Genomic DNA, 265,116 nt, shown 5'->3' with positions numbered 1-265,116 from the left:
TCGAGATACGAGTGAAAAATCATCTATTGTTCCCATCCACTTTCACGTCAAGAAGTGCAATCTGAGGTTCTAGCTTGAGTTCACTAAAGCATTACTCTATCCATTATTATTAGAGAAAATTTCTTAAAGGACCCTGGCAGAGGGATTTCTTTCAAAATAGTCCCTTAGTTTTGAACGATTTCTAAATAGTCCATTTAGAAAAGCTTTTGTCTTAATGCATGATCTCTTATTATTAGGGGTGCACATTGGATTGGGTCAAACCGAGAATCGAACCAAACCTAAGCATTTCAGATTGGTTTGGTTCGGTTCTATAATACATCAATGTGGTTGTGGGTTGTTAATTGAAAAAACTGATTGATTCGGTTCGGTTCTCTATTCAGGGGTATATATATATATATACATAACAAATAAATTTAAAAACAAAATCTATTTCATTCTTTTCTTTCATCTTCTTTAAGTGGAATCGTAGCCTAAGTCGTCGTCATCATCAACCCTCATCAGAAGAGATTGGATCCTCGTCGTCGCCACCTTGTTTAAAATTGAAGAGGTACTCTCTCTCTCTCTCTCTCTCTCTCTCTCTCTGTAATTTCATTTTTAAGTTTGGGAGTATGTGGATGTTTGTTAGAGGTCTGTGGTGTTGGATTTTTCACCCCTCATCAATCAGAATCCAGTCATAAAAACCTTCACTTAAATCTAGGTAGACCATGCTTTTTTTCATGAACGAAAGTCATTACAAAATGTCATAAAATTGATTTTTCTAAAAATCATTTTGGATGCCTATTCACACTCATTTCAAAAAAATAAAACAAAATTTGGTGACAACTTCAAACCAATAACATTGAGATTCACATGATGAACCTTATCATGTCTACAAAGTGCTAAAGGCATTTTTGTAATTTGAATAATTATTTTGAAAATGGATATTTTTGTAATTCCAATATGCAAGTTAGTATACCTTTAATAGGGGCATTTTGTAAATTCATATTATGTAAACATAGAAAGTATTAAGGGTATTTTTTTAATTTGACTAATTTTTTTGGTGAGGTTACATACATTAAAATTATTTCCTTGAAAAAATCATTACAATTTTTTTTTTTTTTTTTTTTGTATGCATTGCAATATCAACCAAACAAAACAAAACAAATATATATATTTTGCAAGAGATTTTCAGTAACTACCAGGCAATAGTAAATTTTTCATCGCAAAAATATGTAGTGCAAATCATTTGCAAATGCAGATGATTTGTAGAGTACCAAGCATGGCCTTAGGGTCAATTAGTAGCGTTCGTGGAAAATTTTAAATTTTTAAGTACTTTCATAATTTAATTTCTTGGGGCACTTCTGCGATCTGTTTTTATGGCTTTCTTTCAATGATATAATCTTTTCACCCGTGTGAGATTAGATGTTTAGTTTAGCTTACTATTTTGAACTCTACTTATGAAGGTGTAATCAATACGTCAAAAGTACCATAAAAATAGTACAAGTTCTTATTTTTGTTCTTCCATGTCTCTTAGGGTATGTTTGGTAACATTTCTGAAGTTTGGAGTTTGGAAGCTAGAAATTAGACTTTAAAATTTTCATCCAACGTCCTCCCTTCCCCCCGTCGTTGGTTCAAAACTTTTGAATTTTCGATTCTAAAATCTGAAATCTGAAATGAAACAAACAGAAATAAAAACTTCTAAAGTCTGAATTTTAAAGGTGTACAACCTCTATTCAAACTTTAGAAGTGTTATCAAACACACACTTAGTGCTTTCTATATCATTGGTGATTCTGAAAACCTTGGAGAGGACACATTATTGATGAAACGGGTTTGCAAAGAAAACGATTTGGCAATTGATTTCTTCATTTATATTTTTCTCATCTCTGGCATGGAATTTGGTTTTGATCCCATGATGCTTATAATTAATCATAAATGGATGGTTGTGTGAAAGTCCAAAATCCAAAAACAGAGACAATTTTTTTTTGTAGTTGAAAAATTATACACAAGGCTTACCCGGTTGATGAACTCTATGGTTGTACATTTGGGTCGAAGCAAACCGATCCAGGTTTGATCCGATTTTGAAAATCAAAACCAAACTGAATCGAATCAACTCAGTTTTTTAAATCGTGTGGAAATTGGGTTTGAATAGATTTTGATTCCGTTTTTGGGTTTCGGACCATTTGTACAACCCTTCATTGCTAGCTTGCGAGCTTTGGCAAAGCAAATTAGAAACTATAAAAAGTTAAAGGACTTAAAAGACTATGTTTGGTAAATCTTTTAGGACTTTAAAGTTGAAAAAATAAAAATAATTGTAAAATTACGTTTGATTAAAACATTAAAAAAGTAATTTATCAAAAATAAAATCTTAAAGTACAAGTGATAATAGAGTAAGTTCTGCTTTTTAATTTATGTGGGAAGTAACTTTTCCCACGGTCATGGAAATCCATGCAATGTAAAAAAGGCAATTTATAAGAGACGTGATAACAGGCTAATGAGATGAGTCTGACTAGTCTTACTAACTTAGTAAGATTCCACCTCTTACTAAGGATTGTTGAGCTCGTCTTATAGCATCCAAATATGATCAGATGCGACAGGATTGTAGAGTAGACAATTATTTGAATTTTGGAAAAAAACAAAAATAAAAAAATTTTATTTTTCATTATTGATTTTTAATTTTAAATTTGAGAGTTATGTGGAAGTTTGGCAGCCATCCACTTTTCAAAACCTTGGATCGAACCCAAAAAAGGAAAAATAGATATAAATTTTTTACCTGAGTTTTTTCATTAAATCTAAAGGGCTGTGGCATTGGATTGCTAACGTACTAATCCATTTGAGGTCGAGAACTCTTAGTAAAACTTAAAATCTTACTAAGTTAATAAGAAAAGTGTCTTTCTAGTGAGATTCATCTCTCCATACTCTCTCTCCTAAGTCCGAAGCTATATGAGTAGAATAATGATTTTCTAACTCTCCCCGCGTGGTTGTGCATAGAACCATAAGTTTCCCCGGGATATGCAATAGTACATCTCAAAAAAGTGAAATTGTGTATCCCAAGGAAAAATCTATAATTCTATGCACAATTATGCGGAGAGTATGGGGGTGTATGTCAAAGGGGGTCAGGGAGTTAGAAAATCACAACTCATATTGTTATTGTGTAAAATAATTTTGGAAAGACTCCAAATCTTTAATTCATACCCATCTTTATTGTTTTTTATAAAAAATAAAAAATAAAAATCTTTATTAATTAGGTACTTTTATCATTAGTACTATCAAACAGATTTATATTATTGAAAAGTACAATTACAAAAGTTATTCTCAATTAAACATTTTTATAAAAATAATTGAAAACTAATTTATTAAATATTTTTATTTGATTTATTAAAGAACATCTTTGAGTTATTCTAAAAATTAAATAAGAATCGTGATAATTTGACTATCCACATGTCACACTCTATCGACTCTCTGGATGTGACAAGTTTGGAAATCGTAGATATGTACGCCTCGAGATGCCAAATAGCACTTCCCCATAAAATGTGCATCCTGAAGGAATCATGTATCCCAAAGCGTGTGGATCTACGGTTCCCGAGCTTATCATGTCAGGAGAGTCAATTGAGTGTGCCATGTGAGATAGTCAGATTATCATGACTCATTCAATAAACCGTTGGTTGCAAGAATTGGACACGTTTTGCAAAATCCCAAAAGAATGATGAAAAAAATAACAAGCTGGTGTAGAAAATCAAACTGGTAGATATATTGGTTATTTGAAACCAAGTCGGGGATGATTACATTAAATTGAACATAGATGGCTCGTGTTTGGGTAATTCGGTATGATTGGAGGTGGTTGCTTAATCAATGACCCCAATGCTTATTTGAAATGAATCAGGTGGTGGCTTTTGGAACGTATTTGATAAATAAAGACTTTGGTGAAACAATTTTATTATATTGCATTTCTTTAATTTTCGGAGTCGGAGTAATTAAGAGAGAATAACATTAGGAGATGAGAAAAACATTTTTCTTCTAAGAAGTGAAAAATCGCTTGGTCAAAAGATGAATTTCAAGGTAAATATGGAATCGTAAACCTAAAAATTGCATTTTTCTTAATGTGTCAAGTTAGCTAAGTTGGTAAGGTATGAGGACTTGATCCCATGACTTAAATTCAAAATCCATTGAACCCACTTTCATGCTGACTACTAATCCCTCACTTCACTTTCATACTAGATTTATCTAAATTTAAAATTTTCTAATTGTAATTAAATGTAAAGGGCTTGCCTTTGAAACCTTGAAAATTACCTCGATTCTCGGATTACTTAGCAAAAAACAGAAATATATGAACTTTAGTTTGAGTAAGTAACTAGAAATGAATATCATTGTAATGCAAACTAACTAATGAATGAAATAATAGTTTCATCAGCTTGATTGTATTGCTCCTATAGATTTTTTTCATATCTGTTTGAGCAACTCCAACACACGATCTATCGCATTTTTTATCTCCTCTCAATTGTTATTTTGAGTCGTAAAATTAAAAATAGGGGTCTCCAACACACTACCCATACCACTATTCATTTTGGGTCATGGGATTTTCACAACCCAAAATGATTTGCAAGACTCAAATTCTCTATTTTTTAGAAAGAAAAAAATTTCAGACCTTTAATTAAAAATTATTAAAATTTTAGATCGTTTAAAATTTTGATAGAATTAACAAAAGAATATATCATTTATAAATAATATAATCGGAGTGCATACCCTATGAATATTCAAAATGATTATCTACAAATACATGATTATTCATTAATAAAGATAAAGATAGATAATCCCGTGAATTACTCTTAGGTGTCACATGTCAGTTGTACTGCCTTACAGGGTAAGGACACGTGTTAATTGAGTCATGTTTATTCTTTATCATCAATTGACACTTTTCTTTTTATTCACATTAAAAATTAAAAATAAAAGGTGAAATGGAAACACAAGAAAAGAGAAGATACACCATGCATGAGGTGACTAATTAAATTAATGCAGATTTAACTTCCATTTATAGGAACCTTTGGACCAGTCATTTAAGAACCAACATTGAACATATTTGCTTTATGCCCTCAGCTCAGACCCCCTTCAATTCTTAGAGAATCGATCCCTAAAAATAATATCCTTGTTTTGGAAGGTTCTGTAACAGAAAGTCCAATAATTACTCCTTTTTCTTTTTCTTTTACTTCAAATGGTTAAAAGAAAAGATAAATGTCATCTCAGCTTGTGAATGTTTACTTTATGACAAAGAGAAGAATAAAATGATCAAGCTTGATGGGACTTATGAGACGGCCCTTATGCAGAATTTTCACTGTTTGTTGAATCTTACTGGGGGACCCCTCCTTCTGTAAGAGTTTTGGTATTGGAGCCAAACATTTAACATCCAATGTGGGTCCACCTTTAGCATATTACCACATGTGATTTAGACCCACCCCCTCGACATTTTAGAATATTTGAGGTACTCCTGTCTCGATGCCTCTTGACATAGACAAATGAAAAAACCAATCTCTAGCTTAGAATTTCTATTTTTTATTTATTTATTATATTTTCAAAATATATAGTCTCAAACAGGGGTGGAGCCAAGATTTTCTTATAGTGAGGGCAAATTATGATTAATTGTATAGTTGAAGAACTTGAATGAAGGGAGGTGAGGTGTGGGGGAAAAAATTAGAGGGAGATAAGGGTGTGGGGGCAAATGGGGAGAGAGGTGAGGGACTGAGGACAAATAGGACATGTAATTAGTTAAAAATATAGGGGTGTTTCAAAGTTCTGTGAGGGCAATTGCCCCCACCAGCTCCTTACTAGCTCCGCCCCTGGTCTCAAAGCCTTTCAACTACTATTGTAAATTACTTTTAATTTATTTATTCAATAATCTCATCTTCAAATCATCATTTTCACATTTCGACTTAACCTTTTTTTTTGAAGATTGAGTTTAAATGGGGAGGGGGTTGTTATTAGTTTGAAAACATAAGGGTGTTTCAAACATTCACCAAAACGTGGAGTGTGTCTAGGTCTTCTCACGTTTTCCAAAAAAACACATAATAGTGATCAAATAATCACTTGAATAAAAAAAATCTACTTTCACCGTCCATTCAGATTCTTTTGAAATGTGTCATAAACCATGAAAAAATATCTTCATAGGTAGAATAATAAAGTGTTACTCAACATGTGAATAGTATATATATATATATATTTATAAATTGTCTTATATAGATTAAAAGTTTTGGATAGGATTCTATGATGAGGATATTGTCATTACAAAAAAGCAGCACATTTTAAAACTTCAAACACCATAAAAAACGATTTACAAATTAATAGTAAAAATCAATGTTCCACAATTATTTAACTTTTTAAATCACTTTTGATATTTTACACCACACAAGCTCAATCAATAACTAACAAGGTGGACCAAGCCAATGTCGGATTTATACACTAAAGGGTAAAAGATTTGAGGGATGAGAACAAGTATGAATGCATGAAAATACCATGGAGAAAAAGCCAAAGATGTACCAATAAGTTTTGACAAATAACTCGTCACATTTTTCATGTAACTAAACCCCAGCACATGTTAGTGCTAACGAGACCTCGTAATAATAATCTATATTAGAATTAAATTATCTTATGGACAGTGTTTTATTGCCAAAGTCTTAGTCAAAGTGTTTTGTCTTATATGGACTAAAAGTTTCGGAATGAGTTGATTTTTTTTTTTTTTTTTTTTTTTTTGTGAGGATGATCTCTATGGTGAGGAGATCATCCTCACAAAAAATTCATTTCATTCCGAAACTTCTAACACCATTAAAAGTGGTTACAAACTAATAGTAAAAAATTTAACAATCCACAATTCTTCAACTTATAAACTATGGTTAAAATTTTCATAATGAATTAAATTTTTGTGAGGATTATTTCCTCACCATAGAGATCATCCTCACAAAAATCAGGTCATTCTGAAAGGTCTAGCCCATATAGGACAAAACACTTTGACTAGAAGTTTATCTACAAAACTTGACCATATATACCGTTCAGCACCAAACATTTTGGCCAACATTTTTTCCAACCATTTTTGTCCTACATGGGTCAGAAGTTTTGGGATGGGCTGATTTTTAGTGAGGATGATATCTACGATGAGGAGATCATCCTCACCAAATATCAGCCCATTCCAAAACTTCTAGCCCCATGTTTACAAGTTGAAAAATCGTGGACCGTCCATTTTTTGTAAACCATTTTTGATGGGTTAAAAGTTTTGGAATGGGCTGATTTTTGGTGATGATGATCTCCTCACCGTAGAGATCATCCTCACTAAAAATCAACCAATTCCAAAACTTTTAACCCATGTTTTGCCAAAATGTTTGGTGATGAACATTTCCCTATATATATTGGGTCCTTTCAGCACCAAACATTTTGGCCAACATTTTAGCCAACCATTTTTGTCCTACATGGGTTTGAAGTTTTGGAATGGGCTGATTTTTGGTGAGGATGATCTCTACGGTGAAGAGATCATCCTCACCAAAAATCAGCCCATTCCAAAACTTTTAGCCCCATGTTTACAAGTTGAAAAATCGTGGACCGTCCATTTTTGTAAACCATTTTTTATGGGGTTAGAAGTTTTGGAATAGGCTAATTTTTGGTGATGATGATCTCCTCACCGTAGAGATTATGCTCATAAAAAATCAGCTCATTCCAAAACTTCTAACCCATGTTTTGAAAAATGTTTTTCCAAAATGTTTGGTGCTGAACATTTCCCATATATATATATATATATATATAGGGTCAGGTTCAAGGGCCATGTGAGAAAACATGTAAGAAAACTTTCATTTTTCAAAATAAGGGTTAGAGGTTTTGGATTGAGCTGATTTTTTGCAAGGATGGTCACTATGATGAGAAGATCATCCTCACAAAAAATCAGCTCAATCAGAAACCTCTAAATCCATCAAAAGTGATTTACAAATTAGTGATAAAAATTGATAAAAAATCGACGGTCCACATTCTAAATCACTTTTAATGGGGTTAGAAGTTTCAGATTGGGCTGATTTTTTTTTTGGATGATCTTCCCATCATAGAGATCATCCTCACAAAAATCAGCTCAATCTAAAATTTCTAACCCATATTTTAAAATTTTATTTACCGCCGAAAGTTTTCTTACATGTTTTCTCACATGGCCCTTGAACCTGACCCATATATATATATATATATATATATATATATATATATATATATATATATATATATATATATATATATATATATATATATATAGGGTCTCGTTCAGCACCAAACATTTACATGGGTTAGAAGTTTTGGAATGGGTTGATTTTTAGTGATGATGATCTCTACGGTGAGGAGATCATCATCACCAAAAATCAGCCTATTCCAAAACTTCTAACCCCATGTTTACAAGTTGAAAAATCATGGACTGTCCATTTTTTGTAAATCATTTTTGATGGAGTTAGAAGTTTAAGAATGGGTTGATATATGGGAAATGTTCAGCACCAAACATTTTGGCAAAACATTTTTCAAAACATGGGTTAGAAGTTTTGGAATGGGCTGATTTTTGGTGATGATGATCTCCTCACCGTAGAGATCATCCTCACCAAAAATCAGCCCATTCCAAAACTTCTAACCCATGTTTTGAAAAATGTTTTGCCAAAATGTTTGGTGCTGAACATTTCCCATATATATATAGGTAGGGGTGTCAATGGATAGCCGAAATCCGAATTCGAATCCGAATTCAAATTCGAAAAATCGGATATTATCCGAAATGTTTAGATATCGGATTCGGATTCAGATAGTTTTAAATATCCGATAACGTTTCGGATACGAATTCAGATATAGATAAATTCGATTCGATAATATCCGATCCGAAATCAATAATATAAATACCATTTTATTTTTATTTTAAAATTAAAGAATTTTCAGTTTTTCACTCGTTCTGTCGAAGAACAGTCGAACAGATCCGTTGTCGTCGTCTTCAACCATCCGTCGTCGTCTTCAACCATCTCAGGCAGCGGCTGAACTCTTCCTCGTCATCGCGGCATCGCCTCACGACCTCAACCCCTCGCAGTCACGAACTCAGGCAGCGGCGAAGCTCAGATCTACAAATCCGTCGTCGTCTTCAACGAACTGTCGTCGTCTTCAACGATTTAGGCAGTGGCTCGTCTTCCTCTTCATCGCGGCATGGCCTCACGACCTCAAATCCTCGTAGTCACGATCTCAGGCGGCGGCGAAGCACAGATCTATAGATCTGTCGTCGTCTTCAACGATCTCAGGCAACGGCTCATCTTCCTCTTCATCGCGGCAGCGGCGAAGTCACGACCTCAACCCCTAGCAGTCACAATCTCAGGCAGCGGCGAAGTCCCTCATCGCCTCACCTTTTCCTCACGACTTCAACAGTTCAACCCTTCGGATACTTTTCGAATAATTTTCGAATGGTAAAAAAGTTTCGGATAGTTTTCGAATCGGATAATATCGGATATCCGATAATTTATTCGGATACGAATTCGAATATTAGTTAGTGATATCCAATCGGATTCGGATTCGAATTCGGATATATCACTATCCGATCGGATACCTATCCGTTGACACCCCTATATATAGGTTGAGTTCAACAACCAAAGTTTTGTTTTATATGGTGAAAAGTTTTGGAATGGGTTGATCTTTTATGAGGATGATTTCTATGGTGAGAAGAGCATCGTCACAAAAAATCAGCTCATTCTAAAACTTCTAACCTATATTTATAAGTTGAAGAATCGTAAATCGTAAATCGTCAATTTTTATCGTGAATTTGTAAATCACTTTTAATTTGATGGGACTAAAAACTTCTCACAAAACATCAATCCATTCAAAAATATTTTACCCATATAAGACAAAATTTTGACTAGGTCTTTTAGTCCAAATCTGATGAGGATTCTAAAATGAAAATTTATTCGTATTCAAATTCAATATCAAGAAATTTCGAATAATGTTTAATTATCCAAATTTGGATTGGATAGCTAAACGATTATCTATTGATAGCTAGGCGGCCTAAACCGTGGAATAGAATCAAAAGTCTGTTGTTGTGGGTTTATTCTGATTCCCCTTGTTTTTTGCAGGCTTGGCAGAACAAATATTTGTTGTTTTGAAACTTAAAGAGTTTAGCGATGAGCTGATAGCATGATGCCATGTGTATTAAGTGAGCATTTTCGATACACATGACATAATACCATTGGTTCATAAATTTTTCCTTTTTGAAAAAGCAAATCCCTGTTCAGCTTGGCTCATGACATGTACAAATTTTCGGCCTAGTCACCCATCATGTCATCCACTCCTTCCCTCGCACCTACTTGTCTACTACCCCCCTCCCTCTCTCTCACTCTTTCTCTCATTCCCTCGCACCTAATTGGTCTACTAACCCCCCCCCCCCACCCCCTCTCTCTCTCTCTCTCTCTCTCTCTCAAGATAACCAATTATTTGGCTTGATTTAGTAAAATATCATAACCACCTCACCCAATGCCACGTGCCGTTAACTTACCCATGGTGGGGGCTGGAGGGGGGGCTTGCACTACTAAGAGGAAACACATCTTTGGTCTTTTTCCTGATGTAATACTTCTCAAATTCTCTATAAATATCAGGCAACATCAACCTCAATGACCAATAAGAAATCATTTATACACTCACACACACTCACTCTCTCTCTCACTCCCTCTCTGTAAGTGTGATGGAAAAAAGGTTAGAACCTCTTTTTGTTGGTAGAGTGATTGGTGATGTTCTTGAACCCTTCTCTCCAAGTGTAAAAATGTCTGTTTCTTATTGTAACAAGCCATTCTGCAATGGCCAAGAGCTCTACCCTTCCTCAATAATCACTAAACCAAGGATTGTGATTGAAGGTGGTGATTTGAGGACTTTCTTTACATTGGTATATATTCTTCTATTCTACATCCCTAATTACTCTCTCATTCCTCCCAATCTATAATTCTCTCTCATACTATTACATATATATTCTTTGATCTCTTTCATATGTTCTTGGTTAAAATGGATCTACTTTAATTTTCTATTGCAGGTCATGACTGACCCAGATGTTCCTGGCCCTAGTGATCCATATTTGAGAGAGCACCTACATTGGTATACCCTTTAAAACACCTAAGAAAAACAAAAAGATATATTATATAGTGAGATACATATATATATATATATACGACTCCAGTACCAAATAAAATTGAAGATCATGATACCCAAAGCTATTTTATTATGCTTGGCCATGTACATAATTGAACACTCTTCACACATCAATCAACACCCAATTCCCATTTGCACACGTGTGCATATATGCATCACTCACATTAAATAGCATATTTTCACATGTGAAGGATGGATACTTGTGTTTTTATATAATAAAAGTGAAGTTCGTAGTGTATATATCTATATATAGATCGCTATAATTTACAATTTAGAGAGAGAATTTAACAAGTTGAATTAATTTTTTTCTGAATTGGCCATCTTCAGGATTGTGACAGACATTCCAGGCACAACAGATGTTACATTTGGTAGGTTTAGTCTGTCATCTTTATATAGAACGAGAGATAGAGAGAGAGAGACATTTATATGAAGAGCTGACACATGGGTTTTCTCTAATATTAAACAGGAAAAGAATTGGTAAGCTATGAGAGCCCAAAACCCAACATAGGGATTCACAGGTTTGTATTTGTTCTCTTTATGCAGAAACGAAGACAATCAGTCACCCCACCTTCCTCTAGAGATCACTTCAGTACCACAAAATTTGCAGAAGAGAATGAACTTGGCCTTCCTGTTGCTGCTATCTTCTTCAATGCTCAAAGAGAAACAGCTCCAAGAAGGCGTTAAGTGGTGTGATCAAGTCAAACTAGTCATGATTGATCACTATTTAGTTTCTGAGTTTGGGAGATTTTTTGACTGTTTGAAGATCTTCAGAGTGATCTCATTCTATCTATCTTAGTTTTTACTAGTTATGGGTAATTTCTTATTATGTTTATTTCCCTAAAAAGAGAACTTCTTTCTCTCTGAATATGTTCTCTCTGGTTACTGTTAGTGATTGAAGTAGTGGCGTGGATTTGGTTTTAATTCTGGAATCTAGCTTGTATCTTCGTGTCAGAATGGTTTTTCCAAGAAAAAAAAAAGGAATCTTTATTGAAAGATTATATCTGCACACCAACTTTTACTTACAAGACACCAATCCTGTTGAAAGTCAATGATTTTTAACATTATATTGGTGTGTTATAAGTAAAAGTTGGTGTGTTAATAAAATCTCCCATCTCTTACCATGCAGACCTCAAAAACTCAAAACTCAAAGCTCAAAGCTCAAAGCTCAAACCCAAATGTTCGTTATCTACATACGTATGCTATTATACTCCCCTAATTTTGATATAATTCTATCCCAACCCTACTTTTATAACTTACTTACAAATTTGTTCCCCTCTTCACAAAAGCAATTTTTTCTTTAACTGGAAAGGTTACCTAACTTCTCAATTTTTAATGAAGAATCATGATAATCTGACTACCCCACTTGGCACACTCAATTAACTCTACTGACATGACAAATTCGAAAATCGTAGATTTGTACGTCTCATGATATAAAATTGCATTTTTCCTTAAAAATGTGTATTACGATAGAATCATGTATCTCGAGACGTACATATTTAGATTCCCGAATTTGCATGTCACTCCAATAGAATCGATTGAGTGTGCCATGCGGTATAGTTAGATTATCACGACTCTATAATGAATCATTCTAAATGACAATAAAACATAATTATCAGAAGAATGTACAATCTATGAGAAAAAATGAATCTAAAATCCTAGAAAGTTCCCATTCACTTTTTTTCCCTCTCCATAATTTAGTTCACACAACAAACAAACATATAATTAAGAGAGATTTTAACATTTGAGAGTAATACATTTTATGAAAGAGTCTTGACAGTCTGACTTACTTTTTCTGTGCTCACTTTTGACTCTCCCCTTCACATCACTATGCAAAATCATAAAATCTGTCCTTGTGTATCCTATAGCAAAGAATCTACAGTTATATAAAGGAAAAGTTCAAAGTAAATACAGAAAAATGAGTCAGCTTATCACGCCTCTTTACGGAAAGAAGATAAATCTACATGGCTAAAATAATAAAATTGCAGTCAATAATTATAAATTAACAGTATGATTAATGCTATCGAGATACATTTCAATCTTGACCGTTGGATTTCATGTTTGACCGCTCCTACATTGCATCTTGATTTAGGATCGATATACGACATGTGGAAGTACAAGCACATGTCCTTGTTGGTTCCCAAGGTTGGGGCATTGTTGGATGGGAACCTTCTCTTACTCGGTAGAGGGATCCAATTCGTGGCCTGACCCTACATATTATATCAAAAAAATAAGGAGAGACTATGATATAATGTATTTAAATATATATATATATATATATATAGTATATGAGGGTTGAGCTCCGATGACTAATGATAAGAATGAATCATGAGAAACACATTACCCATAAATACGAAATCCAATGGTTAGGATTTGTACATGGCCCAATAACACATACCATAGAGATATTTATCACGATGATTAGATTTCATATAATTCAAAAAGGATATCCCGAAGGAATTGTGTATCCCGAGGCATACATACATATACATATATATATATATATATGATTCCCAAACTTGTTTATTTCAAAGAGTCATTTGATTGTGCCACCTGGTGAGTTATATTATTAGGACTCTTTAAAGTATTATACTGCTCAAGGGTTACTATCCGTTGACTCGTGAAGAATTATTCAAGGAAAAAACACATGATCCCAACAGTTTAAATACAAAATCCAATGGTTGTCATTTATGTGTATCTTAACAACACATATCTCAAAGATACTTATCTCGATAATATATATATATATATATGGGAAATGTTCAGCACCCTAAGTTTTACCACACACTTTAACAAACGTTTTTTGTCCTACATGGGTTAGAAGTTTTGGAATGGGCTGATTTTTGGTGAGGATGATCTCTATGATTAGAAGATCATCCTCCCCAAAAATCAGCCCATTCCGAAATGTTTAGCCCCATGTTTACAAGTTGAAAAATCGTGAACAGTCCATTTTTTGTAAATCATTTTTGATAGGGTTAGAAGTTTTGGAATGGGCTGATTTTTGGTGAAGATGATCTCCTCACCATAGAGATCATCCTCACCAAAAATCAGCCCATTCCGAAACTTCTAACCCATGTAGGACAAAACGCGTTTGTTAAAGTGTGTGGTAAAACTTAGGGTGCCGAACGGGACCCTATATATATATATATATATATATATATATATAAATCTGAACCATTGGATTTTATGTTTAATTGGTTGGGATAGTGTGTTTTTTCCATAAATCATTCCTCATGACACAAGGGATCCTGACGCACAACTCAAAATACACTAATGTCTTAAGGTGAATTAATCTCACTTGCATTCAGGGGAAAACTTTGTAGCGGCCTTCCCCTTCAAAATTTTGAAGCAACTCTCAATTTTGGATTCAACGTGGCATTTCGATGGAAGTAATCTAAATATTGACCAAAATGTAGGGGTAAAATAAATACAAAATTCTGCGTGTCTTGTAATGAGAGGGCCAACCATCAATAATAAGATCAATTGTTCCCACAATCAGATTGTGACAGATGGCAGTTGCTTAGAGGCCCAATATCTCATGAATTTTTTCTTCATCTTGATGGGCCCACTCACTAAAAACTTAAGCGTTCTTTTTATGGGCTTAGGTCTATACTCATGGTTCAGTGGACCCCATGACTGCCATGTGAAGTATTAATGGTCTCACTCTCGATCAGATACATCCCTTAATTAAGGGAATTTTATAAAGTAGCTCGCGAAGTATTAAATCAGTTCTCTCTGTTGTAAACCACGTTGCAAGTAAAAAGCGAGGTGTCTGCCTCTACTCCAGAATACCTGCCCCCCGTGTTGATTACAGTAGGTATTGCCACCTGTCATACTTATTTTTTTAAACTTTTGGCCCACTCTATGGTTCATCAATCAGCTGCCACGTGGTTATATTGTGTGGGACGGCAAATATAGAACAGAACACGTTCTTATTGACAACACCTTAACTTTACCTCCTAAAAGAGAACACACTTGTGACTAATTAGGCTAAAAATAATATTCATTTGTACACGTGTCGGTCAGAGAGTTATACCAACTGCACTTGTCGTGTGGTGGCAAAGACAGAGTTGCTAGTGCCAGGAAGATAACAACGTATGTGTCTGCTTAGACCGTTTTCTCATATTTTTCTTCTCTTTGTTTTGGTTTGTTTTGTTGTAAAAAGAAAATCTTAATTAGTAAAAGAAACAACAAGTGAAGATGAAGGTATGTTCGTATTCATCATGTTTTCTACTTAAAAGGGTGTTATTTGTTTTATGTTGTTTTTCTTTCATTTCTTCGTTCTTAATTTGATGTTGAAGCATATATAAATGGGTATATTTGACAAGAAGAAACATTAATAAAGGGGTGATGAGTTTTGGATATTTAGAAGGAAAAAAAAAAAATTTACTAAAATGGGAACTGTTTTTTATATCAAAGTCAATGGTCAAGGGAGGAGACTTCAAATATTCGAAATTCAGTACCAAATTCTTAAAAAGTATTTGAGAAGGAAACTAAATATTATTTGGAATTTTTTTTTTTTTTTTTTTTTTTTTAATGGGTGAAAATTAAGGTTGCTGAAACTAAGTACGAGGACAATGACAACGACAACAGTCTAGGTTAATGGCAAATTAGCGACTGATGTTACTGCAGATTTTGAGGAGTTGTGGTTGACTATTAAAGATAGCCTCACAGTCGGAACAAATGAAGGCTGTACTGGAAATCAATGGACAGGATTATTCTGGATCCACTGATGCTATTATCTCACTCTGGTTAGTAATCACTGTCTGTTCTTAGATAACTTGCATCATGATGCATGCAATAATATCCCTATTGAGTTTTTTTTATTATTATAAATAATTAGAGATTCTATTGGTACAACAACTGTTACAACGTAACACACTAATCCTTATGTGCGTTAGCAGTAGAAGTTGGTGAGAATAGAAGCCCTAAAAATTTAGGGTGTGTTTGGAAGTGGTAGTTGATGGGAGTTGAACTTACAAATTCAAATGGGTTGATTGGTTCACCAATTTCATGGAGTTCTAACTCCAAGCACGTCCTCAACTCCCACTTTTAAAGGAGTTACGACTCCCATCCCATCCATGTGGGTGGGATTTACAACTTAAAACAAATCTTTAATCCCAAAAATTGAGTTGACTCATTTGATTTATCTAATATATAAATCATTCAACTCACTGTGCATCATTTATAATCTAGATTCCTATTTAATAATTATTTTTTTCAATAAAATAAGTTGATTAAAATATGACATAAAATGGGTCGGATTTTATCCAAGAGTTGAGTGACTGGAGTTCGAATTTATTGGCTTTGAACCCTCGGAGTAGATCCGAATAAAAATATGGGTTGATGTCCCTTAATCTGAGTCGGATTTGATACTAAAATATGGGACGGATATGGGTTGATATCCCTTTACTAGAGTCGCATTTGGTTTAGGTATAGATCCATTTCTCTGTTCACCTAGATCCGAATGATATATTGCTTTGAAAATTCTTTTTTACTTCCAAAATATCTTTTATCTACTACTTTAATATAGTAGGAATTCTTAGAAAATAAGTAAATTATAATAGTAAAATAGAATATTACAATAAATAAGAAAAAAAATATAATAAAAAAATTGTTGAACAATCCAGAATTATTTGAATTGAATCAAGTAATCTAGTCTGGTCAGATTCGAATCCGAATTTAGTGTAATCAATATGGTTTGGATATGATTTTAGTTAATAATAAGATCCAAGTCGAATTCGATTACTGATCTGAATAAAAAATTTGGATTTGAATATGGATACACTTAGATCCGACCTGAACTCGACCTATTTTATGTCCAAGATTAGGATTCGTTTCATCATAAAGTCATATTTATTTAAGATAATAAATATTTAAATTACCAAAAAAATAATTATTTTATCAAAATATATAAAATCTAGCTGACTTGGTTGAATTTTATTGACTATAACAATATTTTTCAAATAATAGAGGAGTTGTATCGGATCTCAGTCAAATATGAACAATTCATTAATTGAATTCCTATCGGAAACCAAACACCGGAATTCATTTAAGGAGTTGGAATGAACTCCAACCAACTCCGAACTCCAAAATCCAACCAAAACATTCCCTTATTATATTGTGAAAAGTTTATGTTTTTTTATGACATTTTGAGGAGAGGGGTTTTCTATAATCAGGGATTTTAGTGATACCCCTTACGAAATTGATGATATTAGTTTTACCCCTATGCTAAATGCATCATACGGTTCAAACCCTTGATAGAAAGTGAACTTCTTCTGTTGTCGATGAATTAATTTTAAATATTGATTTTTAAATAAATTTTAATTTAGTAATTTAAAATATTTTTTAAGAAACCAAGTTCAATGGGGTTAGATTGAACCCGATAACTTTTACAAGTAGTCAATTGGAAAAAACTCATTTTTAAAATAACCTATCAGTCTCTACATTTCAATCAGTTTTGGCTAGTGATTGCAAAATAAAACAAAAAAAAATTTAATTTTCTTTTTTGGCTGGTTTGATATGTGACTTTAAAATTTGAGGACCACTCTTAAATTTAAAATTCAAATCCAAAGGTGAAAAATTATCCTTTTAATTTTTTAAAAAATAAACATTAAAATTTTGTAATAGACATTCCCATATCATATTGGATCATGTTTTTGAGATGGAGATACTTGATTCTAGGAAGAAACCAAAATACTTAAATAATATTTCATTTTTGGTTTCCATTGGTGTGAACCATTGAGGATTCAAACAATCATTATTTTGGGAAATCAAAATACCTAGAATAACATATATTGCTTTTGATTGGTTTGATCTCTCCACAACCCAATCAGTCGTGCAGGTCCAATGTGAATCCAATTTTTAAAACATTAGTATTTTAGATTTTTATTTTTAAGAGTATATTGAATAAAATCATAATTTCACTTTAATTCATCAACTAAAAGAAGCTCAACTACCCACCCATGGATTGTCTAAGTGGTAAGGGTGAGCACGTGAAGTGTGGGTTAGGCACACGTCACAAGTTTGATTCCCCTCTTGAATTTTCTCATAATTTACTTGAAATACCGCGGAGGTGGGTTGTTGTGGTAGTCTTCCCTGAGATTAGTCATGGTGTGCATGCGCAAGCTGACCCAAAAGAGCTCGACTTTAGATAGAGGGGGTAAACCCCTTACATTATTGAAGGGGTTAAATTTAATATTCTTAATTTACAAAGGGTATAACTGAAATACCATAAATAATTATTGCCAAGGATCCATCTTTTTTTTTTTTTATTCCATATCATTATCTTCTCCATGGTCGTAGGGATTGCCTATTTAAAGACAGACCCTCTCACTGTGTCTTATTCTCACCTAAGTACTTTTAGGATGATAGACAAGTACAATTATTATTTTCATGAAGTAAGTTGCACCCATGCACGCCTACTTGCAATGCATCTTCACATAATTAATAGTATTAAAATATTTACAAGGAAAAGGCAAACTAAGACACAAAGATGAAAAAAAAAAAAAATTTGATGGCGGTGGCGCACATGTAACTTTAGATACTTCGTACTCGTATCTCGTGAAAAAACATTTATAGTAATGTCCACAACACCACATCATTTTGTCACCTTTGTGTCTCCATTTGTGTCACCCCAACACGACTCAATTTATAAATATGATAAAATAAAAGAGTTGTTATTGGTACCACAACTTTTTCTCATTACACCCCAGTTAAAATACAGAAAAAAAAGTGGATGGTTAAGATTTAAGTAAAAGTTGGAGGTGCCAATAGAATCTTTTTTTCTTTTTTTTTCAATATTCTATTTTTTGTGTTTAAGCTTTTATATGAGCATATTTATAATTGTAAACAACTACTCAAATCAAACCTTTTAATGTTTGAAGTGTGTTTTAATATTTAATTGGGGTGATAAATAAATAATTTAAAAAAATTAGGATGTAATAAGTAAAAGTGGGGATGCCAATAACAGCTCTCTAAAATAATTTTGAACTATGTGAAAATGTATTTTAATTACTCATAAAATTAATATTGCATAAAAATTAGGCTCACTGTACAAGCTATTATTCCCTCGGTAACTATGCCCAGTGGGCGGGCGCAGGCATGCCCCTCGAACTTTTTGAATGACTCAAACAGCCCCTCTACAAATGAATATTATTTGAGATACCCCCACATTTCAAAACTATTGCACCCTAGACCTTGGTGCCCCTAAGCTTCCGTTCAATGTTTTACCCAATGCATTGACCCCTTCAAACTTTTCCCTCTCCCCCATGTTTTTGTGGGATTTAGAAATCCCTCTAATTTTGATGAATATTAGAGAGAACCCTGTGTTTCAAAACATGATTTTTATGTGATTTAGACACCACATTTAAAGTAAGATTTGAGATCTCCTATCTTTTCTCTAGACAATAACATGCCCCTTCGATTTTTTTTCTTCTTTATAGACTAATAGAAAATAACTTAAATACCCTTATTTCCAACATTTAATTAAAATTTTTTAATTTTAATCTCATCTTCATCATTTATTTTGAACCTCGCATTAATCCCTCCCTCGTAGGAAATTCTAAAAATTTTCATAAAAAAATCTCATGATCTTTCGCTTAAAAAATCCTATGTTATTATTTAGATTCGAGAGTTCAGGTAGAGTATCTTAAGGTTGAAGATTAGTGTAAGAGATTTTTCCCAAGAGGTTGTAGATAATTAGTTGATTTTAGCTTGAAGTTGAAGTCAAGGATAGTAATGTCATTTTGCTTTCATGTATGAGAGAATATTCATTTCGGTGAATATTTTTTTTTTTTGTCGATTAACGGGGGGTTAGGCAGACCCCCAACCAGATTGTGAATATTTCGGTGAATATTAGTGATACCCTATGTTTCAAAATTGATGACATGTCTCCTTGACTTAGGTTTTCCAAATAGAATAATGAGAAATGACTTAAATACCTTTTTTTCTTCTAACTTTTTACTCAAAAAAATCCCTCAAAATTTTTACCCCCCCCCCCCCCAATCTTGGCTCTGCCCCCGACCATGCTTGGATACGTGACAGAGTCGCAAGACTGTTTAAATTGACAAATTAAGCAGTGATTTATTAATTAATCATAGAATATGATAACACTCTTACCCTTCACCCTCAAATGTTTATTTTTCACATTTTTATATTAATTTTTAATTTTCCTTTGAAACTTTTTTAAAATTGTTTAAATTAATTGAATTGAACCCCATCGAATTTGAACTTCATTACTACATGATACTTCCAATTTTCTTGAGATTCTCCATTCTAAAGCTTAGGTGTGATATCGATCTCTCAAATATTTTGATTCTTAAGTTGGATTCACAGTGACAACAACTCACATGGTAAAATCTTCATTTGAAATCCAATTATAAAATTAAATATAAAAAAATTGTTTTTACTAAAGTCCGGATTGATAGTTTGGGTTTCGAGTCATCTTAGCAAGTTTTAAAATCTTTAATCAGACAAACTGGTTTCGAAGAATGCTGTTGCCCAGCCTCCATGGAGGGCTGAGCTCACTTGTGTGCCACTTGTACACTTACTGGGCTCACATAAGGATGCAAAAAGCTAATAACACGTCGTGTAAGACCCCCAAGTTTTTTTTTTTTTTTTTTTTTTTTTTTTGGGGTGGTGGGGGGGGGGGGGGGGGGGGGGGGCGTCGTGTAAGACCCCCAAGTTTTTTTTTTTTTTTTTTTTTTTTTTTTGGGGGGGGGGGGGGGGGGGGGGGGGGGGGGTTTACGATATTAGCAGAGCACGCCCTTGGTGATTTGTTTAAGGTGGTCCTCGAGTCAAATATTAGTGTTAAATCCAAGACAAATTTTTTGTTATAAAAAAAAAAAAAAGTCAATCCAAAATTTCACAAAATCTGACTAATTACACCAATCTACATGTTATTGAGGACATCTCTAATTTTCAAAACCATCCTCAAGTTTTATGCGATTGGTCATCCGAGATTCTATGAAATTCAAGGTCAACTTTCCTATGAATGAAGAATCTCTCCAAACCCCAAATATTTGTCAAAAATCCTATCAGGTGTCCAATGGATACAGATTATCAAATACTGATATCTTCAGTACGTAGATTCACCAAGGAATGAACCATGTCATACGGTTAGTGGATCCCAAAAATGCCTTGTGGCATAAAATGGGGTGCCACCTGACCTTGATTACAAACGGGACATCTGACTAGATTCCTACTCTTTGGATAGATCGATTTACGTTTGTTGAAAAAAAATTCTTAATTACCATATTTTTATTTTCAAGTAGAAAATTTTACCTTCTCATATTGTCATTATCCAAAATTAAATCTTATTTCAAGAGAACATTTCTAGGATAATTCATTTTTTTTAAATAATATATTTGCTCGGATTTAAATTTACCTTTATACCCTTGTACAAAAATAAACTATTTTTTGAAAGAATGCACCTTTCAAAATACCCTTATGATAATAGGTTCTGTTATCCATTTTCATCATAAACTTATAAATATATATTCAAAAACATATTTTTTAAAACATGTATGGATACATAATCAAATGTATGGTTTGGCTGATTCTGACTGTTACACTTGTAATTAGTACAGTTTATCAAGGAGTACCGAGATCCGAGTTGTCGTCCTATCAGACCACTAGATCCTGAAGAAGAGGACACAATAAATCAAGTACCGGACAAGCCACTCGTTGGAATGATAATCTGTCTATCGGGTAGTCTTTCTCGAACACACGTGAATCTTTAATCCTAACTCATGGCATTTAAACTGAGTCTTGATATCAACCTTAAATTCGTTCCCATCTAGACCACTAATAGAACCGATTCATGGGTCACAATTGGCACACGGACGTCACTAACAGAACCAATTTAATTGGGGTCCATTGTTCCATCAAGCCATTTGGTCAAGATGGCTCACTTAAACGGTCCAAACAATCCAAATGATGTTGATGGTCTTGGTCCAATTTATTGGTCTAGAACCGAACCATGTGTAAGTTGTTGAATATTAATTACTTGTTAATGATTCATGCAGCACGACTGGAAAGTAGAGATAGAAAAGCATGGAGGGAAGGTTTCGAACTCAGTATCTGGTAATATCCTATATATACTTAAAGGGTCCCGTTCAGCACCAAACATTTTGGCCAACATTTTAGCCAATCATTTTTGTCCTACATGGGTTAGAAGTTTTGGAATGGGCTGATTTTTGGTGAGGTGATCATCCTCACCAAAAATCAGCCCATTTCAAAATTTCTAGCCCCATGTTTACAAGTTGAAAAATCGTGGACCGTCCATTTTTGTAAACCATTTTTGATGGGATTAGAACTTTTAGAATGGGCTGATTTTTTGTGATAATGATCTCCTCACCATAGAGATCATCCTCACCAAAAGTCAGCCCATTCCAAAACTTCTAACCCATGTTTTGAAAAATGTTTTGCCAAAATGTTTGGTGCTGAACATTTCTCATACTTAAAATTGAAATTGAGTTGTAATTGTTGTTGCTTTCATCGTGGACGTGCAGCCATTTTATGATTTATCTTTGTAGGTGCTACTTGTTTGGTGGTGTCACCTGGTGAAAGAGAGCGAGGTGGTTCATTGAAAATCGTTGAAGCAATGTCAGTGTCCTACCTACCATAGCTTCCTTCGGGTTTAAATTTATTTTTAACCATACCCAAAATGGGAGCAATTTGATTCAAATTTTGGATTCTGAAATCAATTTCCAAAATACTAGTTTGGATACTAGACAAGAATTGAAGAGTCTTGATCAGATTAGAACCTAACAATCAAATATTATATTGATAGAACGGATTATACACCACGAGCCCTCCCCGAAAAATTTGGGGATGTAGGCAATCATGCCGAGCCACGTAAATTCTGTCATGCTGTCTTTATTTTTTTATCTACATTTTATACTGTTACCATTTCTTCTTTCACCTAATTTTTTTTACAAATCCAAATCAAATTATGCTAAGTCGGACTTGATTGGAGCATACAGGCAGCATCTGCATTGGAGATTGTCCGTGATATAACCGTGGCCTCACATCTCATTGGTGACATGGCGGGTCCAACCATCGATGACCCAATGATTACAAACTGATCTTGAATTATCTTGAGAAGACTTCTGACCCGTCCAAGTTGAAGATATTGTAAGACTCCCCACAGCATGTTTGTCAAGTTACTATTCAATGTCCTACATATTATATATTTGGGTTATTTCAGTTGATTTACGTTGCTCTCTCTATATATGCAGAGTTATGCCTTATCAGTTGATCATATCTATGCTGTCGAACCAAGTGCATGTCCTTCCTATAATGAAATTAAGAAGCTACCCAACAAAGTCCTCTTATGGTGTGGTAAGTTTCTTGCCTACAATATGTTCTTTACCAGTTCCGGGTTATATGGTATTCAACTCTGACTAATTATTTCGAAGTTTTAAGAAATTTTTTCCTGTATATCCGTAATGGTTTTATTTTTGACATGTAGTTTGGCAAGGCAATTGTATGTTCTGATGCTGCAGCCGAGGTTGCTAGGTATGGGTTCACGGCAATCGGTAGATCAGAAGGGTTCTTGGTTCTAGCGGTCGTTTCTCTGGGAGATCAAATCACTGAGATTACAAACACACCCGAGGAAAGTTCATAATTCTCAAAAGTTCATGTGTAATCTCGGGCTCATTTGGGATATAGCATGGACGTGTGCACTTCTATAAGATTTACAAGTGCAATGTTGAGATTTAGTGAGGCTATTTTTCAAGTTGTTCTTTTTGGGGTCTAGAAGTGCTACCATAATATGTGTACACTTTCAGTTGTTTTATTAATCCAACATCGCTCGACTACATAGTTGGTGTTAATGGAGGCATTTTTTTTTGTTAATTAAACTTAGTTTCTTGTTTGTTATAGGACACGAAGTTGTTGGAAGAGAAGAAGATTGAAGTGAAAGCCCTCATAAAGAAGAAACCAGATGAGTCGGAGCATTTCATCTAGAAGGATGGCATTAAAGTGCCGTATGGCCCCTTGGTCCCTCGGGGCACAATGACAGTCCTCTACAATACAACCAATACACCATGTACAACCCAAAACAGGTATATCAATTATTACAAGAATAGCGTATTTTTAATTTTGGGTACAACGGGGGACTAATTTTGTAATTTTAATGGGGACTAAAATGCACAGGTGAGCAAAAGGTTTGTGGTAAAAGTTAAGTATGAAGAGAAGGGTTTTAAGAGAAAGGTAATTAGGTAATGTGGAGACAAGAATTGTGGTGGATTTGATTATGGAGCAGTGGTTTAAGTGTCTTTTGGAGCGTGTAAATAACTCATTTCTTCTTTTTTTTTTTTTGTGGTTCCATCTTGTAATGTAGGGAAGGAGTGATGAGTAGGTTTCTTGTTTTGGGGAGGTGGTGGTGACCCACGGTGGTGATTCTATTTTGTGGGATTTAGGTGTTTTGGGGAATCATCATAAATGACTTAAAAAGTTTTTTCTCCATTTTATTTATTTTTAATCTGATATAGACCATCAATCTTAGGAAGAAGGCCTAAGGTCGAGGGGGCATTTTTTTTTTTTTTTTGAATTCTTAGCATTTTCTACAAAAGAGGGTTTTTTGTTTAAAAATATGAACATAAAAAAAAGGGGGTATGCAATATGATCCAATCTGATCCATGTGGCACTAATCAAGTCCTTACCTATATCTTCAATAATTCGGGATCTTATCCAATTTCTCGAGTCACTACAATGCCCAAACAAATCGAATTTTCAAAATTATTATCTAAGCGATTATTCACACATTTTTTTTTTTATAAATTGAATGGTGGTGACTCCAATCCACGTAGTGCCAATGTTTCTAACTTGAAAATCACATAGTTACATATCTATTTAATTGTAACTATTCATCTCTCATGTTTTCATCTACATCAGAAAGCCTGAAAGCTGGGCTATGTCAATGCAACATCGATGTAGGTTTCTATGTTTCCTTGCCATTGAATCACAGAAGAATTTCCGTCAATAATCTTCCTTACCTTAGAAACGGAAGCGAAGGGAGCGGAAGCACCTCCGACGTTCAGTTCAGGTAGTACTCTACTCGCCCCCTATCACGGAAGTACTCTGACTGATCGGTATCTCTTCTTAAAAGTTATATTTAGAGAGTTGTTGTTGGCACCACAATTTTTATTTACCATCCCAATTTAAAAAAAATGAAAATAAGTAAAAATTGAGGTGCCAATAAAATTATATCTTAGAAAAATAGGATCATTTTTATCATTGTTTTTATTAAATTTTTATTTTTGGATTTAAGATTGTATATATGCCTAATCATAATTGTAAACAACTACTAAAATAGTTTGAACGAGTATTAAAATATTTTGTAATGTTGGGATGATGGGCAACTACTACTATTGACACCACAACTTTTACTTATTACACCAATCTTTAATTGTCTTAATATTTAATCTTCATTTATTATTAAATATTGTTATTTATTAATGTATTTTATTTCTTTAAACGTCCAATCACATTATTTAATACTAAAATTGGCATCCCAACTAACTGGTCTAACCATTAATTGGACTCTTATTTAAACATTAAAAGTATTAATAATTTTCACCTAAAATTCTAATCCATGAAATTACCACAATCAATTATTCATCTAAAGCATGAAAATTACTTATATCAAATGGTAAAAAATCACCAATCAAGCTTAAGTTTATCGAAACGGGACAAATTTAACTTTTTTAATAGTATTTTGGCATGCAAATGGGACAGCCCAGCTGTCAAAACGTTAGGCTTAAACCAATACTACTTGAACACGTGTCCAACATGCAACACCACCTAAGCACTTGTGTGGGAAGGTCAGAATTACAAATGCCAGCAAAAAAAACAATGTAAGGAAACTTAGAAATTTTTATCTATATAAGAAGGATTGGTCTGCACTCTTTGGTGTTAATGGTTTTAATTTTCTCATTTGACCCTCTTTGTTTTTGTGCTTTTGTTATTAAAAGAAGAGGTATTCTTATATATTAAAGAGAGGTGAAGATGAAGATTGGTTCATTTTCTTCATGGGATGTTCTGCGGGTTTATTTATTTATTTATTTTTTGAAAGAAATAGATTTTCTTGTAACATAAATGGAGACGCAAAATGATGTGGTGGCGCGCGCACATAATTGTAGATGCTTTTTACGCGTATCTCACAGAAAAACATTTATGGTAATGTGCACGACACCACAAATTTTTGTCACCCTTGTGTCTCCCTTTGTGTCACCCCAACACAACTCATCTAAAAAATTAAGAATAGTCTTTGAATCTCTATATGTAGCGAGTCTTCTAAGTTAGTAAGGGTGGATCCACATGGATTACCACATTGTCAATCCAATACAATATCCTTTTAGATTTTATGAAAAAAAAATTCAAATTCATAAAAAAGAAAATTCAAATTTTTGTAACTCTATTCAAAGTATTGAAAATGGATTGTCCGAACTCCCAAAACTTAAAATAAAAATTAAACAGTGAAAATATAATATTTTGTTTTTCAAAGTTCTTAGAATTTTGAACTCTACAAACTTGTAGCATCGGATCATATTTTTAAATGCCAAAATGTGAGCCCACTGCCTTAGTAAGATTTGAGTAGATTTTAGCATATATTTGTTTGTAAAGTAATAATATAAAGGAGAGCATTCAAGGGACTTCTATAAAAATAATCATTTTTCAAAATAGGGGTTAGAAGTTTTGAATTGAACTGATTTTTTGTGAGGATGATCTCTATGATGAGAATATCATCTTCACAAAAAATCAGCCCATTCTGAATCTTTAACTCCATCAAAAGTAATTTAGAATGTGGATTCGTCGATTTTTTACCAATAATTTTAAATCACTTTTGATAGATTTAGAAGTTTTAGATTGGGCTGATTTTTTGTGAGGATGATCTTCTCATCATAGAAATCATCCTTACAAGACATCAGTTCAATCCAAAACTTCTAACCCATATTTTAAAAAATGATTGTTTTTACTTATGTCACTTGAACGCCCCCCTTAATATTAAATCTTAATAATAGAGAAAAAAGTGTTGAGTCTATTCGAGTTGGGATCAAAATTAATTACATTAGCTAAAATAAATTTTGTTACTTACTTTATTATAAAGGATGCTCTTTACTTTAATTACTATTGTTGGAGTCTTGGAGATGCTCTTTCAGTAAGATTTCAAATCTTACAAGGGTCGTTAGGCCCTCATGGATTACCACATTGGCAATCCAACTCCATAACTGTCTAGACTTCATGGAAAAACTTATATTGTAAAGAAAAAATTAAAAAAAAAATATGGCGGTTTTTTGAATTCTTTTTTTTTTTTTTCAAAGTTCTTAAAATTTGCCCTCTACATCTTTGTGGCGTTAGATCATGTTTTTTTAATCCTACAATGTGAGCTCACGATTAAGATAGTTAGGCTAGTCTGACTCTAATAATAATCATAATAATAATAATAATGGGTCAAGATCGGTGGACGGTCAACATACAACATGTTTTACATGATTGGATGTCGTCCATTTTACAAGATCCAACAGCATCTGGTGGTGTTGTGAAAAACATTGAAAAAATGGACGCCATCTAAGCCGTAGGTGTCTTCCACCCAAAAAAATAGTTGCATAAAAATTGTGTCCTCTATCTTGACCCTATAATATATATTGTTGTCAATGATCAAGGGAGGAAACCTACAATTATCTAAATAAATCCAATATTTAATATTAGACTTTTTTTATTTTTTTATTTTTTGATAAATTATTAAACTTTTATTTTTGAGTATTTGAAGGAACTAATTTTCTATAGGTATTAAAGTTGCCAAAGACAAGGTCATCATCATCACATGCCCATGCAAATAGTACAGAAAATGAAAAAGTGGGAAGAAGGATGCAGAAGGCAGAGAACATCCTCAAGGAGGAAGAAGAGGCGAAGCAAAGTCCTAAGAAAGCCAAGTCCAGAGAAGAAGACACGCAGGATAGTACTGGTCACTTTAATGGCAAATCTGCAACCAATGTTACTGCGGAATTTGATGAGTTCTGCAAGACTCTTAAAGAACGTCTCACACTCGATCAAATGAAGTCGATACTGGAAAGCAATGGCCAGGATGGTTGTGGGTCCAATAGCTCAGTTGTCTCCCTTTGGTTAGATAATAATCACATTGATCTCATTCTCATCTTAGATAACTTAAGATAAAGATGCATGCATGCATGCAATAATAATATTTCCATAATTCCATATGATTTTCTTAAGAACTTATATGACCATGCCAATCTTTTCTTATAACACACCCAATATGTTTATGGATTAGATAAAGGTTTTGTTAACTTGTGTCCTACGAGCACACCTTAAGTGCATTAAATACACCTTGAAAATTTAATTTTCTACCAAAGATGCCCTCAATTTTTTTATACTAAAAATACCGTCAAAATGCTTATTCTCAAGGTGTATTTAATGCAACTTAAGCGTGTTAACAAAACCCATAAATATATATATAAACAAGGATTATGCTGATGTAACATTAAAACATACATCGTGGGAGACATTTCTTGGATTTATGTTAGAACCATAGATGCATCCACGTCAAAAATGTCCCCCCCACGGTGTACATTTTAATGTTACTCCAGCACAACTACGGATTCTATCAGATATAAAGTTATTTTGATTCATTGTTTTGTTGATTTTAAGGGTCCTGATTTGAGAGTTGGTTATTGGTTGGTGTGTGGGCAGCCAAGACATGTTATTCTATGGACCATTGGATATATGCCCTCTTTGCAGCGGCAATCTGGAGTGCACTGGCAGCAACTATTCCTGCAAGGGTTCTCACAGTGATTGTTCTCGTTGCACCTTTACCACAAAGAGCTCACCCAGGACAGGTGATCCTATTAAAATACCTGATGAGTGGTCAACCAACACCCCTACCCCAAACAAGAATACTACGGCTGCAGAGGTAAATATTCCCAAACCATTACACCCCAATTTCTTAAATTATTTATAGTGCCCCAAATAAAGAATAAAACACACTCTTCAAACATTAAAAAGGTTTGGCTCAAATTATAATCTCAACATTACAAAATATTATAACTGTAGTTCAAACAATTTCAGTAGTTGTTTGCAATTATGATTAGATTCATATATTGTCTTGAACTCAAAAAATAGAAATCTAGCACACACACAAAAAGAAGAAAAAAACGCTTTTATTGGCACCTCAACTTTTACTTATTTTCAACCATTGGTCTAGATAGCCTAAAATAAGTTAGGCATGGATATGCACTTAAAAGAGGTGCAATACACAGGCCCATGAAAGGGGGCCTCATTTACCAACTGATAGTATACATTGGTGCGGGCAAGTTCAACAAAGGCTGATTACAATTCTAATTAGAAGAAATATTCAAATTCGAAAGTTATATAAAAATAAATAAATAAATAAACTAAAGAACATGGATGGAGATGGTGAAAGTAGATATGAACATTCTTTTAATGACGAAAGACGTGGCTTTGGATATAGTGGAATGAAGGAACAAGATCCATTTGGTCAAATCCAGAGCTTTGGGATAAAGCTTTGAGAGGATGGTGATGATAAACCAACTCCATTAATGTACTAGGAATTCTAGGCAATAACGTAGTCTAAAAATTGGTTATGAAGGCATTATTACAACAGTAAAATCCATGTAAGCTTAAAAAACTGCTCATGAAGGCGTTAGAATGTCTGATGAAATAATGTAATAATTACGGACCATTTAGCCTTGTAACAGTCCCTATCAAATCTTGGGCTAGAAAACTAGACCCATAAGAGTGGAGGAATATATATAATTGTTATAAATGATGGTTTGGGTTGGTCAATCTAGAAATCTATCAAAATATGATTGGTTAATTTATTGTTGTTTGTAATTTGTACAGCTAGTCAAGGGCTACCAAGATCCTAGTGGACGTTCTCACAGAACATTGAATCAAGCAGACAAACCTTTCAATGGAATGAAAATTTACCTATCTGGTCGTCTTTCTCAAACAAATGTGAGTATCTGTAATCACCATTGTTCAAGATCATGATATGATGTCTTCTGTCTGTGTTTTGTTTTTTAATTTTTATTAAGTAGTTGTTAACAATTCATTCATGCACGTAGCATCACTGGAAACTAGAGGTAGAAAAGCATGGAGGGGAGGTTTCGAACACAGTACCCATTAATATCTTAACTAGAGAAATACTGACTTGTTATTGTTGTTGCTTTCGTCGTGTGGGAAATTTACATTTTCTTCTCTTTTTCTTTTTTTGATTCATTTTAGCAGGTGTGACTTGTGTGGTTTCATCTCTTGGTGAAAGGGAGGGTAGTGGTTCAGAGAAAGTTGCGGAAGCAATGTTAGTGTACAACTGTCACTCTCTCTTTTTCTTTCTTTCTTTTTGTTGAAATTTAGACTGAATGTTGGTTTTTCGTTACATAAAATTCTGCTTAGTTAAACTTTTCTTTAAATGTTTTTGGTGATATTTTTTATTTTCCATGGAAACAAATGCTATAGGGAGAAAAACATACCTGTGGTGGGAGAAGCTTCGTTAAAGGACAGTATTAAAAGACAAGCATCTCAACCTATGGAGGCTTACAATGTTGTAATAGATCTTTCTGTGGAGGGCAAAGGAATTCCATGGGACGAACACGATCCTAGTAAAGAGGCATTTTCAGCGGAAGTACATCCCCTTTTTGCAATATTTCGAGAAAATTGAAAACCGAGTTAGCCCACTTCTTTCTTTTAATTTATAGCCTTCTTGTATTTTGAAGCTTAAGCTCTATGGAAAGCAAGGAGTCCACAAAGACAGCGGATTAGATGAACAAGGCGGAAAGATCTTGGAGAAGGATGGGATCTTATTCAACAGTGCATTTTCCATTTACGATGAAAGAATAGGACGGAATGAGTATTATAAATATCATTTTCCCTATATTCTCCTTGTTTTAGTTTAAGTCTGCTTGATACATTGTTACTATATAAGCTTTATTTCTTGACTTATTTCTTATTTTAATTACTACAGCTACTCTATAATGCAACTTATCATGGCACCCATAAACCGCTTATATCTGTATCACAAGAGGGGCACCTTTGGAGATGAACCCAGAGCAAAACAAAGACTAACTGAATGCGAAAATGTCGATAATGCTGTGAAGGAGTTCGCTCGGCTCTTCCAGCAGTTCACGGGCAATCAGTTCGAGCCATGGGAGAGGGAGAAAAGTTTGATAAGAAGCCCATGAAGTTCTATCCAATTGACATGGTGCAATCCCTTACTCCTGTCAATTAGAATTAAGTAGCTTTCTTACATGTGAGCAGGGGCGGAGCTAGTACGGCGACATTGAGGGCAATTGTCCTCACTCAACTTTTTTGGGCATTTTAGATACCCTTGAATTTATGCTTAAATTCAAGATACCATGTTTGACCCTGTTGGCCCCACTCCCTCCCTCATCTCCCTCCAATTTTTGCCCCCTCCCCCTCCAATTAACTATAAGTTTGCCCCCACTAAAAGAAAATCCTGGCTCCACCCCTGCATGTGAGTGTATCTTTCCCCCACTCTCGGGTGTGTCAGACACCAGTTAAGTCCCATGACCCTCTTATATTGGTACTTCTCTCCCTCTCCAACAGATCAGTCTTTTGGGGTAGTTGGTTGGTTAACAATTCTTTTTCTGTCTAGACTCTCTGTTGAAATTTAGGTTCTCTGATCGATACTCTAGATAATCCGGATCTCTAGGGGTAGATGAGATTATACACTAAGAATATTAAATAATGTAAAAATATAATTAAGTTTTGATTTGTATTCAATGTTAAATATCCAACACCGTGAATTTCTCAAGCAAGTACATTGATTTCATAGCTCGGTTTGCCTGAATATTATATTCAGCAAACTACAATGATTGGGTTCACAATGTGTTGGTACATGGTTCACTGGATTTCTCAAACGGAACCAAATTGGTTCGTGTATAGGTATAGTAGGAAGCGAATTGGAGAACCTGTGTTAGAACTTGCTTCCATTGTCTGATTAATGGGTTGTAATAGTATTTTCGGCTTTTGTGCAGGATGATGGAGTTGATGTGCGGTACGGAGGTCTTGATCTTCACCAGCTTGGAAATGCTGTCAAACATTGCAAACTTGAACCACAAGTTGCGGACTTTATTAAGGTTTTATGCAGTCGGGAAATTTACAAGTGGGTCGCGAATTTTGCTTGTCTTGTGTGTGTGTGTGTGTGCGCACGCGTGTTTGTGTGTTTAATTCCATTCCTTTGTTATAAGGAGTTGCTAAAAATACTAATTTGAACACAGATATGCATTGATGGAGATGGGATTGGATTCCCCTGATTTACGAATGGGGATGCTCTCTAATGTCCATTTGAAAAAATGTAAGCAAAGGTGACATAATCAGATTTCTTCCTTATTGCCTGTTTATATTCTCAACTTCTCTATTGTTCAATCAACTAGAGCTAAGAAATTAGAGGAACACTCTTCAGGTGATGAGGTTCTTCTACAATTCATTGAAACTGTGAAATCAACAAAGGAGATTGGACAGAAGCTCAACGCTATTTGGTCGGATTTCAAACAGAAGTGGTTCACACTCCTGCATTCAACAGGGTCTTTCAACTTCAGAGGCTACCAAGAAGTTGCTGATCATGTGAGTAAAAACAACAAAATTGGTACTAATGTTGTGTGTTTTAGTTTTAAAGAATTATAAAATATTTTAGATCATCTATGATTGAACGTCGTGTTGCCATCTTAAGTTTTAAGAAGGTGAAAATAATAAAAAGGTACAAACTTTATAGCAAATTTATGTAAAAAAATACAATTTTAAAATATTTACAAAAGCCTAGAATTTATCAGGTTATGTAAAATAATTTTTTACACAAATGTAAAATTTTTACGGTCGGTACTATAATTTTATTTGAATACCCTTTTTCAGATACTGAAAGAATGACTTTTTGTGTAAAAGGTAATTCTACTTTTGAAGTCGTATAGGGATTCTGGAGATTCACAAAAATTATTGGACGAGGGTTACGCAAATATTTCAAAATCGTATCTGGTTACTTTATTTTTTATTTATTATCGTCTTTTTAAAAAAATGTGTGAATAGCCCATGTTGGCTTGCACTCTCTGAGAGACTTCAACCATCTTCGAGAAGCATGTAATGTGCCTCTTAAGTTATTGGTTCCATGTTTGTATTAACTGAATTTTAGCCATTTTACAAAGTGCAGATGTTTTTCTAAAATTAATTCATATCCTACAAATTGGAGCATGCAGACAGCAACAACATTGTAACCACGGCCTCACATTTGATTAGGAACATGAATGGCTCAATCATTGAAGACCCGTTGTTCACTCTATACGAGAAATTGGGCTGCTCAATCCATCCTGTAGAGGAAAACTCCAATGATTACAAGATGATCATTGATTACCTTGAGAAGACTTACGAACCCATCCAAGTTGAACATATTGTAAGGCTCTCCCTCTCCACTATCAAGTTAATATTCAGTGGCCTCCATGGATACTTGAATTATTTCAATTAATTTACATTTGTGTTTGTATATATGCAGAGATATGGCATATCAGTCGATAATATCTACACTGTGGAATGGAATGCATGTCCTTCATACAATGAAATCAAGTACCTACGCAACAAGGTCCTCTTATGGTGTGGTAAGTTACTTGATCTCTTAAATCTATTTTCTTCCTTGTAATTAAGAAGTTGAAGGTAACTTATGTCATGTGTTCCACTTTTTCTCAGGCACTAGGAGCTCTAATCTTCTAAGGCACCTGAATAAAGGATTCTTGCCTGCAATATGTTCTTTACCAGTAGCCGGTTATATGGTATTCAACTCAACTAATTATTTCGAAGTTCCATGCATTGTTGGATTCAAGAAAAAAATTTCATATATATATAGAAAGATAGTAATGGTTTTATTTTTAACATGTAGTTTGGAAAGGCAATTGTATTTTCTGATGCTGCGGCCACCGTGTCTATGGGAGATCAAATCACTGAGATTAAGAATCCACCTGAGGTATGTACATAATTTCTTGAGATACGAACCTAACCAATATACCAAAAGCACCTAGGCGATAGTGTGGGCTGTTAAGCCCATCTACTTTTGTACCCGTCTTTCAAGGCCCCAAGGTAGCCATTTCCTTGGGATTTGCTTGAACCCGGGCTCTGATAATATTTTATAAGAACATTGCCAATACACCCAAAGCACTTAGGTGTTAATAGCGTGGAAAGTTAAGCCTTTTATCTCTTGGGTTGGCATTTATTCTCTAATATTACAAGTTTGGTGTTAAAGGACACGAAGTCGTTTGAAGAGAAGAAGATTGGGGTCAAAGGCCTAGGAAGGAAGAAACCTGACGAATCAGAGCATTTTGTTTGGAAGGATGACGTCAAAGTGCCATCTAGTCACTTGATCCCCTCTGGGCACAATGATGGTCCTCTTAAATACAATGAGTATGCCGTCTATGATCCAAAACAGGTATGATCGTTTGATACAGTTATAGTAAAATAGAGTATTTCAGGTTCATGCAGAAAAGATGATTTCAGACTAATTTGGTCGTTTATGGGTATAAAAATGTGCAGGTCAGCATAAGGTTCCTTGTAAGAGTGAAATATGAAGAGAAGGGTAGGGAGATGGACAAAGAATAGTTGATTTGAGAGCAGTGAAGGAATTATATTAAGGCATGTAAATAAACTATCTTCTAATGTAAAGGGTAATGGTGATGATTCGATTTTGTGGTGGGTTTTGTTTTGAATCATCAGAGTCCGGGTTCTGTATCCATGTAGAGTAGTGTTTGTTTTAAAAAAATAGAGTGCTTGAGTCTTGGTTTTGTGATTAAGACTATTGTTTGTTTCCATGAGGTGGTCCTGAATTATAGTAGTCATGGTACTAGAATGAGGGGTCAACATCATTTCTCATTACTTTAGGTTGTACTCTGTGGTGGGGTCTAGTTGGTCTCAAATGGTTGGCAACATTGTTACTTGGTTCGACTCGTTACGTTCCAATTCAGGTTTAGGGTCACTATTTTAGGACGAACCTGATTTGTAAGGGTTGGAAGAGATTATTCGTTTATTTTTTCTAAAAGTACTATTTGAATGTTAAGGACTCTGAGAAGTTAAGCAGGACTTCTTCGGGTTCTCTTTCGAGGACTTTGTATTTAGATAGAATAGCTTATGTAACTAGTAGGATCTTGTTTTTTTATCTTCTCTGTTTTCACTCTTTCGTCTTGAGTCTCTTTCGGCCTCCTTTGTATTCTCCTCCTCTTTTTGATATATATATATATATAGGCAGATTTACCAAAACATGTACAACATTTCGAATATTTACCAAAACGGTACACTGTAGCAATTAATTCTGAAAACGGTAAATTTACCATTTTCGAAATTAATTTTTTTTACCAAAACGGTAAAAACAGTAAAATGTATTTTTTTTTTATCGAAAATGCCCTATTTTATTTTTTGACTAAAATTACGAAAATAAAATTGATTTCGGTAAAAAAAAATTATAAATACATATGATTGTTGGATTACCGAAAGAGAGTGAATCTTTTTAGTTGGATTTTATTTTTTTAAGGTTAAAATTGTAAATATATATGTAAACAAAAAAAGGGTATTTTCGATATATAAAAAAAAAAATTTACTGTTTTTACCGTTTTGGTAAAAAATATTACTTCCGAAAATGGTAAATTTACTGTTTTTGGAATTAATTTCGAAAACTCTACCGTTTTGGTAAATTATTCTATATATATATATATATAAAAGCTGTCTCAAACAAAGAATGAAGTTGTTTGATTTGTTAAGTTTAACAATTCAATTTGCGAGAAACAGTTATTCGATTTGTGAGGCACGTGATAATGAAGGGGATCCAAAAAAAAAAAACAAAATGTAAATTAGCAAAAGGAGAAAGGTTAAACTTGCATTTTACAATTTCTTGGTTCCATAATTGGGTTAGTTGACCTATACCAATGGTACTTCAACTTCTTGGTTTCAAGTCCAATTTACTTGTATTGACTTTTGGTCAAAGGAGGAGACCTAAATGGCTTTTTATAAAGAGACTAGGTGTTAATAAAAAAATAATACCATTGGATTAGCCGATTAGTTCAACGAATTGACAAATTAATCGACGATCCCTCAATTAATCATGGAATATGGTAACATTTTTATTCTTCACCTCCAAAATTTTAGTTTTTCAATGTTAAAACATCAGAAAGAAGATAAGAATTAGAAAGAGGTTGAAGATGAGAAGTTTTGGTAAGAAATCCAATGAAATAATTTGTATAATCTTCGAAACTTTCCTATTTTTTTACAAAACTTTCTTGAATTTATCCAAATTAATTGAATGGAAAACCCATGGAATAATTATTGAATCTAAACTTTGTTACTATGTTGGTGAGAGATTATTACTTTTAATTGATTTATTTAATTTTTTGGGGTAGGGGGCCTTAATGCTACTAATGCCCACTATATACGTTCTCTGCACCCACATAAGTTTTTTTTTTTTTTTTTTAAATTATACTAATACCCTCATCGAATTATTCTACACACCCACCATCTTCTCCATCTATCTATCTACCAAATGAAAATTCCTACCATCTTCTCTATCCATTCTCTCCTTCTTAATCTCAACCATTTACTTCTCCATCTCAATCTTTTTCTTCATATTCCTCTTCTTTTGAGTTTTGTGAGAATTTGAATCAATGGAGATTAGGTTTTAAGTTTTTTTTTTTTTCTTTTAAAGATCTTAATTCTTTGATTTTTTTTTTTAACTTTTTTTTTTGTTTACATTAAATCATCAAAGAAGATGGAAAAATCATTATTAAAACTTTCAAACCGATTATTTTAAATCGAAGAACTTGGAGGTTTTTGGTAGATTTTGTTTAATAGTTTAGACCGAAATTGTTTTAGTCAATTTGATAGATATCCTACCGAACATTACAAAATCGATTTGATGGGAGCCTACTTATAGATTTTTTTGATAGATATTATTTGGTAGGTTTAGACTGAACTTTTTTTAAAAGATATGAGAAGTATCCTATTGTACGAAACTTCCTATCAAACATTACAAATCCGATTTGGTAGGTACCTATCGAACATTACAAAATAAATTAATAGATGCAATTGAAGGTGTTAGGGTTACAAAAAAAAAAGTTTTGTTCTATAACCATCCATCGAATCAATTTTGTTCTGTTAAGTACGATACTTAACCAAATTGACTAAAATCATTTAGGCAATTATTATTTTTCACATTATTCATCATATTTAGGGTGATTTAGACATATCCCACCATGGTTGGTCAATATTAGAGATATCTCTTATGTTTACAAAGTGACGGCATGACTCCTTTGACCTATGTTTTGTTTGAATGATTAATGTATAATGACCAAAATATCCTTATCTTCAACCTCCACAGAATTTTCTCCTAAAACGTGTTGCAGACCTTTAGGTTAAAATATTTTTAACCTTTTTGGCATCATCTTCCATGTATTCTAAAAAATCCTTGATTTTTCTACCAAAAGTTCTATCATTCTCTATCTCCAAAAATCTTATCTTGTTCTTGAGATTTCAAGGTTGCCCGAGATAGGATCTTAAGGAGGAAGACAATGTAGAAAATGATAAAAAAACTTTCGTGTACAAGTTGTTAATTTCTAAGGTAATTTTTTTTTAATCCTTTCAATTTTTTTTTTTTTGATAAATATAAATTTTATAAATTTAAAGAGAAAAGGAGGCTGAGATAGCCCCCAAACACCAAGAAAAGCAAACCTACAAGAGAAGGAGAAAGAAATAATACAAACAAGCCCGCTAGAGACTACCCTTGTCTACCATTGTCTACCAAGCCATGTAGAAATGCATGTTTTCTACCCAAAAATCCATGTCTATACTTCTTCTACAGGTAGGAAGGTTGAAGAAGTTAGAATCTATGGAGACTAGTTTTGGGGAGAAAAACAGGATGAAGATGGGGGGCTTTTAGGTCATTTGAATTAATATCTCACATAAAACGAGGGTCGGGTATGTCATTAGTTTGAAAATACAGGGAGGTATATCTAATATTTTACAAAAGTAGAGGGTGCATTTCTAAATAACCCTTCTACTTATCATTCATCATGCTTTTCAAAATCGAGGAAAACTAATGGTTAGATCATCAGTAGGACGTTGCTAAGGTATCCGCCAAGGGAGGACGCTAAACATTCCTCATCGTGAAAATAGAGGAAGGAATAGATAGAAGTTTGAAGATCGTTCTAAACCTAAAACAGAAACCAAAACAAAAACCCTAAAAATCGCTCATTTTTTATTTTTAATATTCCAGAGCTATGGATCTCTCGACCCTAACAGAAGCCCAACAACAACAGCTTCAACAACTCCATCAACAATTTCAACAGCACCAGCTTCAACAACAGCAGCAGCAACAACAAGAACAACAGCAGCAACAACAACAACAGCAACAACAACAACAGCAACAACAACAACAACAACAACAACAGCAACAGCAACAACAGCAACAGCAACAACAGCAAGAATTGGCTTCTCAAGCCTACGATCCATCTCAAGTTCAAGCCTACGATCAATCGAACCAAGCTTACTATCCCTACGCCCAATACCAACAACACTACCCCTACTATGATTACGCCAACGCCTACCAACATCAACAACCCCAATCTCAACCTACTCAGACCGATTCAAACCCGGTTCAACCACCAGGCGTGTCGGTCCAACCCGATGCGTCGCAAGGACAGCAACAACAGCAGAATGTGTATTATCCGCAAGGGTCTGCAGAACAGCAGCAGAACTCGTCTTCGTATCAGGTTTCGTCCGGGTTGAACCCGGCTGCAGCTGCGGCTGTGGCCGCGTTGTCCCAGTTGACTCAGTTTGCAGGGACGATGGATGCCGCGGAAAGAGCTATGGCGGGTTTACAGGAACGGCAATGGCAAGCGAAGAATGTGGGGCCATGGCAGATGCCGATGCAAATGCAGCCTCCAATGCATCCGCAAGGAGGGTTTCATCATGGACCATTTCCTGGTCGTGGGGTATGTTTGTTTATTTTTCTGTTCTATTTGTAGTCATATGGGTTTTTGAATTAGATTGAATTTAATGTTACCTGTTTGTGTAATCTGATTTTTTGGTTATTCTATCTGTTGATCTGATTGTTAATATGGGTATCCTTAGAACGATTTATTTATTGACCTAATTGTTTAATTAGCTTTTTCCCCTTGTCGTGGGGTATGTAATTTTTTTTAAAAATTTTTTATTCCTACTATTGGATTTTGAATCAGATAAAACTTTTCTTACCTGTTTGTGAAATTAGATTTTGATTTCTTGATCTGATTGTTAATGTGGGTATCCATGGAATTATTTATTTATTGACCAAATTGTCTAATTAGGGTTCTGATTAAATTGATTTCTTCATTGCCCCAATTATTTATTAAGAGATTCAATTTAAAAGGGGATCCCATAAACAAGATGAGATACTGTGGACCTTAATACTGCATGTATATAAATCATTTTTTCGTATTTGCTTAATCTCCTGCAGTTCAGCTTTACTTATTCTAGATGGTTCACTGGTGTTAAGGTGCAGGTTTCCATTATTACGACCTTGTTTTTATAAGTACCATTGAACCCATAAATCAAAATGTGTTCCTTGTTGCTTGGTTATCTTTTTTGTTTGACATGGATATGAGTTGACTTGTAACAAGTTGATAATCCTTTTATCAAATCTCATTCTTCTGAAGGATTTGTTAAGATTTTGGCTTTATTTCATTTGTTTAAGTTGGGGTTCAAATTGGGTGCTTATTAAGGTCATCATCATCGAAGCCTTATCCAAAATTTGGGGAAAATCCTATTACTCCGTCCAGTTCAGTTCCGTGTTAAGTCTTATCTTTTGTTAATTCAAGTTTGTCCATCTTCAATCTCTTACCTCAATCCACATTGTTTTTGGTATTCTTCTTGCTTTTTAAGGATCTTTAACTTCCGTGTTCCTTTTAATTGGAGATGCTATCGTAAGGTCGTCAATGGATCCGATCAGACCCGGAACTTGATTGTTCTGACCAGATTACCTTAAGGTCCTGATAAAGGATTTGCGTTCGAATAAGGACCCGATTTGATTACTATTTGGAATGGATTTGGATCAACCATGTCAGTCTTATAGAGACCCAGCCTGTTAACATGCTTGGAAATATATGATGTACATTTACGTTATATTTTTTGGATTGTTTTGTATCAGATCTGGAACCACACATTATATTTGATCGGTTTCGCAACATTAAATGACATCGAATTGGATCTGGATCGGGTCCAGATCTAATAAATTTCTTATCGGATTGGTACCAATTTAGTACCAATCTGATCTGAACCTGATCCATTGACAGCCCCAGTTATCGGTCTTTGTTGCACATGACCCAACCATCTTAATTGACTTCTCCTTAGTTTTTATACTTATGGATAATAGAACAGGTGTGATGAAAATGATCACTTCGGGTTATTTCTTTGCAATTGAGTTTTGTTCGCTCTTCCCTTCTCTATGTATGTCATTACTAAATTTGCACTCCACATACGTTATATTGGCCCTATTTATTCTAAAGCCGTTGGTCTCCAAAGCAAGATCTAGATTTGTGTTGTGCTTGTCTCTAGTCTTATGATTATCAACTAACACCACATCATCTGTAAATAGCACATACAAAAGTGCCTGCTGTTGAATATCTTGAATATCGGTGGTTTGCTTATTAAGATGTTGAACATATATCTTCTACTTATACCATGTATGATTTCTTTTCATAGTTGAGTTATTTTGTTTCATTTGTTTGTGGACCTTGCTTAATTTTAGTTGATTTTATTGATTTTTTATTTATTTATAAATTTTGTTGTTTTGTTCATATATATATATATATATATATATATATTTGACATTTTGACTTGCAAGTATTAAAAATTGTGATTAGTGTCATTGATTGCTCATTGTTATCTAGAACTTATAAAAAAATTAATCGAATAATATTGGTTGCATAAACCTTCTGCCCTAAGATATATATATATATGTATATGCGTATGTTGCAATGCTCGCATTTCATCCCTACCACATTAACTAGGTAGTTTCAAAACTCCATAAAAGCCTAGATCTGGCCAGACAGAAGTTGTGCACACTTGACAAGACCGTGCCAATCGATGGAGATCTCTTAATGTTGAGGGGTGTTATTGGCAATCGAGGCTGTCTATTTGATAGAGAACCATTTGGATTGCTGACATGGATATTATCCATTGTCCATATTATACCCATTTTGTTTCTTTGTGAATAACAGCCCTGCATTGTTTGGATGGTTATTGGAATAAAACTTTCCACTCAGGAAGCTGGTGAGATTTCTAGACATTTAGGGTCCTTTTTTGCTTGCATGTAGATATGCTGTCACTTTGTCTGGGTGCATGCCAGACGTAGAAACTGCCTAGTCGTTTGCCTTAAGTTTTAGTTGTGCTAACTGAAGTAGGAACAAATGCTTCTTTTCTTTTCTACCTTTTTTCCCTTTTCTTTCATTCTATTTCCGTTTCCTTTTTTTAGCACGTGTGTATGTGTGTGGCACATTTGTTTCATTTTTAGGTATTCTAGACATTATCATGCAAATGTAATTTGTTTATGCTCTGAGCCATGTAAGATTCGAATCCAAAGCATCCCGCAGGTGTTTTTTTTTTATTTTCCTTTTTGGTAGGTGAGGAAGTTGAAAACTTGATGGCTATGGTTATGAGGAGTAAAACCCAAAGATTGTTGGTGGCAAGAGAAGCTTTCTGCTGCACGTGTTCTGTTGAGTGGTTATGCATTTCTTACATGAGGTGGTATGTCTCTTTTGACTGGACTGTTAGTATTCCTGGTCAAACCTTCTCTAATATTTAGTCATAGCAAACTACCATATTTTACAACACCTATTCTGGGTGTTGGTTGCTCTTGACTCACATGCTTTGGCGCAAGGAAATGAACTTCTTTCAGTCCAGTATATGGCCCATCTCATCCACTTTGGTGAAGCCCATTTGGTTGGCTTCTTCCTTGGAGTACCGAATTCCTACTTGTGGATGCAATGTGTTGCCATAGTCTTAAGATGTTCGTTTCCTTTGGAGATTGGAGATGCTGCAACCGTTCAATCATGAAATCTATGTCACCAGTGGAGATACTGCAAGCATTCGACTGATGTCAGAAGTTTATACTTTGGATTGAACTTGTCATGCTTCTTTAGTTTCATTTGGAGATAGTAATTGGATCAGCAGAGCTGATTTTTTCTTGACTTTGAGCACTACTGTCCAATTACTCTCTAAGGATGAAGATGTTTGCACCCTTGGATGTGTCCCGAGTCTAAAGTTTGTTCAAAAAATACACATTGGATCTTCCAATTCTTGCAATTGAGGTGTTGTGGCAGTAATAACTTAGCTATATGTGACATGTTTCGAAGCATACCAATTGGAAATTGTAGATATAATATGTTTACTTTTAAATCACTTGATATATTTCTTTCCCTAAACTGTGTGTTGACATTAATGTTAACTCACTTAATTGGGCTTGACTGTATCATTTGATTCAGTTTGCATCTCATCCATTTCTTCAAGAGGGGCCGCTTCTGTCTTTTCTTTGCTCTTTGACAGTGTGGCCTCATTGATTTTGACTTTCAAGGGTGCATTCTATTTTTCTGCATGCCAAGAGATTAATTATAGCTAAGTTTGCTGCCCCTCACACTGATTCAAACTCTTGGACCTTGTTTCTGAGTACACCTCAACTCTCTTTCTTCTCCCATATGGGAGTTTTTTCGTAGACCTTGCTTTAAAAGGGTGTTTCATTTGAACAAGGTGTATTATTCACTCTCTTAAACTTAGGTGTGGGTGGTAAGGACTTTGACTGTTGAGAGTTCTTGAAGAGTTGCTGCCCAGATTTTATTGATGGAGATGGACACATTGAGGATGTTTAATGGAGAGAATCTGGTTTGTTCATTTTTCTTCTCATATCCCTGATTTCTTGTGATAGATTGGTCTTTGAACCATGGGTTTTAACATGAATCAGGAGAAGTTATAATTTTTTGTTCGATTGGATAACTGTCCATATATCTACCTTCCAGAAGGCCTGGCCTCCACATATCCTTTATAATTGTATCACACCCATTACTGTTCATGAAAGGTAAGATATAGTGTCAAAACATCAAATAGGTTCTTGATGTGTGCGAGAATCTAACATCATCTAGATAACCAGTATTTGGAAATACTAAATGTGGGGCTTATTTCAACTTCATAAATGAACTCCACTTGAAAACAGTTTGGTATAACCATTTTCAAACAATGAGTGTTTTGGTGATTCTTGGGACCGACAACAACTTAGGTGATGTTTCACGTGAAATACTTCTCCCGATAAAATGTCTAAGCTGTGTTCACGTGTAATTTCCAGTTCATGTTAATCTTTTGGCTTTTTACTACTAGTTGGACTGGCTGACCCCAAAGAAGTACTTTGCTTAAAGGTTTGCTCATGGTTTGCAAACTTGAAACTCAATTTTGATACATCAACCTAAAGGTTTGGATGTGGATAAGTTGTTTGGTCAAGTGGCAGATAAATTTTGACCCTGCCTGGTTAGAATAAAAGAAAGTAAAATTGGTCTATCTATTTTCCGCAAAAAATATCTAAAGCTTGTAAATAGAAGCTCTTAAAATACAAAAATTATTTGAAAAATCTATGTACGTAATTTTATTTATTTATTTGTTTTTGGTGTCGGACAAGTTCTAGATGAAATACTATACTTATATATTTTTATGTGTGGCATCTTGGAGCATGTGCATAGTCAAGTCAGAATAGGGGTTTAAAACAGCAAGGTAAAACTTCGGAAAAAAAAAAAGGGAAATAAATGAGAATAAAATGAAAAAAAAAAACGATAAATATAAAAATAAAAAATATATATTAAAGTTATAAAAAAATATAATATGTAATACATTAGACATTTATCCTAAGTTTCCAATATATATTTGCGTAAAAATAATACTATTGAATATCTATGCATGATAACTTTTTCCCCCACATAATTATACATTTTATGATGTTAAAAAAAGTTTAACTATCAACGTGTCTTTCGAGTAGAATAAGATATTTGGAAAAATTTTAAAACTATAACATCAAGACATTATCATCAAATCGCATGTTAAACAACATTTATAGACCAAATTACAAAAAGCCATAAGGCTATAGAAATCAATCATATACTTATAAACTTAAAAACAAATAAGTTTTTTTTTTTGAAAATAAAAAAACATGTTTAGAAGAACTTAAAAACGCGTTTTTTTTTGTTTTGTTAAAAAGGACGAGTTTCTTATATTGTTTTAATCGTCAAAGTTACAGAAGTGTTTTAAATAGACTTTAAAAAAAAAACGGAGTTTTATGAGCATGTGTAAGGGCAAGAGGAAGTTGTATTCTTTAAATAATCTACTTATTATTATAAATTATAATATATCTATGCAAGATTGAATATTTAATTGAATACAATGCTCTCATGAGCTAATGTTCATTAAATGCCTAATGACCTCACATCCCAAAAGCACCGCATGTCGCAGTCTTCTGGATCACAGATGGACTTGCGAACTAAAAATCTGCCTGATTAGTGATTTCTAGCTGCTGGAATTGAGCATTTTTTCATCATGGCCACAGTCCATGTATAAGACAGGATTGATTTTAAAGTCCTTGACGAAAATGCTCGAATATGATAGTTGTCTTCTAAGCCACAGATGAGTAGGGATAATATTCATAGTGTCGGTGGACCTAAAAGAGTATGTCACATAACTTTTTGGGGATGTATGTTCTTAACTTCTTTTGTAAATGAAACTCTATATATGTATTTAGTATAAATATTTTTTTCATTTTAATAACTGTATATATTTTATTGAAGCTCATAGTTAAGCTATGATTTGAAATACAATCTGAAATTATCCAGCATTGTGTAACAATGGAAGGATATATGTGTATTGAAATACAATAGGAATCCTTGCAGGAACACTGGTGGTGACATTACAGAAAAAGATATATCGGTGACAGCATTATACATTGATGCACTGCTATAAAGTTTTTCATAGAGCAAAATACCACAATAAATGCATGTAAACTGATTTCTTTCTTCTTCTTTTTTTCTCTTTGTTTTTTTTAATTTTTAAAATCCAAAATCAATGGGACAATCTTTTTTACATTGATTTTGACAAAACTTGTCTGCGTCATCACTGAATGCAGGAGCATTTTATCATATTTTGGGTTGATAATGATTTGAGTTTTACTTAGGTGAATCTGTAGTCAACTTGTCAAGTTTGCAAACCAAGATTATACTCAGTGTTCAGAAGCTTGGACTTGACTCAGAAACCAACCTTCTGATTCCTAACTTTGATTTGACTGAAATAATATATGCTCACCTTTTTCTAGAAATTGGTTTAGTCAACCATAGATTTGGTTCATCGAATCTGTTCAATCAAGTTTTGTGTTGATCAATCCAATTATCCCGATGTTGATATTACATCGAGATAGTTCGAATATTTGGTTACACATGTTGACGTTCGAGAAGGAGGAGAGCATGTATTGCGTGTAGCATGTCAACATCGCGGTATGCTAAAAGGAGCACAGATTTTGATACCATAATGCTTAGATTCGACATCCGTAGGATCTTGCACATGCCCTCAAAATGTGCAATGCTGTGACATGGGCATTGAAATCCAAAAGTTGACATTTATAGATCAAGAAACACCTATAGGGCATTAGAAATACTAAACTTATGTCATTTTCCACTAGGAAAAGTTGACTCGAGACCCAGTCTTGTACGTCCTTGGATTCCTTATCACCATATTGGATTCTTGCTGGAGTTGCATTTTTGCAAGAAGGTATGCAGTCTTACTTCTATCTTAATTGTTTGTTCTAAGGGCTTCATGGTTGATTAAGTTTGGAAATAACTAGGGACTTTTCAGAATTTACTTTCTGATAATTTCCATGGTTGTGGAGTTCTAAGTACTTGTGGACTCAAGTTGACTCGCTTAGCTATCAAATATACTTATGCGAGTTAGCTTGGTGACTTAGACAAGTCTTGAATCTTATTTAATATATTTAATAATGTTCACAATTATTTTGTTGGGTTTAAAATGCATTTAAGCTAATGTATGTATATATATGATGGGTAATATGAGTCTGTATAATCCCCTTTATAAGTGAAAATTTCTAATGTATTGATCAAGTCACTTTCGGCTAGCATGAGTCACCAAGTTGAGCCGCAACCTGGGGACTCGGCTAAGTAGGGAATTTTTTAAATCTAACAAAGCCATCAAACTCCTCTCTACGGACAAGTCATTCTTTTTTAAGGGATTTGTTAGGACTTGAAAAATGGTTTGACTTGCTTGAGTCATGGGTTTATTTGTCTTTTCCCTCTAAGGGTCTGGTCTTGGTCTAGACTCTTCACTATTCTCAATGTAATAAATGCACATGGTATGATAATGATTAACTCATGGATATTTCTGCATTACAAATCCCCCTACTAAATTACTTCTAATATTAACTTGTTCAACAAAATTGTGTCCATACTTGATAGTATCACCGCACTTGCTACACAAAACTTTGCAATATTAGAAGTTTCACCTCATTTCCCATGATGCAAATACAAAAAGCGATACTAATCCTTAAAAAAATAAAGCATGGTATCAAGATATTAAATAGGATACTTGTCTTGTATTACATTTTACAAAACCAGGAGTAGTATCCCCTTTTCCCATACCAGTGTCCGTATCAATATCCGTGTTTGGGCATCTTTGGATCATTGAGAATGGAGGAACTCTTTTTGATTATTCCATTTGAATGAAAAGAGGTTTTTTTTTTCTTTTTTTAATGATTCTTAGGATGTTTGTGACTCATTTCTTCCTTTTCTTACAATGTGGCAATTTTTTCCCAAGAAACCGTTGAAATTATGGATTGAAATAAAACACCTTAACTTTGTAAAATGCTATAGAAGGACATAGGTACGAGGATCCTATTTAATACCTTGATACCATGTTTTTAAAATTTTAAAGTTTAGTATAATTTATTTTTTTTAAATGCAATATATTTTTTTGTGGAATGATAAGGGCTATAATTGTAATCTCCTCTAGGTAGAAAATTGTTTGTTCACCTAGGAAGGCGGACTTGGAATTTGGTGGCTAAGTATATGAATGTCGTGGTTTTGGGAAAATGGCTTTGGAGTTTTGGTAATAAACATAAAAAAAACTTTTGGGGAATGGTGATTTCAACAAAGTACGGGCTAAGTCATTTTGGGTGGGAAGGTAGAGAGGTTAAGTCTTCTTATGGCTGTAATGTGTGGAAAGGTATTTTGAAAGTGCTGCCATCATTCCAAAATGGTATAGCATTTCAGGTGGTTAAAGTGAATAGGGTCCATTTCTCTCGAAAGACTGCTGGTGTGGTTGATCACCCCTTCAGAAATATTTTTCTTTTTGTATGCCATGTAAGTTAAAAAGAGATTGCTAGTTCATAATTTCCTTCTTTTAGTTGGTAATGAGATGTCTTAGAACTTTGGATTCAGGAGAAATTTAATGATTAGGACGTCCAAGTTGTTTTTGATCTCATCCATCAAATTTCATCCGTTACTAACTTTGAGGATTGAAGGGTGTGGACTTCAGTTGAGAGGGTTGGTTTTATGTTACATCCTTTTATTCCTCCGTATGTCTCGCATCCCCATCAATCATGCCTGTTTCTGCTATTTGGGGCCAAAGGATTCTATCCAAGGTTAAGTTATTTGTCTGGACAACGGTTTTGAAAGGATTCTAATTTTCAGTAACATTATTCTTAGGGGCATTATACCAGTGGATTTTTGTTTCGTGTGCGAATTGAGTGGGGAATTAGTGGATCATTTGTTTGTGTATTGTAACTTAGTAAGTTCACTCATGAAATCTAAGTACATTTCTTATCCTTATTCCGCATTTATTTTTGCTTCATTGCTTCCTTAGTTCAGTTCAATTTTTTTTTTTCATAGTTGTCAGATTGCAAATTTCTTCTCTATTATCCTCTGGAATCTGATTTCATTCACTATATGTCAGGGCTTATGGGAGAGTGATAACATGCTCTTAAGGTGAAGAGATAGTCACCAAAGTCTCCGACTTATTGAAAAAGTCGTGATTAAATCGTGTCTTTTTTCTTCATCGATTTAATTGCAACTCTGTAATAAGACATGGCTTTTACGAGCTTCGCAATTAAATCACTAATTTCATGATTAAATCACGAACTTTGCAGTTAAATAGGGAAAAAATGAAATGACTCTGATGCATTAATAAGAGAATATGATCTTGATGAAGATGACGGTGACCATTTTACCAATTAAACATAAGATAATAATGATGTAAATGAGGATGACATTGATTTTGATGTTTTTGACCAGTTGATAAATCCTAACTCTTTAACTTTTTATGATTTTTTATCTTTTTTATATTTTGAACAATATAAATCTTGACTATATTGTGGACCTTTGTTTACTTGTTGCGCATGCATGGATGAAATCAATATGGTTTTTTCTTTATAAGTAAAAGCAATATGGGGGTTGGTAATTGATTATGATAATTCAATGTGATATTTAAGGATGTAACATGAGAATACCACTTAGTTGGAACAATTACCCAGTACCAACCCTAACTGGATTTTTTTCCGATGTTATCGATTTTGCTCATGCCGACTTATTCCCAAATGCCGACTTGGTAACTATGGCTAAGAGCACTCCATTTAGGAAGTATTATTATTATAGTTGGGTTGCTGTTCTTTTGATATAATGTCTTTGAAGACTTCAAAGGGGCCTTTTTCAAAGACCTTATATTTAGATGGGAGTTGGTCTATAGAATGTGACTCTTGTTTTGTAATTGTTCTCTTTGAGGCAGGTCCCCATGACCTCCTTTTTGTCTAATTTATAAAATTCACTTATCCAAAAAAAGAAAGTTTGCGTAGAAGCAGACATGTTTTGTATTGTTTAACACATTTGCTTCTATTTGATATTGACAATTCGACATTTCCCCAATCTAGATTGCGTAAATAAATTTTGGATTGGCATGCTTTAAGTGGTTCTTAACCATTCTCTGTTCTGGTTTATCTGTGCCATTTTTATCTTTTCTAATCTTACCTTATTGTAGTTTTTCTTCTTATTTAAAGTGATCTGTAATTGTTTAACGCCTTTGTCTAATTCAATGCCCAATATTCGTTTTTGAACTAGTTGTTCCTATGCATATCTGTACATGGCTTCTCATTGATTAAGTTGGAATTATATAGAGATGCCATTGTTATAAGATTTTCCATAAACCTTTGGGAACTGGGTATCTATGTTATTTTAATGCAATTTATGCAAACCTCATAATATGTTGATCAAGATTAAAAGCCCCTTATAGTAACATATGAATTAGGCTATTTAGTTTCAACAACTAATCCACCAATTGAGTGATGGTAATGGGAAGGCAAAAGAATTGCAAGCTGCAAAAATTGGCAGTGGATTGGAACCTAGTGAAGTACAAATATGGAAAGTCTATCCCCATTTTTTCTTCTATAGGCCCTGGCGGCAATTTGAGCTAGTGATCAAAAATTCAAAAATCAGGCATTATTGTGATCAGTACTCACCAAGAAGAAGACGTGGGACGTGGATTGAGAGTGGGATGGTAAGTTCTCGGTTAAATCTTTCACTTGAGGGAGAGGGGGATCCTTCTTTTATTCCTTCTAAGGTCTCCTTTTTCTGTGGGTTGCCGTGTTGTATTAAACTTCCTACATTGGATAATCTCGGAGGCAGGGGTGTCATCTCGGTCAACTTCTGTTTCTTGTGTAAGTACGGTGGGGAGTCTGTGGATCATTTGCTTCTTCACTGTGTCTTTAGCCACTCTCTTTGGTCTTCTTTTTCACTCTTTGTTTGGTGTTTTCCTCAGTCGTTTCTTTTGGTCTTTCAAAGCTGTAGGGCCTTTGTTTTGTCTGGCAGAGAGAGGTTTGTTTGGAAGCTTGCCCTTTTGCCATTTGTTGGGGCATCTGTAAGGAAAGGAACGTTAGAATCTTCGATGGGTAGGAGCAATCCCTTCAGGAAGTTATCTTTGGCATTTTGGGTTATATATTTCATCGGTGTAAGCAAAATAGGGATTTTAGGGGTTTCTGTTTTGAAAACTTTCTTTTTTAGATAGTGATGAGAGAATTTAGTGCTTATTGTTTCGCTTGTCGAGGCCATCTCTTCCTCCTGTAATAAAATTTCTTATAAAAAAAAGTGTTTTTAGCTTGCTGATTCTTTTTGTAAGCCGACATGAGTTTTTTATCTTTATCATCTGTAATTGTTCTTGTGCAATTGTTTCTACAGTGAAGTCTAGAATTTACATCACAATGATTGTTGAGGATTGATTCTGATCCAGTGTTTGTTGGCCAACACAATTCGAGGAAATTGAGTAATTTTTTTCCTTATTTATATGTTAGTTGGTGCCATCTTATTGGCATTGCGTGGTTATATTCTAACATTGCATTTATTATCATTGAAATTATTTTAGTTTATGATTGTTATCTAGTTTTGAACGACCGCGTTTCTCTTCTTTAGTGACTCGGCATTCGGCTAGCATGCCAATATCTATTTATCTTTGTATACTTCAAGACCTTTTGAGAGCTTTTCTGCAGGATGGGAGATCTTCATACAACAGGGGTGGTGGTGGTGGTAGAAGGCGTGGGGGTGGGGGGGCCTTCAGAGGAGGTGGCCGAGGCAATTTTGGCCATCACCAGCCTAGACCAGATGGTCCAGCCCCCCATTTTCGTGGGAGGGGCCGTGGTAGGGGTGGCGGTGGTGGTCGGCGCTTCCCACAACACGCCACATCATCATCTCCACATCTGGCAAATGTGCCAGCTGAGGAACCAACTTCAGCATCAGAACATCAAGATGTTGCACATTTAACTGTGGAACAAGGAGAGGCACCGCACTCAGCTATGGCACCGGGACAAGCCCCACTATCAGCACCCACAGCGGGCCGTGTAACTTCAACCCGAAGAACTCCACAGATTGCTTGGTGTGAGCTTTGTAGGGTTGACTGCACCAGTTTGGAAATCCTTGAACAGCACAAGAATGGAAAGAGACATAAAAAGAACTTACAGAGATTTGAAGAGTTGCAGAAGGCCCAAAATTCCTTCCCCATGCCTGCACCAGCATCGGCGTCCACTTCTGTGCCTGCCCCCACAGCAGTCCCCGTTTCTGTGCCTGAAATGCAGGATCAGAAATCCTTGCTAGATACCAATTCAGAAGTCATAGCCCAGCCCGAAAATCTCACGGCTAGTGAAGTTAACAAGCTTCCAGATCCCGAAAATTTGCCCACTGAAGTTTCTATTGACGAAAATAAAACGGAAACTGAGCAGCAAAATGTCTCACAGGAGCAGCACGAAGTTGCAGAAACTGAAATGACTGAAGCAATGGGAAGGAAACGGAGGTTTGAACGTTTTGATGCTCGGAGGCGTGGTTTCAATAAGAAGATGAGAGGTGGTCGGGGTGGCAAGTTAATGAGGATGATTCCAGAACGACCAAATAGGCCAATTGAGCCTCCAAAAGAGGTGGTGCCCATAATTTGTGATTTGTGCAACGTTAAGTGCGATACACAAGCTGTTTTTGACTCTCATCTGGCTGGGAAAAAACATCTCTCTAAGCTCAAGCGGTTCCAAGGCCACCAGGCTATGTATGGTTCAATTGGGCTTCAAGCTCTTTATCCCCCTAACCCAAACACTCAACCGATTTTCATCCCTCAAGTGCATCAACCGGCCATTTACGTCCCTCAGGGCTCCCTCCTTCAGCCGGTATCTTATGTGCCTCCTCCTCAAGCAGCACCTGTAGCTAAACAAATTTCTGAAACTGAAGGAGCCGAAGTTACTCTGGGTGGGAACCAAAATGATGTTTCAGTAGAGCTGGAAGGCCAGCAAGCGGTGGGGACCAATTCTGAGAATGGTGTTTCAGAGTTGGAAGGGATGGTTTATGTTCCTCCCTCGGATAATTCGGCCTTGCCGACATCCGAGGACGCCGTGATAGAATCTGTGCACGTCGTTCCTGCGACAAAGGATGCTGTTCCTGTGCCAGAATGTGGAGTGACCTCTTCTGAGCACGTCCTCTTGCCAGAACTTGACACTAAAATGGAGGAAATCACATCGAAGAACGAAGAATCAACCTAGCTAGAGATTGCCTTGTAGTAAGCACCGATGCATTTCATTCTTTGTTTTTCCTAGATGGAACTGCTGCCTTAGGACAATTTTATGGATTTTGTTTCGGTAATTTAGGTTCAAGAACAATTCAGAACTTAAAAACTCCTGCTAGTGAACCATTATTTGATATGTAGACATGGATTCATTTCGGGTTATGAGCAACTTTCCTCCAGCTTTCCTTCTCTTTAGCCTGGCTTTGAAATTCATTTTTTGATTGATACGGGTGACTGCAAGTTTTAAAATACCATTATAATCACAGGTGACTATTTTAATGGTAAAAGCAGTAAAGCAACGCAAATGGTGTTGGGGTGTTCTGCCATTGTGTATGCTGGAAATTTTTTTGAGTTCGCAGACCGTGGACTCTAATTTCGGTAGGTCTCATTTATGGATATAATGAGGGAGATTATTTTTTCCCAAGCTCAGTTTCTTTCGACTATTATGCTTCTATGTTTAGTGATACAGCAGTTGTGAAAGCTTCCATATCTGGCTGAGTTGGTGTAACGGAGCTTTTATGTTTAGATTCGATGATCAATCATTACGAATTGTCCCAATGTGCCGGTCATATTTGTATTGCCCCATGGCACTCTTTGGGTGGGTCCATTGAACCCATGAATATTTTCTAGACCTTTGGTAAATGTAAATCTGGAGGAAAACTGAAAACCAGGCTGATATGCCAAGGTTTGAGCATTTGTGTTTCCATAATGGGCTTCATGGGTTTTTAAGTCTGATAAAGTAAAAGGTTTTAAAAAAAGTGTGGTCGTGGTCCATGGAATATGGATCTCTTCCTTATCCATTTTTAAGGGTTTGTTTGGGATGTCTTACTTCCAAAAGTGCTTCTGTGGAGTTACATTCCCTTGAATTAATTCGTTGGTCGACAATGAGAAAATACCTTTTGAGGTCCTTTTTAAGAATTGATTGATTGTTAAAAAGCACAATGTAATACGCTACTAATTATATATACTGGTTGTGAGGGATTAGTAGACTCATGAAGATAAGCTCTTAAACAAACACAAAATCCCAACTGTTAAAACGTGAAATCTGATAATTGAAATATGTCTTGATGGATGTGTGATATATCCTTGTTTTATTCCAACCACTGGATTTCGATAATCTGGATTGTGTTTGTTTGAGTTTTCTTTCCAAGAGTCTACAGATCATGACCATTTATGTGATCAAGATCAAGTGAGATATCTTTGTTCCATTTTTTTATTTTTTATTTTTATGTTTTTACGATTTTCTTGGATTCCTACAAAAGTTAGAAGCTATTTTTTATTTTATTTTTTGACTTCTGCCTTTTTGTGAAATCCAAAAGCTTATGGAATGCCATTTTAACACCCACAAAGCAAATTTTATATCCCAAATGGAAATTTGGAGATGTACCTAGGGATTCCTAGTGAAATTGATCAGAAAGCTACACAGAACTCTAAGAAACTTGCATTAAAAAAAAAACAGTTCATAGGTCCCAAAGCAATATATGATTTCTTTTCTTGCCAATTCTACCTACTAATCTCATTTCAAACAAATTCTTATGGTTTTAATTAACTTAAAACAAAATAAAACTTCAAACCCAAGCCAAATTTATGTTGGAAAAAAAATATGCAGTTTTTCCAGATTTTTGTGATCGAGTGGGTCTATTTGAACTACGATTTAAGTGGGTCCTACACTTTATTTGAGGCAGGATCACTTGAAAACTTATTCTTCTCATTGAAGAGAATAATTTCATTTATTTAATTGTCAAAAATTCATTTAGGGTAAATGAGAAATTGACTCCAAACAACCCCTACTAGTCATGGTTTATTGTATGTGGTTTGTAGAACTATTGAATTTATTAGTGAATCTCTTTAGTCCCACATCGGATAAGAATACGAAATTTGTCTAGTTCTTATATAGAACTTTTCATATCACTTAAGTGAATATGAGAGAGAGACTTGGATAAGCTCACACTTGCGCACAAGGGGCCCATGGCCTCGATTAATCTTTTTGTTCCCTTCTCGAGGATCTACCAAATAACAATTTATACAAGCCCATTCCGTAAAACTTAGCAACGAAGTATTTAAATTGAAGTAAAATTATTGTCAAATAAGGATTACAAGAATTACACAAAACAACTAAAATAATAATAAAACTCTTGTAACCCTACCTTCCAAGGTTACAAGGAACTAAATTAGATTGAAAAGCATGATGAGTGATGAATTGATATGGACCCTTCTTCATAGTGTAAGTCTTACTCTTGCAATTGTACCAAATCACCTTACCATAGGACTTCATCACCGCAACATTCATCGTGTAGAGATCAAACAAATTACTGAATCCTATTTCCTTATGTAGGGACTCTAAATTAATCCCATATTTCTTCTTCCATGTCTCTTTTGTGTAGTCTTCCATGATCCAAAGCTCCATCAAGAAATCACTCCAATAAAATATTGCAATTTTCCCCTCGCACTCCACCAATGTCTTTCGATCATTGTTCAAGGTCATTACTTCTTGCGGTAGTGTAATTGTCTTCCAACTCTCGTTATCGACATTGAAGGTGAAGATCTGATCATTGTTCATTAACCAATGAAATGCTCCATTAACAAAAATCCCGGGTTCTATCGATAACTAACAAGAAAAGGTAGCTTCACATCCTTTGACAACTTCCATGCCCACTTATTCGAATCGAAGATCTCACAATGGTAACCTACACAAGACTTTGGCCGAGAGAACCGAATTATCTTATAATGCAATGGGTCGGAGCGCTTGATAACCATGGAAATCTTCTCGGTGAGAAATCGTGTCTTGGGATTAGGGATCATTCTCCATTGTTGTGTCATGGGCTTGCAAATGTAGTAACTTGGAATCCGGTGACTCTTTTCGCTAACACAACAAAGTAAACCTTGAGGCGTTGAGGCTTCGATCTTGGCATCTTTAGGTAGGAAATTTAGACAAGGGGAGGGAATCGGTGGCGAGTGCTCGATGAGGGAGACAAAACTAGTGTTGTAGCTACACCGTTCTTCGTATTGAAGAAAATACCCATAGATGGTTCTAGTCCTTTGAGAGTGAATATGTTTGAAGTTGGAATCGTAAGTAAGAGTTTGCCAATCCTTACAAACCCATCGACATCCATCATAAATAGTATTTAGATCGACTCGCGTTAAGACTTCATAGATTGCATCAGAAGGTAGTGGTAGCACCACCATTGTTGTTGATGAAGATGTAAATTTTCTTCTCTTAGTGGGTGAAAGATTTTCTTCTTTTTCTTCATGAACACGTTTGGATTCCATTGGAATTGTTGAAAAACAACTAAAAATCACAAACAAAATATCACAAAAACACTTCTTTAATTGGATGTTGAAGTTAAAAAACAACCGAGACTTGTAGTATTTATAAATAGAAGATTTAAAATTTAAATAAAAGTGTTCTTCGTATAGGATTGAAATTAGAGTTTAGAAGTTACTAATTATATTTCAATTTGATTCCTAGTAGAGTTAGGAATTATAACATGACTCGGAAAAAGATACGCGGTCTGTGCCGGTTGACGTGGCACGCACATATTGGTTAACCGAGTACAGACGGAGTTAACGAACGGTTAGTACATGACACGGTGTTTCGTGCGACGTGGATTGAGGCTATTATTTTCGCACTTTTATTTTGTGCACGTGTTGGTTTCTCGAAAATTGGGAGTTGCGTTAAATCAACTACGTGCAATGTTGGATATTTACTGTCAATCAATCGGATCAGACCCAAAATCTGAACCGTTTCAATCCTTTAACTTCGGATCTGGAACTATTGGATTGGTTCCGTCGAGATATGTACTTTAGAACAGAGATTATATTGCCGCACCAACTTTTGTTAATGCCACCCCAATTCATCATTTGTAAATCATCAAAGAATTAAAACACATCTTGGGGTGGCATTATAAAAAAATGGTGTGGCAATAGAAGCTCTCATTTTTTGTTTTTTGTTTTTTTGTTTTTGTTTAGTATTTATTGAGCCTAATCATAATTGCAAATAAGTACTAAAATTGTTTGAAAGAGGTGTTCAATGTTTTGTCATGTTGAGATTATAATTTGATCCAAACCTTTGTAATGTTTGAAGAGTGTTTTGATCTTTATTTACGGTATGATAAATAATTTAAGAAATTAGAATCTAATTAGTAAAAGTTGGAGTGTCAATAGTAGCTCTCATATTATACTTGTAGTTAGTAAGTGATTTTGAAGAAAAAGAGAATAAAAGATGTTTTTTGTAATTTTATAAAATTAACCTTTTTTAACCAACCTATGTATCCGGGCCTTCTGGAGCATTCGGTAGGAGATGTGATTGTAAGAGCCGTGGGATTAGATTTAGAAGATATTTTTTTAAAGATTAACTACGGTTATTTTTATGATGGGTAGAGTTCGGGGCCTCCGTGGAATCCTGAAAAGTGAAATCATATGTTCACCAAAAATCCCAGTTGTGTATATAAAGATCCAACTGTTGGGATAAAAGATGTATCTCGAGAATATGTTACGAACCTCTAAGATAGATCTCATTCATTGAATCTCATATATAATCGGTCGAGATAGAGTGTAAGCATGTGAGCTCACTTTAATGAGTCTATGGATCTCTACCCTTTTATGATAATACAAATAAATATTATTTTCTAAACTTATTAAAAGAGGAAAGACAATAAAATTGAGAGATTTTTGAAAAAGATAATAAAATTTTCCTCAAGATATATTCTTTATGGGGTATAAATATTGAAACAAGGGGGGGGGGGGGGGGTGACACTGGGTACCCATTTAACTGAACTAAAATTAGAATCGAAACCGAAAATCCAAATTTTGATCCCCTTTTTATTGGAACCTATTAGAACTTAGTCTAAAATGGAATTGAACCTATATATGAATTAGAACCATTAGGTTCTACATGTTATGTACCCCGTAGGTACTCAAAATAGATTTATTTTGTCATTTCTTTTATATTATTGATTTAAGATATTATATTACTTCAAAATTAATGCATGTTATATAAAGCTCTTCAATTTTTCATACTGACTATGATTGGAGTTTAAAATGAGCTCTCTCTTCTAAAAATTTATTACTTTTAGAGAAGATAAATTTTTAGTTTTGAAAAACAATTCATTATAACTTATATCTTTAGTATAACAAATTGTAACTCTAAGTTAATAATTTTCTCCAAACAAAAAGTTGATAATTTTGTAGATAATATGTTACTCTTTTGAAATTAATATTTTTTTATATGATTTGAAATACTTTTTTTCTCATTCGATTATTGAGAAATCGGAATCAATGGGTATCGATGTTTTTTGATGATTTCAATTTCATTTATTTGAAAATCAGAACTGGAATCAACAATAACCTGAACCCAAAAAAATATAATGATTATGGTTCTAAGTGCCTTAGGAACCAAATAAGAATTAACCTATTCACACCACTAGGTGGGACAACCATTTTATTTTATTCTATAGATTTTGTTTAAATATATGATATATGAAGTTCTTTTATATATATATATATATTTGTTTTTTTTTTTTATACTAATAATACGCACATGCCATGCACATAAGACAATGTGTTATTTTTTTTAGAAAACTATTTAAAAATAATTTGGACATAGATTAATATATAATTATTAGAAGAATAAATGTAAATTAATCTTTATAATGATTACAAGATTATAAAATTAATGTTTCCTCCATTTGAAATTGGTTTAAAAAGTTTTTCCAAATTCCTATGAGATAAATTTGGATTATTGAACTTTAGAAATCTCTTAGGATATGTTTGATTGCATGGAAAGTCACTTTCCATGGAATTTGAAATCCATAGAAAAAATAGTAGTGGAAAATAGGTAGTGTTGGAAAATCAAATTTCATTGTTTGATTTTACTTTGATAAAATCATGGGAAAAATATATGAGAAAAAAAGAAGAAGAAGAAGAAGGAAATGAGGAAGAAGAAGAGAAAAAAGATAAGAGGAGGAGGAGGAGGGGGGAGGGGGAGAGGAGAAGAATATGAGGAGGAAGAGGAAGGGGAGAGGATGTGATGGTGGTGGTGGTGGCAATGATGGCGGCAGAGGTAAGTGAGGAAGAACTAGGAAGAAGAGGGGAGAACGTGGCGGTGGTGGTGGCGGTGGAGGTGGAAGTGAGGAATGGAGAATGAGAAGAAGAAGAAGATATATATATATATATATATATATATATATATATATCGAGATAGAGAGAGAGAGAGAGAGAGAGCGAGAGAGAGAGAGAGAGAGAGCGAGAGAAGGGGACCAGAAATAGTGATGATGGCGACGATGGAGATGACGGCAATGTTAGTATAATGGTGGTGGTAGTGATGGTAGGGAAGAAGAAGATATGAGTGAGAAAAAATTGGGGATGGAAAATATGAGTGAATTTCACTTTCCTACATTTTCCATGGATACGTGCAATCAAACACTTGAAAAATGTCATTTTCCATGAAAATTGATTTTCCACCATATTTTCCACGTGCAATCAAATATACCCTTAACGAAATATAAGATATACCCAACTAAATCCAAACTAATATGGCTTGTATCTGTCATAAATATATTAAGATCCAAGCATAGAGGAAAATTTTAGTCGTCAATAACAATGATGTACAATGTCTAATGTGAAAAAACTTGAACGGATTTCTTAGACTCACATTTATAAAAAGGTCAAGATCCCTTGATTCATGAAGAATGATTCATATAAAAAACACATGATCCTAACCTTTTAAACACAAAATCCATTGGTTGAGATTTATCATCGGGATAAATATCTCTTAGATTTGTGTTATGAAGAAGGTACATATAAATCTAAATTGTTGGATTTTATATCTAAATGGTTGGAATCATGTGTTTTCTCATGAGTCTTTGGATCCCAACCCTTAAAATATATAATAACCTATCGTCAAATTCCTTTAATCCAACGGCTAGGATATAAAGGAAAAAAAAAAACTATTTTCACTAATCTTTCATCTCTCATCGTTCCCTATCTTTCATTAAAAATAAAATGAATTTTTCTCCTCAAAATCCGTTGTCCTCAACTTCTCCCTGTCTAAAAAACCCTAGTTTTTTTTCCTCCCCAAAACCATTGTTTTCAACCTCTCCCCCTCCCTCCGTCCCTCCTCTTTCTCTCTCTTAGATTTAGTTCAAGCACACATTGTTCTTGTCCTAACATCTTAGAAAAACTCCCCAAAACCCATTTTCCCCAATTTCTACTTGTAAACAAAAACCCTAGTTTTTTTTTTAACTTCCCTCCCCCCAACCATTCTTCTCAACCTATCCCACAACTCCTCTTCAAATACTCTCTTGTATCTTAAACCCTAGGAATTTCTTCCCCAAAACCCATCATCTTTAATTATCTCCATAGATCATATTTATTTTAGATTGAGCAAAATCTTAATCGTATAAGATTTGATTCAAATATTCATTAATTTGATCGGATTTGGATTTGGATCATAGTGTATAAATTTCAGTTTGTTAGTGTGATTTATTGATTCAATATCGAATTGATCCATTGCCAACTCTATTGATACTACAAAAACTTTATACAACAAAGAGTTGATAAATTACACTTTAATTCCTATGGTTTGATGTAATTTTATGTTGATCCTTAACATACTGACAATTTGACTTACCTCCCTTATCAAAGATGATATTAAAATTTGAGTGTTATTTTACATTTTATCCCCTTATACAAAAAAAAAAAAAAAAAAAAAGAAGTTCCCCCACCTAAGCATTCTTGTAACACCCCCTCCCCCTCCCCCTCCCCCCTTTTTTTAATATACAATATTATTTTTATTAATGAAAAAAATATCATTTTACAAAAAATACAATAATTTTTATAGAAAAGAAGTTTTGAGTTCAAACTCTCTCATGGGTTATCCATAGGGTTTACTTAGTATGTGTGGTTTGTAGGGATATTGTATGTATAATTGGGACAGAGATATGATCATCTAGGAGGTCAATTGTCTCACCCTTGTCAGTTGGGTGGTATGATTTTAAAACTCACCCGAGACCAAGACATATCGTCGGAGTTAAGTTAGTATCGGAGTTGAACGAGACCAAACACAAATCAGTTTTTTGACTGAGATTTAATATCTCAAGTTCAATTTTTTGATTTTTTGAATGAGACGTCTCAAACATATCAGAAAAATTGTCTGAGATGACTCGATATTGGGTTTGAACGGATAAGACGTGAAACTGAGTTTTAAAACCATGGTTGGGCCTAGGGATGGGTTGGGGGTTAAGTGGATCCTTTGAAAAGTTTATAGTGGGGTAAATGTAATTTTCAAAGCATTAGGGGTCCACATGGAATTAATGAATTATACCAAACCATAAAGAAAAAGCAGATGGCGCCGGCCGCCGAGCTCCGAATGTATGAGCCTTTGACCCGTCTTCTTTCCCAATCCCATAGAGTCTCACTCTCACTCATCTCGCGAGCTCTCTCGTTCATCAAAAAATCAGTAATAGAAGAATCTCTAGGGTTTCGATCTCTGGAGATGGAGGAGGGGTCTGTTTCCAAACCAGTTGCAGTGATCGCTTGCGCCGCCATGGCTTTAAACTGAGTTTTAAAACCATGGTTGGGCCTAGGGATGGGTTGGGGTAAGTGGATCCTTTGAAAAGTTTATAGTGGGGGTAAATGTAATTTTCAAAGCATTAGGGGTCCACATGGAATTAATGAATTATACCAAACCATAAAGAAAAAGCAGATGGCGCCGGCCGCCGAGCTCCGAATGTATGAGCCTTTGACCCGTCTTCTTTCCCAATCCCATAGAGTCTCACTCTCACTCATCTCGCGAGCTCTCTCGTTCATCGAAAAAATCAGTAATAGAAGAATCTCTAGGGTTTCGATCTCTGGAGATGGAGGAGGGGTCTGTTTCCAAACCAGTTGCAGTGATCGCTTGCGCCGCCATGGCTTTCTTCTATGTTGCGGTCCTCTACGCCCCAACTGTGATCCTTCGTCTCCCTCAACCGTCCTCCTTGAAAGCTTTCATGATTCGTAGGTTCATCTGCGCCATTTTCAGCTCGATTGTGTCGTTCTTCATTGCCGCACTCCTACTCCCTGTAAGTTCTAATTGTAAAGTTTTACTTTTTTTGTTTTAAGTGTTACTTGTTTTGGAATTTAGAATTTAAAGAAAAATTCTGGAAAGTATGGTTAGTGTGTGTGAGTTTGATAATTAAGAAATAGTGATGCAAACATGTCTTCGAATGAACTATTAGAGTTTGTTTGGAATCGCCTTAGTAAAGAAGGCAAATTGGCGTTGAGAATTTTGGAAAGATATATTTTTTGTGGTTTAAACGTGGTAATTTGAGTAAGTCTCTAGACTTAATTAATAGTTTGTATTAATCTGAGTCGGAAAATTCCCGTAAAAATGAACCCAAATTGAAATTCAGAATAAAGGCAACATTTTCCGTGCTTTGTTATGCTAAATCTACAGTCTTCTATTTATACATTTTTGTTTGGGAAAATTACTTACTAGACCTGTGGGGGGACGTCTTTATAAATGGACCATGAGTTTTGGGGCGATATCATAACAACCCAGTTAGTTAAAATCTTTCTTTCTCAATGGTCCCTCTCCACAATAATCGGTGGAGTCAAATCGTCAAGATCAACAACTTAAATTGTTGATCTCCATGATTCGCATTTAAATGTTGAGATCGAAGATTTACCGTTTTTAATTTCGACTACTGTCAAATGTTGATCTCAACGATTTTAACAAATGTCGATCTCAATATTTTGAATTGTGCATCTCGACAATTTGAATAATCGATCTCACCAATTGAAATGGGGTCCATGACTATTAAGGAAGAAAAAGTTTACTAAATGGGCCATCAGTTTACCATGGAAGAATTAAGAGCGATTTAGCAAGAAGTCCCTCCCGCAGCGTCTATAAAGTAATTTTCCCTTTTAAAAAAAATTCATTCTACGAATGTATTTTCTCAAGTACAGTGGGCCTGAAAGTTCCTTCAAAAGTTGTCTTCTTTGTTTGTGTGGCATCCTTAGGTAAAATCTTGACTTTGGATAATGTTATGAAGAGAGGTGTCACTTTGGTTAACTTTTATGGGTTCTGCAAGGAGAATGGGGAGTCCGTAAATCACTTGTTCATTCACTACAAGGTGGCCTCCGAGATTTGGTACTACTTTCTAAGGCATTTCAGGGTGAAGTTATGCGCTCCGGGTTCTTTCCGGAATTTAGTGGAAGGATGGTTTGCCATAGGGTCAGGCTTCTCAGCATTTAAGAGAAAACTATGAAGCATCACTCCTTTTGCAATTTTCTGGGAAATTTGGAAGGAAAGGAACCTTAGGACTTTAGAGGGAGAGTATCCTCAGTTCGAAACATTATTTTTTCTATCTTGAGTCTATCTTTCTGTGGAGCAAAATCTTCGATGAGTTTAAGGATGTCACTTCATAGCCAAGTGGGATTGGGTGTGTAGCATTGATTTGTAGTTTGTGCTCGGTTTTGCTTTTTGTTTGCTTTCTTTGTCCCTTTGTTTGTACTTTGCTTCATGGTCTCCTCGACCATTCTATTAATAAAGATCTTTGAATTATCAAAAAAAAAAAAAAAAAAACATTTTATGCATGAACACTGATTCAGTCTTTAGTTGTTACCAACCATGTTATTTGAATTTCAAACAGCTGACCTTGTTTTGCTATTATGTTCTAATGATGGTAGATGAGAAATTGGGAGTCATCATCTTTATTTGGCGCTTATGGCATCCGAGCCAACCATATGGTAATGCTTATACTTCTAATTTCCTCTTTGTTGTACATCTTCTGTCTAAGGAAGTGATATAAATCCTAGGAAATGTACCTGTGTTTTTTAGCAAATGATAAATACCAAATCACATCCTTTTATGGTCTGCAGATTGCTAAATCTGCATGCTGAAATGAAATTTTCTGTATGAAACAGTGGCAAGCTGTGATCTATCCGCTTTCCTTGACCTCTCTTTTGTATGCTGGATCTTTGGTCTCGAAATTTATGTTTCTAATGAGTTCATGGGAGGAAGATAACGTACATGGGGATTCGTTGGAGCCTACACAAAATGTCCATCAACGGTTTCTGGAGTGGATCGTGCCAATTGCTTCTAATGTTTTGTCTTGGCGTAATTATGTGGTGGTTAGTATCAATTCCTTATGGTATCTTCTTTGCACCTACATATATCCTTTTTACACAACATGTGTTTGGTTAAGGTTGTAAAAATGTCAGTTGTTCTTTTGCTTGGTTTGCATTAAATGAATTAATATGGTACTTTTTCTTGGATCTAATGTCTTCATTTCCATTTCGGTATCCTATTCCCTGAGTATTGGTTTTTTTCTTGCACTAATATATCCTTTGTTAAGGTAGTGAGAATGATGGTTTTCAGTGCTTATCTTGCTATTGATAGATTGTGGTGTGGCATTTTTTTGTTTTGTTTAAAATGCCTCTTAAGGTGTATGCCATACATTCAACTTATCTATCTATTGGATCACCTGATATGTACACACCAGTCACCAGGTATTGCCCATGTAGCTGTGGGCAGAATAACATCTGGTAATTTGTATTAGCTGTGAAAGTTCAATTGTGTTTGTGGTAAGTCAGGTTTTGTTCAATTTCATGATGTAAAGACCAGTGTCCCCATCATTCTTGCCTAATAATACATAATTGATTGTTATTGGAGATCACACAATTCAAACAGTTAGGAACTTGACTCACATTTATATTAGGCAGGGGAGTTCGTGGAAGGCGGGTACCCTATACAAACAGACACACAAATCTCTGGGATCTGGGCCTTACAGCATGCATAAGTATGGATGTTGTGTGGAAGGGAGAGTAAATGCTTTTGACTATTTAAAAACATATATTAATATAAATTTTAAGCGTGGGGAATCTAAAGAGTGTAAGCCATCTCTACATTTCTGTTATATGCAAGAGGAGAAAGGTGCTGGCATGCATGTAGATGGATGGGACTGCACAATGCACTGGTTTTCTTTGTTTTGTCATTTTTAATCAATCAGTGGAAAAGAAAATCTTCTTTATATATAAATAGGTTTGTTGTGAGTGGGACTGAACCTGGGCAGATTGAACTGAACTCAACAACCCAATTGATGGGTGAGCCTGGGCAGAGATATGTAGAAGATGAGTTGAGCCTGGGTTAGAATATCTCAACCCAGCCGCATTTGGGTTGAGCTTGGGTTGAGGGGTTGGGTAATCCAACTCAACCCGATGCTGTATACTAATGTATAAATATTTGTATATTTATTTTTTAATTATTTCTTCCTACATATATTTGAAGGGAAGCATCAGTGAGAATTTTTTTTTATTTAGCCTTTTAATTCCATCTTATTATTATGGCTTGTGGACAATATTATTAATGTGGGCTTTGGTTTAGTCTGGTTTGTCTAAATATTCTTTCAATGATGGATTTGGAGGTTGTATGCGATTTTATTTACCAGTGGTTTTGTTTTTTTATGTTGTATTTCTTTTTAAAATATAAAATTTATATGCTGATCAAAATGAAATCAGAGTTGTTTCGACAAACCCAACCCACCCAAAATTACCTTACTTAGATTAACCCGAGCTCAACCCAATTTTAGAAGGTCAAGCTTGGGTCAGTGATCTTAGGCCCAATGATTGGGTTGAGTTGAGTTCGGCTTGAGGGTTCTACTACCTGGGTTTACTGTCTAACCTTCCCAGTTGCAGCCCTAGTTTTGAGTCCATGAGGCCAATATGTTTATGTTTGCCTGTCATAAGAGAACAGCACGAGTTTGCCACCTTATGTGGGTTTTGTTTAGTTTACAAAGGAAAATTGCCCCTCTAACAGCGAAGGGAATCAGGCCACTTGTCTGTTTCCTAATTTTGTTTGAGCATATTAGCTGTCATAAATTAGTTAGAGTATGGTCTTCAATAAAATGCTCTTTGTTCATTGAAACGTGGAAAATTCTATTTTTCCTGACATTGTAATCATATTAATTGTTGACGACCCTTCATTGAACAGGCGCCATTTACCGAAGAGTTGGTATTCAGAGCATGTATGATACCTTTGCTTCTTTGTGGGGGATTCAAAATTTACAGCATAATATTTTTGGTCCCCATTTTCTTCAGCTTGGGTAATTTGATTGTTATCTTTTTTCCCTTTTAGTTATTTTCTAAAGAAGCTACATGGTATGTCAATAAATGTTCTTGGCACTCGTTGGTTTTCATGAAATATTTCACCTAAGTATGATGAGTGGCGCTGATTGAGCAGAAATTCTCACATGAGAGCATTGGTTATCTTAGAAATGGAGAGGATTCCAAATCATGAACAACATGATACTGAACTAATTAAAATGGGGAGTGCAGATTTTTCTTGACAAATGGCAGGTGTATTATATGAAGTGAAACTGCATCAGAGGTTTAAACATAAACCCAAGATCAATTCTGAATTCAAATGAAAAATACTCAGTAAATTTTTTTTTTTATGACCATATGCAAGGCATATCGACAACAATGAGAAGTCCTTAGATGTTTTAAGAATATCATTAAGTCAGTGTCTCCATTATCCTGGATTTTAGCTGATGTATTTATCTTTTATGAATTCTTTAATCTGATTGATAATACATGTAACATTTTCTTAGTTTCTTGGAATTGAAATTGGAGCTTTAACACCTGAACTTGGACTTTAACTCCATTATTATATAGAGATGTAGTACAATTATCCATCATAATTCATTATCATCTTTTAATATTTCTATTCATTTGATTGGGTTTTCATCATTTGTTCACTCAATCATGTTCCTTTTGTCGTTATTTCCCCAAAACTCCAAAACTCTAACAACCTGCATCAAACAGAAAAAAATGATGAAAAGCATTCTCTGCCTCTAGAAGAGAAAGCCAAAGAAGTCCATCTTTAGACAATATTGATAACAGTGTAATCTGCATAGTCAAATCAATACCAAATTATCGCAAAGGGAACCCCATACTAATCTAACAAAATCAAAACAGTTAAGCAAGTGCTTAAGATTTGCCGCTACATTTCTACATTGAGCAAAAATCTACAATATTCCTTCTATGGTTTGATATGATGATCTATTATTAAGATTTTGTCCAAAGAAGTTGTCCATGTAAAGAAGTCTACTAATGAGGGTGTTTTTTATCCCCATATGAATGAGGCATGGAAATCAATGGTAGAAGAGATTTAAAGAGCTGTAGAAGGATTTGACAAAAAACAAACCATCATAGTTTCTTGCCAAAATATGCTTGTCCTCATCCGCATAGTCACAAAAGTTTCCTAACTTTCGATGAAATTCAGAATTATTCACAGACTTTAGGGTCTAGCGAACTAATCGACAATTAATTGCCTCAAATATTGAGGCACTGGATATTTTGTGGATTCGGCGATTTATATAAAAAGTCGGTTAAATCGGCTCTAAATGTACACCTTTGCCAGTATAAAAAGTAAAAGAAATTTTATTTAATAAACCCTGCTACGTAGCAATTTCTTTCTAAATACACTTTCTTCATCTGCCACAGTGCCACGTATAAAAAGTGGAGGAAATTTTATTTGATGAACTTGTTGTAGGGATTTCTTTCTAAATCCAACTGAATTTTGGGAACAGTTAAACCTCTCTTTCTTGCCTTCACTGCATAAAAATTATTTCTTAATGCCCCCTCACTTCACAATTTTTTTTTTGTTTCTTAATCTCTTCCCTTCTTTTTTAATGTTCTTTGCCCCATAAAAATTTTAGATGAACCATATGGTTACACTTAAAATTTATAACTCGTAGGCTCAATACTATACTAACTTATAACTCTTAGGCTCAATATTGTACTATATCCATAAAAACATCTTTATTATTATTATACATTTTTAATCTTGATTTAATATGTGATGTATGTTAAAAATACACCTACTTTAAAATATATTGAAAAAATATCATCTTAATAGTTTCCAAACTTTTTCTGAACTGACCCCTCATTGAATAATAGTCAAATCCAAATTTTGTTACTATGCTCATCCGTTGTTGTTGTTTTTTTTTTTCGGGGGGGGGGGGGGGGGGTGCCATAGTGATGTTACCAATGTGATCTGTAGGAGTCCACATCCCAATACTTGGGTCATATGTCCCAGGTAGAGGTGTAGGAGAAGGAGTGGAATCGAGGTACTTACTTGCCTCTTCAGTGGATGGAGGAAGGAGAGATGGTTAGTTCAGGTCACCAGTCGGAGATGCAGCTACGGGGTTCAGAGTCGAAAGGAGTGGTTTACCGGGGCAGATGGATGGCAGGTCTATTAGACTCCAATGAAGCGGGAGGAAATCGAATCCTATTCTCTCCCTCAGACCGGCTAGTCTAAGCTTAGGATACGAAATGACATTTTTTTTGTCTAGAGGAAGTAGACATGACATGATTGTGGTTCACCCAGTAGTCATTATCATCAAAGCATTCTTATTTCTTTGGTCAAAGTTGTTCTAAGAGTGGAGTAAGTTCTTTTGAGGATTTTGTTTTTATGTGGGAGAGTATTTTTATGAATGACATTTAATTAGTTGTGTTGTTTTTTGTTTGTTTGTTTTTTTTTCTTTGTGATGCGGTTTGCTTGTAGTGCCTAGGGTCATGGCCTCTTAGATTTGCTCTCTTGCATTTCTTTGTTGCTTTGCCTCTTGATAAAATGTATATTTGTAAAAAATGAGAAGCTCACTATGTTTTTAAATGAATGTAAGTTTTATATCACAATACCTGGGATGGCAAATGTGGATGTCGTCAATATCTAGGGAAATGTGGCAATGACCATGTGGAAGACAGTGCAATGATGCACCACACCAAGGCCTCCATCTGGCACAACAGGGTCGCATGACCACGACAACATGGACTGTGCAGGTAGATGACGCCTAAGTTGATGCACATTGCCAGGATGACAGTGTGGCTCCAGGTGGGAGTGGTCCCCCTCTTCTACCCCAATGAGATACCCAAAGGCTAGGGCAAATGTGGCATTCGCCTGGAAATAGACCTCTTGGAACACGTGGACGTACCAGGGGGCTGTTTGTACAATGAAAGGGACGTTTGGAAGCGTATGAATACCACTGGGGAATGTTGTTAAGTGCACGAATTTCAAAGAGAAAAGACCTTATCCACAATTGTAATAGTTTATCTATTTAGACCCATTACAGTTACTATAGTCTCATTGTTGTTTCAAGTGGCATATGAATTGGTACATATCATACGGACATCATGTGCATATTTATGGGAGTATGTGTGCACAGTGCACCCTTTAACCCATATTATAGTGTTAGAAGTTCTATATTTGAGGTTCCAATGGTACTCTTTGATCTTGTAATTCTGAGAAATTTGAAAGTCCATTCATTAGGATTAACTTATACATTCCAAAATCTCACGGACCTTGCTGTATTCAAGATGGGTCTTTCGTGCAAGGAGATAAAACACTTTTTTTTTTTGTTTCTCTTGAAGTCTTGTACAATAGGATGAGGTCTTCAGAAGTACATGCTTGTGTTGAACCTTTCTCATACCGAGTTCAAAGTTACTTTGCTACAGAACATGACTGATTTTTTATGCTTTCCTTCTTTCCTTGGAAGCATGCAAACTCTATTGTTTATCTCATATGCTGCTGGTTACATGGGCTTTGTAGTCTTGTACTATTACATTAGATTTGATTGACAATTCTTGTACATTCTATGATGATTTCCCATGATTGCGAAAGCCAGTTCAAGTTATTGTGTTTTTGGCTCATAATTTGAACTTTTGAAGAACAATAGCTGTAATTGTGGATATGGGTAACGTAGTGACATTTTTTCCATGTTTATGCTGGTAAGTTCCATTACTGTGTATTTTCCTTCTGTGCAATAATGCAATTCCTGTAAAGTTGGATCCTAGACCTAATAGTAAACAACTTTTATTGAGAAGCTAAGAAATTTGCAGTTCTTAACACTTTCTCATACTTGTAGTGTTTCCAATTTGAGCTTTTATTTGTGCATTGCATGTCTGTAGATATTTTGGTGGAGGTGGGAACCAAAAACTAATCTCATGCGATACCATTTTATTTTGCAGCACATTTAAACCATTTCTTGGAACTCTACTGTCAGAAAAATTATAGCTTTCTCAGAGCTTTCCTTATTGTAGGTATGTGTTCCATTTTTCTATAGGAAGCTTCCTTGATGATAGTTATGTGTTCCTCATTTTAATTATTGCAGTGGATTGATTTGATTTCTTCAAATTTATATAAGTAGTTTAAGAAGTGACACTTAGCTAAGTGGTAAGATTTGTGGAGGTTGTTCCCAGGTCCAAGGTTCAAACCCCTTGAACCCATAATTCTTATGATAACTATTAACAATTAACAATATTCCTGTACTAACCAAGCATTTACCTATCAATTTTTATTTTTTTATTTTTAATATAAGTAGTCAGTATGGAATTGAACACATCATTTTTCTATTTCCTCCTCACTATTCTTTTCTAGTTGCTCCAAATCATCATTTGGTCCAAGCCTATTCCCTCTAAAATCTCATTTTTTGTTTGGTTGGCCTCCCTTGGTAGGATTCTCACGATGAATAATTTGATTGTTCGGGGTTGGATCACTCCCAATTGTTGTCACCTTTGCTTGAAGGATGAGGAATCTGTGGATCATATTTTAATTTATTGGTCATTTTCCTATAATATCTGGTCAAATTTTCTTGGTATGTTCCGCATTAATTGGGTACTTCCTCATAAGTTCTCCTCGCTATTAGTTGAGTGGGCCAGTATTGATTTCCATTCCAGAAAAAGAATCCTATAGGTTATGTTCCCTCGGCAATTGTTTGGGGGGTTTGGAATGAGAGAAATAACAGGGTGTTCAATAGTAAGAATAAAAGCTCTCATGCAGGTTTCTTGGAGATTTTGGGCTCTTTGTACCTTTGGTCAAAACAGTACAAAGAGTTTGCGGGATACTCGTACAATGACTTTGTTTTTAGATGGAACTCTCTTTGTAATCTTTGATGTTTTAGTTGTTTTCTTTTTTGCTTTTGTGAGGCTTCCTTGGCCTCCTTGTTTTTTGTGGTTCCCCTTTATCAATATATTACACCTTTCAAAAAAATACATAAATTAGTAAGGCTTTTATGATGGTTTAGACAAACAAAAGAACTGTTTTTGTTCATGTTTTGCATGGTGTAAGCTTCAGTATTCTTGTTTATCATCAATCCTTCGCGCTAAGTATTATCCTGCCACACCTTGTTTGCTAACCTGAAATCTACTGATGTTGAGGTCCATGTTTGCACTGAATAATATCACACATCCTCTGCATATCACCTAATTCCACCACAAATTGACCCCCTAGTATTTTTCCAACCAACTGGTCCACAGTCAATGTTCTTCATTTATCCCAAACCACAATAATTCACCTTGAATGCAGATGGAGGGTAAATCAACCATTCAAAGTTCCTCTTACCCTATGAAATGTTCATCTTCTCCAACTAGTTTCGTGCATGATGATGATGTCCATCTCCGCTTTCTAGTCATGTTTTTGATAATCCATTCTCCCATAGATATGTGTCTATGCTCCTCACATTCCATGGTAGCATTTTTAGAGGCACTTTCAAAACGAACTTCCACCCTTCCTTCTACTTCTCTATATGTGCCTCTTTTGATTGGTTGCATTATCCATGCTTGGAAAAAGATCCAATGTCTTTTTGATTGGTCCTCAATCTCGGTTTGTCATATGCATTCTCATTTCACTTCCCTCATTATTACCAAAATTTCTTCTATTTGTTTGTTTATCTAGATACAATTCAGGCATACCTCTATAATTCTCCACCATTATTTGGGCATATACGTTCTTGTTCTCATTTGTCACCTCTTCAATTTTTCTGTGGTTCTTCCCTGCTGATGCCTTCAACACCAAAATGATGGTGGCCTTCATTCATTTGGAAACTGTTTTTATTTTTATGGGTAAGCTGGACTTGAACTCATGACCTCAAAGTTACTTTGCAATGTGTCAAACCAGCCAACTATGGGTCAAGCCCTTTATTTGGAAACTGTTGTTAGCCTTTGAATCAATCTTGGTGCTCAACCCATGCTTTCACCAACCAACTACCTCTTGAAGTAATACCATTATCACTTGATACACCAACACCCAATCTAATCTCGTGGAGAGTGACAGCACATTTTGGCATATTCATTCCTTTGTTTGGAAATTGGGTCAAAACGAGAATTTCAGTTGACAAGTTGAAGTTGCGCCCCTTTGAATCGCTCATACAGTCAGGTGGGTCCTCAATTTGCTCTCCCCTTGGTTTATACTTCTCATTCTTATCAAGAACTCTTGCTTGCGAACTTTTGTGAGTAGTAATACTACGTGCCTGGGTGCAATTCCTTCATCTGCTTGCCTGTCAAACAAATATTTGGTGGGATGTCATATTATTGTGAATCACCGAATTGTAAATCATTTAAACATTCAATTTGCATGACTTGCATGGTTATCTTTTTGTTGCAGGTCTCCAGCTTGGCTACACTGTAGTGTTTGGGTCATATGCATCTTTTCTCTTCATTCGAACAGGTTTGTGATTTCGTATAATGTATATATTATCGTTAATGTCTTCTGCAATATCTTATATTATCATTAACATGTTCCAAAATATCTTGTTATTTACCAATACTATCTTACTATTATCAAACCCATGTGCAATTCTTTGTGCAAATAATTTTTTTCCTTATGTATATGTTGTTTAGTAGATGCATCTGAATAGAGGCTTCTGCGAAATTAAAGATATTTACTCAGGGAGCATATTTGGTATTTTATGGCCCGTTGTCCATAACAAATTTCAGGATAATATTCAGTTATTTATCTTTGCATGGCTTTCAGAAACCCTCTAAAGTTGTTGTGAAGAAAGGCCTTGCATGTTGTTTTCTTACTGGCAAAATTGGAGAAATGGTGAATTGAACCTTGGGTTCTTTAAATGGAAAAAATCAGAATACAACCTTGATACTTGTTCCAAGGCCACATCTTCAACTTGTGTCTTTAAATTCTGATAAAAGAATTATGTGCTGTAACACTCTTTTAGACATGTTAATTCATGTGGAAAAACATGTGTGAAGATAATATATATATATATAGGGTCCCGTTCGCCACCCTTAGTTTTACCACACACTTTAACAAACGCGTTTTGTCTTACATGGGTTAGAAGTTTCGGAATGAGCTGATTTTTGGTGAGGATGATCTCTATGGTGAGGAGATCATCATCACCAAAAATCAGCTCATTCCAAAACTTCTAACCCCATCAAAATTGATTTACAAAAAATGGACGGTCCACGATTTTTCAACGTGTAAACATGGGCTAAACATTTCGAAATGGGCTGATTTTTGGGGAGGATGATCTTCTAATCATAGAGATCATCCTCACCAAAAATCAGCTCATTCCAAAACTTCTAACCCATGTAGGACAAAAAACGTTTGTTAAAGTGTGTGGTAAAACTTAGGGTGCTGAACATTTCCCATATATATATATATATATTTAGCAATCAAGAAGTAGGGTTACAACGAGAACAAAAAGGTCGAGAAGATCTTTTTGTGAGATATTTTTCTGAACCACAATAATTGGAAAAACAACTGCCTCTTCGTCCTTTCGTTGTAAAAAAAAAAAAAAAAAGACCTGCCACTTCGTCCTCACTTCTCCTTTCCTTGAAGAGATTACCCTCTAAATGGAGTCAACCTTGAAAAAAAAGCATTGGTGGACCATTTCTATATTCTTATCCTCCTAATATGAACTCCAAACTTTGGACTAGGAGTCCCAGAGAGAGCTGATAGCTCAATCATTAAGGTTCTTCCATGGTCATATAAAAAGTTCTATAGTGGCAATGCCTAGAAGTTGTTTTTTTTAAAAGACTAACAACATTCCATTATTGGTCATTTACTGCTCTTAGCATCCTTGTTATGACATTATGTAACTCTTCATTTAATCGTTTCACTATTTCAACAAGAGGATTTTCAAATAATGATCGTTATTTACCATTATTTTGAAAATAACGCATGCTATTTACCGTTATTTAACTCCAAAATTCAAGCTTCATTTTGAAACATCTTTTTTTAATATCATCTTTGGTGGGATCCACCATGAAGTAATGCTGTTGTGTTACCATTATTTTGGAAATAATACTATCCCCTGGCTGTTGCACATCCCAATAACACTATTTGAAACCTTTGGTTCCTCAAGTTCAGATTCGAAGATATCACACTACTATTTTAATCATGCAATCACGTCTAAATGCACGTTTGTTGAGATCATGGTGTGGATATGTGGGAAGGAATCACAGAGATGTCTATTTGTACACCAGAGATCGTCCTAGAATCTCACCTTATATCCAAGTCCAATTTGAAGAAATACCTCCCTTGAAAAGATCAACACCTTAAAATTTCTTTTCCAAACGTTATTATCGTAAGAGGTTGGTTGAACGCATACCACCCCAAATTTGTAACCCCATACTGTTAGCTCTGACTCTCCGTGTCACTTGCTTAATGAAGCTATATTCGCCTTTGAAATGTCTGAAGCCAAGATCACCTAACATCTTAGGAAAGCACAAGGATCTTGTGTTTATCTTATTTGTCCCTGTAGCTTGCCCATAATGGAAGGCCAAGATAAGTCGTCGGGAGTTACCCAATCCTACAGCCAAAGAGTATGCTAATGGTTCTTTATCTCCCACAACCTGTACATCAAAGTGACGGCTCTTACTGAGGTTAATACGGAATCCACATAATACCTCAAAATTAACTCATTAATTTTATGCATGGAGACCCCAGAAAAGAAAGTAGTACTGCCATGCCAATAACTTGGAGATGAGTAACACTTGCATAACCTTTGAATGGCCAAGAAATGCATCTATAAACATCATACATCTCAAGGTTCCCTATGATGGACAAAAAGGGAGATGATAGTGGGTAGATCCATTGAAAAGAATCGAAACATCTGTAACTGCATCTAACATACGCATTGCTTACATAGTCACATGCAGTGTGGGTGAAACTCCTAGGAAACAAATCAATCCTGTTGTTGTATACTTGACTTTTTTCCCATATAAACCAAAGAAGCTGAGCCTACTTTCCGCACTTCCGCACTAAGCAGGCAAGGCCAACTGCACAAGCAGAACAGAAGCCAATTTTAAAGAATTCAATGCAATGTGGCTAGTAACCTTTAACCCTAGGCCCCACCTCCATTTCTTTCTTTCTTCTTTTGGGGATAAGTAAATGCAATATATTAGAAGTGGTTGAGATGACCAACAAAAACAACTACAAGGGCAAAGACCAGGAAACCCGGCTTACATTGGAGCTATTTTACACAACTATTCCCATCTGCCTATAAAATCCTCAAAATAGACTCCCTCAAATTCTTAAAATACTTTACACCAAAGAAACCAAAAATCCATGATAGATACATAATAACCTGTAATGAAAGCTCTTTATCCTTGAAAATACAACAATTCCTCTCTTTCCATAGTTCCCAACACATGTGAAAAAGAATGAGAGACCAAAGAATCCGCTTTGCCCAAGTGAATGCAGCATTGCAGCTCTCAAGGGCATCCAAGATTCAGAAAGAGCACTCCCTGAGTTTGGATAGCGTGTGCAGCAACTGCTGCTGTACTCTGTATCCATTCCCGCTTCTTGCAACTAAGGGATCAGGCTGTTGCCATCTCTGAGATGTGTAATACCTCGTCCACGGATACCAGCAAGGTCTCATCGACCCGCTTTTCTTCCTTTTGACTGTTTTCTTCCACATCAATGGTGTTGACATCTTTGACTTCGTCGAGAGGATCCAGAGAAACCGAGAGTTGATGGGGGTCTACCACATGGGATGGGATCATTGAATTATTGGTCTTGAAGGCACCTCCAGTGATACCTAAATATGCTACTTACCACGTTGCCATGCTAAATTGCAATTTATATGCAGTCATCAGCTATCATTTCTTTTATAAATTAGGCTGTTTTGTGCCCTTGAAGGTAATATATTTCTGCTTATAAGTGTGGAAGAGTGTCCAGTTTCCATCAGAAGCTTTTGTACTTTGCCGGGTTTCTTTCTTTAGATGTAATTTAGTCAATGATATGGAACATGTTTAATTCTTTGCAGGGCATCTTGTTGCTCCAATAGTTGCTCATATATTTTGCAATGTCATGGGATTGCCTATGCTGACATCACATAGAAAAGGTATGACTGCTCCAAATTAAGCAGTTTAATTTCTTGTTTTAAGTTTCGGTTTATAATTTTAAACTATGAGCTAATTCTTAATAGTTTAATCTTTTCATATAAATATCAATCGTTACTTACCAATATCAATATTGACTAAGTGCCCATTGATTTTCTTTCGAAAACATTTCCTTTTTCGCCCTAAAAAATTATAGAGCCTTTCGTTTCTTCCGCTCTTGACTGCCCCTCTTTATGTTGATGCATACCTAAAAAACAATAGCCATTGATCTTTGGTTTTAGTTAATGTTTCTATGTTTTTTTATATGTTCTTCAATCGAGATTTTAACTGCACTTGATTTTACTTTCCTTGTATTAGAGGTTATCTTAATTTTTGTTCCAGGGTTGACAACCATTGCATTTGTAGCTGGGTTGGTGGGGTTCCTGTGGTTTCTATTTCCGGCCACTAGTCCAAATTTGTATAATGAGACAACAGATAATTGCAAATGTTGGCAAGGGTACTGTAGTTGGAGTTAAACCTGTAAATTTAACAAACAAGTGTACAATGTTTAAATAAAATTTATCCACATCTCTCTCTCTCTCTCCTAGGGCTACTTTGTCATATTTCCAAGTTCGAAAAGGTTTACAGCAAATGCTCTTCTGTTAACTGGTGTTGTCTTTGGTTTTTTGTTCTTTAGATTGGACCTTATAGAGCACTTCAGTAATACCCAGATACTCTCTGTAGGTTTTCCTTCCCTTTGACTTCTATGAAAAAGTACATAAGTAGGCATTGAGAGAGAATATTTTAGGTGAAAGGACGTGGAGCCTTTGATAGGACTTGAATAGATAGATAGTAGCAAGTACAATGGGCTGAAGTCAAATTCCATGTGAATATCAAATCTGTAGGATGACTTGATATTTTGTCTCCTCTTCTTTCAAACTCAATAAAAACTTCCTTTAAATCTCAGAAGCACTAATCATTCTAGACCATTGGATCATTTGACTTGATCCTCAGAGGCATCATCTACCTATATATTAAAATTTAAGGTCAAGTTGTGTGTTTAAGCTCCAGAACCTTTCCCCCCACTAACCTTTAACCATGTTGTTTAGGTCCAGCACCATAACCATATTATACTAGTATTTTTGTTTACATTAATAGAAAAATGTTTATGACAAAGCTCAGCTAATTATGGGTCAAAGTTTCATGCTGGTTCACAATATTTTGGTGGAACATTAGGGTTTAGGTTAACCTTGAAACATTTAATATTTCAAGAATATTTTGAATTTTCTCGAAATATTTCAATTGAGACCATCTTAATTTTTCTCTGGAACCTAATGCTAATTGGGCTCCATCCATGGTTTATGAATTTGGTTCTTGGTCTCCTCTCGGCAACGACCAGGATGGACATGACTTAAACTGGACAAATTCTTTTAAACTGACTTAAATGGATTTTCAAGCGACAATAATTATTTTATAAATTGTATTAATGGACTCTTTAAGTGATAATATCTCATTATGCTTTGCACTAGCACCATGTTATATCAACATTTTCCTATATTAATTGAACACTAATTTAAACAAAGTTAACAATGATTTGTTCATTTTTCCAATTAGTGGTGTGATGTTGGATATGGGGGAAGGAAGATGTTGATACTGCCTACTAGTAATTTTAAAGCATTCCATTAGATCTTCTGAAAGTATTGATTAGAATCTATGCTTCATGCATTTCTTGGACTACCTTATGATACCTACTATTTACCTAAGAAAATATAATATATATATATGTGTGTGTGAAAATTCCATTGCATAATTACCATAGAACCCCTGGCATTTTATACTAAAAGACAAAATTAAAAATATATTTTAGGGATTAGTATGAAAAATACATGTTTTTGGAGGTTGTTAATGTTTAATTGAATTCTTAAATGTTGGCATTTCCAGTATATATACTTCTATATAAATTATTATGAAAAAACAAGTTTAAAAAAAGAAGAATGCATAATTGTGGCAAGTATGGATCAAAATCCTATAATTTAAAAAAGTTCTCGATTGTTGAATTTGGCATGGATCATGGCTTGAAATCTCGTCCGAGAACAATATGACTCGTCCAATACATCTCGGTATCATCCACCAACGAGACAGATAGACAAATCAAACGTATCAGATGAGATTTAAAAATCATGGTTCATTTGTCTCATTGTTGAACGAGATGACTCAAACGTATTGGAAAACTTGTCCAAGATGACTCAGTCTCGTTCATGTACGAGACTAAGTCAAGACAAGTTTTAAAACCATGGCATGGATACTTCACTCACCTTTTTCATGAAATAAGATAAGTAACGGAGCATGGATTAATTACTGGTCTTTTTTTTTTTTTTTTTATGCTAATCCATTCAAGATTGTTGATATCTAAGTAGGAAATGGAATAGAAGAGCAGTATTAAAGACTATAAAATGATTATGTTGCATTCTTCTCTCTGTTACTACACATCCATATAATCCAGTACTTCATGAGCCCCCCCCCCCCCCCACACACACACACACACACACACACATAAGAGAGAGAGAGAGAGAGAGAGAAGAAAAGAAGGAATGAAAGTGATAGTTGGGAAGGGGACAACTGACAAGAGAAGATACTATTGCTGTCCTACTATAATTGAAACAGTATCACTACCTTCACTCCTATGGTTCTACAGGAAAAAAAAAAGCTGGTTTAATGCAATTCAGAGACAGTTTGATCAGGATTTGCTGGAATTAGTAGGATTTGAAGTGGAGGTAGAGCTAAGATTGGAGTTTGGGTTGGGTTTGTAGTTTTCTTGGGAGAGTTTCTGCTTCAGTTCAGATAAAAGGGCCTGATTCTCCTGGTTGAGAAGCTGAGCTTTCTTCCTTAGCCTCTCATTTTCTTGTATTATATAACAGTTCTCCAAGTACAGTTTTGAGTTGAGTCTTTCCATTACTGTGTAAGCTTAAGTTCCTGTTAAAACCCTGAAACCAAAACAACAACACAAGAACAGCATCTCAGCTAATATTATTATTACAAAGGAGAAGAAGAAATGGAGCAAGTACTAACTCTTGGAGAAATAACCATATTACAACTACAAGCTCACATATAAAAATTCTCAAAATTAAATTAAAAAAAAAAAAAAAATCATAAAAAAAGAAGCAAGAAACTCAATTGCTCAAGAACCCATAGAGAAGTGAAACTCACAGAAACAATCCAAGATGGAAGCAATAACATGAAAGAGCAAAGCAACCCAAGAACCAAAATACATTTAAAGGGTAACCAAGAGGCTTCCCTGTAAGAATGCTAGTGTTTCATTTCTGCTTTTTTCTTGTAGGGGTAAAAGAGTAACTGTAACAAGTAACAATAAAAAAAAAAAGCAGTAGCCAGAAACAAAGAGAAAGCAAAGCACATGAGGTTAGTAACAACTAAACATAAGCCTGATGTGGTTAGTAAATGAAACATAGATGTTGCTTTTAAAAGGAGAAAGAAACTTAAAGAGATAGAGCAGTTCTCCAAACTTGCACTCAATTGAAGGATCTTCTGCCTTTCTATTTAAGGGAAGAATAAAGGTTAAAACAAGATTGAGATGTTCTTAAGATCAATACAAGATAAAATAATTCTTGAGTTCACATATATAAAAGAAGGCAACAAAAGAAGGCTTTGAAATGAAGAATCTTAAAGCAACAAAAGAAGAAGAAAATTAAGTAAGGAAGATCCTCACTTCTGATCTGCTTGAAAGAAAAACAAATGTAAGAGAACCCCAAAAAGAGAAAAAAACATTCCAAATGTATTTAAAAAAGAAAAAAAAAAAAAACACCCATGATAGATATCTAGAAGGATAGATATATTTAGAAGAACAATCAGAACCCAAAGCACCAAATTCATTAAACAGGTAGTACTCTACATAGACTCTTGTGTCTACCTTTCTTAGTGAAAGAGACTTCACAAGTACATGATGAAGTAACAAGCCTAATAAACCTTCAATAAATAAAATAAGAAAAAAGAAAAGACAAGAAGCAAAGTGGAGACAGCGAGTGAGGAAGAAAGACAAGAGAGATTGGCGTGGGGGCCTCTTCTGCTTTTCAAAACAGATCACCTTTTAAATGTGGTAGGAGAGAGACTTTGGTCGTGGAAGTTGCTTGTGTGCTAGTGAAAGAGACCCAAAAAAGGAGAGTAGATGCGAGGAACACAAGAGGGGGAAGGGAAGGTTGTTAATATATGGAGAGGGACACATGCCTTTTATTTTATTTTTCTTGTCACAAGAATCATGCATGTGTTTTACAATCCAAAGAGATATGGGCTTAACTTTACTCACCACTAACAACTTTGAGATTTTGATGTATTAGTTAGCTTCATATCATTTGGTATCAAAACTAACATGTCTCTAGTTTAAACCTTCCATAGAATGGGTACTAAGACGATCCGCGAAAGGGGTGGTGACCTAGGAAAAGGACTACATGGGACCCGAGAAGGGTAGCATAGTGAAAGTTGACACAAAATGGGGTGCCAAGGATGTCGGCTGCCCCCCAAAGAGATATGAACTTGACCATCCATACCACTAACACCTTTCATGTCATGGTTGGTCTGAAACAATGTATAAGTTGGGAAGGCAGTTAGTAGGAGGGGAGTGGGGATCTTACTTATGGTGTCGTGACGATTGTTTATAGGAACGGGTGTTTTGGGAAATTTGTCTATTATGATGATTTTACCAATGTTTAGAAAACCGACCAAACCCATCGTTGAACTCCATCCAACTGGGTTTTGTGAACCATCTTTTGATCAAAATTTGAATTAAGATATCTTTGGGGAAGTATGCATACTTCTAAAATTTTTAATAGTGTAAATTTGTCCAACCACATTGAATTAGGATTCGATCCTGGTCCGACCAATTTGACAAATTTTCAGTCAAATCATCGGTCTGATTTTTAAAATATTGCATTAGTAAAAAACCAAGAAACCATTAAAATACGAGAGCTTGTATTGCCCCCAGCAACTTTTGCTAATACCACCCCAAGTATGAATTGGGGTGGTGTTAGCAAAAGTTGGTGTGGCAATAGAATCTCTCTAAAATATATTAGCCTCATCTTCATCCACACAATGCTCTCCTTTTTAACATTCAAACCACATAAACAACATGGTAGTTTTGGGAAAGTTGAATACCATGGATTGAAAAAACAAGAGTCAGACTTCAACTGAGTTAAAAATATTTAAGGCTAAAATTGGTCATTTGGATTCCTCCAATCCCTCGTCGCATATGTTTAGAGCTTGCAAAATTAGACCAAATATGTATGGGCCAGGCCCAACTTGAAAACTAAATTTTGATTAAAATTTCGAGACCCAATTAGGATCAACCCATATATAAGGCCCAGCACTCAAACTCAGCCTATTAACAGCCCTAATGTCTATTTATCATTATTCACGTACATTGACATGAAGTCGAGTTGCTTGGGCCTGTTGGAGTTAAAGATGAATATGATCTATAACTCCATCTGAACTCTATTTGGGTCTTAAAACCTGGTATGGCTTTTCATCTCGTGTTGGACAGTCAAACCAAATAATTTAAAAGTCGTGTTAGAGGGACCTCAAGCTGGAATCTCATATGGTACTTCTTGATGTGAAAATGGATAGGAATTATAGATGCTTTTTCACTCGTATCTCGATGAAAGCATCTATGTTTCCCATACTCTTTTACGTCAAGAAGTGTGCTATGAGGTTACAGCCTGAGGTCACTTCAGCATTATTCATAATTTAAAGAGGGAAAATGCGATTTGATGAAAAGCATCTATGGTGCTGACACACATCCACATCAGAAATGTCCCCCACCATGTCAATTTTAAAGAGTCGTGATAATATGACTTGCCAGATGGCATACTCAATCGACTCCTTGACATGACAAGTTTGGAACCTTAGATTTGAACGCTTTGGGATACACAATTGCATTTCCCCATAACAAAGTGTATCCCGAGGTGTACAAAGGTATGGTTCCCAAACTTGTCCACGTTAGGGAGTCAATTGAGTATGCCACCTGGCGAGTCATATTATCAAGACTCTAATTTAAATTGGTTTGAAATATATATTAACATACATTTGTATTTAAATAATTATTAGCTTTCTCATAACAAGGTGGATTAGTAGATACTAAAACCTCATTTTTATCCTAGTGATTGCACGTGAATTATATTATAAGTCTAAATTTTTATTTTATTATATTTTAAAATTTTGAAACGAACATAATTGCGAATAGAAAAATTAAATTTTATTCTATTGAATTTAATAAATTTTCTATTTTTTTTTTTTTTCAACAATAGGCATAGAAATTAATTTGAAAGAAATCTCATGTAACCAATGTTGGCACCTCAAATAGAAGAATAGTGAACAAATTGAAGATGAAATGAAAATAGAGAAGGAAAGACAGTAGTGACAATGGGATGTCATCAAAGGTAAGGTGAAGTCAAAAAAATAAACAAAGAAAACCAAAAAGAAAGAAAAAAATAGTTTATACATGGCCCCAAATAACACCTATAGGATTAATGTAGAAAAAAAAAAGTAGACAACTAAGAGACTCCCTTTCCATTGGCATTCACATAGAGAAAGGGAAAAAAAAAAAGTTTATAGTGTAAATATCGATCCCAGTAGTTTGAGATGGACAAAAATCAATAGTGACGTTGATGAATGGTTGTACCATTAGTTGAACTTTGAGTTTTCAATTACAACATTGAAGTTGCATCCAAGAAGACTACTTAATGATACAAAGATCAATAGCTCATTGGTAAAAAAAAGTTATGTTTCATTATTATTGTAGTTTTACATTTAACAGTTTTCGATCTAGATATGAACAAACAACTTTACATGATGCATTTCTTCATCCACCTGAAGTTATTTGCTACATGTAATTGAATGCACAAGAATAAAACAATATCAGGATGAATGCATGACTCAACAAAAGTTGAATTGTAAAGACTTCTTATTATATTTTACCAAAATTATAAAGATTAGTGCTAAAGAAATCAGTTTTCTATTTTAAGATGCTTACATAAATAGCTTTCATCAATAGAAATTGATTGGAGTGAGTAGGATTTAGATAAGTTGTTGGCAGTCGAAATCTATATATGAAGTGCCATTGTTTGATTTAAAACCACACAATTTTGAGCGTTTGTGCAAAATTTCTCGTGTATATTTTGTTTTGCATGCTTCATAAGATCTTATCCACCAATCTATTTTGAAAAATAAATTTTAAAGGCCTCAGAAGTAGATTTTACCAATTAAACTGATTGTACATCTTAAGGCCACCAAGGCTCCACATATATCGATTTGCATGATGACTCTCATGAAATTTTAAGTTATTCAATTAAACGATGAATAAATATACATACATACCCTGATTGATATTGAAGATACCCATGTTTTCAAATTGATGACATGCCCCTTGACTTCGGTCTTTTCTAATCAACTAATGAAAAATGACCTAAATGTCATTATCATCAATCTGTAATCAAAAAACGATTTTTCTTCTCAGAACCAGTCATATGATTCCATTTACTTTAACTTACAATCTTTTTTTACCCTCCTCTTCGACTATAAGATTCTATCTACTTCAAGAATTAAACATGAATAAGAGGATATATCATTTTCATTAGTATATAATAAAAGACAAGGTGGAGGTCGGGGTAGAGGAGGGGGGGAATCTCATCAGTTTGAAAACACAAGGAAAGTATCCCAAATATTCACAAAAAGGTGGAGGGGCCTACTTAAATCTCCCATTTTCATGCACTCCTAGTTTTAGATCCATCATATTAGATTCAGTTGAAACCAATTGATAGGAAGCCCACGTGAAATTTATTTTGTTACGTAGGTGGATTTCTAAGTAAGGCCCCTAATATCATGTGATTTCTAAGAAATGGACATCTAGTACGTGGTCTGACAGTGGGGACGGGGTGGGGGATGGGTTACCATAAATAAAAAGGAAAGCACAATGGGGCCATTTAATTTTAACTTGCAAGCATCTTGCGAAAATTTCAACTTTATTCTCTTTTCTCTCCTCCTTTTCCAAGAATCTCTTTTACCCCTTAACCTCGAAGAGGATGATCATGTCATAGGCACATGCAAACTCTTGTGTGTGTACATACATATTCACCTATAAACTCAGATATCACTTAAGTCTACAGGCCTCAATTTACCGAAATCTGATTTTTCAAATTATCAACAAATTTTCCATTGAAATGGGTGAATTGATCGCAAAAATGCCAAAGAATGATAATATATTTACTTCAAGTTATTGGGTAAGGAGAGAGACCTGCTGGCTTCTAGCAAAGGCAGATGATCATTGAAGGGGTTCTTTTTTTTTTTTTTTTTTATCACATTCTTCACCTGCAAATTCAGAAAGAGAAAAAAAGATAAAATATCATATTATAGCATTCAAGAATAGCACTTTCACAGTGATTATTAACCACCACAACCCATTTTAGTTTTCATCTTCATATCCATTTTCCCTAACTTCTTGGCTTTGTTTGTGTCGAATGAGTAGTGTGTTAAAGCACATGGACAAAACAAGCAATGATCAAGACCTAAATTGAATTTATGATCAGAAAAAAAGAAGATACATTTATGTAAAAACAGAAGATATTCCTATAAATGAGGACCAAATACTACACCATGTAAAGCTAATGGAGAGTTTTTTTTCAATGGAATCTTTCTAGCATATATATATATATATATATATATATATATATAAGGCCGAAAACCATCAATAGTTTCAAGAAATTGGTGACACATAAATACTCGATGAAACATGTAATGTCCCATGTGCCTGAACATACTACCTGCAGAATCAACCAGAATGAAATGATCATACTCAGGACAACAACAACAACCAAAATCAAAACCCATAAAAATTTAGAATTACATGCATGAATGTACTAAGAGAAACTCAAATAATTCATGGCGATGGGGAGCAAAAGCTCTTTAAAGATGATTGATCTCAGGTCTATTATGTGTGTTTACCTATTTTAGACTTAAAAACAACACATCCGTATTAACATTTTACAAGTAAGAAATAATTCATTTTCTAATTTTTAGTTTTCCATTAATGTTGTAGGATGAAAGTTGCTACATTATGCAAGTATCAATGGTTTGCACAAAGAGCATTTTGACATAAATTTAGATCCATCTGTAAAAGCATTTCCAAGAACAACACTAATGTCACTTGCATTGTTCTGGTGTATCATGGAAATTCTTTGGGATGCAAGAATCAAATAATTCTCTGTGGTGGACCAAACTATCTCTTATGTCTCCCTCAAATAGATTCTTCTTTTGGATTTCCAAAGGAATGTTGCTGTGTTGACTTAAACAGTGCAAGTTCGGTGATTCATGCCATATCAGATGAGCAAGATATGCGGAAGATTAGAGGGGGGCTTGCCTCCTCGTTCCCTTTTACCTATGCCATGATGCTCATGGGCAGCTTATCTTTAATTGGATTTCCTTTTCCAACTGGATTTTATTCTAAGGATGTGATCGTAGAGCTCGCTCACACTAAGTATACAATCAGTGGGAACTTTGCTTTCTGGTTGGCAAGTGTCTCTGTCCTTTTCACTGGAACTTGGTTGCTACGAGCATGAACAACTGCGTGATACTGCTCTTAGTGCTTCAGTTTATACTAAATACTTAAAACAATGGCTCGCAGTGCCATCGCCTAGAGCTCATAGGATACTGCCCGGAACTTGATGACAGCTCCCATATAGAAATTTCAGCCCTTAACCATAACATTGGATTAAGACTGCTCATACTAGATAAGAAGAAAAGCTTTATTAGAGTTGAATACACGTGCTAAAAATATAAGATCAATACCAATTGTTGCATTTTGATTAGGGATCATTGAATCAGAATTACAAATGCAATAACATAGTATTTCTTACATGACACATAAGCCAAATAAATAAACAAATTTGATCATGCTTTACATGTTTACTTCATCCCTAATTTTTATTTTATTTTATTTTTTTATTTTTAAATTACACCTCTTTCAAGGTAGTAAACTTAAGATAGTAAACTTGGATGAGTAAATTTCAATTAAAAGTTAAGTAATGAAACTTGGTTTTCACATTCCCTAATTTTTTATTGTAGGGTTACGAACAAAGAAACTACGCTAAATAAATGAATATAATAAATGATGTTTTTGTTATAGGGGGAGGGGTTTATTTCATGTCCATTTGCTTTCATGGGTTCCATAGAATTTAATCACATTAGCTAAAAATGATCAATGAATCATGCTTGCTCGTGATATTATTGAATGCATGGGAAGTACATAAAAAAAAGGCCCTTTAATAATAAAAATACATCTTCGCCAAACTCATTTTTAGTACATTGGTTCACCAATGTTTGAAACATACAACCATGAGTTAATGGACTTGAAACATGGCATATTTATATGTAACCCATTATTCCAACAACCAGAAAGACCCTAATAATTAAACATAGTAAGTCAGGCCTACATAATAAAAGACAGGCTAGTAAGTTAATGTACCATTTTCATGTAATGTGCATTGGCAAAACCTATCACAATCACATATCTCCTCCCCCCCCAACACACACACACACACACACACACACTCCCCTAAAAAAATAATAATAGATAAAATAAATCACAAAAAACACTCAAACTCTAACTATGCTCCCATAAATATTCCTCAGCTCCTAAATTCTATAAGAAAAGCATATTCAAAGGGATGGCCTAATATAAGGAAATTTTACATCTTACCTCTTTGAATCGTACAATGTCCGAATACGTCAAAGACTCATGGTTAATTATTCCTATTTGAACTTTCACATGAATCTGAACAAAAAAAAAAAAAAAAATTAAAAAAATGAATCAACATAGATAACAAACCCAAAAACTCAACCATGCCATTACCATGAAAAGATAACTTAGAGAAAAGAAAGCCAAGACTAAATTTACACTAGAGCAAAGATACTTATAAAATCAATTTCAAATTAAAGTCTGGACTCCAAGCCTAAATATGTGGAACAAAGACCCCAACAATCATACATTGATGAGAAAGATACAAATGTCCCAAGTCGATAGAACATACCATAGAATGTTAACAAAAACCAAAATGAAATTTTAAATAAAATCTAAAAACAATAAAAAAGAAGCCCACTACGTCATATTTCACAAAAAACGACGGGCCAAAGCCGTCGTTTTTTAAGAACTATGACGGCCCCCGCCGTCGAAAGAGCAGTTGTAAATATCGATGTCGTTTTTAGTGAACGACGGTCGGAACGTGTCAAAAAACTGTTGTATAAAACGACGGTTATAGTCTGTCAAAATAAAACGACGGTCCAAACCCGTCATTTTTTTGTCGAATTTAAATTTAATTACTTGATATAAACGACGGCTTAAAGCCGTCGTTTTTGTGTCAAACTTTTTTAATAAGCATATGATATTCATTTTGGAATGATTGTTGCTCAGTACAGTACATAGCTGTTAATGGGGGCGAACCATAACAGAAATATCATAGGTAAACTCTTTGGGGTTGTACGTTACCTCCATGACAAAAAGCAAATGTGATGCTTGTTACCAATTTCCTTTTTATATTCTTCAATTTCTTTTCATCGCTGTTGTAGGCTTATGAAAGTTAATAAATCATAATTAATACTATGAATGACTTCAATATATTGCCTTCAAACAACGTTTAATAAACACTCAAGAGTAACTTCAATCCAAATCCATTTTCTTATAAACAGATGAGCATCACTACTGCAAATTATGTTCATAGCATAAAAACCTTACATCAAACTTCAATACCTAGTAAAATAACATGACAAGATATTAGTCTTCAACAAACTTAACTATTACACATGATATATATATATACAAAGCTAAAGCAACTATATCATGATTGGTTACTCAACCTGGATCCCACTAATTTCTAGGTTGTCCAAGCTCATGGGTCTTCTGTAATTCTTCAACAAGAGAGAACAGCAAACAACACTAACTGATGAGGCTGCCATTGCAGCCCCAGCAATCCATGGAGGTAGACGGAATCCAGTAGATGGGAAAAGGACACCAGCAGCAATCGGAATGCCGAGAAGATTGTAACCCAAAGCCCAAATGTAGTTCAAACGAATACGGGAAAAAGTTTTCTTGGAGAGGTCAATGGCAGTTATCACATCTTCCAAGTTGCTCTTCATGAGGACAATGTCAGCTGCCTCGATAGCGATGTCTGTGCCAGCACCAATTGCCATTCCAACATCAGCGGCCACAAGGGCTGGTGAGTCGTTGATTCCATCTCCAACCATTGCCACAGTTAAGCCCGAACTCTGTAGATAATTAAATCATATTAAAATAAAGTTGGCCCAAATTCAAATTCACTAAGTTAAACGTTATGAAGAAAAAAGATGGAAATATAGATTAATTCCAAATGTAGGTGTTAACCGACCAACTACTCCAAAAGACCATCTTTAGGAGATGGGGAGAACTATGAATATAAGAGGGTCAGGGACTTAACTGGGGTGTGACACACCCGAGAGTGGAGGAAAATGTACACTCAACACTCCCCCTCATCCATAAGGGTGGAAAGAATCAAACCCCTGACCTATATGAACCTAGTGCTCTGACCAATTCATCAAAACATTTCCAAAAAAAAAAAAAAAAACCATGCATGCCCCAACGATTGTATGATATTATTCTAAGAAAAAATGTATACAGCCAATGGATTTATCCACCGCTGTAGGGTAGTAAATTTGTCGTTATAGGTTATGACGATGGGGATTAGCGACGGATCTAATTTTCGACTCAACAGCCTTGGTAAGTTATAAGTTCAGCGACTGAAAAATCCGCCACTACAGAATCAAACTTATAGCCGTGGATTTTTCTGTCACTACATAACGAAACTTACGGATTGGTGAATTTATCCGCCGCTATACATTATTATTATTATTATTATTATTGGAATAATTACAGTTTTAAATACAACATTATTGATAGATTATAGGGTAACCGAGAATAAAAAGATATAGGGTCACTCTTCTTTTGTACAGTAAAAGTTGGTGTGCTTATAAAATCTCTCTTCTTATATACACAATTACTAAATTGCCCCCTACTTCGTTCGTTATCTGCTTCTTGGTTCCTTCCCTCGCTTTTCTCTTATTTAAAAAGCGGTTAAAGAAACATCAGTCTTTCTGAAACTTAGGAAAGAAAGCAAAACCCTCGAAACCCCTCTCTTGTTCTTCTTCGTTTCTTCTCTGAAACTCTCCTTTTTACGATTTAATGCAACAATGGAGAGGTTTGATTTGGATAGGAAAGTGATCACACCATTAACGATCTGTTTGATTGGTGGTGGAGGATTCATTGGATCAAATCTCTGTGATACACTACTTTCAGTAACTCCTCACAAGGTCATCGTGATCGACACCTCCGATGAAAATATCATTCATCTCTTTGAGGAATCACTCCCTTGGCACAATCGGATTGAGTTTCACAAGTTCAACAAAAAGTACGATTTCCACTTGGAATTTCTCATCAAGAATGCGGATGTGGTAAAAATTACAAATTCTACTTCTGATCGATCTCCTTATAGTTTTAAAATTGGACTTTTAGGGTTTCTTGTTGATCAATTGAGGTTTTGTTTGTAGATTGTCAATCTTGGTGTGTTCTGCGATTCAGGTGCTAACGCCCGGCCGACTCATACTATTTGCAGAAATTTCGTGGATGAAATTCCTTTGGTGGGTATTTTAAATTCTAGGGTTTCTTGAATTGGGTTTGTCTGATTTTCTTTCTTTCGTTTTTCTTTTCAATTTCATTTCAATGCTTATTTGATTAAATGTTTGTTGATATCTGGTTCAGGTCATGTTATGTTCAGAGAATAAGAAACGATTGATTCATTTGTCTTCATCTGAAGTTTATGGCGAAACTATTGGAAGCTTCCTTCCTAAGGATGATCCTTTGCGTCAGGTATAGGTTTGATCTCTCCTTTTCACTGCGAATTTCATTTCAATCGTAATTTGGATTGTTTTAGAGTGGAAGTTTCTTGATTAATAAAAAATATGGGTTCTTTCTAAATGTTCCTTATGAAATTCTTTATCTTAGTTCTGTCAATCTGTTTGAACAAATGCTGAAGTTACAAAATATTAGTCTTGATTTTTTTTAAGCCAAGTCAATGAGATGATCTAATTGAGAGCGTAAAACTCACTTGGTGACCTCTGAATCCATTCCAACTCACTTGAATTTGGGTTTTAAAACCATGTTCCTAACCCAAGCATTTGATCATTGTCATTAAAGATTCTTATGGTTGATAGTTTTTTTAAGCCAATTTTTTTTTTTTAAGAATTCTAGGTTTTGTAAGGCATATATTTTCTCTTAAGAATTCTAGAATTTTTAAGATCGATTTTTGAGTGATTGATTTTCCTAGAAGACATTTTCTCTGCAATCACACGTACTCTGGGTTTAGAATTTCTTGCCCCCCCCCCCACAAACACACACACACACACACAATGGTATGGTTTGAATGTAATAAACCATTTTTTTCATTAAATGTACATTTATCAATTAATGTGGAAATGGTTTGGAGGGTTTGATTTGGCTGAGTTGTACTAGATCAACCGATTCAAATAGTTCTCAAAGAGTTGCAATAAGCTCCCAAAATCTGGATTAATAACCATGATAAGTACAATGTAATAGCTTAAGGTATTTTTTACTCTACGTGGAAAATGGAGCCTTGAACCTCTTAAATACAGCTCCTGCTGAAAACTGAGAGTTAGTGTCAATCTGACATCAGCAATCAGGAGATTTTTGACCAAGAACTCATCTCTTAACACACTTTAATAGCAGAACAAAAATACTCAAGGTGGAATCAACAATGACAACTTCATCTGCCTATTGAAAACAAAAGGTAATTTGAACAAGCAACCGGTCTTTATGATTGGTAACTTCTACTAATTAGAATTAGATTAAGTTTTTTTTTTAAATGATTGATTTCTTGTCCTTTTTAATCATTTTTTGCATTCAAGTTACTAATCAAGTTGTTTATGTATATATAAATATTTTTGTGCATTATGAATTTTCCAATATTATCTTGTGATGCTTGTATCTGTGGCAATGGATGGTTCCCTTGGCACATGGAAGCAAGAATGCCTCAAATGTGCCTGACTAGCATCTTATGTCATTGATGTTGATGATCCTCGTCATCAATACAGTGAGGGACTTACTTCAGCTGAAACGTTGGCCTTTTCACACCAAATTATGTACTGAAAATGAAGGAGTTGAGATATAGACAGATTCTGTGTTTTCTACTTAATTTTGATTCGAAAAACGGCAGAGCAAATTTTCTGTATGGAACTCATGTAGATCTTAACATTTCATATTCAGTTTTTTGAAAATAGATTGTGTTGTTTCACCTTTTGTGCAGGAGGCCAATTTCTCTGTCCTCAAGGAAGACGCTTCTCCTTGTGTTTATGGTCCAATTGCGAAACAGAGGTGGTCCTATGCCTGTGCAAAGCAACTAATTGAAAGGCTAATATATGGTACGGTAAAAATTCTCGTACAATATATATACTTCTTAAAGGTTATTCCAATGAGATATTTTATCTTACTTCTCTAAAACCTGTTTAGGAGAGGCTTCTCAAAATGGCCTCGAGTTCACTATTGTAAGACCATTCAACTGTATAGGCCGAAGAATGGATCGTAATCCATGTGAAGTCGTTCCAAGAGTTCTATCTCACTTCACCCAAGTCAGTATAGCTCCTCACTTTAATAGAACTGCAAATTTTCGCTTCTTGTCTTCAATGGAACAATTTCCCTCTTATTCTTTCTTTATCCTCCATTCAGGATCTCCTTCGAGGCAAGTCGCTTAGGCTCTTCGACGGTCAACAGTCTCAACATACCTTTGTCTATATCAGGGATGTCATTGAGGCCATTCTACTTATTATTGTAATTGGTTTTCTATATCTTCCCCTTTATATCTTTGAATTTGAACATGGATTAATGGGTGCTTGATCTTCCTTCCACAACTAAAATTTCTCAGGAAAACCCATCACGTGCCAATGGGCAGATTTTCAATGTGGGCAATCCCAAGAATGGAGTTACACGGAAACAACTTGCCGAAACAATGAAACAGGTATTCGTGTCTAATTTTCATTTATTAGGTGGTTGACCATATCTACCATCCATGTTGTTAATTTGCATGGAATTTCTCCCTTAAAGTTATATGCAAAGGTATCTGGTGAATCTTCTTCGGATATCTCAACCGTTGACGCTAGCTCAAATGATGATAAAATCGGTAAATGCATTCCTGATATGGCCATCATCAATAGGCAGCTCGGTAAGTGAGCTTTTTAATCCTTTCATCTGCCATTAGTCTCACTGGAAATAACACCACTGCGATTTTCTTCTTACTATTATTTTTTTTACTTTGGTGAAAAGATTGGAATCCAAAGACGACATTGCCAAACCTTCTAGAATCTACTCTTAGGTTTCAGCACCTACTGTTCCCACTCCAGAGGGACCTTGAGGAAGAAACTCTTTCATCATTGGACGCCCACCTAATTTAAGGCGATTAAAATTCTCCTCGTTTAATTTTTTTTTTCTTTTTACCTAAGATACACCGGTGTAAAATGTAAAACAGCCCAAGGCCAATCCGAGTACAGAGTTGCTATTTGTTGTTGTTGTTGTTTTCTTTGCTTATAAGAAGTATTGCTTGTAGTCTTCATTTTGAGTGACACCAATGGTGAGGTAATGAATTTTTCTTTGTTTTACTTTTTAAAGAATGTTAAGGAGATGAATATTATTAGTAGACACACAAGTAGAATTAGAATCTTGTTTCGATGTGCAACGCAAGAACACAAATGATGATTGGCTTTCGAATTTGACAAAATCTATGCCTTTAACAAAATATTATTGAATCTAACTGCTATGAATCACCATTCTAGATACTCTTTTTCATATGTTGATCCAACAAACAGTGACCCACAACGCATAGTGTGTGCACATCCCATAATGAGAAGACTTGAGTTACATAGCAAAGCTTGACTCCTCACGGTGCGGATTCTTTTGCCACTTTCTTCACAAACACCATTATATTATCAAGACATGAAACATATTGTTATTAAGGAAAATTTTATAATTTTTTGAGAACAACATATGAGTTTAAGTACAAGTTAATATCCTATCCCTTCTTATAAATTATTTTTCTTTTAGTGTGTTGCAAGTTGCAACAAGTTGATTTGCAATAAAAATAATATCACTGATAAAGTCTCGTTGACATCTTCCCAATGATATACATATAAAATATAAAATTATTTATTATTATTATTTTCAATTAATAGAGACATATATAAAAGTAAATTTTTTTTCACTCATTTACCTTGTTAACAACTTTTTATTATTCATAAAACTTCGTTTTTAATCTCATACTCAGGTCAATGTTGAGTTTGATGATTTTAGTGGTCATCAAATGGTGGTCTTTCCAACTCAATAATAAATGTTTAATTTTTCTAAACAATTATTATTATTATTATTATTTTAAAATGTGAGCTTTAAGATTTTTATTTTCATTTAAAACAATTTTAAAATGGGGTTAGGCCAAGGAAATTGGCAGTTGCAAACTTTTCTTCCCCAAATGACTCGTACATGCGATGAAAATAAGAAAAAAAAAATATTATCAAAACAAATTTTTTTATAACACACCAAACAAGAACATTGGTTATGATGTTCGAGGTGTGGGTAAATATTATGATGATCTAAAACTGCGTCGATGACACTTCTGTCATCTTGAGTGTATTATACAAAGGATGAGCATATTGAAAAAGATATTACATATAAAATCAGAGCAACTTTAAATGATAAAACTTGAAGAGAAAATCATTTGAGATGATTTGGACAATGTACAAAAAAGGTCAATTACAATCTCATCCGGAAAAAAAAGTACTGAAGTTGAAGATTATGAAAAAGTGAGATATATTTAAAAAAAGTGATCGCGATTATGAAAGTGATATAATTATACCACCCCTGTACATTTCCTCCTAGAAACTATTCGCAATCTAAATAGGTTGCCAACGAGAGTGATCAAGAAACAAAACTAAGGCGGCTTTTGTTAGATTTTCCACCCAACTCCGTTATTATTATTTTCTTTTATAAGTGTAAAATAATATTAAAAAAGGGGAAAACAACATAAATACAAAAGTGGAAGCCGAGGTAACCCCTAAGAAAGGAAAAACAAGAAAAGGATGTTAGAATAAATCGTGTGGCCCATTGACCTCACGTTTGAAATTTTAATTCCACAAGGAGTCTATAAAGATAATAGATATCAATATTGAAAGAATCCCAATATCATTCGAATTAGATATTATTCTTCTAAGGTTAGTAGGAAACATTGATGGATAGGAATCTTACTAAAAGAAGAATTCTATAAAAAAATATTGGCAATCTTATATTGATAAGTGTGGAAAACGCACATAAGGTAGAGAGTTCTAAAACAATGATATTTATCAATCACTAGAACCCTTGCCGTTCCATATAGAGAGGAGGGAGAAGGTGAGTTTAGAATGAAAATGATTAATACGATTGGATTTTAAACGCTTCGACAAACACGTAGATTGCAAATGCACACCGCCAACGATTATTGAATCACTTTTTTTAATTAAAAAAAAAAAAAATCCGACAGTTCTATGGAGTTCTCCCAGCTGAGGTTGGGCACTGGTAGAGACCCTGGATGCTCCTCCACCACTTGTGTCTATCAAATCCGATATGGCGACCAGTCATATTCTGTTGGATATTCGCACACGAAACATTAACGCAAACATCTTCCAATGTATTCCACAATTTCCAGTTTGGTTGTGGTAAAAACAACCATGGATTATTTGGGAAAACAGCAGGGTTGCTTGGCCTTGGATGCGAAAAGATATCACTTGTATCTCAGACTAGTCAAGAGTTTGGAAAAATATTTTCTTATTGTATCCCACCAACAGCAAGCTCCACCGGTTACCTAGCGTTTGGAGCCACCACCAAGACAGGTCTCAAGTACACATCTTTATTAACAGACGCGAGAGAACCGTCCTTCTATTTCCTCAACCTATTAGGTGTAAGTGTGGCAGATCAAAAATTAGCAATCCCACCATCAGCATTTACCTCTTCAGGGACCATCATGGACTCTGGCACTGTAATCACTCGTTTGCCACCAACAGCTTATTTGGCACTTAAGTCAGCATTCCAAAATTTGATGTCGAAGTATCCATCTGCTCAACCAGATTCATTTTTGGACACATGTTATGACCTTTCTGGGTTCAACACGTTCACAACACCGAAGATAACGTTGCATTTTGATGGTGGTGTTGATGTAGACCTAGACAAGTCTGGGGCATTGCATGCATTAAGTGCATCACAGATTTGCTTGGCTTTCGCTGGAAACACCAACGCCGATGACCTGACTATCCTTGGAAATATCACAGATTTGCTTGGCTTTCGCTGGAAACACCAATGCTGATGACCTGACCATCCTTGGAAATACACAGCAGCGGGCATTGGAGTTGGTCTACGATGTGGCTGGGGGAAAGATAGGATTTGGGACAGGTGCTTGTTGCTAATTATGAGAATTGTTCCCTTCCTCTTTCACAAAGCAAGAAGAAGACTTAGAATAGGTAGATAAATAAAATGAATGAATAAGAATTTGGGCTAGAAACTAGTAATGGAAAACCTTCAACAACTATATTACAAAGCTTGTTTCATTGTCAGTTTGTGGTGTAGAATTTATATTTGATCAGTTGTTGTTGTGCCAATTTTTCCTAGAATTTATATTTGATCAATATTATATGAAGGGCCCTGTCATTAGTCATGATTATTGTTAAAGTCTTCTAATGCAACTCAACTCTACTTAAATTTTAGCAGATTTGTAAAACTAATTAAAATTCCTATCATATGAAGGTTTCCAAATTTCCAATTGGAAACCTAATAGAGCTGGATATTCCCCTTCATTCCTAACAATTAGGAATTAAAAATCTACAACATTGGGCCCCAAACTTGCTTGGACAATCTCAATTAGAGGATTTGGGAGAATTTTTTCTCCTAAGTCTTGTAAATTAATATTAAGGTAACCATCCCTGTAAGCTCTCATACATGAAGAAAGGTAATCATTTTCTAAAGGGCAAATAGTAAATCTTATTCTTGCACTTATATTATAATGTATCCACACACATATATAATTATTAATGGATTATCATGTACTAGAATAATTTCATTTCCTATCCACCAATTTTGATCAAAATATTATATGTCGAAACGAAGTAATTTTACCGTACATAGAATGGCTTACTTTCATCCCCAAAAATGCCTTATATCATATTTAGGAGTTTAATAGTTGATGAATAGGGATTAGATAGAGACATGTTCCTCTAATCAAATTTGGACTCTGTACATCAAATCAAGTATTGAGATCAACCCATTTATTTATGATCAACCACACCAATGATCTATATAAAAAAAATATCTTGCTTTTTGATCAAGTAAGTTGAAAATTGAGATCCAACCACTTGTGTTTGTTCAGGAATATTAGCAGCAAGTGTTAGCTCACTACCTCACTTCTTCATCGAGATTTCATTTTTGATTAAATCGAAGATGGGCCATATCCATTATCCAATGTTGCAGGAACAATCAGTTATAATCCATTTATATAATATAAATAAATAAAAAATCCTTTAGTTCAAGTTTAATGGTTAGAAATTACTAATCAAGCTGATATTTGTGAGCTTTGAACATTCAAAATTCCAAACAATGGGTGATGCAAATGATGGCTGAAATGGGAGGATGGTTTTAAGTACCCAAGGAATCCTCAAGAGGCCATTTTAAGTACAGCCAGTTATGTCAATTATTTCAAAATTTTAATTTAAAATGACCTTCAATATACCCTTTAAACACTTTAAAATTACAAATGGTAACAAGGTCCCCTGCTTTCCTTCCGAAATAATCATAAATAAATAAAAAATGATTATTTATTTGGAATTTGGATTTCCTTTCTGTGTCATATGGTTTTAAAACTCGTTTTGACGTCTCATCTCGTCCATGAATAATCGTAAAAAAAAAAAAATTGATTATTTATTTGGAATTTAGATTTCCATTTCGTGCCATATGGTTTTAAAACTCATTTTGACGTCTTGTCTCGGCCATGAACGAGATAGAATTACATTTAGTAAGAAGTTAATAAATAAAAACACTAGAATATGTCCCTGAATGAAGTGTCCCAATGCTCAAGCTTTATTGATTTTTTTTTTATTTTGTTCAAAATCTTATTTTCACAGCTCTTTAAGAATGAAACTCTAGCCAAAAAGCCTCCAAAATTTGAACAAAAGACTTGAAAAACAAGAAGAAGAAGAAGATCAAAAGAGAAGAAAACAAGTAAGAATAGCTAAGATTTAATTTTATTATTGGATTTTTCCCTAACTCCTCTGTCCCACTCACACTCTTTATTTAATTTTGTTACAAAACATTTTGTACGCCAACCTTATTGTTCTTGTAATAGTGTGGCAGGCACTTATAGGAATTATAACCTGAGCTTTCCAAGTCATACTTCATTTTAATGGCAAGAAACACTATGGGTGTCTTTATCTCAATGAGATGACCTCGACAATCATATAATCCGCCGCTATAGGCAAAATTTTTGTTAAAACCACAGTTTTTAGCGTGAGAAATATCAAAGTATTATGGCGGGGGAAAAAAACCGTCGCTAGCATATACCTACGGCCGAAACAGAAGTGGAGGTTGGTCTTGTCGCTAATCCTCCGCTACAGACGAAATTTCTTGTAGTTAAAATTTTCATGATCATCTTCTAAGTTTAGGAATTACTTTTAAACCATTTAGCACATTCATGTTAGAAGGCAACAAAATTATAGGGGAATCGAAAGGGGGTCTCCTTAATGGGATGACTTCAACATTTTCTTTCATCATTTCCCAAGGTTTTAGAAGCATTTGATGCTTGCATCACTTGGTATTTTCTCACCCTTTTGCACACGCCAATGTATTTCAATTCATAAATTGAAATATATCCAAAGCCTTTACTGCAAACACGACATTTAAATCTAAAGATGCATACACACACACAGACATACATACAAAGAAATCGGTAAGCATTTATTGTGTAAAAGACCAACATACCCTTGTCTTTTTTACTGAAAGACAAAATGGGTAAAGGTATTATTAAAAAGTGAATATGATGGAAAATGCTAACGTCCTCATGAGGTATTGGACGTTAACATTCCAGTAGATTTTGAAACATATTGAATTACGAAAATAAAAAGAGAGTTACTTTGCAACCACAATAAATATGACTAATTGGATAAACAAGTTTTTATTTCCTCGAAGACCCCATTCTGAAGTCACAAGAGTAAATGCAGTTACTATCCCAGCATTTTCTCTCTTCCACTACCCAAAAATCCAAATATTTCATCTTAAAGATTCATTTGGAAATAGAACTTTGATTTGCAGCGCCCACCACAAAGGAAAAAAGCTGTCTTAGCCCCACAATAAAAAATCAATACTGATCTATTATTTGTTGTTCAAGTTGGACATGAATATACATTATACTTGATTTGTTCCTAAGTTGCCATCCGAAGTAATTTTTCCTTCAAAGGTTGGATTCAAAGTAGAATGACTTCTTTTGTGTTGGAACCTTTGAAGGATCAAACAAGGAAGTGCGAGATGGAAAAGGAGGCAAATTTCCATGCTATAGTATTAGATATTAAAGTGTATCCAAATGGGACCTTAATAAATAATTTAAGAAATTCGGATGTAATAAGTAAAAGTTGGGTGCCAATAGCAATTCTCTCATTTTATAGCATGGAAGAAACAAGCAAAGCAGCTCAAAAAACGCACAGAAGAGTACAAAGTCTGTTCTAAGGTGAAAGAAAGCAAGAACATGCATACCGACGATAAAGCCTTCGATACACACATTGTACTATTAGGTGCAATTAACGTCAATATAATAGCCTTGCACCGCTTGATCTTAATCTTCAACATACTGATCAAAGGCTAGACATGCACTTGATCTAGAAATAAATCATTTGATCATATTGATGCTTGATCGAATGGACAAGTCCAAGTATAATAGGTGAGGTGAGAGGGATTCAGCATCATCAAATTAAACTCAATGGGAAGCAAAATGTCTCTGTCACAGCTCAAATAAAATGCTAAAAAGAGAGAAAATAATACAATGGAGACTTAATTTACAGAAGAATTGGAAGACTTATTATTCTTCTACCTTCCTCCAAGTGCAAGTACCATCTTGGTCCACCTCATAAGGGAGTAACGTCAACTTTGGACACTTCAAAACTCTTAGGAGTTTTAAGTAGGGTATTGCTCTTTGCATTCTCGGCCACTCCTCTTCCAGTTCATACAACTCCTGTAAAATTAAGACCTCCAATTTCCATACCTCTTCTTCATTCATTCCAAAGAACTCTGGATTCATGTGGGTGATATCACCTCTACCAATGCCAAGATGACGTAAATTAGGGAGAGAAGTCGGATTGAGCCAAACAGGTGCCCTTTCTCCTGGATAGTTAAACAGATAAAGATCTGAAAGCTGTAGAAGTGGTGGAAGTTCATAATCCACTATCTTCGAGAGTAGCTGATCGTCACTGCAAGAGAATGAAAAACTTATTGCTAAACACACCAATTGTGTGAGCTCTGACAACACCTTTAGCTCCCCTTCTTCTATTTTATCTGTTGTATCGATGTCCAGAATAAGTTGTTGGAGTTGAGTAAATTTCTTTAAACTAGAAAAATGAAACCCATCCGTGACTATCGAATTCAAAGAGAAATTGAACACAGACAGTTGTTGAAGGTTTTCGATCTCCCTTGGGAGGCATTCTATAGACCAACAACCAGATAACACCAAGATGCTCAGTTTATCCAGAGATCCTAGATTTTTTGGCAATTTCTTTAAATTAGGACAATCAGATAGACATAAAACTTGGAGGCTTTGAAGGTTTCCAATAGAATCTGGAAGTCTCTCCAGTCCGGAGTATTGTATCACAAGACTAACAAGATGCTGCAATGATCCTATCCCACGCAACCAATCTACCGCAGGGGGGTCAGATGACTCTTGGAAATCAATATTCAAAACCCTCAACCGTTTTAATTGGCATAGTTTTGATCCCATATTTTGAACAAACTCCTCACTCTCTTTTACACCAATCCCTGTCACTGTCCGCAATGATTTGAAATTCATTTCTTCACTAAAGAAATTCATATCCATATTCAACACCATGCCTACTCGACGTGCTTGGATACTATAAGACTGACCTCCGCCCTCATAACTGATGCAAATAAAATTTTCTTCCATTGTGATCCTTCTGATCATTTCACGTACCAAGTCATGTACTTTAAACACAAGAAAATTTGAGCCAAGATTTTCCATATGTTCATGCAGTAATAAACAACGGCTAATTAATTCCTCAAGATATTCTTTTCCAACTTCATATGCAGACCTTGAGTTTTCCCTTCCTCGAACAAAGCCCTCACCAATCCACCATGCAATAATATCGAATGAAAGCATTTCATGATCTTCTGGAAATACGGCCAAACACAACATACATGGCTTCAAATGCAATGGAAGCTCATCGTAACTTAATTCTAGCACAGAAATGATGGGTTCACCTTTCTTATCCAACTCTTCTTTCAAAGTCTTAGATATTTTCCCCCACTCACTGGTCGAACTTCCTTTACTGATCATCATTCCTCCCACAACTTTGATCGCCAATGGGAGCCCTCCACATCTATCCACAATCTCTCGACCGATGTGCTCAAGCTTTGGATCCGGACACCGACCTCCTTCCCTTGCAAATGCTATTTTTGAGAATAATAACCAACTGTCCACATCAGAGAGAAGCTGAGAATGATGTATGCATGTCTGAGTGGTTCCCATTGAAAGAGCTACATCCTCATTCCTAGTTGTAACAATGACACAACTAGTCCTTTGAGGCAAAATAGACTTCAAACTATTCCACCATGAGCCTTCATCTGGCCTCCATACATCATCCAGGATAACCAAACATTTCTTTCCCTCCAGCAACTTTTGTAGTTCCTTCAATAGATCATATAGATCCATATTTGCCAAGTCTCTAGGCCCACTAATTTTTTTCAACATATTCTTGACCGACTCTTCAAATTTGAATATTTGTGAAACAGTCACTAGCAAGATATGATCGAAGTAATTCTTTACATCACCATCATTGTGTATCTTTTGAGCAAGGGTGGTTTTGCCGATACCACCCATTCCAACAATTCCAATGATGTTCAAGGACACGTGTGTTTTTAAGACCCAATGCTTAATTTTCTTCGCATCATAGTCCAAACCCACTATTTTAGCATCATTCTCCAAGTCTGGGAATCTCAATGGTTGATTATTCGCTAAATGTTCCTCGTTCATAAGGACTGAATTTGTAGGAAGGTAAAAACCCATCCTCTCTCTATGATTTCGAATCTCTTGATTTATATCACCCAGCTTCTTTCCCATTCGATAACGGAATTTCCAGAACGAAGGAGAGCAATAGTGCTTGAATTTTGAAGCTCGTTTTCTTCTTTCTGAATTGAAAAATAACTCACAATCTGATATAATGTCCTCTGCATCATATAGTAACTCTCTAAATTGTCCCACAACTGTCTTAAGAGGTTCCTTGTGGTCCTTCCTTCTCATTTTCTCCACACGTTTGATGTAGCTCTGCATCAACTGAAGCTCTTGATTCACAGCCTTAAACTGTTTATGGAACTCAAGCACATGAGAACCTTCATTTTTGAGACTTTCGACCAAGTTTTCTATGAGAACATTGATGACTGCATCCAACATTTTTCCTGCAAATATAATATATTTTTAAAATGTTAAAATAGGGGCATTTAGTCAAATTTATTAATATTGAATTTTAAATTTGAGTTCAAATCTCTACCCAAAAAAAAAAAAAAAAAAAAGATTAATCCATCATTGTATGTTTGTTTTCTAGGAAAATCAATTCTAAAGAGAAAGTGAATTTTCACACGGGTGGAACCATGATTTTGTTTATGTGGGGGCAAATAAGACACTTAAAATTTCTATGGGGGCAATATTATTTCAATATTTTGTCAAGAAATTGATCTTTGGTTGGACTTGGACCCTATTTTTCCCAAGTCATGGGTATATATATTTTCTTATATTTTTCATGGTGGGTTAAAAAATTCTCATGTGCCAAGAAAAATTGAGGTCAATTCTCTTACGTTGTAAAAAACTGTTGTAGCAAATAGTTGTCCCTTGATCACGATCTTATCTACACACACATGAGAAAATGTTGCATGGACCGCAGGATCATGTATAGCCTGGACTGAGCTCTTCACTTGATCCATATGTATTGCCACATTTTGGATTTGAAAAGTAAAATTGAACCAGATCTTGACTTTGAAGATGTACAGCCACTAAACTCCAAAATGTAAAATTTAAATCCAAAGATGAAAAATTGTATTTTCTCAATTATTTTTTTAGGAGTTCATAAAATTGTATGCTCTATACCATTTGGTATTGCCGATCATGTTTTTGGGTGCTACATGGACATTCAATCGATATGGATAGGTGGTCATTTGGTTCTTCGAAAATTAAAAAAACATATAAATATAAATAAAGAGTGCTGATAATATGACACGGTTTTGGTGCACGCCCTTGACGAGTTTGCTCACAGCCCAACAAACGTATGACATGTGGCGCAAATGACATCAACAATAGAAGGATTCTCTCTAATTTCAAATCTTAAAAAGGATTGTTGGGCCCATATTAATTGTCACATTTATAATCCAACAACACAACCTTTTAGATTTCATGAAAATATTCATATTAAAAAAAAAAAAAAAATGTAATATATATATATGTATATTGTTTTTCGAGATTGATCCAAGGTGTTGAAAATGGACTGCAAGAGAGCACCCAAATTTAAAAATAAAATTCAACGATGAAAAATAACTATTTAAATTATTTTTTTTAGGGTTCATATAATTTTGTCCTCTACAACTCCATTGTATCGGATCATGTTTTTGTATGCCACAAGGTGATCAAATCAGAAAGTTTTCTTTTTTCACTATGGACAGGAAAGAGAAAATGGTGTCCAGGCGTTAGTCAAAACCCGAGTCATATTATCAAAATTCATAAATAAATGAAAGTATAACATCTACCATACATGTTTCATAAAATAATACTAAAGATGTGAATGCCAATTTTCTTCCTATTGGATATGATTAGGGTTGGCAACGAATCAATTTGGTACTGGATGAATACCAATCCAATACCGACCCAAAATTTTATAAATGTGTACCCGATCCAATCCGATTGGATTAATGAATATGCGAATCAAATCCATCCATTTCATTTCATACTTAATCTGAAATCGATCCAAACACATGCCTTATTTTCAAATTATCGATGTTCAAAAAAATTTAAAAATATAAATCATATAAAATATTAAAAAATCCACTTCTCAACTACAAATATAGAGGAAAACTAAAAAGACTAAAACATTTTGAAATTAAAAATATTAAAATATGTTCGGATTGGATTTTTTTTCGTAGCAGATTGAGGTACATCCGAAAGTGATCCGAAATAGTATCGGATCTAAGATTTCAATCCGAATCTGATACGAAAATCTGATTTCGTATTTAGTTTTGGAGAGTTGAAGAGACTCAGAACCAACATCCATAATGGGTTTGGGATCCTTCAAATAACTGTTGGGTTGGGTCTAGATCTGAATAGAATTCCAATTTTTAAATGGGTCTTGTTCTGAGAGTGCCTAAATCAACTCAAAGTGAGCTTATTCCAAGAATACACCATTAAAGTAATAAGTAATAACATGGAAATAAATACATGACAGATTAAAGCTTGGGAAACTAAAAGGAAATAAAAAATTAAAAAAATGACTTACAAGGGCTTATAGTTGTTATGCCTTAGATTACTTTCCCTCTTTTTTTATATTCTCCTGCAAAGATCCAATTTATAAATAATAATAATAATAATAATAAACTAAACAACTATTGTATAACAAGCGATATAATCAAGCAAAGAAACTGAAAAAAACTTACTATGTGTTTAGAGTCATCAGTTCTATTGTGGAAATGATAAGAGCTTTCTTAAGCGAAGATACCAACACAGAAATGCAATCGCCTATTCCCCAGCTAACGTTGAAGTTGAGATGAAGTTCTTTAAGGTCAACTATTCCCCAGCTGACGTTATAATATTTTATAAGACATATTATAAAGGCAGATTTACCAAAACATGCACAACATTTCAAATATTTACCAAAACGGTATACTGTAGCAATTAATTCTGAAAACGGTAAATTTACCGTTTTCGAAATTAATTTTTTTTACCAAAACAGTAAAAACAGTAAAATGTATTTTTTTAATACCGAAAAAGCCCTTTTTTATTTTTTGACTGAAATTACGAAAATAAAATTGATTTCGGTAAAAAAAAAATTGTAAATACATATGATTGTTGGATTACCGAAAGAGAGTGAATCGTTTTAGATGGATTTTCATTTTTTTAAGGTTAAAATTGTAAATATAAATGTAAAACAAAAAAAAAAAAGGTATTTTCGGTAAAAAAAAATAATATATTTTACTGTTTTTACCGTTTTGGTAAAAAATATTAATTCCGAAAATGGTAAATTTACCATTTTCGGAATTAATTACTACAGTATACCGTTTTGGTAAATATTTGAAATGTTGTGCATGTTTTGGTAAATCTGCCTTTATAATGTCTTATAAAATATTATAACGTCAGCTGGGGAATGGTTGATAATTAATTTAAAAAACTCTATCGTTTTGATAAATTATTCTATTATAAAATAAGTTTTTAATACCACTTGTAATTTTTTTTTCATTTAAATTATTTTCAAAGCATGTAGTGTACCCCCTCTTGTCCTTTTCTTATATGATTTGTTAAAGAGTGGAAGGGTAGATGAGTCATTTCAAATTAATTCAAATGATTAAGTAGTACTCATTTGTATTTGCATTTGAAAAGTGTTTTTAGCATTGAGAATTGCTTTCTGAATTCAAATTATCTTTTAGCACATTCTCAATGTCAAGCCTCTCCAATTTTACAAGCCAAAAACTTGGGTTGTTGTTTTCTTAAAAAAAAAATTTAAGAATCCAAATCGCATTATCACCTCGTAAGAAAAAATAAAGAATTGCGGAAGAAAAGATGAAATATTTTTATTGAAACTCTATTTTCCTGGAATTCATTCTACAAGGCAATCAAGTATAATAAGGTCACGACATAACTACGATATTTTTATTAATAGTAAAAATACGGGTCTTGACATATCAAATATGGTCTACAATCAAAGTTAAAAAGTTTCTCACCAATAAAAATGGAAATTTAAATTGGTTGCATAAGAAACAGTTAATTTTTAATGGGGGATGTGATAAATAATTTAATAAATTTGGGGTGCAATAAGTTAAAGTTGGGGTGTCAATAGCAATTCTCTTTTTTCTCTTAATTGAAATATATTAAGTAAAAATTAGAGTGCCCATGGCAACACTACTTATTATTTTTTTTTAAATTCGGATTAGACAAGTGACTTGGAACCTTTATTTTAAAATAAATATCAATTTGAAGATATTTTTAAAAGCTCTTTGTTGGAGTTGCTCTTGGATTGTCTTGATTGCATTTCAATCTCTTCAATTCATATGACAGTAATAACGGTATTACAATAAATCGTCAGACTAGTCAAGAAATTTTTGTTTATTTATAATAATCTTTACTATTATAATTATAATGGGAGAAGGAGGAGAAGAAGTGGTTCGACATCAAAATTTGAGTGGCCAAAAATGCCCTCACTTTTATATTTAAATTTAATATAATTAGAGTCTTATTGGTAAGAAAAAAAACAAAAAAAATTCAATTACACTATTGCAGCCTACCACCATATAATCACGTCATTTAATTTTTCAAATTACAAAAATATAATTTTTATTAAGTAATAATCTTTAAAAACCGTTTAATCAATATTTTTAATTACAAATAAACCCTTTTGAATTGATACATGTAAGTTATGCCACCTTCAACAAGGTAATAATAATAATGGTGATTCATGCAATCTCAAAAGAGTGATTTCCTCAGATTAGTAGTCAACAAATTGAGAATAAATGTGGGAACCATGCCAAAAGCGCGTCGTCCATCTTAGCATTTCTTTTTCTTTCTTAAAAAGATCCATTAGGAGCCCTTTGAAACATGATTTTAAAAATTGTCCAAGATCGACATGACTCGTCCATGTCATCAAAGTTAGGGTTGATAACATATCGGTTTAGTACTGGATCAGTACCACTCTAATACCGATTCAAATTTTTTAATTATGCACCGATGTGAATAGATTAATGAATATGTGAACCGAATCCGATCCATTTCATTTCATCTTTAATTCGAAACTGATCCGATCCGAACACATGTCTTATTTTCAAATGATCAATGTTCAAAAAATATCAAATTATATAATTTTTTTTAATCTACTTTCCAACTACAAATATAGAGGGATAGCAAAAAAGACTAAAACGTTTTATCTATATATATGAAATTAAGAATAATAAAAAAGAGTATTAAAATATGTTACAATTGAATATTTTTTTGAAACGGATCGGGTTAGATCCAAATTCGATTCGAAAATCCAATTTTTCATGTTTTTTTCGAATCATATCGGTTTGGACCAGTTTGGACATTGGATATATTTTGGATCATTGTCAGCTCTAAGTACAATATCGTTCTTGAATGAGTAGAATTTTCCTCAAGAGTCGTCATTCACATTGACTCTTTCAAGATCTAATATGATTTGGAGTTGTATTGAAAAATCAGTTAAATCAATTAAACGCGGGCAAGTTAACTGGGTTTTTATTATTTTTGATAAAAAAAAATTTAATTTTAAAATTTTAAGTATTGATTATCTAGATAGGAATATTATCTTCTCATCAATCATATTTTATGTAAAAAATTCAAATAATTTGAATATAAATATAAATATATATTTATAAATAATTATAAATCAAATCAAACAATTTATCTCATTTGATCTGAGATCACATGGATGAAACTCCTTGATATCAGCATCGGATGAGACGAAAGAGAATATATATTGAGTTTTAAAATTATGCTTTGAGGCCAATGAATTGAGTGAAAAAAAAAAACGAAATTTCATAAGAAGAGGGCATTCAGCCATGCCAGTTTAATTCACTGAATTGAAATGACCAAAGTAGTACCATCCAACTCTTTAATTAAACAAACTCAAAGGGACCGACTAGTTGCACACCACCCATTACCAATTAAACTCCATCACTTAAATTCCCCTTTGCACCCCCTTTGGATGATTACAATCCAAAAATAATTAAAAAATGCTGCACTCATTTTTTTTTTTTTTTCCTTCTTATGTTCAATCAAATATGCCCAAAGAAATTATTGTTAATTTGGTAATTTTTTCAAAATAATTTTTTTTTTTTTTTTTGTTTCGAAACCATATCTACAAAGTTATGTTTTCTTGAAATACATGGGGTTCAGTTTAAATTCTAAACAAATATTAAAAAATCAGTGCCTTAATTAAGTTAGAGCCAAAGAATATAGAAATAAAATAAATCACAAAACTTGATGAAAATAGAGCACAACCAAAGAATACAAAACTACAAATTAAAATAAAGCTTAAACCCTAAAAGATTAGGTATTGGAGTACAGGTGATAGGCTAAAATAGAGATTATAAAAAAATAAAAAATAAAATAAAATAAAAGGATTTTTGAAGGTTGGTGTGCAATTAGTCAGTCCCAAAACGAAAGGCTGAGGTAGGCCGCACGCTTTGAAAATAACAAAAAAAAAAAAAAAAGTAATTAACAAGGGCACATGTTAAAGTGCAATAAATACACTTTGAAAATTAGAATGAGGGTATTTTGGTAAAAAAAATAATTTTTTTTAAGGCCAATTTCACTACAAAATCCTATTTTCAAAGTATGGTTATTGCACTTTAATGTGTGCCCTAGTTTACAAAATTCATAAACAAGATAAAAGTGCTAATGGAATCCAAAGCACATTATAAATTATTTTTATGGCCTTTATCTCATATGTAATCTAAACTGCCATCAAACTCTTTGGTTATTTTTCTCTTCATTTTTTTAATTTTTAATTTTATTTTTTTATATGGGTTTTGTTAAAGGGGTCCCTTGACTCCTAAGTGGAATGACAATTTTACCCCACTTCGTTCCTATAAGATCGGGCTTTTACAATTTTGACTGGATTCAAGGCAAGTTTGATATTAACAATGAAAACCTGTCTCGAATTCGAGACGGGTACGGGTTTCCATAAACCTGCGTGAAGCAATTTTTTTTGTAATTAAAAAAATCAATAAATAAAAAATAATTTCTTTCTTGAATGAGCTTGATTAATGTGAAAGGAGAGGATGTGTGAGAAGTTGGTCTGAATCTAACTTCTTTGTATGGTGAAATCGCATAAATAAACACCTTGAAAAAGGATTTTTAGAGAGAGAGAGGGAGTCTTGGGGGAAATTCCCCAAATCTAATAAATTGTTTTATCTTATAATAATATATTTGAGGGGAAATGGCTGCGATTTTTAATGACGGTCAGATTTTGACCATCGCTATAGAGTAATTTAACACTGACTCACTCTCTCTATCTCTCTTCTCAAACTCGAAAAACCACTCTGATTTCATTCTCTCACTGAATCACTCACTGTCTCTCATCTCATAGATAAATAGTTGCGACTTTTATGTGAGATCTCTCGTCTCAAACTCTCAAACTCGATAACCACTTTGATCTCACTCTCTCATGGAATCACTCTCTCTGTCTCTCACTGAATCGTCTCTCTCATCTCAAAATCGATTTACACTGATCTCTGTCTCTCAAACGCGTGAGGGTTCAATTTCAACAGATCCGATCTCGGCCTCTTGAAATTTGAGAAATAGACTTCCTTCGACAGAAAAGGTATGTTTTCCTGCATATTTCGTCGATTTTTCTCTTCAATCAATTACCTAAACCCTAGATTTTTCTGTTATGCTGTAATTTGTTTGTCATGTTTTGAGATATATTACTTCCAATACCTCAACCATGTGGAAAATTGTTTATATTTATTTTCTATTCCCTTTTTTTCTTTTATCATTTATAGTGTTCTTACAAGATAACAGCATCACTGGAGTAGCTTATAAAGATGATCCCACAATCATGGCTTGGGAGCTTATGAATGAACCTAGGTGCACATCATTAAAATCAAATACGTTCCCTTTGGAATGTTTTTCCACTTCAGTCTTGTTAAGTTCTCTTCAATGCTGTTTGTCTAACAGGGTTGGATTACAGAGAGGGCTTCTCATGTAAATTCCATTGACAGAAATCACTTATTAGAAGTTGGTTTAGAAGGATTTTATGGAAAAACATCACCTCAAAAGAAACAATTCAATGCGAATTTTTCGGTTGGATCAGACTTCATTACTAATAATAAGATCAATGGAATTGATTTTGCAACGGTCCATTCATATCCTAATCAATGATAAGAAACATCCAACAATTTAGAAAAACCTCAAATTTCATGAAAATATAAACAATGCAAGCTCCATTTCCTCATTTCAAGAAGAAAATACTCAACCATTAACGGGTTTTCTTGCAATTTTGTTCTGTGAACAGGTTATCCAGCTCGAACAATTAAGCACAACTTTCTTTCTTGAACAATTGACTTAACACACACATCCAAGATGCACAAACCATTCTCCAAAAGCCTTCACTCCTCGCCGAGTTTGGAAAATCATCTAAAGATCCTGGTTTTAACTCCTACCAGAGAGATTCCATGTTCAATACAACTTACTATAAGATCTACTCATTGGCTAGAAGTGGGGGGTGCAACTGCTAGTGGGTTGTTCTGACAACTACTAACAGAAGGAATGGATTCTTTCAGAGATGGGTATGAAATAGTTTTGAGTGAAAGTCCTTCAACAGCTAATATTATTGCTCAACAATCTTAGAAGCTTTATCGAATAAGGAAGATGTATGCGAGACTGAGAAATATTGAGAAGTGGAAAAGAGTTAGAATTGTAGACTATAATTTGGATTGGTAGTTAGATTTGCATAATTGTTTGATTTTACCTTCTAATAATAGATAATTTACAGCAGGTGGTTCAGAAAATACTTAGATTTATGAAAGTTGAAGACGAGGGGCATTTGAATCTTTTCATGTTGCTAGTTGGGGTCTAGGTCATCAATTTCAAAATATAGGGGTATCTCCAATATTCAGCAACATGTGAGGGGGGCATGTGTAAAATTAATTTTTTTTTCAAAAGTTCATATAATGATGGCTGTGACCGTAGCTAAAAGATCTAATTTTTTTTCAAAAAAAAATCCTATAGCGAGTAGCTTAATTTGAACCAAAGGTACAAATAGCCCAATTCCGTTATTTTGTAAGACCCTCTTTTCTATATATTTTTATTGTGTATGTTATATAGACTTTGACCTATGAACATAATATAACATAAAATTATAAAAAAAAAATTATAAAAAAAATATATAATTTAGATTCACGTTGCAACAATTCCTTATAATAAACCAATTAATGAAATTAGTCCAATGAGCATGATTTGGATGACCATGCTCATATAAATTACCCCTTCTCAAACTCTCTTTTAGTATTTTCCTTGTATGTGAGAGAGGGGTGCGACTTGAGAAATTTTGGGCTTCAAAGGGTGCCTCCCAACAAAAGGTTGGTGTGGCAATACTTCTGTAAATTAACCCTATTTTTATCCATAATTACTAATTCGCCACTGCTTTGGTCACTGATTTGAAAAGCGGTTACGCAAAACAAACGGTATTTCTTCTGAAACTCTGAAAGAAGGAAACTAAGAAAGAAAACCCCTTTCGTTCTTCTTCATTTTTTTTTTCTCTGAAACTCTCTTTTTCTACAATTAATGCAGCAATGGCACCGAGGCTTGATCTGGATGGGAAAGAAATCACGCCATTAACAATCTGTTTGATTGGTGGTGGAGGATTCATCGGATACCATCTCTGTGATAAGCTAATGACAGGAACTCCTCACAAGGTCATCGTGATCGACTTCTCCGATGAAAAGATCAAAGATCTCTTTCGGGATTGTAACTCTTGGATTAATTGGATCAAGTTTCACAATTATGATTATTCTCACTTGGCGTCTCTCATCAACAAAGCCGATGTGGTAATAAAAACAAGAATTCTATTCCTAATCTCCTTATAGTTTTATAATTGGCATTTTAGGGGTTTCTTGTTCATCAATCAATTTTTTTTTTTTGTAGACGATCAATCTTGGCGTATTTTGTGATCGGGAGAATAACATCAAACAGACACTTCATACGATTCACAGAATTATCGTGGATGTACTTCCTGTGGTGGGTTTTTCAAATTCTAGGGTTTCTTGAATTGGGTTTTTCTGAATTTTTTTTTTTTTTTTTTTAATTTCCTTTCCATGATTTTATGTAGTTGATTAAATGCTTGTTAATATCTGATTCAGGTCAACTTCTGTTCAGAGAGTAAGAAACGATTTATTCATTTCTCTTTGTCTGAAGTCTATGGAAGAACTATTGGAAGCTTCCTTCCAAAGGATGATAGGGGACTTTACTTCTCGGTTTGACAATCTGTGTGATTAGAAATAGGGGACTTTACTTCAAATTGAAATGTTGGCCTTACACATTAAATTAGAAACTACAATTGAAGGAGTTCAGATCATGGTTTTAAAATTCGTTTTGACATCTTGTCCATGAATGAGTTTTCCGATACGTTTGAGTCGCTTCGTTTGACAATGAGAAAAATGACCTATGATCTTAAATCTCGCCCGTACATTTGACTTCTCTATCTGTCTCGTTGGTGGACGATACCAAGATGTATCGGACGACTCATCTCGGTCTCAGCCTCAGACGAGAGTTAAAATCATGGTTAATGTGTTTTCTATTCAAATTTCAGTAAATTTTCTGTATGGAATTCATGTAAATCATGACATTTTGTTGCTCAGTTTTTCAAGATAGTTTGTGTTGTTTTGCCTTCTGAGCAGGAACCCCATTTCTATATCCTCAAAGAAGATGATTCACCCTGTGTTTTCGATCCGATAGAGAAACAAAGGTGGTCTGATGCCTGTGGAAACCAACTGATTGAAAGGCAAATATTTGGTAAGTTAATTCTCATAAAACCATTCAACTGTGAAGTTTGATCTTATATGCCTAAAAAACCTGTTTAGGAATGGCTGCTGAAAATGGCCTCGAGTTCACTATTGTAAGACCATTCAACTGGATGGGTTCAAAGATGGAACTTGCTCCTAACGAAATCGTTCCAAGAGTTTTTGCTTCAATTGCCGATGTAATTAGTTCTTCATTTTAATAGAACTTCAAATTTGCTTCTTGTCTTCAATAGAACAATTTCTTTCTCATTCTTTATCTTTCATTCAGGATCTCATTAAAGGCAAGAAAATCAGGCTCTTTGATGATGCCAGACATTTCAAACATACTTTTGTACATATCAATGATGCCATTGACGCAATTCTACTCATGATTGTAATTGGTTTCATTCTCTTTCATCTCTTTGAATTTGAATGTGAATTTGAATTAATGAGTGCTTGATCTTTTCTTCCACAGCTAAAATTTCTCAGGAAAACCCATCACGCGCCAATGGGCAGATTTTCAACGTGGCCAATCCCACCAACGGAATTACTAGAAAGCAACTCGACAAAATGCTGATACGGGTATTATTTCTGTCTGATTTACATTTATTAGGTTAGGTAGTTAACCATATCTTCCATCAATCTACTTAATGTTGCATTGAATTTCATCCTTAAAGGTATATCAAACTTATTCAAATCCCTCAACCATTGACCCAAACTCGAACGATGATAAAAGCTGTAGCAAACGCACTCCTGACGTGACCATAATCAACAGGCAGCTCGGTAAGGGAACTAACTTTTAATCCTTTCATTGTTATTGGAAATAACACGGTGACTTTCTTCTTACAATGGACGTTTTACTTTCGTAAACAGGTTGGTACCCAAAGATGTATATGCCAGAGACACTTGTGTTTCAGTACTTGGAGGAACTGCTGTTTAAGAGGATCCTCTAGAAGCCACTCTTTTTTTCTTTTTCTTTTTTGGTTCCAATTATAGTATCATTTGTAGTCTTCTTTTTGATTGATGCCAAGGACAAGGTAATGGAAAAAAAATTTCAAGTTTTCAAAGGAAGTGGAGATAAAGATTATTTGCAGAAAGTAGAAAAACACAAGTATACTTGTAATCCCGTTTTAGACGTACAAAGCATGAAGACCGAATAATTACTCTTTTGGGGATGTATAAACTGTCAAACCATTAACCCATTGTAATCGATATTTTGTCGTACTTTTTTTTAACAAACTTATTCAACTTTATCAATCCAGAATCTTCAAACCTCTAGCTAGCCAAAAACCCTTGACTTTTTGCCCCCGAAACCCACCCCATCTTGTTCTTGAGATTTGAAGGAGAGAGGGTAAAGTCTAGTACATTTTTTATTCTACAAGAGAGTGAAATTAGGGCATTTATGGTCATTTCCATTAATGTCGAATGAAAGACAGCTTCAAGTTCAAGTTCAAGGGTATATGTCTTCCACATAAAGACATTATTATTTTTAATTTTCACCAAAACCAACATGGGAAAAAAAAGAAACATTTTTCAATGCCAATGGACTATTGTAAGCCTTTGAAGAAGCTACAAAGATGGATAAAACTGTGAGCAAAGTTGACCTCGAGGTCCAGTAACAACAGTAAACATACATATAGCACCTCTCATCACGGTCAGGGAGTCTTGTGTTCCAAATTCATTGTGAATCTCTCATGGACCTCGAGGTCAGCTTTGGTCACAGTTGGTCTCTGTGTTGCAGTTACTTTATCAAAATCGGTTCTTGTGATTGGTTGTGGATGGATCTGCACATGCGAATAATTGTAATTGAGAAAAACAAACAAAACAGATCAAATATCCACTAAGGACTATGTTCCACTAGAATCTATACGATTCCATCTGTTCATACCTTTGAAGCAAGGCCTTTGGCTACAAGCTCTTGCATGGTAATTTGAACAGCTCCTGGTTGCTTTAGTCCACATGGCACCCATGTATCGTTAGATGTCCTAATGAGAAAACATAGCATTCTGAGTTTTGCAAACGAATTCAAAGAGAACATTGTAGATATGTGAGGTTCAAAGGGTTTTGACTTCATCTATTTGGATTTAGGAGTCATCACCATTCAAAGAGTTAAGGTGTGAAAATACACCGTGAAAGAGATTTTGAAATTCAAATTTTCAAGTAAATAGTAACTCAAATTTGGTATTCACTTAAAGAAAAATGGTAATGAGGTTTGATTGTGAGACAAAGAAGGTGCTAGGCACCTTGTCTCACCCACCAAAGTAGTGGTTACCAAAGATTAGCCAAAATGAAGTAAAAAATTATTATTATTATTATTATTATCTTTTTGGTGTAAATTTAACTAGATTTCACCTTTTGATCATCAAGCATGAAGTACACCCATGTACACTCTCTTGAGAGTATATTTTTTGTTGGTTTGGCTATAAGGGCACATCCATGGGTTAGATGAATCCATTTGGGAGCCTTCACCTCATGCATGAAAATGTGTTTTTTAGGGATTTTTTTTTTTCTCTATGTAGGCTTAGAGTTTGAAGAGTGGGTCTAGAGAGACTGATTAGAAATGTGGGAAATAGGATTCAGGGACTGATTTGAAATACAAATATTACTAAATGGAATATTAAGAGAGGTCCTAAAACTTATAAACTAATTAGAAAGAACTCCCTCCACTAGGGTCTTTAAGTAATTTTCCTTAAATAAAATTAGTTGGAAGGTGCGAATTAAGGATATAGGGTTACATTCTTCTTTTGCTAAGTTGATCATGGTGGTATTAAGAAAAATTGGTGCGCTACTAGGGTTATATTGGTCAACTTGAAAAAACTGCATAAGAAGGTTAGTCGATTCGGTATGGGATTTTTCCCAAATCAAGTGCAACTTACGTCCAAATTCTAGTTTCGATACACTATTCATTTTAATTCCCAAAACATGCTTTTCTAGTGAATTCGTCACTTTTATAATCAACGAATTCGTTGATAAATTACTAGCAAGATCATTGATAAAGCAAAATCGTTAGTATTTTATCAACGAATTCGTAGATTATAAAAACGACAAATTCACGAATTCATAGGTTATAAAAATAATGAATTCATTGTAAAAGCAAGTTTTGGAAATTAAAATGAACAGTTTATCGAAATCGAAATTTCGTCATATTCAACAAATAAAATGGAGATTCACCCTTGAAAAAACTTATGAAGGTTAGTCGATTAGGAAATCTTATAGAGAGCTTCTATTAACATACCAATTGTTACTTATAACACACCAAACTATATGTAGACAATCATTTAAATTTCAAAAGATTTGGTGTGTTATAAGTAAAAGTCGGTGTGCCAACAGAATCTCTCTTCTTAAGTACACAATTACTAAAGTGCCCCTACTTCGTTCGTTATCAGCTCCTTCGGTCCTTCCCTCTCTTTCTCCTGTTAATGTAACTATTGGAAACTTGCTTCCAAGGATGATCCTTTGCGTCAGGTATAGGTTTGATCTCTCCGTATCACTGTGAATTTCATTTCAATCTTAATTTGGATTGGGTTTAGGGTGAAAGTTTCTTGATTAACAAAAAAAATATGAGTTCTTTCCAAAATGTTTCTTACGAAATACTTTTATCTTAGTTCTGTCAACCTGCTTGAAAACAATGATTAAGTTCAAAATATTAGATGAATTCATATTTATACTAGTCAATGAGATGATCTAATTCAGAGTGTAAAACTCACTTGAATTTGAGTTTTTAAACCATGTTCCCGATTGAAGCATTTGATAATTTTCGTTAAGGATTCGTACGATTTCTAGTTATTAAAGGCATATATTTTTTAAAGAAATCCAGATTTTTTAAGATCATTTTTTGCCAAATTGATTTTCCTAAGAAACATTTTCTCTGCTATCACACATACTCTGTGGGTTTAGAATCTCTTGCCCCTCTCCCTCTATCTTTTTTTTTTCTTTCTTCATGGATGATTTGGGTCCACCACAATCTGGGTTCAAAACCTGCTATAATGATGTGTTTTTAGCATATTTTAATTCAGTTTATAGCAGGAAAAAACCAATTTTTTATTATTAAATGTACAAATTTATCAATTAATGTGGAAATGGTCTGGAGGGCTTGGTTTGGCTGAGCTGTATTAGATCAGCCGGTTCAAGTTGGGCTCAGGGAGTTCCAATAGGATCCCAAAATCTGGATTCATAGCCATGATAAGTACATTTTAGTTGCTACATTGTTACAAGTCGAAGCTAGTTAAAGATCATAAAGAAAAGACTTGAGCTCTACATGGAAACGTGGAGCCTTGAACCACTTAAATCAGCCCATGCTGAAAATTGAGAGATTCTCGAAATAACCAGTCCTCTTGATTGGTGACTTCACTAATTAGATTAAGGTACTTTTTAAATAATTGATTTCTACTCATTGTTAATCATTTTGTGCATCCAAGTCATTAATCAAGTTGTTTTTTTATAGAGTCGTGATCCAAAATGGTGTCCCGTTCCTATCAAAACATTAGGTGTCTATGTGGCACCTTTTTGTTGGAATTCAAACACCTTGGGCTGTGTGAATGGCTTGATTAGGAGCCCAAGGTGTTTTAAACACCAACTAAAATTTTCCATGTAGACACCTATCAAATTTTATAGGAATGAGACTCCGTATTGGATCCTGAGTCTTTTTTATATGTATAAATGTTGGAATTTAGAGGGTTGAATTTGAAAACCCTTTATATTCAATGGGTTTAAACCATAGGGTAAACTAATCCCAGCTTTTTGTTTTATACCTTTTAGTTTTGCTTTATGCTTTAAGCTTTAGTTGTTAGTATTGATTTTGTCTTGTGTAATTTTAGCCTCACATCGACTAGGCGAAGAGTTAATTTGCAATTCTTAAATAGTTGTACTTCTAATAACTTTAAAGTTGATAGAAATAGTGGACGGGCTCACATGAGTACATGAAGACCCAATGTTCCAATTGGGATTTGGATCCACTAGTTCGAAAATCTTAATGCGTGTGCGTGCAGGGGGGTGCAAAATCTCGAATCTATACCTTACGTGGGTGCGCACGAAGGCTCGTTTTTTGTTTTAATTATCAAGGCCCATTTTATTTAAAATTCTAGCCATTTTTAATTCGTTTGTACTAGTGTCTGTTCTGAATCAGTACAATACGAAGAGGTTTATGACTATTCTAAATAGTCACTTTCTCTTTTATTTATATGCTTCTGTTTAGTCGATTTAACACGCAATCGTATATTGGTATTCTTCGTTGTGAGTGCGCATAACATCGTCGAGTTCGAAGTTATGTTCCAATTAGAGTACCCTCTTGGAAACATGGGTTGTTGTATCCTGGAGAACGAACGCCTAAAGACTATGGTACCTTAGCAAGGGTGAATTTCGTTTTGGGACAGTGCTTTGTGCATATTAAATTACATAACGTTTTTTCTGTTACATTCAATTCTAAAAATCAGGAATTATTTCAAACTTCTTCCCTCTTTCCATAAGAAATCAGTACATAATTAAACTAACAATAAATTTTCTGTATGAAATTCATGTAGATCTTAACATTTCACTGCTCAGTTTTTTTGAAAATAGATTGTGTTTTTTTTGCTTTTTGTGCAGGAGCTCGATTTCTCTGTCCTCAAAGAAGATGCTTCTCCTTGTGTTTATGGTCCAATTGCAGCAACAGAAGTGGTCCTATCCATGTGCAAAGCAGCTAATTGAAAGGCTAATATATGGTACGATAATTCTCGTAAAATATGTACTTCTTAAAGTTTATTCCAATGAGATATTTTATCTTACATGTCTAAAATCTGTTTAGGAGAGGCTTCTCAAAATGGCCTCGAGTTCACTATTGTAAGACCATTCAACTGTATTGGCCGAAGAATGGATCTCAATCCAAGCGAAGTCGTTCCAAGAGCTCTATCTCACTTCACTCAAGTTAGTATAACTCCTCACTTTAATAGAACTGCAAATTCACTTCTTGTCTTCAATCGAACAATTTCCCTCTCATTCTTTATCCTCCATTCAGGATCTCCTTTGTGGCAGGTCGCTTACACTCTTTGACGGCCAACCTTGCCAACATACCTTTGTCGATATCAAGGATGCCATTGAGGCCATTCTACTCATTATTGTAATTGGTTTTCTTCGTATCTATATTCCCCTTCATCTCTTTGAGTTTGAATGTAAATTAATGGGTGCCTAATCTTTCTTCCACAACTAAAATTTCTCAGCAAAACCCATCACGCGCGAATGGGCAGATTTTCAATGTGGGCAATCCCAACAATGGAGTTACTCGGAAACAACTTGCCAAAATGATGAAAAAGGTATTACTGTCTAATTATCATTTGTTACGTGGTTAACCATATCTTCCGCCCTTCTTGTTAATTTGAATAAAATTTCTCCCTTAAGTTATATGCAAAGGTATCTGGTGAATCTTCTTCGGATCCCTCAACTGTTGACAATAGCCCAAATGATGATAAATGTGGTAGGTTCATTCCCGATACAGCCATCATCAATGGGCAGCTTGGTAAGTGTGCTGTTTAAATCTTTCATGTGCCATGAGTCTCACTTGAAATAACACCACTGCTATTTTCTTCTTACTATTCTTTTTTTCTTTGACGAAAAGCTTGGAATCCAAAGACGACGTTACCAGACCTTCTAGAATCTACTCTTAGGTTTCAGATGCCTACTGCACCCACTCCACATGGATCTTGAGTGAGGAATCCAATCTTTCATCATTGGACGCTCACCTACTTTAAGGCGATTGAAATTCTCCTCCTTCTACCCCAAATTGATTCAATTTTTTTCCTTTTTTCTTTTTTACACAATTTTTACCGTTGTAAAATACAAGACAGCCCAAGGCCAATCATAGACATGGTAATGAGGTGAGGAATGATGATAGATGTTGTAAAATACTAGATTTGCTTATAATCTGTGTTGTATGTAGTCTTCTTTTTGAGTGATGCCAGTGACATGGTAATGAGGTAAGGAAAGATGATAGACATCCAAATTTGACAAAATCTCTGCCTATAACATAAAAATGATGGAATCTAACTGGTAGGAATCCCCATTCATGATGCCTTTTTCATATTTTGATCCAACAAATTGTGACCCACGAACCCATACTATGTGCATATCCCCATAATTAGAAGAACTGAATTCCATGGGAAGGCTTGACTACTCATGATGAGAATTCTTTTCCTACTTTTTCAGAAGAAACAAAATAAAACTATGTTATCAAGAAATCACAAATATTGTTATTAAGGAAAATTTTGAAGGGTAATATATGAGTTAACCTTCCTTACAAAGTATTTTTTTTTTAGTGTCTTAACTTTCTATTTGTTAGTTGATTTGCAATGAAAATGGTACCATTAAAAAGTTCTCGTCGAGATATTTGCTTGATATATTGCATGATATACTTATTGAATTTTTTTTTTCAAATATAAAATATTTATTTTTATTTTAATTAAATTTTATTTATTATTCATTTTGCAATTATAAAATTTAATATTGTTATTTTACCTACCCATTTACCTTTTAATTATTTATCCATATTCTTTGTACTGGGTTTTTAATCTCATAGTCAGGTCCATGTTGAGTTAGACGATTTTGCTTGGAGCATCAATGTTGGTCTGGCCAAGTAAATAAGAAATGTTTAATTTTACGAAAAGATTATTACAAATGTTAAAGTAAAGCATTTTTATTTTTTTTAAAGAAGACTACTGATAAACTGAGTCAAAATTCACTCGCTAACATTATGTGTGTACGGAACCATAGATCTTTTCCCTTGTGTATTCTGAAGAAAAAGATTTATGGACTTCTGTGCACGTGCCACATCAGCGAGTGAATTTCAAGTGGTTTTTTTCAAGTCCATCTATTGCGACTCTTTAAAGAATTTTAACTTGAAATGGGTTTTAGGTGAAGGAAACATGGTTGAACTCAAATGATTATGGTGCTTGTGGTGCGGATATCCATTACAATGGTCTAAAAATTCCCTAAAACCGCTTTCATTATTTCGGGTCTATTACACATAAGTATAGAGATATTGGGACAAGAATTAAAGTTGAATGATCAACTAAAATGCAGACTCGGCTCTCGAAAAAATGGAAAGATTGAACAAGATTTGTATAACTTACCCCAAATCTTTAAGATAAAACTTTTGTCATTATCAAAACTATTCAACTTTAAATAGGTTGCTTATATGAGCGGGTGGTCAAGGAATGATTCCGTCAAGGAAATCCATTCCTTTTTTTGTTTTTAGATCCCCTTTTCTATAAATTTTATTTTATCTACTATATAGAATTTCATCAATTCACATGATTAAAAAAATAAAAATTAGATAACTTATTTTGCCAAACGAATCTTTTATTATAACACACCAATTGAAATTTGGTGAATTACTATTTCGTGTGCTGAATACGATGAAATTCCAAGTCCGGTTCATATTAATTCCAAAAACACGCATGAATCGTTTTTCAGCGAATTCATTGGTAGTTATTTTTAATTTAAAATGACGAACTCGTAGATAAATTACCAACGAATTCACCATTAAAAAATAATTATATTTTGTCTTTAAATTTACTATGAATTCATCACTTTAATATTAGATAATTCGTCACACTTTAAAATTAAGGATATTTTGACTTTAAATTTACTAACAAATTCGCAGCTTTAATACAAACAAATTCATCACTATAAACTAAAAAATACTTACGAGCGAACTTCCTGGAAAATGATTCATGCATGTTTTGGAAAATACTCCTATTAAAATTAGTTTTATGATGATTATGATGGTATGAAGAAAAATTGGTGCGGCTATAGGAGTTCTATAAATTGCCCCTACTTAATATTCATAATTACTAATTTACCCCTAATTTGCTCACCGAATGGTTCTGCCTCTTCCCTCTCGAATCCTATTTAAAAAGCGGTTTGACCCAAAAAAAAAAAAAAAAAAAGTATATTTTTTTTTTTGGGTCTGAAACTCTCTCACGTTCTTCTTTGCTCACCGAATAGTTCTGCCTCTTCCCTCTCGAATCCTATTTAAAAAGCGGTTTGACCCAAAAAGGTCTGAAACTCTCTCTCGTTCTTCTTTGTTTCTTCTCTGAAACTCTCCTTTTTTTTACGATTTAATGAAACAATGGAGACGAGGTTCGATTTGGATGGGAAAGAGATCACGCCATTAACAATCTGCTTGATTGGTGGTGGAGGATTCATCGGATTACATCTATGTGAGAGGCTAATGGCAGGAACTCTTCACAAGGTCGTCGTGATCGACTTCTCCGATGAAAAAATCAAAAATCTCTTTCGGGAATGTTACTCTTGGATTAATCGGATCGAGTTTCATAAGTTCGGAAACAAGTATGATTCTTCTCACTTGGAATCTCTCGTCAAGGAAGCCGATGTGGTAAAAAAAACAAGAATTCTACTTCTTATCTCCTTATAGTTTCGAAATTAGCATTTTAGGGTTTCTTGTTGATCAATCGAGATCTTGTTTGTAGACGATCAATTTTGGTGCGTTTTGCGGTCCGGGGAATAACACCAAACAGCCACTTCATACAATTTGCAGAAGTTTCGTGGATGCAGTTCCCGTGGTGGGTTTTTCAAATTCTAGGGTTTCTTGTATTAGGATTTTCTGATTTTATCTCCACGACTAGTTGATTAAATGTTTGTTGATATCTTGTTCAGGTTAAGTTCTGTTCAGAGAGTAAGAAACGATTGATTCATTTTTCCTCCGCTGAAGTCTATGGAAGAAGTATTGGAAGCTTCCTTCCAAAGGATGATCCTCTGCGTCTGGTATCGGTTTAATATCTAATTTCGAAAAAAAATATGAGTTCTTTTGAAACATTAACTGTGGAAGAAAGTAATATTGAGAGAGAGTAACTTTTAGAACGCCGAAAGTAATTTTCTTATGCTTAAGTTGATTTTTTTTTTTTTTTACTTATAAAATATGAACAAATTTTTTAACTTTTTCAATTTTCAAAAGTCAAAAAATATTGCTTTTTTAATCCATAATATGTTTTTTTCTCTGTCGCTGTGCCTATTACATGGGGATTTTTACTTAAGCTGAAATATTGGCCTTACACATAGATTAAAAACTACAATTGAAGTATAAAAGAAAATAATAAAAAGGTCTATCCCCCCCTACCCACCCAAAAAAAAAAAAAAATTATATATATATACATCTATATATATATATAAATAAAAAAATAGGAAAACCATGTAAGAAAAATATTGCCTGATTCCCTTTTTAGTAATCATAAAAAAATTGATCCGGGTCGGGGGCACGGCCCCTTCACCTCTACAACTCAACTACCGCCAACAAATACAAGACATTTACACAACATCAATGAGTTCAGATATAGATTGTGTTGTTTTTCCTTCTGAACAGGAAATCGATTTCTATATGCTCAAAGAAGACACTTCGCCCTGTGTTTTCGGTCCAGTAGCGAAACAGAGGTGGTCCTATGCGTGTGCAAACCAACTGATTGAAAGGCTCATATTTGGTAAGCCAATTCTCATAAAGTATGTACTTCTCTATGAGGTTATTCCAACGATATTTTTTATCTTATATGCCTAAGCCCTGTTTAGGAGAGGCTGCTGAAAATGGCCTCGAGTTCACTATTGTAAGACCGTTCAACTGGATTGGCCCAAACATGGATCTCATTCCTAATGAAGTCGTTCCAAGGAGTTCTAGCTTTCTATGCCAATGTAAACTACTTCCTCATTTTAATAGAACTGTACATTTGCTCTTGTCTTCAAACGACAATTTCTTCATACTTAATCTTTCACTCAGGATCTTTAAGGCAAGAAACTCAGGGTCTTTGATGGTGAAACAGTCCCAACATACCTTTATACATATTGATGATGCCATCTACGCAATTCTACTCATGATTGTAATGGGTTTCCTTCCACTTTTATATTACCCTTCATCTATTGAATTTGAATTACTGGGTGATGAATCTTCCTTCCAAAACTAAAATTTCTCAGGAAAACCCATCACGCGCCAATGGGCAGATTTTCAATGTGGGAAATCCCAAACAATGCAGTTACGAGGAAGCAACTTGTCGAAATGATGTGAAAAAGGTATTACTGTCTAATTTCCATTTGTTACGTGGCTAACCATATCTTCATCCATCTTGTTAATTTGCATGGAATTTCTCCCTTAAAGATATATGCAAAGGTATCTGGTGAATCTTCTTCGGATCCCTCAACTCTTGACGATAACTCAAATGATGATAAAATTGGTAAATACATACCTGACATGGCCATCATCAATAGGCAGCTTGGTAAGTGATTTTCATCTGCCATGAGTGAGTCTAAATGGAAATAACACCACAGAGATTTTCTTCTTACTATATATTCTTTTTTACTCTGATGAAAAGGTTGGAATCCACAGACGACGTTGCCAGACCTTCTAGAGGTTACTCTTATGTTTCAGCTCTTTCTGCACCCACTCCGGATGGATCTTGAGGATGCCACTCTTTCATCATTGGACGCCCACCTACTTTAAGTCAATTAAAATTCTCCACCTTCTGATTTTTCTTTTACTAATGCTTCTAATCAGAGTATTATGGTCTACTTTTTGACTGACGCCAAAGACCAGGCAATGAATTTTCTTGTTTACATGTACAAAGCATGGACACTGAATAATTGCTCTTTTTGGGAAGTACATACTGTTCAAGTCATTAAACCCATTGTAATTGATCTCTTTCTTTTTTTTCTTTAAAAAAAAAAAAAAAAAACCTATTCAACTTTATTTTCCCCAAAACACATTGTTTTCAATCCCCCCATCTTCTTCTTGAGATTTGTACAGAGAGGGTGAAGTTTTCAATATTAAAGAGGTTGCAGAAGATAGCATTTTCATGAAGAAAAAAAAAACATGTTTAGAAGTATTATTTTTCTCTACAAGAGATGCTATTGCCCTTGCATTTTGATCATTTCCATTAACGTCAAATGTAAGACAACTTCAAGTTCAAGGCGATATGTCTTTCATATAACAACAGGATTATTTTTAATTTTCACCAAAACCAACATGGGAAAAAAGAAGAAAAAAAGTGACATCTTTCAATGGACTACTGTAAGCCTTGTCCAAACGGCACATCCATCAAAGGGTAGCAATGAATGCATGCAGGTGGTATTGGGTACAGCACATTTGTTTACAGCATTATCTATAATCATCAACAAAAAACAATTACATGTGCAGTGGTAGTTTCAGGACTCAACTTCTCCCCTGATTGAAACAAGCAACTTTATCGAAGTATCGAAACACCAAATGTTCATCCGTCATACAGAGGCAAATTTTATGTATCCTTAGACTTCAAGAAGCTACAAAGATGGATAAATTTCTCCAGTCCACATTAACAGAAAAAAATACATGTAACAGACAAAAAATACATATTGCACCCCTCCTCACAGTCAGGGAGTCTCGTGTTCCAATTCCATTCCATCAACCCTCCTCCCCAAACTCCTTCGTGAATCTCTCGTGCACCTCAAGGTCAGCTTTGCTCACAGTTGGTCTCTGTCTTGCAAGTACTTTATCAAAATCAATTCTTGCGATTGGTGGTGGATGGATCTGCGCATACGGGTAATTGCAATTGAAAAGCCTTCAATCACGTCTTAATTTGAAAAATGAATAAAAGAGAACAAATACCCAACAGAGGCTATGTTCCCCAAGAATCTATCTGATCCCATCTGCTCATACCTTTGAGGCAAGGCCTTTGGCTGCAAGATCTTGCATAGTAATTTGAACAGCTCCAGGTTGCTTTGGTCCACACGGCACCCACGTGTCATTAGATGTCTTAATGAAAAACATTGCATCTTGAGTTTTGCGAACAGGTTCGAAGAGCACGTCTTTTACCTGTCAAAGATCCAAGGAGTGTAATACCAATCTAATCTCAAACAGCATCACTCGGGAAAAGATGTACAACAGCACCAAAACATTGAAGTGAATGAATGAAAATAATCTATTAAAGTATGTTCACGTACACAAACAGCAATATCCGAACCAGAGAAACCTTCTGTCTTGCGTGCCAAGGTCTCAAAGTCACTTTCAGTCAAGTTGTGAGGGGTATCTCCAAGATGAACCTGCTCAAAACCATCAAGTTCAATGACGGAGGCAACTAAAAAGATCAATGTTACAATTACCCATATTTTAATGGACTGAATGGTGAAACAGAATTCATGTTGACAACTCCAAATCTGGGATAAGGCATAGATGATTATGATTTTAATGGAGAAAGTAATGCAAACAAGGCAAGGTACCTTGAACATGTGCTGCCTAGCCTTCAAATCAGGGAGAGGAATGTAGATCCGCTTGTCAAATCGTCGGCGGATGGCCTGTCATCCTTTGTCTGTTAGCCATAGCAATATGATACAGATAAACTAATAACTTAGATGTACAGGCTTTTATTCAAAATTTTCTTACCTGATCCAGAGCATAGGGAGTATTTGTCGCGGCAAGAACAAGAACTTTCTCATCGTTGTGTCCTACACCCTGAAATGTTGGAAAGAAGGGTCCAAGTTCAAGTTTGGGACTGACAAAATAGTAAGGAATCAAAAACTGATCTTTGTTCTTGTGAAATTTCCTCAAATTTAAGTTTAATGAATAAATAAACAGGGTGGACTCGTGTGTGACAATGAAATTTGATCAGCTTCACAAAGGCCTTGAATTTGAAGTTCATGTTCAACAATTTACTATCTAGACGAAGCACTATCCATTGTAATCCTAGTTCAATTGCAATGGTTCTTTAGCCATCACAAGGGAATGGATGATCAATCAAATATTATCACAAGCCAACCACGAAGTCGGCTGATCAATTGCAAATTAGATAGCTAAATCATTCGGTAATATATGCTTAAGCTGGTGGCGAATCTCATATTTAAAGACAGAAAATGCGATTCGATGAAAAGCATCTATGGTTCTGACACACATCCATGTCAGAAATGTCTCTCACGATGTCAATTTCAATGTTACTTCAGTATGACTATTTAAAGAGTCGGGATAGTATGACTTGCCAGGTAGCATACTCAATTGACTCCTTGACGTGACAAGTTCGGAGTCGTAGATTTGAATGCTTCAGGATACACAATTGCATTTCCCCATTAAAAAGTGTATCCTGAGGTGTATAGAGTTACAGTTCCTGAACTTGTCCACGTCAGAGAGTCAATTGAGTATGCCACCTGGCAAGTCATATTACCACGACTCTAATTTAAATTGGTTTGAAATATATATTAATATACATTTGTATTTAAATAATTATTAGCTTTCTCATAACAAGGTGGATTAGTAGATGCTAAGACCTCATTTTTATCCTAGTGACGTGCACATGCGTTGCATGTGAATTATAGTAAAAGTGTAAAACTTTATTTTTTTATATTTTAAAATTTTGTAGCAACGTAATTGCGAATAGAAAAATTAAATTTTATTCTATTGAATTTAATAAATTTTCAATTATTTTTTTTCAACAATAAGCATAGAAATTAATTTGAAAGAAATCTCATGTAACCAATGTTCGCGCCTCAAATAGAAGAATAGTGAACAAATTGAAGATGAAATGAAGATAGAGAAGGAAGGACAGTAGTGACAACAGGATGCCATCCAAGGTAAGGTGAAGTCAAAAAAATAAACAAAGAAAACCAATTTATACCTTGCATTAGGACAAAAAAAAAAAAAAAGAAAGAAACATAAAAATAGTTATACATACCCCAGTTACAACAATGAAGTTGTGTCCAAGAAAACTACTTAATGATAATACAAAGGTCAATAGCTCATTGGTAAAAAAGTTATGTTTCATCATTATTGTAGTTTTACATTTAACAGTTCTCGTTCTAGATATGAACAAACGACTTTACAAGATGTATTTCTTCATCGACCTGAAGTTATTTGCTACATGTAATTGAATGCACAAGAATACAACAATATCAGGATGAATGCATGACTCAACAAAAGTTGAACTGTAAAGACTTCTTATTATATTTTACCAAAATTATAAAGATTAGTGCTAAAGAAATCAGTTTCCTATTTTAAGATGCTTAAATAAATAGCTTTCTTCAATAGAAATTGATTGGAGTGAGTAGGATCCAGATGAGTTGTTGGCAGTCGAAATCTATGAAGTGCCATTGTTTGATTTAAAACCACACAATTTTGGGCGTTTGTGCAAAATTTCTCGTGTATATTTCATAAGATCTTATCCACCAATCTATTTTGAAAAATAAATTTTAAAGGCCTCACAAGTAGATTTTACCAATTAAACTGATTTTACATTTTATGGCCACCAAGGCCCTACAGATATTGGTTTGCATGATGCTTCTCATGAATATTGAAGATGCCCATGTTTTAAATTGACGACATGCCCCTTGACTTCGGTCTTCTCTAATCAACTAATGAAAAATGACCTAAATGTCATTATTATCAATCTGTAATCAAAAAATGATTTTTCTTCTCAAAACCAGTCATATGATTCCATTTACTTTAACTTACAGGCTTTTTTTACCCTCCTCTTCAACTATAAGATTCTATCTACTTCAAGAATTAAAGATGAATAAGAGGATATATCATTTTCATGGGGGCAGTTCATGTGCCATATGCAAAAACAATGGTTATTCAAAATATGAGTTAGAGATTTTGGATTGAGCTTATTTTTTGCGAGGATGGTCACTGCGATGAGAAGATCATCCTCACAAAAAATCAACTCAATCTGAAACTTCTAAATCCATCAAAAGTGATTAACAAATTATTGGCAAAAAATTGACAGTCCACATTCTAAATCACTTTCAATGGGGTTAGAAGTTTCAGATTGGAATGATTTTTTTTCCGGATGATCTTCCCATCATAGATATCATCCTCACAAAAAATCAGCTCAATCCCAAACTTCTAACCCATATTTTGAAAATTTATTAATGTTAAATTGTTTTTACATATGTCCCTTGATCCGTTCCCCATTTTCATTAGTATATAATAAAAGACAAGGTGGAGGTCGGGGTAGAGGAGGGGGCCGGGGAATCTCTTCAGTTTGAAAACACAAGGAAAGTATCCCAAATATTCACCAAAAGGTGGAGAGGCCTGCTTAAATCCCCCATTTTCATTGCACTCCTAGTTTTTATACCCATGATAATAAATTCGTGATTTCTTTGAAACCAACTGACAGGAATCCCTCGTGAAATTTATTTTGTTATGTAGGTGGATTTCTAAGTAAGGCCACTAATATCATGTGATTTCTAAAAAATGGACATCTAGTAAGTGGTTTGACAGTGGGAAAACACAATAGGGCCATTTAATTTTAACTTGCAAGCATCTTGAGAAAATTTCAACTTTATTTCTTTTTCCAAGAATCTCTTTTACCCTTTAGCCTCAAAGAGGATGATCATGTCGTAGGCACATGTAAACTCTTGTGTGTGTACATACATATTCACCTATAAACTCAGACATCACCTAAGTCTACAGGCCTCAATTTACCAAAATCTGATTTTTCAAATTATCAACAAATTTTCCATTGAAATGGGTGAATTGATCCCAAAAATGCCAAAGAATGATAATATATTTACTTTAAGTTATTGGGTAAGGAGGGAGACCTACTGGCTTCTAGCAAAGGTAGATGATCATTGAAGGGTTTTTATATCACATTCTTCACCTGCAAATTCAGAAAGAGAAAAAAAGATAAAATATCATATTATAGCATTCAAGAATAGCACTTTCACAGTGATTATTAACCACCTCAACCCATTTTAGTTTTCATCTTCATATCCATTCTCACTCACTTCTTGGCTTTGTTTGTGTTGAATGAGTAGTGTACTAAAATGCACAACATGGACAAAACAAGCAATGATCAAGACCTAAATTGAATTATGATCAGAAGAAAAAAAGATAGGTGCACATTCATGTAAAAACAAAAAATATTCCTATAAATGAGGACCAAATACTACACCATGTAAAGCAAATGGAAAGTTTTTTTATTCAATGGAATCTTACTCGTATATATATATATATCCAAGGCCGAAAACCGTCAATAGTTTCAAGAAATTGGTCACATAAATACTCAATGAAACATGTAATGTCCCATGTGCCTGAACATACTACCTGCAGAATCAACCAGAATGAAATGATCATACTCAGGACAACAACAACAACCAAAATCAAAACCCATAAAAAATTAGAATTACATGCATGAATGTACCAAGGGAAACTCAAATAATACACGGCGATGGGGAGCAGAAACTCATTAAAGATGATTGATCTCAGGTCTATTATGTGTTTTTAACTATTTTAGACTTAAAAAACAACACATCTGTATTAACATTTTACAAGTAAGAAATAATTCATTTTCTAATTTTTAGTTTTCCATTAATGTTATAGGATGAAAGTTGCTACATTATGCAAGTATCAATGGTTTCTCATAGAGCATTTTAACATAAATTTAGATCCACCTGTAAAAGCATTTCCAAGAACAACACTAATGTCACTTGCATTGTTCTGATGTATCATGGAAATTCTTTGGGATGCAAGAATCAAATAATTCTCTGTGGTGGACCATAATATCTCTTATGTCCCCCTCGAATAGATTCTTCTTTTGGATTTCCAAAGGAATGTTGCTGTGTTGACTTAAATAGTGCAAGTTCAGTGATTCATGTCATATCGGATGACCAAGATATGCAGAAAATGGGGGGGGGCACGGGCTTGCCTCCTCGTTCCCTTTTACCTATGCCATGATGCTCATGGGCAGCTTATCTTTAATTGAATTTCCTTTTCCAACTGGATTTTGAGCTCTCTCTGGGAACTTTGCTTTTTGGTTGGGAAGTGTCTCTGTCCTTTTCACTGGAACTTGGTCGCTACAAGCATGAACAACTGCGTGATATTGCTCTTAGTGCTTCAGTTTATACTAAATACTTCAAACAATGGCTCGCAGTGCTGTCACCTAGAGCTCATAGGATACTGCTCGGAGCTTGATGACAGCTCCCATATAGAAATTTCAGCCCTTGACCATAACATTGGATTAAGACTGCTCATATTAGATAAGAAGAAAAGCTTTATTAGAGTTGAATTCACGTGTCTAAAAATATAAGATCAATACCAATTGTTGCATTTTGATTAGGGATCATTGAATCAGAATTACAAATGCAATAATATAGTATTTCTTACATGACACAGAAGCCAAATAAATAAACAAATTTGATCATGCTTTACATGTTTACTTCATCCCTAATTGTTTTTTTTTTTTTTAATTATTCCTCTTTCAAGGTAGTAAACTTAAGATAGTAAACTTGGATGAATAAATTTCAATTAAAAGTTAAGTAATGAAACTTGGTTTTCACATTCCATAATTTGTTTTATTGTAGGGTAACAAACAAAGAAACTACGCTAAGTAAATGAATATAATAAATGATGTTTTTGTTAAAGGGGGAGGAGCTTATTTCATGCCCATTTGTTTTCATGGGTTCTATAGAATTTAATCACATTAGCTAAACATGATCAATGAATCATGCTTGCTAGTGATATTATTTAACATGTGGGATGGCCTAATGTAAGGAAATTTTACCTCTTACCTCTTTGAATCGAACAATTTCCGAAAACCTCAAAGACTCGTGGTTAATTATTCCTCTCTGAATTTTCACATGAATCTGAACAAAAAAAAATAAAAAATGAATCAACATAGATAACAAACCCAAAAACTCAACCATGCCATTACCATGAAAAGATAAGAAAAGAAAGCCAAGACTAAATTTACACTGGAACAAAGAAACCTACAAGATCAATTTCAAATTAAAGTCTGAAATCCAAGCCTAAATATGTGGAACAAAGACCCCAACAATCATACATTGATGAGAAAGATACAAATGTCTCAAGTTGATAGAACATACCATAGAATGTCAACAAAAACCAAAATGAAATTTTAAATAAAATCTAAAAACAATAAAAAAGAAGCCCATAATAAAACAAACCCAATTCATCAAAACATTTCAAAAAATAAAAAAAACCATGCATGCCCCAACGATTGTATGATACTACTATAAGAAAAAATGTATACAGTCACGGATTTATCCACCGCTATAGGGTAGTAAATTTGTAGTTATAGGTTATGACGACGGGGATTAGCGACGGATCTAATTTTCAACTCAACAGCCTCGGTAGCTATAAGTTCAGCGACTGAAAAATCCGCCGTTATAGAATCAAACTTATAGCAGTGGATTTATCCGCCGCTATACGTTATATTTATTATTATTGGAATAATTACAGTTTTAAATACATCATTATTCATAGATTATAGGGTAAACGAGGATAAAGAGATATAGGGTCACTCTTCTTTTGTACAGTAAAAGTTGGTGTGCCTATAAAATCTCTCTTCTAATATACACAATTACTAAATTGCCCCTACTTGGTTCGTTATCTGCTTCTTGGTTCCTTCCCTCGCTTTTCTCTTATTTAAAAAGCGGTTAAAGAAACATCAGTCTTTCTGAAGCTTAGGAAAGAAAGCAAAACCCTCGAAACCCCTCTCTTGTTCTTCTTCGTTTCTTCTCTGAAACTCTCCTTTTTACCATTTAATGCAACAATGGAGAGGTTTGATTTGGATAGGAAAGTGATCACACCATTAACGATCTGTTTGATTGGTGGTGGAGGATTCATTGGATCAAATCTCTGTGATACACTACTTTCAGTAACTCCTCACAAGGTCATCGTGATCGACACCTCCGATGAAAATATCGTTCATCTCTTTGAGGAATCGCTTCCTTGGCACAATCGGATCGAGTTTCACAAGTTTGACAAAAAGTACGATGTCCACTTGGAATTTCTCATCGAGAATGCGGATGTGGTAAAAATTACAAATTCTACTTCTGATCGATCTCCTTATAGTTTTAAAATTGGACTTTTAGGGTTTCTTGTTGATCAATTGAGGTTTTGTTTGTAGATTGTCAATCTTGGTGTGTTCTGCGATTTGGGTGCTAACGCCCGGCCGACTCATACTATTTGCAGAAATTTTGTGGATGAAATTTCTTTGGTGGGTATTTTAAATTCTAGGGTTTCTTGAATTGGGTTTGTTTGATTTTCTTTCTTTCGTTTTTCTTTTCAATTTCATTTCCATGCTTATTTGATTAAATGTTTGTTGATATCTGGTTCAGGTCATGTTATGTTCAGAGAATAAGAAACGATTGATTCATTTCTCTTCGTCCGAAGTTTATGGCGAAACTATTGGAAGCTTCCTTCCTAAGGATGAGCCTTTGCATCAGGTATAGGTTTGATCTCTCCGTTTCACTGCGAATTTCATTTCAATCTTAATTTGGATTGTTTTAGAATGGAAATTTCTTGATTAATAAAAAAATATGGGTTCTTTACAAATGTTCCTTATGAAATTCTTTATCTTAGTTCTGTCAATCTGTTTGAACAAATGCTGAAGTTACAAAAATATTAGTCTTGATTTTTTTTAAGAGAAGTCAATGAGATGATCTAATTGAGAGCGTAAAACTCAAACTTGGTGACCTCTGAATCCATTCCAACTCACTTGAATTTGGGTTTTAAAACCATGTTCCTAACCCAAGCATTTGATCATTGTCATTAAAGATTCTTATGGTTGATAGTTTTTTTAAGGCAATTTTTTTTTTAAAGAATTCTAGATTTTGTAAGGCATATATTTTCTTTAAAGAATTCTAGAATTTTTGAGATCGATTTTTGATTGATTGATTTTCCTAGAAGACATTTTCTCTGCTATCACACATACTCTGGGTTTAGAATTTCTTGCCCCCCCCCCCCCCCCCCCCCCCGCCAAACACACACACGCACACAATGGTATGGTTTGAATGTAATAAACCATTTTTTTTTCATTAAATGTACATTTATCAATTAATGTGGAAATGGTTTGGAGGGTTTGATTTGGATGAGTTGTAGTAGATCAACCGATTCAAATAGTTCTCAAAGAGTTGCAATAAGCTCCCAAAATCTGGATTTACAACCATGATAAGTACAATGTAATAGCTTAAGGTATTTTTTTACTCTACGTGGAAAATGGAGCCTTTAACCTCTTAAATACAGCTCCTGCTGAAAACTGAGAGTTAGTCTCACTCTGACATCAGCAATCAGGAGATTTTTGACCAAGAACTCATCTCTAAACACACTTTAATAGCAGAACAAAAATACTCAAGGTGGAATCAACAATGACAACTTCATCTGCCTATTGAAAACAAAAGGTAATTTGAACAAGCAACCAGTCTTTATGATTGGTAACTTCTACTAATTAGAATTAGATTAAGTTTTTTTTTTAAATGATTGATTTTTTGTCCTTTTTAATCATTTTTTGCATTCAAGTTACTAATCAAGTTGTTTATGCATATATAAATATTTTTGTGCATTATGAATTTTCCAATATTATCTTGTGATGCTTGTATCTGTGGCAATGGATGGTTCCCTTGGCACATGGAAGCAAGAATGCCTCAAATGTGCCTGACTAGCATCTTATGTCATTGATGATGATGATCCTCGTCATCAATACAGTGAGGGACTTACTTCAGCTGAAACGTTGGCCTTTTCACACCAAATTATGTACTGAAAATGAAGGAGTTGAGATATAGACAGATTCTGTGTTTTCTACTTAATTTTGATTCGAAAAACGGCAGAGCAAATTTTCTGTATGGAACTCATGTAGATCTTAACATTTCATGTTCAGTTTTTTGAAAATAGATTGTGTTGTTTCACCTTTTGTGCAGGAGGCCAATTTCTCTGTCCTCAAGGAAGACGCTTCTCCTTGTGTTTATGGTCCAATTGCGAAACAGAGGTGGTCCTATGCCTGTGCAAAGCAACTAATTGAAAGGCTAATATATGGTACGGTAAAAATTCTCGTACAATATATATACTTCTTAAAGGTTATTCCAATGAGATATTTTATCTTACTTCTCTAAAACCTGTTTAGGAGAGGCTTCTCAAAATGGCCTCGAGTTCACTATTGTAAGACCATTCAACTGTATAGGCCGAAGAATGGATCGTAATCCATGCGAAGTCGTTCCAAGAGTTCTATCTCACTTCACCCAAGTCAGTATAGCTCCTCACTTTAATAGAACTGCAAATTTTCGCTTCTTGTCTTCAATGGAACAATTTCCCTCTTATTCTTTCTTTATCCTCCATTCAGGATCTCCTTCGAGGCAAGTCGCTTAGGCTCTTCGACGGTCAACAGTCTCAACATACCTTTGTCTATATCAGGGATGTCATTGAGGCCATTCTACTTATTATTGTAATTGGTTTTCTTCCTATCTATATCTTCCCCTTTATATCTTTGAATTTGAACATGGATTAATGGGTGCTTAATCTTCCTTCCACAACTAAAATTTCTCAGGAAAACCCATCACGTGCCAATGGGCAGATTTTCAATGTGGGCAATCCCAAGAATGGAGTTACACGGAAACAACTTGCCGAAACAATGAAACAGGTATTCGTGTCTAATTTTCATTTATTAGGTGGTTGACCATATCTACCATCCATGTTGTTAATTTGCATGGAATTTCTCCCTTAAAGTTATATGCAAAGGTATCTGGTGAATCTTCTTCGGATACCTCAACCATTGACGCTAGCTCAAATGATGATAAAATCGGTAAATGCATTCCTGATATGGCCATCATCAATAGGCAGCTCGGTAAGTGAGCTTTTTAATCCTTTCATCTGCTATGAGTCTCACTGGAAATAACACCACTGCGATTTTCTTACTATTATTTTTTTACTTTGGTGAAAAGATTGGAATCCAAAGACGACATTGCCAAACCTTCTAGAATCTACTCTTAGGTTTCAGCACCTACTGTTCCCACTCCAGAGGGACCTTGAGGAAGAAACTCTTTCATCATTGGACGCCCACCTAATTTAAGGCGATTAAAATTCTCCTCGTTCAATTTTTTTTTCTTTTTACGTAAGATACACCAGTGTAAAATGTAAAACAGCCCAAGGCCAATACGAGTACAGAGTTGCTATTTTTTGTTGTTGTTGTTGTTGTTTTCTTTGCTTATAAGAAGTATTGCTTGTAGTCTTCATTTTGAGTGACACCAATGGTGAGGTAATGAATTTTTCTTTGTTTTACTTTTTAAAGAATGTTAAGGAGATGAATATTATTAGTAGACACACAAGTAGTATTAGAATCTTGTTTCGATGTGCAACGCAAGAACACAAATGATGATTGGCTTTCAAATTTGACAAAATCTATGCCTTTAACAAAATATTATTGAATTTAACTGCCATGAATCACCATTCAAGATACTCATTTTCATATGTTGATTCAACAAACAGTGACCCACAACGCATAGTGTGTGCACATCCCATAATGAGAAGACTTGAGTTACATGGCAAAGCTTGACTCCTCATGGTGAGGATTCTTTTGCCACTTTCTTCACAAACACCATTATATTATCAAGACATGAAATATATTGTTATTAAGGAAAATTTTATAATTTTTTAAGGACAACATATGAGTTTAAGTACAAGTTAATAACCTATCTGTTCTTATAAATTATTTTTCTTTTAGTGTGTTGCAAGTTGCAACAAGTTGATTTGCAATAAAAAAATTATCACTGATAAAGTCTCGTTGACGTCTTCCCAATGATATACATATAAAATAGTTTTTCAAATATAAAATTAATTATTATTATTTTCAATTAACAGAGTCACATATAAAAGTTTTTTTTTTTTCACGCATTTACCTTTTTAATAACTTTCTATTATTCATAAAACTTGGTTTTTAATCTCATACTCAGGTCAATGTTGAGTTTGATGATTTTGAGAGGTCATCAAATAGTGGTCTTTCCAACTCAATAATAAATGTTTAATTTTTCTAAACAATTATTCTTAATTTTTTTTTTAAATGTGAGCTTTAAGAATTTTTTTTTTTCATTTAAATGAAACATGGTCCAAGGCTCTGAGCTCAAATGAAATTGGCAGTTGCAAACTTTTCTTCCCCAAATGATTCGTTCATGCGATGAAAATAAGAAAAAATATATTATCAAAACAAATTTTTTTTATAACACATCAAACAAGAACATTGGTTATGATACAAAGGATGGACATATTGAAAAAGATATTACATATAAAATCAGAGCAGCTTTAAATGATAAAACTTGAAGAGAAAATCATTTGAGATGATTTGGACAATGTTAAAAAAAAGGTCAATTACAATCTCATCAGAAAAAAAAAAAGTACTGAAGTTGAAGATTATGAAAAAGTGAGATATATTTAAAAAAAAGTGATCGAAATTATGAAAGTGATATAATTATACCACCCCTTTACATTTCCTCCTAGAAACTATTCGCAATCTAAATAGGTTGCCAACGAGAGTGATCAAGAAACAAAACTAAGGCGTTTTTTGTTAGATTTTCTACCCAACTCCTTCATTAATGTTTTTTTACAAGTGTAAAATAATATTAAAAAAGGGGAAAACAACATAAATACAAAAGGTGGAAGCCGAGGTAACCCCTAAGAAAGGAAAAACAAGAAAAGGATGTTAGAATAAATCGTGTGGCCCATTGACCTCACGTTTGGTATTTTAGTTCCACAAGGATTCTATAAAGATAATAGATGTCAATATTGAAAGAATCCCAATATCATTCGAACTAGATATTATTATTTTAATGTTAGTAGGAAACATTGATGAATAGGAATCTTACTAAAAGAAGAACTCTATAAAAAAATGATCAGCAATCTTACTAGTAAGTATGGAAAACACACATAAGGTAGAGAATTCTAAAACAGTGATATCTATCAATCACTAGAACTCTAACCGTTCCATATAGAGAGGAGGGAGAAGGTGAGTTTAGAATGAAAATGATTAATACGATTGGAGTTTAAATGCTTCGACAAACACGTGGATTACAAATGCATACCGCCAACAATTATTGAATCAATGTTTTATTATGGCACAAGGTAAGTACCCTAACTTTATTTAAATTTACATGAATAGTATTCTTGAGATATGTGATAGATTTTGATCTTATTGGGAATCATAGTTTATGAAAGTTATGTTAAAGATTTGAATATGTGAAATCATACTTTTGTGAAAGCTGAGGTAACCCCTAAGAAAGGAAAAAAAACAAGAAAAGGAAACTACTCTACGTATTACAAATAGAATTCCATCTGGACACAAAATCATGGAAAGAAACCCCGAAAAATCCTTGCTTAATTTGAATCAAAGGTATAGATAGCCCAATTCCGTTATTTTGTAAGACCCTCTTTTCTATATATTTTTATTGTATATGCTATATAGACTTTGACCAATGAACATAATATAACATAAAATTATAAATAAAAAAAAATTATAAAAAAAATAAATATATAATTTAGATTCTCATAGCAACAATTCCTTATAATAAACCAATTAATGAAATTAGTAATCACAAGTACAATGAACATGATTTGGATGATCTTCTCGTATTTTCCTTGTGTGTGAGAGGTGGTGAGAGAGGGGTGCGACTTGAGAAATTTTGGGCTGCAAAGAGTGCCTCCCAACAAAAGGTTGGCGTGGCAATACTTCTGTAAATTACCCCTATTTTTATCCATAATTACTAATTTGCCACTGCTTTGGTCACTATCCCAGATTTAAAAAGCGGTTACGCAAAACAAACGGTATTTCTTCTGAAACTCTGAAAGAGGGAAACAAAGAAAGAAAAACCCTCTCGTTCTTCTTCATTTTTTTTTCTCTGAAACTCTCTTTTTCTACAATTTAATGCAACAATGGCGCCGAGGCTCGATCTGGATGGGAAAGAAATCACACCATTAACAATCTGTTTGATTGGTGGTGGAGGATTCATCGGATACCATCTCTGTGATAAACTAATGACAGGAACTCCTCACAAGGTCATCGTGATCGACTTCTCCGATGAAAAGGTCAAAGATCTCTTTCGGGAATGTAACTCTTGGATTAATCGGATTAAGTTTCACAAGTATGATTATTCTCACTTGGCATCTCTCATCAACAAAGCCGATCTGGTAATAAAAACAAGAATTCTATTTCTAATCTCCTTATAGTTTTATAATTGGCATTTTAGGGGTTTCTTTTTTATCAATCAATATATTTTTTTTTTTTGGAGACGATCAATCTTGGCGTATTTTGTGATCCGGATACGATTCACAGAATTATCGTGGATGTACTTCCTGTGGTGGGTTTTTCAAATTCTAGGGTTTCTTGAATTGGGTTTTTCTGAATTTTTTTTTAAAATTTCTTTTCCATGATTTTATGTAGTTGATTAAATGTTTGTTAATATCTGATTCAGATCAACTTCTGTTCAGAGAGTAAGAAACGATTGATTCATTTCTCTTCGTCTGAAGTCTATGGAAGAACTATTGGAAGCTTCCTTCCAAAGGATGATAGGGGACTTTACTTCTCGGTTTGACATCTAATTTCGAAAAAATACATGAGTTCTTTCAACTTTGTTATGTCAATCTGTGTGATTAGAAATAGGGGACGTTACTTCAAATTGAAATGTTGGCCTTACACATTAAATTAGAAACTACAATTGAAGGAGTTCAGATCATGGTTTTAAAATTCGTTTTGACTTCTTGTCCATGAATGAGTTTTCCGATACGTTTGAGTTGTCTCGTCGACAATGAGAAAAATAACCCATGATCTTAAATCTCGTCTGTACGTTTGACTTGTCTATCCGTCTCTTTGGTGGACAATACCAAGACGTATCGGACGACTCATCTCGGTCTCAGCCTCAGACGAGATTTAAAATCATGGTTCAGATATAGCCACATAATGTGTTTTCTAATCAAATTTCAGTAAATTTTCTGTATGGAATTCATGTAAATCATGACATTTTGTTGCTCAGTTTTTCAAGATAGTTTGTGTTGTTTCGCCTTCTGAGCAGGAACCCCATTTCTATATTCTCAAAGAAGATGATTCACCCTGTGTTTTCGATCCGATAGAGAAACAGAGGTGGTCTGATGCCTGTGGAAACCAACTGATTGAAAGGCAAATATTTGGTAAGTTAATTCTCATAAAACCATTCAACTGTGAAGTTTGATCTTATATACCTAAAAAACCTGTTTAGGAATGGCTGCTGAAAATGGCCTCGAGTTCACTATTGTAAGACCATTCAACTGGATTGGTTCAAAGATGGAACTTGCTCCTAACAAAATCGTTCCAAGAGTTTTTGCTTCAATCGCCGATGTAATTAGTTCTTCATTTTAATAGAACTTCAAATTTGCTTCTTGTCTTCAATAGAACAATTTCTTTCTCATTCTTTATCTTTCATTCAGGATCTCATTAAAGGCAAGAAAATCAGGCTCTTTGATGATGCCAGACATTTCAAACATACTTTTGTACATATCAATGATGCCATTGACGCAATTCTTCTCATGATTGTAATTGGTTTCATTCTCTTTCATCTCTTTGAATTTGAATGTGAATTTGAATTAATGAGTGCTTGATCTTTCTTCCACAACTAAAATTTCTCAGGAAAACCCATCACGCGCCAATGGGCAGATTTTCAACGTGGCCAATCCCACCAACGGAATTACTAGAAAGCAACTCGACGAAATGCTGATACGGGTATATTATTTCTGTCTGATTTTCATTTATTAGGTTAGGTAGTTAACCATATCTTCCATCAATCTACTTAATGTGGCATTGAATTTCATCCTTAAAGGTATATCAAACTTATTCAAATCCCTCAACCATTGACCCAAACTCAAAGGATGAATTTCATCCTTAAGGGAACTAAGTTTTAATCCTTTCATTGTTATTGGAAATAACACGGTGACTTTCTTGTTACAATGGACGTTTTACTTTTGTAAACAGGTTGGTACCCAAAGATGTATATGCCAGAGACACTTGTGTTTCAGTACTTGGAGGAACTGCTCTTTAAGAGGATCCTCTAGAAGCCACTTTCTTTTTTTTTTTTTTGCTTCCAATTATAGTATCATTTGTAGTCATCTTTTTGAGTGATGCCAATGACAAGGTAATGGAAAGAAACTTCAACTTTTCAAAGGAAGTGAAGGAGACAAATATTATTTGCAGAAAGTAGAAAAACACAAGTATACTTGTAATCCCGTTTAGACGTACAGAGCATGAAGACCGAATAATTACTCTTTTGGGGACGTATAAACTGTCAAGCCATTAACCCATTGTAATCGATATTATCTTACTTTTTTTTAACAAACTTATTCAACTTTATCAATCCAGAATCTTCAAACCTCTAGCTAGCCAATAACCCTTGACTTTTTGCCCCCAAAACCCACCCCATCTTGTTCTTGATATTTGAAGGAGAGAGGGTAAAGTTTAGTATATTTTTTTCTACAAGAGATTGAAATTAGGGCATTTATGGTCATTTCCATTAATGTCAAATGAAAGACAGCTTCAAGTTCAAGTTCAAGGGTATTTGTCTTCCACATAAAGACATGATTATTTTTAATTTTCACCAAAACCAACATGGGAAAAAAAGAGACATCTTTCAATGCCAATGGACTACTGTAAGCTTTTGAAGAAGCTACAAAGATGGATAAAACTGTGAGCAAAGCTGACTCAAGGTCCAGTAACAACAGTAAAAATACCTATAGCGCCTCTCATCGCGATCAGGGAGTCTTGTGTTCCAATTCTATTCCATCAACCCTCCTCCCCAAATTCCTTCGTGAAACTCTCATGGACCTCGAGGTCAGCTTTGGTCACAGTTGGTCTCTGTGTTGCAATTACTTTATCAAAATCGGTTCTTGTGATTGGTTGTGGATGGATCTGCACATGGGAATAATTGTAATTGAGAAAAACAAACAAAAGAGAGCAAATACCCAGTAGGGACTATGTTCCACTAGAATCTATCTGATTCCATCTGTTCATACCTTTGAAGCAAGGTCTTTGGCTGCAACCTCTTGCATGGAAATTTGAACAGCTCCTGGTTGCTTTGGTCACACGGCACCCACGTTACATGTCCTAATGAGAAAACATAGCATTCTTAGTTTGCAAACGGGTTCAAAGAGAACATTGTAGATATGTGAGGTTCAAGGGATAGTCATCACCATTCAAAGAGTTAAGGAGTGAAAGAACACTGTAAAAGAGATTTTAAAATTCAAAATTTGAAGCAAATAATAACTCAAATCTGGTTTTCACTTAGAGGAAAAAGGAAAGGAGGTTCGGTCACGAGATAAGGAAGGTGTTAAGCACCTTGTCTCACCCACCAAGTTGGTGGTTACCAAATATTGGCCAAAATGAAATAGAAAATTATTATTATTATTATTATTATTATTTTTTTCTTTTTGAATTTAGAAAATCTGGTAGGTATTTACGAATCAAACAAAGTATAGTTCGGCCTCTTAACTTGCAAATGAGATCAATGAGAAAGTCATGTAAAAAAGTTTACATTTTCTGAAATTTTTTTTTGAGGTTTTGATGTAAATTTAGCTAGATTTCACCTTTTTGATCCTCAAGCATGAAGTACACCCATGTCCACTCTCTTGGGAGTATATTTTTAATTGGTTTGGCTCTAAGGACACATCTGTGGGTTGGATGAATCCATTTGAGAGCCTTCACCTCATGCATGTAAATGTGTTCTTTAGAGACTTTTTTTTTTTTTTTTTCTCTCTCTCTCTCCCCGTTGGCTTAGAGTTTGAAGGGTGGGTCTAGAAAGACTGATTAGAAATGTGGAAATAGGATTCAGGGACTGGTTAGAAATAAAAGTATTACTAAATGGAATATTAAGAGAGGTCCTAAAACTTATAAACTAATTAGGAAGAACTCCCTCCACTAGGGTCCTTTAAGTAATTTTTCTTAAATAAAATTAGTTGGGAGGTGCCAATTAAGGATATAAGGTTACATTTCTTCTTTTTCTAAGTTTATCAAGGTGGTATTAAGAAAAATTGATGCGCTGCTAGGGTTATATTGGTCAACTTGAAAAAACTACTTAGGAAGGTTAGTCGATTAGGTATGGGATTTTTCCTAGATCATGTGCAACTTATGTCCAAATTCTGCTTTCGATACACTGTTCATTTTAATTCCCAAAACATGCTTTTCCAATGAATTCATCACTTTTATAATCAACGAATTCATTGATAAATTACTAGTAAGATCATTGATAAGGCAAAATCGTTGGTATTTTATCAACGAATTCATAGATTATAAAAGCGACAAATTCATGAATTCGAAGGTTATAAAAGTAACGAATCCATTGTAAAAACATGTTTTGAAAATTAAAATGATCAGTTTATTGAAATCGGAATTTTGTCATATTCAATGCATAAAATGGAGATTCACCCTTGAAAAAACTACTTAGGAAGGTTAGTCGATCAGGTATTCTTATAGAGAGCTTCTATTAACACACCAATTGTTACTTATTACACACCAAACTATATGTAGACAATCATTTAAATTTCAAAAGATTTGGTGTGTTATAAGTAAAAGTCGGTGTGCCAACAGAATCTCTCTTCTCAAGTACACAATTACTAAAGTGCCCCTACTTCGTTCGTTATCAGCTCCTTCGGTCCTTCCCTCTCTTTCTCCTGTTTAAAAAGCGGTTAAACAAACAGCAATTTTTCTTGAACTCATTTGAAAGAAAAACCCTCTCTCATTCTTCTTCGTTTCTTCTCTGAAACTCTTGTTTTTTTTAAACGATTTAAAGCAACAATGGAGAGGTTTGATTTGGATGGGAAAGTGATCACGCCATTAACGATCTGTTTGATTGGTGGTGGAGGATTCATCGGGTCTCATCTCTGTGATAAACTAATCGCATTAACTCCCCACAAGGTCATCGTGATCGACACCTCCGATAAAAATATCATCCATCTCTTTGGGGAATGTCTCCCTTGGCTTAATCGGATCGAGTTTCACAAGTTCGACAAAAAGTATGATTTCCACTTGGAATCTCTCATCAAGAAGGCAGATGTGGTAAAAATTACAAATTCTACTTCTGATTGATCTCCTTATAGTTTTAAAATTGTAATTCTAGGGTTTCTAGTTGATCAATGGAGGTTTTGTTTGTAGATTGTCAATCTTGGTGTGTGTTGCAATCCAGATTATAACACCGAACGACCGCTTTATAAAATTTGCAGAAATTTCGTGGATGAAATTCCTTTGGTGGGTATTTTGAATTCTAGGGTTTCTTGAATTGGGTTTGTCTGATTTTCTTTTTTTCTTTCCAATTTCATTTTCCATGCTTATTTGATTAAGAGTTGTTGAAATTTGGTTCAGGTTATGTTATGTTCACAGAATAAGAAACGATTGATTCATTTCTCTTCGTCTGAAGTTTATGGGGTAACTATTGGAAACTTGCTTCCAAAGGATGATCCTTTGCGTCAGGTATAGGTTTGATCTCTCCGTATCACTGTGAATTTCATTTCAATCTTAATTTGGATTGGTTTAGGGTGAAAGTTTCTTGATTAATAAAAAGAATATGAGTTCTTTCCAAAATGTTTCTTACGACATACTTTTATCTTAGTTCTGTCAACCTGCTTGAACAAATGATTAAGTTCAAAATATTAGATGAATTCAATATTTATACTAGTCAATGAGATGATCTAATTCAGAGTGTAAAACTCACTTGAATTTGAGTTTTTAAACCATGTTCCCAATTGAAGCATTTGATAATTTTCGTTAAGGATTTGTACGATTGATAGTTATTAAAGGCATATATTTTTTAAAGAAATCCAGATTTTTTAAGATCATTTTTTGCCAAATTGATTTTCCTAAGAAACATTTTCTCTGCTATCACACATACTCTGTGGGTTTAGAATCTCTTGCCCCTCTCCCCCTATCTTTTTTTTTTCTTTCTTCATGGATGATTTGGGTCCACCACAATCTGGGTTCAAAACCTGCAATAATGATGTGTTTTTAGCATATTTTAATTCAGTTTATAGCAGGAAAAAACCAATTTTTTAATTATTAAATGTACAAATTTATCAATTAACGTGGAAATGGTCTGGAGGGCTTGGTTTGGCTGAGCTGTATTAGATCAGCCGGTTCAAGTTGGGCTCAGGGAGTTCCAATAGGATCCCAAAATCTGGATTCATAGCCATGATAAGTACATTTTAGTTGCTACATTGTTACAAGTCGAAGCTAGTTAAAGATCATAAAGAAAAGACTTGAGCTCTACATGGAAAAGTGGAGCCTTGAACCACTTAAATCAGCCCATGCTGAAAATTGAGAGATTCTCGAAATAACCAGTCCTCTTGATTGGTGACTTCACTAATTAGATTAAGGTACTTTTTAAATAATTGATTTCTACTCATTGTTAATCATTTTGTGCATCCAAGTCATTAATCAAGTTGTTTTTCCATTCCTATCAAAACATTAGGTGTCTATGTGGCACCTTTTTGTTGGAATTCAAACACCTTGGGCTGTGTGAATGGCTTGATTAGGAGCCCAAGGTGTTTTAAACACCAACTAAAATGTGTCATGTAGACACCTATCAAATTTTATAGGAATGAGACTCCGTATTGGATCCTGAGTCTTTTTTATATGTATAAATGTTGGAATTTAGAGGGTTGAATTTGAAAACCTTTTATATTCAATGGGTTTAAACCATAGGGTAAACCAATCCCAACTTTTTGTTTTATACATTTTACTTTTGCTTTATGCTTTAAGATTTAGCTGTTAGTATTGATTTTGTCTTGTGTAATTTTAGTCTCACATCGACTAGGAGAAGAGTTAATTTGCAATTATTAAATAGTTGTACTTCTAATAATTTTAAAGTCGATAGAAATAGTGGGCGGGCTCACATGAGTACATGAGGACCCAAGGTTCCAATTGGGATTTGGATCCACTAGTCCGAAAATCTTAATGCGTGTACGCGCAGGGGGGTGCAAAATCTCTAATCTATACCTTATGTGGGTGCGCACGAAGGCCCGTTTTTTGTTTTAATTATCAAGGCCCATTTTATTTAAAATTCTAGCCATTTTTAATTCGTTTGTACTAGTGTATGTTCTGAATCAGTATAATACGAAGAGGTTTATGACTGTTCTAAACAATTACTTTCTCTTTTATTTATATGCTTCTGTTTAGTCGATTTAACACGCAATTGTATACTGGTATTCTTCGTTGTGAGTGCGCATAACATCGTCGAGTTCGAAGTTATGTTCCAATTAGAGTACCCTCTTGGAAACATGGGTTGTTGTATCCTGGAGAACGAACGCCTAAAGACTATGGTACCTTAGCAAGGGTGAATTTCGTTTTGGGACAGTGCTTTGTGCATATTAAATTTACATAATGTTTTTTCTGTTACATTCAATTCAAAAATCAGGAATTATTTCAAACTTCTTCCCTCTTTCCATAAGAAATCAGTACATAATTAAACTAACAATAAATTTTCTGTATGAAATTCATGTAGATCTTAACATTTCACTGCTCAGTTTTTGAAAATAGATTGTGTTTTTTTGCTTTTTGTGCAGGAGCTCGATTTCTCTGTCCTCAAAGAAGATGCTTCTCCTTGTGTTTATGGTCCAATTGAGCAACAGAAGTGGTCCTATCCATGTGCAAAGCAGCTAATTGAAAGGCTAATATATGGTACGATAATTCTCGTAAAATATGTACTTCTTAAAGTTTATTCCAATGAGATATTTTATCTTACATGTCTAAAATCTGTTTAGGAGAGGCTTCTCAAAATGGCCTCGAGTTCACTATTGTAAGACCATTCAACTGTATTGGCCGAAGAATGGATCTCAATCCAAGCGAAGTCATTCCAAGAGCTCTATCTCACTTCACTCAAGTTAGTATAACTCCTCACTTTAATAGAACTGCAAATTCACTTCTTGTCTTCAATCGAACAATTTCCCTCTCATTCTTTATCCTCCATTCAGGATCTCCTTTGTGGCAGGTCGCTTACACTCTTAGACGGCCAACCTTGCCAACATACCTTTGTCGATATCAAGGATGCCATTGAGGCCATTCTACTCATTATTGTAATTGGTTTTCTTCGTATCTATATTCCCCTTCATCTCTTTGAATTTGAATGTAAATTAATGGGTGCCTAATCTTTCTTCCACAACTAAAATTTCTCAGCAAAACCCATCACGAGCGAATGGGCAGATTTTCAATGTGGGCAATCCCAACAATGGAGTTACTAGGAAACAACTTGCCGAAATGATGAAAAAGGTATTACTGTCTAATTATCATTTGTTACGTGGTTAACCATTTCTTCCGCCCTTCTTGTTAATTTGAATAAAATTTCTCCCTTAAGTTATATACAAAGGTATCTGGTGAATCTTCTTCGGATCCCTCAACTGTTGACAATAGCCCAAATGATGATAAATGTGGTAGGTTCGTTCCCGATACAGCCATCATCAATGGGCAGCTTGGTAAGTGTGCTGTTTAAATCTTTCATGTGCCATGAGTCTCACTTGAAATAACACCACTGCTATTTTCTTCTTACTATTCTTTTTTTCTTTGACGAAAAGCTTGGAATCCAAAGACGACGTTACCAGACCTTCTAGAATCTACTCTTAGGTTTCAGATGCCTACTGCACCCACTCCACATGGATCTTGAGTGAGGAATCCAATCTTTCATCATTGGACGCTCACCTACTTTAAGGCGATTGAAATTCTCCTCCTACCCCAAATTGATTCAATTTTTTTTTCCTTTTTTCTTTTTTACACAATTTTTACCGTTGTAAAATACAAAACAGCCCAAGGCCAATCATAGACATGGTAATGAGGTGAGGAATGATGATAGATGTTGTAAAATACTAGATTAGCTTATAATCTGTGTTGTATGTAGTCTTCTTTTTGAGTGATGCCAATGACATGGTAATGAGGTAAGGAAAGATGATAGACATCCAAATTTGACAAAATCTCTGCCTATCACATAAAAATGATGGTATCTAACTGGTAGGAATCCCCATTCATGATACCTTCTTTCATATTTTGATCCAACAAATTGTGACCCCCACAAACCCATACTATGTGCATATCCCCATGATTAGAAGACCTGAATTCCATGGGAAGGCTTGACTCCTCATGATGAGAATTCTTTTCCTACTTTTTCAGAAGAAACAAAATAAAACTATGTTATCAAGAAATCACAAATATTGTTATTAAGGAAAATTTTGAAGGGCAATATATGAGTTAACCTTCCTTACAAAGTATTTTTTTAGTGTCTTACCTTTCTATTTGTTAGTTGATTTGCAATGAAAATGGTACCATTAAAAAGTTCTCGTCGAGATATTTGCATTGATATACATATTGCAATTTTTTTTTTTCAAATCTAAAATATTTATTTTTATTTTCATTAAATTTTATTTATTATTCATTTTGCAATTATAAAATTTAATATTGTTATTTTACCTACCCATTCCCCTTTTAATTATTTATCCATATTCTTAGTACTGGGTTTTTAATCTCATAGTCAGGTCCATGTCGAGTTAGACGATTTTACTTGAAGCATCAAATGTTGGTCTGGCCAAGTAAATAAGAAATGTTTAATTTTACGAAAAGATTACTACAAATGTTAAAGTAAAGCATTTTTATTTCATTTTAAAGAAGACTAATGATAAATTGAATCGAAATTCACTCACTGACATTATTTGTGTATGGAACCATGGATCTTTTTCCTTGTGTATTCTGAAGAAAAAGATTTATGGACTTCTGTGCACGTGCCACATCAGTGAGTGAATTTTAAGTGGCTTTTTTCAAGTCCGTTTATTGTGACTCTTTAAAGAATTTTAACTTGAAATGGGTTTTAGGTGAAGGAAACACGGTTGAACTCAAATGATTATGGTGCTTGAGGTGTGGATATCCATTACAACGGTCTAAAAATTCCCTAAAACTGTCACTTTCATTATTTTGGGTCTGTTACACATAAGTATAGAGATGTTGGGATAAGAATTAAAGGTGAATGATCAACTAAAATGCAGACTCGGCTCTCGAAAAAATGGAAAGGATGATCAAGATTTGTTTAACTTACCCCAAATCTTTAAGATATAACTTTTGTCATTATCGTTATTGTGTGGAGTGTAGATAACCATTTCCATTTCCTCCTAGACACTATTCAAACTCTAAATAGGTTGCTTATAAGAGTGATCAAGGAAATCCATTCTTTTTTTTTTTCTTTTGTTTTTCGATCCCCTTTTCTGTATATTTTATTTTATCTACCATATAGAATTTCATCAATTCACATGGTTAAAAATAAAAATTAGATAACTTATTTTGCCAAACAAATCTTTTATTATAACACACCAATTGAAATTGGGTGAATTAAATGAAATTCCAAGTCTGGTTCATATCAATTCCAAAATCACGCATGAATCATTTTTTAGCGAATTTGTTGGTAGTTATTTTTAATTTAAAATGACAAACTCATAGATAAATTACCAACGAATTCGCCATTAAAAAATAATTATATTTTGTCTTTAAATTTACTATGAATTCATCACTTTAATACTTAGATAATTCATCACACTTTAAAATTAACGATATTTTGACTTTAAATTTACCAACAAATTCATCGCTTTAATACAAACAAATTCATCACTTTAAATTAAAAAAATACTTACGAGCGGACTTCCTGGAAAATGATTCGTGCATGTTTTGGAAAATACTCCCATTAAAATTAGTTTTATGATGGTTATGATGGTACGAAGAAAAATTGGTGTGGCAATAGGAGTTCTATAAATTGCCCCTACTTAATATTCATAATTACTAGTTTACCCCTAGTTTGCTCACCGAATAGTTCTGTCTCTTCCCTCTCGAATCCTATTTAAAAAGCGGTTTGACCCCAAAAAAAAAAAAAAAGTATATTTTTTTTCGTCTGAAACTCTCTCTCGTTCTTCTTTGTTTCTTCTCTGAAACTCTTTTTTTTTTACGATTTAATGAAACAATGGAGACGAGGTTCGATTTGGATGGGAAAGAGATCACGCCATTAACAATCTGCTTGATCGGTGGTGGAGGATTCATCGGATTACATCTCTGTGAGAGGCTAATGGCAGGAACTCTTCACAAGGTCGTCGTGATCGACTTCTCCGATGAAAAAATCAAAAATCTCTTTCGGGAATGTTACTCTTGGATTAATCGGATCGAGTTTCATAAGTTCGGAAACAAGTATGATTCTTCTCACTTGGAATCTCTCGTCAAGGAAGCCGATGTGGTAAAAAAAAACAAGAATTCTGCTTCTTATCTCCTTATAGTTTCGAAATTGGCATTTTAGGGTTTCTTGTTGATCAATCGAGATCTTGTTTGTAGACGATCAATTTTGGTGCGTTTTGCGGTCCGGAGAATAACACCAAACAGCCACTTAATACAATTTGCAGAAGTTTCGTGGACGCAGTTCCCGTGGTGGGGTTTCTTGTATTAGAGTTTTCTGATTTTATCTCCACGACTAGTTAATTAAATGTTTGTTGATATCTTTTGTTCAGGTTAAGTTCTGTTCAGAGAGTAAGAAACGATTGATTCATTTTTCCTCCGCTGAAGTCTATGGAAGAAGTATTGGAAGCTTCCTTCCAAAGGATGATCCTCTGCGTCTGGTATCAGTTTAATATCTAATTTCGAAAAAAAATGAGTTCTTTTGAAACATTAACTGTGGAAGAAAGTAATTTTGAGAGAAAGTAACTTTTAGAACGCTGAAAGTAATTTTCTTATGCTAAGTTGATTTTTTTTACTTTTTAAAATCTAAACAAAATTTTGAACTTTTTCAATTTTCAAAAGTAAAAAAATTGCTTTTTTTTCAGTATCCATGATATGTTTTTCTTTATGTCGCTGTGCCTGATTACAAGTGAGGGATTTTACTTAAGCTGAAATATTGGCCTAACACATTAGATTAAAAACTACAATTGAAGTATAAAAAGAGTCAGTAAAAAATAAATAATAAATAAATAGAAAACCCTGTAAGAAAATATTGTCTGATTCCCTTTTTAGTAATCATAAAAAATTTGATCCGGGTCGGGGGCACGGCCCCCTTCACCTCTACAACTCAATGTACCACCAACAGAATACGAGACATTTACAAAACATCAATGAGTTCAGATATAGATTGTGTTGTTTTTCCTTCTGAACAGGAAATCGATTTCTATATGCTCAAAGAAGACACTTCGCCCTGTGTTTTCGGCCCAGTAGCGAAACAGAGGTGGTCCTATGCATGTGCAAACCAACTAATTGAAAGGCTCATATTTGGTAAGCCAATTCTCATAAAGAATGTACTTCTTTATGAGGTTATTCCAATGATATTTTTGATCTTATATGCCTAAGCCATGTTTAGGAGAGGCTGCTGAAAATGGCCTCGAGTTCACTATTGTAAGACCGTTCAACTGGATTGGCCCAAACATGGATCTCATTCCTAATGAAGTCGTTCCAAGAGTTCTAGCTTTCTATGCCAATGTAACTACTTCCTCATTTTAATAGAACCGTAAATTTGCTTCTTGTCTTCAAATGAACAATTTCCTCTCATACTTAATCTTTCATTCAGGATCTCTTTAACGGCAAGAAACTCAGGGTCTTTGATGGTGAACAGTCCCAACATACCTTTATACATATTGATGATGCCATCGACGCAATTCTACTCATGATTGTAATGGGTTTCCTTCCAATTTTATATTACCCTTCATCTCTTGAATTTGAATTACTGGGTGATGAATCTTCCTTCCAAAACTAAAATTTCTCAGGAAAACCCATCACACGCCAATGGGCAGATTTTCAATGTGGGAAATCCCAACAATGCAGTTACGAGGAAGCAACTTGTTGAAATGATGAAAAAGGTATTACTGTCTAATTTCCATTTGTTATGTGGCTAACCATATCTTCCATCCATCTTGTTAATTTGCATGGAATTTCTCCCTTAAAGATATATGCAAAGGTATCTGGTGAATCTTCTTCGGATCCCTCAACTCTTGACGATAACTCAAATGATGATAAAATTGGTAAATACATTCCTGACATGGCCATCATCAATAGGCAGCTTGGTAAGTGATTTTCATCTGCCATGAGTGAGTCTAAATGGAAATAACACCACAGAGATTTTCTTCTTACTATATATTCTTTTTTACTCTGATGAAAAGGTTGGAATCCACAGACGACGTTGCCAGACCTTCTAGAGGTTACTCTTATGTTTCAGCTCTTTCTGCACCCACTCCGGATGGATCTTGAGGATGCCACTCTTTCATCATTGGACGCCCACCTACTTTAAGTCAATTAAAATTCTCCACCTTCCGATTTTTCTTTTACTAATGCTTCTAATCAGAGTATTATGGTCTTCTTTTTGAGTGATGCCAAAGACCAGGCAATGAATTTTCTTGTTTACATGTACAAAGCATGGACACTGAATAATTGCTCTTTTTGGGAAGTACATAATGTTCAAGTCATTAAACCCATTGTAATTGATCTCTTTCTTTTTTTTTTTCGAAAAAAAAAAAAAAACCTATTCAACTTTATTTTCCCCAAAACCCATTGTTTTCAATCCCCCCATCATTGTTCTTGAGATTTGTAGAGAGAGGGTGAAGTTTTCAATATTAAAGAGGTTGCAGAAGATAGCATTTTCATGAAAAAAAAAAAAAAAACATGTTTAGAAGTATTCTTTTTTTCTACAAGAGATGCTATTGCCCTTGCATTTTGATCATTTCCATTAACGTCAAATGTAAGACAACTTCAAGTTCAAGGCGATATGTCTTTCATATAAAAACAGGATTATTTTTAATTTTCACCAAAACCAACATGGGAAAAAAGAAGAAAAAAAGTGACATCTTTCAATGGACTACTGTAAGCCTTGTCCAAACGGCACATCCATCAAAGGGTAGCAATGAATGCATGCAGGTGGTATTGGGTACAGCACATTTGTTTACAGCATTATCTATAATCATCAACAAAAAACAATTACTTGTGCAGTGGTTGTTTCAGGACTCAGCTTCTCCCCTGATTGAAACAAGCAACGTTATCGAAGTATCGAAACACCAAATGTTCATCCATCATACAGAGGCAAATTTTATGTACCCTTAGACTTCAAGAAGCTACAAAGATGGATAAATTTCTCCAGTCCACATTAACAGAAAAAAATACATGTAACAGAAAAAAAATACATATTGCACCCCTCCACACAGTCAGGGAGTCTCGTGTTCCAATTCCATTCCATCAACCCTCCTCCCCAAACTCTTTCGTGAATCTCTCGTGCACCTCAAGGTCAGCTTTGCTCACAGTTGGTCTCTGTCTTGCAAGTACTTTATCAAAATCAATTCTTGCGATTGGTGGTGGATGGATCTGCGCATACAAGTAATTGCAATTGAAAAGCCTTCAATCACGTCTTAATTTGAAAAATGAATAAAAGAGAACAAATACCCAACAGAGGCTATGTTCCCCAAGAATCTATCTGATCCCATCTGTCATACCTTTGAGGCAAGGCCTTTGGCTGCAAGATCTTGCATAGTAATTTGAACAGCTCCAGGTTGCTTTGGTCCACACGGCACCCACGTGTCATTAGATGTCTTAATGAAAAACATTGCATCTTGAGTTTTGCGAACGGGTTCGAAGAGCACGTCTTTTACCTGTCAAAGATCCAAGGAGTGTAATACCAATCTAATCTCAAACAGCATCACTCGGGAAAAGATGTACAACAGCACCAAAACATTGAAGTGAATGAATGAAAATAATCTATTAAAGTATGTTCACGTACACAAACAGCAATATCCGAACCAGAGAAACCTTCTGTCTTGCGTGCCAAGGTCTCAAAGTCACTTTCAGTCAAGTTGTGAGGGGTATCTCCAAGATGAACCTGCTCAAAACCATCAAGTTCAATGACGGAGGCAACTAAAAAGATCAATGTTACAATTACCCATATTTTAATGGACTGAATGGTGAAACAGAATTCATGTTGACAACTCCAAATCTGGGATAAGGCATAGATGATTATGATTTTAATGGAGAAAGTAATGCAAACAAAGCAAGGTACCTTGAACATGTGCTGCCTAGCCTTCAAATCAGGGAGAGGAATGTAGATCCGCTTGTCAAATCGTCGGCGGATGGCCTGTCATCCTTTGTCTGTTAGCCATAGCAATATGATACAGATAAACTAATAACTTAGATGTACATGCTTTTATTCAAAATTTTCTTACCTGATCCAGAGCATAGGGAGTATTTGTCGCGGCAAGAACAAGAACTTTCTCATCGTTGTGTCCTACACCCTGAAATGTTGGAAAGAAGGGTCCAAGTTCAAGTTTGGGACTGACAAAATAGTAAGGAATCAAAAACTGATCTTTGTTCTTGTGAAATTTCCTCAAATTTAAGTTTAATGAATAAATAAACAGGGTGGACTCGTGTGTGACAATGAAATTTGATCAGCTTCACAAAGGCCTTCATGTTCAACAATTTACTATCTAGACGAAGCACTATCCATTGTAATCCTAGTTCAATTGCAATGGTTCTTTTGCCATCACAAGGGAATGGATGATCAATCAAATATGAAATATCACAAGCCAACCACGAAGTCGGCTGATCAATTGCAAATTAGATAGCTAAATCATTCGGTAATATATGCTTAAGCTGGTGGCGAATCTCATATATAAATAATCAAAATTTTCTGTTCAATTCTAAGATAAATCCAGAAAGTTCTCCAGAAATATTTTCTTCTCATTTACACACAAAAAAAGCACTTAAGAGATGAAACTGAAGCCATACAATACAGAATGTAGATCTTATAAATAGTAAGGAAATCAGTTTGTAATCAGCAGGTCAGTTAGAAAGGCAAAGAAAGCTGAATAAGGTGCCGCCTTCGATGCCACAAATACCTGCATCTGTACAAGAAGTTCAGTTTTGATCCGTCGAGAAGCTTCACTCTCATTTCCCTCCCCACGCTGGCCACATAAGGAATCTATTTCATCAACGAAGATAATGGAAGGAGCACTTTCACGTGCCATTTCAAAAAGGTTTGAAACTAGCTTTTCACTTTCACCCATCCATTTTGAGACCAGATCGGATGAAGAAACACTGCAAAAAAAAAAAATTGACGTTTGTTAATGCATGTCCACATACACGTACAAGTCAACCATGATAGAATCCAATCAAAATACTAAAAAAATGGACCATAGCTAAAGTTACGGATATTATGTTTATTAGAAGATGACCATCTCTACAGATGTAACAGCACTATACATATTCAGATAATATTTACATACCTAGGAATATGAATCAGTGGTGGGATATTGGCATGGGTTATTGCATCAGCAAATGGAAGAACAGAGTTGATGTCTATGAGCCTTTTTTTTTTTTTTTAAAGAGTTGATGTCCATGTGTTCTACACAAAATTCCAGAGCCTAATACAAACATTAAAAAGTGGAGACTCCTGGTTATGCATACTCGAAGATGATCATCAAACAAAACGCATACAATGACAAGAAGATAAATAAATTATGTTCTCAAATAACTAAAAACAAATGCTTTTCTGCAAGTAGATCATAGATTTTTTTTAATAAGTAAAAATTTATTGATGAAAAAAACGATTACAACAGTAGTCAAGGTAACCACGAAAAAAAGAAAAAAGAAACAAAGTAGAACATAACAACTCCCATATAAAAACAAACTCTTCAAAAAAGAAAATCTCCTTTTGTATTCTAGGAATTGCTTTCTCCAAAAAAGACTAAAAGCCCGAGTAAATCATAGATTGCCTAACTATAGGAAAATATAGAGTTTAACCCATAGCTTCAGCTTAAATGTTATCAATTTTTTGTGACAAGTACAAAATTTACAGTTCTGCAAAATTAATAACAAAAAGAAACCCATTGGTTCCCATAGGGAAATAAATGAAACAGCGAAACTCCAAAGCGAGAACCAAAGGTACCTCCAGTAACTGCGACTACAAAAGGTCACATAAAACGTAGCTGAACCTATAATGTTTTTTCATGAATGAAGAATCATGATACAACTTTCAAATGAAACTACCCTCACAATCCCAATTCCCACTTTATAATATCGCATTTGTAACATACAACACTAATAGTACTTGCAAGTATGCTCCACAAACTGAGGCAAAAGTGAATAGAAAATTAGATCTTAAACCTTAAGGTATTTTGGACATAAGTTGATCGATGCCAAAGTGAAAGCCATTATGAAATGTCAAATGGTAGTTTAAACTATATTTAAGAATTAAGTTAGTTAGCAATGATGAATAATTGCCTGAAAAAGGTTGAATCTGCTTCTGTTGCCACAGCCTTGGCTAAGTATGATTTCCCAGTTCCAGGTGGACCATATAAAAGGAAAGCTCTCCATGGCTGTCTCTTTCCTAAAAGAGGAAAGAAATCAAGTGAAAATTTTAATTATGACAATTAAAATAAAAAATTTAGTGAGAATTTTAACTACATGATGACATCAAAGTATTACTTGACATCTCCAATCCAAACAAATGTTCAGAATAAAGGCGTTAAACAAGGACAACAAGGAGATTGGAAAAAATAAAATAAAAGAAAAAATCCTGAGTTTCCTTTTCTTTATCCATTAATAGTATCAAGCACAATACAATAATATACTTCAAACACTAACTTTTCTAGGCTGGCAGTAAGCATTTTTTCCCTACACCCCTTATTCAATTTTCTTTTATGTTTAGGTGCCTAATGTGTAGAGAAAAGATAACAATTATGAAGAGCCTTAGTAGATCCTCAAATCCTGGAGTATAAATAATATTATTCTTCAGAATTCCATAACAAGATAATATAACGAAGGTATCATACAAGAATTTTGGGCCAAAAGAGATTTTTGGTGGACTAAATGTCTTGAAATTAGTAAATTGGTGTTGTGGTGATCATTTGTCTTAAAAAAATATTATTGAGGTGATTGATACAATTGGAGTATTGAATGTGTACAAAAATAAGAAGGAGCAACTTTGGTGGGCGCTTCTTTTTTTTTTTTTTTTTGGGTGGGGGGGTTATGCTCCCCCATAAAAATTGCATAGTGACCAGTTGTAGGAAGTATTGGATAATATCAAAGATCTACTTGAGATTTTAAAGCTATAAATTTTTCACAAGAATAACAGTGGCAGTGGAGTTGATCAAAACAAATCTTCTAATTGATCATGTTTGGGAGGAGCCACTTACTCTTGATCTATTAATCTGGAAAGTCCTATTATTTTCAGATGGGAAAAAAGTCTTGATTGATAGGAATGGGAAGATCATTTGGGAATGTTAATCAAATGCTTATCCCTAAGCTGGCCAACCTGGCCTCAGACCATACTCCCTCAATCCTGATTGTGGTGATAGATGCAAGAAACTCTCCCCATTTAGATTTGAAATATTTGGCTTCATATCTCTAACTTTAAGAGGCAATTTTAGAAGAAAAAATGATTTTTTTTTAGGGCATAGATGGATTGGTTTTTCATAGTAAATTCAAAATGCTCAAGGAGTAAATTGCAGTGTAAAAATGTGAGGAATTTATGAGAAGAGATTTGAAGAATATATCCATTATGTAAGACATCACTTTGATTAATAACAAAGAGGAAGGAGATCCCTGACTTTAGAGGAGAGGAATAGGAAGGGCAACTAAAGGTGAAATATCAAATGTGATCTTCTAATTTTATCTTTCCTAGTCTTTTCACTCAACAATCGCATACATGCTATGCTTAATTTATTAACATGATGCTTCTTGGCCACCTAATGTGAAAGGTTCAGCATGTAGTGTTCGAGACTACTTTTGGGCTCAATATTAATCCCCAAAAAAGGAAAACTTATATGTCGTAAGTTAGCAATCTTGATAGGTTAATTAAAATTTTGGCTAGTGGCATTAACTTTGTTCCTCCCACTTCTGGGTCTACCCTTAGGTGATAAACACAAATCGAAATCTCTTTGATGGAGAGGATTGGATGGAGAATACCTATCCAAAGGTGGAAACTAGCTTTAATTAAGATCACTTTATCCAGCTTCACGTTTTATTATTTGTATACCTTTGCAATCCCTATTACAAAGAATTATCAAAGATTTTCTTTGTTGTGACAATGACAATGGCTCAAACGCCATTTGGTGAATTGGGAGACTATCTGCATTCCTAAGAAATCATTGATTCTTAGCATGTACTTGTTAAAAAAAGAAATCCTTGATTCTTTGGCGGAGGATCATTGCGTCAAAGTATGTGTACCAATTTCGATTGGGACAATGGCTTTATGAAAAATTCATATGCTTGTCGCATGTGGAAAGGCATCAAGTTGTAGGCAAAAAAATATTTAGGTGTTTGAAGATAAAGGAAGCGATGCATCAATGGTAAACTTGACGACCCTTGCTTGTATTTTCTTTTGGTGCAAGGCGTTTAATGAATTTAGGGGAGTTTTTTTCGATGATTTAGTGACGAGATGGGATTAGGTTTGTTCTTCCTTTCTCTTGAATCTATAGTTGTAAATTGTAAATTTTAGTTGGTCTTCTCAACCACTATATCAATATTCAAATTGGAAGAGCTTTTCATAAAGCTCTCTTTACCCTCTTTTATTATGCGAATTCCGGAAGCTGTAGTGTGGTCTCCTCTTGTCCCTTCCCAGATCGCCTTATTCATTTGGACAACTTTCCTTGAGAAAATCCTCAATCTTGACAATTTGATAAAATGGGATTTTTCAACACCAAATTTTTGTGTTCTTTGCAAAAAAGTCAGGGAATCACATTCTTATTCATTGTCCTTTCTCAACTCGTATCTAGTCTCATTTCCTTTCTCTCTTCCAATTGGATTGGGTTTTCTTGGGGGAGGTTTTGTTTATATTCTTGGGGTGGACTTAGAATGTTTTCTGCAACAGTAAGAGGCACTTATGGGCTATTCTCCCATTTTCCGTGTGTTGAGGACATTGGAAAGAGAGGAATAGAAGGATGTTTCAGAAAAAGGAGATGACCCCTCATGAGATGATTATGGAGATTTTGGGCTTGATTTTTTTGGAGCAAACTGAGCAAGAATTTTGCAGGGATCTTCTTTGAGGAGTTTGTATTTAAGTGGGATTCTCTCGATAATCTGTAACTCGTTTGTGGGCTCCTCACTTGTTTGTGTTGCTTTTTTTTCTGTTATCTTTTCTTTGTTTTTCTTGTAAAATGGGCCATCTCGGTCTTTGTTTAGTTGTTATTAATAAAATTTATACTTCTAAAAAAAAATTTGTCCATGATGCGCCTTTGTTGTCTGGAAAGGGAGGATTGTCTTGAAATCTTTGATTTAGGGAAAATATGAGATTAGGAGATATATTTCAGGTTTCATCTCATTGATAACATCTTCAAATCCCTAGGTACTTCTTCATCGAATGAAAAAAGTGATAGGATTGGAGTAGAGAAGACACTTTCTCAATAAGATGTATTGATAAGGCTTTGAAAAAATATTAAGAGTCCTCCCTTCTTGAATCCCATCCCATGTAAGATTACCATCATTGGTCAAACAACTTTTCTAGGTAAAATCCTTATGATTGATCGGTCGAGAAGTAAAAGGAAAGTCATCATTGGCTGCTTCGTGTGTAAAGCCGGTGGCAAATCTCCGATCCATCTATTTTGTAATTTAGCTCATTATGTTTGGAGTTTTTTGTGTTTAATTTGGTGTTAGTTAGACTTTGTTCAGAATTTTTTTTTAAAGGCAACTTTGTTCAGATTTTTTATATGGTTTTATCAGGGTTCGTACATAACTACCATTTTTCCAAAAGGGAAACTTCTCTGAAGGATGCTTCTCTTTGTAGTGTATTAGGGGGGTATGGAAGAAAAGAGATCAAATAGTATTCATGGGGGAGGATATGCAAAATATTGTTATTTTCATTACAGCTCTTATATTCTTGAGGTGGCCCTTATTTAGAGAGATGAAGTCACTTTCAATAATAGAAGACTTGTCTTATTATGGCCTAGATAAGTCACCACCTCAACCTCTTAGGCCCACTTATATATGTAATCTTACCTTTGTTCAATCAAACAAAATCTTATATTGGAAAAAAGAAAAAGAAAACATTTTACACAACTTTGGATTGATTAATTGACAAAGACTCCTCTAGTTATTAGAAATGTAGCTATCGATTCCCTGCATTCCCATATTCATATACCAGGGAACTCTTCAACCTACTTTGGTTTTATTGGGGCAAAGAATAAAATCAGATCAGATCATATGCCCATTTCTAAATTCCCTTACCTAGCATTGCTAACAACACTTTTATTTATTTTTCACAAAAGTTTGCTAATTAGACTATACCTGCAATTAAAAATTCTGCAACCATTTCTTAAAGAACATCACCACTCTCTGTTCCCATTTACATCAATACTATTCCCTAACAACTTCCAGTGCAATACAAATACTGAGTTTTTGTTTCCTTTGTCAAGTTTACTAATTCTAAAAGCGAAGACCAAACATCCTTACAAATTAGAAGAAAATAATACTTAATTAAAAAAAAATCCTAAGCATGGCTAAGCATCAAATAAAAATGAAACCACAAACTAAATTGGGGATCGATTTGAAGATAGAACTAACCAGTAAAAAACTGTGGGAATTTGACTGGTAAGATAACTGCCTCCTGCAGGGCCTGTTTGGCACTCTCGAGTCCAGCCACATCATTCCACTTGACATTCGGTTTCTCCCTAATTATAGCCGAGTGAAGGCCCGCCCTCAGCTTAGTTTGCTCCGGATCCTCCCCATCTCCCGCTTCCCCATTCTTAGGCTTCGTCTTAGGCCGTGTGGCTACAGCAGCATCACCATTGGAAGCAGGGCCAGATCCTCCATCATCAAGAACAGCCCGGATCTCCTCCGCACGTCTCAAGTACTCTGTAAATTTCTGAGTTATTGCTTCTTTAATCTTCGGATTTTTCTCATACTTCAAATGGGTCTTGAAGTACTCTAAAGCGTTCATATAAAGGGGGAAAGCCTTGCTATAATTCCCCGCATTATCTTCCTTAACTGCCTGCTTTACGAACTCTATTGCTTGCTCCTTGAAATTACTATACATCTTCAGATTCTACCGAGATTTACATAAAAAATAGCAAACGCCAAGAAAATCAATCAAACTAAAAACCCTAAATTTTAGAAATCCCAATCTCTTTCAGTCTTATTCAATTTATGAATTCTCCAATCAAACTAAAAATCCTAAATTTTAATACAATTTCGAATTCCACCTAATTATATTAAAAAGCAAACGCCACAAATACCAATCAAACTAAAAACCCTAAACTTCAGAAAGCCAATCTCTAATCAGGAATTCTTAATTAACAACGTGAGATTGGTGAGATTATAAGTTACAGAGAAACCCTAGAAACTTAATTGAAGCCTTAAATCTCTAAATTCTTCAAAAATCTTCGAATCAGACACAGAGAACGAGAAAATTTCAACAAAAGATGAAATTGAAGAACAACAGAACCTTCAACTCGAGCTCTCAAAACTCGCAATCGATCAGGAGATGTAATTGCAGATCATCCCAAAATTCTCCTGAAACCCAAACTTTTCTTCTCCGCGCTTCGATCAGACAAACCATTATAAAGATGAAAATTCTAAGAAAGAACAGCAAAAACGTGACAGCGTTATGTAGGGGAATAAATGATGGAGCTTCATCTTGTTAACTAAATCTCAATCGTTAAATCTATCTATTAGGGTGGGCCATAAACGATATCGAAGAGATTAAGAACTAATTAAACGGTTGTGATTGTTAGGCTGCATCAAGAATGATGAAGCAGTTTTTCACCCTTACTTGGTTATAAAAGTTCCAAGTCACTGCTTGTGTACTAGACATGGTTTTTCAACTCGTCCGACACCGAGACGTATCGTCCGAGTTAACTCGGTATCCGAGCCCAATAAGACCAACTTATAAAGTGTTATGAGACAACTGTGTATCCTAAGATAAACGAGTTGTCTTAGACGATATTTTTGATTATCTTGGGCGATACGAATGAGAAAGCGCAGTAATGATTTGACTCATGAGTTAAACGAGATTTTGAAAATCTTGTCCGAATTAATCAATACAAACGAGTTAAAGTCTCAACTCTTAATTCTTTTCACTTCCAAATCGATTTTATTTTTATTTTTATTTATTTATTTTTGATTCATTTTGTTATAGGAATTATTTCTAAATTGTTTTAGATTTTTTAAATAATTAAAAATCATTATCTCAATGTTGAACGAGACGAGACGTATCGTCTAAGTCAACTCGATATCAGAGCTAACGAGACGAGAACGTAATACCGAGTTTAAAAACCATGGTACGCAATGAGATAGGAATACTCGGGTCAAGGGACGGGTCAGGTTGACCCTTAAATGGATCGGTATTATTCCAAACTGAAAACCTAATTCAAGCGGGTTTGTAATAATCAGACTGGGCCAGATTAAATAACACCAGATCCAAATCCGATTTATCACTAGCCAAGTTAGTCTAATTTGGGTCAATTTGTGGGCCGGGCCAAGCCTCATCTTAGATATTTGGTTGTTCCTACGTATCCTTGGGTAATTTGGATATTTAACACTCTACATTTTTTTTATGAATAATTGAGATACTTCCCTGCATTTGCAAATTGATGAAATCATCCCCCCCAGCCCTATGGATACTACTACAGCTGAACGGACAATTTCCGGAGGTATGTTACCTTGTTCAACAATTCGCTCGGTTTGAATTCGGATTCGTGGTTCACCACTCTTGAATGAACCTGGCTCATAGGGATAGGTAGAGATAATTGTTTCTTGGTTCACTTTGGTTCTCTAAATCAGTTTGCTAGCTCGATTTGTTTTGGTTCCCTAACTCGGTTCGTAAGCTTAATGTTAAAATTTTATAAGTTAAATAGAAATAAATTAATATAATAATTCAAATTCTAAATATAAATAATGAAAAAACACAATAAATTGGTTTTGTTCATCAAACTAATTAAAAAATTGTTTTGTTTGTTGAGCTAAACAATTTGATTCACCGAACCCAATCAAAATCCGAAGGGTTTGTGATTCGTTTAATTTTATGAACCGTACGGGGAACTAGTTTGTTTCCTACTGGTTTGTGGTTTAGACTAGTACAAACAAATTGGATAACATAGGTCTGGAATATGATGACATCAATATTTAAGTTCTCAAATAATATGTTTTTCATGTCATGGGAATCGACTTCCGTGCTCCCTCCCATTTCACCTCTCCTACTAAGGATCTCGAGGTTACACATGATGAGTGAGGGTGCGATTCCATTTTTTACATGTATGTAATATGTATGTCTCTTCAATCCTTGATTTATTTGGCAAAATCATCTAGGTTAAAAGCTTCGTTTATTTTCTCATTGATTAGAACGGAAAACAATAGTGGAAACTCTGAAAAAAAATCAACTCACCCAAACCCAATATTGAAAATGAGATTTTTGAGAAAATCAAGTATTTTCGACAACAATCAATTAGAAGGGTATTTTTTTTATCATTTTATTTTAGTTTCTATTAAAAGTCCACCGTCAAGGGACTATATCATCAATTTGAAAATACAGGGATACATGATAAAAATAAAATAAAATAAAATAAAAATAAAAAACTAATGAAAACTAGGATGTGTGTGTTCCAAATGAGATAGAATTTTATGCAACCCTGAGGGTATGCCTAAGCAAGAGGCAAGCTATGACTTAAGGCTCCATAGAGAATGAGGGACCAAATTAGATCTCTTGGCCTGGAGGACAATGAAACAGACAAGGTGATATGGAAACCAGAATCCACAAGTAACTTCTCCTTAAAATCAGCCTACAAAGCCTTTCAACAACCCATCCCTCAAGTCAATTGGTACAGACTTGTCTGGTTCCCCAACAAAGTCAAAAGACATAACGCGACATCCTGGCTTGGCCTAAGTAAAGGGCCCCAAACGCAGGACAGTTAATGGCCAGGGGCATATAATAGCAATCCAACTGCCACTTTTGCAAAAAGGAACCAGAAAACGAAGAGCACATTTTCCTGGGATGTGATTTCTACTATGGGTTGTGGTAGAAGCTGCTTAGAAGATGCAACACCAGCCATTCAATTAGAGAATGGAATGTAGAGGTTAAGTGACTATGCAACAACACTAGGGGTAACTTTTTGAGCTCCATAGTTAAAAAGGCTAACCTTCAATGCTTTCATCCATCATATGTGGCTCAAAAGATGCATAATAGTGTTCAAGAACAACTTCCTACCTCCAGAATTACTAGAGAGTTTCATAGTTGGCGATGGTCAACTCAGGGTTCGAAGTATGGAAGCTACTACAGAAGACAATGCCTCTAATAGAACCTTCATGAACTCCTGGAACCTTAATCCCTTGTTCGAGATAAGGTTGCATGTTAGATGCTCTTGGATCAAGCCTCTGTAAGGAATTCAACCCGAAATTCCCAACCTGTAAGAAATGAAAATAGAGAAAAAAACACACGTCGAAAAGAAAGCAATCACACGTACAAGACAGTATTTACGTGATTCGACAATACATCCACGGAATTGCAAAGATTTCACTATTTTCGAGAAAAATTACAAAGTGCAGCTTAAGTCCCAAAAACGACAACCAAAAATCTTTAAAAAAAAAACCCTAATCACCAAAAACGGTTTCTATATACTACACACACATGATTCACAATGGGTTACAATCAACCGGATCAAATATAACTAGGCTCCACAAAGTCCAACAAATCTCCACAAAGATCTTATGTTCTCAATTCAAATGGATGCTGTAGAGGCAATTTTGGAGGGGAAGGAGGCATTATTCAGGACAGCCAAGGAAGTACAATAAGAGCTTTAGCTGAATGCACCCAAGGGATTTCAGTTCTTTTCCACAAGCTACAAGCAATGCTAAAGGGGTTGTCTTTGTCAGCCACTCTAAACATCAAATCTCTACCAGTTAGAACAGACACTAAAGTGAGCATTGAGTGCATCAATGGGGTGAGTAGAGTGCCTTGGAGAGAAGAACAACTAATTAGAGCCATTAAACAGAAAGCAACCCAATTCCTTAGGATCTCTTCTCCTTCTCCTTCTACTTTAGAGAGACTAACCAAGCTGTTGACTTCCTAGCATGCTTTTAAGCGCTCCAGGTAGTGTTGTTCTGGACCCTCAAGATCTCCCTAGTGATCTCAGGATCATTGTTTATAAGGAGGCCTGCGGACACTATTATGAATTATGAAAGGGTGTAATTTCTTTGTTCTTCCTGGTTGGGGGTCTACCTAACCCCACTTTAACCTTATATATCAGTCCATATATAAATATATAGGGAAATTTATAAACAACCACCCCACCCAAAAAAAAAAAAAAAAAATTTCAAAACTAGGGCACCCCTTTCAAATGCAAATTTTGGTCTTCATCCCTGATCAATAGTGCTGGCATTGGGTCGGGTGTGGGTTGGATGAAGCTTATATCTGTATCCTTATCCAAGTCAATATCTGGATATCTGTATCCAATTTTTTACCCACCTTTGCAAAGGATATCCATATCCGACTATTTATCCAATTTTTAAAGGATATCTGTAACGTACACAAATTTCAAATAGATATCTGAGTCAGGTATATATACCTCATTGTGAAGATGATGGAAGAAACTTAATTTTGGATTATGGATGTATCTTACATATCCCAACGTTTTCAAACCAATGACATATCCATGACCTTGGTCTTCTCAACGAGACAAACAAAAAATGACCTAGATGCCATCATTTGCTAACTCTTTAAAACCCATTGTCTTCAAACTTTTCAACCATGGGATTTTATATATATATATAACTAATTCGACCTCATTTTCAACTTCTGCAAAAATTACATATTAATTTTTTAGTTTAAAGATTATAGAAACGTAAGGTTGAAAATAAGGTAACATTTTACCAAATATATTGGAGATGAGAGATTTGGGGTGAACTAAAAACGAAGGGTTTTATGAAGATGAGGTTATTTAGATCATTTTCATTATTCTCCTAGAAAAGACATCGATCAAGTGACATATCACATTTATACATTTATTTATTTATTTTTGTAAAAGGTAATGGGGTTTAAACAGACCCCCAACGGACTATATAAAAAGAATGAAGATTACAACCTAACATAAGCATGACCGCTCGCATCCTCACTTATAGTACAAGTAAGGTCAAGAGGAACACCCATCAATTGAAACTCGCTCAACTCTTGCTCAATAAAGAACAATGACTCAAGATAATCATGGAACAAACAGAGATAGAATCAGATCGATTCCCGAAATGCCTTTCCAGATATTCCTCAATGTCCCAACTATTCACAGAACGTGAGAAGCAAATGAATAATCATCTGCTTCCAGAAGAAATCGAAGAATTTCTTGGGAATCCTACAAGATCAATTCGTTCTTTTTTCTCTAACAGATGGTTAGAACTTTATCTAGGTTCAAATCCTACTGAGAGGTCTACTAGAGATCAAAAATTGGTGAAGAAACAACAAGATGTTTATTTTGTCCCTTCGAGGCAATCACTCTAATGGTTTGTATAAGCAAAAGGAAGTATTACTCAAAGTACAACTTCGACAATCTTTAACAAATCTCTTTGCAAACTAAGGGAGAGGTACATTTTCCCTAAATAATGGATTGCAATCTTAGTCATCAGTCCAAAAACATAGGGATATCTCGTTTATTTATCAAATAAAAAAGAGTTATCACAATATGAAAAAAATCTATATTTGATGGCCCAAGGACGTCGAATTTCAAAAAGTTCAACAAACCAAGACGTCAAAATTTTCATTATCATTTTTTTTTCGACAGATCAAAACCATCAAATTAAAAGAGGATGAAAGAAATTTGATGGCTCTAAGCCATCAAATTGGGGGACAAATAAAAATCTTAATGGTCATGGGCCGTAAAAATTTGGTTTCTAAAATTTGTGAGCTTTTGGCCGTCCAAAATTTTGAGTTTTCACGAAGTTTATGTCTAAGTAAATCTTAATTAGTGATTATTTCAAAAGGATTGGTGGTGTTGTCAGTTAAAGTTGGTGTGTTAACAGAAGCTAGTTCTCTCTTATTTAATTGTGACAAACAAATGGCAGGACCCACCCAGCCCGCCCCACTTTATCTCTCTCAACGTGACTCCACGTGCAACCTGCTTCTATGTTCTAACCCTTTTATGTTTTTTCAAGTTGGATACAACCCTTAGTACAGAATGGAGCCCACCTGCTTTTCTCTACCATATTTTCTGACTATGAAGTTCCAACAAAAGTTAGGAGATTTCCAATTTTTTGCTACCTAGACAGTTGCAATTATATATCTGTAAAGAGATCCCAACTCTTTAAACCCAAAATCCAAGTGGTTGAGATTTATGAGTGTCTAGATAACACAAATCTCAGACATACTTATCTTGAGGATGAATCTCAACCATTGGATTTCCCATTTAAAGGGTTGGGATCATGTGTTTTTTCATGAGTCATTCTAAGGAGTTAGGAGGTTTCGACTCATTTATAAATATTATTCAATTAATCAATGGGTCATGTTCGACACCCTATGTATTGCCATACGTGTTTTGTCCTACATGGGTGGGTTGATTATTCAACTTATAAACATAGGGTTAGAAATTTCGGAATGGGGCTGATTTTTGGTGAGAATGATCTCCTCACCATAGAGAACATCCCCACCAAAAATCAGTCCATTCTAAAACTTCTAATCTCATGTAAAACAAAATATGTAGGGCAAAACGTAAGGTGCCAAACATTTTTCATTAATCAATTGGACCCATAATTTTAAAACTTCAATGAATCAACTTTAAACTCGACCTAATAGACTCAAATCAATTAAAATTGTGACACCAGTGATTCTCGAAACTTGTTCGAACCAATTCACCGAGTCAACTAAGAAACAACAAGTAAGATTAATAGCTCGAGTATGTTGGTTATGTGATACCTTTATTTTATTTTTTTGAAAAATAAAAAACAACTTATAAAATGGATTGGATTTGACTCAAAATTGAAGTGATCGAAAAAATTGAATTTAGTAAGGTTGGATCCTTTGAGTAGATCCAAATCAAGAAAAGGGTCTAATGTGACTTAATGTCCCTTGATCTGACTCGGATAAGGATCCATCCCTATATCCACCTAAATTTGAGTGATACATTGTTTTGAAAACTATATTTCTAGGTTTCTCAAATATCTCTTTCTATTATTTTTCTATAACATGGATTCTTATAAGGAAGGATTATGACGGTCAAATACAATAATATACTAATTAGCAAAGAAAGAAAAATATGAAAGGGGGTGGGGGAAAGTTAGAGTTACTTGAATCTAGGAATTCAAATTGTGTTGGATATGATTTTAGTGAATCCAAAATTGTTTGATTATGGTTTTAATGCATATGATCCATGTTGGAGCCAGATCTGGTTCAATATAAAAAAAAATATGGATATATCCAAATTTGACTGTTCGACCTCCTTTTATGCCCTAAAAATAGATAATTGTTATTAAGACTCCAACTTTTACTTATTGTGGGAGAATTTTCGGATCTCCCACTCCTTGAGATCCATATTACAATTGATTCCTTGATCCTTGAACTTCAAGTTTCAATAAATGAATATTTTAATCATCTTTTTTGGTGAACCTTCTTTTCTAGTCATTGTCTCCATCAATTTTTACTTGAAAAGACACTGGTGCAGTGTCAGTCCAAGAGTCTCTGACGATCAAGTTAGTTCTTAATGAAAATTACAAAGTAATGAGAATAAATTAATAATAAGAAAATTTTGTGTGGTTTATGTCTTGAGTTTGAGTAGGAGAGTTATCCCTATTTATAGAGTGTACCCTTTAATTAGGATAATAAACTCAATTGTAATCACTTTCTTATGTTGTCTAGCATTTAAAAGTCAATGATGATTTGGATGATAATCAAAACCCACTCATGATTCTTGTAACCTATGAGGAGTGGCCTTAAATGTGTAATTGTTTTAACTCAATGACTGCTCAGTTCTCTAGTTGGCTCAGTCGAATTATATAGCCGTAACTCTTTTAGGCACCATGTATATTTTACCCTGGAAGACTTGTGCTACTTGGGATAGTTTTTCATATGATTGCTTCTTTTGTTATTGAGTGGATTGGTCTACTATAATTGACTATTGGCTTGCATGATTATTTGAGGGGTTGTCCATGAAATTGAATCACTTAAATTAAAGGATTTGATATTGAGGTTAGCTAAAGTGATTAATTCATATAATATATGTAATAAGGGATGGTGTAGACACCCTAATTTGAATGTGCCCCACTTGAAAAAGGCTAAAAAAAAATGAATTTTTATAAAAAAATTGTCAACGTACTTAAGGGCTCAAATCTTCAAAAAATGTTTATTTTATTTCAAATAATAACCTAAGGCCCTTTTGCTTGACCTATGGGCTAAAAATGGGCCACATTCTACCATAAATCTAAACCCTCACCCATGGTTTTTAAACTCGATATCTCGTCTCGTCTTGTTCAGCTCCGATATAGAGTCGTCTCGGACGAGTTTTCCGATACGATTGAGACATCTCATGAGACAAATTAATGAAAAAGTTGAACATGAATCCTAAATCTCGATCAAAAAATGTCTGTGAGTTGGTCTCGTTTAACTCCGATACCAAGTTAACTCAGGCGATACGTCTTGGTCTCGGACGAGTTTAAAAATCATGTTCTTACCACCTCATTTCTCAACCCAACTCAATCCTACTCATACCCTAACCTAATTAAATCCAATCCAACCCTAAACTTATTGGACCTAAATTAATCATAAATCCAGCCCAACTTAAACCATTATACAATACCCAAATCCATAAAATTCAAACCTAAAAATATTCTCTCAACACATTCCTTGAATCATTTCACCACCATATCCCATCTTATTCTATCTTATCAGTTTTCCAACACATTTCTTAAATCATTCCTCAAATCACTCTACCACCTTATCCTACCATACTCCCAACACATATCTTAAATCACTCCCTAAATCCTTTCACTATTCTATTTTACTCCACATCTCGCCTATCATTCGCATGTCATTCTCACAACCAATCTCTTAAAATCATAAGACAAATTTCATTCATACTATTATATAATTAGAAAATTCAAAAATAAAATAAAATAAAACAAATGTTATTTTCATTTGTTTATAAGATTAAACTCTTTTATCCTTAAAAATCATCCTCCAACTCTATATAAACCACATCTTCTCGTTAAAAAATAAATACTCTCAACCTAAAATATCTACTTACCTCAATTCTCTCTCATATCTCTTTATCTTTCTAAATCTTTTATCCTTACACCATCAATTACTCAACTCACATCTCTACAAACAAATCCAAAGAAATCAAAACTCCTTCATTGAAGATTAAGAAAAATAAATCAAGCTTCACGATAGGGTGTAGTAAGGATAATGTAACCCCCCTTCTTCTCAATCCCTCTTTTTTAAGGTTTTTTTTTTTTTTTTTTTTTTTTTCTTTTATGTCAAAAATGTAAATTTTCAGACAAGATTTTGGAGTCTCCATCTCTCAATGAGGAGACCCCCATGATATGTGCTAAAATTAAGGTCCATTCATTCAAGGACACGAATAAAAGTGTTTTTTTTTATTTATTTATTTTAAATTTACTTTTTTTATTTTATTTTCAACAAAATACCCACGTTTATAAGGTTATTATTTAAGGTGGAGAGGGAGGGGTGCCTAACACTTTCCCCAACCTCTAATCAAACCCCTTACCTAGATCTCTCGGTAGATTAGTTCATTATCCAAACCTCAGAGTCACTAATTGCTTAAAAAATAATTTTTTTCGAAATAATTAACCGATTGACCATTTACACCATTTTTCTAAAAAAAGAATGGTGACGACTCCAAACCAACTTAGTTTTTGAAATTTTCTTAGTGAATTTCTCATGTCTACAATTGGCCTAGGTGGCCGAATCACATAAGAAGAGTAATAGTTAGGGAAGTTCGGCCAAAGGGGTCAAACCATCTAAGGTGTATGATAGAGGGTTGGTCAAGGTGGCTGAGTCACTTAAAAGGAGCAACAGGGGGTTCGACTATGCCACTCAAGAAGGGCAATAAGGCTGCCAAAGGGTTGAACCACTTAAGAGGAGCAATAGGGATTCACCCAAAGTGGCCAACCCACGCAATGTGGAGCGGGGTCAACCAGGGGTCAAATTAAAATTGGTCTGAACGTTTTAATTCGATAACTTTAATAATCCCTAGGAGAGGAATATTTTTTGTTCCTACACTTATTACACCCCCACATTCTTAAATTATTTATCACACCCCAATTAAAGATTATAACACACCTTTCAAACATTACAAAGCTTTGACTCAAATAATAATTATCGACATCACAAAACATTATAATACTCGTTCAAACAATTTCAATGTTATTTGCAATTGTGATTATGTTCATATAAAATCTGAAAATCATAAAATAGAAATCTAGCAAAAAAATAATGAGAGAGCTTGTTTTGGCACCCCTATTTTAACTTATTCTCAATCATTCAATTATTTTCTTTATTTTTTAATTGAGATGTAATAAGTAAAAGTTGGGGTGTCAATAGCATCTCTCTAAAATATAGCAGATATAAAATTTTAATGTAAATATAATTTAATATAGCATAGACTTGTAGTCATCAAATCGACTTGACTTGATAGACGTTCAAGTTTTTACGACTTTGAATTTTAAGAACGTGCTTGTTACGAAATAAGAAGTGCCCTCGTAAAAAAGTTGTAGACAAGTTGTAGTGATCAATGGCTGATTGTTTATATAAATATTTGCTAAGTTTTTTCACAAATTCTTTGATATTTTAAAAAATTAAAATACTTTGTTGAATAAGGGATCAATCAATTAAATTGGTTAATAGATGAATTAATTGATGATAACGTCATTTTCATGCTCTCCTGACTTGTCATGTGTAGAATCATAGATTTTTTCTCAAGATACACAATTAGGTATATTTATGGGAATGTGCAATTGTGTATCTTGAGAAAATCTATGGTTAGCATATGCCACGTCAAGAGAGTACGGGGGAGTATGTAAGAGGGAGGGGGGGGAGTCAGAAAATCACGACTCATATTGGAATGTTACGGTAGATATATATATATCGATATCAGCCAAGATTAATACGAAGCATTGAATGTTTTGAGAATGTGTTGGGTTTGTATCGAATGTATTAGTTGATATTATCGATTTTTTATTAATCGAAATTTTCAATTGATACGATATTTTAAACCATGATTACTAATGAAAGGGTGTCATGTGAGCCCCATCATGATTTAAAATATATAAATGCATCAGTCGATACATATCAATATAAGACAAGACTGATACGAAACATTGAATGTTTCAGGAATATATCGGAATATATCGAAATATATCAATTTGTATCGAATGTATCAATCGATACCGTATCAATTTTTTCACAAACCAAAATATTCAATCGATACGACATTTTAAATCATGAGTCCTACCACTTTATCAAATATACGATAGACGTTGAAACCTATAAGGCACTCTCTTTTTCTTCTACAAAAATTTTCCTTTGAAATAAAAGTCATAGTTTGCCACTTTATAATGAGTATATACGCAAAGTAATATTCTTTTCTTTTATAGTCTTAATCGAAGTTGCCGAAAAGGAATTCTAACAAAGAAAAATGCTAAACATGGAAGCATTTGAACACGCTTGTAAAAGGAGTACCACAAGATAACATTGTTTGAGGAGTCAAATTAGTTGTCAAAATTACTTAAAAATCTGCTAGATAGAAATATCCAAAGATTGTAAATTAATTACTAAATTGCCAATCAAGGTAATATTACATCAAATCTTACAACATAAAATATTTGAAATTACAAAAAATATCTTTATATTATATTAAATGATAGAATAATGATTTTCTGACGCTCCCTTTGACATACGCCCCCATTACAAAACTGTAGATCATTTGCCTCGAGATACATAAAATTATAAATATTTTTCTCGTACATCCCGAGGCAAATGATCTACGATTATGTGATGGGGGTGTATGATAGAGGGGGGGTGTCAAATTATCAGGACTCTAAATGATAAGATATGACTGATGATTAGGTTCTTTACCTAATTTCTTTTGAAATAATTAGACGAAATAGAAATCATGCAGAAATTCTTATCTTTATAATACACTTTGCACACGTCACCTACTAATATAAAACTATAAATAATATATTTAATAGTCAACTCATTTTTGGGTTTTTATGAAAAATTACAATACCGATTTTCACGAAAATAACAAAAGTATCTCATATATATCTCTATAGATCTATGTACTCTTTGACTCATTTAATTTTCTCTTCCCTCCAAATTCACCATTTTCAAGTTTCAATCCATAGTTTTCAACATTATCTTAAATTTTTTTTTACAGAAAACTCTTAATTTTTATAATAAAAATAATTACAAAACCCTCGATTTTTCTATAAAAAATCTCACATTATCTTCTTTATTAGGAGCCCTACCTCACTCTTGAGGTTTGTAAATTGAAATAGTCAAATATTCAGGTTCGAGATATAGGTAAAATTCTTTATTCAAAGAGTTTGAAGATAACTGATTTTGGAAAAATCCATGATAGTAATTCTACAAAAATCTTATCTTGTTATTGAGGTTTGAAGGTAACTTTATCGGAGAAAACCTAAGTCAAAGAGGTATATCATGAGTTTAAAAACTTAGGGGTATTTTTAATATTTACCAAAACTTAGAGGGGCGTATCAAAAAATCAAATCCCATGGGAATTTGAGACGTCATTTATTTGTATATTTTATATTTTTAAAAAATAATTAAAACATGCGGTCCAGTCAGCAAAATTACGTGTCACAATTTTATAGGTTGAAAATGAGTCATCTCCCGCCTTGCTTGCGATTACATTATACCAACCAAGGAAACCCATACATAAGAGGAGTTGTTGTCCTTCCTGTCCCCAACTCAACTTGGCTCTTGAGTCCTCTCTCTCTCTCTCTCTCTCTCTCTCTCCAAAACCATTCTCCAATCTCCATTTTCATTAATTATTCTTCTACGATGCCGAGTTCTCATGGTGAATTTGTAGCAGAGGAGGGTCAGGGATTCTCCTCTTTGTTTTCTAAACCAGAAAAGATCATCATTGATACAGATCCTGGAATCGGTGATTCTCTCTCTTTTTTTTTTTTTTCTCTTTGAATTTCTTAATTTTTATGAGAATCAGTTTCAAAATCAACTGTTTCTACTGTTGTTTTAAGCTGTTACTCTGTTTGATTGTCTGTTGTTTATTGTTTCTCTGTTTTAGTTTACAAGATTTCAAATTTTTAATATTAAAATCAAAGCGGAGATATGGTGATGCCTGAAAATTTTGGGTTTTCAAATGACTTCGTTTCGTCTATTTCACTTATCTGGTGCAAATGTGTGTTTTTTTTCGTTGTATTTTTTGAAATTGTAGAGAAGTTCAGATTTTGTGCTTATTTTGATGCAGTTTAACTTATTTGCTTCTGAAAGGGATTAGTTTCTTTTAATAGATTGGTGGAACTATGAAACGTCGAAATTCTCATCATGTTCAATGTGCCTTGTTGTGATGTTGGATTTAGCCCGAATTGTTTGATTCGGTTCTCTGAGATGGTATTGCTACTAGCTTGATCTCGTATGTTCAGCATCAGAGTTTCATATGAAATTTTTTTTTTCTTTTGTTAAATAGAACTAATTATAGGGTCTGTCGGAACAATTGGGAAGAGTTTGTAGAGAAACAGATGTAGATATCAACTATTAGGGATTGGAAACTTTAAATGTTTACCTTATTTGAGTTGAGATCTCTCTTTTGATAATGAGGGTTTTTATATCTAAGGATTGTCCCACAAGGTTTTCTTTGTCAATATTCTTCTATTATTAAAATAGTTGCTCTTAATTTTAAACAAATACTTACATTATGTCTATTGTGTTTGTTTTGTTTTTTAAAGTAATTAAGGCATGTTAGCTTTTTTAATTGGGTGCATGAGCAACATTCTTGTAGATCTAGATGTTTTATTGATAGCTAAATTGAATAGGACTGTATTCTATTGTAGATGATAGCATGGCTCTCTTGATGGCATTTCAATCACCAGAGTTGGAAGTCTTGGGTTTGACAACCATATTTGGTAACGTTACTACCAAAGTTGCCACTCGCAATGCATTGCTTCTGGTATGCATATGTTTTTGCTCACTATTCAGGTTATTCTGGAATCTTTCGTGATTCCCATTTTATAGTTGTTCATCATTAATTACTATTCTCAATGTGTAAAAGGATAGTGTGAGATTGCAGGACGACCTCATGTTCCTGTGGCAGAGGGCAGCCATGAGCCTTTAAAGGTAAGCCCTGTTTGCTTGTCAATATGTGATCCTTGTGCTTAAATGACAACACAATTCTTCATCAAATTGGACTGTAATTTCATAATAATTTCTTTGAGGACTGTAGTAGAGAGTTTTGAGGTTCCCATGCTTGGTCACCCCCCCATGATGAAGTACTTGCTCTTATTTCCTCTCAGGAATGATCTGAAGTTATATCTCTCTCTTTTTGTTCAATATAGAAGCTTTGTTTAAAATGTTTTTTATTGTTTGAAAAATATTCATTAGTCAATTTCGCTTTTCCTACTGCAATCTTTGCTGTGTGAACTCATGTTACATGGTTGAATTTTAATAACGATGACAATTTTTTTATAAGTGAATGTGGGACGCCCATGTGTCAATGCAATAGTCAAGCAGGAAAATTAAGAGAGCTACCTTATGATTTTCTTCAATTTCATATATTTTTCCTCATTGCATGGGTTTTTCACATATTACATCTTTGAATACTTTAGTCTTGTTCACCCCAATAATAAATTATATAATCATAATGATTGATCTGCATGGACATCCATATTTTTTTTTAACTTTTTGTTGCCCTGTGAAGATTGTCTAACACATGGTTACCTTGTCCAACTTATATTTTTTTTCTGGTAGTTTTATTTACAAGATTTTGTCAAACCTATGTGAATTGACTATGCTGCACTTATGGTACAGGGAGGAGAGCCGTGTGTTGCTGACTTTATTCATGGTTCTGATGGGTTAGGGAACTTATCTCTACCTCTTCCCAAAGAAAAAAAATGTGAGAAGAGTGCTGTAGAATTTTTAGTCAGTAAGGTTTCTGAATTTCCTGGTGAAGTATCTATACTTGCCCTGGGACCACTAACAAATGTAGCTCTGGTAAGTAGTAATATTAGTTCCAATTTCATGTTTCCTTGATTTGGAGATGGAAGATACCACCCAGATCATGAGCATGTGTTTTCTCTGGATTAGGCGGTCAAGAGTGATTCATCCTTTGCAAGCAAGGTGAAGAGAATAGTCGTGCTTGGTGGTGCTTTCTTTGCATTGGGAAATATCAATCCTGCTGCCGAAGCAAATGTAAATACTGATTTTCATATTTTCTTGTTTCATTATCTTGATGCACTTTCCAAGTTCTCATCGAGCTTTAAGATACCACATCTTTAGTGTTTAAATCTTCTTGTTAGTTTCCAAGAATGGTAATAGTTCAACCACAATTATTTCACGTGAATTTTAGTTCATGCAATCCATTTGATTTCCTAAACAAAAACGATGGTCAGAAACTGATTAGGTTTTATAGGTGATTAAGAACCAAGTTATTGCTGATGAAGACAACCTTACCTTCTGACTTGCAGATCTATGGAGATCCAGAGGCAGCTGATGTTGTGTTTACCAGTGGGGCAGACATTGTTGTTGTTGGCATAAACATTACCACCCAAGTAAAACTCACAGGTTTAAGTCTGCCTTCTTCCCATTATCTCCAATACTAGTATCACATACTAATACTGTGTAGCATGACATATAAGCCTACTTATATGAACACTTCTGCCCTTTGTTTCAGATGAAGACCTCAGTGAGCTAAGGGAATCAAGAGGAAGGTATGCCAAACTCCTAGGCGATATGTGCAAATTCTACAGGGACTGGCATGTGAAATCTGATGGTGTTTATGGTAACTATTTACATATTTTACCATCCCAATATATCCAATATATATTCTTTTGTTTATTCTATTTTCTTCTTGTTTTGTACTATCTCGGACGGACCTGGAAAGAAACATTGAATGTGACATTGTTTTGGATTGTCTTAATCAAGACAGTATCCATTTTGCATCTAGTCCTAACTGAAACAATGCCTTGAGATGGTTTTTTGAACCCTGACTGTAAGGGTGCTTTCGATGGAATAACTTGTTCAAGTTGCCTAATTCAGGAATTTTCCCCCATGATCCTGTAAGCTTTGCGGCACTAACCCGGCCTGATCTATTTACCTACAAGAAAGGGGTTGTGAGGGTTGAGACCCAAGGCATCTGTTTGGGACATACACTAATGGACCAAGGACTGAAAATGTAAGTTACATTAAACCCAATGTGCTCCTTGGATCGTATCTTAGTTCTATTGTTTGTGTAACTTAATTTCAATGAAACATTTTGGTGCAGATGGAATTCGAACAACCCTTGGTCAGGCTATTCCCCTGTTTCTGTTGCATGGACGGTCGATGTGGACAAAGTTCTTACATATATCAAGAACCTGCTAAGTAAACCGTGAAAGCTCAAGAGATCGTATCCACCACGAAAACACAGAAATACAATGGAAAGTGGAGTTTGGATTGCCCAAATCACTAGTTCAGACAGCTTTTGTTTATTTTCCTTTCTCAGTAGGAACAACCCAAAATGTTGGATTTGAAAAGGCTCCATGGCCTGGGCTTACCGCTTGATTTGTTGTTCAAGGATGTGCCACGATACTTAATGCTATTAAACGGGGTTTCGTTTTTGTATTTCTAGATAGCAATTTTCTTTTGATGAAAGAATAAATAATCCAGGGACCAGCAAAATACCAATAATACATAAAGGTTCATCGCTTCCTGTAGAACATCGTCAGCAAGAATTTTCTTTACTCATGTCTCTTCCAAATCTCTTTGACGCGACATGCAAGGCCCAATGCCGCTTCTCTCTGGGAAGTGAGAACCCTGCATCTGCTGGCCTAAAATGCCTCCATATTCTGGTGAAGACATGCCCTTCTATCTATTCTCTCAACTTCGTTCAACCGCTTACTATAAATCCACCTGGCTTGCTCATTAGGCCTTGAATTAAGCCATGGACGCTTCACATTCAAGAATCAAATGCTTGTGTGTCTCATCTCTATGACATGTTTGGTCTGAGAGAAAATGTTCTTCACAGCGAAGATTAGCTGCATGGCATCTTTGTTCTCTAATTGTAGATGATATTTTGACCCAAAAAGTTCGGAACATTTTCAAAATGGTAAAATCCATTTTCCACTGCTTACAGGATCACCAGTAATCCCCACAAGAGCAAGAACCTTCCTTGAAGTGGTGGAAGCGGTTTGAATCCCTCACAACAATGTCTCTCCCCTCCATCTTTGAAATTAACTTAAAAACAGTATGGCAGTCTCCACACACCCTAAGGTTTTTCACAATCTGAAGAGGAGTTCTAGGAGGTGTCGCTATTAATCCAAAAGCAATAGCCAACCTTTCACTATGTTGAGAAAGAATGGCTTCCTTGTATTCTTCTTCTATGTCATGAAGCACAAAACTCGTGTCTGGGCGGTACCCGACATCCTTCAGTCGGATACCCAATTCCTCGAGTTTTGCATATATACTCTTCGATGAGGTATGTGACCGATCACATGCCTTGAATGAATGAGTCTTGTTCTTTACCTCGATCCAACTGTACCCAGCTTCTTTTTTCACTTTCCTCTCATCCATCAACTTCCTCACCTTGGCTCTCTCTTCCCATTTCCCAGCTGCCGAGTAGATATTCGATAGCAGCACATAAGCGGCTGAGTCTTGTGGTTCGAGCGAAATGAGTTTTTCTCCTGCGATCTTCCCGAGCTCTAAATTGAGGTGAACCCGACAAGCACCCAACAGAGTTCGCCACACCGTTGCACCTGCCGGAAATGGCATCCCTCTTATGAGTTCCATGGCTTTTTCAAGTTTGCCAGCTCGGCTATAAAGATCTACCATGCAAGCATAATGCTCCATCGTTGGATTAACATGATGATCTTTGACCATTGAATCAAAGTATCTTTGACCTTCATCAACTAGTCCTGCATGTGTACAGGCAGAAATCACACCAATGAAGGTAATACCGTCCATTTCTAGGCCCCGTTTCTTCATTTCATCAAAGATATCAAGAGCCTTCCTCCCATAACCATGCTGTGCATAGCAAGAAATCATCGAATTCCATGAGATCAAGTCTCTCTCATGTTGCTTCTCAAAAACATTGTGAGCGCTTTCTACACTCCCTCTCTTCGCATACATGGTAACAAGAGCACTACTTACGCACAAAGCATTATGTAACCCAGATTTGATAGAAATCCCATGACATTGTTTCCCATGTTCCACTGCCGCCATAGGGCCGGCACATGCATTGATGACACTAGAGAAAGTAAACTCATTTGGCTTAGCTCCCTCTTTGAGCATCTCTCGGAAAAGCTTCACAGCACCCCCCGAGTCTCCTATTTGGGCATATCCAGCTAGCATTGCTGACCATGCAACAATGTCTTTCTCATCAATTAGTCCGAAAACAGTTGCAGCCTCTTGCATATTCCCAAGTTTAATATAGGTGTCTAGTAGTGCAGTTCCTACTGAAGGTGAGCTCTCGTAATTAGTTTTGATGACTTGTGCATGGATTTGCAAGGCTGAAATTACAGGAGAAGCTGTAAGGATGGTTGAATACGTGAAATGGTTTGGCTTAACGCCTTCCCTTCTCATTTGGCAAAAGAGATTTGCCGCTTCTTCAGTCCCACCATTCTGCAAGTACCCACAAATCATGGCCGTCCATGTCACCACACTTTGAACTCCGTACATTGTTGAGAACAAACTGAATGCACCATCCATTTCTCTGCACTTATTATAAGCTACCATAGAGCTGTTCTAATATTGAGATCATATTCAAACCCATTTTTTAGAACCCGGGAATGTATCTGCCTTGCAAAACTCAATTCTTTGAGGTTAGTACACAACTTAATAACTGTCGCAAAAATCAATTGGGTCAGCTTCATACCCGCAAGTCTCATCCGATAAAACAGTTCCAATGCTTCAAAATCACACCCATTCAGAACAAATCCCGCGATCATACCGTTCCAAGAAATTGCATCCTTGTTCTCCATACTCTCAAACACTACTCTAGCTTCTCCAATTCGACCCGACTTAGAATACATATTTATCAAAGAATTGCCCACAAATGTGGTTGACTCAAACCCAAGTTTTATAACCTTGCTATGAACTTGAATTCCCTTCTCAACTGTACCATTTGCCGCTGAAGCCGCAATAATGCTGGCAAAAGTAAATGGGTTCGGCCTAACTCCCTCGAATTGCATTTGAACAAAGAGATCCAATGCAAGGTTAGCTAGCCCATTCTGAGTATAACCCGCAAGCAACGAAGTCCAGGAAACCACATTTCTCTCAGGCATCTCATCAAAAACCCTTTTTCCATGCTCAACACAAGAGGTCTTCATGTACATATCGACAAGAGAAGTGCCGACACTAACATCTACTTCATATCTTAATTTGATGCACTGAGAATGTACTTGTTTTCCGAGAATTTGATCCGATAATGAGCCACAGACTTTAAGAACACAGGAGAGAGTGGACCCATCAATGGGTACATTCGATCGATGAATATCCGAAAAGAGATTCAGAGCTTCTTGATTGAGTTTGCTTCGAGAGTAGTCAAAGAGCAAGTTGTTACAGTGAGAAAGGTCTCTTTGGGGAATTTTCTCGAATAGGTGGGGTGCTCGTGAAAGATTACTTAATTCAAGCTTTTCATTAAGGGTGTCTGGAGATTCTGGAATCAAGGCAACAGCTTGGGATTTATAGAAGGGTTGGGTGTGAAATGAAAAATGGAAGTCTTGAAGGGCTTTAAGAGTTTTGTCTATTTGAGATTCTTTTAGCTTCATTATGGGTCTGAAAATCATTCTCTCTTCCAAGTTTTTTATCGCTTGGTCATTCTTGTGTACGTATTGCATCCGAGAAGTTGCTAAGATGCGCATGGTGTAATGTTTTAGAAGAGGTTTACGTAATTTTCGTGAGTCCGACTAACCTTACTAAGTTAGTATGGATTTCACCTTCACTAAGGGTCTTGGGCTCAACTTGTGGCCTAAAAAAAAATATGATTCAATCCTTAAGGGTTTTAGAGGATGAAATTCTATGAATTTTGAAAAAATATTATATGTGTATCTTGATAACACATATCTTGGAAATATTTATGCAAGGATAAATCTCAATCATTGGATTTTATATTTAAACGATTGGAATCATGTATTTTTTTTCCATGAATCATTCTTCATGAGTAAAGGGAACATAATCCAAAGAAATTATAGGCAAAGATTGTGTTTTATTGGATGTATATTGTTCAATCAACCTTTTTTTTTTTTTTTAGCAATTTAGAATACAACAAAAATTCGATTCATGAAAAATTCAAGTTCTATTCGATTTTTTATTGTAAAAATCCTGTCAAAAATTGGATAAATGGAAAATATGTGGCATATGTTTCATACATGTATTATCCATTTCATTTCAAAAATTTGAAAACAAAAAATCCAACCATATGATAGTGATGGTGATGATGAAATTGATGATGGTAATAATGATGGTGGTGATAAAGAGGACATTGAGGTTATTGCTTTATTGATTTTTACAAGAAGACCAAAGTCAAGGGACAAATCATCAATTTGGAAAATTCAGGTATAATCTCAAATAAATGTACCTAGTCATGTCATTATTTTTTTAAAGATAAAAATGACCTTTGTCACGTAAAAATGTGAATTCTTCCAAAATTTTGAAACTTGGCCTCTTCAAAGTCGACTTGTGTTACACATCACAACTTATAAGTTTACACTTTGCCACATACAACAAGTTATGGTAGCATTTTTTTTTTACTGAGTTTTATAAAAATTCGTAAAAAACGTGTTTTATTCTTTTCAAACTTAAAATTCATGAATTATTCAAAATAGTTCAATAATCCAAAGAATAATACTTTCATTGGAAAAAATAAAAAATTCATGAAATTTTCAAGAATTAAACGAGTGATTGCCAACAAGGGTCCGAGCCTCTTAGAGCACTCGACTAATCTTTGAGTCGGCTACTTTGAATCAGAATTGGCAACGGTTCCCTTTTTTCCATCTTTAGTTTGATAACTCTCTTTTAAAGTTAATGTATGTTCCATGCGGTGTGTCATATATAATTTCATTAGGTGATGTGTTAAAAAAATAGTTGGTGAATAAATATAAGCTCACTTTTTATGTGACTTAGAAAATTAAATGCATTGCAGTCATTTCAACCAAATTGCACTAGTCTGCTTTCCCATACCAAAATGATATTGGTCACATTTCTTCTCAAGTCATGCCAAAAATATTTTCAATAAGACAATATAAGACCTGAGTCGTGATAATTTGACTCTTTTTTTTTGTACGCTCCCTTCACAAAATCATAGATCCTTTGCTTTGGGATACACAAGGACATATATTTATGATTTTATATGATTATGTGAAGAAAGCGTAAAAAAAAACATATAGAAAAAGAGAGACAGATTATGAGGACTATGTAAGACCCTATTATTTATGAGAAAAGTAGGCTGCATGAGTGGGATGGGGGTATTGAGCATACATGGTGGGTGCAAATAGAATGACCTTGCAAAATATTATAAGACCCAACCACGGGAAGGGAAGGATTAAAACCTAACAAAAAAATTGCAACACTTTTAGTTGTGAAAGATTATTGTACGATTATCTCTCTCTCTCTCTCTCTCTTTTCAACCTTGATCTCGCATCAAAATACGATATTCTCTACAAATTAAATTGAGCTTGAAAGATTAGTGCTCGAGGTGAGCTTATGTGAGAGGAGTTCGTAAATTGTGTAAACTTCAAATTTATAATCAACCAAGTACCTAGAATGTCATTAAAATTGAAAAAGTTTTCTACGACTGAAAATGTTGCAATATGTCATTAGATTTCATCATTTTGAGACACTTAAAAAAGATTGAAAGAAACACCCTCAAAACAGTCAAATTCACTTGCGGAACTTTACAATGTACCCAACATGGCTTAAAGTTGAAAAGTAAACTTGGATTTAACTCTTAGTCTGGTCAGTTGTGGACGTACATGATCTCTTATGCACAGGGCCGTTAATGGGGTCAGGCTCTAGCATGACTTGGCCCCATTCTGTGGACCAACCCACATAGTACACACAACTTTTTTATTAGAACGACATGAAGAGACTTGAAGTCATGACCATGGCAAACTCTTGGTGGATTATTTTAAATGTTAATTAATTGATATAATTATATAAAAATCCTATGATACTATGGTTTTTACCCATAATTGATCTTATCGAGAAGGATTACCCAAGATGTTGGCTTCAACGAATTAAGGGATACGGTAAGAGGCATCCGACAACTTGAAGAAGATAATCATAGAAGAGCCCTTACACCAGATCCAATGTAATCAAACTACTAAACATCACATAATTATAAAATTGCTTGATTGAGATTGATGTTCTATGCACCATAAAAACATAAACCTTTTAGTTTTAGGGGTGCCAAAGTGGGCGCAAATGACCTGAATTTGTATTGTACGACTAACCCCACTAATCGGGTTCACCATCATCATTCTCTTTGTTCGCATCTATTAATTCGAGATTTAATTTAAGAATCATATTTCGATCCCAACATTTTCGGGATGTGAAAAAGTATAAGGGGTCGGGGCCTGTCCCATTGACTGTCCAAATTATTATTGAAAACAAACCCACCACCCCTAGTGTGGAGTTGTTGGACCATAAACACAAACTATGATTAATATCAATTACTCAAACCAATTTGAATCAGAGTCCCACCCAATTTGTCAACTCTTTGATCTAATCGAAGACCCGAATCCATTTTTTCTCCATCCTTACCTAAAAAAGATTCATTCTCTTCATAAAAAATATGAGATAAAACCAAAACACATTGATTTTTCCATCCACCTGTCTGTACAAATTTGGTGGGTCCTAAAATTTAAAAATGAAAAACCAATTAAAACCTACTTATTACTCTCTTTCACACACAAACATTGACAATCACCAATAACCAACCTAATACACTTATGAGAGAGCCATTTCAACTCCCTTCAAAACTTGCACCCACTCCAAGTTTCCAACCACCACCAAGACTTACTATCTCTAAACCCATCTTAGAAAACCTCCATCTTACCTAAAAAATTAAAATCCCATCTTTAAGAAACCCACAAGACTTGGAATTTTCCAACAAGAATGGCAACAAAAGTTTTTTCATCTTCAGCCAACAAATCATTATCAATGGCAGAGAGACTCTCATGGTATTGTTCATTGTTCCTAGCACTATTACTCTTGTTGGGTTGTTGTGATTCAAGAGAAAGCGAATCATCGCTTATTCGAATGGATCGGATGGTGAATAACAAGCCTTGTGATGAGATTTACGTCGTTGGAGAAGGAGAGACTCTAAACACGATTAGCGAAAAATGCGGAGACCCGTTCATCGTGGAAGAGAATCCTCATATCCATGATCCAGATGATGTTTTCCCTGGTCTAGTTATCAAGATAACTCCTTTCAATTTTAGATAGTTTTTCAAGTTCTTCTAAGTTTGCTTTGTTTCTCTCTCTCTCTCTCTCTCTATGTAAAGGAGTTCAGATTGAAAATGTGAAAGCATGTATCCGACTTGTTATGATGATCATGTGATCATCATTAATGTACAATATGTTTTCTGTGGTGGGAATGCTTAACAACTAGCCAAAGCTTGGCATGTATTTGTTTGCATGGTAGTTTTAAAATTCATTGAGTCGGTTCAAAATTCAGCTAACTCAGATCAACTCGATTTGATTTCAAGGTGACTTAACTGGCCCGAAAATTCGATGGAACCAACTAATTGAGATAACTCTCCAACTTGGTTGAGCTGGATCGAAAATGCACCAAGTCAGGTCCAAGTTAACTTGTTATCTATAATATTTCTTGGAGAACAAATTAAATATCCATTTTGAATTTGTTTTATTTATCTATTTATCATATTTTTATATGATTCAACCAAGTCTACTTGCAAATTTTCGACTTGACTCCGGTTTGATGGACATATGAGTCAAGCTTTTGAGTTTTAAAATTAGGAAAATGCTGAAGTAACATTGAAATTGACATCATTTTAGGCATTACTGGCGTGGATGTATCTATAAAACCATAGATGCTTTTCATCGAGATACTAGTGAGAAGCATCTATGGTTTTGTGCACACCAATGTCTTAAATGATGCAATTTCGATGTTACTCAAGCTAGGGCGGAGCTAGTAAGGAGCTTGTGGGGGCAATTGCCTCCATAGAGCTTTGAGACAATCCTGTATTTTCAACTAAATATATGCCTCATTTGCCCCCACTCACTCATCTCCCTCCTTATTTGTCCCCACCCCATCACCTCCCTCTAATTTTTTCCCCAGCCCCCCTTACAATTTTTGAAGATTACATTGTCTCTTGAATAGGTTTTCTCTCATGAATTAATTTGAAAAGACCTAAATAGTCTTTTCTTTAACTTCCAACAAAAAATCTTTGAATTTCTCATCAAAGCTATTAATATTCAAGTTTTTCAATTGTACCATTAATTATAGTTTTGCCCCATTACAATAAAATCCAAGCTCTGCCCCTAATTCCAGCACCACTCTTTAAATTATGGTTTTCATTGTCTATATAGTATATATCTTCCACATACATACACACACACACACACACACACACACACACACAAAATGCAAATTCCTCAACAACCTACCCTATCTTTAATAAGTTTTTATTTTGTTAATTGGATGATTTTCATTTGATTAATAGAAATTTGTAAAGAGTCATATTGGAGTGCTTTCAAGTTGTACCTCATATAGTACATCTTAACATGAAAGTGGGTAAGAACCATAAATACTTTTCATTGAGATATGGTTCACTTTCACGTCAAGACGTACGAGATATAAGGTATAATCTTGAGGTCACTTCAACATTATTCATTTGTAGATAAGACCTTATTTACAAATATTTACTATTTCAATATTTATGTTATTCTTGGACTCGTTTCATGAACTCTCTAAATAAATGAATTGGTGTGGCTTGATGATTTCATTGGGTCAACGATGAAAGATACTCAAATATAATATATAGAAATCACCAATAGATGATTTTTGATATATACCCAAACATTTATAGGGTATAAGTAAGTCCCAATGCAAAGGTGCCAGCTACCTTAGTCGGTAAATCTTAGATGTGATGATATCATAGACGACTCGGGCTCAAATCCCACGATTTACCAAATTACTGATCTCATTAAAAAAAGATTAACCAATAAATAAATAAATAAATAAATAAAATCTAAATTTTAAATATGAGAGTTCAATGACCCTCTTAAGTTCAATTCTTTCTATCGAGTTAAAAAAAAATTAAAATCTAATCTAAACCATAAACACTAGAGAGCTGAAGCTGTTATTTAATGTAAACAAACCACAACTTTATTTTTTTTTCACATAAAGAGCAGACATAACCGAGTAACCAAACACACACCAAACAAGTCATCTTTTACTTCTTACCCACAAACCGGGCTACAGAGCAATCGGTAGAGAAAATACTAGACGACAAAAACTCTCTTTCTCCACCCATAACCGGCATAGCCGTTGACACATTCACCCTACTCATATAATCCTTCCTGTACGTTTGACCCAGTACCCCGGTCACCTTCTCACTTAGAGAGTAAAACTTAAACCCTAGTTCCAAATGAGCAAAGCAATCTTCTTCAGTGGCAATACCGTAATTATGCACCCTTGATTCTTCATCAGTGATGGGAACCACAGTAGCTGTGATCTTAAAATTTCCTTCAACTTCAATGGTCACACCATTGGTTCGAGTGATGCTGACACTTGGTGCAATATCGGATTGCCACTTGGCACCTTCTGATTGTGGGAGGTAGATGGGTTGATGGTTGAAGGAGAGGAGGAGATGGTCGATGGTGTCATCCCATTTCGATGTCTTACGTGCTGCAGCGTAGAATATATGGGTATCAAAGAGGACGGCGATCGAGTGGACCCAAGTGAAGTCTCTCATCATGTTGTTGTTCCGCCGTCCGATGAAGTGTGCGTTGATGTGGAGATTGGAGTCTGAGAGGAGGCAAAAGTTGTGGTCCTTCTTGCCATGGAAGTAGAAGGTGATGCCATCACCACCTATGAAGCGTGGATCTTGGCATACCGCCCCAGGCACATCGCACTCTGTGGACGTTAGCACCATAGGATCATGAAGGGTTAGTGTCAGTTAATTGTTATAAAAGTCAGGATCGTGTACTCCACTGAGTTGGTGGGCTACCTGACTCCCATTTCTCTTCTTACATTTACGTGGCATTTTCTTTTGGGCCCACTGACTTATCCATGTCATGATCCACCCATTTGGACCATTTAAGGGTTAAAAACTAGTCCCAGAGCATGACTATGGTGAGTCGTCTTGATCCCGAAAAAAGATTATCAAGTTGAATTATCTGTCAAATTTACTCATCTGAGATCGAAGACGACTAAGTCCAATATTTTGAAAAAATTGGCTGAATTTATATTAAATAATTAATTTTTAATGATTTAAAGATAGGTCTAGATTAGGAGACTCTTAGAAAAATAAGTGATCGTGACCCTTAAAAACACAAAATCCAACCATCAGGATTTATCATAATTCATAAGGATATGTATTATTGAGATACTTATAAATCTCATCAGTTGGATTTTGTGTTTTGAAGGTGGAGATCACATGTTCTTTTATATGAATCATTTTTCATGAGTAAACCTATCTTTGCCCTTTAAACATTTGATATTTATATAGGAATAAGATTTTGTGACTGAACATCTCTAATGGATTTCATGGTAATTATTTATATAAAATTAAATAATTTTAAATGGATTTAACAGTTTGAATCATCCGAAACAAGATGACTTGAATGAGCCAATTCAGTATCAGTGGGAGGACGAGACAAAATTTTGCAACCATGATTTGATCACCAAAAATAAATCTGATTGGTGATCTCAATGCATTGGATTCAAGCATGTTTTCTAAATCATGGGCGCACTTGGGACCCAAATCCATGATAAGAAGTGCTCCAATGGAACATAGTAGAAATGAAGAATCAGGCTAATATTTGTTGTTTGTAGGCTTACCAAGCTGTGTGAGCCAAACGTTCATGGGTCACATAAGGTCGGCATGGATTCGTTGGGATCCTTTCAAAAGTGTTTCTACTTTGTCTTTTAGAATTTTTGAGGGACACCATATGAAAGAACAGTCACATTGGAGTGACCTCAAGATTTTGAACTCATTTCACACTTTTCTGACATGGAGGTGCACAGAACCATAGATGCTTTTCACTTGTATCTTGATGAAAAGTATTTATGATTATACACACCTTTATGCCAACAAAATGTGAAATGAGGTCAATTTAGAGATCACTTTAGCATCATTAATAAAAGAAATATATGAAGCATGCTAACATCCCCACAAAGACTTAGATGTTAGCATTCCATGAAGGGCATTCGAGGGCAAAATATCTACACACACCCCGAAGGATCACGTGGAGCTTGGATTGTGGTTCTCATTGAACCAAATGACTCCTCGGCCTTCTAGAGGGTTCACAGTTTAGATTAAGAGTCATGCTGGAGTGACCTAAACCTGAAACCTCATATCGCACTTCTTGACGTGACAGTGGATTAGAATCATAGATGCTTTCTCACTCTTATCTCGATGAAAACATCTATGATTCCCATACACTTTCACGTCAAGAAGTGTGATATGAGACTGGCTGAGGTCACTTCAGCATTATTCTTAGATTAATTGGGTTCAAAATTGAAGGAAAAAAATTCCTCACAAAGGGAGACTTACTACACAAGGGCTTGCAAGAGACACAGTCCACAACACAATCCCCACCAGGACAGTAGTTGGGGCAATTGTGCTCCAAATTGTAGCAATACTTGTACTTCTTTATCTTGCACTTCGCTGTCTTTGGGTAATAGCCTTGTGCCTCTGCCAACACCACCATGAAGAGGATGAGGAGGAGAAAACATGCAGGCTCACAATAGCTCCACCCATTGAAGCTAGTTAAAATTTCACAATGGGATGTGGAAGGTGGTTAACCTACGCCTCCTTTTATACAAGAGACTACCTAAAAAGTGGTGGTTTGTAACATGTGGTACAGAACTTAAATTACGTTCCGTTTCACTAGATAATGTTGCTTTCCGTGCATGTGATGTGACAAGGGTGGTGGAAATATAAACGGTCGTCCGTGATCATTACCGTTAAAGTTGTAACGTATAGGTGTTAAACGTAACAGTCCGCTTAAAAGAAAGCGTAAGGAAAATAATTTTTTTAATAAAATTATTTGTGGGAAAATGGATTCTCTAGAAAAGGGTTTGACAATTGCCAGTGAGGTCTTCTTTGGATCAAAACATTGATTTAAACCCGATCCAACAAGTGATTGGATCGGGTCTAACCCAATAAAGATTGAATCAGGATATTATCCGATAGGGTACTACTATATCAGATCCAATCCAAATCTAAGACTCTCAGCCAAGCTGGGATAATGTCTTTAAACTCAAAAGCTTCTACATTTCTATTTACAGTTTTTACAGAGTTAAAAGCCCAAACATTCCTTTTGCATGGCCTGGCCTGGCCCGAAAGATACAGATTATGCTCAGTAACAGAAGAAAGTTGATCAAGATCCGCCAAAACTTTATTAAAAATCTCAACAACATAGCCGAAGTTATCGATTGCAGAGGTTATTAAGTTTATTGATTTCCTTCCTCCTGTTTCTAGCTTTTGCTGCTGCAGTTGCATCCACTAGTTTCTTACTCAGATGCACACCTACTCCATTAATACTTTCCAAATCAACAGATCTTGCAGAATTCTCATTCGAAGTGGAATCTTGTTCGAGTCCATTATCACATGTGGGATGAGTGCCTAAGAAACCACATTCCTTGTTTCGGTCAGCCAAGAACCTGATTGAAGCATCAGAAGGGTGGTGGATTGGGTTGGCTTCAGTAGATTTAGAAGTACATGTTTCAACTTCTCTGGATAAAGATGGTTGTTGGTTCTCGACGTTTTCCGAAGATGTTCCTGTGCTATGTTTGTTACCAACAAAAATATTGTATCGTCTTTCACTCGACATGCAGGAATCCGTGGGGTGAAGGAAGAACAAGGGGCATGGCAATAAATAGAAGGGAGTCTTCGACTCGTTTGGATTGGACTTCTTGTTGGGTGTCATGGGATCATGTTTTGTAGTATTTTGAGGACCGGGTAGTGCTTGAGAAGGATTTAAAGATTGGATGATGGAAGGCCAGATGAAAGGCAGAAACATGGGTCTGCTGTATATAAGCAATTGCGGAATCTCAGCCAGAGACACTGGAGGAAACTTGATGTGGGTTGACTGAATTTCTTCTGAAGCTTTTTCTATGTCAGCCTTCATAGTCCTGGCCATCTAAAATGTGGGGAAACCATTATCAGAAATGTAAATATTCTCTTAGGGGAAAATAGATCTTACCAGCTCTTTTAAATGTTTGTTTTTGTCCTTCAGCCACTGATACTCTTTCATGACCAGCTCCTTCTCCTTTTCTCAGAAAAAAAAAAAAAAAAAACATTTGTAAATGGATTCAATAGATGATCAAGACACTAGCATAACAAAGGATCTTAAGCAGAATCTCCATAGAGTATCTAGTTATCTAGAAACAAAGAGCGTACGACATACTTGTCTCCTACTCTCATTCTCCAATTCTAAATCGGCAGCTTTTCTGTTCAACTCCTCGTACATGGCCTAAGAAAAAAAGTAAAAGAACATAAGTAGTGAAGATTACAGCATGAAGAGAGAGCCATGCATTTCCAAAACACAGAACTTCATATAGAACAGCCCCACAGTAAATGAATGTTGTGTACATGACCTAGAAATATGTATATTTCTATTCTCACCATTATTTACTAATAACAAGGGGAAGTTAGAAAATTTAGTTCTGCAACCAAACATTTCTCAAAGTGTGTTTCATATAACTAACCAATATAAAGGGTTGATTGTTATCATCATCAACCTTTTCCCAAATGGAATTCATGTCATCAACCCCAAAAAGTGTCATAATGCTCCGTCAATGACAATGATATATGATACCTTTTTTTTTATTGCTTATCATGGGTATCCCCACCCTTTGGGTGAGACTGATCCCATGGTCACACGCACCGCCCCCTCTGAAAGTCCTACGTGCAACTGGTTGAGTCGAGGGTCAACCGGACTCTGTAGGGTGGCTCCAAGGAATTCATTGCTTCGTGGGACCTACCCTTCCTGAGGAGCTTATCAAGGTCCAGCTTGCCACTAGGCCAACCCATTGGGATTAGTAATAGATCTAGTCTTGCTCAACAGGTGAAGGAGGTGCCCTGTGACACATTCCATGAAAGAGAAAAGGTCTCTCCTTTTCTTACTAATCTTTTTAAGGTTTTTGTTGTTGTTGTTGTTGTTGTTGTTGTTGTTGTTGTTATGCTATTTTAGACTTCAATGTGATTTCCTACTACTCAAAGATTTTTTTATATTTTCCTTTGGATTAAAAGGTTATGTTGCCTGCCTTCTTGAACAGATGTGAAAATATAATATTGACCATTAACCAATATAAATTGGGGACAAGGATGCAGGTTACAACAATTAACTCAATGTGTCTATGAGGTTAATTTCCACGATGTTACAACAATTTTTTTGTGGCTTAGTTTGGTAGGACAAAAACAGGGTCAAAATGGAAAAAGGAGTCAGCACAATTCCATTGGAGGGAGAATTGTATTTCTAGTGGGCAACATAGATACATGACACAGATTGAGCAACCCAAGCAATCACCAAACACGTGAAACTAAAAGAATTTTCTGAGTGAAATTGGGGTAATCCTAAACATGATATTAATCTAATTAATGAACATTGCCAACCTGCCTACGGCGAATTGTCTGTCTAGCTGATTCTCTATTCGCTAAAATCCGACGTAGTCTTCTTGCTTCCTTCTCAGCCTGCAAAGAAAATGTTCCAGTGGAAAATCATGGAGCATTAAGATAGCTATCAAGTGCAACAGGTAAGACATTCTAGTACCTCAGTTAATTTTTGCTTTGACTTGCCTCCACCAAATGACAAATGGCTCATGGAGCACATATGGGTCAGTCTAGGCAATTCAGAATCCAGTTCGTCTTTTACTGGTTTTATTGGCACATTTTTGCACAGCTTTTTATGTTGCTGTTTAAAGTCTACTGATCGCTCCTGCTTTAAAGAAAACATATGTCAAGTATTGCACAAAATAGTGTGACTTGAGCTGATTGAGGATTCTAAATTGAACGGCATAGCTAGTTTCCTAATGAATCCAAGAAAAATATAAATATTGATTGAAGAAAAGGCAACAAAAATATATGCACCCACAAGGCTACAAGAAAATTTTACCATTTATTTACGATTATATGAATACTCTAATACTTAATTCCATAAGACTTCAGAAGTACACAGATCATAATGTGTTCATATTTACAATGATACACATGTTCATGATCCTCTCTATCCAATTAAAGGCTCCCCCCTTGGTGGAGACATTGGTTTTCTACCAACAACAATAGGGCTTCTATGACAGATTAGTGTAGTCTCAAGGGATCCAAGCAGCAAGAAATCAAGCTCTTATAATCATGATAGTCTCCAATGGTTGCCTTCCTAAAATTCTCCTTCTTTTCTCTCATCCAAAATCAAACCAAATGGAGGGCAATTGATCCTTGCATTATCATTGATCTCCTCCCATGCATGTCAAGGCCAAGATGTGTAAGTGGTGGTTCCTATTAAATTTAGAAGACTTCTAACATGCCAAAGCTGTATTGGGTTCCACATAAGGCATGGAAAAAAGACAACCAGAGATAACCTTATACAACCTAAATAGTTAGAAAATCAGATCACTATAAATACATATTCATCTTGAAGGTTTTTCATAAGGAATCAAATATTATAATAAAGAACAATGTAAGAAAAAAAATGCAATTTAGAAATTTTCAAACACTTTCCAATCTTTGTAATGTAAAGCATAAAATACTATAGAGAAAAATAAGGACACATTGAAGGCCAGTGACAATCTTCCTTTCACCGTTGCCATTTGGACTTTGTTGTACATGCCCAAACCATCTTAATCGACTTTCCAAACATCTTCAAAAGCTCTTCAACATTATATGCTTTGAGTTTTTTTCTTTTTCCTTGAGGGGTGTGTGCGTGTGTGCGCACTGTGGGGAGGCTCTTTGCACTCCCTCCCCTCTTCCTCTGGCATTAAAAAATATGTGTGTGAACCCATATTTTATTATTCAGATTGAAATTCTCAATTTTTTGTGAGTTCAACCTACAATTTACGTCTTTTTGGCAGTTAGACATAGCCAAGATCTTAAGTACTTAGCACATCTCACAGCCAAGATTCACCACAAAGTGTCCAGAAAATGAGAAATCAAACCATTTGCTAAATTATAAATAAGAACTTCCCATTTATAATAGAACACAAAGAAAAAAAATTCAGAAAATACGATACTGCTTGTATAATGAGGATGAAAGAAAAAAACAAAAAAAAAACCCCCACATCACTCAATCTCTCTCCTCTTTTCTCCCCCTGTAATTACCTTTTCAGATCTCTCATTGGTTCATGGCTTCTCTCAGATATTTTTCACTCCAAAGTCCAATCCCCACATTTCTTACTTAAGCTAACACCAATTCCACTTTTATAATTAAACCCAAGACCTGAAATCCGGACCTAATAAAAAAATTGTTTTAACTAAAAAACTATTCAAATTTAACTTCTCCAGATGGCAAACCCAATCAAATCATAAGTTTTTTTTTTTTTTTTTTAATAGAAAAATTAACAGAGCAATCCAAACAAACCAGTAAGGAAATAGAACAACTGAACTAACCTTTACAAAATCCAAAGACTTCAACTTGGAGCTCTCCAAGTTCTTCCCCTCGTCCCTCATTGGCGACTCACTCGTAACTCGCTCCATCAATCTCGTCCTTCTATTCCCCCAATTCCTGCCCGATTCACCGCAATGGTTTCCACTCTCTAGTAGAGCAAAGTGTTTGAAATCTACAAGAGCTCGAGCCGCGTCGAGCTCGATCTTCACCATCCGATTCGCTCCCGGTTTCGAATCGTCGATAGGAAACGCCAATGCAGACGAAGTGCAAGTATCAGAGCATATCTTTGTGTCAAAATTAAGGTTTCTTTCCTGAGATAAAACCCTAATTTCTTCTCTGTTATATCTTTCATCCGTAGTCATGGAGGCGGAAACAGAGGATAGAACAAGAAGTGAGCTTCGAAACAACTTATAGAAGAGCGAAGAGGACTGGGTCTGCTATTATCTACTCTACGAGTGCCAAGTGTCACGCCAGGTCACTCTCCCGCCTCTCTGTGTCTCAGCCGTTGTATGTTCGTCCACCATGTTCGCCTCTTGGTCCACGTGGATCAGAAGTCGTCGCTGTTGATTTGAATAGGATGGGACCAAGTCCCGAACTCTCGTTGTTATAAGACACGTGGCGTTTTATATTTATTTCACCCCTATATTTCGTCAATATTTAGAATACCTCCTCGAAAAGACCACGTGTAATCCAAAGGAGAGTGTTGTACCGAAATTTTGAAGCGGCATGGCCGCTTGAAAGTTTTTTTCTGATGGACGCTCGGTGGATTATTATGGAGAGACACGTGTTAGATGGAGAGGTACTTTGGGTTTCTTCTTGTTGCTGTTATCTGCCAAGTGTCACGCCAGATCATTTTTCAACCTCTCTGATTTGGAGGAATCTCCTTTATATGACACGTGGCCTATTATGCTTTAAAATTGATGACACGCACACCTGTGAAATTATTTGTTTGGAAAGCTGTACTGAGTTCTTGGGACACTGCGCTGAAGTGGTAGTCCCTAGAAAGTCATACATTTATTAAGTTGTATCTGAAGAAAAATTATGATTTTCTGATCCCTACCACATCATTACAGTGTCGAAGTTAGTCCGTCAAGGCATTGTTAGCAATCTCTCATTTAATTCTTAAAAAATTCATAATTTTTTTTTCAATAAAAATATTCTTCGGATTATTGAACTATTCTGAATAATTCATATATTTGAAGTTAAAAAAGAATAAAACATGATTTTTACAAATTTTACGAAATTTTATAAAATTCAATTGAAAAAAAATACTACGTTAACTTGTTGTATATTGCAAAGTGTAAAATTGTAAATTGTGACTTGTAATGCAAGTCAACTTTGAATTGGCCATACTTCAAAATTCTAGAAGAATCCACCTTTTTAGGTGACATCTCTTTTAAAATAATAATAATAATAATAATAATAATGACATGACCCTCTACATTTATTTGAGATTACACCTTAATTTTTCAAATTGATGAAGAATTGTCCATTGACTAGGTCTTTTTTTATAAATCAATGTAACAATAATCTCAATACCCTCATTATCACCACCATCATTTACTATCATCATCACTATATCATCACTTTCACCAATGTCACCAATGTCTAGGGATGTCAATGGGTACTTATTTACTTGGAATCAAATCAGAATCGAAATCGAAATCGAAAATCCTAGTTTTGATTCCCTTTTTATTGGAATTGATTAGAGTCGGGTCTAACAAGAAACTAAACCGATAGGAACTGAAACCATTAGGTTCTGTTTGATGGATACCCGCGAGTACCCGAAATTGATTTATTTTGTCATTTATTTTTACATTATATATGATTCAAGGTAATCTTATATTTTAAAATTAACATATATGATATAAAGTTCTTCAAATTTCATATAAACTAAATATTTGAGCTTAAGATGAGTCATTTCTTATTACTTGTAAAAGAAATAAATTTTAATATTTGAAAATAAAAGTCATTAAATTATCATGTTAGTGGAACAAATCATTATTAAGTTGATACTTTACAAATAATATATTATTTTTTCGAAGGAATTTTTTTTAATACTGATTTTGAAATAATTTTTCTCATTTGATTTTCGTGAATCGAAACTAATGGGTACCCATGATTTTTTATGGTTCCAGTTCCGGTTCCAGTTCCAGTTCCAATTTCACTTATTTTAAAATTGAAACCGAAATCGATAAAATATAAATATTATGATTCCAGATATCATAGGAAACGATCATTTGACACCCCTACCAATGTCACCAATTTCATCATCACCGTCATTATCACATTATTGAATTTTTTATTTTTAAAATTTTGAAATGAGACGAATAATACATGTATGAAGCATATGTCACATATTTTTTATTTATTGAATCTTTTACCATATTTTTGCAATTCAAAATAAAATAGAATCCAAAATTTTCATGCATGAAATTTTCGTCGTATTCCAAATTATTAACATGAGTCTGCGTGTATTGAATGCATCTCAAATTTACAAAATTATCTTGAAAGTGCTACATGTCATGTAAAAAGGAGGGTAAAGAATTAATTTTGATTTTTTTGCTTCTCGGTCCACGTGGATAGCAAAAATCTTGTCATTGAGGACAGAGAAAATGGTCCTCTCTTCCTCGGCGAGTAAGGAAAGTTTGATCACAACCCATGAGAAAACCCCCATCATTTAAAATGGACTAATGATAAATCTATGCAGCAAAACATACACGGATGACTTGGCAAAGGTATAGAACCACTGATCTTTTGCCATGTCGATTTATCACATCTTTAAGATTAATGATAATCTGACTTCCTTTGTTTTGTATGCTCCCTAACCTGATAGTTCATAGAACATAAAATCTTTTTTTACTTGTGTTATCCTAAGCAAAGGACTTTCAGTCATGTGAAGGGAGTATACAAAAATGGGAGTCAAGTTATCACGACTCATGATTTAATCAAAATTAGAAGAATGAGTACCTCCATTTAAACACAACGAGATGATTAATTGCACCCACTTTACGTGACTATTGTAAAAAAGAATAAGATAACCAACAATTTTACCCTTCCACAACCTATCGAACAAAAACTCACTTTTTTTTCTTTTTTCCTTCTTTTCTCTATCTCATCATATTCATCTCTTTTTGAATTTTATGTGAGGTTGAATCAATGAATATTAGGTTTTAGAGTTTTTTTTTTAAGTTATTTTTTTGGATTTTTTTTTAATCATCAAGGAAGATGGAAAAATTGCAAAAATGACAATTTTGAATTGAAAAACTCAAAGATTTTTTGATAGATATAGATTGAACTTATTTTAGCAAATCCGGTAGGTATCTACTGAATATTACTAAATAGATTCGGTATGTACTTACCAAACATAATTATGTTTTGAAAGTTATATAACTTTCTCATGTGAACGGCTTCGACTCTATTAGTAGTGTTAAGGTCAGAAAAACAAGTAAGATCAAATCTTAAAACCCTCATTGAAATCTTTCTTGATAGAAAAAAAAAAAAAATAATAAATAAGAGAGAGAGAGGGTGGTAGAGAAGAGAAAGAAGAAAAATAAATTGTTCGGTACCTTTACGTGGGTGCAATGAGCAATATACATTAAAATACATTTATTAAATGTGTGCAATTAGATTTTTTTTTTAACTTTTTGGTGGGTATCACAAGCAAGTGGGTATAATTGGCCATTTTGGTGCGTGCAAATAGAGCCACCCTTACCATAGTTTTTAACTGTGGGATTATACTATACCAAAAATACGTCTGACAAAAGGCTTGAATCCAATGGCCATAAATCATCTCTCACTCAATTGGGGGCAAAATATTGATTTAATAATTACCTTCCCCCAAAAAATATAGATTTAATAATAAAACTCCCATTGGCACTCCAACTTTTACTTATTACATTCCAATTTCTTAATTATTTATCACTGCAGATTAAAGATTAAAACATACAAAAGGGTTGGCAGAAGTTATATCCTCCACATTACAAAATATTATAAGACTCTTTTTGACAATTTCAATAGTTGTTTACAATTATAATTAGACTTATATAAAATTTTAAATACAAAAAAGAGATATCTAGCAAAAAGAGGATGAGAGAGCTTTTATTGGTACTCCAAGTTTAACTTATTCTCTACCATTCACTTAATTTTTTTATTGGGAAAATTAGTGAAAAATTAATAAATTGTTTTATAACTATTAAAAAAATAAGACTTGAGAAATTATCAAATTGAAAAAGTAATAAATCGAGAGTCCTATCGTCAATTTTCAAGTGGACGAAATTACCCCCTCTAAAACTGATTATCCAACCACCGATTTTCAAGTGACCCCTAGAAAATCGACAGTTGGACTGCCAATTTTTGTCATAATGATCAAATTTAAAAAAAATTCTCCTGTTTATGCTCCAATGATCACATTTTCCACTCCACTCCTAACGGTCATGAATAGTCTCACTATAAATAACAGATTAACATGTAGAAATCCTATTTAAAAATTATTTATTATTCTAATTATTCTTTGCAATAATATATTATAAAATAATTTAATATATAATATCTCTTTATATACTGTATAATAAATTGTAATTTATTATATTTTTATATATACTATTATATAATTTATTATATTGTTATATATAATAATATATAACTACATAGGATTTATATTTTAGATTATAATTTATTATACTATTATATATATACATGTAGAAAGCGTATTTAATATAATTAAAATTGATTATATTATTATATATAATATATAAATAATTTAATATATATTTATTTTGGAAAATCGGCGGTCCAACCATCAGGTTTTGAAAATTGGCAATCGGATCATTGTTTTATTACTTTTATGATAATTTCTCAAAATTATTATTTATTTAATAATTATAAAATAATATATTAATTTTTTAATAATTTTCTCTTCTTAATTTTTAATTAAGGTGTAATAAGTAAATATTGGGGTGCCAATAGAAGCTCTCCAAATGTTGTGAAGATGGCATTGGGATGAATCTTTCTTCACGGATTCCAGATAGCAAATCTTTACTATATTGAAATAGTTTTAGGGTATGTTTGATTGTACATGGAAAATAAGGTGGAAAATTAATTTCCATTGAAAATGATATTTTTCAAGTGTTTGATTGCACATGAAAATGGAAATTCATTTTTCACCTAAATCAAAAAGTCCACCAAAACATGGATTTCACTTTCCCACCTATATGGGTGGGAAAGTAAAATCCATCAATATTTTCCATCTCCAATTTTTTCAAACTCATATCTTCTTCTTCACCACGACCACCACCATTACACTAACCTCGTCATCATCACCATCACCGTCGTCGTTGCCTTCACCGTCGTCGTCATCACCATCTCCGATCACCTTTCCTCTTCTCTCTCTCTCTCTCTCTCTCTCTCTCTCTCTCTCTCTTCTTCTCCTTCTCCATCCCTTACCTCCGCCACCACCACCACCACCACCACCACCACCATGTTCTCCCCTCATCTTCTTACTCACTTACCTCCGTCGCCATCGCCACCACCACCGTCGCTATTGCCACCACCGCCACAGCCACCGCCACCACCACCGTCGCCACCACTTATCTTCTTCCTCTCCCCCTTCTCTCATATTTCTTTCTCCTCCTCCTCTCCTTCTTTTTCTTTTTTCTCATTTAATTTTCCCATGATTTTATCCAAGTAAAATCAAACAATAGAATTTTATTTTCCAACCCTACCAATTTTCCATCACAATTTTTCCATGGATTTCAAATTCCATGGAAAGTCACTCTCCATGCAATCAAACATACCCTTAAGGTACAATTGCTACGTGGAAATAAAGTGTTTAAGCTATAGCTTATAATAATATAATCTGACTTAGGCACTTTGCATACTCAGTCGACTTACCTGACGTGACAGGCTGGGATACAAAACTGTATTTTTTACGGAGATCCATACTTCTAAATCTCGAGGAGTGCACATTTAAGATTTTGAGACCTGTCACGTGATCACATCAAGTAAGTCGATTGAGTTGCGACGTGCATATGCCAGATTATCAGCACTTAATTTTATGGGCAAAAAAAAAAATGTTTTGGTTAGGGAAGAATAAATATACTGTCTGCTCCCACACGTACCCACATAACACACCATCAAAACTGGAAAAAAAAAAAAAAATAATGCTCTTATAATTACATTTCTTATTAATCAAACACATCTTTACTCTAGAAATTTTTTAGAAGAATATATACTATAATATGACCATAGCTCATTGATTTCTTAGATTTGTGAAGATTACAAACATCTTTTTATTTTTATTTTATTTTTATTTTTATTATTGGTAAGCTGGGTTGAATGGCCCAGCTTACTATTAATCAAATAATGCTCTTATAATTACATTTCTTATTAATCAAACACATCTTTACTCTAGAAATTTTTTAGAAGAATATATACTATAACCAAATTTATATCGGCAAAAGAGCACCCTCCATATGAACAAAGAATAAACTTGCCCCAATCATCTCTCAAAATCCACCCAAACACAGACCTCCCATTATCCATTGCTCCATCGGTGTTTACCTTGACAAATTGTTCTTGCGGCTGAGACCATCTGCAAAAAGTAGGAATCCTCTCCTTGGGGGATGAAGGATCATATCTTCGGTTAATTTTTAAAATGCATTTCTTTACCAAATCAACCTCCACTATACCCAAATCAGAGTATTGAAGAACAAGCTCTTGAATAATATCATTCAAGATTTGTTTCCGTTGTTTAAAGACTCCTTCAAATAATCTTTTATTCCGTTCCCTCCAGACATGATAAAAAAGATCATTAGACGCTGCTTTAACCCACATGAAAAAAGCTATCTTGTTATCACACGCATCCTCCAAAACCATAATCATCCCCGAGCATCCTTCCATATTATCAGAAAAAATTGCAAATCGTCGCATTATGGATCTCCAAATCTAGCTCGAAAAAGTACACTTCCAGAAATGTGTTCATTAGTCTCCCTATCTTTGCAGCAAAGGACATATCTAGACAATATCATAAATCCTCTTTTTAATAAGTTCTCTATCGTCATTAGTTTATTTTGGATAGCTAACCATGCACACATAGCATGCCGATTTATATGCTCCTTATGCCAAACAAACTTACTTCATCTAAACTGATTTTATTGCTCATGAATCACAAACCAAGCATTTCACATCGTCAATTTTCCATTAGTTGTTAGATTCCACACAACTCTATCCCCATAGCTCTCCATTGGTATCAGATGAGCCTGAATTCGATCCAAGACTTGGTGCATCCTTGCTGTAAAAGGTTCTATCAAGTTCCATTTACCATCCAAGAACATATCATTGACAGAAATATTATCTCGGCTTTCAAATTGGCTAATAATCCTATTCCCAAACTCCTCAATAAGAGATTTATTAGTTAGCCAAGGATATTTCCAATAAAGAGTCGAATTCCCTCTCCAATCACAATATGCAAGTATTTTCTAGCTTGTTCTTTCACACTACAAAATCCTCTCCACGCGCAAGAGCAATCCAACGGAACATCACACTCCCATACAATTTTTTTTTTCACATTGAGAGCTTTCATCCATGTACACCACAAAGATTCATCATTACTCACTAAAAACCAGAACTATTTCATTATTTCCGTTGTGTTCCAATCCTCCAACCTTCTAAACTCCACTCCCCCCTCCTCCATAGAATCTCTGGATCATCTTTCCACCAAGAGATTATATTTTTTTATTACTCTCTTTTTATGCAACAGTAATTATCCCTGCAAATATCTCATTACGAACTCGATCATCGGAGCTTGTTTGGCAGGCACCACATCGGTGTTTTAGTTTGGAGGTTGATTGGAGAAGAAGAAAGAACTCATCAGAGAAAACTTAATTTGTTCAATTGTTTAATACTCAAGGAGTGGGTGATATAAAAATCACCACGATTACCATTTAATAAAGACACATAGGAATGTGATATGTTTTGCTATATTGTTCTTTTTCATGGTTGAAATGGGTATCACTGGAAAGTAGTATAAATTGGATAAAATCCTGAAATTGTTTCTTTCATTTTGATGAAATCAGACACAAGTTGGGAGTTAAAATTGCTAATTTTTTTGCTCTAGACACAATCACGCCACGTCTTGAAATGAAGCTTGAAAGGATGAATTGGCAGCCTACTCAGTTGTGTGATTCTCCTCTAAATCTACTTGGGTTTTAATTAGAAGTCATGGTTTTTCACATAAGAAGTGGAGTTCTTTGTGATTCTTTGGTTGAAAGCGAAGAGGACGTCAGTTAACTTCTATATGTGTTATCTGCAACGATCACGAGGAATCAAATGATCACTCACTATTTCGATGTCCGTTTTCTCAAGAGGTATGGACCCATTATTGCTCTTTATTTGACTTACCGATTCCATCCCGTTTCTCTTTGAATGCGATTCATTGGTGTTTTCTTAGAGGAAATCCCAAGTTAGTATGTTAAAGAGATCAGGCCCTTGGGTGTTTGTATTGGATGATTTGATTGCCAAGAAATTGTGTCATTTTCAATGATGGTGGTGATCACTTAGTACGGTGATGAACAAGATTGTATTCTTCTTCGAGATTTGAATGAATTAGCGGGGCCAAGAGCGATTGCAATTCCTGCAGTTATAAGAGGATGGGAAAGGTATAAAATATCAACAAAGAGGTTGTTATTGAACTATATACGTGTTAAGGACAATTTCATGGGAGATGTATGTTGGTTTTGACATATTTGAAAATTTTGTAACTCAGCGGGTATGCTCCCTTGTTTTAAGTTCATTTTGTAACTCAGTGTATATTATCCTTTTGTTTTAATTTCATTTGCTTGATTAGTGAAAAAAATATTCTCCCTACATATATTCAATAGTACAGTGGATTCCTAATTGAAAATCTGGAAATCTGAGGATGGTTTTATTAGGTAGATTTTCACTCATTCAAAAATTTATCTTCTTTGTAATTTAGAACTTGTTCATGTGATTTTTAAACAATCTGGTGTGGGCTTAGTTTTGATATTAATTGTTTGCATTCTTGATTGAAATGGGTATCTATAGAAAATGGTCTTAAAGTGTACATGTTAATCGGTTGGTTTCGATTTTATATTTTATTTATGAAATACATGAACGAGACTTGACGTCCACATGGGTTTTTACGTATTAAGCTTAAATGTGTTTATCAGATTGTGGTTAATACGTGAAATAGACATAAGATTTGAATTTGGTGTTGTATCGCCTCGACCTTTTCTCACTAAATAGTGAAGGGTGTCTGATTAGATGAATATGAATTTTCTTAAAAAAGAAAATTATGAATTTCCAAATTAGAGAGTTTCAAAAATGAATTTTTCAAAATAGAAATTATGAGTATCAAAATTTTCAAATTAGGCAGTTATGGACACATGACAATTGACAAAATTCAAAATCATATACAAACACCCAATTAACAAAATATGAATATACATGAATTTCAGAATTAGTAAAAATCAAAATCATGTGAAATTATTAAATCAGGAAAATTATGAACATGTTAACAAATTCATGAATGAGAGATGCATGCATGTTGAAATTTTAAATTATGAATGCATAGCAAATCAACAAAACCAGAATTCATGCACATACATAAAATTCCTAAATGTTAACGTGAGTAATGCATGGCCAATCAGTGAATGAAAAATTCGGTTGTACATGTAAAACTCTTGAATCCAAAAATTATGAATTCGTGGCAACGTTATGAACACATTAACGAAGGTCAAACAATCATCAACACGAAAGAAAAATGAGAAAAGGCGGAGAAAGAAGAATAAAATAAAATAAATAATAAAATTCAATTTACCTATATGAGAGAACGTTGGTTGCGGTGTATTCCTTCAGATGCAACTCAAGTAGATTGGCAATGGTCTTCGATAAAAGAGAGAAAACCCAATGATTGTTGTGTCAAGAAGTTGCGGTTGTTGTGTTCAAAAGAATAGGAATATAGATCGATGGTTGCTGCTATTTTGATTTTACATTTTAATTGGTTGAGTAATTTTTAATTTAAACTTCAATTTTATTTTGCATTTTAATTGATTGAGTAATTTTTAATTTAAACATAACTTTGATTTTGCATTTTAATTGGTTTTTTGGTTAAACTTTAATTTGATTTTTGATTTGATCTTGATTTGAATGGGTTGATTAATTTTTAATTTGAATTTGAATTTGAAATGTAAGTTGTTTTTAAATTTTAATTGGTCGGGTAAATTTTAATTTTAGTTTGATATTGATCTTATTTCATTTAATTTTTATTATGTTTTTCCTAAGAATCAAAGTCTCTAGGTCAAAGTTGGACATTGAAGAGCATTTCGGTCATTTTTGTGATTTCTCATAAACTTTTCTATTTTCGTCGATTTGGGTTTTATTAGACTCAAAATCATATTCTGAGTGCAATGGAGGTACTTTCGAGATTTTTTGGAGGTCTAAAATTTATAAGGGGTATTTTTATCATTTTATTGATTTTTGTAGATTTTTACGAACTTTAACATGAGGTTTCTTTCAGTCCCAACGTGATTATTTCTAAGTTTTAAGGTCACATTTTCCTAACTTAGTGAGGTCTCTAAGTTATCGAATTGTGTAGGGAACCTAAACGTATGTGCTTGCTAAATCGGGTGTAAGGTGTAGCGATCCTAAGCTTGTGTAAATTTCTATGTCGAGTCGTCACAAGTAAGGGAGATAAAAGGATATAAATGACAGAAATTGAGGACAGTATTAACAAGCCTTCGATTTTTTTGCACTCATCATTAGGAATTCATTACAACCGAGGGACGAATTGTCGAATTAGGCAGATGTAAAAATAGGATGTCTACAGATGTCCCTCTTTGGCAGAGGGTAGAAGTAAATTAGATGACCAATCTATTGTGGTAAATAGTACGACATTCGAATGTAAAAGCCAGTGACAACTCATTTTTTTAGCCTAATTTGACAATTTGTCGAGACGTCCAGATCCTTGAGTGTAAGCTCTTCTTAGATTAAAAAAATGTCAAATTCTTGAATTTTGTAAAATTCTTCTTGACAGATACAAATGCAATGAGAGTGCATCTGTGTGCAATAGTGTAATGATGATTTTGAAAAGTTGCACCTCCATTCTGCGTATTCAGGTTGGGAGGATAACAAATTTAACAATGAAAAACTACGTAAAGTCAACATAAAATCTGAGCAAACCTAAGAAAATTATGAATTAAAAATTGAGTAAAATCTGAGTATAAATTGAGCATAACTGAGCATAATCTGGCATAACTAAGCATAAGGTCTGAGCATAATCTAAGTATAATTTGAGCATAATCGAGCATAACTGAGCATAATTTGAGTAAAATTTGAGAAAAATCTCAATTGGGGTTTGAGCAAAATTTAAGAAAAATCTCAGTGGGTCTGAGAAAAATTCGAGAAAAATCTCAACAGGTTTGAGTAAAATCTGAGAAAAATCTCAACGGGGTCTAAGTAAAATCTGAAAAAAATCAGAGAAAAATCTCGGTGGGTTTGAGCAAAACTTGAGAAAAATCTTGATGAGGATTTAAGCAAAATCTGAGAAAAATCTCGGCGGGATTTGAGCAAAAATTGGATGTCTTACTTTACCTATTCAGGATAAAAGAGTAATGAACTATTTTTTTGGGAGTCATACTCTACCTACTTGAGGTGAAAGAGTAATGAGTTATTTTTTGGGAGTCCTATTCAACCTACTCAGGGTGAAAGAGTAATGAACTATTTTTTTGAGATCTTACTCTACGTACTTGGGGAAAAAGAGTAATGAACTATTTTTTGGAAAAACAAATGAGGGATTAACACCTCATTTGATTTTTTTCTTTAAAAAAATAAAGAGTTGGATTTTATGAAGGCCCTGTCAACATTTTTACTTTCTTTAAACCTTAGGGATTTTCAAAATTGTTATCAAGAGGGTAATCTTTAATTCAAGGTTAACCTTATCCTTTAGTATTGAAATTGATTAGGCTTCAGAACAAAATGCCTATAGTTTGACAGGGAACATTGCACTGGGGATAGTTGAACATAGTTTGAAAATGAATGCCCCTAGTATAAGGGGGGAAACTATACTCTTTAGAAAAGAGAAGTGCCATTGTTATGAAAGTTTGAAATCTTTGATTTCCACAAGCGCAATAAAGGTTTAACTTTTAATTTTGATTTTTTATATTGAAGATTTTGAGTCAGACTCAAAGAAATTGGGACACAATATTTTCTTTTGAAATTCATCACAGAATTTATTTTTTCTCTCCGTCAATTCACTTATGGATATGAAGCTCTTCAAATCAATCATAGACGAGATACTTGTATCCATTGAGTCTATATTTGGTTTAAATTGGGTATTAATTATACGATGATTAATTGTTGGCCCCAAAGTCGATGGGACTTGGCTATTCGAACTTTCGATGTTTTGGCTCGAACTGCCATTTAAATTCTCAACTTGATTGGGATTTCCTTTTGATTGCTATGAGTTTTGTCTAGATCGGCCTTTCAAGTTTTTAATCTAGCGAGCATACTCTAAATTTGGCCTAGATTGACTTTTCAAGTTTTTGATCTAGCGAATTTATCATTTTTTTTTCTTTGCTTTGATTGTTGCCAAAGCCATCATTTCGGATTTTCAACCTGATGAGCTTGCCTTAATTTTTGCCTAAGTCCCTCTTTCGGGTTTTTGACCTAGTTGGCTTTTTTTTTTTTTTTTCTTTTGAACTTGTAGAACTATTGCTTCATCATGCTTGCTATTTTTCTTGACTTTTTCATTTGGTACTTCGGAGGACTTCCATAGGTGGGCTTAGGAATATGCTAAGAAAGAAAGGAAACTTGAGGCTTAAAACCCAAATGCCTCTTATGTGGCATTTCTTTCATAATTATTTTATTTTCTTTGAATTTTATTCCCCGTTCTGGCATTATTTGTTTTTTTATTATGAATTTTTTGAGGAATATATTTTTTTATTTTGATGTGATTAGGTCTGAAGTAACTTCTCAGGTTGCCTACGTACCCTAGAATTTTGGGATCAGATCAAAATGTAGTTCAAACACATTCCTTCCCCTAGGTTGGGTGATCTGGCTAAAAAAAAGATAATTTTTTATGTTTTTTTTGTTGAAGAGCTAAAGAAGGAGATATTGAATTGGGTAACAAGAAAATTGGTTTGGATAAAGATTACCTTTTTAAATGTAGTACCGCTTGATTTGGTCAAAGTTTGTTGGTTCTGGTAATTCGATGCCATTGTGATCTTGGAGTCTGACAACTTTTCCAAATAGTCTTATCTTGGTGACGAAAGGATCTTTACTGTTGGATTTGCATTTTCTTTATTGAATTTGAGACAACTGCTCAATTTTCTTTAAAAGCTGAATCTTCAACTTGCATGTCCAGTACTTTAACTTTTTTTTTTTTTATCAAAAACACGAGTGATTCTTCTTTGGCAAACTTGTTTTAAGTTTTTTTTTTTTTATTGAATTGAGGTATTGTAATGGCGACCAATTAAATCCGTTTCTTACGATTGTTTCTCTATTAATAATTTAAGAAACGTAATTTCCCTTTCAAAGGCTTCCTTTCATGTCACATAACAAAGAGCCCTGAGCAATTTGCATAGAGGACCGAGTCGAAGTTTGACATGTCAAGGGTGTCAACGATAATTTCTCAGACCAATCTCAATGTGACTAACACATTTTTGTGATAGTAATTTCAAGATTCTTATTAGTTGCCTCAACAATACTCCACTTTGGATGCCTTGATATTTTTGAGAAATTCAACGTTGATATGTTGGGTAACTTGTCCTTTGATTTTGTGATTCTATTCTGGCTGTGGATGTGGTGTTCCCGTTTTATAAGGCAAGTATCTATTCTGTGTTGGACAACATCCAAGCTTACCCAACATATCCTCATAGGACCACGCGAATAAGTCTTTTGAATTTTCTGAACAAATTCATTATCTCTTTATTTTTCTCTGGGGATAAGTTAATTCAAATATGAATTTCTTGAGAATTATTTTTTGTTTCGAGGTTAATGACTTTCGCTTCTTCGATTGGAGGTTGAGCCCAACCTTTGTCTCCTTGTTGAAGTAATGCAAATAACTCAGAAGGGGGTTCATCGTTAGAGGATCATCTCTTAGAGAAAGATTATTAGTTAATTCTTTAATGCGCTCGAGGTATTTATAAATTCCTTTTATTCAATTAAATTCAGATGGGGTAACAGACGCCATTACAGGTTCGATGAACTGACTTGACTCAATAGAAATAAAAAGGTTAAACTCGATCTTATGAAAATAAGACATTGTGAAATTGATAATAAAAAAACTAAACTCAAACTAAGCCACATGACTCGTAAAAAATTAAAGACAAGTACCCACACGGATTTGATTACAGACTGAAGACTCAGGACATCGGTTTCAACCGGTAGGACTGAGGCACTATAATCTTCAGGGAATAATTGGGCAATATTGAGAGATCTTGAGACAATTTCTAATTGTTGACTTGGTACTGACATATGTTCTAATTGACCAGACTTACGATTCCAACTAGGTAGCGGATGCTTAAGCTTAGGAACAATGATATCCTGAAACTCTATCATAGGTGGATTATTCATTGCAGACCCAAGAATAGGTTTTTAGCAATTATAAATAAATGTTCTTCTTGATAGTGTTTATTAAGTTAATCCCCTAGATTTAGAGTCTCTAACCAATGAAAAATGATGAGTAAGAAATTGCATGAAGATGATTTACTTATGGATAAAAACTCTAAGAAAATTTTGAACCATGATTAAGGGTTGTACTACCTTAAAAGAGTAAAATCTAGGTTGTGCTAGTTGGTACACCCCTTAATATATTTTCTAATAATCTTGATCTTGTCGATAGTGAAATATTTAGTCCATTGAATTAAATTGGCTAGTACAAAATGATGGGGATATGTACCCATTTGAGTTTAGGCTGGTTTGACCTAATGGATTTCAATACTCTATTTAAATCACTTCATCTACTATTTTTAAGCCAATTAGTCCAATCGATCCATGTGTTGATCCATAAGATCCATTTACCAATTAGGTTAATTGGTTTAACTAGACATTGATCAGTATGTCTCATCGGTTACGTTTATTGGGTTTGATTGGTATTGCGGGTTCAATTTGAGCGGTGTGGACCGGTCCACCTTCTTACCTTTTGTATGGATTGAATAGAGCAATCCAGGAGCACCCATGATAAGTTTGGGTAGTGACCTATAGGAAGGTTCGTAGACTCTATACTCATTACTTGCAATGCAATTTATCTAGCCACCTTTGCCCAAGTGCGCCTATACACCTTTCGAGTTTACTCAATCAGATGGTACGTGGTGACTTGGTTTGATATACCGTATAGGTACGAGTCTAGGGTTGTAACTTTCATAAATGGTTTAGCGTTACACAAGGAGACCCGACCACATACTAGTACTATATTCGCAATTGGGACATGTGACTTTACGACTTACAATAGGATAAAGGCTCAAGTCACTCCAGCGTGCGTGCAACGATATACCTTTCAAGGTTACCTGATCAAATGGTACTGATGTTCTAGTTTTATATACCATAAAACTACGTGACTGGAGTTGTGGTTTTCATGAATGATATCGCATCTCACAAGGAGACCGGGCCACACACTAGTGCCACATTAGCTATAAGGGACGTGTAAGTACAATGTAGCGTAATTTAAACATGCTAGTTGTGTGTGCAAATAGAGTGGGGTGTGCTTGGGACATTTTCATGAATATCTAATCATACAAGCCACATATATTTATTAAAGCTAATTGCAAGAAATAATCAATCAATCACATCCAATCACATACCAAAAAAAGGAATGACAAAATCTAGTATAATCTAAAAGTCTCTTTGAGTCAACTAGGTTGGCTCAAGTGAAAAGGTTAACCTATGAATAGTTTTGGATCAGGACAAGTTTTACCCTAAAATCTCCAGTGGAGTTGCCACTGAAATTGCCTCGATCATTTCTTACTAAATAGTGAAGGGGGGTTCGATTGGTAAATTAGGGATTTTTTTGAAAAAAAAATTTACACCTAGTTTAGGTTTAGGAACTAAAAATAACTTCAAATGGATTTAGATCGGTCCACGAATAAGGAAAATGGGTAAGGGGTCAGATTATGAATTTTGGAAAGTGTTAGGCACTGAACTCACCCGATCAAAATGATCAGTCTTTATTACAATCCAAAACTATCCTATAGTCAACTTATAGAGTTTAAAGTCAAACAAGGGTCTAATCATTATCAATTTACATTGGATTTGTTAAACGAATTTTATAGTTAAAATTTTCCAATATTACAAGATTCTCGAATTTCACACAAAAGGAAAAATTTGTGAAAAAACCCTAATTATGTACCATGATCAAAAGTCAATTCGCAATCCACATATGCAAATATTTTCTAAATCAACAACAATAGGAATCTGTGAAAACTTTCTAAATTTAAAAAATTAGAAATGTCAAATTTCTAAATTGGTAATTTATGAAGTTTCTAAATTAGGAATATGGAACTTCCCAAATTAGGAATTTGTAAAAATAAAATTTTCAAAATAGAAAATTACCAAAGAACATGAAATTTTCAAAATAGAAAATCTTAAATTGCCATGAAAATGAAATTGAAATAAGAAAAATGCAAACTTCTAAATTGGGAAATCACAAAAAAAATGGAATTTCTAAATTAGATGAATATGAATTTTCTTAAAAAAAAAAATTATGAATTTTCAAATTAGAGAGTTCCAAAAATGAAATTTTCAAAATAGAAATTATGTGTATAAAACTTTCCAAATTAGACTGTTATGGACACATGACAATTGACAAAATTCAAAATCACATAGAAACACCCAAATAACAAAATATGAATGTATATGAATCTCAAAATTAGTAAGAATCAAAATCATGTGAAATTATTAAATCAGAAAAATTATGAACATGTTAACAAATTCATGAATGAGAGATGCATGCATGTCGAAATTTTAAATTATGAAGGTCTAGCAAATCAACGAAATCAGAATTCATGTACATACATAAAATTCTTAAATGTTAATGTGAGGAATGCATGGCCAATCATTGAATAAAAAATTCTTTTATACATGTAAAACTCTTGAATCCAAAAATTATGAATTTATGGCAACGTTATGAACACATTAATGAAGGTCGGACAATCATCAACACGAAAGAAAAACGAGAAAAGGTGGAGCAAGAAAAATAAAATAAATAATAAAATCCAATTTACCTATATGAGAGAATGATGGTTGCGGTGTATTCCTTCAAATGGAACTCGAGTAGATTGGCAAGGTTTTCGACAGAAGATAGAAAACCCAATAATCATTGCATCAAGAAGTTGCGGTTGTTGTGATCAAAAGAAGAGGAATATAGATCGATGGTTGCTGCTATGTTCACGAGAAGAGGAAAATAGATCGATGATGGCTGCGTGCTTGTTGAGAAGAAGAGACGAAAGAAGGCATGGCTGCAACGTGTTGCTATGGACGATGAAGATAGAAGAAAATGGATAACGACTATGGTGCTGGTGGGCCTTGAACAAGACAAAGGAGATGCTCTATTGTGTGAGGCAGTAGTCCAGGTGAGTCAGGTTCATCCCTCTTCACTTCTTCTTCTTGTCTTCTCTTTTCGTTTTTTTCAGTTATTTTTGTTTGCTATTCTTTGCTGTTGTCCCAGAGAAAGAGAGATGATGCAAGAGATATTGGGGCCGGTTTATGGTTGCTGTAAAAAATAATAAAGTAGGAGAAGGTAGGAGAGATGGAAGGCTGTTGAGTAGAAGACATGACAAAGAGAGGGTTGGGCAGAGAGAGGGGCGTTCTTATAGATGCTTAATGGAGATGTGAGAGATGAAGGCAGAGAGAGAGGGGGTTGGCAGAATGTTAGGGAGAGCAGGTTGGAGAGAGGGGGCTAGACAGATGATGTTGTAGCAAGGGCTGCAATGAAGTGAGGGTGAAGAGGTTCAGCAAGGGTTGCAATGGAGTGAGGGTGAAGAAGTGCAGCAAACACCATGTGAAAACTGAAAATTTTGATAGGCCAAAGCCCACAAATTTTAGAAAGCAAAATTTGACAGCCTATGGCCTTTGAAAATTTTGATGATCCCCAATTCGACGGCTTAAAGCCATCAAATTTCTTCCATTCTCAATTAACTTAATGGTTTCGGTCCGTAAAAAAAAAAAAAATTGACAATGAAAAATTTGACGCCTTGGTCTGTCAAATTTTATGAAATTCGACGGCCTTTGACTGTCAAATATAGGTTTTTTTTTTCGTTGTGAAAGAGGGGGGGGGGGGGGGGGGGGCGTTGCAGTGAATTAAGAAGAAGAGGTGCAGCGAGGGCTGCTGTGGGTGCTGCTGGAGAAGAAACGTGAGAGGGATGTGGGCAGGGACATGAGGGTGACAAGGCTGAGAGATGTGGATGGAGGTGAATGCAGTAGCTGTGTGTGAGAGAGAGAGAGATGTAGAGAGAAGACTTGTTGCAGAACGTGAGGGTGAGTGGAGGAGAAGAAGAGCTTGCCCTTCACGTTGGGGAAGAGGGGCCTTTTTTGTAAAATCAATTCGTTTATAATTTTTTGTTCTTTCCAATTTTTTTTATTTCTTTTTGTACACATTTTTTACCTTTCCTTTTCCTTTTAAGGGAAAGGGAGTAGCGACCCCATGCTACTTGCCTCATTGAAGGTGCCTAGTCAATGAATCCATGATTGGTCGATTTTTATCCTTTCAATTTTTAAGTGATTGTTTTTATTTTAATTCCAATTTTATGGGAAATTAATTTTTAATTTAAAATTTTTATTGGTTGATTAAATTTTACTTTAATTTTGATTTTTAATTTGATTAATTGATTGAATTTTAAATCGATCGGTCGATCAGAATTGGATTTTAATTTTGAATTTATTGGTTGATGGATTTTTAATTTGAACTTCAATTTGATTTTGCATTTTAATTGGTTGAGTAATTTTTAATTTAAACTTAACTTTGATTTTGCATTTTAATTGATTTCTTGGTTAAATTTTAATTTGATTTTGATTTGAGTTTTGAATAGGTTGATTAATTTTTAATTTGAATTTAATTTGAAATTTAAGTTGATTTTAAATTTTAATTGGTTGGGTAAATTTTAATTTTAGTTTGATATTGATCTTATTTCATTTAATTTTTATTATGTTTTCTTAAGAATCAAAGTCTTTAGGTCAAAGTCGGATATTGAGGGACATTTCAATCGTTTTTTTTATTTCTCATAAATTTCTCTATTTTCGTTGATTTAGGTCTCATTAGACTTGAAATCATATTCTGAGTGTAATGGAGGTACTTTCCAGATTTTTTGAAGGTCCGAAATTTATAAGGGATTTTTTCAGCATTTTGTTGATTTTTGTAGATTTTTATGAATTTTAACATGAGGTTTTTGTTAATTCCAATGTGATTATTTCTAAGTTTTAAGGTCGCATTTTCCTAGCGTAGCAAGATTTCTAAGTTATCGAACTATATAATGAACTTAAGCGTATGTGCTTGCTAAATCGGGTGTAAGATGTAACAATCGTAAGAGTGCGTAAATTTCTATATTGACTCGTCACGAGTAAGGGAGATGGAAGGGTAGAAATAGAAGAAAACAATGACAGTACTCACAAGCCTTCGAGTTCTTTGTGCTCATCATTAGGAATTCACCGCAACCAACGAACGAATTGTCGAATTAAGCTGATGCAAAAATGGGGTGTCTATAGGTGTCTATAAAGTTATGATCTTAGACCATCACTTTATCTACTCTAATTCATTATGGACATAAAATCATGAAGTATAGGATTGTTGGACAATGGTCAATCTAAGTCACAATATAATATGTAACATGAAAGGTATATTTTGGACAAAGTATCCTTTAGAGACGAGTGTATCTTCTCTTTTTTTTATTCTCTCCATGATCTAATGTGTATTTGATGAATGTCTGTCGAGTACATTATGTTATAGGTTTCTGCTTTTGCTTTAGGATATATAAGCCGACAAAGAAATAGCAGAGAGAGGCAAAAGCTTAGAGTTAATTAGGGCATAGAAAGTCATTTTTAAGATCTATTTACAGAGACTTTAACCTTAGATCATAGACTAAATCCCCTAAATAGATATAATTTATTAATAGTCCATGTTTATTATTATTTTCAAATAATTTATGATTTTTTGATGTAATTTTGATAATTTATTTGTGATAAGTAAAAAGTCATGAGATCCAAAAGGATAAATTAAGATGGATGAAAGAATACATTGCAGTCTAGAACCCAAGACAAGATTATGGACCAAAATCCAAACTCATTGGATCCACACTAACCACGGCGCTGTGAAATCGACAGAAATTACCTCTCGAGATTTGTGAACTTTATGACGATTTGATTTGTAACCTAATGAATTACAATTTAGACTCTTTACTATGTTCCAAAGTTCTCTGAATCTATGAAACTGTAATTTGGACACTATAAATTGGAGACTAGACTGGAATCTTAGGTCATCATCTTCTATCTTCTTCTTCTTCTACTTTTTTTATTCTATTTTGCTATTTTAGGATTTAGTTTTACTTTCAGTTTAAGCTTTGTAATTGGAAGGAAATATTGTACGTTTCAAATAAAAATAAATAAGAAAAGATTATTTCTACCCTCTTTCATCCCTAATCACTTGCTTTCTTTTATCTCTGATTTTATTGTTTTTGCGATGATTTGTGGTTAGACCTCCATTAGAGATGTCAATGAAGCTATATATGAGTAAGATCATCGTAAATAATTTATTAGTTTATATTTGTGTTTCAATGTTTATTTATGATAATGACTTATTAAAGTAGGGATTATCAAATCTGATTTTTTATTCATGATTTGATGGTTTAGACTTAAATAAGTTTAAGCTAAATCATGTTAATTAGAACATCATGTTAATCTTTTGATTTCATCTTATTAATTTAAATTACAATTTTTTGAGTTTCTAATTGTGCCTAGTAGAATCATTCACCGATTCAACAACATTAAATTTGTTAGTTGGATTGAGATAAAAATAAACATTGATAAACTGATAAGATTATTTGCTTGTGGTGGATTTGACTGATCTAATCTTTACATTGTGATCTTATTTCTCATTCTTCTATTAGTTTTAGTTTAGCTGAAGTGTGTAAAAATTTTAGAAGTCACATGATGGGTTGTTAAATCCTAATTTGTGCATAGTACAAAACTTTTGTTCGGTAATTTCATATCATAAAATAAATATTTTCTCTAGTTTAGCATTTTTATATCATGGATATTTCGATCATCTTTCCAAAATGTAGTGTTGCATTAAATTTTGACAAAAATTGAGCAAGTTATGAATTTTTGATTGAAGGTGTGTTGGGCTATCGTATGTGAATGTTTCCAAGAAATGAATTAAGATACGCCTTTAGTTGGGTTCCAAACTTTTTTTTTTTTTTTTTGTTGTTGATTTGTGTAAGTGGATTACTCTTAAATCACCCCTAGGTTACAGGTCACGGTTCAAATGGTGGTAATGGGTCGGGGTATAGATCTCGAAACTTAGGATGCACATCTCGAGGAACGTAGATCTACTATTCCCAAAAAAGTGTATCTCGAGGGAATTGTGTATCCTGAGGAGTGTAGCTTTACAATTCCCAAATGTGTCAGGTCAGGTAGTCGATTGAGTATGCCACGTGGGGTAGTCAGATTATTACGACTCTATGGGAAAACTCTATTGTTATTTTGTTGAAGGTCATTTAGTACATATATTCGAAATTAGTTCATAGTCAACTATGATACCATTTTTAGTCTAGGAACAAAGACCTAATCTTGTTTTTTTTATATCAGGAATTACCCCAATTTCATGCATTCTATGTGGAGTGGGAGTAGTTATTATTAACAAAACTTCTCTAGAGATTGAAAAATATGAGGGAATTAGGTTTTGGGGAGAAAAATCAAGGGTTTTTGGTTAGAGATTGAATAAAGAGGGTATTTAGATCATTTATATTAGTTTCTTAGTTAAGACAACGGTCATGGAGTATTTCATCAGTTTCTAAATACAGTGGTATCTCATATATTCACCAAAGCTTTGAGGGGTATGCCTAAATCACCTTTAAATGGACCCATGGGAAATATTGAGCCAAGCCGATTACGTTGAAGCCGATTAAAAGTTTCCTATTTTAGAAGACAAAATCTACGTTGGAGGTTTTAAAACGTCATTAAATTCAACTTTATCTTACCTCATTGAATTCAACTTTATCTTATTCATCCATTATGGTGATGGCTTCTATTAATTAAGAGGAAACTAGACCCAAAGCCCATCTCTGAATCTCTCATGGCTTCTAAACACCTCCATATGTTCTTCATCATTGTCTTTGTCTTCCACCTCCTCACTTCGGTTGATAGTAGAAGAGCTCCCAATGTCGCCTTGATCGGTGAAAAGACTGAAGTGATAGCTACTCCCATTCGAGAAATGATTCACGTTCCAGTCGCATTTGGTTTTCTCTCCAGAGGAAGCCCAATTCCACCTTCTGGCCCATCAAAACCACCATCCATCATGGCTACTCCCATTCGAGAAATGATTCATGCTCTAGTTGCATTTGGTTTCCTCCCCAAAGGAACCCCAAGTCCACCTTCTGGTCCATCAAAACCACCATCCAACATGGCTACTCCTATTCGAGAAATGATTCATGCTCCAATCGCATTTGGTTTCCTCCTCAAAGGAACCCCAATTCCACCTTCTAGCCCATCAAAACCACCATCCAACCTGGCTACTTGAATTACTACTTCTCACTGTATTTGTTTTAGTTGTTTAATAAAACAACATTAGTATATGTAATTTACTTCTATGAATTTGGTTGTTATTATGTTATATCTATGAATGGATGAGATAGTTTCATATCTACTCTTTTTTATTATTATAATTATTATCTTCAAATTTCTCTACTTTCACTTTGTTTGCTTACCGACTTACAAAAACAAATTACCTTCGATTCTAGTTCAACCCACCCCAACTTGAAATATTCCTTGAGAAAACTTCCTTATGTGATTGTGAAGGACAAGAGCAAAATAAATATAACAATTAAAGGTTGTACAAAGAAAATGTTTTATACATCTGAAAACTTATTTCTCAAAAAATAGTTAAAATACATTTTCCAAAGAAAAAATGCAAATTAAAAGATAGTTAAGTTTTGGTTCGATACTATAGTCCAGGGAAAAGGGGGGACTTTTCTTATTTATTGGGGATTAGTGCATTTTTTTCTAGAGATACAAGTTTCTTGGTAATCCATACATCTCAACTTTGATGGAGAGGCGCTAGTGTTTTCAAAAATCAAAAATTAAAATAAAAATAGAAAGGGAAAAAATTTGACTTTTTTTTTTGAGAAAATCATTTCACTTAGGTTAGTTTGTAAAATGTTTTCCAGAATTAATCACGTCCTAATACATTGCATGGTTTCTGCTTGTATTGTGATGCAATTGTAAAGGTGGTCGGGGAGGAAAGTTTACTGTGCAAATCATATCCATTAATTCATTGAATATTAATCAAAACTCCACCAACATCACACTATGTGAAAGAGCCCATATTTGACTGTCTCAGCTTGTCAAATTTTGTGAAATTTGACGGACCAACCCTTCAAATATTTTCTTGTAGAATTTTTTGTTTGACGGTCCTGAACTGTCAAATTACTGGAGGATGAGCTTAAAAAAAAAAAACAAAAAAAAAACAAAAAAATCCATAGTCTATGGTCATCAAATATGGAGGTTTAACAAACAATATGACGGTCCTCTAATACACCAATCACAACAAATGAAATAATAATAAAAAATCAGAAAAACAAAATAAAATCATAAAACAAAGATCACTCATAAAAATCAAATCTTGACCACCAAAGATACTCAATTCACATCAAATCCAATTAGAAACAAAACACAAAATGTATCATTGCAATTCCAACTAATTCACAAACAACATAGTAAAACAAATTGTTCAATTAAAATGAAGAATAGGAAACAAAAAAATAGGTTCCAAATTCAAAATAAATTGTTCTTAATAAGAAGAGTTACAACATTTTTGTCATCTAAAGTCGGTTCCTAAGGAAGACGAGTTCCTTCTGGCTAATTGTGTCTCAATCTCCTGCCATCAATAATAAATTTAGTCAAACATCAGGAACACAATCTACATGATTTTAGTTACAACTTTCTTATTACAAGGAGTTTTTTCTTTCCGGTTGCGGAAAACAACGAAGACGACTATTGTACATGTATAATATGTCAATAAGTTGGAATATGTTCACTTCATAAATTTGATGGTGTTTGAAATTGGGGAGATTGGAGAAAGGACCTTGACTCCTCATCTAACATTCTAACATGTAATCAAATAATTTATTTCTAATGATATCTCATGTTGCTACCATTCCGAAAAAGGGAAATGCAATTGAAAGCAGAAAAACCATAAAAATGAATGAAAGTAACTAATGTGAAGTCCCTCGCAATAAAAAAAGGGCGAGGAAAACTAACTCAACTCAAATGAACCAAGATGCTCAGAGATGGCAAAATTCTCAAGCTACCTGGAAGGATATGGCAATCACTTTTTAATTTCATCATCTATAATACCAAAAAGAAAATCCAGTATAACGAAATATGAACATTTATCAATTAACGCTTATCCATGCGCGTCTCTTCGAAGCCAATCAGCTCCCCACGCAAGCAACTCCCGTATGCAATCTAAATAACCTGAAATTACCACTGTATCAATCTAAAAGATAAACAAATTATAACAAAAACTCGGACAAAGTTGGACCTTTTGTAAAAGATCAGTTCCCATATCCTCCTATCGAAGCATAAACAAGTAGCTTTGTATAAAATCCACATAGAAATGATAGAACTGGTCAAGATGCAGAATAAAGGCCATATCAATACCATTTTGTACTTCTCAACAAATATAATCTATTTGCTATTCTAAGTAGTTATTCTATACTGGATTGTTTTTTATTACAGCAAGTTAAGCCTAATTGTGTTTTGCGGATGAAGTAATATAGTCTCGGATACCCTTCTAAAGATGCAGGTTCTATCCTATTCCATGTATTTTCACATTGGATTTTTTACTTAGAATGAAATTTCCTTAGTGGGACTTACATTTGATATTAGTTTTTATCAAAGCTGGTCCCCTCTTAGCCTCAAAAAGTGTGTTTTTTGGCCTTTTTTTTAAATGTTCTGGTTTTGGAGCTACCTATTGCAATTTAAACTAAATTTTTCTTTAGTTTGTTTTCTCACATTTGTTTTAATTGAGAATGGAGGTTATTTTTCAATTTTAGCTAATTGGGTGAGGCCACCTAATCCCAAAGATTCAACCAATGACCTTCCATGTGATGCCAATGTACAATTGTTCATCTTTCTCTCGTTCTTTTGGACCTTCACAAATGCACATGCTAATTACCAAAGTTGGATCAATTAATATCTTTAAATGTTTTATTTGGCAATCATTGTTTCAGAATTAATTATATTTAAGCATTATGATATGATCAATGTTTGAAGAAATATTACAAAGTAAACCTATTTTTTCTCTCTCCCTTTTCTTTTTGATCTTCCTTCAATAAATTTTGGATCCACTTATGTATTTCCAACAACAATAGTAGATGGGTGTGGGTTTGGTGAGGAATGATTTCAAAAATTGATTTACAGTTGTTAGAGTCCAATAAAATGACAAAGTGTGAGGTTCACAAACCCTGATAAATAGGATTCATGGTCTAGCTGATATATTTCAAGCTGTAAAACAATATACTTATTTTTATATGATATCAATACAGAATATGACCAGTGATTTTTTACTTTTTTTTTTTTTTTATAGATAGTGAAGATGATTTAGAGAGGAAAAAGGACCCCATAAACTATGGTAAATATTAACAAATATGGAGCATGGAAATAAAAAAAGAAAAGAAAAATTGGAATTTCCACATCAGTATCCTCAGTTTTGGAATCCAATACATATCTGACATGGGTACTTTTCACTCACTTTTGAAGAATCCATGCGAAATCCACACTTTCACCATATATGATCTATTGTGCACAAGGAAAAAAAAACAACTTTGAGCACAAAAAATAAAAGTTATGGAGGGAAACCACAAACATGAATCGAGAATGACCCAACACATTCAAAGAGGTTGGTGAAGTGTTTTTTGCAGAACTTTTTTGTTTCACGGCATCAAAGGTTTATTTAGTTTAATAGAAACCACTTAACGAAGGATCTTTGCTCTAATATTCATGGTTTATGTTGGTCAATCTTGGGTAATAAAGAAAGTAACACATTACCTTTCCTGATTTCCTCAATAAGTTCGTCTACTCGAACGATATCTGGTCTTGCGGCCCTGGCTTCATCAATGGATGCTCCTTCAACAAACACAGCTATTATGACAATTTGAGATACGAAAGTTTCTTCTTAAATAAACTAAGCACAATGTCACTTAGTGAGTCATATCACAATGATCAAGCATGAACTACAAAAAGAGGGCAACATATACCTTTCTAGTACCATGAGGCAGAGAGGCAACGCCACGCACCATCTACAATTTAATCTATACATGAGCTCTTTAACGAAGCAATCCATTGGAATGTTGAAGATACTAATAAATCAAATTGTGGAAGTACATAAAGTAGCTGAGTTACATCAATTGAAGAAGACAATAGAAGCTAAGGACCAACTCATTTGGAATTTAAATTTCTTTCCTTTTGTAACAAGCACATTTTTCCTCTAAAGAATTACCAAATGCTGATCACATATGACAGCCACCTTTCATTTATAAGCTACAATATTAGAAACACCTTGTTGGGCACACGTGTAGGCATACTTCCAGACAGAAATTACCTCTTCATTTCACAATTTCGAATGCATTTCATTCTCAACTAAGTAACTAAAATCTGCTAACAATGGTGCTTCCAACCAATATACAAATCACAAAAGCATATTTGGAGAACTGTGTATGTGTGATACTATCCTAATTTCTAAACCATGACATAACAAAATCCCTCCTTATTGATCTTGATAGACAAACCTTGTGGTACTACCTGCAAATTCCTAGTATCTTCAAGAATTTTTACAAGATTTTTCATACTCATGATGCTTTGGTTAAGTTTGAGTTAGCGGAAGTAATCTAAACATCCCACAGTCCAGTCCATGAGGGCGTTTTAAGAAATAATTTGTGTTAGAGGTATCCAGACTCCACTTGACAATGTTGGGGATTTCTATATATATATATATATATTGCTAAGCAAGCAAGGTGGTTAGATGTCAATGTGAAAGTGGGCTTAATGTGGTTTGAACCTAAGTTGTAGGACCAACTCTCCACGTGCCTTTACCAACGTAGCTAAGTCGACACCTTCGGAACTTTCCTATTCTAATAGGATGTTTAACAGTAAAAAATTAAAATTTACTAAAGAATAAAAAACACTCTTATCTAATCCATATTGAAAGAATTACATAAACTAATTGTAGTTGGGTAATGAATACTACAAACTTTCCTATAGAAAATTAGAAGGCTTAGATAAGAGACCATATCTGGTCACCTAGACGTGGATCAACACTCAAGCTCACTAGCACTTCAATAACTAGAAATGGCATGGGAATTGACAAAGACTGAACTTTCACAGAGAAGGTCGAATAACAAGAAACTAGCGGTTGAGGACCAGTATAAAGATTCCTTAATAAAAAGCATAAATTTTGTGCAAATGAGATTCACTCATTATCATCAAAGACTAAAACAAGATCAAACCAAATAATGAACATTGAACATTTCTTTGATGACATAGAAAAGTAAATAACAAGTTAATAATTAACGCATAGCACAAGAAAAAAGGATCCCAATCAACACTTCAATGATCTTTTCTTCACCCACCAACAAGTTATTGTTGGACTATTTTGTGAGTTGGTGTCATGGGGTAGAAATCTAGCTATCCTTGAAATCAGAATTGGACTACTTTGTTACTTACATTGACGAAGATAACTCCAAAAAAATTAGAAAAAAATGAGGGTGACAAGCTTCATCTTTTAACATAATTTTTTTTGGACTTTAAAGCAAATTAATGACAAAAACTATAGGAATCAAAAAAGAATAATTCACTTCACTTTTAATCATGCAATCCAACATAAAATATCATCTAAAATAGAAATCAATTTATAATTTATCAGAAATCAGGAAAAAGCCTTTTTCATCGCTATATCAGGTATCCAGGTAATCACTCTTAAGGTTGTTCCCTATATTTGGTTAGATTTTCTATTTCAGTCTTTTTAGGTTTTCTAGTCTAAATAACATAAACAAGCATAAAAAGCTATCAATAAAGAAATCATAAAAGGCATCAAATTATTGCAACTCTACAATGTCAATGTCAAATAAATTTCCATGGTACATGAATTAACTTGATTTGTAGGTCAAAAACCTTGGTTTCTAAAACCAAATAAAAAACATAAACCCTAATCTATCAATAAAATCGAAGCAAGGGGGGCAACCTGAAACCAACCTCATTCTCGAGAAGATCGAAGGGGTTTCAAGAAGGTAGTTGTGAATCAAGCGAGATGGATTTGGGCTTCCTCGCCTTATTAACATCTCCACCTCCAAATTCTTCTTTTCATCAACCTTCGAATCAATTTTCTTTGAAGCGCTATAACAAGATCGAAGCATCGATTTCATCAAGTCGAATTCTGATTCAACTTTTGTTTCATAAATTGCATATTCAGATGTCGAAATCTCTATCTTGTTCTTTAACACTAACATCCAATGAACAAAATGAATATGTACAAAACAATTTTTCTTCCCTCTGATCGATTTTCTTGAGCTTCTTATGAGCAGGGCTTTGAAAAGGATCGAAATCTTCATCTTCATTGTCAAAATTATAGGTTGAATATCTCTTACGAAATTCTAGAGAGAAATTACCAGAGAAAACGAGATGTGAGATCGAGAGATAGAGACCATTAAAACTCCATCGATGTGAGAGAGAGAGAGATGTGGGATTGAGAAAGACTTGTGTTTTGTATGTTAAGGTTTTGATCACTGCATTTATGTTCTCCCCCTCACCTCCTTTTGTTCACCAGTAGGTTACATAAGAATGCGTTTTATTTTAAACCTAATTCGTCGGCCTAAAACCAACAAATTAAACTTTAAAAATTTGACAGCTTGTAGCACACAAACTATGCCATTAAACTTGGAATTTTTCACTTAGTTTCATAACTCATTTTGGATGATTGATGTATTAAACACACATATACTTTTTCTAGGCCACTGACCAACGATATGTGATGGTAGGTACTACAATCATAGAGTGATCCCATTATCACCACAACTCCACCAACTTCATGATTCATTTTGGATTCCAGCCCTGGAGCATCCATGCATCCTAGATTGGAATACAAATAGCTTTTGTGGCCTCCACCATCCCAACGTATTCCACATTTGCTTTTATCTCTGTGGGTCTTGATCGAGGTTGTGCGGTTAGAATCCAGTGGACGGTGTTGATGGACCCTGCCACACTGATCCGAAGTCACTCTAGTCACCTCCTTCCTTGTGCCAGCGTGGTACTTGTCAAAATTACTCCGACGTTCAAGTTAGAGAAGTAGAGGAATAGTCTAAAAAAATTAGTTAGATCTCCAATCTGTCAAAAGATCCTTTCACCAGTACTTACTATGTTATTTATGGATCTTGACTGCGAATCAAGATTTCCCCCTTTCCGGGCGACAATCCTAGGAAATCCCCTGATTTTGTAGATCCATCCATCGAACAAGGATCTTTTGGATTGGTCGTACTATACTACAGAGATCTCTGGGATTGATGTGCGCATATCAGGATTGTGGTTATTCTATGAGCAGGTGTGCCCTGCTTGGTAGACCAGGTTTCATTAAGTGCTTTGCTACCCTTCTAACCAGATTAGGGAGATATTTGCTTTTGATCTGCCCTATTGAAGGGTAGCGCCCGTATGCTGATCTATGCATGGTACCACTTAATTGGCTTGGACATGTGTATGGCTTAGATAATTATTTTTCTCTACAGAGGTAATATTTATTTTTGAGTTTTCATCATTTTAATTTTTTTTCTAGATTTTCATGAAAAAATCTTCAATCCATCAGTTGGTAAAATATTAGTTGTTTATTTCGTGATATTTCAGATTGGATTTTATGGAACCAGTTGTGGTGGTGGTGGTATGTAGTATTCAAGCTGTGCTTCGTCCCACGTTTGTACATGATGGGTTTTTCATTTAGAATTTTTTTTTTCCATATTTTTAAATATTTTTTTTTTTTAATATATTTATCGTGGAATATTGCTTTGTTGATTTATTGAAGATGTAAGAGATTAAAAATTTTCTTCTCAGTAACACATTTTCAGTTGATTAAGGGCTGATGTAATAGATTACAATTATTTATTTATTTATTTAAATTATAAATATTTTATATGGAAGCCCTCCAATTTATTAACAATCTTCCATTGCTATTCCAATTTTGTAAATATAAATGGAGAAAAATCATGTGTTTTGGATAACTTGAAAGATGCATAAACTGCAATAGAGTATACCCCTGAGTCTTGATTAACACTACCTTACTCTCTTTGGATACATAAATGATTTACAAGATGTCAACGTCATGTTAAATCTCTCAAAGATCGAGTCTGAAATTTCCTAAGAACAAGCAAGGATTTTTATTATGAAAAAAGGATTACAATTGCCTAGGGTTTGGGGGACCCACTTGATCACTAACAAACGCCTAAGAATGATATGGATGTCTCAAATATGTTAAAATTCAACACCATCCCAATTGGAAAAAGCCCAAATTTATTTCCAAAGCCCAATGGCAATTTAGAGCCCAGTTTCTAGAATCTTCGTAGAGAAAACTCTAGATGTTTTTAAATAAGAGAAAAGTAGAAAATTCTAGAACAGTAAATATTTTGGTAGAAAATTCTAGATGGCACAATCGTAGCCATTGGTTAAGGAGGTGCTTCTAGTATAAATTGGGGTGAGTTGTCTCATTTTGTATATAGATAAAAAAAAACAAAAAGTTATTAGAAAAATCAAGTAGTAGTAAAACAATAAGTAAGAAGTCTTGAGAGGTTGTAGAAAGTGTTAGTGTTTGTAAAAATTGTGTTTTGATCAAAATAGTGTTATTTTTTTTTTCTTCAAATTGTGAGTATCATTTTTTGATTGAGGGTATAGTAGTACAAGTAATTTGTTTACTTGTTTATATCCAAAATTTGAGCATTTAGAGTCGAGTACTCTAAATTTTCCTCAACAAAATATATCATTTAAATCAGTTAGTGTTCATTTCGAAATTTTATTGTGAACTTCAGAATTGGTCCAAAGTGTGACTTATAAATTACAGCTTTGTCATATTTAAACGATAAAGCTCCTTAGAAAAGGTGTTCGATATTTTAACTGTCTTCACTCTTCCAAGTTCCAACTTTCAAAATTCAAACAAAGAACTAATGCTTTTTTTTTTCCGTATCAATCTTTGATGGATGACATGTGGTTATGAAATGTGACAATGTATGGTCCGTGCTCCTTCAATCTTCAACTTCGATCTTAGCTTCCTTTGCCCCACATCTCTAATCTAGAAGCAAAAGTATTTGTCGTCATTTTCTTCTTGAACACCCATTTATCTTGTAAGATATCTGAATTTTTAATGGAGTTCCAAGCTGACAAGGAAGTGAATTTACCACAAGGATTTGATGTCCATACCGCACCATCTACCAAGACAGGGTGGCCATCTCCCTTGTATTTCTTCCTTTTAGAAAAATCAATCAATATGATGCTTTTCTCCCGAATCTCCAACAAAGTTTAATTGTGCAACCCCATCCCACATTTAAATACAAGCATCACCATCCTCTCCCTACTCGCCCAATGGGTCCTCTTGCCACACATTACTTTCCCTCCCAAAGAAACCAACAAATTGCTTCTCGATCGTTAAGGGTATATACTTCATGAAGATTTCCTATTGTAGTGGGTTTCTTTGTATCTAGTCTAGTTGGTTTTTGTTTCTCTTGGAGTGGATAAGCATCTTGATCTACTAACCACACAGGGTTGGCTCAATGGCAATTTTAGACGGATAAGCAGTTAATGCCCATAGGTTGTGAATTCGATACCCTAAATGAGCATTAATTCCTCAGAGGCCACCCGCGAGGGCACAGCCTCACTTTCCTTGCTGCGTGTGATGCGCGGGTGTTGCACACACCCCGAGACTAGTCCTTAGAGAAGACCATGGTTTATGAAATGGGCAAAGCCCAGATACAGGCTGCATTGGTGAAACTTTGATTTTGATAACATTTTAGTGCATATCGTCACTTGGGCTTGACAACATGTAGTTCATTCAACCTTGCATATAATGTCAATGGAGGAAATTAAATGAATAAATTACCAAAACGGTAGAGTTTTGAAAATTATTTACCAAAACGGTACACTGTAGCAAATATTTCCGAAAACGGTAAAGTTACCGTTTTTGGAAATAATTTTTTTTACCAAAATGGTAAAAATAGTAAAAACATAAATTTGTGTACTGAAAATACCCTTTTTTGTTTTTAGTGTGCATTTACACTTATAACCCTCAGAACAACTTAAAATCCAAAAAAAATTTAGAGGAAAAGCTGAACTTCATCTTCTCCATCGCTAAAATCTAATGTACAGTATAATCATGGCCAAAAGGAGTTTTGGTTGTAACGAAGAGATCTCCTCACAACAACTTAAAATCCAAAAAAAATTTAGAAGATTAGCTGAACTTCATCTTCTCCATCTCTAAAATCCAATGTACAATATAACCATGGCCAAAAGGAGTTTTGGTTGTAACGAAGAGATCTCCATGGTACGCCATTAAAATACTCCTTTGCACGAAGCTTTTCCTTTTTAAATATTGTGGTCAAATTCTTTTTTTTTTCAAATATTAAAAATTGCTCTTTTTCTTTAAAGATAGGGACGTCCTGACCCCTGCTCCTTGTTCTTGTTCTTTCTTCAACCAGAGAGAGAGAGAAAGAGAGGGGCTTCTTTAAACGTTGAGATAATCTTCGTTATTTATGTACTTTCTTTGAGAGAGAGAGAGAGAGAGAGAGAGAGGGAGGTTGCATACCTCTTCGCGTCTTCGACCTCTTACGGAAGTTGTTCGAAGGCAAACTATTACAAATGAAACCACAGTTATATTTTTATGATTTTGGAGAGGACTGATTCGTAATTTCAGCCAAAATTAAGAAAAGGGTATTTTCGGTACAAAAATATACCCTTTTACTGTTTTTACTGTTTTGGTAAAAAAATTATTTCCGAAAACGGTAACTTTACCGTTTTCAAAAATATTTGCTACAGTATACCGTTTTGGTAAATATTGCAAATGTTGTGCATGTTTAGGTGACTCTGCCAAATTAAACCCTTTGTATTAGAATAATTATATTTCCCAGTATTTCTTTCCTTCTCCAAGCTTCTTTTTAACTCATAGCTCAGTTGGTTTGACACATTGCAAAGCAACTGTGAGCTCATGGGTTCAAGACTAGCTTACCCGTCAATAAAAAGTATGACTAAATAAATTTCCAGAAATTTGGGTCATCGAAACTTCTGGTGAACGCCTCAAGATGGAAAAAAACTGAATTTTATTTTCTCTTAATTTGATTGGACGGTGTAGATTTTCTTTGTTTTAAGAAAAGGTATAATGGTAAATTAACGTTCTGATTTGGGATTTAATTTTTACAAACTAGGAAAAACATTTTTTAGTGTTTATTATTAAACATCACATTTTGAAAAGGGTACTTTTGTTATTTAACTTAATTGTTTCCTCTTTAGTAAAATTTTAATTTCAAAAGTGATAATTTACTTTTTCCGAATTAAAATGAATAGTGTGCTGGAATGAGAATTTCACAATTTTTCATTGAATGTTTTGGTAAATCAATCTTTCATCGATCTTATTATTGACTTTGTGACTATAGTATATCAGTCTGAAAGTCCATCCCAACGGGCAGATATTAGCCACAGGTGTCAGCTAAACAGAATTATATAAGGACTCAATGAAGTTTGAGATGCAGACACAAAACCTCTCGCCCACAGGACCGTTCTTTGTGTCTTTCCAGGTTCTAGGACCAGTCGAACCCAAGCAATTTGTTGGGAATTTATTCGGAAAATTTATAACATAAACAAGTTTTTGGGTTGCTTTTTTTTTTTTTTTTTGTTTTATTGTGGTTTGTAAGACGGTAATGGGGTCAAATCTCAATATTGTAACCCTCTGACCTGCTCGATTATCCAAAAAAAAAAAAAAAAGCACCCAAGATTTAAAAATAAATAAAAAACTGAATTTTATGGAAAGTGCTTAGTTTTCAATTGATGATGTTTTTTATGTTTAATCTTCTTTCTTACTCTCTCTATTTTGTTAATAATTAATAGAGTTAGCTTGAGTATTGCAATATTAATTCAAAACAGAAGGATTATGTCACGCACGGATCCTCTGTAGTAATTTGTCGTTGTAGTTGCATGTTATGGATTTTGACAGTTGAAATAGCGCCACATCACCAAGGTTAAAAAAAAAATTTGTGTTCAAAAATTGAAGTTCTGGGATCATCCATTTTCAAAGCTTATGATTAGACTCAAAAGTTAACTTTTTTCAATTTTTCTTTTTTGAATCTGATCTACAATCTGATCCTTACACGTTGGAGTACTGGATTTTCTTTTCAACTTGTCAATGTCTACAATTTAAAGTTCACTACAGAAAACTACAAGGAAGAATTACTACAGAGGATCCCCTCCCGATTATGTCACATTCGCAGCCTATGTAAAAACTTTACACTTTCTAACACGAATCTTCAACCCTAAATGCAAAATGTAGGAAGGCGTAAGAAATTTTATACATAAGTAGGCATGATGAAGTAATAAAATATGGCGCTCATTTAATTTCCTACAAATGTTTAGAGAGCTTCTATTAACAAACCAAATTTTACTATTAACACATGGATGTATATGTATAAACAATTTTTTAATTTCGAAAGGATTGCTGTGTTGTAAGTAAAAGTTGGTGTGCCAATAGAATCCCTCAAATGTTTATTTAAATTATATTTTTTAAAGGCCATCTTTGTATTTATTGTAACTATCAGACACTCAGTGTATATGGGTTTTTCTAGGGATTTAACTTCTTTAGGAATATCCTTCCATCTTGACCGTTTAACATTGGGTTTTTATTAGTGAGCAGTGGATCCCATTGTCACGAATCACTGTGTAATTTTTTTCTAATCGAAAGATAGTAACCCTGATTTGATGTACAAGTTTTGGTGAGATACCCCTTATGTTTTCAGATTGATGACATACCCCTGTTTCTATCCTTTCTATTCTCTAGTAAACAATTGAAAATGACTTAAATGTCCTCATCTTCAATTTCTAGTCCAAACCATTAATTTTTTTTTTTTCCAAATCCAATCAATTTTTTATATTTATTATGATGCAGTAATCATTAACCTCTATGGTAAAAATTATATTTAATCTATTCAAATTCATCAACTATCCATCATTTCAGCCTTGCCTTAATCCTTCTATAAAGCCATTGGTCTTTCTACCTAAAATTTCATTGTTTACTTGTCGAAAAATAATATCTTGTTGATCATGGCCTAGAAAATTGTTTTTAGGGCCCTATTTATATAGATTTTAAAGATGAATAATACATAAAATCTCCTAAGTAGATATAATACATTGATAGTCCATAATTATTATTATTTTTGAATAAATTGTGAATTACTAGACTAATTATGGTTATTTACGTGTAAGAGGTCAAAGTTGCGAGATTCAAAAAGATGAATCAAGATAATTAAAAACACACAATACAATTTAAGACCCAAGACAAAACCACGGACAGAAGGCCAAAGTCAAGAAGTCCACAAGCACCACGGCGGGGTGAACACCTTGGGCGACGCGGTAATCTCAACGAACTTCATCTCCAAATTTGTCCAATACTGAAGTGGCATGATTTGTAATGAAACATTTTAGGTTTCAGAGTCCTTGTAAAACACGAAAGTATTCTGAATTCTAAAGGAATCCTAATCTAGTCTCTATAAATAAGAGACCAGAGCAGAACCAAATCTCATCTCATTTCCTTTGAGATCATCTTCTCTAGTTCTCTTCTATTTTTCAATTTTTAGGATTTTAAATTTATTTTTTGTTCAAGCTTTGTAAACAGAAGGAGTACTAGTACTCTGCCAGTTTCAAGCCAAGATTAATAAAGAATCATCGATTTTCTTTCATATTCTTTTCTCTTTTTATTTTTATTTACTTTTATTATTTTTGCTATGATTTGTGGTTAAACTTCCGTTAGAGAGGTCGATGAAGTCTAAACAAGATTATTTTAGATAATTATTTGTTTTAATCATGTTTCAATGCTCTATTGTGATACTAATTTTTTAGGTAGTAATCATTGAATAAAATGTTTATTCTTATGTTTTTAATAGTTTAATCTTAGATAAGTACAAGTTAAACTATGCTTGGCTAGAGATTCCATGTTTTACCTTTGATTTCATCTTATTAAATAACATCACAGGTTTTAGGATTATTATTTGGATTAACAGATTTCATTTTCCGATATAATAACATTAGCTTTGTTAATTAGATCGAGATAAAAAGTAAATAAATAAATTGATAGGGTGACTTATTTTGGTAGATTTGACTGCTTTAATTCTTTACATTGTGATTTTCATTCATGTTTATCTTAGAATATTTTTAATTCAGTTTCCTTTAATACTTCGAACTGTGATTGGCTTTAAGTCAAAAATTGTTGGATCAATGTTGTCTCCGTATATCGACCCTTGCCTGCCAAGGTTTTCATATATTTTTGTTCTCTTATTTTTATTGATAATTTTCACCGAACACTTGTTCTTGAGGGTTTAAATAGATATAATCTTAAGGTTGAAGATGAGGGTAAAGAATGTTACTCAATTAAAAAAAAAAAAAAGGTAAAGATGGATCTTTAACAAAATTGAACAATAAAATATCTAATCAAACATGGTAGAAATTTGAGAGAAATTTAGATGAAGTCCATATCACCAAATCTTAAGTGAACAATTAGATGCTTTTTATCTGTGTACAAATTTTTTTGAAAAAATTGTTAAATGGAATTACGTTTTATTTTATTATTATTATTTTTCTGTACAAAGTAACTTAGTAAAACAAATTTTTTGGTAAAAAAAACATTATTTTCGATTTTTTACCTTTTCTATCATCCGAACACCTGCAAAATTTGCAGGGATTTTGTAGAGTCATTGCCAAGTTCTAACCAAGAAGTTTTTGAAAACACTATAATTGAAAAATGTCTTAATTGAAAATTTTGTTTCTTACGACATTTAAAAAAATATACCAACATAACTATTAGTCTAATTAGGGGTGGATTTAGAGGGGGGGCCGTGGGGGCATTTGCCCCCACAAGAGTTTTCAAATTCTATGGATTAATGTGCTATTGTGATAGGTTTTAGTGGTGGATAAAGAAATCAGTCACTATTTTTTTTTTCCACTCTTAGTTGCCCTCACAACTATTTTTTTTTCAATCTTAATTGTCCCTACAAAATTTTTTCTACTCTTGGCTGCCCCCACATGAGCAAAATCCTGGCTCCGCCCTTGAGTCCAATGATTTGAAGAATAAAAAAATGCATGTGCCATGCAACATGCCTAAGATTTCTCTAGGGCTGATGTATGTTCGTAGTTTTTATTCCAACATAAACATTGCCAGGTCAACCAGGGAGCGGCTAATGTGGATAGAATTGAATCTTGAGTTATCCGTCAGAATATTCTCCAATCTAGATTTGCTAGAATTAAAGAGCCTCTATTTGAATTTATGATGGTATTCGGTGCGCAATGCTCAATAAAATGTAATGCGTGAAAATTAAATGCACAATTGTTGATGAGGGTAACATAGTCTTTTCACAATGTATCATGCTAGTTAACTCAAAAAAAAAAAAAAATTATGCAAAGAGGGCACTAGCAAATACACCTTTTGGCAGCGCTTACAACTTACTCCCCGCATCAATTACGTGATTTCAAATAAAATTTCTTTCTTACACTGCTTTTCATTGTTGAAAGCCCCATCTTTATTGAATTTTGAATTGCTCAATTCCATGGTATTCTTAAGAAAAATCTTTGATGATGATGACGGCAACAAAGAGGATGATGGAGTTCAATTTGATGATCTGCTTTGCAAACATGAGGTCATTGGTCCGATCCCAACTTATAGCAACTAAATCAAGGCCAACAGGTAATATGACTTTTGATGATTTGCAGTGCTCAAATCCTTTCAATCACCTATTTTATTAATGAACTAATAAAACTCCCATTTTTATTTATTTTTGTTAAGTTATAGGTCAAATATGATTTTCAGATAAACTGTGTTCATCTGAGCTTATTGGGATCCATTCTTTTATGGGCTGGGGAGCCATTATGGGAAAACTCTATTGCTAATTTGTTGAAGGTCATTATAATACCATTTTTAGTCTAGGAACAAAGACCTAATCTTCTTTTGTCTCGGGAATTACACTAATATCATGCATTCTATGAAGAGTGGGGAGGGGTTATTACTAGCAAAACTTCTCTAGAGATTGAAAAACTAGATGGAATTAGGTTTTTGGGAGAAAAATAAAGAGTCATGATTTCTGACTCGAAAATTTTCATTCGGTCTGTACTCAGCTGATGTGGCAAACCCACAGAATCATAGGTCTTATTCTTCGGGTTACACAAGGAAAATATCAACGGTTCTATGCTCTTGCCACATTAATCGAGTATAGAATGAGTGAAAAATTTTGAGTCAGAAAATCATTAGCGAAAAATAAAGGGTTCTCAGTTAGAGATTGAAGAAAGAGGGTATTTAGATCATTTATATTAGTTTCTCAGTCAAGACAACAGTCGTGGAGTATTTCAGAACTTTCTAAATACAGGGGTATCTCACATATTCACCAAAACATTGAGGGGTTTACCTAAATCACCTTCAAAGGGACCTGTGGAAATTATTGAGCCAAGCCGGTTAAAACTTTCCTATTTAGAATACAAAATCTAGATTAGAGGATTTAAAACATCAAGTACAACCAACTCACGCCAGCTTGAAATATTCCTCGAGAAACTAAAAATTTCCTTATGTGATTGTGAAGGATAAGAGAAATATAAATATAACAATTAAAGGTTGTACAGAGAAAATGTTTTATACATCCAAAAACTTATTTCTCAAAAAAGAATTAAAATAAATTTTCCAAAAAAAAAAAAAATGCCTAAAGAGAATTATTTTCAGTTTTGGGGGGATAGTCCAGGGAAAAAGGGGACTTTTCTGATTTGTTAGGGATTAGTGCATTTTTTTTTCTAGGGATGCAATTCTCTTGAAAATCCATACATCTCAACTTTGATGCAGAGGCACTTGTGTTTTCAAAAATAAAAAGTAAAAAAGAGAAAATTTTTGCTTTGATTTTTAGAAAATTATTTCCCTTAGGTTAGTTGGGGAATGTTATCCAGAATCAAACTTGTCCTGATAAATTGAGTTGCTAGAGATTTTTTACGTGTATTTTTTAAAGCATTTGAGATTCAACTTTTGATTATTTGTATTTATTTTGATTTGATTACTTTAAATTGATTTTTGAGTTAATATGATGTACAATCTCTGTTTTGAAGTTCGTTTCTATGATTTTTTCCAACCTTTTATTATTTATACTTGTTTTGATTTTAATTCTTTAAATTGATTTTTGGGTTAATTTTGTTTATGAATTTTTTTTTTTCGAGTTTGTTTCTTTTATTTTTTACAAATATTTGTAGGTTCTTTTTTTTTTTTTTTTTTGTTTATTTGATTTTTTCTTTAGCTTTGTACGTAATTGCTATTTTTTAATTTTTTGATTCAGATAAAGCATTGAATGTTTTTTTAGATTTTTTTTTCTTAGTTTCTTAGACTCGTTTTAGGTCCATTGGATCCTCTACTTCTGTAACCTGTGAGTGATTGATGGAGTGTTTCTTCATGCATGTTGATTTGTTTCATATAGGGGATTTTGGATACACAGTTTGAACAACTTCAAGGAAGCAAATCCTGGGTTCATCCCTGATGTGATCACTTCGTTTTGCGATGACACAGAAAGGATCTTAATAGAGCTGGAAAGATCAATGTACTATGAAAATTTTTATTGTTTCATTGGTGGTTATGTTTATTGTTTCTGTAATTAGTTTTTGGACTTGCTTTGGGTTGTTCATGGCTTATCTTTTTTGTTTTGTTTTTTATTTGTAAGGAAGGTCCTGTGGTAGATTACTCGAGTGCGAGTTCTTATGTTCGTCAAATCCAAGGAAACAGCTTATGGTAATATGTAAAGTCCACCAGTGTAAGCATGATATGTGTTAGATACCCGAATAAGATCCGTATACAGCAAAAAGGAATTTAAAATTCCTTCTATCAAATACTTCTCAAAAGATAGTTGTGAATATTTCACTCTTGTTAGAATGGTTTAATTTCCACCCTGTTAGATTTATTTTATCTTATGAATTTTTAAAAAGCATATAACATCCCCACTTAATGAAGCACTCCAAAAATATTTTCCATCATCCTACTCACTTATCATTGAGAAATTAATAATGAAGCTTACTTAGTTTCAGGTGTTTGACATTGTAATATCAGAGCTCGTCTGGTGAAACTTGCCTGCAATGAATTCAATTACTATTGTGAGAAAATGACTATGATAAGTAAGAAGAAAGCTTCTCACATAAACTTACCTTTAATATTGTTTCCTCAAATGTCTTCTTATTTAAGTGTCTCATCTGATCTATTTCCGTTTAGTAGCATTTCACATACTGTCGGCTGGTATTGAAAATTTTCGTTTATAATATTTCACGAGTCTTCTCTTTCTTAGATGCATTGTTTCTCATGAATATCATAGTCTTTCCTTTGTTCAAGATTATTTTCTAAGGGATTATCATCATTTTCTTCACATTTGCCCATCGTAAGAAGCTTATCCAAACTATCTGTGATCAACGATAGAATCTTATTCCTTCATTTTAACAACTAGGATTTATAATTTACACCAACTTTGACATTGAGGTGACACTGGGATTGACAATTCAAAACAAAAACTTCAACATTAGTTATATTAAGCTAAATCTTTTTTAACTTGTACTTGGATGGACATTACTTGTAGATTCAAAATTTGTTGGGAGAGTTATCCCTCTAGGTAGCAAATAATTTTTAAAAAACACATCTTTTAGAAAAGGAAAAAAAAATTATTTTCTCTCAACAACATTCAAAGCCATGATGTTTGGGAATATCCTTAAAAACTTTAAATATTCAACGTTCTAAAGGAGTATTTAGTATTTTAAAATTTCCAAAGAAACTTCCTTCTTATAATAGATGTTACCTATTTTTGTCTTTAATTGTACATTTGAATAGAATAAAAATATAGTTACATTTTTAGAGACCTTAAAGGAAATAGTTCAAGTATTGTTACAATTATATTACTTCCAAGCCTGCATTATATACAAGTATGCATTTGTTTATTTTTTCATTTCCTAGACCACATTGTTTGGTTTGAAACTCTGTTAAACTTCATCTTTCAATTTTCTATGTTATTGACCTTCTCTACTATACAACATCAGAAATATTAAGAGAGATGGTGGCTTCTATAGCTTCCTCCTCCAGGTGTGGCAAGAAAAACTAAATAAGAGACATATAAGTAAAATAGATTGGGTTTGTTTATGTGGTGAGAGGCCTATTGTGAGGTCGAGACCCCAATTGGAGATCCTCATTAGTGAAGGTGATCGTGGTTGCTCACATACCATCTTGTTGTGGATCTATGTCGGGTTGAACTTCATGTTTGGATTCAGTTGAACTTTTCTTTGAAGCATGCTGAACCTTATGGAGTTCACTAGAGAAATCCACGTCAACCTGAGAATCTTTCATTTTTGAGGTAATATTGACTTTCTCAAGTCTTTAATCTTCATCACTAGAAGTAGTAGGATGCTCTTTGGACCTATCATCGGTGTCATCTTCTAGCACCTCTGCTTCCACTTGGTGACATGAAACTGTGCAGACTTCTTTCAAGAGTTTCCTGGGTAAGAATTCTACAAGAGTAAGTAGCACACGGGGAGGTTGTTGAAGGATGATTTCGGGATCTGCGGGTGGAATTTGAAAAACTTTCTTCTTTGGTATTTTTTTTTTTCTTTTCTTTGATCTTGTACTTGATTTTGACTTTTTTTTTTTTAGCTTTGGGGTAAGAGCACTCGGAACATGTGTAGAGCGTTTTTTTTACAAGTAACAACTGTCTACCCTTTGTCATCAACTGAAGCAAACTTCGAAATACTCGACTTTGAACTTTGAAGCTAAATGAGATTATGATCCTTATTGAAGTGAAGTAGAAAATGTGGTGATCTTTCCTTGATTTGGCCTTGCCTTCAACGTGGGATGGGCCTTTTCAATGTCAGAATGTATGGACATGGGTTGTGGTGGTTGAGGCAAACTTTTTGTGATCTAGGGAGATGGAGTCTATGTTGCATACTGACTTGATAAGAGTATTGGGTCAAAAGATTCAAAGGTAATAGAGGTAATGTTGGAAGTGACAACATTTTCGACATAGTCAAATTCAATTTTTCCTTAACGTGCCAAATCCATGATTTTCTCCTTAAAGACAAAGCATTTTTCAATTATGTGACTAATCAACCTATGATAGCAACAATACTTTGGACAATTATCGCGACCTGTTTCCTCAGGTCATTTGGGCATTAGAAGTTCAATGAGCTTCAATTTCAACAAATCTTCAAACATACCCAAGACGTAAGCATCAGGAGAAGGGTACTCTTTCATCTCAAGTTCTTTGAGAGTTTTCTAGGCTTTTCCTTTTTCTTGTATAGCATCAATTCTTGGCTGATTTTTTCTTCTCCTACCTGTGTTCTTGATAGGTTTACTGGTGGTAGTAGATAAGACTTCTTTAATTTTGAAGAACTTGTGTCCCTCTTTTCTTGTTTTCAAGAATCGTTTGATCGTGGAGTTTGATGCACAATTGTACTTTATTCCATGTCATGGGCTCGAGTAGTTACCTATTCGAAAGTGTGTGGCTTAATTCCTTTTAAGATGTAGAAGAGTTGTCAGTGCATCCCTTAAACACACATCTCGATAGTAAAAGATTGAGATAGTTGATCTATGCAGTTGAGGAAAAAATTTCTCCAACGCTTGATTTACTTGATGATTAGTTTATCATTTTTTTGTTTAACGACAGCGAGCTCTACCATACTCACTATTTTTCTTGTGCTGTGGAAACGGCTAAGGAATACCCTTTCGAGTTGATCCCAACTGTCTATTGAGTTGGGTTCCAAGTTGATGTACCAATTGAACGCATTGCCACGGAGGGAGCAAACAAATTATTTCACCAAGAAGTCATCGAATGTACCGGCGTTGTTGCAAGTTTCGATGAAGTGGGCAATATGCTGCTTTAGATTGTCTTTTTCTTCAAATTGTTAGAATTTTGATGGTTGATATTCCATTGGAATACACATTTGTTTGATGCATCGAGTCTAAGGTTTAGAGTAGACCAATAAAGACTGTGGTATGCCCCCATACTGAGCATAAATGGTGTCAATGATCATCGCTTACAATTGTTGAACGGAATGCAAAGCAATAGACCCTTGTGGTAGGTCTCGCGTAACGTTTCGTGAGCCAAAATAGTCTCCTCGTTGCTCTTCTTCGTGCGGGGCCGTGTACGCTTCCGAAGTCTTGGAAGATGCGAGGGTCCAGCATTCGATTCATTCTCCCTGTTTTCTTGCTCCAAACGACTAACAAGAGTTGTAATTTGGATGTCTTTGTCTTCCATTACCTTTGTCAACTTGTTGATGGTGTTTGCTATCTAGGCAACTTGTTCCTCCATTGTTAACGTTCCAGCTATTATCACTATTCTGATAGAAATATGAGTTTGCGACGAAGAAATAATTGATAAAGATCTAGACGATCCCTTACTTAACTTCGAATCGGATCAAGAATTCGATAAGTCATTTTATACAACATTTGCCCACGATGTTTTCATCGTGAGCGTCATTTTTGTGGCATGTTTCTTAAACTGATGCTGGAGAGGCTCCACCAGTTTGGAACCATTGGTTTTTGTCATTGTTCGCATTACATGATGATCGTGTCTGATAACCTGAGTAGATTCAAGGTTGGAGGAAAGGATTTTCTTACCTTTCTCAACAGTGGTAGATGTGATAGCGTTGACGTTGCGAGATGCCATTAATACTTTGGTTAATGTTTTCTTTTTTGTAATTGATTAGAAGATGAGGGGTTGAGATAGTCCCACCAGGTGTGAATAAATTTGTCAACAATAAATTTCAATAAATCTACCTCGAGATTCGTGAAATAAGATCACAAATAATTTTATTGATTTTGATAAAAACGAGAGTACAAATCTCAATATTTTCCTCTGATTAACAATTAAGTACAAAAAGATGATATTTTTAGCTTTTCTTCTCTCCAAACTTCATGCTTTATCGATTGAGAAGGTTCTTTTTATGATGATTTTATTTGTACTTGATCTTCTGTAGATTTTCTTCTCTTCGGACTTTGCGTTTTATTGGCTGAGAAGGTTTTCTTGGCTTTTGGAGAAGGGGTTTATATTTGATCTTCTCTTTAATCAGAATCTGGATCTCTAAAGAACTTTTGTTTTATCTCTAAAGGAGGGCTTGAGAACTTTTTCTTCTTTAGAGGGAGAGCTTCTATCTTTGAGAGAAAGTGATTCAGATCTCTCCTATATGAGAGAGGCTTTGTTATTTATAGACTTAAAAAGATAATTTAATTTTCCAATTATACTCCTATTTAAAGAGATTTGATTGGTTTGTTTAATGGCTAGACTTATCCAAATTCAATTTAAAGGATTTTATAGGTTATTATTTTGCCAAACTCATTTATTTGATTATAAGAACTACTATTTAATATGGATCACTTGGATTTATTAGATCATGGCTTTATCTAAAATACTTAAAACATAAATTATAAGAAGTTCATTCCCAATAAATCAATGGATTTAATTTAGATGTGTGGCCCATTTATAATTTTTTGGGTCTTTCTTATGAATTGTGAAAGTTGTAGGGACTTTGTCAAAATTTTGACGCCTACAATTAATTTTTACGAGAACAAATGGTGGTGTAGAGCAAGTAGGGAATAGGTCCTTTGGTGCAATACCCTTAAGCCCTCAAAGAAGGCCCTGGAATGGGGTAGTTTGTGTTTTCGCCATATCGGGGATAAAATGGCTGAATTGATTATGACAGTTTAGCCAAACCAAGGATAAAATGGTTGATTAGAAAATTATTTTGTGATTTTGTTATTTATGAAGTGTTGAAATAATTGTTTTGTTTTATTTTATTGTCATTATACCATGTGCAACTTGATATATTTCTTTATATTTTTTTTACTATGTGGAGGGGTTTCATGTCACTCCTATTGGACTTTGCTGCTCACCGATGTTTTATGTCAAAAAAATTCAGATTTCGATGAAGACACATTAGGAGAGTTGAGATTGTCTTTGAAGATTTATTATGTTTTCTTGCTTAAGTTGATTTGCTTTCATGATTAAGAGTGTATAAGGTTTTGGGGAGAATTGTTGAAGTTATCTTATGCTTATTAGAGTTTTTTTAAACCAATTTGATGAACAAATGTGTTACATTCTCATTTTAAGGGTCTTGGTTATTAATTGACTTAGAAAATAAGATCTGTAATGTTGCTGATTCCTTTTAATATGTTTTACAAGAAATGTTATGAAATTTTCATTTTTTGTTGAAATGATGTGATACCTCTTGAAGAAATTATGTAACTCATACATGCATATCCTTATGTTTTTTTAGATATTTAAAAAAAATATTATATTTTAAATCAAGTCATATTTGCTATTGTTGTTAGTAGACAATAGAAATAAATAGAAAATAAAACCTACTTTATAGCATTTCACTCCCTGATTAGACTTCACCTTTGGTTCCGATTTTGTTTTTTAGGACTAGGTTTTGGAAGTTAACTTCGACATAGCCTTGGTTCCGTACCATTTTAACGACAAAAATATTTATTTCGGATTTTATTATCCAACCTACTGAATAACACTGTAGGAAATCAATTTTGTACCTCTATTTTTGTAAAAATATTTCACATGCCAATCCATGATTTTAAAATACTTCTCATATTTTTCTTGGGTTTCAAATTTCAGTAACTTCTATAGAATTTAAAATTTCTACCTTTTGAAACTAATTGAAGTGTGTAAAAATTTTAGAAGTCACACAATGGATTGTTAAATTCTAATTTGTGCATAGTACATAACCTTTGTTTGGTATTTTCATACCATAAAAACAAATATTTTCTTTCGTTTAGTATTTTTATATTATGGATATTTCGATCATCTTTTCAAAAGAGGGTGTTGCATTAAATTTCGACAAAAATTGAGCAATTTATGAATTTTTTTTTGAAGGTGTGTTGGACTGTCCTATGTGAATATGTCCAAGAAATAGATTAAGATAACATTTTTAATTAGGTTCAAAACTTTTTTATTTTTGTTGATGTTGTAGACACCCCATTTTTGCATCTGCCTAATTCAATAATTCGTCACCTGATTACCGTGAATTCCTAATGATGATTGCAAATAACTCGAAGACTTATGGGTGTTGTCCTTGATTCCTCTTATTTCCAATCTTTTCATCTCCCCTACTCGTTACTACTCGACATAGAAATTTATGCACACTTAAGATCACTACACCTTATACTTGATTTAGCAAGCACGTACGTTTAGATTCGATACACAGTTCAATAACCTAGAGACCTCGCTATACTAGAAAAATATGATTTTAAAACTTAGAAATAATCACATTGGGACTAAAAGAAACCTCACGCTTAAATTCGTAAAATTCTGCAAAAATTAAAAAAATGACGAAAATATCCCTCATAAATTTTGGACTTCCGAAAGACCTCGAAAGTACCTCCATTGCACTCAGAACATGATTTTGAGTCTAATAGGACCCAAACCGATGAAAACGGAGAAATTTAGAAAAAATTATAAAAATGATCGAAACGCCCCTCAACACCCAAATTCGACTTAGAGACCTCGATCCCTAGGAAAACATAATAAAAAATCAAATTGAAATCCAATATAGTGAAAATAAAACTCAAAAAGCAAACAATCGAAATTAAAAATTCAAACTCAAATCAAAATCAAAATTAAAGCTTAAATTGAAATCAAAATTAAAAATAAAATTCAATTGACCAACAAATTGAAATTAAAATAAAAATTAAATCGAAAAATTCAAATTAAAATAAAAAATAAAATCTAATCAACCAACAAATTCAAATTAAAAATTCCAACTGACCAATTAAATTCAAATTAAAATTAAATCAAAAATTCAAATCGATCGACCAAATAAAATATATGTCAAATGGCCAATTAAAAAAAAATTCAAATTAAAAAAATTAAAAACTAATCCTAAAACAAAAATTAATCAACCAATAAAACTCAAAAATTAAAAATTAAAATCAAATTAAATTTTTTTTGCAACCAATATAATAAAAACTAAAATCGACCAACCGCAACTCATCAACAAGAATCTACCGTGTTATGAGTAGCGTGGGATCCCCACCTTCATTCTCCCAAAAGAAAAAAGAAAGAAGAAAACGTGTAAAAGAAAGAGAGAATTTAAATAAAATAAAAAATAGAAATGTGCAGAAGAGGCGTTTGGCAATCAACTCTGTGAAGCACTTTTGTGCTGGAAGTCTGTTTGGGAACCATACTGACTTCTCATGACTTCTAGAAAAAAGATCAGAATACCCTTATATTATACCAGTTACTGTTTTTTATTTTTTAATATCATAATATGCCTTCAAACTATACTGTTTTTGACATTTTAACTATAAATATTAATATAATATAATATAGTATAATATAATAAATATGAATATAATATAATATAATATAATTTAATATTTTAAATATTAAATATTAATATAATGTGTTTAAATCCATTATACTTAAAATTTTTAAAAAAAATTGACAGCACCTCCCTTAAAAAGTTGATGGTTTAATCTATCACATATTGAATTACCATATATATCAAAGATGTCTCAAATATACAAAGTTTTGATATATATTCATACTTAAACAAATCTCATACATACAATCTACATATATCTATTTAAGAAATAACATCATAACTAACACAACTATTAAAATTAAAATTGTTATAAACTGCAATATATTGCATCCTATTGATGTATAAAAAAACAAATCCTTCATGGTCTTTTGTTGTCCATTTTTCTTCACATGTTTATCAGTTACATCAATTTCGTCTATAGATTCAACTTCATCAACTCATAAAAATCCTCTAGTATGATTCTAGAATTAAAGATTAAATAAATTTCATTAGGTTGTAATAAAAATATATATATTGTAAGAGAAATATGATAAGTTCATGTATGTCTAATTGACAATTATTACCTTCCAAGATGGACACCGATAAAATTTTCTACCTTTATTTTTTTTGGTTCTAGCAGTAATAATAATCAACTCCCGACCATACGAACAACAAAGTGCCATCAAAACTATAATCAAAGATTTCAAATGCATGAAAAATCAAAATAGATAAATTAAAAACAACTTACAAGAATAACAAGTTAAATATTTAGCAACATTTAAATTAAAGTACTGAATTTAAGACAAGTCATCCTTATACATTAATGTCATGCCGATCATAAACCTCTTTTATAGCTTCTACAATGACTTCTCTTTTTTGTTTCATAGCACTATTTGCTTGACGATGTGAATGCACAATTGGATTTCTATGATCTAAAGATGTGGATCCTTCTTCTATAAAATCATCTTGATCATATTGGACATATTCCACATCTGATAAACCTTCTTTTCAAATAAAATTGTGTAATCCCATACAGGCAATCACAATATCCCATTGCGTATCAAATGAATACGAATGTATGTCACGTAAAATTGCCCATCGCACCTTCAAAACACCAAAACACCTTTCAATGACATTGCGTAGGGAAGAATGTAGATGATTGAACAATTCTTTCTTTCCTTTTTCCCATGCCCCTCTCCGAAAATCTTGTAGATGGTAGCAAACACCTCTATATGGTGCTAAATAACCGTCCATCAATGGATATCCAGAGTCAACCAGATAATACTTACCTAACAATCAAAATGAACAATTACAATCATTATAAACTTATTTAAGTAAATAAAGTATTATCTCGATTAATACTTTAAATACCGACCTTCGGGTGGGTGTGGAAATCCTGAATTGGGATCAGTGATGGTTTTCAACAATATATTTGAGTCATTAGCTTGTCCCTCCCAATTAGCCATGGCATACATAAAAAACATGTCGAAAGAGCATATAGTCAACACATTCTGTGTTATGCCCTTTCGACCTAAGAAATGAAGTTGGTCTGCTGCAGGAGCACGTGCTCCTAAATGAGTACCATCTATCACTCCCACGCAATCCTTCATATTGAAATAATAATATATAAGACAATGCATCAATTAAAAAAAATATATATTGGTGTTAATAACAAAAAAATGTAATAAATTACCTTAAAGAAAGGGCAGTATATTGGAACGAATTTATGAGGGATCTTATTAGAGTATCGGGGCACGGTAAGAGTCCTACATAAACGTAGAACCGCCTCCAAAACTCTATGAAAATGCTTGCTTACAGTCTCTTCTGAATGTTGAAATCGATTGGCAGTCAATCTCATACTTGCATTTTATCCTAATATCATTAGGAACATTACCAAAGAGACTTGTAAAGAAATGCGTCCCGTACTCTTTAAGTTTGCCTCGTCGCGAAGAAATGATAATAATTTATGAAAAACATGTTTCTCCATTCTAAATTGTTCATGGCATATAGAATTATTTCCTGATAAAACATATTTTATATAATCTTCCTCAATAAAACCACAATTTATCTTGAGTTGTTTATTTAAAATATGTTTTCGTTGAGGTAAAATCTGGGATACTACCATACCAATTGCTAATAGTTCAAGATTATCATCTGAAGATGAATCTGAAATATCCTTAGCTGACGATAAACCCATCACCTTTTCATCCGACAATGAATCCATCACCTCTTCATCCGATGATGAAGACATCAAAAATGCATCCGACGATGAATCCATCAAGTCTGTTTGTTTTCAAATATGTTATAAAATATCAAAAATCAAACTTATAAATAACAAAAAGACCATGATCTAGCGACAATCAATACTGATTTAAACGTAACATAAATATCTGTATTACATCTGATATAGATAAAAACAAAAAACATCCGACATAAATAGATAAAAAAAAAACATCTAACAACAAACATAAATATCTCTATTACATTCGACATAGATAAAGACAAAAAATATTCGACATAAATAAAGACAAAAAATATCTAACAAAAAACATAAATATCTCCATTACATCCGGCATAGATAAAGACTAAAAACATTCGATATAGATAAATCCTACATATCGCTACGACCACCAGAACAACCATCAGTTGACCTTTGCCTTCTACCCACCAACCACTGTAGACGCGCATATTTCCTCTTAAAACAACAGAACATATCTCTGAATCCTTTCTTTTTTTCAAAGTTATCGCATACCCAACCATATAATTCACTCATGAATGGAATATCATATGATAATTCATCTAATAACGCAACGCAATCTGCGATATTAGTTTTTCCCTTATCCTTAAGAGCTTGAACAAGTTGACCAAACTATTATTCAAATATATAATTATTTTTTGTTGTCTTCTTCTTTCGTAACTGGGATTCCCCACCAGATGATGTCCTTCTTAAAGGTGCACGAGTTATGTTCTCACTTTAAAAATTATCTGTATTTTGAGATATATTTGGTGGAAGTTGGGTTTCGGATTGCACTTCTGGTTGAGTCTCAAAGACCAAATTAGGACTATCATCATCATCTCATCCAGATTCTCTTCAACAAACTCATAATTTATTGCAGGAGATCGGGCATGAGAACCAGTAGATGTAGTCCCACCGAATATAAGGTCCAGCTCATGAACAAATTCAAGTCCCTTGGAACGAAATTTACTCTCAGTTGAATGGGTCTATAAAAAAGAATAAATATTAATATAAATATTTGATAGAATAATTGCAATTGGATAAGCTAGGTTAGAGTATTACCTTCAACCTATCAGCCCACCAAGCATCGTCCATAACAATGACATTCCTTACTCTGTCATATCCAATACCACTCATATTCATCAAACCATTCCAACTCTTCCAGTTAAGCTTGATTTTATTCTAATGGTTCTTAAGTTGTTTTAATTCAACGTGTACATTTGTTCTATTCTTAAGCTCCCGTCGAAGGTCTTTCCAACTTTGTTTCTCCAATGTAGGGTCATTTCTACGACCTTGTTGGCCAAATTCAAGACATATATCAATAAATGTCTTGTGAATTTCTCGAGTCCAGACAAATTTTGTTTTGTTTGATTCAGAAGTCAACTATTTTATCTTACGTTGGTTTTTGGACATTTTCTGTTAACAATTAAAATGTACAAAACTTAGACGACAATAAATTCAAGGACACTTTTTTTCTTATTACAACAATGAGATTTTTAAGGACAAATAAAAAATCGATGAAGAGATATGACAGGAAAACAACCAGAAGGCTAATCAAAATAAATTTAAAGCATAAAGATTGGAAGAAAAAACAAAGAGAAAAACATAATTTGATTAGTATGTGATTTGAATGATTAGTAAGCTCATTGGTATCATTAATAAGAATCGTGATAGCGATGTAGTATGAGTGATAGCAAAATATAAATTGAATTCTAATAACAAACAATCTCATGAGGCCCCATGAGTGATTCAAGAAAAAATGTTTCATCTAGTCCATTAAAAATCGCTGATTTACTATCAATGAAACTTGCATTTCTCGGTGCTGGCAGAACTTGGGTTTGTCATTTGTTACTTCTGTCTATTTATTTTAAGAAAGATTTCATTGCCACACCAACTTTTGCTAATGCCACCCCAATTCATATGCAAATCACCAAAGAATTATCACATATGTTGTGGTGGCATTAGCAAAAGTTGGTGTAGCAATAGAAGCTGTTTATTTTAATAGTCCTTAAAAATCCAAGCCATCCAAAATTTCATAAAGAATCCAATACAATGAACAACTATAAGCTAAACTAAATCTATAAGTAACATCATTTATGCCTACCTCTTCACTCATGAAAAGGCGTAAGGTGCTGTTTGTTAAGAGACGCCTTGGCCCTACATGTAGGAAAGACTAAGATCAAGAGACAAAATTGTTGAACAAATCATTTAGGATGGGTAATATTTGGTGGCTGTAACAATGCAAATTATATGGTATGTAAAACTACATTTATAACCTAGTTGATACTGTATCGGTGTTTTCATTAACCAAAACATTCTATCGATTGACATCGCAACATCAAAGATTTTCTTCCATTCAATTTTTTTATAGGTAACAATTTTTCATTAAGAAACGAAGAGAAAGAAGGAACCTACTTATTAAAATGGGAAAGAAAGGAGGTTGACTGGTTTTTTTAATAAAATTTTACTCAGAAAAAAAAGCAAGAATGGGCACTTTCAAGTTTATGGAACAAACTAAAACCTATCAAAAAATCTTACCTGAAACAAACCTTTGGGTTCAAACACTAAGCATGTATTGAAAAACTTCAATTATAGAAATATCAATGTTGAACAAAAAATGATGCAATCTTGTCTATAAAATAGATCTCCAATAACCCAACAAGAAGCTACAACTAAGAGCCAATTCCAATACTAAAACTGCAAGAGAAGGAACATTCTACCCAAAACAAATCTTAGGGATGTATGGACCAAAATAACTTCAATTAAGTCTAAGGACTTTAGTAGCAAACAACACTATCACGAAAATCAGCAATTTTTTCCCCAAAATTCAGGAACAAAAAATCCAAAAATGATATAAGATAATTAATTCAGCAACTCATTTTTTATTTTTTTTGGATAGATTGTGGGAGAGAAATAAGCAATACAAAGGGAAGGTTGAGATGACCAACCAAGAAAAGAGAACACAAAAAACAGAAAAAGAAAAAAGAAAACTAAAATAACTTAAATTAAGTCTAAGAACTTTAGTAGCAAACATCACTGTCACAAAATTCAGCAAAATTTTTGCCAAGATTCAAAAGAAAAAAAAAACACGAAAATGATATAAGATAATTAATTCAGCAACCCGATAAAATTGTCCACCAAAATTTTCACATAACTTCCAACCTCAAAATTCAAATTCATAAGGTGAAAAATAATTCTTTTTTGGGATATTTTTTTTTAAAGATCATAGGATTTTATCCTCAACCACCTTGAAGCCTTGAAGCATTGGATCATATTTTTGAAGTCCACAAGTGGAGCCCAAGGACCCTTGATGAGAGTGAATTCCTTACTACCTTAGTAAGGCTAGTAAGACTCTTTCTCAAATTGCAAAATTTGTCAGCCCAACAATGGCGTTTGTGAGTTTAATTCCTCGAATCCAACCAAACCTACCTCTATTTTTTCTCTCAGACTTATCTTCAAACACCTTGGATCCATCAAAATAAGCCTAATTGAATCACTCTATTGTCCATCCTCTTTTGATCGAAGATGCAAAATTGGAGACAAATGGTTCGATTCAACTTATCAAATCTGTGAAAAAGCTCCACATACCTCAATCTATGGCCATTTCAATCACCCAAAAAAGAAATTACAGCAACCAAGAAATTACAGCCCAAACAAGAAATTGCAGTCCTCTCCTAAATCGATCACCCAATCAAGAAATTACAGCAACCAAGAAATTATAGCCCAAACAAGAAATTACAGCTCTCTCCTAAATCGATCACCCAAACAAGAAATTACAGCAATCATTTTCCCCTTAGATATACGAGCAATAGCAATCGATAAAAAATGTTCGTACCTTGGCTTTCGTCTGCGGAGAGAGGGAGAGAGACTGAAGAAGACGATGGTGTTCTGATTTGTCGAACGAGCGAAGAGCACAGCAATGGAGGGTTGGAGGCCGAATGAACGATGGAGAAGAAAGGGTTCTTTCGTTTGGTTTAGGGATATTCCCTTAGAAAATTTAATAAAGTTAAGGGTATTTTTGTAAAATGATCCGTTAGATTTTGTCTCCCCGTAAGATGAGTTTTGAGAAATAAGTTTTAGTGACTTCTTCATAAAGAGTAATTTTTTGCTCTTGCACGGAGTAACTCTTTAAAAGAGTTACTCATCCAAATGCATCCAAACGACTTCTAACTCCCCGCAAGAGTCAGAACTAGCCTAGGAGTCCTATCCAAACGCCATCTAAGTTTCTATAAATATGTTAAACGTTAAGGAAAAGTGGTTTTCTTCCTCTTCGGCTCTCCGATTCTCTTCTCCATTTTCTACCATCCTCTGTCATACTCAACCTTCCTCTCTTCCTCCTCTTCTGCCCCACAACCCCCATCTCACTACCATTGCAGTACCTTTGACTGCAACAGCCCCATCTCCCTCAGCCCACTTCTTCTTCCTCATTGCACCTCACCTCCAAGGTTCTCTCCCTGCTAAAAAAATGCCCAGGCACCTCTTCTTCTCCCTCACATAGCTGTTACACTCACCTACAAGAACGCCCCCTTGCTGCCCAACGTTTTTCCAGCCCGTCTCCTTCCCTCTTCACCTTGCTACAACAGACAACTCCTTCAACGTCTACTTCTCTTTCACGTTTTACAGTAGGCCCCTTTGCTGCCTCCATAGTTATCCCTCCATAACCATCATTTCCATTGCCTATAGCACACTCAGACTCTTTCTTCTTCTCTACGATTTGCTACATCAATGCCCCAGCCTCCTTCTTCTTCCCCAACCTTGTTGCAACACTCATCTACAGTGCTGCCCCAACATTTTTCCAGTCAACCTCTCTAAGCCCTCCTCCCACTCTCTCACATTTTGTTATATAGTAACCCAACCCCTATAACATCCTCTACATCTCCTAGCCGCTCTCTATTTTCGTATCTCCTACAGACCAACAACACAGTCTCACTCCTCATTAGTTTGCTGTAGCAACAAGGCTCGTTGCCGCCCCTTTCGTTGCCTTCATCATCCCCAGTGGATAGTCACAAGTTTTGGAGATCGTACCGGAAGGAATCGACCATAGTCATCTCCACGTAGGTGAGTTCATTTCTGGTTTTTTTCTTATCTTCGATTTTTTTTTCGTGTTCTTCCTGGCTCACTTTTTATATATTGGTAGGATTAGAGAAATAGTGCTTTTGTAAATTTTCTATGTTGTTTATTTTGCGTATTGGTGGGATAGAGAAATTTTTTTTTATGTATCTTTATGTCTCTATATCGATAGAATTATGAGAATGTCTCTTTATTTATGTAGTTTTTTTTTTCTTATGTTTTGTATTAGTGGGTTTAGGAGATTTTTTGTTATGTATATTTTCTGTTTTCTTGTTCACTTGTCTATTTTTTATAATCTTATTCTTTTTGCATATTGATAGGATTAGGATAATTTTTTTAAGGTATTTTTTTAGGTTTTTATGTGTTTTTGCATATTGATAGGATTAGGAGAGTATTTGTTTCTATATTTATTCATTTTTATATTTTTATGCATCTTTTTCATGAGCTGGTGATGACATGATCCTTGTGTTTGAACATGATGGTTCTATACGTTTTTTACAATGAATTTGTGATAAAGACCATTCCAGGTGATTATATATTTTTAGCATGATGAGTATGCATGTCGTTGGATGATAATTGTTGCTGAAAAATTGAGAGGCATGTCGTTGCATGATAGTTGCTTTGGAAAAATTGAAGGTCACGTATACTTGCCCATTTGGGTCGATTTAAGAGTCGTTTGAAATTGGAAATTTTGTATGCGTTGGTGTTTGTCGATCTTCAATTTGGTAAGCATGATGATGTGGAACTTTTCATCGCTATTTTGTTAATTTCCAATTTGGTAATTCGTCATAAATTCATAATTTTCTAATTCAGAAACTCCTATTCATGATTTTGTTTTGAAAAATTGATATTTGGAATTTTCTAATATGGAAATTGCATAATTTTCTATTTTGGAAAAAAAAATATTTATAAATTTCTATTTTAAGAATTTCACATTTTAATAACTCCCGATTTAGAAGATTCTGCAATTTTATATTTAGAAAGTTCATGGATTTAAAAGTTTCTAATTCGAAAATTTGTTTTTTTTTTTGGAAACTTTCCAGTTTGGAGAATTCATTTTATAAACTTCTAATTTTAGAATTCACCATATCTTTTCCAAATTCTAATTTAGGAAAATTTAAGTTCTTAATTTAGAAGTTTTATCTATCCCAATTTGGCAGTTTCCTATTTCCCTATTTAAGGGATTTTCATGAGTTTCTATTTTGGACAATTTGGAAAATATTTCATGTGATTTTTTTAATTGAATTTGGATCATGGTGCTAAATTAAGGTTTTTTCAAATCCTTTTATTTTTCGCAGAATTTGAGGAATCATGTAATAATTGGAGGATCTTTGCCATAAAATTCATTTGGCAAGCCCGATATAAATTGATGATGATGATTATACCATAGCCTTGACTATAGTCTTCCCCATTTACTATAGGTTAGTTTTGGATCGTAGTAGAGACCAATCATTTTGATCGGACGGGTTCAGTGCCTAACACCTTCTGAAACTTGTAACCTAACCTTTTACCCATCTCTCTGATTCGTGGACCGATCCATATTCATTTGGAGTTATTTTTTGTTCGTCGACCTAAACTAGGTGGCGACTCCCATTTTTCAAAAATCCCCCATTTGCAAATCGAACCCCTCTTCACTATTTAAAGAAAATGGGTCGAGGCATGGGTCGTGGCAATTTCAGATGTGTGTAAGTGAATTACTCCTAAATCACCTATAGGTTACGGATCACAGATCAAATGGTGGTAATGAGTTGGGGTATGGATCATGAAACTTAAGGCGTGCATCCCAAGGAGCCCAAAAAAGTGTATCTCGAGGGAATCGTGTATCCAGAGGAGTGTAGATCTACAATTCCAAAATTTGTCACGTCAGGTAGTCCATTGAGTATGCCACGTGAGGTAGTAAGATTATCAACTATGATACCATTTTTAGTCTAGGAACAAAGATGTAATCTTGCTTTTTCTCGGGAACTACCCAAATTTCATGCATTCTATGTGGAGTGGGTATTATTAACAAAACTTCTCTACAAATTGAAAATTTTGAAGGAATTAGGTTTTGGGGAGAAACATCTAGGGTTTTTTGTTAGAGATTGAAGAAAGAGGGTATTTAGAACATTTATATTAGTTTTTCAGTCAAGTTGTGGAGTATTTCGTCAGTTTCTAAATACAGTGGTATCTCATACATTCACCAAAACTTTCAGCTGTATGCCTAAGTCACCTTCAAATGGACCTGTGGGAAATATTGAGCCAAGCCGATTATGCCAAAGCCGATTAAAAGTTTCCCATTTTAGAAGAAAAAATCTACATTGGAGGATTTAAAACGTCAAGTATCACCAACCCACACCACCTTGAAATATTCCTTGAGAAACTAAAATCTTCCTTATGTGATTGTGAAGGATAAGATCAAAATTAATATAACAATTAAAGGTTGTACCGAGAAACTGTTTTATACATCTGAAAACTTATTTCACTTAGGTTAGTTTGGAAAATATTTTCCAAAATCAACCACGTCCTGATACATTGCATGTTTTCCACCTGTATTGTGATGCAATGATAAAGGTGGTCAGGGAGGAAATTTCACTGTGCAACCATAGCCCTTGATTCATTGAATATTAATCAAAACTTCACTAACCTCATAACTCATTTTGGATGATTGATGTATTAAACATACGTATTTTTTTGCTAGGCCACTGACATATGATATGTGATGGTAGGTACTACGATCATAGCGTGATCCCATTACCACCACAACTCCACCAACTTCATGTTTGATTTTGGATTCCAGCTCAAGAGCGTCCATGCATCCTAGATTGGAATACAAATAGCTTTTGTGGCCTCCACCATCTCAACACTGTCCCCATTTTTTTTATTATTATTTATTTTTTGATTGATAAGCTGGGGTTGAAGAGCCCCTCCCAAAAATACTACTATCGAGTGTAAATACACGTTAAATCTTCCTCTACAATTCTCACAAGTTCTTGAGGAACATTAGTCGAGTCTTCCATAACATACAAACCATCCGAGAAAGACCCCAATTTTGCAAGAAAATCAGCTGCCCTGTTTGTTTCTCTCCACCAAAATTCAAAAGATCATTCCTCAAACCATTGGCTTCGTTATGTAATTTCCAGCAGCATTTCTTCGTATTTCCATGAAGTTTCGATTTCCTTCTTAATGCACTTGATAGAGTATAAAGAATCTGAAGAAATCAAAATTCTTTTAAACTCTTTCACTCATGTATACTTAAAAGCTTCTGAAATTGCTTGAATCTCAATAGAAATAATGTCTTCTACCTCCATTCTGCTCCAGCTTGCAAATAGAATCTTCCCTTTGATGTTTCTACCAATAAAACCGAATCCCGCACCCTGCATCGACCTCGCACCATCTGTATTGATCTTTACCACGTCCTTTGCTGGCCGTATCCATCTTAACTGTTTAATAATTGGGTTTACCACCGTATAACAACAAAATCCAGTTATTAAAAATCTGAACATTTATTTGATTTGAACTGTCTTCAACATTTGCTCCATCATGCCGATTCTTAATCATCACTTCCACTTGTTTCAACACCATTTCCTTTGGAGTATTAATTTCAGCAAAAATTCTTTGATTTCTCTCTTTCCATCAATAATAAATTGTTGCACAAAAGGATGATAGAGCATTGGCGTTATCTCCTTTTCTTGATATCGCACACTATTGATCATTTGCATTTCCTCCTCTATTCTCCCCACACCTTCTCTATTTATCCCAAACTTCATCAGACATTGCTTCCAGATCCAGCAAGTATAAGGGCATTGGAAGAATAGGTGGTCATCTATTTCTCTATCTGCCACATCACCATCTTCTTCTCCACTATGTTCCTCCATAACTGCAACTGCACCATTCTCCATATCACCACTACTAATCAAGTTTGGTCCTTCCACCAGATTTTCATCACCCAAGATACCTCTTGCATCTCCCCATGCATCTTCATTTGCATCGTCCTTATCTCCTGATGGCTTTTCAGCCCAAGCAAATAGAATTTTTGCTTCTTCCTCTTCAGTTTTGAACATTGATCGATGCTATGATTAAATGTTATGCAACTCTTACAAGGATTCGGTTTCCATTCATAGATAATCTGTTGATTATACTTCAAGCCAGGGTCTTGATGGAGGTAATATTTATTTTTGAGTTTTCATCATTTCTTTTTTCCAGATTTTCATGCAAAAATTTTCAATTCATCAGTTGGTAAAATATTAGTTGTTTATTTTGGGATATTTCAGATTGGATTTTATGGAACCAGTTGTGGTGGTGGTAAGCAGTATTCAAGCTGTGCTTCGTCCCACGTTTGTACATGTTGGGTTTTTCATTTAGCATTTTTTTCCATGTTTTAAATATTGTTTTTCTTTTTTTTTTTTAAATATATTTATTGTGGAATATTGCTTTGTTGATTTATTGATGATGTAAGAGATTAAAAATTTTCTTCTCTGCAACACGTTTTCAGTTGATTAAGGGCTGATGTAATAGATTACAATTATTATTATTTATTTAAATTATAAATATTTTATATGGAAGCACTCCAATTTATTAACAATCTTCCATCGCTCTTCCAATTTTGTAAATATAAATGGAGAAAAATCATGTGTTTTGGATAACTTGAAAGACCCATAAACTTAAATAGAGTATACTCCTGAGTCCTGATTAACACTACCTTACTCTCTTTGGATACGTATATGATTTACAAGATGTCAACCTCATGTTAAATCTCTCAAAGATCGAGTCTGAAATTGCCAAAGAATGATATTTTTTTGCTAGGCAAGCAAGGATTTCTATTATGAAAAGAGAATTACAATTGCCTAGGGTTTGGGGGACCCAATTGATCACCAACAAACGCCTAAGAATGATATGGATGTCCCAAATATATCATTTAAACCAGTTATTGTTCATTTTGAAAATTTATTTTGAACTTCGGAATTGGTCCTAAGTGTGACTTATAAATTACAGCTTTGTCATGTTTAAACGATAAATCTCTTTAGAAAAGGTGTTTGATATTTTAACTGTCTTCACTCTTCCAAGTTTCAACTTTCAAAATCCAAACGAAGAAATAATTCCTTTTTTTGCATATCTATCTTTGATTGATTACATGTGGTTATGAAATGTCATAATGTATGGTCCATGCTCCATAAATATTCAACTTCGATCTTAGCTTCCTTTGCTCCACATCTCTAGTCTAGAATCAAAAGTATTTGTCGTCGTTTTCTTCTTGCACACCCATTTATCTTGTGAGATATCTGAATATTTAAAGGAGTTCCAAGCTGACAAAGAAGTGAATTTACCACTAGGATTTGATGTCCATACCGTATGATCTTCCAAGACAGGGAGGCCATCCCCCTTGTATTTCTTCCTTTTACGAAAATCAATCAATTTGTTGCCTTTCTCCCGAATCTCCAACAAAGTTTAATTGTGCAACCCCATCCAACATTTAAATACAAGCATCACCATTAAAATGTGAAAAAAGCCCAAATTTGATGGACAAAGGGGTAGAATTAGCATCGAATTTTTCATTGTCAAAATTTTTTTTTGGCAAGTTGAAACTGTCAAATTAATGAAGGACGATGAGAGAAATTCGACAGCTCTAACCCATCAAAGCTGGGAATATCTAGAATTTCGACGGTCTTAGACGGTCAAAATTCAGTTTCTAAAATTCATGGGCCTTGATCCGTCAATTTTTTCCAGTTTTCACATGGTGCATCCTCTCCCTACACTACGTGAAAATCGCAAATTTTAAAGAAAATAATTGTTAGGCCTCGCCCGACGAATTTTTATACCGAAATTCCGCGGCCATTAGACCACGATTTTCCTGTTCACAAAACACACTTCACGTTGAAACTCTGTCTCACTCACTCAGTCTCTGGCTCTCTCTCTCTCTCTCTCGATTGTCTTGATCTCTCGATCGATCTCATCTCCAATCTCTCTCCATCTGATCTCTCAACATTGGAAACGATCGAGTGAATAAGAAGCCATCTCTAGATCGATCTCTCTGTCTCCCTCTATCTTATCTCAGGATCGATCTCATCGCTCAATCTCTTTCTATCTGATCTCTTGAAGTGCTCTCGATCTCTCAACATTGGAAACTCTCTCAGTCACTCACTCTCTGGCTCTCTCTCTCTCGAATGTCTCGATCTCTCTCCCTATCTCCCTCGATCTCATGTCTGGACCGATCTCATCGCACAATCTCTCTCTATCTGATCTCATGAAGTGCTCTCCATCTCTCAACATTGGGAACGATCGAGTGAATAAGAAGCCATAAAGTTGTTCATTGTTATTTTTTAAGGTGAGTCTCTCTCTCTCTCTTAGGTTGATGGATCCATAGCGCTATTCTGATTGTTGAAGATGAGATCTAGGGTTTTTTATTTGCAAAATATATTAATTTTGATTTTTTATTTTCCAAATGTGTTAATTTTGTACGAAATAAAACCTAAGAACAAATAAAAATTTGATTAAGGATCCAAATGATTTCATAGATCTGAGTGTTTTGATATGATTAGATCTGATTGGGTTCGACGAGGAAAGATCGATCTTGACCCCCCTCTAGTTACAGATGTGCAGAATTATAGGTATCTTACCATGTTATGTTCTCTTATCTGATTTGATTAAATTTGGAGAGGTTTAATCTCGATGAAGAGGAGAACACTCATATCACCACCCGAATAGCTGGAACCATGTGAGTCAGTTTTTGAGTTCCCTTGCAAAGGTGGCGAGTTTAATTTGTAAATGCGTTGTGTCTTTGAAGCACCTATGAATGCCCTCAAATATCATATTGGTTTGAAGCTTGCAAAGAAAGATCGTGTCATCCCACAAATTGGAGGTGAGGGACAAGCAAACGCCTTCCCCACCAAAAATCTTTTGGGAAGCTCCCATTTTATAACTTTCTAGTGAGCTTATTTATCACCTTTCTTACCAAGATATATAGGAAAATCTTTAGAATTCCCACATAGATCAGCTGGAGTTTAAACTCTTACCCATATTTTCTATTTTATGTCGAACTTCAGTTTACATACTTGTACTACAAGAAGTCCTTAATCATGCTATTGTAAGCTTTTTCTATGTCTACCTTGCATGTTTTACCTAGTTCACTATGTTGATTTCTTGGATTTAGTTCTTCAATTGCAAATATATTTTGTGAAGAATTTGACACTCCTTGATAAAGGCGCCTTTGAATGGTAATATGATCGTGCCCATTCTCTACCAGTAAATTCTAGTGATACTTCTAACAATTCCTATTGATGAAAATCTATTAGTCGTCCACACTTTTCTTTTGAATGAGAGGTAAGACCATGTTTTTGGAACATCTATCAAGATATGCCTCCTCATAGAGTTCTGCCACAGTGCCACCACATTCATAAATCATCCTTGATAACACCTCATCACCCTTTGAAGAAATTAGGAAAGAAATTTCTTAATGTTTATTTGAGTAACTTTGCCAAATATGGGATTCGGATTACATAGAATAGGATTTTGGCTTCTTAAGTTACCTACTCCAGTCCTTTAGTAGGAATTTAAAGATTCAGCCAACTTGGGTTTGGCATTTATTGATGCGTCCCATTGCACTGGAAGATTGTATAGATCATTGCTAATTGGTCTAACCATGAGAAGAGCTTTGGTCCGTGAGTCTTTAACACGAAAACCCCAAGGAAAGAATTCAACAGAACAATTAGTTTCACGTGTTAATTGTGAAATCGATAACAACTTCTGTTTCAATTCAAGAACGACTAAGACATTGGATAAAAATAAATCATTTGTCGAAGTAGGTAATGATGTTGGACCAATGTGTGAGATAGGAAGACCCTTACCATTACTCATGTGAGTAGTCACTCCAGAGGAAGTTGCATAGGATTGTGTGAAACTTGCTTCAGATTGAGTTGTAGACCAGCAAATGGTTGTGGTAAATTACTGTCGTGGCTTGCACTGTATCTGAAGAAGCATTTGTTTGCAGAGTGTCCATTTTTTTTGCATATTTGACAACGATGGAGAGGTCTATTCTGATTTCCACCAGAGTTAGTGATTGCTCCATAATCATTGCTAGATTGTGGAATGTTGAAATGTGTGTTTGGCAATGAAGCAAGATTCTGATTTGCACATGTCACATGAGTAATAAACCCCTCTTTAATACCACTACACTTATCCAACTGTAGTTTCTTTGTGTAATGTTTTCTAAGCACTTGGATATTATATAAATCGGTTAATCCAAGTGTTTTAATACTAAAAGAATTTGTTTATGAAAAGTCAATTATGTTTATTCTCCTAGTGAAGCATAGTCTAACTCGTTTATTTTCATGTCCCACAGTTGCTTTGACTATACAAATGCATTATTTTAAATGTTACAAGGAGCTCAATGTTAAGTTCATATATATTTATTAGTTGAACTCTTGTTGAATGAACAATGGAGATATTTCTTACAACCCTAGGAAAAAACTGGTTTGAATTGCATTTTATTGGTGACATGGAATGGAATATGTTTGCTCCTGAGGGTGGAGAAACTTAAGGTTATGAATCTAGCTCTATTGTGTAAATGGTTATGGAAGTTTAGAGTATACAAATTTAATATTTGTAGGAAGAATGGAATTAATTCAGCCAATCCCAGATATTTGTTTTACAAAACTTTGGCAGCTATTGTCTTCAGTTACTTGACAAAACTGAATTACCCTGTTAACTTGCATGGGCTGTGCTCCCATCCAATTGGTGGCCCATTGTTGAATGAATTAGTCACTGAGTTCTTATTTTGCTTAGGTAGTAAATGAGTAGTTTATTTGAAATCCTCAACAACTACTTGCTCTCTTCAGATTTTTCTCTATCACCACCCAGTAGAGCATTTTTTGTTTTCCTTTTGGTTTTCACAACAGCTGCCATATGATTGCTTCCTTTCTGAAATTCATTTAATATGTCATACAGAGGCAAATATCATTTATTTTCCTTTTTCTCTATCACCACTAATTTGAATGTGCATGAATTCAGGCAAATATCATAAACAAATTCATCTTATACGACGTGTATTTGCGGATCAAGTAGCACCACATTCAACCGTTGTTCATGCTAAAATCTCCATCAATAAAAAGAAGTGATTTTCCTGTTGATTTTAAGTTTGGGGCTTCTACTTCTGCTCTTCAGGTTTGTATTTATTACCTCATGATTTGAGAAATATACTGATTTCAAGTTTAGGATGATTTGTTGTTTTTAACATTCGTTAGATAGGTAATTAAATAGTCCTAATAATATGACTTGTCAGGCGGGCTACTCAATTGACTCCTTGACGTGTACAACTTCGGGAATTGTAGATCTGTATGCCTCCAGATAAACAATTCACTCGGGATACACTTTTTTATGGGGCAGTGCTATCGTGTATCCCAAGGCATAAAGATTTACAATTCCGACAAGTTAAGGAGTCAATTGAGTATGTCACCTAGCGAGTCGTATTATCACGACTCAATTAAAAATTAGTATCTTTTATTATTTTCATATAGCAATTAGTACCCACTAAACCGCTTGCTTATCGTGGGAGTAGCTTAATTTTTCATCAATTTTGCCTTTTTATGCAATAGGTTGCACAAATTGGTGAGAGTATGTCATGTTTTATTTCTTTTATTAGTTTTAGTGATTTTTGGTGTCACCCTTCATTTTTTGTGCAGGAGATGGCTAAGCTATGTTGATTCTTAGTCTACCACATTTTAGTAGGTTTAAATATTCCTAATTACGGATTGACCCATTTTATAAAGTGTGTGGATCATATTGGATCGTTGATTTTATTCATTGATCAATGCCTTGATCACAATGTGTAGTTGCATTGGCGGTATGGTGCCATTAATTATTAGAGATCATGTTCAGAGGCCACTGGTGGTTGCAGCTACATATGCTCACCCAATTTCTATTAGGCAACTAGTGGCTGTAGCTAGAGATGGTCACCTAATTTTTATGAATAATGATGAATGCACGTGATAAATCACACGTGACTGATATAGCAATGTCATAGAACAGTATATCTTGTTTCTTGTGTATCCCAAAAAAAAAAGATCTATGAAGGATTATCTTGTACCCCACAGCCAAAGCATTTTAGCCATTCATTTTAGATCAATCTTAGAATTGTAGACGTTCATATTCATAGAGGGCTAAGAGGATGTTAAGATGGAGATATAGATATGGAGTATTTGGGTTTTGTATATATATATATATATAGGGGGGCGTTCAATGGCCAACTTTTTGGCAAAACATTTTTCAAAACATGAGTTAGAGGTTTTGGAATGGGCTGATTTTTGGTGAGGATGATCTCTATGGTGAGGAGATCATCATCACCAAAAATCAGCACATTCCAAAACTTCTAACCCCATCAAAAACAGTTTACAAAAAATGGACGGTCCATGATTTTTCAGCTTGTAAACATGGGTTAGAAGTTTTGGAATGGGCTGATTTTTGTTGAGGATGATCTCCTCACCGTAGAGATCATCCTCACCAAAAATCAGCCCATTCCAAAACCTCTAACCCATGTTTTGAAAAATGTTTTGCCAAAAGGTTTGCTAAAAAGTTTGCCCTTCAATGCTACCCATATATATATATATATATATATATATATATATATATATATATTTAAAAGCTCAACAACCTGAACGTAAACACAAAATGCAACAATTCATATTTAAAATAAACATATTTAATTAAACCCACGCGCATATACATAAGTGAAGGCATGCTTGCTGAATTGGCAGAATTAATGTTCTCAATGATAATATTGAGAAATTTGAGCTATCCTTGATTGGGTTAAGAATAGGTACATCACCTATGGTTGTTTATAGCTATCAACAACCATGATTGGGTTATCGTCCTTGATGCACTTGTCATTCATATCTTATAATAATTTATATTTAGGTCATTTTCAATTACACCTTACAGCTTGTACATTAAATCTAATTGTGGATGTTACAGTTCTTCATTACACATGATCAAAACATCTCAATTGACTTTCCCTCTATTAATGTCATCTATTGGGGCCACTAACTTTCTCGTAACACTCGAGATAGGACACATCTAAAAACAAGTTTTTTTTATAAGTAAAACTAGAAAAATTACTAGAGTTTCCTTTCTTTACTAGAGTTTCCACTATTGTTTTTTGATGAACTTGAACCTACATAAATTACTATAGCAGTCCCTGGAATCATCCTATTGAATTGCTAATCACATCTCTTTAAAATGTCATTCTTTGGAATCTTCAAATGATCCCGACAATCAACATTTAGATATTTCGAACAGATGAACAATTGTATTCTGTCCCCTCTCTGAATCATAATTAAACTACAATTCCAGTTCTTTACATATTTATGAGTCAATCCAATGAAGTTAATTTTGCCTTTTAGTTTTAATTTTTATTTTTTTTCCGTAGTCTTTTTTTGTAGTATAATTTTTATTTCTTTGTCTAACCTACTTATCATTTAAAATTTACCTCCACCAACATAAAAGAAGCTCTAAGATGGTTGCACATGGCTTTACTATGGATTTGGATAAACCACTTGTCTTCCAGGTTAGATGGACTACTTTTGTCTTCATTTTTTTACTTCTTTTAGGAATATTTTGTTTAATCCTCTTATGGAAAGTCTTAGGTGTCTTATTACACTTGGCATGCTTTGACGATGGTGATTAAACTTTTTTCATTTCTCATGTTTGTGTATCTTTCCTGTGGGGTTGTCATTCATCTCTAATCTTGGATTGATGTTCAAGATTGTTGGAATCGGCGAAGTCTAAAGGTGTTGAGAACAACAATGAGAAGAAACAACTAAGGAAGGTTAGTGGCTGATGTTCCATCTATCTCTACTCCATTTCTTACCAGTAGAGAAGCTAGTCATATTGGCTCATTTTCTGTCAGGTAAATATAATCATACTTGATCTCTCTCTCTCTCTCCTTTTTTTTTTTTTTTTCTTTTTGTCTCATAGGCATACCTCCCTTATTTGTTGTTTCTCACATGGCATAGTTCAGGTAGGGTAATGTAGTTGTTACTTGCCATGTCCTATATAGTAGTCAGGTTTGATCTAATATAATTTAAACTCAATGGTGTTAGTTTTAGTTTAATTTGTGGTGATGTTGAATTTTCCTTACATTTGTGGCTTCTTATTATGGCTCAGATGGGAGTCTTGTGTGCAGTGCCTATGACAGCTGTGTACGTGAAATGGTAAGTTTTATTAAAAATGTCTATGGTTGGTATGTTAATATGCCCGAACATTTGTTTATTTTGGTTTGCGAGAACCCATGATCCATAACCCAGAACCCAACCTTTTAGACATGCATATTAGATGGCTCGTGGCGTTGATGGGTTTACCATGTCTGTCTAGATGTCCTACTGTTTGAATGCTGAGGGAGCCCTTGATTTTTTTCTCGAGGAACAATATTTTTAGTATTGTTGTTGTATATTATAATCTCGTAGGTTTTATTTTAACCTAAATAAATCATGGTTTGATTAAGGACCATTTGAGTTTGAGCGTCAATGGTACACTAAAGGGGATATCAACTTGAACTTAAAGTATCCTCCCATTATTTCAAATATTTTGCCCAATATAAACTATCACATCTTGCTTTATAGAGCACCCATTTGAACATTACTAATTTAAAATCTTAATTTGGTTATCATTTACTTGTTTTAATTTAATTTTGCTAACATTAATGCTCCTGATTCAAGAGGCCAAATACCATTGCACAATTGTATTCTCATTAGAAGCAGAACTTTGTTTGCCCAACTATGTTTCTCAAGGTGACCTTTATTATCCTTGCTCCATCGTGGTGGTTATACATTTAGTAATTTTTCTAGCACATCCCTTCCCCTTCCCCCCCCCCCCCCCCCCCCCCCTTCTCTTTTTTTTTTATTTATGATTGTCACAGAAAAATTATTGTCTTATTTTGGCATATAGTCATTAGAGAATGTGTCCAAAATGTTCTTTAGCCTTTTGTGGCATTATTTGCTTCCAAGCTAGGTATGGGTTGGCAGGTGGTGCCTATGGTGGTATGGGTGCAGGGTATGGTGGTGCAAGCTTTGCTCAGGTGATTTTTTTTAGCTCATTAACAAAAGTTGTAGCATAATTTATGTTTGAATGTAAATAAATAGTAACTTGTGATTCCACTTGGGACACAGCCAAGTGGAGTACTATTATGTGTTTTTTACATTTCTGATCTTGAATTATGTTTATTTGTAGCCACTGATATATGGCAGGGGCCCACTCCTGCTGGCATGGCGATGATGCCAATGCTTTTGCCTAATGGACGGATCGGATGTCTTGTAAGCACGTAGATTTTCACTTTATTTTTGCATGTCTATTTATACAATTTATCACATCTTATGCCTTTGCCTCACTCGCTCCACATGGGAGAAATGTCTATAACCCAAGGGATTGATAGCATAAACTCGTTTTTTGATGGGTATGTGAATGCATCTACCATCATACAGGTGATGGTTAAGCAATGGATGAAGGGGTACAATCTGTACATGTTTATAATGTGGCAATGGTTGCTCTAAAAGAGGCTGCGAAGAAAGTCACAGCTGCAAAGAAACAATCAACAAGTGCATGTCAGTGAAGGAAATCAATTGGGCCACCGAATTTATTTTCTCCTCTTACTCAGATTTTCGAGATTTTATTCTTCAGTTATCTCTTCTTTTTTCTTCGATTTAATGTAAAGTTGGGTCTATTTCAATTTCAAAATATTAATTGATGAATATTGATTCAGTTTTCTCTTCTTTGTTCTTCAGTAATATGGATGCCCATCATATTCTTGTTCTATGATTTTTCTTTTGTTTTTTATTTTTCTGATTTTTTTTATTATTATTTCGTTCATTGTGATTGGTGAATTAGATTTTTTGTTAAACCTTCAAATTCGACGGTCATACTCTATGGATTTTGTTGTTTTTTTTTTAAACCCATTCTCCAATAATTTGATAGTCCAGGGCTGTCAAAAAAAAAAATTCTACAAGAGAATATTTGATGGGCATATTTGATGGGAGGGTCCGTCAAATTTCTCAAAATTTGACGGGCTAAGACTGTCAAATATGGGCTTTTTTCACATAGTAGCTACTCACCCAATGGGTCCTCTTGCCACACATTACTCTCCCTCCCAAAGAAACCAACAAATAGCTTCTCGATTGTTAAGGGTATATACTTTATGAAGATTTCCTATTGTAGTGGGTTTCTGTGTATTAGTTGGTTTTTGTTTCTCTTGGAGTGGATAGTATCTTTGATCTACTAAACCTGCGGGGTTGACTCAATGGCATAAGCGGTCAATACCCGTATGTCGTGAATTCGATACCCAGTATGAGCATTAATTCCTCAAGGGGCACCGGTGAGGGTGCAGCCTCACTTACCTTGCTGCATATGATGTGCGGGTGTTGCACATGCCCCGAGACTAGACCTTAGACAAGACCATGGTTTATGGACCTGGCAAAGCCCAGATACAGGCCGGTCCGCTGTCTCTAGGGATACCCGGTTATCAAAAAAAAAAGTATCTTTACATTTCAAGAAAGATTATAGAAATTGAACAGTGCCTTCTCTGCTCCACATTGAGGCCTCAATCCGATGAAATAAGCTGCATTGGTGAAACTTTAATTTTGATAACATTTTAGTGCATATCGTCACTTGGGCTTGACAACATGTAGTTCATTCAACCTTGCATATAATGTCAACGGAGGAAATTAAACCCTTTGTATTAGAATAATTATATTTCCCAGCATTTCTTTCCTTCTCCAAGCTTCTTTTTAACTCATAGCTCAGTTGGTTTGACACATTGCAAAACAACTCTGAGGTTATGGGTTCAAGACTAGCTTACCCATCAATAAAAAGTAGAGTACATGAATTTCTAGAAATTTGGGTCATTGAAACTTCTGGTGAACGCCTCAAGATGGAAAAAAAAACTGAATTTTATTTTCTCTTAATTTGATTGGACGGTATAGATTTTCTTAGAATTTCTTTGTTTTAAGAAAAGGTATAATGGTAAATTAACGTTCTGTTTTGGGATTTAATTTTTACAAACTAGGAAAAACATTTTTTTAGTGTCTATTATTAAACATCACATTTTGAAAAGGGTACTTTCATTATTTAACTTAATTGTTTCTTATTTAGTAAAATTTTAATTTCAAGAATGATAATTTACTTTTTCCGAATTAAAATGAATAGTGTGCTGGAATGAGAATTTCACAATTTTTCATTGAATGTTTCGGTAAATCGATCTTATTATTGACTTTGTAACTATAGTAATTAGTCTGAAAGTCCATCCTGACGGGCAGATAATATTGACGAGTGTCAGCTAAAGAGAATTGTATAAGAACTCAAGGACGTTTGAGATGCAGACACAAAATCTCTCGCCCTCAGGACCGTTCTTTGTGTCCTTCCAGTTGCTAGGACCAGTCGAACCAAAGCAATTTGTTGGGAATTTATTTGGAAAATTTATAACTTAAACAAGTTTTTGGGTTACTTTTTTTTAAAAATATTCTTTTATTGTGTTTTGTAAGACGGTAATGGGGTCTAATCTCAATATTGTAACCCTCTGACCTGCTCCATTATCCAAAAAAATAAAAGTACCCAAGATTTAAAATAAAAAATAAAAAAACTGAATTTTATGGAAAATGCTTACTTTTCAATTGATGATGTTTTTTATGTTTAATCTTCCTTCTTACTTTCTCTATTTTGTTAACAATTAATAGAGTTAGCTTGAGTATTGCACTATAAATTCTCTGAGTAATTTGTCGTTGTAGTTGCATGTAGTGGATTTTGATGCTTGAAATAGCGCCGCCTCACCAAGGTAAACAAATCCTTGCGTTCAAAAATTGAAGTTCTGGGATCATCCATTTTCAAAGCTTATGATTAGACTAAAAAATTAACGTTTTTCAATTTCTCTTTTTTGAATCTGATCTACAACATGATCCTTACTTGTTGGAGTACTGGATTTTCTTTTCATCTTGTCAATGTCTACCATTTAAATGTCACTACAGGAAACTACAAGGAAGAATTACTACAGAGGATCCCCTCCAGATTATGTCACATTTGCTGCTAATGTAAAAACTTTACACTTTCTAACATGAATCTTCAACCCTAAATGCAAAATTTAGAAAGGCATAAGAAATTTTATACAATTAATTTTTTTTGTTTGCTAAGCAAGCAAGATATAATATATTATATATGAAAATTTGTACAAAGGGCTGGCCCTAACCAATTACAAAGCGAACTTGGGGAAGAGCAAGCTTATCTCCAGCATAAGCATTTTTTACAATTAACGGTAAATCAGTTGCATATCATCGACTGTGGGTTGTGCACTGTTGCCTCTCTCCAAACGTGAGATAATGGAGCATCGATTTTCCTTAACAATGTCCTTGCCTTGTACACCCATTCATATAATTTCCAAGAGACGATCTGACTACCAAGGCCTGACACTAAAATAGCAGAGTCCATTTCTATGATAACTTTCTTTCCATTTAAATCAAAACTTTCCAATGCTGTTACTAAAGCACGTATCTCTGCTATATTGTTTGTCGACTCTCTGAATACCCAATGACCCGCTTCCACCAATTCTCCATGTTCATCACGAAGGATAGCTCCTCCTCCTGAGAGGCCTGGATTGCCAATAGCTGAACCATCTGTGTTTAGTTATACATAAGTAGGCATGATGAAGTAATAAATATATGGAGTACATTTAATTTCCTACAAATGTCTAGAGAGCTTCTATTAACAGACCAAATTTTACTACTAACAGATGGATGTATATGTATAAACAATTTTTTAATTTCGAAAGGATTGTTGTGTTGTAAGTAAAAGTTGGTGTGCCAATAGAATCTCTCAAATGTTTATTTAAATTTTATTTTTTAAAGGCCATCTTTGTATTTATTGTAACTGTCTGACACTCAGTATACATGGGTTTTTCTAGGGATTTACCTTCTTTAAGAATATCCTTCCATCTCGAGCGTTCAACATTGGGTTCTTATTAGTGAGCAGTGGATCCCATTGTCACAACTCACTATGTAATTTTTTCCTAATCAAAAGATAGTAACCTTGATCTGATGTACAAGTTTTGGTGAGACACGTCTTAGGTTTTCAGATTGATGATGTACTGATCACGTCCCATAAAGTCATTTTTGAGACCATAATTACACGGAGTTTATCCACACTTGATTGCTATTTTACCCAAATAAAAACTAATCACCTAAAAATTCTAAAATTATTGATAATTAAAGAATTTTTATTGGTTGTAGGTAAAACGACGAATATTTGGAGACAAATGAAAAAAAGCAAAGCCAACACTATAGTACTTGAGCCAAGTTAGATTAGTCGCCCAAAATTCAATCCAGGTGTCTTCATTTATACCACATCGCGGTAGAGACGTGGTGCGTCGAGGTGGTCCTAGGGGTGATAGCCTTGAGATTTGCACTGAAACTTTTTGGCAGCATTTCCTTTGCATTAATAGAGTTGTCTCACAGTAACTGGAGTAGGTATGATCTGGAAATCCGAGAGAAACTCTATAAATTGAGTTGTCTCAAAGGAAGGGGTCTCTCTCCTCTTCCTAATCTTAGTCTCTCATTTTCTATTTTATCTAATGAGAAAGAGAGTTCTTGTAGAGTGAGAGCTGAAGAACCCTCTCTTCCCCTTTCTTCTCTTATTCTTCTTGTAATCTAAGTATAATTTGTAGCATGTTTTCAAAGCCGTGTAATCGAAGGGATTCAAGTTCATCTTCGAAATCAAAGAGCAACAAAGAAGCATCCATTCTCTCTCTCATTCTTTTTTTTTTTTTTACTTTATTGCAATTTGATCCTCGCGATGATGATTGGCTAGACTCTCTATAAAGAG

At 34.3% G+C, this 265,116-nt stretch overlaps 23 protein-coding genes, 3 long non-coding RNA genes and 3 pseudogenes across 47 annotated transcripts; 19 read left to right on the top strand and 10 right to left on the bottom strand.

Moving 5' to 3' along the window:
- Positions 1 to 10,650: 10,650 nt before the first annotated feature.
- On the top strand, positions 10,651 to 12,040 carry LOC147400052 (CEN-like protein 2). Its single transcript, XM_086446640.1, has 4 exons — positions 10,651 to 10,883; positions 11,028 to 11,089; positions 11,471 to 11,511; positions 11,610 to 12,040. Exons 1-4 carry the CDS (start codon positions 10,686 to 10,688, stop codon positions 11,825 to 11,827), a joined length of 519 nt encoding a protein of 172 aa, XP_086302766.1. The 5' UTR covers positions 10,651 to 10,685; the 3' UTR covers positions 11,828 to 12,040.
- Positions 12,041 to 23,382: 11,342 nt separating this feature from the next.
- On the top strand, positions 23,383 to 24,568 carry LOC147400051 (uncharacterized). The gene is made up of 3 exons (XR_015179525.1): positions 23,383 to 23,485; positions 23,616 to 24,210; positions 24,302 to 24,568. It is a non-coding gene; the product is annotated as an uncharacterized LOC147400051 (long non-coding RNA).
- A 3,028-nt stretch (positions 24,569 to 27,596) lies between these two features.
- Positions 27,597 to 35,069, top strand: LOC147400050 (protein ADP-ribosyltransferase PARP3-like). Its single transcript, XM_086446579.1, is given in 20 exon segments — positions 27,597 to 27,689; positions 27,938 to 28,272; positions 28,859 to 29,078; positions 30,029 to 30,142; positions 30,253 to 30,304; positions 30,410 to 30,485; positions 30,644 to 30,809; positions 30,901 to 31,034; positions 31,149 to 31,348; positions 31,351 to 31,385; positions 32,182 to 32,309; positions 32,425 to 32,501; positions 32,610 to 32,770; positions 32,967 to 32,981; positions 33,387 to 33,587; positions 33,687 to 33,789; positions 33,878 to 33,960; positions 34,068 to 34,151; positions 34,428 to 34,610; positions 34,715 to 35,069. Coding segments are annotated over 20 exon segments (2,526 nt in total). The 3' UTR covers positions 34,781 to 35,069.
- A 3,275-nt stretch (positions 35,070 to 38,344) lies between these two features.
- Positions 38,345 to 52,504, top strand: LOC147400049 (uncharacterized). The gene is made up of 2 exons (XM_086445661.1): positions 38,345 to 39,153; positions 50,760 to 52,504. Exons 1-2 carry the CDS (start codon positions 38,440 to 38,442, stop codon positions 52,284 to 52,286), a joined length of 2,241 nt encoding a protein of 746 aa, XP_086301787.1. The 5' UTR covers positions 38,345 to 38,439; the 3' UTR covers positions 52,287 to 52,504.
- A 1,948-nt stretch (positions 52,505 to 54,452) lies between these two features.
- LOC147400048 (F-box protein At5g49610-like) lies at positions 54,453 to 60,856 on the bottom strand. Its single transcript, XM_086446577.1, has 3 exons — positions 60,633 to 60,856; positions 54,923 to 55,598; positions 54,453 to 54,854 (listed from the first exon to the last, which is right to left on the bottom strand). The coding sequence occupies exons 1-3, from the start codon at positions 60,854 to 60,856 to the stop codon at positions 54,453 to 54,455; spliced, it is 1,302 nt and encodes a 433-aa protein (XP_086302703.1).
- A 148-nt stretch (positions 60,857 to 61,004) lies between these two features.
- FACE2 (farnesylated protein-converting enzyme 2) lies at positions 61,005 to 76,029 on the top strand. The gene is made up of 8 exons (XM_086445656.1): positions 61,005 to 61,368; positions 62,978 to 63,037; positions 63,215 to 63,421; positions 65,280 to 65,391; positions 69,317 to 69,388; positions 71,730 to 71,792; positions 75,352 to 75,429; positions 75,809 to 76,029. Exons 1-8 carry the CDS (start codon positions 61,165 to 61,167, stop codon positions 75,940 to 75,942), a joined length of 930 nt encoding a protein of 309 aa, XP_086301782.1. The 5' UTR covers positions 61,005 to 61,164; the 3' UTR covers positions 75,943 to 76,029.
- Positions 76,030 to 77,940: 1,911 nt separating this feature from the next.
- Positions 77,941 to 79,465, bottom strand: LOC147400046 (protein LITTLE ZIPPER 3-like). Of its 3 annotated transcripts, none has more exons than XM_086445659.1 (2): positions 79,332 to 79,465; positions 77,941 to 78,390 (listed from the first exon to the last, which is right to left on the bottom strand). In XM_086445659.1, exon 2 carries the CDS (start codon positions 78,357 to 78,359, stop codon positions 78,144 to 78,146), a length of 216 nt encoding a protein of 71 aa, XP_086301785.1. In that variant the 5' UTR covers positions 78,360 to 78,390; positions 79,332 to 79,465; the 3' UTR covers positions 77,941 to 78,143. The 3 variants fall into 3 exon arrangements, with proteins under 3 accessions (XP_086301785.1, XP_086301786.1, XP_086301784.1); XM_086445660.1 differs by lacking the exon at positions 79,332 to 79,465 and adding an exon at positions 79,131 to 79,311; XM_086445658.1 differs by lacking the exon at positions 79,332 to 79,465 and adding an exon at positions 78,614 to 79,124.
- A 7,842-nt stretch (positions 79,466 to 87,307) lies between these two features.
- LOC147400045 (putative copper-transporting ATPase HMA5 pseudogene) lies at positions 87,308 to 87,703 on the bottom strand (annotated as a pseudogene).
- Positions 87,704 to 88,575: 872 nt separating this feature from the next.
- LOC147400044 (UDP-D-apiose/UDP-D-xylose synthase 2-like) lies at positions 88,576 to 92,156 on the top strand. Its single transcript, XM_086446638.1, has 9 exons — positions 88,576 to 88,942; positions 89,039 to 89,128; positions 89,250 to 89,357; positions 90,811 to 90,925; positions 91,014 to 91,132; positions 91,230 to 91,331; positions 91,426 to 91,518; positions 91,605 to 91,722; positions 91,824 to 92,156. The coding sequence occupies exons 1-9, from the start codon at positions 88,682 to 88,684 to the stop codon at positions 91,949 to 91,951; spliced, it is 1,134 nt and encodes a 377-aa protein (XP_086302764.1). The 5' UTR covers positions 88,576 to 88,681; the 3' UTR covers positions 91,952 to 92,156.
- Positions 92,157 to 94,066: 1,910 nt separating this feature from the next.
- Positions 94,067 to 95,256, top strand: LOC147400043 (aspartyl protease family protein At5g10770 pseudogene; annotated as a pseudogene).
- Positions 95,257 to 98,214: 2,958 nt separating this feature from the next.
- LOC147400042 (disease resistance RPP13-like protein 4) lies at positions 98,215 to 101,655 on the bottom strand. Its single transcript, XM_086445655.1, has 2 exons — positions 101,631 to 101,655; positions 98,215 to 101,234 (listed from the first exon to the last, which is right to left on the bottom strand). The coding sequence occupies exon 2, from the start codon at positions 101,227 to 101,229 to the stop codon at positions 98,632 to 98,634; it is 2,598 nt and encodes an 865-aa protein (XP_086301781.1). The 5' UTR covers positions 101,230 to 101,234; positions 101,631 to 101,655; the 3' UTR covers positions 98,215 to 98,631.
- Positions 101,656 to 107,980: 6,325 nt separating this feature from the next.
- Positions 107,981 to 109,929, top strand: LOC147400041 (mannan endo-1,4-beta-mannosidase 1 pseudogene; annotated as a pseudogene).
- Positions 109,930 to 110,070: 141 nt separating this feature from the next.
- On the top strand, positions 110,071 to 139,564 carry LOC147400034 (UDP-D-apiose/UDP-D-xylose synthase 2-like). Of its 2 annotated transcripts, none has more exons than XM_086445654.1 (9): positions 110,071 to 110,591; positions 110,689 to 110,781; positions 110,904 to 111,017; positions 111,441 to 111,555; positions 111,624 to 111,742; positions 111,832 to 111,936; positions 112,032 to 112,124; positions 112,220 to 112,325; positions 139,256 to 139,564. In XM_086445654.1, exons 1-9 carry the CDS (start codon positions 110,337 to 110,339, stop codon positions 139,333 to 139,335), a joined length of 1,080 nt encoding a protein of 359 aa, XP_086301780.1. In that variant the 5' UTR covers positions 110,071 to 110,336; the 3' UTR covers positions 139,336 to 139,564. The 2 variants fall into 2 exon arrangements, with proteins under 2 accessions (XP_086301780.1, XP_086301779.1); XM_086445653.1 differs by lacking the exon at positions 139,256 to 139,564 and adding an exon at positions 112,416 to 112,797.
- LOC147400040 (UDP-D-apiose/UDP-D-xylose synthase 2-like) lies at positions 115,614 to 118,488 on the top strand. The gene is made up of 7 exons (XM_086446522.1): positions 115,614 to 115,651; positions 117,126 to 117,241; positions 117,325 to 117,443; positions 117,535 to 117,636; positions 117,737 to 117,829; positions 117,915 to 118,032; positions 118,132 to 118,488. The coding sequence occupies exons 1-7, from the start codon at positions 115,614 to 115,616 to the stop codon at positions 118,218 to 118,220; spliced, it is 675 nt and encodes a 224-aa protein (XP_086302648.1). The 3' UTR covers positions 118,221 to 118,488.
- Positions 120,576 to 122,523, top strand: LOC147400039 (UDP-D-apiose/UDP-D-xylose synthase 2-like). Its single transcript, XM_086446637.1, has 5 exons — positions 120,576 to 120,909; positions 121,004 to 121,096; positions 121,191 to 121,298; positions 121,894 to 122,008; positions 122,094 to 122,523. The coding sequence occupies exons 1-5, from the start codon at positions 120,643 to 120,645 to the stop codon at positions 122,480 to 122,482; spliced, it is 972 nt and encodes a 323-aa protein (XP_086302763.1). The 5' UTR covers positions 120,576 to 120,642; the 3' UTR covers positions 122,483 to 122,523.
- LOC147400038 (uncharacterized) lies at positions 122,652 to 123,174 on the top strand. The gene is made up of 2 exons (XR_015179524.1): positions 122,652 to 122,791; positions 122,888 to 123,174. It is a non-coding gene; the product is annotated as an uncharacterized LOC147400038 (long non-coding RNA).
- On the bottom strand, positions 123,737 to 125,272 carry LOC147400037 (protein SUPPRESSOR OF K(+) TRANSPORT GROWTH DEFECT 1-like). Its single transcript, XM_086445651.1, has 5 exons — positions 124,930 to 125,272; positions 124,767 to 124,841; positions 124,491 to 124,589; positions 124,207 to 124,362; positions 123,737 to 124,077 (listed from the first exon to the last, which is right to left on the bottom strand). The coding sequence occupies exons 2-5, from the start codon at positions 124,773 to 124,775 to the stop codon at positions 123,952 to 123,954; spliced, it is 390 nt and encodes a 129-aa protein (XP_086301777.1). The 5' UTR covers positions 124,776 to 124,841; positions 124,930 to 125,272; the 3' UTR covers positions 123,737 to 123,951.
- LOC147400036 (UDP-D-apiose/UDP-D-xylose synthase 2-like) lies at positions 130,920 to 134,547 on the top strand. The gene is made up of 9 exons (XM_086445652.1): positions 130,920 to 131,308; positions 131,405 to 131,494; positions 131,616 to 131,723; positions 133,194 to 133,308; positions 133,397 to 133,515; positions 133,613 to 133,714; positions 133,817 to 133,909; positions 133,996 to 134,113; positions 134,211 to 134,547. The coding sequence occupies exons 1-9, from the start codon at positions 131,048 to 131,050 to the stop codon at positions 134,336 to 134,338; spliced, it is 1,134 nt and encodes a 377-aa protein (XP_086301778.1). The 5' UTR covers positions 130,920 to 131,047; the 3' UTR covers positions 134,339 to 134,547.
- On the top strand, positions 137,581 to 139,169 carry LOC147400035 (UDP-D-apiose/UDP-D-xylose synthase 1-like). Its single transcript, XM_086446521.1, has 7 exons — positions 137,581 to 137,612; positions 137,727 to 137,840; positions 138,324 to 138,438; positions 138,507 to 138,625; positions 138,715 to 138,819; positions 138,914 to 139,006; positions 139,104 to 139,169. Exons 4-7 carry the CDS (start codon positions 138,509 to 138,511, stop codon positions 139,167 to 139,169), a joined length of 381 nt encoding a protein of 126 aa, XP_086302647.1. The 5' UTR covers positions 137,581 to 137,612; positions 137,727 to 137,840; positions 138,324 to 138,438; positions 138,507 to 138,508.
- Positions 139,565 to 141,965: 2,401 nt separating the features above from the next.
- On the top strand, positions 141,966 to 147,554 carry LOC147400033 (UDP-D-apiose/UDP-D-xylose synthase 2-like). Its single transcript, XM_086445650.1, has 9 exons — positions 141,966 to 142,327; positions 142,424 to 142,516; positions 142,631 to 142,738; positions 144,826 to 144,940; positions 145,024 to 145,142; positions 145,234 to 145,335; positions 145,436 to 145,528; positions 145,614 to 145,731; positions 145,831 to 147,554. The coding sequence occupies exons 1-9, from the start codon at positions 142,067 to 142,069 to the stop codon at positions 145,917 to 145,919; spliced, it is 1,098 nt and encodes a 365-aa protein (XP_086301776.1). The 5' UTR covers positions 141,966 to 142,066; the 3' UTR covers positions 145,920 to 147,554.
- A 577-nt stretch (positions 147,555 to 148,131) lies between these two features.
- Positions 148,132 to 150,722, top strand: LOC147400032 (UDP-D-apiose/UDP-D-xylose synthase 2-like). 3 transcript variants are annotated; one of them, XM_086445646.1, is made up of 9 exons: positions 148,132 to 148,514; positions 148,610 to 148,702; positions 148,783 to 148,890; positions 149,422 to 149,536; positions 149,622 to 149,740; positions 149,829 to 149,930; positions 150,025 to 150,117; positions 150,204 to 150,321; positions 150,418 to 150,722. In XM_086445646.1, the coding sequence occupies exons 1-9, from the start codon at positions 148,248 to 148,250 to the stop codon at positions 150,543 to 150,545; spliced, it is 1,143 nt and encodes a 380-aa protein (XP_086301772.1). In that variant the 5' UTR covers positions 148,132 to 148,247; the 3' UTR covers positions 150,546 to 150,722. The 3 variants fall into 3 exon arrangements, with proteins under 3 accessions (XP_086301772.1, XP_086301773.1, XP_086301774.1); XM_086445647.1 differs by having other exon boundaries at positions 150,204 to 150,345; positions 150,432 to 150,559; XM_086445648.1 differs by lacking the exon at positions 150,204 to 150,321.
- A 546-nt stretch (positions 150,723 to 151,268) lies between these two features.
- LOC147400031 (protein SUPPRESSOR OF K(+) TRANSPORT GROWTH DEFECT 1) lies at positions 151,269 to 159,849 on the bottom strand. The gene is made up of 8 exons (XM_086445645.1): positions 158,795 to 159,849; positions 154,517 to 154,622; positions 153,133 to 153,331; positions 152,461 to 152,529; positions 152,298 to 152,372; positions 152,022 to 152,120; positions 151,738 to 151,893; positions 151,269 to 151,609 (listed from the first exon to the last, which is right to left on the bottom strand). Exons 1-8 carry the CDS (start codon positions 159,264 to 159,266, stop codon positions 151,484 to 151,486), a joined length of 1,302 nt encoding a protein of 433 aa, XP_086301771.1. The 5' UTR covers positions 159,267 to 159,849; the 3' UTR covers positions 151,269 to 151,483.
- A 12,300-nt stretch (positions 159,850 to 172,149) lies between these two features.
- Positions 172,150 to 176,018, top strand: URH1 (uridine-ribohydrolase 1). The gene is made up of 9 exons (XM_086445644.1): positions 172,150 to 172,347; positions 173,255 to 173,370; positions 173,478 to 173,537; positions 174,228 to 174,410; positions 174,504 to 174,608; positions 174,884 to 174,980; positions 175,090 to 175,197; positions 175,455 to 175,590; positions 175,681 to 176,018. The coding sequence occupies exons 1-9, from the start codon at positions 172,245 to 172,247 to the stop codon at positions 175,787 to 175,789; spliced, it is 1,017 nt and encodes a 338-aa protein (XP_086301770.1). The 5' UTR covers positions 172,150 to 172,244; the 3' UTR covers positions 175,790 to 176,018.
- A 143-nt stretch (positions 176,019 to 176,161) lies between these two features.
- LOC147400029 (pentatricopeptide repeat-containing protein At2g27610-like) lies at positions 176,162 to 179,381 on the bottom strand. Its single transcript, XM_086445643.1, is given in 2 exon segments — positions 176,162 to 178,129; positions 178,132 to 179,381. Coding segments are annotated over 2 exon segments (2,721 nt in total). The 5' UTR covers positions 179,255 to 179,381; the 3' UTR covers positions 176,162 to 176,531.
- Positions 179,382 to 182,422: 3,041 nt separating this feature from the next.
- Positions 182,423 to 183,028, top strand: LOC147400028 (uncharacterized). The gene has a single exon (XM_086446636.1). It carries the CDS (start codon positions 182,508 to 182,510, stop codon positions 182,835 to 182,837), a length of 330 nt encoding a protein of 109 aa, XP_086302762.1. The 5' UTR covers positions 182,423 to 182,507; the 3' UTR covers positions 182,838 to 183,028.
- A 1,684-nt stretch (positions 183,029 to 184,712) lies between these two features.
- On the bottom strand, positions 184,713 to 187,687 carry LOC147400027 (uncharacterized). Its single transcript, XM_086445642.1, has 2 exons — positions 187,136 to 187,687; positions 184,713 to 185,493 (listed from the first exon to the last, which is right to left on the bottom strand). The coding sequence occupies exons 1-2, from the start codon at positions 187,290 to 187,292 to the stop codon at positions 184,811 to 184,813; spliced, it is 840 nt and encodes a 279-aa protein (XP_086301768.1). The 5' UTR covers positions 187,293 to 187,687; the 3' UTR covers positions 184,713 to 184,810.
- Positions 187,688 to 187,837: 150 nt separating this feature from the next.
- LOC147400026 (uncharacterized) lies at positions 187,838 to 192,621 on the bottom strand. Of its 2 annotated transcripts, none has more exons than XM_086445640.1 (6): positions 192,188 to 192,621; positions 190,359 to 190,526; positions 190,202 to 190,279; positions 188,994 to 189,059; positions 188,790 to 188,855; positions 187,838 to 188,726 (listed from the first exon to the last, which is right to left on the bottom strand). In XM_086445640.1, exons 1-6 carry the CDS (start codon positions 192,545 to 192,547, stop codon positions 188,013 to 188,015), a joined length of 1,452 nt encoding a protein of 483 aa, XP_086301766.1. In that variant the 5' UTR covers positions 192,548 to 192,621; the 3' UTR covers positions 187,838 to 188,012. The 2 variants fall into 2 exon arrangements, with proteins under 2 accessions (XP_086301766.1, XP_086301767.1); XM_086445641.1 differs by having other exon boundaries at positions 190,359 to 190,523; positions 192,188 to 192,605.
- A 49,654-nt stretch (positions 192,622 to 242,275) lies between these two features.
- LOC147400025 (uncharacterized) lies at positions 242,276 to 246,181 on the bottom strand. Of its 2 annotated transcripts, XR_015179171.1 has the most exons (4): positions 246,056 to 246,181; positions 244,325 to 244,377; positions 243,283 to 243,512; positions 242,276 to 243,206 (listed from the first exon to the last, which is right to left on the bottom strand). It is a non-coding gene; the product is annotated as an uncharacterized LOC147400025 (long non-coding RNA). The 2 variants fall into 2 exon arrangements; XR_015179170.1 differs by having other exon boundaries at positions 242,276 to 243,512.
- A 6,798-nt stretch (positions 246,182 to 252,979) lies between these two features.
- Positions 252,980 to 261,037, top strand: LOC147400024 (uncharacterized). 15 transcript variants are annotated; one of them, XM_086445638.1, is made up of 8 exons: positions 252,988 to 253,594; positions 256,276 to 256,988; positions 258,766 to 258,826; positions 259,024 to 259,087; positions 259,426 to 259,472; positions 260,269 to 260,335; positions 260,488 to 260,570; positions 260,739 to 261,037. In XM_086445638.1, the coding sequence occupies exons 2-7, from the start codon at positions 256,961 to 256,963 to the stop codon at positions 260,530 to 260,532; spliced, it is 312 nt and encodes a 103-aa protein (XP_086301764.1). In that variant the 5' UTR covers positions 252,988 to 253,594; positions 256,276 to 256,960; the 3' UTR covers positions 260,533 to 260,570; positions 260,739 to 261,037. The 15 variants fall into 15 exon arrangements, 12 of the variants coding, with proteins under 12 accessions (XP_086301757.1, XP_086301756.1, XP_086301764.1 ...); XR_015179167.1 differs by having other exon boundaries at positions 253,002 to 253,594; positions 259,024 to 259,168; positions 259,977 to 260,335; XM_086445626.1 differs by having other exon boundaries at positions 253,003 to 253,594; positions 256,276 to 256,378; positions 260,283 to 260,335.
- The last annotated feature ends 4,079 nt before the right edge of the window (positions 261,038 to 265,116 follow it).

This window comes from Akebia trifoliata, chromosome 6 (genome assembly GCF_017979445.1).
Source record: "Akebia trifoliata isolate Shusen 1 chromosome 6, ASM1797944v1, whole genome shotgun sequence".
NCBI classification, from domain to species: Eukaryota; Viridiplantae; Streptophyta; class Magnoliopsida; order Ranunculales; family Lardizabalaceae; genus Akebia; species Akebia trifoliata.
Note: the sequence above shows the minus strand (reverse complement) of the source record. Positions and strands in the feature narration are given on the sequence as shown.

Excerpts from the sequence above, each read along its gene's own strand:
- LOC147400052 (XM_086446640.1), top strand. The coding sequence starts at position 10,686 with ATGGAAAAAAGGTTAGAACCTCTTTTTGTTGGTAGAGTGATTGGTGAT. Across the intron at positions 10,884-11,027 it reads TGAGGACTTTCTTTACATTG|GTCATGACTGACCCAGATGT; the intron begins GTATATATTCTT and ends TTTCTATTGCAG. Across the intron at positions 11,090-11,470 it reads TTGAGAGAGCACCTACATTG|GATTGTGACAGACATTCCAG; the intron begins GTATACCCTTTA and ends GGCCATCTTCAG.
- LOC147400049 (XM_086445661.1), top strand. The coding sequence starts at position 38,440 with ATGGATCTCTCGACCCTAACAGAAGCCCAACAACAACAGCTTCAACAA. Across the intron at positions 39,154-50,759 it reads GACCATTTCCTGGTCGTGGG|GATGGGAGATCTTCATACAA; the intron begins GTATGTTTGTTT and ends GCTTTTCTGCAG.
- LOC147400048 (XM_086446577.1), bottom strand. The coding sequence starts at position 60,856 with ATGGCGGCGCAAGCGATCACTGCAACTGGTTTGGAAACAGACCCCTCC. Across the intron at positions 55,599-60,632 it reads TGCTTTTTCTTTATGGTTTG|TTGTTTTTCAACAATTCCAA; the intron begins GTATAATTCATT and ends TGTGATTTTTAG. Across the intron at positions 54,855-54,922 it reads ATGTGAAGCTACCTTTTCTT|ATCTTCACCTTCAATGTCGA; the intron begins GTTAGTTATCGA and ends AACAATGATCAG.
- FACE2 (XM_086445656.1), top strand. The coding sequence starts at position 61,165 with ATGGAGGAGGGGTCTGTTTCCAAACCAGTTGCAGTGATCGCTTGCGCC. Across the intron at positions 65,392-69,316 it reads CCCCATTTTCTTCAGCTTGG|CACATTTAAACCATTTCTTG; the intron begins GTAATTTGATTG and ends TTTATTTTGCAG. Across the intron at positions 71,793-75,351 it reads TTTTCTCTTCATTCGAACAG|GGCATCTTGTTGCTCCAATA; the intron begins GTTTGTGATTTC and ends AATTCTTTGCAG.
- LOC147400046 (XM_086445659.1), bottom strand. The coding sequence starts at position 78,359 with ATGGAAAGACTCAACTCAAAACTGTACTTGGAGAACTGTTATATAATA.
- LOC147400044 (XM_086446638.1), top strand. The coding sequence starts at position 88,682 with ATGGAGAGGTTTGATTTGGATAGGAAAGTGATCACACCATTAACGATC. Across the intron at positions 88,943-89,038 it reads TCATCAAGAATGCGGATGTG|ATTGTCAATCTTGGTGTGTT; the intron begins GTAAAAATTACA and ends TTTTGTTTGTAG. Across the intron at positions 89,358-90,810 it reads AGGATGATCCTTTGCGTCAG|GAGGCCAATTTCTCTGTCCT; the intron begins GTATAGGTTTGA and ends CCTTTTGTGCAG.
- LOC147400042 (XM_086445655.1), bottom strand. The coding sequence starts at position 101,229 with ATGTTGGATGCAGTCATCAATGTTCTCATAGAAAACTTGGTCGAAAGT.
- LOC147400034 (XM_086445654.1), top strand. The coding sequence starts at position 110,337 with ATGGCACCGAGGCTTGATCTGGATGGGAAAGAAATCACGCCATTAACA. Across the intron at positions 111,937-112,031 it reads ACGCAATTCTACTCATGATT|GAAAACCCATCACGCGCCAA; the intron begins GTAATTGGTTTC and ends AAAATTTCTCAG. Across the intron at positions 112,326-139,255 it reads CATAATCAACAGGCAGCTCG|GTTGGTACCCAAAGATGTAT; the intron begins GTAAGGGAACTA and ends TTTTGTAAACAG.
- LOC147400040 (XM_086446522.1), top strand. The coding sequence starts at position 115,614 with ATGTGGAAATGGTCTGGAGGGCTTGGTTTGGCTGAGCT. Across the intron at positions 115,652-117,125 it reads GGGCTTGGTTTGGCTGAGCT|GAGCTCGATTTCTCTGTCCT; the intron begins GTATTAGATCAG and ends CTTTTTGTGCAG. Across the intron at positions 117,637-117,736 it reads AGGCCATTCTACTCATTATT|CAAAACCCATCACGCGCGAA; the intron begins GTAATTGGTTTT and ends AAAATTTCTCAG.
- LOC147400039 (XM_086446637.1), top strand. The coding sequence starts at position 120,643 with ATGGAGACGAGGTTCGATTTGGATGGGAAAGAGATCACGCCATTAACA. Across the intron at positions 120,910-121,003 it reads TCGTCAAGGAAGCCGATGTG|ACGATCAATTTTGGTGCGTT; the intron begins GTAAAAAAAACA and ends TCTTGTTTGTAG. Across the intron at positions 121,299-121,893 it reads AGGATGATCCTCTGCGTCTG|GAAATCGATTTCTATATGCT; the intron begins GTATCGGTTTAA and ends CCTTCTGAACAG.
- LOC147400037 (XM_086445651.1), bottom strand. Across the intron at positions 124,363-124,490 it reads GTTCGGATATTGCTGTTTGT|GTAAAAGACGTGCTCTTCGA; the intron begins GTACGTGAACAT and ends GATCTTTGACAG. Across the intron at positions 124,078-124,206 it reads CCAAAGGCCTTGCCTCAAAG|ATCCATCCACCACCAATCGC; the intron begins GTATGAGCAGAT and ends CCGTATGCGCAG.
- LOC147400036 (XM_086445652.1), top strand. The coding sequence starts at position 131,048 with ATGGAGAGGTTTGATTTGGATAGGAAAGTGATCACACCATTAACGATC. Across the intron at positions 131,495-131,615 it reads TTGTGGATGAAATTTCTTTG|GTCATGTTATGTTCAGAGAA; the intron begins GTGGGTATTTTA and ends TATCTGGTTCAG. Across the intron at positions 131,724-133,193 it reads AGGATGAGCCTTTGCATCAG|GAGGCCAATTTCTCTGTCCT; the intron begins GTATAGGTTTGA and ends CCTTTTGTGCAG.
- LOC147400035 (XM_086446521.1), top strand. The coding sequence starts at position 138,509 with ATGGCTGCTGAAAATGGCCTCGAGTTCACTATTGTAAGACCATTCAAC. Across the intron at positions 138,820-138,913 it reads ACGCAATTCTTCTCATGATT|GAAAACCCATCACGCGCCAA; the intron begins GTAATTGGTTTC and ends AAAATTTCTCAG. Across the intron at positions 139,007-139,103 it reads TCGACGAAATGCTGATACGG|GTATATCAAACTTATTCAAA; the intron begins GTATATTATTTC and ends TCATCCTTAAAG.
- LOC147400033 (XM_086445650.1), top strand. The coding sequence starts at position 142,067 with ATGGAGAGGTTTGATTTGGATGGGAAAGTGATCACGCCATTAACGATC. Across the intron at positions 144,941-145,023 it reads AATTGAAAGGCTAATATATG|GAGAGGCTTCTCAAAATGGC; the intron begins GTACGATAATTC and ends AAATCTGTTTAG. Across the intron at positions 145,732-145,830 it reads CATCATCAATGGGCAGCTTG|CTTGGAATCCAAAGACGACG; the intron begins GTAAGTGTGCTG and ends TTTGACGAAAAG.
- LOC147400032 (XM_086445646.1), top strand. The coding sequence starts at position 148,248 with ATGGAGACGAGGTTCGATTTGGATGGGAAAGAGATCACGCCATTAACA. Across the intron at positions 148,891-149,421 it reads AGGATGATCCTCTGCGTCTG|GAAATCGATTTCTATATGCT; the intron begins GTATCAGTTTAA and ends CCTTCTGAACAG. Across the intron at positions 149,741-149,828 it reads TTCTAGCTTTCTATGCCAAT|GATCTCTTTAACGGCAAGAA; the intron begins GTAACTACTTCC and ends TCTTTCATTCAG.
- LOC147400031 (XM_086445645.1), bottom strand. The coding sequence starts at position 159,266 with ATGTATAGTAATTTCAAGGAGCAAGCAATAGAGTTCGTAAAGCAGGCA. Across the intron at positions 154,623-158,794 it reads ATTCCCACAGTTTTTTACTG|GAAAGAGACAGCCATGGAGA; the intron begins GTTAGTTCTATC and ends TTCCTCTTTTAG. Across the intron at positions 151,894-152,021 it reads GTTCGGATATTGCTGTTTGT|GTAAAAGACGTGCTCTTCGA; the intron begins GTACGTGAACAT and ends GATCTTTGACAG.
- URH1 (XM_086445644.1), top strand. The coding sequence starts at position 172,245 with ATGCCGAGTTCTCATGGTGAATTTGTAGCAGAGGAGGGTCAGGGATTC. Across the intron at positions 172,348-173,254 it reads TGATACAGATCCTGGAATCG|ATGATAGCATGGCTCTCTTG; the intron begins GTGATTCTCTCT and ends ATTCTATTGTAG. Across the intron at positions 173,538-174,227 it reads GCAGCCATGAGCCTTTAAAG|GGAGGAGAGCCGTGTGTTGC; the intron begins GTAAGCCCTGTT and ends CTTATGGTACAG.
- LOC147400028 (XM_086446636.1), top strand. The coding sequence starts at position 182,508 with ATGGCAACAAAAGTTTTTTCATCTTCAGCCAACAAATCATTATCAATG.
- LOC147400027 (XM_086445642.1), bottom strand. The coding sequence starts at position 187,292 with ATGGTGGTGTTGGCAGAGGCACAAGGCTATTACCCAAAGACAGCGAAG. Across the intron at positions 185,494-187,135 it reads CTCTTGCAAGCCCTTGTGTA|AGTGCGATGTGCCTGGGGCG; the intron begins GTAAGTCTCCCT and ends TAACGTCCACAG.
- LOC147400026 (XM_086445640.1), bottom strand. The coding sequence starts at position 192,547 with ATGACTACGGATGAAAGATATAACAGAGAAGAAATTAGGGTTTTATCT. Across the intron at positions 190,527-192,187 it reads AGTCTTTGGATTTTGTAAAG|CAGGAGCGATCAGTAGACTT; the intron begins GTTAGTTCAGTT and ends TTTTCTTTAAAG. Across the intron at positions 189,060-190,201 it reads AGACAATTCGCCGTAGGCAG|GCCATGTACGAGGAGTTGAA; the intron begins GTTGGCAATGTT and ends TTTTTTTCTTAG.
- LOC147400024 (XM_086445626.1), top strand. The coding sequence starts at position 256,351 with ATGCTAAAATCTCCATCAATAAAAAGAA. Across the intron at positions 259,088-259,425 it reads AGAAGAAACAACTAAGGAAG|ATGGGAGTCTTGTGTGCAGT; the intron begins GTTAGTGGCTGA and ends ATTATGGCTCAG. Across the intron at positions 260,336-260,487 it reads GTGGTGCAAGCTTTGCTCAG|CCACTGATATATGGCAGGGG; the intron begins GTGATTTTTTTT and ends GTTTATTTGTAG.